The following is a 209,869-nucleotide window of genomic DNA, read 5'->3' as shown; positions in this document are numbered from 1 at the left end:
ATGCTCTAATGTTTGAATTGTTGATTCCTGTTGATATATGTATTAGAATTATCTGGGAGAGACTGTTCATTGACTGACATTCAAATCAACTCCCATTTTTCTGGCTTTCAGAAGTACGTAATTCTCATTGCTTGACGGGCCTAAATAAACCACATACACTAAAGAAAGCTGCAGCTGGTTTAGTAAACAAGCTTGAAGACTTCTGAGAACTGTTTGTTACTGTGACCTTAGAATATCTATTCTTAGGAGGAGGTATTTTATTCTCTGTGCCCCCTTTGTTCTTTGTTTCATATTAGAATAGTGACTACAGTCACATTTAAGAATGAACAGAAAATAGTAAATAACTGTCTTTCCTGCTCAGGAGGAGAAATTAACTTTGATTGCTCATATAAATATGTCTCCTCCAAAATTTTATGTTGAAACTTAATACCCATTACAGTAGTGTGTAAATATCGGGGCCTTCCAGGATGTAGATTGTATCATGAGACCCTTTAGGAATGGATTCATGCCTTTAAAGGGGCTAGAGGCAACTGCCCTCGGTTCTGCTGACCCTCTCCTGTTACCTTGTGAAGACAAAGCCCCTGCCACCCCCAGAAGACACCAGCAAAAAGATGCCACCTGGAAGTGGAGAGCGGAGTCCCATCAGACATTAATTAACCCTGTCAGCAACTCCATCTTGGACTTCCTGGCTTCAGAACTGTGAGAAATCATTTCTGCTCTTTATAAACTTCCTGTCCATAGTTCTTTTGTTTCAAAAAGCAAAAACAAACTGAGATATTTGGTTAAGGAATTTAAACTTATTTGTGGTGTCTTTGAGTCTTGGACACTATTGTTATTGGATGCTTATTATCTATAGAAGTCTTTGCTCAGAAAGATATTTGTGCCTTAGGAGTGTGTGTGTGTGTGTGTGTGTGTGTGTGTAAGTATTAGGACTTCATAGTCTTGAATCAACCAGGAGTCATATAGATAATTAACCTGGGTGCTGCGTTCCTGGGTCGACACTGAAAACCTGAATTCATGTAAGAAGTTCACAGTTACTACCAATGGGATATGATCAGCTTTGGTGGATGGACATATGCTGCCCTAATTATTTATGATAGTCACAATTACATGCCAGAATATTCATGTCCTCCAGAATTTTTCTTCATTTAGGTATCACCATCAAAACAAAATGTCAACCAACAGATTGGGAAAGGATCTTCACCAACCCTAAATCCGACAGAGGGCTAACACCTAATATATACAAAGAACTCAAGAAGGTAGAACCCAGAGAACCAAATAACCCCATTAAAAAGTGGGGTACGGAGCTAAACAAAGAATTTTCACATGAAGAACTTCGGAGGGCTGAGAAACACCTTAAGAAATGTTCAACATCATCAATCATTAGGGAAATGCAAATCAAAACAACCCTGAGATTTCCCCTCACACCAGTCAGAATGGCTAAGGTCAAAAAATCAGGAGATAGCAGGTGCTGGCGAGGATGTGGAGAAAGAAGAACACTCTTCCACTGCTGGTGGGATTGCAAGATGGTGCAACCACTTTGGAAATCAGTCTGGCGGTTCCTCAGAAAACTGGGCATGACACTTCCTGAGGACCCTGCTATACCACTCCAGGGCATATACCCAGAGGATTCCCCAGCATGCAATAAGGACACATGCTCCACTATGTTCATAGCAGTCCTATTTGTAGTAGCCAGAAGCTGGAAAGAACCCAGGTGTCCCTCAACAGAGGAATGGATACAAAAAATGGGTATATTTACACAATGGAGTACTATTCAGCCATTAGAAACAATGAATTCATAAAATTCTTAGACAAATGGATGGAGCTGGGGAACATCATACTAAGTGAGGTAACACAGTCTCAAAAGATCAATCATGGTATGCACTCACTGATAAGTGGATATTAGCCTAGAAACTTTGAATACCCAAGACATAATCCACATATTAAATGAGGTCCAAAAAGAATGGAGGAGTGACCCTTGGTTCTGGAAAGACTCAGTGCAACAGTATAGGGGAATACCAGAACGGGGAAGTGGGAAGGGGTAGATGGAGGAACAGGGGGAGGGAAGAAGGCTTATGGGACTTGCGGGGAGTGGGGACCCAGAAAAGGGGAAATCATTTGAAATGTAAATAAAAAGTATATCAATAAAGAAAAAAGGTATTGTTATTGACATATTCATTTAGATTACCTATTTGAGTTTGGGAAAGGATATTATAGTTAGATTGGTGACCATTTCTAGTAAGACTGTAGTAGTTATTACTAAGGGAGATGTGCTAACAAAATCACAACTATATAAGCTTAGACTACCAAAGAATATGATGAAAGAATATGACCCAAGGAATATATGGCATGTGACAAAAATATGCAAATCAGTAGGGAATTAAAAGCTTGTCCTGATGGTCTTAGGTGCCTGCTGTGCTGGAGATCTATTAGATCATGCTGAGAGGCTTTCTGAGGAAGTTGGTATGATCCAATTCTGTAAGGCTTTCTAGTTTTCTAGAAACTCAAAAATTATATGAGCAATTACAGTAAAGGACGATTTATTTGCACATTCAAATTATGAGTAATGCTGCTACCCCCATGTGTCCTTGCTGATGAAATGTCTTTGTAGTAAAAACAAAAGCTAAAAACTTTGATAGCCATTTTTTAAGTGTGTGGCTTCTACAGAAGGCTCCATCCATGCAGAAAAAGCAATGCTATTATTAATACACAGCATTTTAGAATGACGTTCTTAATCTCTCAAATGTACTTCTAATTCATACTTTACAGTTTTTCCAGCTTCTGTTGCAAACAAGCCACCTCTCTGCTGGTCTCAATATTTAGGTAATTAAATGGCAAAGGATTTAGGTGGTGAAGAGACAGACCAAGAGGTATGTGGGGTGTTGCGCGGTAGCAAGAAGAACTCAGGGGTCCCCTGCCAGAGAGATGGCTAACAGTGAGATGGGCCTCTGGAAAGTTTGCTGGCCTAGAGACCAACAGGTGTCATCTGTTGCTAAAAATAAAAAAATTAAAAATTGAAAAAAAATGATCCCACCAACTCTCCTGCCCCTCCAGCCACAGCATCGTGCCCCATCGGGGGACAGTTCGGTGCCAATCTCGCCTCCAAGATATTCTTTCCCAGCTAGCTCTCACAGCATCCCAGCTGTGTTTTCTCTCTGCCATAAACCCCTTTAATCAGCAGACCCACATTCCAGTAACCAAGTAAATCAAAACTCATAAAGCTTAATTATCCAATCAGATTTATGTATCAATAATATCACAATTTACAAGATGTCAATATGATAGTTTCAGAGCCAAATGATAATGATAAAAGCTTTATCCCAATTATTCTAACCTCATAAAATCATCATGTCAGCCTCTATTCTCTCTCCCCTTCTCTCCTGAGACCTCTCTGACTCCCCAACTCCTAGCTCTGCCTCCCCTTTCCTGTCAAATCACAGGCCTTCCACTGCCGCAGTGTGATTGGATAAGAAATATCCTGCAACCTTTTCTTATATGCCACATTTTCCCTACACTATTAGATTGTTTTGTAGAGGGTTTTAGAAGTATGTTTTTGCTGTTTTAGCTATTGCTGCTGAGTGAAGTTTTAATAGATCTCATTATCTTCCTGGAATTAACTTGAATTTGATAAAAATGTTTGATGAATTTAAAACAAGCTTCCTTTTTTTTAGCATGAAAGGATGCTGAATTTTGTCAACTGCTTTTTCTGCATCTAATGAGATGATCATATGTTTTTTTTCTTTGAGATTGTTTATGTAGTGGATAGCATTGATGGATTTCCTTATATTGAACCATCCCTGCATCCCGGGGATGAAGCCTACTTGATAATGGTGGATGACCATTTTGATGTGTTCTTGGATTCAGATGGCGAGAATATTATTAAGTATTTTTGCATCAATATTCATAAGAGAAATTGGCCTGAAGTTCTCTTTCTTTGTTGGATCTTTGTGTGGTTTTGGTATCAGCGTAATTGTGGCTTCATAGAACAAGTTGGGTAGAGTTCCTTCTGTTTCTATTTTGTGGAATAGTTTGAAGAGTATTGGTGTTAGGTCTTCTATGAAGGTCTGATAGAATTCTGCACTGAAGTCATCTGGTCCCGTGCTTTTTTTTTGGTTGGGAGACTTTCTATGACCCTTTTTATTTCTTCCGGTGTTATGAGACTGTTTAGATGATCTATTTGATCCTGATTTAGTTTTGGTGTCAGATATCTGTCTAGGAAACTGTCCATTTCCTCCAGATTCTCCAGTTGTGTTGAGTATAGGCTTTTGTAGTAGGATCTAATGATTTTTTGAATTTCCTCAGTATCTGTTGTTATATCTCCCTTTTCAAGGCCCATACCTAAACATCGTTAAAGCAATATACAGCAAACCGGTAGCCAACATCAAACTAAATGAAGAGAAACTTGAAGCAATCCCACTAAAATCAGTGACTAGACAAGGCTGTCCTCTCTCTACATATCTTTTCAATATAGTACTTGAAGTTCTAGCTAGAGCAATTAGACGACAACATAAGGAGGTCAAGGGGATACAAATTGGAAAGGAAGAAGTCAAATTATCACTATTTGCAGATGACATGATAGTCTACTTAAGTGACCTAAAAACCTCCACCAGAGAAATCCTACAGCTGATAAACAACTTCAGCAAAGTGGCTGGTTATAAAATCAATTCAAGCAAATCAGTTGCCTTCCTATACTCAAAGGATAAGCAGGCTGAGAAAGAAGTTAGGGAAATGACACCCTTCACAATAGCCACAAACAATATAAAGTATCTTGGTGTGACTCTAACCAAACAAGTGAAAGATCTATATGACAAGAACTTAGGTCTCTGAAGAAGGAAATCGAAGAAGACCTCAGAAAATGGAAAAATCTGCCATGCTCATGGATCGACAGGATTAATATACTTAAAATGGCCATCTTGCCAAAAGCGATCTATAGATTCAATGCAATCCCCATCAAAATCCCAAATCAGTTCTTCACAGAGTTAGAAAAAGCAATTCTCAAATTCATATGGAATAACAAAAAACCCAGATAGCTAAAACTATTCTCAACAACAAAAGAAATTCTGGGGGAATCACTAACCCTGACTTGAAGCAATACTACAGAGCAATAGTGTTAAAAACTGCATGGTATTGGCACAGTGACAGACAAGTGGACCAATGGAATAGAATTGAAGATCCAGAAATGAATCCACACACCTATGGTCACTTGATCTTCGACAAAGGAGCTGAAAACATCCAGTGGAAAAAAGATAGCCTTTTCAACAGATGGTGCTGGTTCAATTGGAGGTCAGCGTGCAGAAGAATGCAAATTGATCCATTCTTATCTCCATGTACTAAACTTCACTTCAAGTGGATCAAGGACCTCCATATAAAACCAGAAACAATGAAACTAATAGAAAAGAAACTGGGCAAGACCCTTGAGGACATGGGCACAGAGGAAAAGTTCCTGAACAGATCACCAATAGCTTATGCTCTAAGATCAAGAATTGTCAAATGGGACCTCATAAAATTACAAAGTTTCTGTAAGGCAAAGGACACTGTTAAAAGGACAAAATGGCAACCATCAAATTGGGAAAGGATATTCACCAACCCTACATCTGATAGAAGGCTAATATCCAATATATACAAAGAACTCAAGAAGTTAGACCCCAGGGAATCAAATAACCCTATTTAAAAATGGGGTACAGATCTAAACAAAGAATTTTCACCTGAAGAAATTGGGATGGCCGAGAGGCACCTTAAGAAGTGCTCAACATCATTAGTCATTAGGGAAATGCAAATCAAAACAACCCTGAGATTTCACCTCACACCAGTCAGAATGGCTAAGGTCAAAAACTCAGGAGACAGTAGGTGTTGGTGAGGATGTGGAGAAAGAGGAACACTCCTCCACTGCTGGTGGGGCTGTAAGATGGTACAACTACTTTGGAAATCAGTCTGGCGATTCCTCAGAAAACTGGACATGACACTTCCAGAGGACCCTGCTATACCTCTCCTGGGCATATACCCAAAGGATTCCCCGGCATGCAATAAAGATACATGCTCCATTATGTTCATAGCAGCCTTATTTATAATAACCAGAAGCCGGAAAGAACCCAGAGAGGAATGGATACAGAAAATGTGGTATATTTATACAATGGAATACTACTCAGCAATTAGAAACAATGAATTCACAAAATTTTTAGGCAAATGGCTTGATCTGGAAAATATCATCCTAAGTGAGTTAACCCAATCACAAAAGAATACACATGGAATGCAATCTCTGATAAGTGAATATTAATTAGCCCAGAAGCCCTGAATACCCAAGGCACAAATTGCATAGCAAATGACTCCCATGAAGAAGTATGGAGAAGGTCCTGATCCTGGAAATGATTGACCTAGCACTGGAGGGGAATATAAGGACAGAGAAAAAGGAGGGAGGTGATCGGAGAATGGATGGAGAGAAGGTTTATGGGACATATGGGGAGGGGGGATCTGGGAAAGGGGAAATCATTTGGAATGTAAACAAAGAATATAGAAAATAAAAATATTAAAAAAATAAAATAAAATAAAACAAGCTTCCTGAACTTTTCCATTTGTTTGTGTGAGTACATGTGTACATATGTGTGTGAGAGAGTGTGTGTATAGTATCTTTGTATAAGGGCTTTTTCTAGAAGACTCAGTTTAATGTACGGATTTGCTTGAGTGTCTCTACAGTACTTTAAGTGTTTAGAGTGTCTCTTTTGCACTGTGAAGTGACTAGGATGGAGCCATCTTGTTCTGACTGTTTCATGGCTGCCTAGGTACTCCTCAGACTTCAACCCCACCCTACCCCCATAGCTACATCTGCCTTGGTAACATTTTTGGGATCGTTTGTGACTCTGACGTGGTCCAGATATATCAACCATAATAATTAATGTTTTGTCAAGTTAAAACATAAAACTAAAATAACTAAAGATTGTATAAATCAAAAATGAGTGTCATGTGATATATGGAAAATACTGCTAAGCTCTACAAAAAAACAAATTTTGTAAGACTTATTCCAATGCACCCCCAACACTTATGGCTTGTCTTTAAAAATACCACATCCTGAACTTCAGCACCTAGAGACATTTGGGGGGTGTTAGCCTACTCTCGTTTTGGCCATTACTATTAAAAGATTCTTACACAATTAATTGGAGTAATTAGAGTGGCTGTTGGTAACTATTGTAAATCATTTCAGCAGAGTGCTAGCTTCTACTGTGGGCCCCTATGTGTCTGACAGTAGTGGCATTATCCATATGCTGTCAAGGTGTCACACTGGTTCACTTTGATGCTGAGTTTTAAGGAATATCTGTTGGAATTAAGAGATGACTTCCTGTCAGGGACATTGGCCCATAGTTTTCTTTCCATGAGTCTTTACCTAATTTTGGCATTAAGGTAACACTGGCTTTAAAGAATGAGTTTAGATGTGCTCCTCTCTCCCTCCCTCCCTCCTTCTCTTCCTTACTCCTTTCCTCTCTCCCTTCTCCCCTCTCTCCCTCCTTCTCTTCCTTTCCTTCCTTCCTTCCTTCCCTTCTCTCTCTCTCTCTCTCTCTCTCTCTCTCTCTCTCTCTCTCTCTCTCTCCAATAATTAAGAAGTATTGGCTATAAATCTTTGGAAGTTTGGTTGAGTTCTGCTGTAAGTGATTCTGGAACCTAGGTTTGTACAGGGGGCGGGAGAGGTTAGTCAGAAGTCTTTTTATATTACTTTGATTTCTTTGTTTTTACTGTTTGGTTTGTTGACCTCTTCATAGTTTAACTTTGGTAGTTTGGCTAAATTGAGAAATCCATCCATTTCTTTTATATATTCTTGTTTTGTTTTTGGAGATTCTGTTTTGTTTGAAAAAAGGTCTCACTAAGCCCTGGATGACCTGGAACTGTGTGCACCAGGGTCTCTCATACTCACAGAGATCTACCTCCCTTAGATTCTTGAGTACTAGGGCCAAAAGAAAACACTTAACATTCCTGACTTTTTTAGATTTTGTAACTTTAATGCATTTTAAAGTGTTCTCTTTTCAGACTGGGCCAGCTCATCGGATGTGTGACTAGGGTTTGGGGGGTTTCAAGCAGGCAGGTTCAGGGAATTTACCAGACTAGACCTGTACATGACTCAGAGACCCAAAATAGACCTAAAAAATGGACATGGTGCAGTAGGCGAGATCCAGGCATTGTGGTTACTCTCCACCAGCACACAGGATATATGATGGGGCCAAGCCTCGGGGCTGGGGGTAGTTCAGACAAGACTGTTCAGACTCTATACTTTGATTTATTTTTGAGAATATTAATTATTCTGAAGCAAGGAGATAATGCGTAATTCATTGGACAAAGGGTAGGTAGTGGTTCTTCTACATTGTCTATATTGTTGACAACTTTAGAGCATGGCCTAACCTTTTCATATTTGTAAAACTCCTAAGAGTAATCTATATGAACTCTATATAAACTTTGCTTCCAGATTTAATTTGCCTGTGAAATTGTTTAGTCTTAATAGATCCATCTATGGTGATTAAAAGTTTTGCTGGGTATAATAGTCTTGGTTGGCATCTGTGGTCTTTTAGAGTCTGCAAGACATCTTCCCAGGCCTTTCTGGCTTTTAAAGTCTATGTTGAAAAGTCAGGTTTAGGGACTGGAGAGATGGCTCAGCAGTTAAGAGCACTAACTGCTCTCCCGAAGGTCCTGAGTACAAATCCCAGCAACCACATGGTGGCTCACAACCATCTGTGATGAGATCTGATGCCCTCTTCTGGTGTGTCTGAAGACAGCGACAGTATACTCACTTAAATAAATAAATAAATCTTTAAAAAAAAAAGAAGAAGAAAAGAAAAGAAAAGTCAGGTTTATTTCTGATAGATCTGCCTCTATATGTTACTTGGCCTTTTTCTTTTTCCCTTACAGCTTTTAATATTCTTTCTTTCTTCTGTATATTTAGTGTTTTGATTATTATTATTTAGTGTTTTCTGATTCAATCTGTCTGGTGTTCTGTAAGCATCTTGTACTTTTATAGACATTCATTTCTTTAGGTTAGGGAAATTTTCTTCTATGAGTTTCTTGAAAATATTATGAAGGCCATGGAGCTAGGAATCTTCTCCTTCTTCCATTCCTATTATTCTTAGGTTTGGTCTTTTCATAGTGTCCCTGATTTCCTGGATGTTTTGTATCAGGAACTTTCTAGATTTAACACTTTCTTTGACAGATGTGTAGTGGCTATTACTGGTTGTCAACTTGACTATATCTGGAATGAACTACAATCAAGAATTGGAAGGCTCACCTATGATCCTAATCTGAAGGCTCAAAAAATAGAAGTTTCTGACCTGAATCTTGTCATGGAGATCTTCAAGCGTAATGGCTATGAATGCCGGAAGATTAAGACAATGAGATCTCTGAGTTCAAAGTCATCTGGGATTAAAGGCACAGTGGTACATGCCTTTAATCTGGGCCACACCCTCTGCTGGAGACCTACATAAGGACATTGGAAGGAGGAAGACTCACTCTCACTCTTCCAGGTTGCCACGTGGGACTGAGAAATTGTTAGATCCTTGGACTTGCATACACAGCTGCTGCTAACCATTGTTGGCGAGTTGGACTACAAGCTGTAAGTCATCGACAAATTCCCCAACTATATAGAGATTGCCCATGTGTTCTGTGACTCCAGAGAACCCTGACTAATACAAGATGCATTGATTTTTTTTTCTATATCTTCTACACCTGAGATTCTCTCTTCCATCTCTTGTATTCTGTTGGTGATACTTACATCTATAGTTCCTGTTCTCTTCCCTAGGTTTTCCATCTCCAGGGTTGCCTCAGTTTGTGTTTTCTTTATTCTGTCTGTTTCTGTTTCAGTTCTTAAGCAGTTTTATTCATTTCCTTCATACGTTTGGTTGTATTTTCCCGGATTTCTCTAAGGGAATTATTCAGTTCCCCTTTATAGGCATCTATCATTTTTATAAGATTGAATTTAAAGTCATTTTCCTGTGCTTTGGCTATGCTAAAATACCCAGGGCTTGCTGTAGTCGGGTAGCTGGCTCTAGTGCTGTCTCATTGCCCTGGATCTTGTTGATTATATTCTTTTGCTGGCCTTTCAGCATCTGCTTGTCCCTGGTGCTCGTAGGCCTCTGTGAATGCCAGCAGAGTTGTAGGTAGGAAAATGGATCTCAGGAGACTAGGCATAGCTCACTGCTGCTGTGTGCGCCCCAGGGGAACCTGGAAGTCAGGGAATTGGGAATCTGGCTATCCCAGGTGCCCACAGCCCTGCAGAGCCATGGGCGATATGAACTAGCTCTGCAGATAGGGCCCAGTTCACACCTGCTGAGTTTCCCCTGTCCCCGGAGCTTTCTAGTGCCTATACAGCTCTGAGATTAATTTATTAATAATATTCTATAAATAGCCATTTGTATTTTAAGACAAAATTTTATCTCACTAAAAGTAAGTTTGTCCTTTTGTTTTTTAGACGACTCTAAACTGTTGTTCTTCTGGGACTTCTGTTCCACATGGGGTAGAATTAATTGTGGATAACACTAATATCAATAAATATGCTTAAGATGATATTTTCTTGTTCTAGCCATTTACCTGCAAAATTCATAACATCCTTGTTTTTAATAGCGCTCTCCACATAATAAACAAAACACTAAATATACAGGACAAAGAAAGAATATTAAGCCGGGCAGTGGTGGTGCACGCCTGTAATCCCAGCACTCTGGGAGGCAGAGGCAGGCGAATTTCTGAGTTCTAGGCCAGCCTGGTCTACAGAGTGAGTTCCAGGACAGCCAGGCCAACACAGAGAAACCCTGTCTCAAAAAAACCAAATCCAAAAAACAAAAAAACAAAAAACAAAAAAGAAATAATATTAAAAGCTGCAAGGGAAAAAGGCCAAGTAATATATAAAGGCAGACCTATCAGAATTAAACCTGACTTTTCAACATAGACTCTAAAAGCTAGAAAGGCCTGGTGAGACCCTTGCTTGCTGTGACACATCTAACAGCTGTGAGCTGTGCCCTATCCCATTGTATAAATGAACCACATTTTCTGTATTCATTATTTGGTTGAACGACATCTGGGCTGCTCCCAGTTTCTGCTATTATAAACTAGGCTTCTATGAACATAGTAGAGCACATGTCTTTGTGATATGGTGGAGTCTTTTGAGTATATTCCCAGTAGTATAGCTGAGTCTTCATGTAAAACTATTTCCAGTTTTCTGAGGTACGGCCATATTGAGTTCCCGAGTGGCTGTACAAGTCCAACAGTAGTGGAGTGTTCCATCCTGAGTGAGGTAATCCAGACCCAAAAGGATGTGCATGGTATGTACTCACTGGTAAGTGGGTATTAGCCAGAAAGTACAGGATACCCATGAAAGATCTACAGACCCTAAGTTAAACAAGAAGGAAGACCCAAGTGTGGATGCTTAAATCCAATTTACAAAGGGAAACAAAATAATCATGGGAAGCAGAGGGAGGGAGGGACCTGGTGAGAGGGGGAGGGGAAAGGAGAGGGCACGATAAAGGATGGGAGAAAGAGGAGAGGTGGCCCAGAGGGCCAGGAGAATTAATAGTGATATACAACTGCTAGCGGTGGTGAGATGGGAGGAACTTCTAGAAAGTCTGAGAGACCTGAGATGGGGGAGGCTCTCAGAACTCAATGTAGGTGACCTTAGCTGAAATGCCCAATAGGATATGAAACCTGAAGAAACCACCTCCAATAATCAGGACCACCAGTGGAGGGATGTGGACACCAACCCACCTACAAAATTTTCTATTCAAAATTGCTCCTGTCTAAAAGAAATGCAGGGACAAAAATAGAGACTGAAGGAATGGCTGACCAGTGATGGGCCCAATTTGGGATCCATCTCATGGGGGGGGGCACCAATCCCTGACACCATTACTAATGCTATGTTGTACGTGCAGACAGGAGCCTAGCATGGCTGTCCTCTGATAGGCTCTACCAGCAGCTGACTAAGACAAATGTAGATACTTAGTCAACCATTGGACTAAGGTCAGAGACCCCTATAGGACAGGGGAAGGACTGAAGGAGATGAAGGGAACTGCAACCCCATAGGAAGAACAACAATGTCAACTAATCTGGGAGCTCCCACCCAGGGACTGAGCCACCAACCAAAGAGCATACATGGGGTGGTCCAAAGCCCCTGGCAAATATGTAGCAGAGGGTTGTCTGGCCTCAGTGGAAGAGGATGCACCTAATCCTGGTGAGGCCTAATGCCCCAAAGTGAGGAAATACTCAAGAGGGGAATATCCTCTCAGAGGTAAAGGGGAGGATGATGGGGTGAAGAACTCAGGAAGGGGGGCAAAATTTGGTATGTAAATAAATAATAAAAAATAAACATGCTATTAGGTTGCAGTTGGGAGTCTACACGAGGACAGGGAGCTGATTGGATCAGCTAGTGACCATTGGCTTTTCAGAATTCCAGAGCTTTGATTCCTCCATTTTCTTCATGACACAGACTGTTCACTCAACATTTCCTGAACAGTATCTGAGTTTATGTGTAGGCATCCTAACAGAAGGCTCTTGTCTAGATCTTGTCTTACACATTGGACATGTTACATTGATTCCCAGCTACTTACTTTCCAAGAGTTGGATAGAGTTTCCATATTAGAAGTCCACTAAACAAATACATGTAAATACAACTTGCTGAGTCCATTATGTTGGTGCATACATGGTTTCAAGGCTTACCAGTCTGCATTGGACAACCAGTAAGGGGCCTCATCCCTGGGAAGGCTCCTTCTCCTTCTCCCAGCAGTCACTAATTGCCTGTATTTCTTCTGCCACCTGCCAGGAGTGGGATGCCACACAATCATCTTCTTCTGTGTTAGCATGTCTATTGATATTGCCATTGTTCCAGTCTTGTTTATGCAACCATTTCTGAAAGATCGCTTCACAGCAAACTTCATGGTCCTCTGGCTCCTGCAACCTTTCTGCTCCCCTTCTGTGATGTTCCCTGAGACATAGATACAGGAGTTGTGATATATATTCATCTATTGTGACCAGGCTTTCCACAGTCCACTGCTCTCTGCAACATGTTCAGCTTTGTTTCTTTCTGGAATTGGTCTCCATTTGCCCTACATAGATGCTTCCTTGAGAAGGGATGGTAACTACACTTATCCGTGAGTATGATATTTAGAATGTAGTAAGGAATTATGCCACTCTGGCAAAGTGGCAGTAGTAGATTCTTTTCCAAGGCCCATGACCTCACTATCCCTGGGAAGCTGGTTAGGTCTCCAGTACCAGGCATGATTTTCCTTGTGTTAAGTGGGCCTTAAATCCAACTGCAGTGTGAAGCCATTTATTGCTCCTGTGTGCATATCTTGCCTCTGTCTCCTGGTCATTGCCATGGCTCATAGGTCTTTCATCTGGGTAGGATGTTTAATTGTTTCTCTTGTCAGCCTGCACAGTATTTTCTGAAACCATGGAAGTTAGACTTCAGGAAAGAGCCTTTTGTTGGCCTTCCTGCTCAGATGTGAAGGTGCCCTGGGACTTGGAAGCCCAGGAACTACACAGCTCTGAGCGGAGGATGCATCCTATTGGAAGGGCATCCTGAGGCATGGGATTCCAAGAACCACACAGCTCTGAGAGGGCACCTCAGCAGAGGCATTGCAGCTCCGAGGGGAGGGAATCCCCAACTGAGCTCAGGTGCCTCAGCCCCACTCCATTTCTTCACTTTTCTTCATTGCTTTTTAGCTTCCTCTGATAAAGAGCAACACTAGGCAGCAAATCCTAGAGTGTGGAGGGATGAATCCAGGGGTAGTTGCCTCTTCTACTGGGAGTGGGCCTCAATGAACTGAGCAGACATCGCCTTTTATAAGGTTTTTTAGTGGGCAAGACTTTCTAGGGCAGAGATTTCCAGAGTGAAGATTTGTGGGATTTCAAGTCCTGAGTTTGGCAGAGTTCAGGGATTGGTGAGTTTTCCTGTTCAGACTTTTCACCTAAAATTATCATAATCAGGGGAGGGTCCTATTAAAGGGCTGGAGATTGTAACCTTGTGACAGTTACAGAGGTTGGAAGTGCCATTATGACAATTAGGTCTTGAGGAGGGGCCTGGCAGCTAGAGCTTCTGGGGGGTGGGGGGGAACGATCACTTCCTTGCCTCGTGGGTTTACAAAGTATACAAAATTTACAAAGGGAGTGAATTGAATGACATGAATACCCAACACCTTTCAGGTCAGATACAGCTCAAATTGAGTCCTGAGTTTTGTTTTTGTTTTTGGTTTGGTTTGGTTTTTTTTGGGTGGGGGAGTTGTTGGTTTGTTTTTGTTTTTGTTTTTTTTTTCTTTGAGACAGGGTTTCTCTGTGTAGCCCTGGCTGTCCTGGAACTCACTCTGTAGACCAAGCTGGCCTCGAACTCAGAAATCCGCCTGAAATTCTGCCTCCCAAGTGCTGGGATTAAAGGTGTGCACCATCACTGCCTGGAGAGTCCTGAGTCTAAAATGCATGATAATGAAGATACAGTAGAATAGTGGGGAGGGTTTCCCACTGCAAAGGAGGAAGAGCTATACAGAAGGAAGAGGATAAGGAGCAAATAACATCAAGGTTTTTGATTTTGCCTCAAGGGATCATATTTACCTAAAATTTTATGCGCTGTATATACATGTATGTGTAGCTATACATAATCTTTTTATGTTTTTTATTTAATGATTTTTCCCAATATATTTTTATCATTTTCCTCCTCTCCCAACTCCTCTCAGATCCTCCCCATCTCTCTGGCCACCGAACTTTATGATCTTTTTCTTTCTTGTTCTAAAAACCAAAGCAAAACAAAAATTTTTAATTTTAAATTTTTTTAAAGACAAAAATATACTAAAACAAAAACTGCACACAAAATAAAAAAAATGGGGTCCATTTTATGTTTCCCAATTATTTCTGGGCATGGGGCTTACCCTAGAATATGGTTAATATTCCCAATAACACCGCACTGGAAAAACTGACTTTCCCTTTCCTAGCAGGTATTAATTGAGGATAGTGTCTCAGTTAGAGGTGGGAATTTATATCCACTTCTTCTCAGTACTGGGATTTTGTCTGGTTTTTAACTTGTATAAGTCTTGTGCATGCTACCATTCATATTATCAGTCCTGATGTTTCCTAGGTGTTATCCAGAATTTCTGGCATGCATATTTTATATATATGACATATTAAAACAATGAAGTTGTTAAGTTTAACTCTAAATAGATTGAAATGTACTGAACTTTAATGCACATAAAGAGATACTGAATGGAAAACAATCACAGTGTTATATGAGAATAGGAGGTGGGGAGAATTGGTTTCTCAGCGGAGTCACATGGTTCTTCCCCAAGCTGCACAAGCCTAGGAACTAGAACAAAGGCACACAGCACCTGCCCAGCCTTAACAAATGCCTCTGGCTACCACAGAGAGTATGAACTCAAAGGGGCCAAGAGCCAGGGGCCCCTGCTGTGCAAAGTCAAGCTGCTCAGAAGGGAGACAGGCAGACAATAGAGACTGCTCTCCTCCAACAAGCAGATTATCAAAGGATAAAGAACCCTGTCCAGGAAAGGACACACATGCAGGGTGGGTCAACAGCTTAGCTCTGCCAACACAGGGTAAACTAGTCCTTCATATCTCCTGCTTCACATAAGGTCAGCCACATGGATCTGGGCCAGAAGAATCCAAGAAATAAGGGAACTGTCCAGGTAGTCAGATGTTTCTGCAGATTGGTTAACTTTTGGAAGCTATGTTTCTGTGCTTCCTATATATTTAGGTAATATTCAATTCATTCTTAGACCTCTGCCGGTGTTGAAAGCTAGTTATAGTCTCATAATCATAAATTCTTTAGCACTGAGGAAGATGATGTGCATTTGAAAGGATGGTTTTCAGATGGTAATGCAAGTTAAAATCAAAACAAAATTCATATGTTATAGGTATAGAATTGTAGACTCAGGTTAGATAATAGAATATGTATCTAAATTGACAAAATTGATAGACTGAACACAGTATATATCATACCTCATAGTTTACATGGCTTATAATCATGATCAGTGTATATCTGAAAGAAAAGGCATTTTTAGTGGATAAAAAGAGGGAATGTAGCAGCTTGTGTCCTCATGCTAATTATGTTACCCAAAACCAGTCTGCAGTGTCCCCCATGTAGGCTAAAGGAGGCTTGCCCCCAGTTGGCTCTGACTGGGAAATAAAGTTGCCAGTGGCCAATGACTGGGCAGGGAGAGGCAGGACTTTTAGGATTCCCAGGCAAAAAACATAGAAGAGGGAGAAGAAAGGACTCAGCCATGCCAAGGGCATAGGACAGACCACACTGGAAGGTGCAGGAGGATGAGAAGGCCGAAATATAGGTGCAAGAGGAAGTGGTTCCAAGAAGGGTGCATGGGCAGCAAAAATAAAATATAGATTTAGTAAGTATTAACTCAGGAATATTGGAGGGGAGTGTGTTAGCCACATAGAGGTTCAGGAGTAGCCCAACCATTGAGCTAGCTTAGAGTGTATTAAAAATAATGTGTGTGTGTGTGTCATTCCTGATTTCAGAGATCTGATTGCAGAGGAGGCACACACACCCGCTGGGAGCACAGGGCAGATCTTTAATAATTTATTGCTACAGGACAGCTGTCAAACATGGAGCTGATGCTCTGAACATTTTTCCCTAGTCAATAAAAAGTTTTAAATAAATATATTAAAAATTGATGTATTTAAACAATGAAACAGTTAAGTGTAATTCTAAATAGGATGAAATGTACTGCCATTTAATGCATGTAAGAAAATGCAAGAGTATGTTTCTTCTGTAATTATTTATGAAATATAAATTATAAATGAAATATAAGAAATAGTAATTAACTGGCCATAATGTCATAAGACATGACATTTTAGAGTGTTAAATTCTCTGAGAATTTTTCAGTCTTTTTTCCATTGTGTCTTAAATTGTTTTTTCTATTTCCTCATTGAATTCTGGCATTTAAATGTCTAGCCCTGTAAGCCTTGTATTTTCTGAATTCATTCCTTCTTGTCATATCCATTTTGTGGTATGCTTACAGTATTTTTGTATCCAGAGACATGTTGCCTTTATTGGCACTCCAACCAATGACTGAGCAAGACCAGAATAGAGAGACCTCCCCTGCCAGCCATCTTTAGATTCCTCTAGCAGGCATCTTGTCCAGCTTGGCCATGGAGCGGGAGAGCTCCTGTTCCAAGCTACTTCCCCTTTTTACAGGTGCTACTCACCAGCACGCCTTTGTGGAACCCAGTTGAGTTTATACATGAATATATCAGAAAGTGGAGCTTTAGAGAATAAAATTACTTCATGTGAGGACTGGATGTGTTTCAGTGCTAAAACACTTTCTTGGCATGCCAAACTAGTAAGCTGGTTCACTGAGAGACCTTGCATGCACAATACACACACACACACACACACTAAAGAAATACTATTTATTCTGACCAATCAGACATCTCCTAATGATGCTGCTAATGAAATGTCATCATCTGAAATTCTTCTCAAATTGAGAATAAGCCATCAATATGCATTATTTGGGCCTGGTCATTCTACACAGACGAAATCACTGTTGTTGTTATTGTTGTTTGTTTTTTCAATTCAATCCTTATACCACAACGGATTTTCTCAAACACTCCACCTACCAATATATTGGGCTTCAGGATGTCCTGAGCACTGGCTTACTGCCCCTTTCAAGGCAGGAGTGACTCTACTAAGGAGGATTTCATCCCATGTCTACCTCCATTGGTTGGCATCATGCTGGGACATGTCCTTAAGTAGCTTACAGAACACATAACACTTCAAAATGACAGCTCACTGATGTTCTTTGTTTCCTACTACCTCAAAAATTGTAATTCATAGTTTCATAACAAAATAACCTGTCTAGGAACTATGGACCTGTAGATGGTATCACTTTCTAGTTATTCCTTATTGGTGTTTTCACTAATCATAGCATTCACTCCTTTGCCTTCAAGGTTTGCTACCTTAAGTATTATGCTTACAAACTGTATTTTGTCACCTTTGGGTCCAGAAATAAGAGACAGGTTAACAAGAGGCCAAAACTTTCAGAAGTGACTGTGGGTCAAAATAAACCACTTCTCATTTGAAGTAGATTGCCACACGTATTTGTTTCAGTACTGGAAAGCTAACATACAGCCTTGCAATATTCTACTGTCATAGGCAGAGCTGAGCAAGCCTCGCTCCTGACCAGCGATATGTTCTTACATGTCTCTTTGGGAAAATATAACAATGTTAAGTGAAAAAGTAGATAGAGTTCAGTTAAAGTTTGGTGTAGCCTACAGAAAAATTTGAGCCACAGTAGCATTAATAGAGAAACAATAGAGCCAATGACATCATCAGACTGTGGCTAGCCTAGGGAAGAACTAAACACTGTCATCTAGGCTGTGTAACTCAAAGCCTTTCTTACATTCTCTCTCCTTTCTCAGTAGAATGCTGGCTGGCCACATACCCACGCAGTCACACCCAAAGAAGGAGAGAGGAAATTCTTGTTTGGCCCAGGTAGGAGCACAACTCTATGCAGCAGAAAGAATCTTAGCAGAAGTGAATCTATTCAAGAGCGCAGAGAGCTGGGATGGAAAGGGAAGAAGGAAGGAGAAGAATGGGAAAAAAGAGGCTAAACTCCTAATTTTGCTATTCTAAATGGCAGCAAATGTTCCTCTGAAGGAGTCTCTGGATTGGAGTAACAAAACTTGGCCAGGGTTTTAAACCTCTGTGGAGAGGGTAACAATAATAGCTAGTAATGCCTGTCTTCCACAAATCCAGAAGCCACGTAACTCTCAAGAGAACTTAATGGAGAGTAGAACATTCAAAAACTGACCGCTCGATGAAAATGTGATGTAGTTTTGTCTGTTTACAGGCATGCATGTGCCATGGCACACGTGGAGGTCAAAGGACAACTTTGGGGAATTAGTTCTCATCTCCCATCTTGTTGAAGCAGGACTTCATGGTTGTTCTCTGGCCCATAAGCTCCCAGTTCTCAGCTCTGCCTTCTTCACCATAAGAGACACCGCCATCAGGCCTACACGGGTAAGTGATTTCAGCAAGCACTTTCAGGGTGCCATCTCCCTGGCCCTAGCTGTGATTTTCAATGTGAAATAAACACAATACAGATTTTTTTTCCCCTTAGAAAATTGTTAAGACTTGTTTCTACCACTATTGTTTAGCAGATATGAGAAACCAGGCCTGTCTAAAAAAACAAGTGAACAGTAAAAGATTACATTACTTGTGTTCCTACCAATAACTGCTTTACTTCATTTTTTCGAGACAGGTAACTGATGTGACTAAGTTGGCTCTGAACTTCCTGTGCCGTAGCCAAGCATGACCCTGAAGTTCTTCCCTACAGGCTGTGCCCACACCTGGTTTTGACTCCATGCACCCTAGGCAGGCTCTGTCAACTGAGATGCAGCCCCAGCTCGCCAGCGTCATTTCAGATGCTGACTGCAGGAACTACTGAGAGTCCCGTCTATCTTTCCTCCACTTTACTACTCAGAGAGCTTAGTCCATGGGAAAACTACACACAAAATGCTCACACAGGATCCCAAGACCTAAATTTATCAATCACAATTAGTTAGCTTTATCACAATTGCTTAATGGCATGAAATGAAAAGTTTAAAAGGTAAAATCTCAATTATAAAAATAGGATTTATTTACATATAGAAACATATAGACTACAAGATGCATTTACTAACTTACTTACAAATTAACTTCCTGCTTTTCAGCTGGGGAGTTGAGTATGCAGTATAAAGAGTGGGAAGAGCTCCTAACGTCTCATTGTATTTTGATCCTCAGTCTCACATGGTTTCCCTTTACAGCTGGACCAGTCTTCATCAATCACACATTATAGCACTGATTTCCCAAGAAACAGTCTATCTAGCAAATGGGCTTTTTTTGATCTGAGATTCAAGAACATGTAGTGAAGTAAAATATCTTTAAACTTTGTCAACACTTTATTCCATATATCCCACTTCCCCAGTATTTTGTATTCTGATAGCACTACACTTTCTTGAACTGGAAAGCATGACACATGGCTGAACACCATCATCGCTTTTCTCCATTGGGAAGACAGAGTACAGACTGTTGCTGCCATGGAACACTGGGCTTTGAATGAAGCCTGATCCCACGGCTCATACTCTGAAATTAACATTCCCACAGATGAATTGTCTTCCCACCATAAAATCATCTTAAATCATTTTGTTAGGTACTGACTGTAAGTAATTATATTACTACAAGAGTCCAACTTCCTTTGCTGTGTATTTGAACAGTGCCTTATAGGACAGTAATAGCTATGAGAAATGGTGCTGTATATAAATGGAACAAATATTTCTTTCAAAGAAATACATGTTCACACTTTATATTTAAGAACTGTGCAACTGGGCAGTGGTGGCTCACGCCTTTAATCCTAGCACTTGGGAGGCAGAGACAGGACAGGTCAAGGTCAGCCTGGTCTACAGAGTAAGTTCCAGGATAGTCGAGACTACAAAGAGAAACCCTGTCTCAACAAACAAAACAAATCAATCAAAACTGTGCAGGCTGAGGATGTAACTCAGCAGTATATCACTTGTTTAGCATAGTAGTACAAGGCCCTGGTTTCAATATATAGCACAAGAAAATAAATACAAAACTAATTGTTCTCAGAGGTGACTGTCTCAGTAGTGTACTCTGTAATGCCTGAAGGACAAACCACACTCTCCAATATTACCAGCACCTGTCAAAACACCTGGTAGAGGAGTTTAGTAGATATTAAGTAGAAAAATAGTATGTTCAGTCCCAATTGACTAAGAAGCCAATATTATCCATTTCAGCATTAGGAACAATTTTATTGTAGAATGCTAACAAAAAAGAATAATATGTACATTCTCATAGGAATAATAACTTTGCATATATTCCAGAGATAAAAGTGGTGTTTCAATTTTCCAAAGACTTGAATCTGGGGCCTTGTACATATGAAGCAAGTCTACAGGCAGTCTCCAGCCGGGCTCCATCCCCTGCTTCAAAGTGGCTGTAATGGTAGCAAGCAGTGATGGCAGTACCATTTTTATCATCAAGAACAATGAGGTCTCGGTACGAGATACTGGTCCCTACGTCGTCTTTTAAGTTAAACTGCTTATATGACACAGTAGGTATACAAAAGCTTTTGAGCCATTGCAGTGTTCCCACTGCTCTGATAAATGAGGGACATGTTGTAGGCAATATCTCTTCGTAAATCTAACTGGTCAACTTCTATACCCTACAAGAAAAAGAAAAATATGTTATTTCCATTTGTCAACCATGTCAATATAATGCAAACTTCTATGATTTAAATTCATGTACTATCAGAAACATACCTTAGACCTAATTATCATAATCAGAATTTCATTAAATGTCTAACCAATAGGTTATAGAAAAGTCTCGTCAGCCAGTGCAGAACAAACTTAATTCTGACTCATAGTGCAGCACTGGAAAGCAGTCGGTGACCTCCAGTGAGGGCTTGACAGCAGTTCCCTAGGAGGGCTCTGAACACTTGGGAAGTTCCCTTGCTGTAATACTTTCACAGATGGGGCCAGAATAGATGCTGCTACTCATAGTTGGCTTCAGGAATTAAAGTACCAATTAAACTTTAGAAACTACATTAATATTGCCCTCTGTTTATATAAGGAGGCTGACTGTGTACAACCCTTGCTGGACAAGCATGAGGATGAGTTCCGAGCTCCAGGGCTCAAGTGAAAGCTGGATGAACAGCACATCCCGGCTGTAGCAGCAGTGATCCCACAGTGAGATGGGAAGAGAGAGCCCCAGAAGCTCATGGCCCGCTAGCCTGGGGGACGAAGCAGTGATCAAGAAAGCCTGTCTCTAACAAGGTGGAAGGCAAGCACCGACACAGAAGCGGTCCTAGGAACTCTACACAGGGGCCACGGTATGTTATCTACACTTATTTATAATCACAAGAACTTCCCCCATACATACAAAGTTTGTTTTTTGTTTTTTGATAAAACATGTTATTGTTGAATTTGGAGATAAACCGTATACATTAATCAATATTCAGGAAAGCCCAGGAGCTCCCTTTGCATAACTAAAAGAGCATCAAAGCCACATGTGCACAGGTTCAAATGGTTTTACTACAAAAAAAAAATTTTTTTTTGAGACAAGATCTTTCAGTAGCTTGAGATGGCCTTCAGCTTGAGACCCTCCAAGGAGTCCCATGAGATTACTGACATGTATCGCTACACTAGGGCCCAAATTTTACTTTAAAAAATGATTTACTTCACTGTCTAGACCATAATACGTAGCAGATCGTCCTTCTCTACAGATAAAAGAAAACGGCATATAAGTTTCTAAAGTTACCTCTACCACAAGCGGAGGGAGTGCCAGAGCCTTCTGGTAATAGTGGATCGCAAGGTGTGTCAGCCCCAGCTGATGAAGGCCTCGGCCCAGATTGTAGAAAGATTCCTGGCAAGGCCCACGGATGCCAAGGTATCGATTAAGGAAGGAAAAGCCCTACCAAGGAGAAAAGAATGACTGAGTATGCTCAACTGACTCTGAGACGCTACCCAACCAAGGACCGCACACTGGAAAAGAAGGCCACACATGTTATAAGTCTGGCTACATCAAACAGTAAATCATGAATGCAATAAATAATACTGACGAGATTTTATAATCTGTTTTTTGACCTCTTACGAATTTATAAGAATTCACTACATAGCCCAATTTAGCCTTGAGCATCTCTTACCACCCGGAGTAGTACACATCTGGCTGAGTTTATATTCATTATAATAAATTATATTTTAAAACAGTTTTACATTGTTATAAGAACAGAAAATTTCTCTCCTGCTTGCTTTCTCTGCTTTCTCATTCTCTCTCTGGCAGAGTAGACACACTCATGAACTAATGCTCATAAAAAAAATTATTCTAAGTGGGTCATAGACCAGACTGAAACACTGAAACTTCTAGAAGAAAACCTAGGCAGTACCCCACAATATAGGTTAAGGAAAGGACTTCTGGAGGAGTCTATTTGCATAACAATTAAGGACAACAGTCAGCATGTGGGTCTTAATAAAACTAAAAAGTTTTTGCATAGTTTAAGAAACAACTGAGTGAAGAGAATCTTTGCCAGCTATCTAACTAACAGGATTAACATCCAGACTATACAAAGAATTTAAAAAACATCACCCATTTGAAAAAAAATGAGTCTGGGACTTAAAAAAAAAAAAAAAGAGGCCAAGAAATATCTCAAAAAATGTTCACCATCCCTAGAAATTATGGAAATGCAAATCAAAACAACATTGAGATTTTCATCTTACTCCGATTAAAATGGCACAGATCAATGAAACATCTGACTAAAAATTAGGGAATGTAGGAAAAGAGGAAACCCTGAGTTTTCACTATTTCACCACCAATTCACTACTGGTAGTACGGTGGGATTGCTAACTGGTCCAGCTACTATGGAAATCACTATGAAGAATTCTCGAGCTAAAAATAAGTGTACCGCAGGAGCCAGCTGGGCCAGTCCTTGGCATGTACTCCACACCTACATCCTACACCACAGACACATGCTCAGCCATGTTCACTGCTGCCCTTATCACAAAAGCTAGGAAACAATCTAACTGTCCTACAACTGAAAAATGGAGAATGAAAATGTAATATGCACTTAACTATTCAGCTGTAAAGGAAAATGAAATCATGAAATTGGCAGTTAAATGTTTGGAACTAGACAAGATTATATTGCTATGACCCAAAGACAAACATCGCGGGATTTGATTGAAACTAGAGATTCCTGGCTCCATATCTTGAGATTTGAGTATACATAGCTTGTAGTAACTACAGAAACCCAGGAAATAAAATGGGACCACTGCCAGAATGAGGGATGGCGGTGAGACATGGGGAAGGGGATAAACAGCAGGACCAAGTAACTGGGTCAGGGGATGGGAGAGGAGATGCATATGCAAGGAGGGGGGAGGGGGACAGCTTGGTACAAGTGACCTGAGAGGGGGAAATGGGAAGGGAGGTTCTATAGAGCTGAAAGGGAGCTAAGTACAGAAGGAAGATGGAAGAAAGACTGTCTGAAAAAGCCACAAGAAACATATTATTAACTATTTGCCTTTATACAAACTATTTATACAAATATAACACACGTAATTCTGTATATAAATTTTATATATATATATATATATATATATATTTACATATATAATTTTAATGAACTTTTCTATCTGGTATTCCCTCAAAGAGCCAAAATCCAAAATCCCCAATACCAAAGTTGAGAAACCCTTTCTTTTAAATTGTTGACCTGGGCTGCCCAAGAGACTCCCAAAACATACAGCCTGTTATTGTTGCCCTTGGCTGTCTCCCGTAAGTGGAAGGTTAAGTCCTTCCTGCCAAAGACACCATGTACAGGGTCCAGAAACCTGAGTTCCAGAGCTGGAACTGACCTGAATGCCCACTCTCTGAGGACTAGCTTTCATGGTACTAAAAGGAGGAAGGCAACACCTAAACCACATCAACAACCAGCATGGATCAATAACCTTAAGCATTCAGTAGTGACATGCAAACCTTGGCAGTAATCAACAGCTCTCTAACTAAACTTAAGACCTACTCAACAAGAGAAAAGCTAGCTTCTCAGTGCTAGTAAAGTCATGGTTATTGGAAGAGAATCTACAAGCACTACTTTACTAAAGGCAATATAATCCCTAACAACAATCTTAAACATTTGCCCTTATACCCACAGATAAGTGTAGTCATCAAGGAACTTTTCCTTTGCAACAGAGACCACTACCAAAACAAAAAACAAAACAAAAACAATCAAAATGCAGAGTCAAGGAGCTAAGTCCCAACAGATACATCTATAGCACACTCCCAAGACTTAGGGAATACTGTGGAAGAGCACAGCTGAAAGATTTTAAGAGCCAGAGGATTGGGGAATCTGCTGTGAGACTGTTCTACTAATGTCAGAAGCTACACTCATAAACTCCCAACAACATGACTGTCCAAATGTGAGTCGAACAAGAGACATGCCAAAGTGGACAAGGGAAAAACCCACGAGGTCTCAATTGTTAAGGAAAGTTGGAAGCTGGTTTAGTACCGAGCACACCAATGGGCTGTCCAGTGCCAAACAATAAGCCCTGGACACATACAAGTAACGTTCTATGAACTGGACAGACTGAACAGGTTGTATTTCGAAACATACACGTGCATCTTAACAACAATGAAAAAGTGTGGGGAGGGGTATTTTGGATGGTTGGGAGGGAGGAAAGCAAAGTATAAAACATTATAATCCTAAAAATTAAAAAAAAACATAATTTAAAGTTTAATGAGAACTCAGAGAATTTTTTTGGAAGATCTAGACAGACATTGAACCAATAATCTTACATATGCTGGGCAAGTGTCCTACCATGGAGCAGTACTTCTGGGCTAGTTTTAATTGTCAACTTAACACATAATCTAGAATCACTTGAGAGGCTATCCCAATTAGACTGGCCTACAGGCATGTATGTATGGGAATGCCTTGGCTAGAAAGACCCAGGCCACTGTGGGGCACCATTCCTTAATCGGGAATCTTGAACTATGGAAAAGTAGAGAAAGCAGGCTGAGGTCAAGCATGCGTGCCTTCATTAGTGTTTGTTCTAACTGAGGATATAAAATGGCCAACTCCTTAAAGTTCTTCCCACGGTGATTTCCCTGCTATGATTGTCTGCAACTTGGGACTGTGAGCTGAAATAAATACTTTCTCCCCTAAGTTGTTTTGTCAAGGTGTATTATCATAGCAACAGAAAATGAAACTAGAATATCTCCTAATCTTTAAAAAAAAACCAACAACAACAACAACAAAAAAAACAAATTTAGGTAATGATATAATGCTCTACTTAAATGTTAGCCATTTTAAACAATTTGTATTATTTTTAGGGGTGTGTGTTTTTGGTGGGGGTAGGATATGGCCACGCACATGTAAGTGCCAATGGAGGCCTGAGGCATTTGATCCTCTAGGATCTGGAGCTACAGATGGTTGTGAACTACCTGATATTGTTGCTGTTAAGCACTGCTTTCCAGCCCCTTATAAAAGACTTTAAATCAATTAATTTAGGGGCTGGGGAGATGACTCTTGTTGCACAAGCCTGAGGACTGCAGTTCTAATAGCTAGCACACATATAAATGCCTGGGGGCCACAGCAGTCCACCTGAAATCCCAGTGCTAAGAATGTAGAGGCAAAATCCTTGGAGCAATGTGGCTAGTTAGACTAGCTGAATCGGAGTTCTGGATTCAAGTGAGAGACCCTGCCTTGATCTATTAAGGTGCAAAATAATTCAGAAAGATTGAGTCCATTTCTGGCCTCTACATATGCAGGCCAATGTATGTAGATGAACTTATACAGAAATGTGAATAGGTCCACAAAAATAATTAAATGGATCTTTAGACCTTTCAAAGTCCTGTAGAATCTACTGCTATAAATCAGTCTTAATCTTCAGTATAAGAATATGCCAAGTCCCATGAGTCTGGGACATAGGCGTAAGTAATGAAAGTCTCAACATGTTTCTCAAGCAGACATTGCTTTTGAAACCAGATTTTTAAAAAGACATTACATATATTCACTCACTCCATGAACACAAGAGTTGGTAGATCAAATGCATTACCTGCACAGTCAGAGCATGTCTCTTCAGCACATACTTCTGAGATGCCATATGAATAAAGGTGAGGCCTATGCAGAGATTGTAGAGAGGCTCACTGGGACAGGCACGGAAGGCTTGGACATACTGTCCTGGAAGGTAAGCAAGACCAGTGTGCTAAGAAAACTGCTCCTTCTTTCCTCAACACTCAAATATGTTCTAAAGCCAAACATCATTGGTTTTAATATATAAAGACCCTAGTATCAGGACTGGAGAGATGGCTCTGGTTAAGAGCACTGACTACTTTTCTAGAGGTCCTGAGTTCAATTCTTAGCAACCACATGGTGGCTCACACCATCTGTACTGGGGGATCCGATGTTCTTTTCTGGTGTGTCTGAAGACAGCGGCAATGTACTCACTATACATAAAATAAATAAATCTTAAATAAAATAAAAAAAACACCCTGGTATCTTAAATATCAATCACACACACACATATATTAGTTTAAACTTTACAACAATGTACAAAAACGCTATTAGAAGTATCCTCATTAAGTGTATCCTGATGATAAAGAATAACTTAGGTAGAGATAGACATTTTTATATAGAATACTCTAAATTAATTTAGCAGTCTGAGCGTAATTTATCTCATGACGTTAAGTCTGTTTTCAGAGTGAAGGGAGAATGTGTGTGGTGTATGATGGTCTCCATGTGGACACACAGTTGCCATTTGATGACTTCTAAGCCTACGCAGGAATAACTGCTGACCTTAAGCCTACTTAACCTCTAAAACCACGTAACAAATAAAACATTATTCTTACCATTATTACTAGTACTTCGGACACCTATATAGCAGGCTCTGTTTTCAATACTTCTTCATATTAACTCATTTAGTGTTCAAACTAGTCTATACTATGTAGGTCCTGATGTGCTATCACTGTTGAAGAGAGAAAGTGAGTAGAGAAAAGGCTGCTCTGCAATAGGACAGAGGCCATCCAAGCCCAAGCAGCTGTGCTGCAGAGCAGAAGCCAGCCTCTGACCACCACACCAGTCAGGTGCCAGCACACTTACCAAGGGCATGTTTGAAACTACCAGATACAAATGCATTGTGTCCATTTAAAACACACAGAGCATGATTATCTGGGTTTTTCAGCATCAGACGTAGACAGAAGCGATGGTGCCTTACATCTTGGGAGTGCATGGTAACTTGATTGAAAATATTCCACAGCTGGGGCTTATTGACATTTTCCATTACCATTACCCTAAAACAGCAGAAAGTGTGTGAAGGGAAATAAACTCCAGATTTGTAACACTGAACTCTTTAGCGCTATCCCCCACCAAAGGAAAAGCAAAACCTCTTCTACAATGAAAGATCTTCTTTCCTAGAATATGCTGTTTAAGTTAGTATTTCTATATATTATTCTTGATTTTGAAAAATAAACACCTTATACTAAAAACAGCATCAGATGGTTGTTTTCCTTGTCTCTCAGCTTACTATAGCTACAGAACCATAAGCAACGAACAACTAACACAGTGTGCCAGGCATTGTTAAAAGGCTTCATATATGATAATGTCATTTAACCCCAAGTGTAAAAATATGATGTCCTTTTACACTGGGATACTGAGATTTTAAAAAAGAGGTTAAGAACGAGCCTGAAGTCATGTAACCAGGAAGTGTCAGGGCAGGGACCTGAACCTGAGAAATGCAGCTCTAGAGTTCATCCTATGAAAGCACACCTATCAAGTCACTCGTGCTACCAAAGAATGTAATTAAAGTGATCAGAGGGCTGCAGCACCATTTGCAGATCCAGTTCCCAGCACCCACATGGTGGCTTACAGCCATGTGGAAGTCAGTTCCAGAGGATCGGAGACCCTCCTCTAACCTCCATGGGCTCCTGTACAGTGTACACATAATACACTCGGGCATAGACACACACACATAAATATTTCTAAAATATGACTTCTGATTGGAAAGTCACCTGATATAGTCATATGCCTTTCTGAAATTTTTGTCCAAAATTGCAGCAGAAAGACCAAAATATTCTAGTTCTTTCCGTTTTTGTCTGTCGTCATAAAATGAATAATATTCCAGGGAAGAATCTACCAGCAATTCAGCTTCTTGGAATCGGGACAAGTCACTCAAGGTATATATGGCCTTTAAGAGAAGGTTCCACCAGTCATCTTTTGGCAAGACACTTGTGAGTACAGCAAATATTGCTAAAATGAGACAAATGAAAACCAGTCAGGACATTGTTTGTTCCAGAAATAGGAGTCCTGGAAAAGAAAAATGGACATAATGTACACAGACAAGTGCAGACACCATAGTCTTTGTCCTAAGTTCTTGTTAATAACCTGACAAAGATAAAATCGTAGCTGCTTATGCAGACTCCTTCAATCCTATGTCTTTCTACTCTGACTTCAACAGCCTGACATTCTAGTTAACTTTCACTCTGCCTTGTCACTACAGAGCCAAACAGATTCCACAGGCCCTCGCTGGTCTGAGCTCAGCCACATGCTGCTCTAATCAGTGTCCTCTCATGGGTGATCTCACGGACGTCTGCTGCACATAGCCTTCTGATGCTTGGAAAGTGACTTCACTTCCGCACTTTACAGATTTAGGTTTACTTAGTCTTTTCCTCATTTTTCTTTTCTCTGTCTTAAATTTCACTTTTCCTTTAATATCCTTTTCATTTCTCCATAAGAAGTCTCCTTTTTAAAACTTCATTAAAAATAGCAAGTTGGACACGGCAGTGAACACCTATAAATCTCAGTACTCAGGATAATGAAGCAGGAGTTTGCTAAGAGTTTAAGGCCAGTCTGGGCTACATGGCAAGGTCGAGACAAGCCAAAGCAATTTAGAGGAAAAGTGTGTGTGTGTAGGGGAAGGGGGGAGAACAAGCAGGAAAGAGGGAGAGTAGACAGGAAAAGAAAAAGGAGGGAGGGGAAGAAGAGTGGGGAAGAAGAGAGGAGGGGAGAGGAGATAAAAAGAGAGAGGTAGAAACTTGGGCTGGTGATGGGAGCTCTGTAGCAGAGTGCTTGGCTAGCATATGTAAGTCCCTCAGTTCAGCCCTAACACTGAAAGAGAAAAATGGAGGGAGGGAGATAAAACGGAAGGTAAGGAGAGAAGAAAAGGAAGGCAAAAAGATTTGTATTGCCTGAGCCACCAATTATTCTTCTGGTAATCTACTTGAAACAATCAGAACATGGACAGAGCTATAATATGAACTATACTTACGTATACTGCTTACTCTATATTACTATTCATACACCAAAATATAAAGAAATAATAAATTACATAATTGTTATCAAATGGAATATTATACATTCTTCAAATATAGCTACAAAGACATACAATGTTATGTGAAACCATCAGAGTACAGAGTTGCATGTGGAAGAGTGCCCTACCTCCAGGTGGAACACTGTTGGCATGTGCAAGGCCCTAATGTTGAACCCAGCCCTACAGAGATGAATGGAACAATAAGAAACTTGGATCATGCATCCAATCTGATCCCATCTCCACTAAGATGAAATCAATAACTTTACCAACCTAAGAAAAACCAATAGACCTAAAATGAGGAAGGAAAAGGGTAGGTTTTATATGGAGAAAAATAATTTAGGGAAACATGGTGCAAACTGCGTGGCATAGAGGAGAAGCTTCTGGAATAAACCCAGACCGATGAAGAGATGTCTGGGCTCTGGAGCCATCTACAGCGGATCACAGGCAGCTGAGCGTTCCCGACTCAGTCTCGCTTGGACTCCAGTGCTGGACTCCAGTGCCGGTCCTAACAGTTTACTACATGCTTGCTGAATGAGCTAACAATGAAGTGAGTTTGCCAGACTGACATCTCCAGTCTCGTCTCCAAAGGTCTGTCTCTGAGTAACAATCTCAGTCAAAGTCTAATGCCTTTTTGGCCCAAACTAGATGCCTTCTAAAGTCCTATGACTTTAGACTGGGTTACAGAAACTAATTTTCAGAGAGTTTCTATGACTGACAAATTTGTCAAAAAAAAAAAAAAAAGAATTTAACGGAACAAAATCTATGTAATTGAAGTAACTGTGCATATAATCTTCACAGATTAATTTTCTTAAAAGGTCAAAATTGTTTTACTTTATATTTTTCAGAAAAAGATCCAATGGGTATTTCCCTTTTACTTTTTAAAAGAATTTACAGTTAAGCCTTTTAGCATTAAATGAGTTGGTTATATCTGACAGATTTAGATTGATTATTACCATGTATTACTATATTAATCTTTTTCAATTCAATTCATAAAGCAAATGAAGCCATTACCTTTTGCATCATAATTTGATGTTTCTTGCTCATTGTTGTCTGATATTTTATCTCTTGACACTTTAATAAGGTAGAGATGTCTTTCTCCAGATTTGGAACTGGATATCAAACAAACTTGGGCTCTATTCATTGCAACCTGAATAAAAGGTGACAAGAAACTTTAGTCCATAATTTTTACAGTAAAACTGATGACCCACTGAGTAGCAAGAAGCAGACTGAAAACTCTTCAGATTTCTCTATATTCTAAATGCCTAAAATTACAATGAATTGATTGATTTTTCTTATGAAAGGAATAGCAATCACTACAGACACATTATGATGGGAACGTGACCAGTGCACATTAGCAGTGATGTGCGGAGCTACATAGTAAACGTGAATCCTTACCACTTCCCTGCAAAACAGACTTAGAAATGGATGTCAGACCTTTTTTTGCTCAATATTTTTATAAAATGAGCCATTTTAATATACACTACTGTCTATAAGGCTATTAAGTAGTAACACTATTCTCATATTTCAAAATAAGTAGAATTAAGGTTTTATTTTACGTTTCTATAACCAAGCTTCTACTACCATGTCCGATGTCCAACCTCAGGGTTGGGGTATAATTTAATAGTAGAGCACTTGCCTACTGTGGACGAAGCCCTAGAGCTGATCCTCAAGAGTTACAAAGGAAGTTCCAGTCATATATTATTAATTTCTAAATCTTCTGTATTTATCTGCTTCACTTTGAAATATTTGAGCTTAATACAGAGGAGCAATTACAAAGTTATATTCTGTTGAAATTAAAATTTAAACATTATAAAAATAAGCAAGACTACTAGAAAGTCACCCCCCCACCTTTAAAAGCATGGCGAGCATGGTTAGCAAGGTATCCAGATAGCCGTACATTTTGCCTTGTGAGAACAGTAGAGTAGAACGATGGAGCAGTAACTTCAGTTCCTGAATAAACAAGCACATGACAGAGAATAATAAAACATCTTTGCTATAATGGTTTTATTTGTAGAAATAATTTTTTTAGAAACCAGACTCTAGAACTTTGGATAGCGGAGAAGCATCTTAAAAAATGCTCAACTTCATTAGTCATTAGGGAAATGCAAATCAAAACAACCCTGAGATTTCACCTTACACCAGTCAGAATGGCTAAGATTAAAAATTCAGGAGACAGCAGGTGTTGGAGAGGGTGCGGAGAAAGAGGAACACTCCTCCACTGCTGGTGGGGTTGCAAATTGGTACAACCACTCTGGAAATCAGTCTAGCGGTTCCTCAGAAAACTGGGCACCTCACTTCCGGAAGATCCTGCTGTACCACTCCTGGGCATATACCCAGAAGATTCCCCAGCATGTAATATGGATATATGCTCCACTATGTTCATAGCAGCCCTATTTAAAATTGCCAGAAGCTGGAAAGAACCCAGGTATCCCTCAACAGAAGAATGGATGCAAAAAATGTGGTATATCTACACAATGGAGTACTATTCAGCCATTAGAAACAATGAATTCATGAAATTCTTAGGCAAATGGATGGAGCTGGAGAACTTCAGACTAAGTGAGGTAACCCAGTCTCAAAAGATCAATCATGGTATGCACTCACTAATAAGTGGATATTAGCCTAGAAAACTGGAATACCCAAAACACAATCCACACAATAAATGAGGTACAAGAAGAAAGGAAGAGTGGTCCCTTGTTCTGAAGACTCAGTGTAGCAGTATAGGACAAAACCAGAACAGAAAAGTGGGAAGGGATGGGTGGGAGAACAGGGGAAGGGAAGGGGGCTTATGGGACTTTTGGGGAGTGGGAGGCCAGAAAAGGGGAAATCATGTAAAATGTAAATAAATATATCGAATAAAAAAAAACCAGACTCTACAAACATTTGCTTTTAAAAAAATTAACACTTTATAATAATAATAATTAAAATCTAACACTTTAGAAGCTAAAATTTGTAACTAATAAAAAGTGGTTAAACTTAAGACTTTTCAAGGCCATTCAGTTTGGAGGCTATGGAAATGATCTGCCATGCAAGCCTGAAGATCTGAGTCTAGACTCCTAAAACTCCTAAAAGGCAAGGCAAAAAATAAAAATAAAAACGGGCTTATCCCAGTATAGAAGGGTCCCTGAAGCTCACTGGACAGCCAAATAGATGCACTTCAAGTTCAGTGAGAGACTGTCTCAATAAATACATGTATGTGGACAGAAATCTAGGATGCCTCTGACATATAAACATGCACACAGTCACACTACCTAGAACACACAACACACATATCAAAAAACACCAAAATGCCACTAAATTTAACACACTAAATTTAACAGCTTTGGCTGTAGCTGTATAAACTTGAGGCAAACATTCTTAATATTATAGTAGATGAGAAAGTTCGAAAAGACTCAGAGAAGCACCCATGCTATGTAGCCTACCTGCTGTGCAGCATTTGCATCTTGGGCTAAGGTGTCTGGGTCATACATGGGTTCCAGAGCTTCCAGAGCTTTCTCAGGACGGCCTAGCTGCTGCTGCAGGATGGAAAGTGAAATTCTTGCATCCAAATGGAGTGGAGCCAGATCAACCACTTTACTGTAGCTTTCAGCGGCACGTTCCATGTAGCCCAAGGCCTTTAAACACTCTAAGATGTTAAAAGATGTTTAATTCTCAAGTTGTAAATTGGCCAAAACTATTCCTTTCCTGATTTAGTTAGTAATTTATTTTATTTGACTTTATGACAGTCTCACTGATTTCCAATCCTCTTGCACCAGCCTCCCAAGCCTGGGTTACCAGTTTATACTGCTTCACCTGGCAGTATTTTTTCCATTTTAAAGAAATATTAGAGCAATATAAGAAAATTGTAACAACAAAGGTATGAATATATATTGTTAGCACTTTAAAGTAACTATCCTATTCCCTATTAATTGGTACTGAACTTTTCCCTTAATGGTGCTAGAAGTTACACTCGGAAGCATTCAATGGGGCGAGCTAGATTCTCAGCCCACCCATCAGAATTACTACAAGGTTAATTCTACCTACTACAACCTGTCTATATTCAATGTGATTTGTTTTTATTCACTTAGTACTATGTCTTAAGCATTTCCCATGCCTTCACTGGCATTTTGAATGTTATATAAATACACTAACACCGGGCCTGTTCCCAAATGTACACACACCCTGGTGATGCTGCAGGAAACAGCTATATGTATCCAAAGTTTCTGACCAGAGACCCAACTTAATCCATGGACATGTTTGTTATGGCACAGTGGTTTTAACCATCTACATATTTTAAAGTTAGTATTTTATAAAAGCTAGGGTACTGGCTTCTTCTAATTTGGCAGTGAGCTAACTCCCTCCTCCCATATGGCATTATGAGCCCACAAGATGAGACTCTCCAGTTCTCATTCTATCATATCCATTTCACTCACATTGTTATTGGACTCCCCAGTTCTGTATCTCCCCAATATCAAGTCACTCCCATTATCACACTCTACACCTCAAAATGAGTCCTCAGAAGTAAAATTCCTGCACTCCTCCATCAGCCACTGGCTTCTCCTTTGCATTCCAGCAGCCCCAACACTGATCTAACTCTTTCCGCATGGCCCTTTTCACTGCAATCACTTCCTAAATACTTTGCCTCAGATTGTTTCCTCAACTGTCTCCTTCCATGTGTGGCTCAAAAAAGTACTAAAAAGCACATTAACTATTTTCTCCCAAAATAACATTAATATGCATTCATAAAAATGCTTTAAAAATAATGTTGCCCTAGCTGATAATACAGTACTATACTCATGGTATGAAGCAGGAAATATGGATATTTAAGGGGTAAATATAAATTATTACCCTAGTTGTTTGTAGCAAGGCCAACATCATTAGGTAAATGTACTGTCCTCTAGAGAGCCCTGTGGTTTTGACCTCTTTACTATCACTTCCGTCATGAGAAGATCCTGGCACTCCTTAAGTGAAGGGCTAAAGGACACTGACACGTAAGGGCAAGCACTGTGTTCTAATGGCTACCATGTTGGGAAAATAAATTGCTAATTATATGATTAAAACTGTTTCTCTTTCACAACGAAAGTATTACCTGCATGCCGAAGCCAAACCACTGCAAGGTTGTATCTTTCAGAGCAAACCAGGGCACTGAGCAGAGGAAGGGCAGAATTATATTCACCAACATCCAGAAAAGCTTCAGCAACATCAAGATAGAGGTCACCCATATCTTCAGGATTCTGTTCCACCAGTGTTGTCAAGAGAGGCTAAACTCCAAATAAAAACCAGAGGCCAAACATTCATTACAAAGCCCACATCTGTTTATCGGCTACATGACATAAGCCAGGAAGCAGCATGGTCTAACAAAAGCAGCTTAGATCGATTTCTGCTCATTTCTTTATTTCTGTTAAAAAGATTCACACTTGGATCATGTGCATCACACACACCACACACACACACACACACACACACACACACACACACACGCACGCACGCACGCACGCACTCATTCTTTCATCCACCACTGTGTAGGATAAAAGGCCAGCAGCCACTCTGAGTGCCTTCCCTAACAGCCAGCCTATACGTCTGGCTGCAAACGTATAAAAAGCTAATCCCTCATTTCTTACCCGAATGTCACGTCCTCAGGTGACTACCCTACTAAAAACTTAGAATGTTCTCCTATCCCTACATTTTGTATTCCTTGTTTTTCTTCAGAACATTTTACCAACTGATAACATATTTTATGAATGTATTTAATCTCCTAGAACCAAAGATCTGTGAGGGGAGGGATTTGGTTTACTCAATACCTCATGCTAAGGTCAATGAAGCAGATTTCTAAATGTATTTTTTTTATTCAATGAAATACTTGTTCCAAAAAAAGTCTGAAAAAAAAAAAAAAAAGAGTAGCAGCTATAAGAATTTTCATAGACTGCCTGAAGGCAGATCAGAACTTCTCATGTGTGGATGGTTCTCATTTTAAAGTAAATTCCAAGCCCAATTCCAAACCACTTTGTTTATGAGCCATTCCTATGAAAATAATTTGATGCTCACTGTGTCCTCCCCATTTCTAGTCGTGGGAAGGAGAGTGTGCACTCAGTGGGAAGGGAAGGGCTCTAGCACGCTCCACAGGTGCGGCTCTCAGTACTTACATTGAGTGGCTCAAGGATGTTGAGATGTACCAGGCAGACCATCAGCTTCACCGTGATGTCTATGGGCACGCTGTCAGGTATAGAGCAGGTAACAGTCTCGGCAGCTGGGGAAACATCAGACAAGGTGTGCGTGTGTGAGCTCAGGATGTAAAGCAAGGGAAGGCAACTCCAGCCTCTACACAAGGTCCCATTTCCAACTGCTCAGGGGAAGATGCCAGTCAGTGCTCAGTCTGGTCAGTCTATTAGCAGCTTCTCACTCCTTCAGTCTGTCTTCTGTTTATACTTAGCCTGCCTCTTTCCCTAAGATCAACTTATACACAACTTTCCATTTCTTTTATCAGATTGCACAGGATTTAAACGATAAAACTAACCAAATATACAAACGTTCTCTGTTTAATTCTTGTATTCCAAAGCTTCATTTTAGAATTTACTATAGAGATACTTCTAAAAGGGGATACTTTTCTGTTTTCTAAACCTTCATTACAACAACATGACTCTTAAAATTCTGGGAAATTAAAGGAACTCTAACCTATATTTCTTATTTTGCATATTAAATTACAAATCCATTTGTTTACATTTCATAAAACTGTATAGAATATTAGTGATGTGCCTTTGGCAGTAGAATCAAATCTAAGTTCCTTAATATTTAAAATAATATCATATTATATAATGACAATATATAATATCATGTTTTACAGAATTTGCCATTGACATTCTAACTTTACTGAGCCATAAGAATATGGCTTGATTAGGAGACTGACTGTTAGCAGTGAACTCCATGATAGTAATTGATAACACAAATTTAACTTTGATATTTATTCTACACAATTTTCCTACCATGAAATTTTGCTCACTTAAGACCTAAGCTCCCAGGAGACAACCGCCCCCCCAAGTCTACCTGACTCAAGGCAGTGCCTACAGCAAATTCCTTCGTTAGGTGGTATCTTGGTATGTAGTCACTTACCTACCAAGGGCTAACCAATATGATCAGAGTTCTGTGACTTCTAAATTGTACTTAGAGATCAGTTCTATATTCCAAATACTAGCTAGTATTTTGGTCTATTGTTTAACGTGGTCTGAATGTTTATATACATGTCCTTAGAAAGAGGCCTAAGGGAGCTCTGTGTCCTCATAGCAAAATGGTATTACATGAAATCTCTCATGCCTTAATCTTAGACTTCCAAGTCTTTATAATTTTCTATTTGTAGATCATGAAGTCTAAGGAATTTTAATAAAGCATCCCAAATAACTATTTAACGAAATACACTTACTAAGGATACACTCGGTATAGATGTATAAACTAACAACCTTGGTTTCTACATCAAATTGCAAAGTAAAGTCAACTTTCTGCTAACTATGTCTGTCTCAAGTCAAGAAACTCTAGACACTTGCAAATCATAGCTCTGCAGTGCCACAATCTCAATAGTAGATAAGGCAGAATTTTTATCATGTATCTAAAGGGTAAGCAGGGACTCAAAAAACCCCGGGAACTTGAAAGTGCAGGTGTCATCTAAACCACAGGATCGCATGATGCAACAGCTACAGAGGAGATCCCTTCAATCAGACAACTACAGCCCAAGCAAAGCATTTAAACAAGCTGACAACTTGTCAGTAGTAAGGAAGGTGTTTTATTCATGTGTGAGAGAGAACATGTAGTCAGTCCTACAGCATATGCAATACATTATTAGATAACACCTAACTTAACATTACTTATCTTTAAAAGGGCTTGTCTTGACAGATATGGAGCATGTCTACACAGTCCCAGCACTTCAGAGGTAGAGGAAAAAGCAGGAGGATTTCTAATTCTAGTCCATGCTACCAAAGAGCTTACCTTTTACAAACAAAACAAAAAACAAAGAAAAACAAACAAAAAAAAAACCTTGGTATGGTATCACATGCCTGCAATTTCAGCACTTGGGAAGTAGAGGCCAGAAGGACACACGCAGCAGCTGTCTTGAATGTTTGAGGCCAGTCTGGGTAGGCTACAAGAGACTGTATTTAAAAGGACAACCACAAACACTCAACAAAAGGCTGAAGATGGAACTCGGTTGGCAGGGTGCTTACCTAGCATGCACAGAGAGCTAAGTTTGATCCCCAGCACCAAATAAAACTAGAAGTAGTGGCAAAAGCCTGTAAAGCTAGGGACAAAAGGATCAGAAGTTCAAGGTTATCCCTGGACACACTATGGCCACAAATATGACAAATTTTGTTACAACTCAGAGGAAGTCACCCGTGTTGCCATTTTCACAGAATGGGTGTGGTGCAAAGATCCTTCAGAGCTGGAAGAGACCCGGCCAAGGCACAAAGCTCCTCAGCTCTGTGACTCTGTATCCTGAGCTTTCACACAGGGCAGGACAATCATACCAGTTTCTACCTTTGAAAACTACTAAGTTTAAAGTAGACTTTTCAATAGTAGGTCACTTAAAGCCCCTTTAGAAATGCCTACAGTTCTGATCTATCCAGCAATTCACTCTTCTAAGGAGCTGCGTATGGGGATGCACACCTATAATCCCAGCATTTGAACGCTAAGGCAGGAGGATTGCCATGAGTTTGAGGCCAGCCTGGATTACACAGTAAGTTCCAGGTTAGGCTACAGAGTGAGATCCTGTCTCAAAAAAGAAACAAACAAAACAGAATAAAACAAACATAAGTGAAACAGAACAGGGACCAAAGAGAACTGGCCAGTTCAGATGGGCATATCAAAACAAAAACTCACACCAGTTTTTAAGACTGCGTATAAACCAAGGGCTAGTAATCTATCTCAGTGTAGAGTACTTGCCCTTCAGGCTCAAGGCTCTGAATTTCAGCCCTAACAAGACAAAAACAAAAGAAAAATTACTTAAAAGACAATAGAAGAAGACTAGAATCCCGCTGCTGACAATGCCCTGGGAACCTTACCAACTTAAGACCCCACCAGCATCAAACAAAAGAGGGCTATGCACATGTCCCTGCATGAAGTTAACTACAACCTTTATTCTCTTCTGAGGTGCCTTCTTCCAAAGTTTCCTTTTCTAGGATAATTCCAGAAAAATCTGTAATTACCTAAAAAAAAATGGAAAAAAAAAGAAATAAAAGATATATAAAAAACCTTTTTAGGAATATTTATTTCAAATAGTTTTTACAACATAAAATAGTTTTAAAACTATAGTCCCTTTAAATAAGGAATTCTAACTGTGAAACACTTAACATCATTCTATCATGTTGACTAAAAACCAAAGATTCATCAGTCTGACCACAAGCCAACCTACTTTTTCCAACAGGAACAGCTCCTAGTTCTGCTACCTACAGTGGCAACATCATTTATATTTCTCACAGAATCTAGCAAGCTATTACTTCCTCATAGAGTTTGAATATAATTTAGTTTATAATTTAAATGATAATATGCTAATTTCTAAGCATTTCTGGAAGACAAGCACGGGTTTATACATAAGACAACCACACAGGAACACTCCTACCTCCAAAGCTTTGTCATACTGCTTATTGGAAATATATAATTCAGCTGCTATGTTAACATCTTCCATGGAGACTAAACCTTGATGTTTTGAGAAAGCTTCTTCAATTATGTTTATAGCTGAAGTGCTGTCATTGGCTTCATAGTAACTCCTAAAAAGAGGGAGTGGAAAGTGAATGCATAGTTAATGCTGATTATAAAGCTCACTGTCTTGCTTAGACCCTCTAACAATTCTAAATTCTCTGAATTCTAAAACATACAACATACTATACTTAAAATTTTCAAGCTTGTTTGTGATAGGCTGGCAGGTGCTATCAAGAGAAAAGGGGGGCAGGTTACAGCTAAAAAGCATCAGAATACAAGTCATTAGATTAATGGGCTAATCCTAATATGCCAAAATCAAGACAGTTAACCCAGGATAAAATGCTGCATTGTGCTCTTCAAACATGTCACTTAACATACTGTTCTAGTACTGACTCAAGATGATTATAGAATATTCCAGATTACAAACATTTCATTGACACATCGGCAATTAAAAAAATCATTTTAAAAACATCACAAATAAATACAACTTCCCCTAAGTTACAGAAGCCTGGCATTGTAATGTCCTTGAGGAGCACACTTCACTTTTTAGCTTCTGAGCATTGGAAGTACAAGCTTATGGACAGAACTTTCTAATCATGCAGTTGACACACAGGAAACCAAAAAGCACTAAAACAAAACAAAACAAACAAACAAAAAACAGCTATAACTGGGCAAATATAAAACATAGAAGACAAAAATTTTCTTTGGACCTTTATGCAAAGTACATTCTATTTCAAATAGCCTGGCTTTGCAGGATGCCTAAGGGCATATATGTACATATGTCTCACTTCAAACTTACTTTGCCATATCTCTAGCCAACTGCATAAAACGTTCTCCATCAGATGGAGACAAAAGATTTAAAATACGCCTATAGCCATCCATGGCCATTTTATGATCACCCATCTGTTCGTAAAGGCTTGATCTCTCCCACAGGTAACGGACATTAGTAGGTTCATATTTAAGAGCTAGAAAGAAAAAAGATAAAAATTACATATTTATCAAAAGAGGTGTTATTTAACTCGAAAGTGTAATAAACACTTTCCCAGTAAAAACAAAAAAATTATTCTGGAATAAATCTGTCTTCACAAGAAAGATATCTTTACTTTGTACACTAATTCTTATTGGTCACTCAAGTCACAAAGTAAACAGCCTGAAAGCAACACTGAGCTCAGTAAAAAATCTAAAGCATTGTTCAGACATCTAGTTTTGTGCTACATTCAACACAATATAAAGTAAGTCACAAGCAAACATGAGAACAAAGGGCTCTAGATAGATGCCATAACAGACTATAAGAAACAAGCAGAATAACTCAACAAACACAAGAAAACTTATGTACCTAATAATTCTGCAACACTCCTCTATACCTCAGGGGACATCACAATAGATGAAGTGGAAAGGCTGTAGAGCTAGAGGCCTGGATGCCTGCTGCGAACCAGTCTGCCCTAGGCATGGATGGCATGGAAGATGCAACCCGTCACAATATGGTTGCCTAAACCAGTCCAGCATAATGACAATACTAGTTGATAAGCCAAAATGCATAAGAAGAATCCTGCATGGCTCCATCCTTAGAACATCTACAGGTGATCAATGGATACTGACAACAGGAAGAGGGACACATGTACATATAAGTTAAGTTAAATGGAGTTAGCAGGTTCTCATGCACACACCAACGCACACTAATGAGCAGGTGAGCATGAATGGAGAGGGTGACATGTGAGGACTGAAGAACCGGAGAGGGAGAGAAGGCAAGAGTGATAGAGATACATTTCCCAAAAAAATTTAATTAAAAAAAGAGAGAAACAAATACACTTGGAGTAACAACCAAAAAAAAAAAAAAATGCACTAATGACCCATTGTGTAACATCTAAAACAAAAATACTTCTTCCCATTTACACAAGAAAAATGTCATTACCTTTTGTATAGCAAAAAATAGCCTGCTTAATGTTATCTTGTTCCAAAGACATTTCTGCCAGCCTAACCCATTCTTCTGTGTCACTGGGGTTTAAGTGTGCAGCAATCAACTCAAACTGCAACGATTTCTCCATGTCACCTTGATCCTCGTATATCATGGCAAGTGTAGAGAATGGCTCATAAGCCAAAGGAGCTATAATAAAAATAACATAAAATAAATTTCACTGGATAAAAGAATAGGCTTAAGCTGGTATTGATACTATAGTTCAAACTAGAGATATTTTTTCTAATAACTAAATTCTAAATCATTCCAACAGAATTATAGAAACAATTCAACATAACTTTGAATAATACAAAACAATATTTTATTTTCTTTATTTTCAAACATTCTTATCCATTTATTATTTATTTTTGGGACGGACTCTTGCTACCTAGCTCAGGCTGGTCTCAAACTTATTTGCAGACCAGGTTGGTCACAAACCTGAGATTTCTCTTAGCCTCCCTAGTCATTTTTAAAGCATTATTTTCTTTTAACAAAATACAATTTCATAAAAACCCTGCTTTCTACCACACTTTCTATATGAAATTCTCATTAGTGAGATCAAGTATGGCTTAAAAACTTGGCAATTTCACCCCAGGAAGCATCAGTCCCATCAGTGGGTTGAATTTTCACTATTTCAAGCTTCTGGGTACAGAGGATGGATACACACAGAGCACCCAAGCAGAGCCTCAGCCAAGGATGTCAAATGTAATGGTGAATCTACATTTCTTTTTTTTAAAGATTTATTTATTATATATAAGTACACTGTAGCTGTCTTCAGACACACCAGAAGAGGGCATCAGATCTCTTTGCAGATGGTTGTAAGCCACCATGTGGTTGCTGGGATTTGAACTCAGGACCTCTGGAAGAGCAGTGAGTGCTCTTAACCATTGAGCCATCTCTCCAGCCCACGTAATTCTTCAAGAAAACAAAAACAAAACACAAAAACAAAACAACAACAAAAAAAAAACCAAAAAAAAAAAACCCTCAAAAATCACTGGAGACTGTTCAGAGAATATTTCCCAAATAAATAGAAGCTGAAATAAATAATATTGGAAAAGAATCAAGCAATATATCATAAAGCAATGCTTGTTTAATCCTATTTCTGATGGGCTGGGGAAATATGTAGGAGCCACAAGTTACTCTAATGAATAATCCTGGAAATTACAGTAAGACTTTTAAAAGGATCAAATCCTAAAGGGGAACGTCACAATACTGAAGGAATACATTAGTTGTATAACAACTACCCAAGGCACTCTGTGGGGCAACTGGAAGCAACCAGAAAAGTAATGTGATGGAAACAATTGGTCATAATCAGTACTGAGGATGTCCTTCAACATATCTAAAATGTGCCATCTAATGAAGAGATAAAATGACAGACTTAGATGTATGTTTAGCAAAAGATAGATTAAAATAATTTAGGACAGCCTAATCTAGAAAATGGAACAAAAAGCAATAAAAATATCAAAAAATCTGAAATTCATCAGAATGTTCTTCAATGTGATTTTAACACAATACAGTCACCATAAAAAAAAAAAAAAAAAAAAAAAAGAGCAGGGCTCAAGGCATAGCTGAGTTGGTGTAGAGCACTTGCCCAGAGTGCAGAAAGGTGTACATTCAATCCACAGATGGATAAATGGATAAACTGGCTGACTTAAAGAGATTAAAGCTATAAATGTCAAACTCCTAAAATGAAAGGGGAGGGAAGGGCCAGGTAGAGTTAAAAAAATAGTACTGATTTTCACTGAACCATACCCTGTGGTTGAATCACACCCTGCGGTTTTTCAATCTCTATCCATGTGAAAAGTGGCAGATTACTAATACCACAGTCACCTCTATCTTCTGAATGTATTTTATAAATAACACAATGAAATGTATCCCCATTGTTTGAAAGGTTAACCAGTTAAGTATCATTATCATCAATAAAGTCCCTTCAGAAAACACCTTGTCTTATGATTTCCATGCACATCAATATGGCCTCTTCATGCTCTCCTCGAGCAAAGCGGATATTGGCTTCACCCATGAGACCTCTCAGGGCTCTGGGGAGTTTACTCCGAGGCCTCTTCTCCTGTCCAGAAGGAAAACAACACGGAGACTAAGACAGAATAAAGCTCAGATTTCAACTCCAAACAATCACATAAAACATAACGAAGACTTCTCTCTAAAACCTCTTAATCTTTTAAACTCAGAACTAGGTACTCAGTAGTTATAATTCTGATGCCTTAATAGTTAAATCTAATTACACAAAGCAAGCTAAAATTCAAACGCAGGAAAAACAAAATTATTTTATGATACTATCCAAACAGGAACACCAAAGAAAGTAAAAACAAGCTGGGCATGGTGGTGCACACCTTTAATCCCAGCACCTAGGAGGCAGAGGCAAGGAGGTGGATCTCAGTGAGTTCAAGGACAGCTTGGTCTACAGAGTGAGTCCAGGACAGCGAGAGTTGTTAGACAGAAAATCCCTGTCTTGGGGGGTGGGGGGGGAGAGAAGGAAGAAAGAAAGTAAAAACAAAAACCTTCCTCCAGCTGAAAGTTCAAAGTACAATAAAATACACACTGTCAGGAATTAAATACACAAATGGTCAGGAATTAGTAAACAGGTAATCAGCATAGTATCATGCAACAAGACGGATTACATCACATGCCAGGACACTTACTAGAAAGTCCTTTGAAATTCATCAGAATAAACTTGGTTAAAAACAACAACAAAAACCCCTCTTCAGTTACACAATTGATCTTTCAGAAGCAAAGCTACAGAACATTTTGACACATGAACAATTAAGTCTTAAAATAAAACATAAGAAATGAATAATTCACCACTGCCTCAAAGAAAGAAAAATTCTAGAAATACACCTAAGTAAGGTAGTAAAAGATCTCTGCAGTGAAGCTTTAAATCTCTGAAGAAACTGAGGAAGACACTAGAAGATAGAAGACCTCCAACTCATGAACTGGCAGAGTGTTGTAAAAATATTACCATTCTACCAAAGGCACTTTATAGATTTAATGCAATCACAAATTACCCAAAAGAGTCTTCACAGAAATAGGAAAAAGAAAAACATCATAAAACTCATATGAAAGCACAAAATACCCCGGATAGCCAAAGCAATCCTGAGCAAAAAGAACAATGCTGGAGGGCTTACCATTCAAGATATATTACAGAGTTATAATACTAAAGACAGCAAGATACTGACACAAAACAGAAGACCCAAACATGAGCACAGACAAGTACAGCTGCTGATACTTAACAAAGCTGCCAAAAATATACTCTGGAGAAAAGACATCTTTAACAAAGATGCTGAGAAAACTGAATGTCCACATATAGAAGAAAAAAATTAAACCAAAATCAAAAATTAACTCCAAATGGATCAAAGACCTCAATGTGAAACCTAACACTGAAGATACTAGAAGGAAACATGGGCAGTGCCTACATGACATAGATGTCAGAAAAGACTTCCTGAACAGGACTCCATTTTCCAATGAATTAAGGCCAACAATTGATAAGCGGGACCTCAAAACACTAAAAAGCTTTTGTACAGGAATGAACAGGAATTCAACAGAGTGAAAGAAACTCTTTGACAACTATGCATCTGACAAAGGATTAATATCCAGAATATATAAAAACTCAAAAAAAAGTTTTGAAAACAGTCAAGAAAACAAATGACTCAATTTAAAAACTGGGTTTAAAATCTGAAAAGAGAGTTCTCAAAATAAATGAGTGACTAAGAAATATCAAGAAGTGTTCATCACCCTTACCAATTAGAGAAATGCAAATGAAAACAACTTTGAGATTTTTACCTTACCTAGTCAAAATAGCAAAGTTCAACAAAACAATAGATACCAAGGAGAGGGGAGGAGCGGAGACAAGGCCTTTCACTGTCTGTAGGTAGGATTGCAAACTGGTCTAGTCACTCTGGAAATCAGTGTGAAGAGTCCTCAAAAAGCTAAACAAATCTAGCATATAACTCAGCTATCCCATTCCTTGGCATACGCCCAAAGAATCCTACTCCACAGATAACGCCTCAGCCATGCTAACTGTTGTTCTCGTCACAGTCGGTAGAAAACAATATAAATGTCCTTGAATGGATGAATGAATAATGAAAATGTGGCATATATGTATTATGGAATACTATTCAACTGTAAAGAAAAATGAAATAGTGACATATGCAGGCAAATGAATAAACTAGAAAATATTATATTGAATGAGGTAACCCAGACCCCAAAGACAAACATCACATGTTCCTTCTTATTTATGGATCCTAGCCCCAAATCTTGGGATGTGAGTATATTACCTGGTGTAACTACAGGAACAGGAAAGTTCATCTGGCAGGAGAAGACGGGTGACATCTAGAGATAGGAGTAACAGTCAAGGTGCTATGTATGAAAGGGGAAACAGAAAAAGGAAGACTTCCCTGGAAAGGGGTATAAGAAGTACAAAAGATGTTTGAAGAAACCATGGGAATCATAGTAGTTTCTTAAAACAAATGAGAGAATGTGTGTGTGTGTGTGTGTGTTTGTGTGTTTAATGAAGTTATATCATTAGGGGGTGATAATGTTTCCTCCAAGAGTGATAGTCTATCTAACAAAAACTCCAAAGTCAGGCATAGGAAGCTTCCTTTCAAGTTGTTGGTCAGGGAAATAAAAAAGACCCCCCCACACACAAAAAAAATAATACAGCCTATTACCATGACCCCTGGCTGCCTACTAGAAATTAAAGGTAAGACTCTCTTGCTGAAGACAAAACACTCTTCAAACAGAGGATGGAGAAATAGTGATAGCACTGACCTGGAAGACTCCTCCATTATTATGAGAGAACTAGCTCTCATAACATCCATAGCAGTCAACAATCATACTCCGCTGTAAAGCCTAGAAACCACAACCAAGACACTCTCTAAAATGCAATAATGGCACCTCTATAGACTGGGTGTAACCAATAGCCACTTTATGTGACTTGCTCCTCTCACCAAGAGGGAATGCATGCCTCCTACTGTAAACCTGGGCAACGACTCACAGCTAGTGAAACCACGGAGCCTAGGGAAGCACTTACTTTCCTAAAGAAGCATCATGTCTGTGCTCTAAATACTCATCCTCACGTCCACAGCTAATTGCAGCTCTCACCCCTTATCAAAGATGCTGCTTCTTGCAGCAGAGGGAACAATTACAGAAAGTCAAAACGCAGATATCAGCTGACAGTCGACAATACAACTCCTATATCTAAGGCTCTGGAACACTGCAGAAAGGGGGTGGAGACTAAGAACCAGAACATCTGCTGAGAGACAGTGTCTTCTATATATGAAAGTGAAAATGCACCCAAGAAATCTCAATAGCATAGTTGCCTAAGTAATACCTAAGGACTGACAGTACCAACTGACATGCCACAGTGAGTGGGGACTCAGGACCCAGCCCTAGATGAAGAGCTACAGGCAATGTTGCTGAGAATCAGATTAGTAACCTTGATAGGTTACCAATCCCAAGCAATCAGCCCTAAAAACAAAACATATACATTACATAAACTCAGCACGTTGTATTTATATACTTATTCTCCCTCCTCCACCCCAAAATGCACACATGCACACTCATAATAATAATGAGAGACTATGATTTTAGAATGAAGCAAAGAGATAATGCAGGAGGGGTTGGAAGAAGACATGGTGGAAAATGATGTAATTACAGTACTCATGTTTGAAATAAAACTTTAATTTAAAAATAAAAAATGAATGACGGTAGTTGCCTCCTAGTTTTTGTTCTTAATATAACTGAAAGCCTACTTTCAATGACTATATCAGTTTCTTAGATAAGTAAGAAACTTTACTACTTTATAAGTAGTAAAATAATTAACAGCTTACTTTCATCATTTTCTTGGTTTCACGGTTGAGAACCATCTCCAACACAAATACATCGCCTGCAGTGGGTTGCTCTGATGTTTCCTCCTCCTCCTCTTCTTCTTCTTCCTCCTCTTCATCATCTTCAGTCTCTCCAAGCATGGAAGCAAAAACTTTGTGAACTGACTTACTCACCCCATCTGATGTTTCTCCTAAGGAAAGGTACATTGAGATTTGGGGAGAAAAAAAATCAGTAAAACAACTTTAAAAAAAATGCTAGTTCATGGAGTACAAATTCCTCACCACAGCAACAGACTTGAAATTGCAAATGCCCACACCCATCCCCCCACCCAAAAAAATAATAAAAACCAGAAAAGAAAGCTGTTACAAAGCCATGCCTTTCGTTCTGCAGGAATGGCTGATTCATCCTCTGCACCTCAGCCAGATATATATACAGGCAAAATAGAGAAAAAGCAAAAGCAGAGACACAAACAGGTAAAAGCAAAAAGGCAAAACAATTTTTTTTAAAGTTGTATGGTGAACTCTAACTGAAATTCAAAAGATGTGAAGCTAAAGACAGGAGGATCCTGGGAGCTTGTTGACCAACTGACACAGCCAACTGGTGAGCTCCAGGTTCACGGAATAAGATTGAATAAGAATGGCCTCCAATTTGAAATGTAAATAAATTATATCGAATAAAAAAAAAAAAAAAGAGCTCAAGAGCTAAGCTCAAACTAAGTGCACATTAAAAAAAAAAAAAAAAAGAATGGCCTCCACAGCATCAAATACCTGCCACCAAGAAATGGCATTATTCGAGAAGGAGCGATGGCCCAGTGATTAAGAGCACTGACTGCTCTTCCAGAAGTCCTGAGTTCAAATCCCAGAAACCACATGGTGGCTCACAACCATCTGTGATGAGATCTGATGCCCTCTTCTGGTGTGTCTGAAGACAGCTACAGTGTACTTACATATAATAAATAAATCTTTTTTTTAAAAAAAAAAAAAAAAAAAGAAGTATGGCCTCAGTCAGGCGGTGGTTGCCCACGCCTTTAATCCCAGCACTTGGGAGGCAGAGGCAGGTGGATTTCTCAGTTGGAGGCCAGCCTGGTCTACAGAGTGAGTTCCAGGACATCCAGGGCTACACAGAGAAACCCTGTCTTGAAAAAAACAAAAAACACCAAAAGAACAACAAAAGAAAAGTATAGCCTCATTGGAGGAAGTATCACTGGGGGTGGGCCTTGAGGTTTCAAAAGCCCACCCAGGCTCAGGCGTGTACGCGCGCACAGACACACACTCTCTCTCTCTCTCTCTCTCTCTCTCTCTCTCTCTCTCTCTGCTTAAGGGTCAGGATGTAGCTCTCTCAGCTACTTCTCCAGCACCATGCCTGCATGCCACCAGGCACCCTGCTCCCAGCCATGATAATAGATAGACTAAGCTCGGAAACTGTAAAAAAAAAAAAAAACTACAATGAAATGCTTTCCTTTATACAAGTTTCCGTGGTCATGGTGTCTCTTCACAATAATAGAATAGTAAGTAGACAGCGAGAAACCCTGTCTCAAAAAACAAGCTAGAATATGATAAAGAAAAATACTCAATGTCCATTTCTGGTCTCCACACAGGTATACACACACACACACAAGAAAAGAAACAAAATTATCATTAGTCATAAAAGACATTATCATGTTATATATAATCCAAAAGGTTCTGCATACAAATTGTCAGAATACACAGTTATTTGGCAAAGTAATTAGATACAGGCTTTTAAAAAAAATTATGTAAGTTGTAAGAAATTAAACGTAGGGCCCTGAACACACTATACTAGATAAGTACTCTACACTGTCATACCCTCAGTTCCCCTTTTCTTTTTGAGCCAGAGTCTCACTAAGTTCATGCTGACTTTGAACTTATACTGTAGCCCAGAATGGTCTTAACCTGGGATCCATCTGTCACAGCCTCCCTAGTAGCTGGGATCACAGGATAGTTTTATGTATAGCAATAACGAACTACAAATGACACTAAAAGGCCCAGGCTGTGTGGTAAGTAGAAAACAACCTTAAGAATATTGGTATTTAGAAACATCAAGGGCCGGCAGTGGTGGCCCACGCCTTCAATCCCAGCACTTGGGAGGCAGAGGCAGGCGGATTTCTGAGTTAGAGGCCAGCCTGGTCTACAGAGTGAGTTCCAGAACAGTGGGGGGGGGGGGGGGGGGGCTACACAGGGAATCCTTGTCTTGAAAAAAAACAACAATAACAACAACAAATAGAAACATCAAGGAAGAAAAAGACATGATCCTAGAGATCTCATCTTTCCAATTTGTAGATTCTGCCAGACGTCGTTCAAAACTGACTTTTCTTCTACTCTGGGTGCTTGCTTATACTACCAAGAAGCTCCAAAGAGTTCCAGGACAATCCTTCCTAAGGAACAAGGAACCGCTTACTTCTAAAGGGCTGATGGGATAAACTACTGGCCAAAAGACCCCTCTTCCTGGGTGCCTCTAGTGTGTGTCAACTTGACTAAAACCATCAGTCTGGCTGCTAGAGTGACGCAGCACACCAAGAGACCTATGACGTGTGCAAAGGTCCCCACCCAGCCAAGTTTGTACAGGAGAACAACTTGGTACTGCCCGGAAGAAGTATCCCATTGAGAAGGCCAATTTAGAAAATGAAAATAAAGAGGCCCTAAACAAATGCAGGCATCAATGTTAAACATCACATCACAGGTGCTATACCAAAACAACCATCCTGCTGTACAATGACTTTTAAAAAATTAAGTATTAAGCTACTATGTAGCAAACAGATAAAACAGGTGATAAAAATAGACTATCATTACAATAAAATACAAACAATAAAACAAAAAAAACAATAAAAAATAAAAAGCAAATAGTGTTTTTATCAAATCATTTTACTTAAGTGCTCTTAACGTTTAAAGCCAGCAGCAACGCACCTTCATTGGCGTCTTTGTCCTGAGATTTGGCAGAGTCAATTCCTGACGATGAGGGAACTTCGGAATCATCTAGGTTTTCTTTGGGTGATGATTTTCCTTTTTCCTGAACACTCTGTAATTAGAAATTAGTTAAACATTTCCAAAAACTAATTCGGATTTAACTCTCTCAGCCTTGGATAGGGCTTTTGCCTTATCTTTACAAAAGCTGATCCTCCCTTCATGATATGTGAAATCTAAATTTGAATAGCTTCAAAGTGTTCCAAAGTACTTAAATCTTTATGTAAGTCATTTGCAAATACATATAGAATAATTTTAAATATTTAATGCCACTAAGCTAAGACTTTAAATAAACCAGAGGGTGCATAAAAGCCCACGAGTCAAGTAAGAAACCACTAGCTAATGTCAAAAGGGTCAACAGATCTTCATGTTGTTCCCTTGGCCTTCAAACAAATAGGAAACTATTTAAAGATCAGATCCTTATTAAAATTTGAAAAACAAAGTAAAAAGATATCATTATCTGGCAATTAGGTTTACTTTTATGTCTAAGAAAAAAATTACACCGCGACTCCTCACATATCGGCGCACCAGGGGTGTGTGTAGCTTAGCGACAGGGCGCTTTGTCCAGCAGGCTGGAGGCCCTGGGGTTTGATCCCCAAAACCACTGTACAAACAACACAAACAAAGCTCTGTCGCAAGCTAGACAGACCACCCCGGCTGGCTCCATTGGGCTGTCATCGACTTACCACGTATTAGGAGGTCGGGGAGGTTAGCGCCCACCGAGGCAGGCTTTAGAGGCGCTGGGTGCCGGGGTGGGAGTGAAAATCGTGATTTCTGGGAGAGGTAAACTGCTGGGGTCCCCGGCCCACCCTGGGCAACCCACGCCGCTATTTCGGGCAAAACAAGACCGAAGAGCACCGGGGCCCAGTGGCTCACTTTCTTTTCCCGGGTTTTTCTCTCTTCTCTCCGCTTCTCGAACTCTTCAAAGGAAATTTTCCCTTCCAAGTAGTCGATAAGTTCCGGACTGAACCCCGACATGTCTGCAGGGCCGACGCTGCACAGCGGGCCGGGAAAGCTGCAAAACCCTGGGGCTCTGCAGGGCGCCTCAGAGAGACGGAACCGGCGTCCGCCCTAGAAACCTCCCCGGCCCGCGCCGCAGCCGCGCACTCGGGTTCCGCCGCGCTCTAGGCCCGGGGGTCTCTCTCCGCAGGCACGGGAGCACCGTGCCGGAACCTATCTTTCAGACGCCAGCCTCTCTTAAGCCACCCGCTAGAGGAGACTTTTGAACTGGGGATGCAGCACAGTGGCGGAGCTTTTGCCTGGGTTTCTATCTCTAATGCCAATCAACTTTTATGTCCCGAGTATCCAATCTTTTAAAGGGCCTCGGACTCTTCAAATACGGCGTCTACTCTATATCTATTACATACATCTCTCAAAATAATCCTTAGGAATCTATGAGAGGAAAAAAAGAGAGGTGCGGGGAGGGTAATAGAACACTTGTGATATGAAAAAGGGCAACACCTGAGGTGGGAAGACTTAGCGGGGAGGGGTTGGGTGGGGCCGAGGAGAGGAAGGGATGGAAGAGAGGGGTCAAACTTGAGAGAGAGAGAGAGACAGAGACAGACAGACAGGGAGAGACAGAGACAGCGAGAGAAACAGAGAAGAGAGAGACAGAGAAAGACAGAGACAGACACACAGACAGACAGAGAGAAAGACAGAGATAGAGTATTTTCAAGTCCTAGGAGCCCTTGGGATTTGCATCTTATCTTGTATTATAACTATTTCTTTTTCTAGAGACACTACCTATAAACATGGAAGACATTGGTTTATGTGCCTTTATTATAAACCTGGCTAACCTAAAAACATGGATTCAAAACATAATTGTGAATAAAGTTGAATGAAACTACAAGAGCCTTTGGAACTTTGGACAAAGTTGAGCTCAGTATAGTCCTGGCTCTGAAACACCGGAGCCTATCTTGGACCATCTGTATGATAATCCAGGCGAAGAGGATCTGTAGCAGGGTTGCAGAATCAGAGATGAAGACCTGCAAGAGCTGGACTACAGACGGCAAAAAACTATCTCAGTCACTGTGTTTCTCCTGAGGATGGAACTTACACAGGCATGAAAACATACATGAGCAGATTGTGTTGATCATATCCCCAGAAACAACTATGAGGATTACTCCCCTGAAGTCTTCAGGCAGTTGGGGAACTGTGTTTAAGAGCGTGGCTGTTTCCAGACTCACTCAAAGGGGGGAAGAGACTGTAAGGGTGGCTGCTTGGAAAGGAAAACCCTCTCCTAAGACCCAAGTGCTTAGCCTGGTTTCTGTTATTGTTGGCTGTTGGGAAAATGAGAATAAGAAGTTAGCAGATGCAGATACGTATTACAGAGAAAGGGGCTTGTGAACAGGGGTGGGAGGAGATATGTTCTGCTAAGGATCATCTCCTGAACATGAAAGGGGTTTGTGATTTTTTTTTGGTGGGGGGAGTGCTTTTGGGTTTTTCTTTTCTTTTTTTTTTTTTTAGGTCAGAAGACAGCAGAATGTCTTAAATTTAAGTGGTTCTTCATTTTCTACTTCCTTGCAGTGATTTGTCCATTGGTGAGTCAGACAGCCATATTACTTTGAGATGAAGCCAAATTGATATAGCAATAATGAAAATACTAAGAAGAAACATTTTGGTCTTTCCGAGTGATTTTTTTGAGTCTTAAAATGGAAAGGCTAAGGAAGCAGAAGATAGAACTTATGCCATGACAACTGAATTAAAAGAGTACAGAGAGGTGACTCTGTTCTTTCTCTTGTTAGAGAAGGACACTGGAAGAGTTGGGATGCTCCTGAGGTGACCATTCTTCCATGGGCCTCTCACTCTTCTGGAAAAGTTTGCATGTCTTTTCTCCTTAATTACATCTTTGTAAATCAAAAATCATGAAAGTAGGTATCTCATTACAGGACAAGGAAGCATGATTTTTTTTATTTTTATTATTTATTTGGCTTTTTTGAGATAGGGCTTCTGTCTGTCTCTCTCTCTCTCTCTCTCTCTCTCTCTCTCTCTCTCTCTCTCTGTCTCTCTGTGTGTGTGTGTGTGTGTGTGTGTGTGTGTGTGTGTGTGTGTGTGTGTGTGTGTCTCTATCTCTACCACCCTGGCTGTCCTGGAACTTACTATGTAAACCAGGCTGGCCTTGAACTCTCAGCCTCCTGCCTCCTCCTCTTGAGTGCAGGCTTTAATGGGTGGACAGCTGGCCTAGATTTGTTTTCTTTTTTTTTTTAAGGATTTATTTATTTATTATATTTGAGTACACTGTAGTTGTCTTCAGACATAACAGAAGAGGGTGTCAGATCACATTACAGATGATTGTGAGCCACCATGTGGTTTCTGGGATTTGAACTCAGGACCTTCGGAAGAGCAGTCAGTGCTCTTCCCGCTAAGCCATCTCTCCAGGCCCCTTAGATTTGTTTTCTAATCACTATAATAAAGATACTATTTCCCTCTGAGGCGAATGTTGAACCTGTTTCCCCTGGCAATCTCATAATAAAAAGAGAGTGTCCAACACCTGTGTGCCCATGTTTTCATGCCTCCTTCAGCAAATCAGGACTGAGAACCCAGTGGGAGTATGAGTCATGTTTCCTGCACACCTGAGTCAGTGGACGGTTGTCTCTGATCTGCAATCTCATTGCCAGCTAGGACTGATGAAAATTTAGAAGGGTAGTATTTTGCAAGTAGAATAAACATCTCAATGCTCTCAGAAACCCTTGGCCACAGTAGATCCAGAACACAGGACAATAGGCCACAACTTGAAAATAGAATTCTCACTGAAGAGGTTCAAAGGGTGAGAAGGCTGTTGGAGACCTTTATAGAAATGCACCAGGGACTCTTGGCAGTCTATGGCTCTTGAAGTACATTGGCTTCCATTAGAGGAAACACTTCAGCTCCGGACCTCCTGCATACTTGTTCTCTTCCCCACAGACTTTAGAAATGTGTGTGGGCAGGTTCTGGTTAGCAAAATGATAGAGTGGAGTTGAAGGAGGTTCGTACTGCAGTGTCTGAGGAACAAGTGTGTCAATAGCCACATGTTGTGAAAACAGCCTTCTACTGCCAGGATCATACATTTCTGAAGCTAAACCAGTGTGAGATTCACAGATACCCTGGGGAGGACCCTTGACGTACAACCTTGTAGCTATGTCTCCTGTGGGTACCCATAAGTTTCAAGGACTCTGAAATTAATAAGCACTCACCTAGATTAGAAGCAATGCTGAGAAAGGAAAAAGGAAGTTTCTAGTTCCACTTAGGAACTCCACGGTAATGAGGAACCTCTCACCCAGTCGTTTACCTCAATAAGCTGTTATATACTTCAATTAGGAATATCTCATTGATAATTGCCAATATTTTTGAATGGTAGATAACATTCTTGTTAACTAAAGTGTCTTTTGCTTTAGTTTATGTTTAGTATTGTGTGAAGGATGGAAGACACACTTGAATTTGACAAGTGTTCAATTGAACACTTGCTGCATGATGGACATTGTGCTAGGTTCTGGAGAACAACAAATGAATCACATAATGGGTTCTGCTCACAAACACCAAGCAGCCCTCCAGAGACGATACCTATATGCCGGGCTGCAATAGAACACACTAAGTCAGACACAGAACTTCCCACATAAATATTTTATTCTTCATATTCAGCATCAACTTGGGTCTACAAAAAGCTACAGTAAGCTGATTTGACTTATAATACCACAACAGCGCTGTGTGAATTCTAGTACAATGTTTCTTGTTTGAATCACATGGAAAATGGTGCCAATATTCCTAAAAATATAAACAGGAAACGTAGCTACGTCAAATGAAAATATGGGAATTGGAAGGGCTCAGTATGAGCTATGACAAAGAGAGTGGCTTTGTTGGGAGAGTGGGGAACTCACCCTTTGCTACTGTTCCTTGTTGGGTGACTTGTATTTAAGGTAAGGTTGGTGTAAAGCTGGGATATTCGACATGGGACAGTTTTTTACCTTTGAACACACCATACAAGCATCTCCCAGAGACCTTGCGGCAACTAGAATCTCTTCTGTTTTCTACTTCAACTCTACTTGGGTATCCATTGCCCTCATTCAGTACAAGGCTACCAGTGGAGATTTCAATAGCACATGCTAAATGTAGGGCTTCATCGTCTTTTTAGGAGGAAAAAAGAAAAAGAAAATCCTAATTCTGAACCCCTGTTACATATCATGCACTGTAGCAAACAGATCTGAATCTCTATTATTTCATACAATATACTATAGTAACAAGTAAATGTAACTTGTTTAAATAAAAATGTTGCTTGATAATAGAAAATAAATAGGAACTAAATAGGGTAATAGGAAATAAATAGGAAATAAAGGACAATCTTCAATAAAATATCTAATTAGGAAAATTACCATTTCATTTCACCTGTGATATTCTTGTAACTTCTTCAAATGCATACAACCTCCCACTCAATAGTTACAGTCATAAAAGAGAAAAATACTGAAATATGTCAGTATCATGTGTTCCAAAGGTCTAGCTGTTTACATGTAAAATCTGAAAATGTAGAACAAAATAAATATAAATTGACTAAATGGACGGGAAACACACACACACACAAGGCTTCAGCCTTAGCTGGATTTTCTATTGGAAAGCTCTTCTGCGGCTCTACCATGGCCACCTGAAAAAAGCAAGAGAGAGTTGCAATGCAGGACGAAAAAGCGCATCTGAAAACACAAAGACTTCCTCCCATCCTCCTCCCCCAAACCCCACCAGAAAGAGCCAGAGAGCTCATCATTCAGAAACAGGCTACACCGGAAGCTGATTCCTCTACGAAGTTGAGTACTTCCTGAATACCCTGTCTCCTGCCCTGAGACTCTTTCTCGAGCAAGTGTTTATCGGAAGTTTCCTATGAGTTGGAAACCCATAATTAGTGAAGGGATGTAGCTGCGTCCCACTGAGCAGGCGTTACAATGGCGCTCTTTGTCCTGAGTCACACCCTAGATCCTGACAGTCAGGGGACGCTCCTTGGGGTCGCTGTTCTGTTTTGTTTTCTCACTTTAGAGCAGCATTCAAGCATATATTCCACATGATAAATTCCGCCTTTTAGAATAATCGTCATTTTCTGTCATGACATCTAAGAAAATGAGTAGTGGAAAGCCATTCACAAATGTGGTTCAGAACAATGGTTGCTAACTCCCAAGAAATCCATGTCTCTTTGGAAGAATTGGGGAAATGAACGATTTTGATTATAATCCCACTCACTGCCTTTATTGTCCAGCTAAACAAGCCAGAATCGTGTTTTGAATGTAACACACCTGCTGCTTCTGAAACCATATCTATTTATTTCATAAGAATGCAAAAAAAAAAAAGAAATTTAAACCTTAATTATTAATACCTTTTAAATGCCATCCTTGCTAATATTGTAATTTGTTTTCCTAGGTAAGAAAGTTCAAGATGAGAGACATGCACAACCCTTTTCTCCCCAAAGAACTAGTAGTCATTTAACTTTCCCATTTTTTTCTAAGTGATCAGTTTAACATATTTCTTTACATATAATTTTCTATTTAACTTACCAATAGGACCAGGTCGGGGAAAAATACATAAATAAGAGTATGTGATATTTCATTCCTTTAAAAATCTTCCTAAGAGTGACCATTTTATGATTTTAATGTACTTCTCTTTAGAAAGCAATTCTTCAACATCATTATTATCATCATTTCTTTTAAAAACCAGACTATGACATGCCTGAGCCAAATCTAAATATTTAATAGTGACGAATGTAATCATAACTGAGGACTTAATTCTAAGATATCTTTTCAAAAATCTCTATGGCGTGAGCTGTGTGCTTGACCAGATCCTGGGACCGAGGCATTTACCTGGGCTTTCAGCCTTTGTGGGCGTTACGGAGGGAGTTTTTCTGCTCTTCGTAGTCTGCAAATGCAGACGCAATATGTTCCGACCCGAAAGAGAGAGGTCTGGGGTCCTCATTCATGAAGAAGGTATTTGGAAGGTTCCCAAGATCAAGTCCTCTGCCCTTAAAGTAGGCCTGGAGGCTTCTGAAAAACTAGAGACAATGAAAATGTCCAGTGCCTTGTGTAAACGAAGAATTCAAATGCTGAATTCCGAGCCCTGTCCGCATTTCCTGTCCTTTCTTCTTCCTGTGACTTAAATGCTAACCTGAGGAGCAGAAAGTTGACAATCCAGACTGGCCCATTACTTCCCGACCCTGGACCCTGCCTGCTTTCTGTCATTTTGGTTCTCCCCAGATAATTCAGCCCTTTGGGTTGTAACCCAGGGAAGATATAAATTACTAAGTCGCACTTTAGGCAGAGTCCCACACTGAATCATCCCTGAGCACAATGGGCAGAGAAGGAAGCAAACTCCAGAGCAGTCAACTCCATTTCCCCTGTGCTTGAGGAGACTCCAGGTACTGTTCTTCCTCAGTTTCCACATTGCCTTCAGCAAATGAGCAGGCGGAAGTTGTGCAGAGTGCTAAGGACATGACCGACAAGACCGCTTTACGCTTGTATGGATTTAACTAAGTTTCTTTAGAAAAACTACATTCGAATAGGCAAGTCAACATGCTTGTTGATCTAGGCAGATTTTCAACGGAGTATTTTACTTATCTTTTAAATTCTATTTTCTAGATACCTGTTTGCTTGAAACTGATAACTACAGGGTCAATTTCCACCTTCTGAAAATACATATTGCAAATGCTGTTGTGGGGTAATCTGTTTTAGCCCTCTTCAGTATATGCCTCACAAAAGGTGGTTCTCTCCTGCCTTGCCCCCCTCCCTTCCCCGCTCTCCATTTCTTCCTCTCCTCCTCCCCTTTGTGTCTGATGGTCCAAAACCAGGTCCCTCTGCATGTTAGGCAAATCCTCTATAACTGAGCTAAGTTCTGATACCACTTTCATGTTGTCTGTATATTAAAAACCAATGCTCTGCCAGGCGGTGGTGGTGCATGCCTGTAATCCCAGCACTCTGGGAGGCAGAGGCAGTCGGATTTCTGAGTTCGAGGCCAACCTGGTCTACAGAGTGAGTTTCAGCACAGCCAGGACTATACAGAGAAACCCTGTCCCCCCCCCCAAAAAAAAACAAAAAACAAAAAACAAAAAACAACAACAAAAAAAACAATGTTCTAACATTGGTGTAGATATATGTTCAGTTACAAATGCAATCTGCTGTGTATATATAAACTCACTTCTAATATAAACTTGTTTCTCCACATAAAAACAAATGTAAGTTGGCCAGAGAAATAGTAGGATGCCTGCCACCAGGAGAGCACAGTCTAGTCCTGTCCTGACAAGAGTCTTCCCGGCCCTTGGCTACCTCCACTGCACCCCTCAGCCAGTTCCCGGGCCCGGTCTTACCAGTTCTCGGTTCCTGGGGTTGCTCAGTGGCTTCCACGCGTCTTCATTTCTCACTGTGGCTGTGTGTACTTGGCTGCTCAGTACCAGGGCAGCCAAGAGCAGCTGGAGGAGTGCCTTGGACATGGTGCTGTATAAAAGAGGAGATAATGACCACCAAAACAGCCAGAGAGAAGAGAAAGAAAGATGGATCCAGAAAGATAAGGAAAAAATAGTGTATTGATTCACTTAAATTTTATAAGCACTTTTTAGGTTTGTGTGCAAATGAGGCTCTTTGAATCTAGTGGATTAGCTTAAAGTGCTTCGCAGTGATGGAAACCCTATACTGTGCTGAGCAAAACAATAGTGACTATGTTAGAAAGTCTAGGAGTGCCATTTGCATCTTTGAAAAAATATATTTTGTAGTCTCCAAAATAATGCAAGCTAATAAAAATGCAATCTTAAATGACTTGTGTCTTAAGTCAGTAGACTTTTTAGTAGGAATGAAATGGTAAAGAAATAGGGAATCGTTGGGAAGAGGGGATTTTGGGAGGGGGGAAATTGGGAAAGGTTTTACCATTGTCAATGTAAATGAAGAAGATACTCAATAAAAAAAAAAAAAGAAAGAAAGAAACACCTCAGCTGGGAGTATCCTCTGTGGTAGAGTGGTTGTTTCGCATTCACAAAGCCCTGGGTTCAATCCCTGGTACTACAGAAAGGGAGAAGGAAAGACAGTTACAGAAAGGGGGAGAGAAGAAAGAGGGGAAGGAGGAAGACTAAGAATGTAAAACAAAAAGAATACGTAAAGTTCCCTAAACTGAGAAATGTCCCCGACATACGCATATCATATACACATCTCAGACAGACACACATACACAGACCACAACAGCATAAGCAGAGATCATTTTCCAACTCTAGTTGTGACATGGAAGCTGAAACACAGAAAGGGCAACAAAGCTTACCAGGAGTTTGGCTTTGCCCGGCCCTGCCTACACTCCGCCAAGGATTCTCGGGCTCTTTATAACCAGCGGGCAGGCTGCTAGAGGGAGTCACTGACGTGAGCAGAGGCAGTTCAGAAATAATGATTCCGTTTTCATCTATGGCACAAAGCCCCTTGAGAAGCGGATCTCCCAGCATCTTCAAGGACAACCTATTTATCTTTTAAGTGCATCAGCTGCTTCGTGGGCCACTGGCCACATTATGTGAGTTTTAGAAACACAGGAGCTACTTCCATACAGAAAAGCTGTTCTCCCTTTTCTCATGTTTAGGCTGGGAATATGACGATGATGATCTCACCTAATAAGATGTACTTTGAGACATATTAGTTTTCAAATTAACAGCATTTTTTTTGAACAAGAATCTCTATTGCAAAAGACAAAATTGCTCTTTTTGACCTACACATGGTATCTCTTCTTAGAAATAGTGGCATGGTTTACAATAATAGCCCATCGAAAATGAAGCAACCAGATAGCATAGACTTCAGAGAAAAATGAAAAAATGACTATACCTACAGCATCCCCTTGTTAAGTAAGTGTCACCCGAAGAAAATGGTAGGGTGGAGAAACCGGACTCCGTGGCTTGTGAACTTGCTTTGGTTCTAATGATTCAGAATGAAATTCAGGATAAGCTCATTGTTGAGAAGGCCGGTGATCTGAAACTGTAAAGTAGAACCAGTGGTTGTCGGGGTAGTACATGCCTGTAATCAGTACTCGGGAGGTAGAGATAGCATGGTCAGCCACTGAGGAACATTGTAGGCTACATTTTAAATTTGAGACCAGCCTTGGATACACGAGACCCTGTCTCAAACAAACAAAAACCTGGCTATTGTTTTGCCACCTTGACCCTGTACGACTAAATATGACATTCCTTTGCTCATCTTTTGTTCAATCAGCAAATGACCTTTTCTCATTCTTTTTATTTTCCTAAAACAGAATCCACCATGTAGTCCAGGCTAGCCTCAAACTTTTCGCTTCAGTCTGGTGGGTGCAGTAACTATCCGGCACCCAACTGGATCTGTCTTCCTGACTTCTTACTATGTGTCAGGCATTGCACTAAGTTTTGAGGGCAAAATGGTAAAGTCCCTGCCCCCAACGACCAAAGATGGACAGAAGACAACACTTATCTCACTGTTATTCTATACACTGTTTAGTGATGACTTTTTTTCATGATGTTGTCAGTTGAATCCAGGACCTGTACAGAACAGGCAAACACCCTACCACTGAACTACACGCGGAGTCCTTGGGACTTTTGAGACAAAGTCAGGCTGTCCTTGAACTTGGGATCTTTCGGCCCCAGCCTCTGGAGTCCTGACACTGCAGATATAGCACCACACCCAGCTGATAATTAGAATTTCCACAGAGAGAAAGTGTAGAATTGGGGATGTGATTCATTCTCAGGGGTCAGGGAAGGCTTGTGTGAGAAAGTGACCTTACATCTAGTCAATTGGTTATGAGTTACCTAGGCAACCTCAGGAGGCAGAGGAAGCAGCTGTCAGGCAAGCTGAGTCACTGTGCTGAGGGGACGAGGTAACACATTCAAGCAGCTGAAAATAGCAGGCCAGAGAGAAATGGAGAGGGCACCTGGATAGGGGTGGCGTGGGAGAGGCAGTCGGAGCATGCAGTTACTACCGCAAGAAAGGTTAAGTGACTGAGAGTTATAAACATCCAAACAGCTTAATCAGACTGACATTAAAAAGAAGAAGAAGAAGAAGAAGAAGAAGAAGAAGAAGAAGAAGAAGAAGAAGAAGAAGAAGAAGAAGAAGAAGACGCTTCTGGCTGCAGTGGGAAGAGGGGTGTGTGAAGTCAGCTAGGGTAGTCCATGTAGAATGGTGCCCAAGGCAGCCTGAGCTCAGACTCAGGGACGGTGGATCTGAGTGGTGTCTGAGAGGTGACAGTGTGAGGGAACAGGCTAATGGAAACGGGGTTTCCAAACCACTCCCAGAGTCTGTGGATTGTGCAGCCGGGAGCTTATGAGCCACTCCAGGAGACACCAGTAACTTGCATGAAGGAGTGAAATCAGGAGTCCGAGGTTGAATTGAGGAGATCTTAAGATCTAGCAGTAACAAACAGCATACGAATGGACATGCAGATCTGGAGCCCAGTGTGTGGTCAGTTGTACAGAGCCATATTGGGGCAGTCTTGCACTTGGTCAGAGTTTGACTTTGGTCAAGGTTAACTTCTCCCAGTTAGCCAGGATTCTGCTCCACTTAGGGTGGAGCGCACGTAGTAAAGGTTAAGTTCATTGTTCTTCCTGGTATAGGGATTCCTGAATTAAACAGGTGACCCACCCAGCTGCCGGAGCAGTCAAGACGAAGACCTCCAAGAGAAGCTAGACAACTTCCACCGGAACTCAGCCTGGAGTCTGGGGGGAGGGTTTGCCCAAACTGTTAAAAGGTCCGGCGCCATTAAAGTTTACGGCTTTGATCAGTGAACATTGACTTAGCCGTACGGTCTTTTCGCCGCTCTTCCCTATGACCCCAAGATTCTCTCAACAGGTAACCCGGTTTACATGTAGCTGCTGGCGGCTACAGTCAGTCACAAAAGGAAATGAAAGTGGCAGTTGGGGTAGAAATTGATCGGACTGCCATAGAAGTTCTGGGAATGAGAAGACCAAAGGGCCTAGAATGTGATTTTACAAGGAGACCTGGGAGCTGGGAGGAGGCAGGAGCAGGGAGGCAGGAGCGGGGTGCCTGAGGAAGGGACTTGCAGGGGAAAGGGAGCACTGAAAAGGTCTGGGGACAGGAGAGCTGCACTGGTGGGTGAGGTGAGAGACTTGAAGGGAGGGTGTTCAGGAGTAAATGTGGAGAAAGAAGAGTCGGGGGGGGGGGTGCGCTGATTGACAGTTCAGTTTGTGCAGAGTCACTGTGTATCCCAGGTTGGACTTGAACTCCAAGTCCTCCTGCCTCTCAAGGGCTGAGATTATCATTCTTATTTTTAATATGAGATTTAAATAGAGAATTTTAAGTGTCAGTGTTTCTGGGAGTAAATAAATACCTCAAAGTTTCTTCATGTTGTTCCCACGTTAGAATTCCGGGATTTTGAACTAAAGCTCCTAGTGACACTGAAGACCTGATTGTTCATGAACCTGTAGATTATTTAAAGCATTAAAAAAAAAACCCAAAGATTAACATTCTTGGTTTTTACAAAGGCACAGTTTCCATTACTTGAATGTTTCAAGATCTGAATAAGTCTTAAGTCTTAAGTCCATGTATTGAATATGTCATAATTCTGTTAAATTTCTGTAACATTAATTAAGGCAAGGCAAGAATAAAAACAAGTTTCATGAAATTGAATAGAAATTTCCCCTGCAAACAGTATAGAAACATTAGCCGGAGATAGCCCAAACTGGAGAGTTCCATCAGGTCCTCCCATCAGAGTCCAGGGAAGCCCATGGAAAAGGGGAAAGAATTGTAGAAGCCAGAGGGGGGTCGAGGACACCAGGAAAACATGGCCGGAAAAATAATCGACTAAGCAGGACTCCCAGGGGTTCACGGAGGCTGAAGTAATCCTGGAGCCTGCAGGGGTCTGCAGCACTAGGTCCCCTGCACGTATTTTACAGTCCTAAGCTTGGTGTTTCTGTGGGACTCCTAACAATGGGAGTTGGGTGTCTTTTCTCCCTCCGGGGTTGCCTAGTCCAGCCTTCAGATGAAGGTTTGTGCCTGGTCTTGTTATGCAATGTTCAGCTAATATCCCTGGGAAACCAGTTCTTTTCTGAAGGGAAACAGAGGAGAGGATGTGGGGGAGAGGAGAGGTGAGGGGCAGCTGGGAGGAGTGGAGGGAAGGGAGACTACAGTTGGGGTGTTATGGTATGAGAGAAGGATAAATGTTAACAATCTTTATATTAAGTTTTATCCTATTTTAGTGGCAATTGTGAGTTGCTTCCTGAAAGAATATACCAATAAAATCGAGTATATATTTTAACCCGAATAACAGTTTTTGTTTTACCCATTAAGTTTTCCGTTCCATAGTCAAGAAAGGCTGAGGGCTAGAAGATTGAAAGTATAGACTGTTTCCTGCAGTGTAGCCACGGCTACTAATGTCTAGTGCTGGCAGAATTCAGCCCAGTGCACAGACCTGGAGCTTTTCAAACAGAAAAGAGTAACTGAAGAAAGCAGGGAGGTCCCCACAACCATGGGTCTAAGTGATTCCTCATTTTGGTCCATGAGAATGCAATTCCCCTGTCCTCCATTTTATCCCCAGCCGACTTAATGATAAGCACCCTAAGGCCCAACCGAAAGATGATTTGGTTCATCATGAGGTGTTTCCCCTTAACACCTTCCTGTTTAAGACATATTTATAGTTCCTTGGAGTAAAAGTGGAGAAATACGACCCAGTTTTCCTGGTTCTTAAATTATACATTAATAGAAACCGGTTTAAATTTTATCCTTTGTTCCTTAATGATTTCCTTTATTTAACTAGTTAAGTGGTGCCAGCACGCACACCCAGGGCCTGGAGCATGCGCAGCAGGCAATCCAGCAGGCACACACCCAGCCCGCGCTCTTGAGACCAGGTCTCCAGAGCAAGCCCAGCCACAGAGTCTAGTTTATTTGGCAGTTCTGGGAACTGAACTCAGGGCCTCTCACAGGGAAGTGGCCTGCTTCTTCCTCACACCCTCAGGCCGTTACAAGTTTCTAATCCTTATTTTGATCCCAGGTCCTGCTTTGTAACTCAGGTTACTGTATCCTGCTTCGGCCTCCAGAAGAGCCAGAGTCGCGGGGTTTGTACCGCACCTGGTGTCTTTCTTGACTGTTTAAGTACCATTGACGATTTTCTGAATATATCAATACTGACTAGTGGATGTTTTATAATTATTTAGTTGATGGGGAGAAAGGTTTTCAAGATTTGCTTCTGGTCTAAAGTATTCCATTTGCCTTTTCATTAAAGAATGTTTGTAAAAGTAGCATCTGGGACACTATAGGCAAAAGACACTTTTCTACTCAGATGTATGTGGATGCAAGTCTTTGATGATATTTCTTCATCAATATTGAGAAAAACAGTGTACTCAACACAGGTGGGCTTTCAAAAGATGTCCAATAAATGTGTTGGTTTGAATTTTGAAATTAATTATTTGATAAATTTGAACGTGACAAGGGTGAGGGGAAGAATGGTAAGGACAACATCAAAGAAGACACAACGTTAGAGAAGACGGACAGGAGTTTTTAAATGATCAGTGTTAGGCAGGAAGGTTGATATCGATTCTCAAGTCTGCACCGAAGAGATATACCTCCCAGTGTGTTTGTGTGGAGTGATCTAGTAGGGCTAAAGTAGGATGAACCACCGGCAACTTGGGCACTGCCAGGTCCATGGACTGGGATTCCAAGCTGAAGCAAAAGGAGAAAGTTAACTGGGCACCTGCAATTGTCCCTACCTGCTCCTGACTGTGGTTGCAATGCAAACAGCTTCCTCAAGTGCCCACTGCCGTGACTTCCTTGACACAGTAGTTACCCTCAAACTGTGAGTCAAGCCATAAGCCCTTCACACTCAAGTTGCCTTCCCAAGCAGGGATCCAGTAGACTGTGCTGAGTCTCAAGGAGGCCTCCACCTGCAGCCCAAACCTCAGCATATCTATTTAAATGCCTTACAGGAGTAAGGAGGTGGGCCTATAGCATATAGCCTAACAAGGAGGTGTGCTTAATTATCTCTGTACTTCTCTGGAAGGGTGCAGTCGCAGGCCACAGTCGTCCCAAAGAAGCTGCAGTCAATAGTTAGCACATGCACTATCAGCATTGATATGTGGACCAGAGGGAAGCTTTTGCAGTCTCCTGATCCTCACCTGAGGGAGTCCTTCCCACATCCCTGGGTTTGACACACAGAAGTCCTTGACATGGTACAACATGCCAACAACACACATGCACTCAGAATTCATCTACTCCTTACACACTCACTGCTATATAACAGCTGATTGTCTGCCATGATACAGGAGGGGAATAAAATGTCAGCCACCTGATGCTAACATGGGCCTAACAAAGTCTAAGTTAAGTGACGTTAGAGCTGCCCAGGATGGCCATTCTTGCTTGGCACAGCTTGCCCCACTCCTTGCAGGTACAAAGTGGTCCTTTCCGTGGCTTTCCCCGGCATATGGAAGCAGCTGGTGCTGTTCGAAGCATCCCACCATAAAACACTCCTGGAACCTAAAAGGCAATTGAGACTCGTTTCTTTGGCCCTTTATTGAAGACTGTGGAGAGTAGCTTGGCATTTTCCTTCTATGGGTCTTTTAAACTAATTTCTGGGTTATCGCTGAACTGAAAGGATGCCTGTCCTTCTGACATAAAATAAGGAGCATGGTAGCTATTGAGCATGCGCTTCCCAAACCTCAGCCATCTACTGGGCAGCCCTGTCACATACCATTGTTAATTTATTCACTGCAATGGTTTGACTAAGCTTGGCCCAGGGAATAGCACTATTAGGAGGTGGGGCCTTGTAGGAGTAGGTGGGGCTTTGTTGAAGAAACTGTGTCATTGTGGGTGTGGGCTTCGAGATCCTCATCCTAGCTCCCTGGAAGCCAGTTTTCTCCTGTTTGCCTTCTGAACAAGGTGTAGAACTCTCAGCTCCTCCTGCACCATGCCTGTCTGAATGCTGCCATGCTCCTGCCTTCTTGATAATGGACTGAACCTCTGACCCTGTAAGCCAACCCCAATTAAATGTTGTGGTTATAAGAGTTGCCTTGGTCATGGTGTCTGTTCACAGCAGTAAAAACCTAACTAAGACATTCACCAACCAACTGTAATGACCATATTCTTTTACACATTCCGAGTGGAGATTAAAAGAGAGGGTAACTTTTTAAGACTGATGTATATCCAACAGTGTTTCCTTAGGCATGTGGGTCTGTAAGAGGGTATCCCTTAGGTTTCAAGGATAAGAAATACTTGAGGGACAATTCCATGAAGGATTCTGAGATGATTCAGGACTTCAGGGCACCTGGAAGAAGAGATTCAAACCTTAGATCCTGTGATATGGTGTAATATTTATCCTTTAAAATGTAACTAACATTTATATCAATAAAGACACAGGAGGTATAAACTGAGATGAAAACCTGCTAGCTCAGTGAGGTAACTTTATTTTCTTAACTATACATAAAATATCTATTTACAAGCCTGATTTTACAACTAAACTGCTAGTTCTTTAGAAATCTTTCTGTGCCATTCTACTGAGCTAGTCAGTCTCCTTTTCTCTTCAGCTGCTCCAAACCCAAGATGGCTCCTTAACTCTCTTTCCTAGAATACTCACTTACCTGTATCCTGTCAGCTGCTTCTCTGTTGTTCCTGCAAGCCCAAAGGGAACTCCCTATCTCTTACCTGCAGCTCCTTCCACAATGGCTCTTCCAAGCCAAAATAGAGAGCTCTCAAAGGTCCAATCGCTATAAAAGAAGTCTCTAGCTCCTGCTCTACACCCTTGGCCCACTGAACAATGTCAAACATGTCTTTGGGGAAGGTCAGGCTCCAAGCCAAGTCAGCAGGGGCCAAAACCACTTAGCCTTTATTATGGGTAGCTCAAGACATCCCAGCTGGTAGACTGATTCAGTCTTTGCCTGAATCATTGAGCAAAGACCCCAAGACTTCTCCTAAGCAACTTGACTTAAAATAGGCAGGATCTTTCCATTCCTGAATATTCTTAAACTATGGAGGCTTTTAGAAGCACACTCAAACTGCATCTCTGTAGGGCACAGCTAACTGTATCTAAAGAACATAGCTACCCAAGCTTGTATATTTTGCTAACAATTAGGTTTTCTATATACAATAATCAAATATCCCATAACAATTTGGGCTTCCTCGGTTCTGCATTTCAAAGTATTCTGAGGTACTGGGAGGTGTGAGAGACTAAAAAAACACCAAAGACATCAAACACTAATGCTTCAAATGCTACTTATGAAAAATATCTTTGTAGAGATGCGTTAATTAAGACATAAGGAGATTATACTGAGTTGTATAGATATGCCATCAATGTGATCATTTGTCCTTAGAAAAGACAGAAACAGATGCAGGCACACCTAGGAAAAAAGTGATAGAAACACAGACATTCAAAAGAGTTGATATTGGCCTTGAGGACTGGAGTGACACCGTCCACAAGCCCAGAATGCAAGCAGCCAATGAGAAGCTAGAAGAGCAAAGGGCAAGTTATTTCTGGTCTCCAACGGGACCATGGTCCTGCCCAGGCCTTCATTTGGGCTTAGAGATACAGATCACAGACTTCCCCTCTAGTCATTTGGATTTTTGTTAATGTTTTACAGCAACCATAGGGCAAGAATACAGGGAGTACAGAGATGGCAGGGTGGGAGAGAGGGAGGGAGGAAAGGAGGGAAGGAAGGAGGGAGGGAGGAAAGGAGGGAGGGAGGAAGAGAGGGAGGGAGGAAAGGAGGGAGGGAGGAAGGAAGGAAAGGAGGGAGGGAGACCTCAGACTCAGCGTGGCCCTCAGCCCTACAGAGACCAAGACCCTCAATCTCCTTTTGGGACAAGCTGAGCTGCTTCTGTTACTCAACTTACAGTGCAAACTGGCTTTGGCTGAGAAGTCCATCGTGAGCCTGGGCTGTGGCAGGAGCAAAACTGTACTGTTTAAACAAAAAAAAATTTTTTTAAATACAAAAAGATGAGAGCAGGGTCCACATCAGGCTTTTAAATTGCTTAAGACCTCATCCACAAGTCAGAATTTTGTAATGGGCCATATATTTTAACACACTTGTAGCATTATTTACTTGAGGAAAAAAATTGCCATCTTAAAATTAGAACCCCTAATTTCCAAGTACATATTTTATAAAATAAAGACAGTCATTTCAGAGAAGAAAAAAAAATGAGAACAAGTTCAGACAGTATTTCTTTGGATATTCTGGGGGAATAATTGGGCAAATGGGTCTCTTTGTACTACCCCCCAGTCCTGAGTGCTGACAGAACCAGTAAGCCTTTGTCTCAAGGGGAAAAGACAACAAAAACCAGAGCCAGACCTTCCTAAGTGATGCTGAATGCAGAGCATCCTGGGAGTATTTAAACCAAGGAGGACAAGGAGCCGACCTGTGTCCTCATCTTTCAAAAGTCTCTCACTCACAGATGATGTCATCCTAATCTTACTTTAGCCTGTGACTAGATGTTCCTAGGGACATTCTATGCTTCTGCTAATAGTGCCTGCTGAGCTCTGCTCTTAAAATTCCACATCTGTTTAATCTAAAGGAAACTTTTTTTCTTCCGAGACAGAGACAGGGTTTTTCTGTGTAGCCCTGGCTGTCCTGGAACTCACTCGGTAGACCAGGCTGGCCTCGAACTAAGAAATCTGCCTGCCTCTGCCACCCAGGTGCTGCAATTAAAGGCGTGCACCACCACACCTGTCTAAAGGAAACTTCTGATTTGTTATTAAGACTTGAAATATTTAAAGAATTTTAATTGGCATGGCGAAAGTCCTTATTTTGTAGAAGCACTTGGGATATTCCAATACTGCTTGGCTTCTGACCCCAGGACAAGGGACTGAAGTGCATATTTTACATATCAAAGGAGACCTGGCCTCCGGGTTCTCCCAGCACCCCTCAGTCTGTACCTGGCATATCTTGTCCTGAAATCTCCAGCCTAGGGGCTGGCCTGCCCTTCCCCTAGAGGATCTTCCTTATATAATCCATTTTGCTCTCCCGTGCCCCACCCCCCCACTGGAACTCTTTCTTGTCTCCCTCCCCCTCCTCTCCCCTCTCCTTTCCCATGGCTGCTTCCTTTGCCTTCCTTGGGGCTAGTGAACTCACTAACTAGGAGAGCAGACTCCTGATAAACCTACATTTAATATTATCTAATCTGGTTTGATCCAGCTCATTTCACTGGCGGAGATATAACTTATCAAACACATGTATATGGTGCGCAGTGATCAGATCCGTGTCTGGCACACGCCTCACTTCAGATTGATTCCTCCCTCCCTTCCCCCTTTCTTCCCTCTGCTAGCTTTTCTTTTCCTTTCTCCTTCTCCTCTCCCTCTTCTTCCTCCTCCTCTTTCTGTTTGTTTGTTGAAGTGGGTTTTCTCTGTGTAGCCCAGGCTGCCCTGGAACTCCCTCTGTTGATCAGGCTGACAAACTCATAGATCCATTTTCCTCTGTCTCCCAGTGCTGGGATTAAAGGCCTGTGCCATTACCACTAGGTTAAAATGTATTTATTTCTATTTTTTCATTTGTTTTTTACTATATGAATGCTCTGTTTGCATGCACACCTGCATGCCAGAGAGGACATCAGATCCTTTTCTAGGTGATTGTGAGCTACCATGTAGTTGCTGGGAATTAAACTCTCTCACCAGCCCCCTTCTAGTTTTTCAAAGCCACTGGTTTATTGTCCTCAGCCTAGTGGAAATGCTACTTCCTTAAACCCTCAAGTTGCAGACTTGGCTGAGGGAGGGAAGGGACACAGTCCCAAGCGGGGCTCTGCAGGTCCTGAGCAGAGGTACTCTGGCTCCATTGCACTTCCTAGGGTGGTGTGCTTCAGGGACTGTGAAGGATTATGGGTAATCTGAGGACTGAGGTGACTGCTGCTGTCCCTCACAGCTGCCCCTGAGAAACATACCCCAGCAGAATCTGATTCTTTTTCTAACCCCCTCCCCCCACTGCCACCAGATCGGACTTCCCTATGGACTCCATGATGCCTCCACCTACTGCTCCTCCAGCCAAGGACTCAGCATGTAAGAGGCTACAAGTGGACCAAATGCTAACCAGCAGCAGACTCAGGCAAATCCCACCACACCACTCTGCTGTTTGTGTTACAAGCATTCAGATTCTTTTCTTTTGAGTTATACAATTAGTTACCATCCATAATCATCCCACGCTACACAGAGCATTATAAGCACTGTTCCCATCAGTTTTTGCCTTTGTTCCATTAACACATACCTCTCCCTCTCCTCCCTGTCCCCATCGTCCCTTCCTTCCCAACTCTAGAAGCACTCTTCTCCCTACTTTGTGCACTCCCTGTGAGTGAGCCAGTAAGCGCCCGCCACTCTGCGGTTTCACTTCAATGCATGCATGCCCTCTCTTTCATCCAGGATGCAGCAAGAGACAGAAATTTTTTCTTTTTATGCGACTAGTATTTTATTGTGTATGTCTACATATGTATGTACATGCACATGTGTGTATATGTATACATGTGTGTATGTGTACATCTCTCTATATGTGTGTACAGGTACACATACATATATGGGGTATGTGTAAATATGTGGGTGTGCATATATATGTACGTGTACATATATATGGAGTACATATATACATATATATGTACACACACATACATATATATGTACACATACATATATAAACCTTTTCTCATGTGCTATCTGCTAATTGTCCTATTTCTAGCTTGAAAACAAGATATGCCAGTTCTTTCTCCAATCCTTGCTAGCATTTTTTTTTGAACATTTTTACTAAAGCCTGCTATGTTATGGGGTAGAGATGAAATGTCCCCTAAGCCTCTTGTGCTGTGGGCCTGGTTCCCAATGCAAGGACATCTGGAGACAGAGATTTGGAGAAGTGACTAGCTGGATGGAGGTTAAGACAGATGGCCAGGATCTGAGCAGTATCCCAGCCTCCTCTCTGTTTGCTGGACATGGTGACAAGATTAGTGTCTACCACATGGACTAACTTCACGCACAGGAATCTCTGAAACTGAGCCAAAATAAACAATTCCACCTTTGAGTATCTCAAGTATTTTGCTACAGTGAGAAGCTAATGCAAAACCATTCTAAAACCTGGAGCATGGTGCTATCTCATTTACTGGGTATGCTCCCGGTGATGTGGAACAGTTTTTTCATACACTCAAATCATTTATCTTCTTCTGGTGTCTATTCAGAGCATTTATTCACTTCACTGAAATATTTGTTGCTATCTTGTTATTTTGCGGTTGAATTCCTTATATATTCTGGATGCGAAGCCTCTGCTGGAGGGATAGTTGGCAAGACAGTCCTTTCATTCTGGAGACTGTTTTAATTTTGTTTTTTCTTTGTAGTGTCGCTTTTTGGTCTAAGTAAAAGTCCTACTTGTTAAAGAATGGGATATTTTATGTTCCATTATAAGTTGCAGGCTTTTGCAGCTTCTGAAAAGAAACTTTTCTTCAGAAGCATTTTTTTGCAAATATTTGCCATTAGCTTATTCTTTCAATAAGCAGAGATCTTCAATTTAAATGGAGCATATTCTCCTCTTAAATATTATATTTGTTATAAGGACTTTGTCTACAAACTTATTGATTTACATGGATATATGAAAATATATTTGATGGTGGCTTCAACCTCACTATTTAGGCAGTGATGACCATGGCTATGTGATATTGATTTATTTTTACAAACATAAATCTATTTTGCATTTGTGAAGTAAATCTCACTTGATCATGATACAGTATCCACTCTATATGGTACCGTATTTCATTTGCTAGTATATGATTAATATAACACACATATATTAGCAAAAGGAATTTTTTAATAATTCTTGTGATTTGTGTTGGGCTGTGATTGCAGTGAAGTCCAGTGCATGTGTATGCTTGCACATGTACATCAGTGTGACCAACTGAGCTATTTCCCAGCCTCCAAACACCATCGTCCAAGGAAGTTTTAATTTTTTTTATGAAGACCAATTTATCAACTTTCTTGGGATCTGGGCTTCAGGACTAATTTAATATCTTAAAGTTTCTACTTTAAAAGTGCCATTTTAGTTAGCTTCTTTGTATTAGTATTTTAGGGTTTGCATTGAGGATATTAATCTATAATTTCATACAAATGCATAATTTCAGGTAGTAATCCTTTGGAATAAGGTGAATGATTCTTTATTATGTAAAATTCAAACATATTTAAAAAAAATAAAACATAAGACCCCATACTTAACAACTCAGCTCCAACATTTAACAGCGAAGCCCATTTTTGTTAAAGACATAGTTGGGTTTTTAAGAGTCAAGATTTTGAGTCACTATTATGGTAATAATTTATGAAGAATATTTGACTCTTAATTAATCAAGCAGCAGAGAAATGGCTCAGTGGTAAAGGCTAGGACCTGAGTTAGAGCCTGGGTCCCCTGGGGAAGGGAGACTGAGAGAGTCAGCTCCTCAAAGTTGTCTTCTACATGTGCACCATGACACATACGAGACACACACACACACACACACACACACACGCACACACACAAGAGAGGTAAAAGACATTTAACAAATATCTCTTAAAATATTCAGCATTAAGAATGGGAATATGACTGGGTGATGTTCTTGCCAGGGGTAATGTATTTACAGAAGCTACCTGATGTGGCAGAAGGTTCTAGAACTAAAGTTGTCCTGATTTAAAGTTGGGCTGTCCTGCAGCACTGTTTCTGAAGTTATTCTGGAGCAGAAGAGCAGAGAGGACAAGGAAGAAAAAGCTCCAATTTAGAGCCTCTATTGTATCAGAAGCATGTAGCCAGATAAGCTAAATCATCACACCAGGACTGTGAGTCGATATTTCTAGTCTATAGATGATGAAGGGCTCAGGCTAAATGAGCTACTGACTCAGCTCTATTCAGTGAGCAAGTCTGCCTGGGCCGGTGAATCACCTACCAGAACATAAAACTAAGGCCACAGAGTTAGATGCTATCTCTAAAAAGACTATAGAAAGAGCAAATGAAAATCTTCTGGTAGAACATTGGAAACACTTTTCTCCCCCCAAGGTAAAAGGGATAATAAGTATGATCAGAAAGGATTTCAGCGGAGAATGTGAAATCAGCTAATACTATTACTGCTGCAATCCTGCAGCTGAGGACGCTTCCTTGGATAATCACAGCTAACCTAGTTTGGACCCCACTACAAGCAAATTGCTTTCTCTGTGCCTACTTCCTTTCCTATAAGCCACCCCTGGACCCCCTTAGCTTTCTTTCTTCTTAAAAGTAAAATGAGAAGCCAATGACCCTGGCATGAATCCTGGTACAAAGGAACTCAAATGACTATTCAAGGGGAAGGTACAGGAAAAACAAGTCTGTATAGATCCCACAATAGTCTAGGAGGGTTTATTAAAATAGCTCACACTTTTTGGTTTTCTTATGACTTACTTCCATTTCCTCAAAATTGAAGTACAGATGAAGGCTATCAGTTAGTGCATTTGGTACCAAAAGACCTCACCTACAGAGTCTCTGAGAATTATTTTTTCTTTTCTTTTTCTTTGTTTCTTTCTTTGTTTCTTTCTTTGTTTCTTTCTTTCTTTCTTTCTTTCTTTCTCTTTCTTTCTTTCTTTCTTTCTTTCTTTCTTTCTTTCTTTCTTTCTTTCTCTTTCTTTCTTTTCTTTTCTTTTATTTTTTTGCATTTGGTTTTTCGAGACAGGGTTTCTCTGTGTAGTCTGGCTGTCCTGGAACTCACTCTGTAGACCAGGTTGGCTTCAAATGTAGAAATCCATCTGCCTCTGCCTCCCAAGTGTTGGGATTTCAGGGATGTGTCACCACACCCGGCTCTGAGAATTATTAATCTACCTTTCTCTTCTTTTCCTTCCTCCTCTATGTTTTTTGTTGTTGTTTAGTTTTCTTATTTTTGTTTTTTGGCAATAGGGTCTCATGGGTATCCTAGGGACCTTAAATTCTTGAAGTTTCCTCTCCACCTCTGGGATTTCAAGTGTGTGTCACCACATCCCACTGAGTTGACTTCTTTTTACAAGTTAACTTAAAGCTGTAAAGTATAGCAGCAAGATGAAGAGACTCCAATCCCTTTCTTGTATGTAAGGCCTTGGGGAGTCTAGGAAATAGGGGCATTTTCTGGCTACACCAACAGAGATGCTAAGCCTGTTTGTGATCTCTCCGTGTCATAGAACCAGGAAGGTTCCAGGTCAAACCTAACCCTGACTGGTTTCGCAGAGACTTCTCAACTTGAGCATCACAAGAACGCCCCAAAGGCAGCCCGCCCACTTGTTTCATTTCTGCGTGCCTCAACCAGCAGATGGCAACTGAGGTCCTGACAGTGTTGCCTACTCAGCGAGGACACCAATCATTTGGTCCTTAGACATCACTGACAGCACACGGGATGCAGAGAGGCAGCATCTCTACTTTGTAAAAAGAATCCTGGAATGTGATAAAGTTTCCATATGGCTTGGCTTCTTGAGCAGTAGAAAGCAGTGTCTATGGAGTGCCACTCATAATGTTCCTTTCCAGAACCATGTTTACATTTGAAATGAATCCCAGAGCCATCTGCTTACATCCCAAAGGACTGTAACATGGGAACACCAGTTCCTCAGGGGGTGGAGGCAGGAGCATCATTTATACAAACTGTCAGATCAATGACAGGGGCTTCCTTTCACAGTGTAGAACAAACAGAGATTTCTCTTTGCATATTCAAGGTTTATCTTGGGTCTCCTCACAGTGCTCAGCAGAGAAGCCTGTGGAGAAAACTGACACCCACGTTTGTAAGTAGTAAGAGTTTCTGATCTAGAAACCTAATTTTTATCTTTATATTAACTGATCCCTATCTTTCATCACACATAAAATTCAAAATGGATCAAAGACCTTAATTTAAGACCTGAAACACCAAAACTGCTAGAGAGAAATCATCTCACACAGAGAAACCATTTCCAGATGGTTACTGGTAAACCCTTTCTGAGCAGAAATCTAATAGCACAGACCACAGTCCCAGGGACTGGCAAATGGGACTACATGAAATTATAAAGTTTCTCCTTGGCATAGCAACTATCAGCAGAGTAAACACAGAATGGGAGGAAATCTTTGACAGCTATGCTTGAGACAGGGAGCTAATATCTAGAATACACAAAGAACTGAAAAAAGTAAACACCAAAGAATCAAAACTGAGTATCAATAAATGGGCCAATGACCTGAACAGAGTTCTCAAAAGAAGAAATATGGGACTGGAGAGATGGCTCAGAGGTTAAGAGAACTGACTCCCCCTCTAGAGTTTAATTCTCAGCAACCACATAGTGGTTCACAACCATCTGTAATGGGATCTGATGTCCTCTTCTGGTGTCTGAAGACAGCAACAGTGTACTCACATAAAATACATTTTAAAAAACTCTTATAAAAAAACAAGAAATATAGATGACCAATAAACACTTTTAAAATTGTTCAACATTCGGCCAGCAAGAAAATGTAAATCAAAACTACTTTGTGATTCTGTCTCATCCTAGTCAAAATGGTTTATCTAGAAGAAAACAAACATACAACAAATGCTGGGAAAGAGATCTAAAAAGGAACCTCCTTACTCACTGTTGGTGGAAGTGTAATATTCTACACCCACACCCACACCCACACACATACACACACACATACACACACACACACCCTGTTCAGGAGCACTAAATGTGAGAGACGCTTCAGCTTGTGTAATTTTACTTTATTTTATTAATTTTTTTTTTTTGTGGTTTTTCGAGACAGGGTTTCTCTGTGTTGCCATGGCTGTCCTGGAACTCACTCTGTAGACCAGGCTGGCTTCAAATTCATAAATCTGCCTGCCTCTGCCTCTGCCTCCCAAGTGTAGGGATTAAAGGCATGCACCATCACTGCCCTGCGTCTTGTCTAATTATTTCAGAGTAAATATGTGTTTCAATCATGTACATGTCTCTTTTTTTTAAGCACTGGTGATTGTAGTCTGGGTCAAGTTAGCTAGGCAAGTGTGTTCCAGAACTGAGCCAGATGCCCAGGCCTCTAAATAGGATTGTACCTCAATATAACCCCAAATTATACCTCAAAAATGGAGGTGTGTGTGGTATAAGTGAGAATAGCCTCCACAAACTCATGTTTGAATGTTTTGTCTCCAGTTAGTGAAACTGCTTGGGAAAAGTTAGGAAGGGTAGCCTTGTTGGAGTGGGTCTGGCCTTGTTGGAGTGAGTAGGTGTGGTCTTGTTGAAGTGGACTTTGAGGTTTCAAAAGCCCACACCAGGCCACCTCTCTGCCTGCAGATCAGGATGTAAAGCTCTCGACTACCAAGTCAGCATCACCCCTGCCTACTTTTTACCGTGATCATTGACTAATCCTCTGAAACTGTACCTAACCCTCCAAATAAATGCTTGCTTTTATTAGAGTTGTCTTAGTTATGGCATCTCTTCATAGCAATAGAACAGTTACTAAGGCAGATAGGTACCAGGAATAAGGTATTGCTGTGACTGGCCTGGCTATGCTGCTAGTTGGAAAAATACGGAAGGCTCTGGGACTCTGCACTAGAAAAGCAGTAGAGTTCTTTAAGTGGGTTTCATAAGTCATCCTAGCAGGAACATGGAAGACAGTGGTGGACACCCAGCTCACGAGGTTTCAGAGGGGAAGACTATCAGAGACCATTCTTGTGATCATTATGGCTAAAAATGTGGCTGAATTTTGCCTGTATCTGAAAAATCCACCAGTTGTTGAGTTGAGGAGTTTTAGGCTAATATCACTCACGACAGCCTGCTATTGACTGTCTCTGGTTGTTAGTGCTCAGGCTAACATCACGGATAAAGGCCATTTCGTGACAGTCTATTACTGACTGTCTCCGATTGTTAGTGCTCACTCTCATGCAGACCAACAGTGAAAAGTACAAGTGCAGCAAAGAGAAATACAAAATGTACAGGCTGAGGGGAAACGGAGCATCAGATGGCCCAAGGAGTTGAGAAGTTTAAAGCAAAACCTGGTTCTAAATGGAATAAAAGGGGGTGGTGACTTTAGGGCAAGACCCTACCTCACTAGTCCTGCAACTGATTAAAGGAAAAGGCCGGGGAGATTTCCTAGGTCTAAACAATATTTATGCAACAAAGTTTATGCAAAAGTAATTCAAGGAGGAAGCCAGGTCCCAGTCCCTGCAGATCTTGGCAGCTTCAGCCATTTGGTTCTGGATTATAGTCAAGAACAATACGGGAAAGGCATTATGGAATCTTCTTCCAGGGTTAAGGAAAAGCCCTGAGACCAGGCCTCTTACAGCAGAGTCTCGGCACGGAGGCCTGAAGAGCCCATTGCACGATGCTGGAAACGAAGCCTGGATTGTGTTAGAGATTCCAAGATGCTGGAGACGTCAAGAAGGGCTGCAGGCGGAGTGTGGAACCAGCCTGACAGGTGTTCTGCGGAAATGAAAGCAACGCTGTAGTTTATGTGGGATGGTTAAGGCAGTCCACTGCTAAATATCCACTACATTCAAATTAACCATCATAGATTGATGCAACTTCAAAACACCATTCCCCAAAGCCACAAGATGAAGACCATGGTAATGCCTGAACAACAGAAAATCCATATTTACTCCTTTCAGCTCTGCTAGAAAAAATAACTTAGACATACAGCTCTCACCACTAAAAATAGTTAAGATTTGAATGACAAATTGACAAATTGTCCGAGGATTTTCAATGTATGTAGGCATACCTATAGCAGGGTGCAGACTAGCAGTTAATGACCAGTATCCTCCTCAACAGTCCTCATTATTTTTATTTTATTATGCAATTTTTTTAAAAAAAAAAGTTTGTCATGAATGGTGATGCACACTTGAACTGCAGCATTAACAAGGTAGAGAAAGGCAAATTTCTATGATTTGTAGGCCAGCATGGTCTACAGAGTGAGTTTCAGGCCAGTTGGGGCTACATAGTAAAACCCTTTCTCTTTGTCAGTCTGTCACACTCACACACACACACTCACACACACACACACACTCACACACATCCCTATAGAATCTCACCGTTATATTTGTACGTGGATAACTTGCTGGAGTTGGCTCTCTCCATGGGGAGAACTAAGTGGGTTCCAGGGGCTGAACCCAGATTCTCAGGCCCGGTGGTCACTCCCTTTCCTCACTGAGCCACTCCATTAGCGCTCTACCTTATCGAGACAGGTCTCTAACTGAACTTGGAACTCGCTGATTTGTCCAGACTGGCTGGCCAATGAGCTCCAGGGATCCCCCTGTCTCCGTCTCCTGCCTCGCAAGCACCAGGGTTATAGGCATGCATTGCCATGTCTAGCTTCTCTGTGTGTTGCACACACAGACACTCACACGTCTAAGTGCATACGTCTAAACTCATCTTCACACTTGTAAGGCAAGAACTTTACCCACTGAGCAATCTCATCTTCTGGCTCTCATTCTTAAAACTGACTTTTTTTGGCCTGTGTAATAACATATATAATATCTGTATAGAAAGATAAATATTTACTCATATTTAGGGATGCTGGCTAAAAATACAAGAAACATGCCCCCCAAGAAATAGCCTATCTCATTTGATTCCTTCTGTCCAATTCTGTAAGTGTTTGAATTTATGTAAAATTCCCAAATTATTGTCACTTGGAAACCTGGAATTATACAAGTCTCTCAGTTGCTTCTAGATGCCCTTGAGAAGTTAGGTTTATTGACTAACACAATTTCTACCAAACTTCAGAAAAACTTGTTAACTAGAACCCAAGGCTTCTACTGCCAAGAGCCTTTACTCTGATTAACTGCAAAGTAACCTATACATTTGCATACAATGCCTAAGTGTTTTTCATTCTTTCTATGCTAGAACCTGAGCGCCTAGGATTATATCCAGTTAGCACATGAAAAAGGTAGAGTCCGGAAGAGTCCTGAAAACAGACTATGAACCATGAAGTGTCCACAGAGATGTATGTGAAAAACTACACAATGCCAAGTTGTGAACTGTCAGCTTTTCCTGGAGCCCAGGACATCCTGTGTTCCTGCGCTGCCTTCTCTAGGGCCAGGTGAACAAGATGAGTGTAAAAGTTTCTTTTCCGAGACAGCATGGCAGAGTATGAAAACCAGTAAACAAATGTGCTTTGTACCAAATGTGCTTATTCACCAAATTTATTTTTAAACATTCAGAACACCAGATTATGACAAATTAAAAACAAAAGCACCAAAAATCGCTACACGTTAATACCTGAGCGGAGACTGAAGGCAAATATTCACATAATAAAACTACGTCGTAATGCTGAAACACAGGTAAAAAAATTCACGACACTCTACAAATAGAATAAGTAGCACTTTCCCCCAAATCACATCCAGTTAAATGTAACAGTGTTAATTATACCATACCAAAAATACACAGGGAATGACATGCACATGTATCTAGCGCACTGCACACGGCACACCGCACTGGAGATGAGCATGCATGCTGAGACAGGGGGATGGCGCTGACACTGTTGTCAGCGGTCACATCAGGACAGGCTTCCTGCCTGTTACTACTCTACACTTTATGAATGAGAACATAACCAGTGTACAAATAAACGATCACTGTACACAGTCTCCCTCAGCAGCTACGAGGAGTATGTGCTCTAAACGCTAAACCGCAAGGTAGAAACTGACCTCATTATACAACCACTGCCTGCACAATTTCTTTGTCAATCTGACCGGGCTTTAAAAAAAGATGTATTGTTATTTCTACATATTTTTAAGAGACTCTTATTTAAATATAAAATTGTAATTGTATTGGAGGTAAACTAGGAGGAAATACATTGAGTTTATGCTCAAAAGTAACGCGTAAAAATAAACAACAGACTGAGTACCCAGAAATGTGGGCATCTTTGGACAAAGAATGTGATTATCCTATAAACTGATTTGGACTTTAATGGAAATTATACCCATTATTTTAAATAAATACATAAAAATATAAAACTTTATATTTAATTAAAAACAGAGGAGCTAATTCTCCCTTGATACCATAAAAATAATGAGGCAGTAAAAAGAAGGAGGAGAATGAAATAGTAATGCTTAAAAAAAAAAAACCATCCATTTGAATTTGATCATGGGGAAATCATTACTATAAATCTAATAACCTTTATTTGAAAATATAAATGCATGTCAATCTGCTACAACACTGACTACAAGTCTCAGAAGGAACTCACATCTTTGATAAGATTATTATCAATAAGACAAAGATACATTTCAGTGATTAATTTTTCCATATTCAGCAAGTTTAGAAACAGAAGTGCCCTGACTATCCTTAAAATATTTCCCCCCAGAAACTTTAGCCAAATCTGATTTCTCACATATATTCAGACTAATTCAATTTTAAATTAAAGTAAAAAAATCAAACAACAAAGATCTCTGGAAATTAAGGGCGAGTGGCCTTGGGAGCAGCAACTACGAGATACTAAAGTAAGTGTGGGTCAATTGGTACTTAAAACTTTTATTTCCACAACTTGAAAGAAAGGGATTTCAGACAACCCCAAGAAGGCCGCCTGTAGTAAAACACAGTTACAAGATCGCAGGGCACTGCGTTGTCATTTTAAGGCACAGTCTATTTTATCCCAAATAAGTTTGATGTCACAGTGATGGGGTATATTTGGTTTTGGTTTATCTTGAGCATGTTGCTACATTTATAGTTAGTAAGTTTAGTGAGTTTAAGAAACCACAGCATCACTTCAAAATGATACAAGTCAGTGCCTATTTTTAAAAAATATAAGTATATAGCTCAACTTCCTAATTTATTCATAATGAAAATGAAGATTTCTCTCCCAACCACACAGCAGGGGAGGAGGAGATTTGTACAAGAATTCTTACAAACCTCTGCCTCGATGCACAGAGCCTGGTTATGTTAAGAACAGGCATCTCCCACTTAGGCTAAGACATTGTACACAGAAGACAAGCTCCGTCCAGAGGACAGGGCATCCTGAAGCCAGCTCTCATAAACTACCTTTCTTCTAATTTATCCACAGTCCCCAACAGTTACTTAGATAACCATCATTTGATCAAGACCAAATATTTCAATATCTGGCTTTCTATGCTGTCTCTTCACTTATTTATGAAAATGTAGCAACATTACAGTACTGGAGGGCAAAGAAGCAGCAGAAGATGCTAAGCAAAACTAAAATGAAACACTGCAATTTCCATGCCGTTCCTCTAAGGAGGAACTAGAGTTCACGTGACTCCACTGTGGCGTCTGCACCAGTTACAGTTCTAGTTTTATCTAACACCATATCAATGCCAGGGTTTTTCATTAACAACTGCATTTCAGAGTATTTGGCACAAGACATGCATGCTAAATGGTTGGTTTTATCATACTATGTTAGGTTCTGATGGATAAACATGAGGGACTGAAGAGAGATATATAGAAAGCAAAAGAAACCTCACAGGGCAAGTTTTCAACTGTATAAACAGACATCTACAACAAAAAGGGATTGTGCCAAACGACTGATTTTTTTTTTTTTTTTTTTTTTTTTTTTTTTTTTTTTTTTTTTTTTACACCACAAAAGAAGCCAAAGTCAGATTACTACAAATGATTACCTCAATTAACTGCTAAAAGATTACCACTGAGTGGATCCATCAGCAATGTCAGGAAACCAGATACAAAAGAACACAGAATGCACTGTTCTAAATCTTTGAAAATTTTCAAAGAAAAACAGAGTATGGAACATGTTTTCATGATATCCACATTTATTGTGAGTCCTAGATGAAAAATACTGAAAAGATTACTTTTTTTTTAACCCCAAATTACTAAGAAAAGTTCATTGGCACAAATATCCAGAGGTATATTACAGTTTCATTTAGCTTTGGTGGTAAAGTATGTTGCCAACCTTGAGAATACTTAGTTTTCAATACAGATTACCCTAAAAAGAATTTAAATGTATCTTTTTTTTCCTAAAAAAGGGATGTAAAAAGTCCAATATGAAACAGAAAAAGTACACATGAAATACAAAATACACTGTCTGCCCAGCTCTAGAGCAGTTAGTACTCTAGTTAGTGCTACCTGGTGTCTACAAACTTTTATCATAGTAACATCATTACCTTACAAATACTAAAAATAAAAACATTTAAAATAGCACATGAACTTTACAAAATGGCTCTCCATAGGCTTCTTAGACTAAGATTAGAATTCAGATATGCAAAGCTTACATAACATGCTAGCTAAACACCAGAGGATATAGTTTCCCACTGATGCTCAAATCAACAATGTACAGGATGATTACAGGTTGATTCTGACTCAAGATACCAATCTTACATCAAGTCATCAGAGATTAACTGGTCTCTTAGTATATATGTTTTTTGACGACGTAACAAGCCAAGCACTTAAGAAAAAAAAAAACTGTTCTTGATTTTAAAATTATTATTCACACACATTGATCACGTTGTAGCTTAGATGGCATTGCCAACTCTGAGACACATGGTCACCCTTGCTGCACTGCCACATTTACAGTATTAACAGAGTAACAGCATGTCTATCATTAGCATTTCCAAATCTTACTCTGTTCTCACAACCAAGTTACCAACATATACAATTCTGTTTTTATTTATTCGCAGTATGTTTTCACAATTGCAGAAGTTTAAGCATTTATAGCACATTTGGACTGCTGATCTGACTTCCATTTCCTATCATCCTCTGAAGTTAGGAATGTGTGGGGACTAGAACTTTCACATGTCCTCACACACCAGTAAGCCTTATGTTGAAAGAGTAGATAGTCACAGAATTATGCTTCCTGTTCAGCTCTCAACCTTACAGTTTGCAGAGTGAGTCCTAGAATTCCTTTACCTGGTAAGGAAGCTTTCCTGGAAGCAATGTCTTAAACACAGGAACTCTGATGGTTCCCTTTACTCTGGCAAACTCCCCAAGTGGACTGTGACCCTCAACAAACTTCCTAGTCTTGTTTCCTATGATATACAAATTCACAAATCTTCCACACGGATGAAAAACAATCAACAAAAACATAGCTATCCAAGGTCATTGACAGGCTTTTAGATTTTTTCCCAAATGATTTTTTAGAACCACTTCCTATATATTCAAATACAGCATTCTAAAAGTTTGCACCAAACCAAATAATGCAGGGCAATACCCTGATTCAGACCTGCCTAAGGAAAGACATGAGGCACCAGATGTATCCCATGATTATGGAATCAACTGTTCTAGTTTACCTCAGGATATTTGTGGGTCCTCACCTCTTGTGTGTGTGTACCCGTGTGTATACATGAAGGTACAGGGGGAGGGCAGAGGTCAATGCTGGGTGGGGTCACCCTTTCCACTTTATTCTTTGACACAGGATCTCCACCAAGCCTGAAGCTTGGTCATAAGGCCAGGCTGGCTGACCAGCAAGCCCTGAAGCTCTATCTGATCCACCGCCCCAGTGCTAGGATTATGGGCATGCACTAGTTAGCCAGTCTCTCACGCGGATTCTGGCAGTCTCCACTTGGGTCCTCATGCCTGTACCGCAGGCACATGGCTGTCTGAGCCGTCTCTCCAGGCTGACCTCCCAGGTGCAGCTTCCCCCTGCAGCTTTCAAGAACTAAAATCCAAGCTCTGCTTCCCTCCACTCCAGCATCCTCCGCAGAAATGAACACATTATGCTCTAAGTGAAAAGAGGAATGGGCTAAAGAAAGGACTTGATAATGAATAAGACAATAAGCCTTGGGTGAGTCTGTGAGCACTGTGAAAACATGTCATGTTAACATGTGTGATAATTATAAAGATACTATTGTAGATCACTCAATAAAAAGTGTCCCTTCATAGACATCTGAAATTACATAACTAAAATATAAAAAGATTTAAAACACCAATCAATACATGATCAATAAAGGTATAGGGCAGCATCAGTGCTATCATTGAGAACTCCTCAAAAATCAGTGTTCATCAAGCGTAAGTGGTTTCTTTACAAGTTTTCATTATAGTGATAACCAAGAAAAGAGTAAAATTTACTTAATTTTGGCATGAAATTAATCCAGACAAACTATTACTCAATAGTAGAGAATATAACATACACAGGCTCCAGATTCAATTCCTGGTACGCTCACACACAGACACACAATTGCAATAGCAATTTCTATCTATTTATCAGGTCCAGGGGCTGGAGAGAAGGCTTAGTTCAGAGTGCTTGCTGTTCTGGAGGATTTGAGTTTGGTTCCTAGCACTGACATCCAGCAACTCACAACCCACCTGTAGCTACCCTCTGTTGGCCACAATGAGCACCTGCACACACAAAAGAATCTTCAAAAAAATTATCAGGTCTAAATTATAATAGCAATAATCTATGAGGGCATTTAAAATTACTTAGCACTCAATAATCAGACAGATTAACTGTCTGATATACACCCAATCTATTTATAAGCAAGAACCCAGTTGTTAAATAAGTACATTTACCCCAAAACTCAATTTCTTAAAAAAAAAAATGACAACAGTAGAACTCAAAAAATGTGCTGTATTAATCTCTAACATAACTAATATCCATGTAAACATGATAGGTAAAAGTATGTGATGTTTCCATGAGATAATTTCCTGATCAGAGTCTACCTAGCTTTCTGTGTCTAAATGCTTGATGACGACTCTATCAAAGCATGCCCATCTGTGTTTATGTGTACGTGTGGATCTGTGAGTATGTGTGGCAAATGGCTGAAGACCCACACTAATATTATTTGAAATATTTTTCTGGCATAAATAAGACTTTAAGGGCTTAGGGAATTAGCTCTTTCAGACAAAAATATTGTTGTGAGAATTAATGTGCTTTAATAACAATTACTCATGAGTAAGAAATCAAGCTTGATACATCTTATCCATGAACAGTATTGGATAAGCAGGGAGACTTTAGATCTCATAAATAAATAATCATGGCTCTCAAAAAGTCTAACACCAAATTTTGGAAAGTTCTTTCTATGTGTAGATGTATGCTCAAGTTCAGAAAGTTAAAGTGTTCAGTTGCCACTAAGTTGAGACACGTCTATAGTATCACTGATAGAATGAAAGACAGATGTGCAGAAAGGTCACACATTTCCAGCAAAATCAGAGCAGATACATCCCTACTTAGATAAAACATGTTGTGCCACGAGAAAATCATAATTATACAATGGACTCACTCTCAGGTACTCAATAAACACTACAGTATAGTTTATTCCTTTTGACAATCTTCTAAAATAAGAGATTAAAGGGTCTGCCATGTCTAGTACAACAGCTTTCCTTTAAAAGTCTTAATAAGTGAAAATATAAATACTTAACAAGCATGATGCCAGTCAGACAGCGACAGAATCATACAAACTAACTTCTGTGGTAATAACTTAACTCTCTGACTAACGCCGAAGAAGGAAAGATCCAGGCTGAGGTGGGCGTAGCCCTCTGGTTGGCAGTAGTAGCTGAGAGGCTGTGACACCTGGAGGGTGTAACAGCTGATAAAACAAAGCTGATTCTCTTCGGACCGTTCCTGGGTACCGAGAAGGACATCAGTTCACAAGTACAACTGTGAATTCGCTAACACTGGAGGACTTCATGAGAAAGGCTTACAGGCATTTACAGAACACACGTCTCAGTGAAGGGTTCTACGACACAGGTCTGACTCAGCTTGAGTTTACTCTAACTGAGGGCAAAGAGCAACTATATTCTTCAAGCTACTGACCTTCCTATTTTTCTGTAGCTAAGAATGAACTATAATTGGAAATGAAATCAAATGTTACCCCCGCTCCCCCCCATGGCAAAACTGTAGTCTCAGAGGCACCTCTACAAACCAAGATTCTCATCTTAATGAGTGATGTGGTGTGCCGTCTCTTCAGGCAGTGCTCGCATTTTCAGTACTAATGCAGGAACGGCTGCCCACTCCTCCTCTATTAGTACATAGCTCTGTACATCAGGTGCAATGTTGTATTTATGCTGAGACCCTTCCTCCGCAGTAGACAAACAAATGATGCAAACCCGGAGTTGTCTCAGTCTCTGGTGTTCTCCCTTTAATAACCTTCCGCTGCTGCAGGCACTTCTGGCAGCCACTGGGGCAAGGATTTAAGTCAGGGGCAGAGACGACTGTGCCAATGCAGGCTCTGCAAGAACATTCTTGTGATAATAGGACTTTTGAAATCTCTTCCATGCTTCTCATCTTCATCACGTACACACAGTAAGACTCATATTTGAAGGCTCATGAAAACGTCACTGTTTTGAATCTGAATTGCAGCGGTTAACATAAAGCCTCCCTTTAGTCTGAGGTTCTTCTTCACAGGTGTAAGAAGATGGATCTAACGTTGCCCACCATGGCTGCCAAAAACTGACCACTCTCCTCCATGACTATTTTACTTCTGAGAAAACAATGGCCACTTTTAACAATCTTTTAAGACTTAGCTTTGAATATGAAAATTATAACAGATATAAAACCCACTTTTCAAAACAAAGTCTGATGAAACTAGGGTAAGTCTCACTTATATTGCACACAGCACTGCATCTACAGGTCTGCAGAAGGTCCCTGGGACGGCCAATGAAAGCTAGTTGGTATGTACAGGAGTCCTTAAGACAGGCCACCATATCCCTTCACTAATTCCTCAGATATGACAAGTACACAGACTACACCACAGACTGAAACCATGCCCCAACTACTACCCTCAAGCATTACAAAACTAATTTCCTATTTTCAATACTGTAAAAATAGACTTGTCTTCTCTAGAGGATCTCACTGCTCCTGGCGGAGGAGCTGCATGTTCACTGTGTCACTGGTCCGAAAGACATGAACCGTTCTCCTCCTTTAAGTCCAGTCTCACATAAAGTTGCATAACGCATGGAATACAAGAGGAATGATCACAAAACACGGGACCCTGTATAAGTGGGAGGAGCCAAAAGCAATCACACCAACAGCCAGAGGAAGTGGGAACTGGGAGGCGGTCTTCAGCAATTTACTGTAAAGAGATGGAGAAATATGCATTATTAGACAAATTACTTTGTGAGCCAAAATGAAATATGTAAACTTTGAATATAGCTTTGGAAAGGTAACACTGTAAGAAGTGACATTTGCTTGTACTTATTTAAATGCTATTTATTTACTTGTTTTTTTTTTAAAGATTTATTTATTTATTATATATTAGTACACTCTAGCTGTCTTTAGACACCCCAGAAGAGGACATCCGATCTCATTACGGATGACTGTGAGCCACCATGTGGTGGCTGGGATTTGAACTCAGAACCTTTGGAAGAGCAGTCAGTGCTCTTAACCACTGAGCCATCTCTCCAGCCCCTATTTATGTGTTTTTAGTTTTCTGGTCATCCTCTTTTTTCTTGGTGTTTGTTTGAGACAGCCTCTCACTATACAGCCTTAGCTGGCCTGAGACTGGCTTTGGTGACCAAGCTGGCCTCACACTCAGGGGCCTTCTGCTCCGCCTCCCAAGTGCTGGGATTAAAGTTGAGTACCATTATGCTCGGCTCTTACTTTTGGTTTTCTGAGATAAGGTTTGGTGACATAGAATAAAACACAAGCTGGCTCTGAGCTGATGACCTGCCTTGTCTTCTGAATGCTGGGATGACAGGAGTGGGCCAAACCATCTGGCTTCTAAGTGATTTTAAATGATGGGATTTTTTTTTTTTTTTTTTTAATGAACTGGGGAAAAAAAAACCTGTCCATAATTTTACAAGGCTCAATAAAAACATGTTTTAAACAGAAAAAGGAAATACATTTCTATTCAGAGACCAGCCATATGCTTAGTCTCTCCTTAACAAAACAGAAAAATACCAGCTGGTATTTTCACAATTTACATCTAAAAACTTATCCTAGCATAATAGTGTTCTTGAACACATAGCTACAAAAATGCTTAGTTTAATCCTACTTAAACCAGCAAAATTACATTTTAAAAAAGGAAGAAAAAAACCCCAAACAAACATCACAACAGAAAACAAACATTTCCAAGAAAAGGAATATCAGGGAAAAGCCTTGGATTTTACTGGGAAAACGGAGAAACTGAGGTGAAGAGAGGGGTAAGTCGACGCACAGAGGCATTAAGTTGCCAAGTCAAGATCTGCTCTCATTTCTCTATATAACTTATTTATTTGAGACTGGGCCAATGTAGCCCCGGCTGGCCACCGACTCTGAGGGTAACCTTGGCTACTGGTTTTACCTCCCATATGCTCAGACCACAGGCAGGTAGGAGCACCTCTGCGTCCACCTTAGCCTAGTCCTAGGACAGCGGCATGTGGCTTAGAACTTGGAGGCCTCCCAGAGCAAAGGCTCAGTCAAAACGATCAAGTGCTGTCACGAAGCATGGCAAACACAGACACAAGCATAAAAGGCCAAGGACACACTGAGCCCTCAAGCGCACACTGAGTCCTCAAGCGCACACCGAGTCCTCAAGCTCACACTGAGTCCTCAAGCGCACACTGAGTCCTCAAGCGCACACTGAGTCCTCAAGCGCACACCGAGTCCTCAAGCTCACACCGAGCCCTCAAGCGCACACTGAGCCCTCAAGCGCACACTGAGCCCTCTTGTACTTATTACTCAGCTGATGCAAAGGTCAGTCTTAGCTACAGCTCAATCTACTTAACATTACTCCTATCTTTTGGAAAGTTAAATCTTAGACATCATAGTTAAATTTTAAAAGAAAAAAAAACCATTATTTTTCTAACAAAACTCCTACTCTTTAGTAAATAAGCATAATATATTTGCATATACATGACAGTCACCTATGGCTTTACTTTTACTAAGAGTCAAGTTAAATATAAATAAAGAGTATGTTTCCAGAAATAAAGTGATGATGTTCAGTGACACATGGAAGAAGTAACTTAAACCACTCTACCTTGACTTTATTGAAACCGTGTGAGTGTTCCCGAGAATCGCTATAGCTGGAATAAGGAGAAATGCCAGGGGTTTGCATGGGTCAGGACTAAGTTTAAAATAATACCTAGGATAGAAATAAAACATGTATCAACAAAGCAGAACGGATGGCTTTAAATGGTCAGAATCAAATTAATTAATTTTCAAAATGTTCCAGTAACAATAGGGTCCCGAGAGCCTAGACTGCCCACGAAGCCGCTGGTGACAATTCTTGCTCTAGAGCGTCCCTGGACTAGAGACTTTACACCTGGCACTACACTCAGAAGTCCATGAGGAATAAAGACACCCAGTGCGGAAAGTACTCAAAACTGACTAAAAGGCTCACACAGCTCTGGAAAACAAATGACTTAAAACACATAAAGATGTCCTTATACCAAAACAGAATATGGAGGTGCAAGTACAGTAACTTCTCATTAGTTTTTAAATTTCATAATAATCATTGCAGTCATTTACAGTAAGAATCCCATAGCCTTTGAGATCCTGACTTTTTCCTCAATTCTGACTAAATTTGAACAAAATCCTGGATCCTGACTAAAATACAAACAAAAGGATCCCAACATCTGGTAACCTTTGATTTTTGTCTCCTGAGTTTTGATTTTTACCATTTTTCAACCCGGTGTGAGAGGGACCAGAAATTCCAACCACAAACGAGCCAAGCAGCCTGTGACAACAGAAGGGCACAGGAGAAAGCCACCATCCTTGCAAGCTTTGGCTGCAGTCAGGGGTTATAATGACAGCGACCCCTAAAGTACACCACAACTATAACTCCAGCTCCAGAGGATCCGTTGCCCTCAAAATGCATCTGCACTCATGTGGACACATGCACACACAAACATATGCCTAAAGTTAAAAATAAGAAAAATAAACCTTCAAAAAGATATAAAAATCAAAAATATATATGATGAATGTTGAAATCTATAAATTTCACAAAGTAAATGCCATTGGATATTAAAGAAAACATTGATCCAGGTACAATGATGACATCCACACTCCCTCATTAAAAGCTTAATCATCCACACACTCCTCCCTCAAATTTCAGATTTAACTACTTCAAATATCAAGTGTACTTAACAGGTACACATATTCTATCTACCACCTGTGAAATATACATTCTTGTAGCCTACAGCGCTTTATCTAGGAATAACTCATATTATAGGGCCTTAAAGCAAGTCTTAATTTTAAAACACTAAAATAATTTTTATATCTTACCAAATCATAACAGAATAAAATTATCAATAAGCAAAAGAAACTTCAGAATTGATATTAGCACATCAACTTCAATAATATACTTTTGAATAATCAGTGATGCTGATTTCCTTAATCAAGGGAAATTGAAAAATTTGTAGAATCAAATGAAAATGAAACAGCACTTATCAGAAGCTTTAGAATAAGGTAAGAGAATTCAACAGGGAAGTTAATAGCTATAGGGACCTAGATTTAAAGAAAGAAAAACAGATCTCAAATAACCTAATGATGCATTCAAAGATCTTTGAAAAATGGAACAAATTAAACACTAAGTTAATAGACAGATGAACACTAAAACAGAAATTAATGAAATGGAAACTAAGGAAGGGTAAAGGGGACAAAAGATTGATGAAATCAACAGTAGGTTCTCTGAAATGGTAAACAACACTGGCAAACCCTTAGCCACACTAACCACAACAACAGGAGAGAAGACATAAATTAATAAAAAGTAAAAATACAAAGAGCAAATAGCCTTTAAGGAGTCAATAAAACACCTAGGAATAAACCTATATACCACTGAAGAAAACCCTAGAGTTGAAAGGCCTTCTACATTCATGTATCATATGTGTTGCACAAAGCAACCTGTGAATCCTTGGTGATCCTGGAAAATACCAATGGATACCAAAGCCTCCTTGTGCTTCCATATCTTTTAAAATTTCACACATTAGAGAAACCATACCACACCTGTTTTTCTGAGTCCACCTTACTTCATGTAACAATGATAGCCTCTAAGTTCATCCATTTTCTTGCAAAACCCACCATGTTGTCCTTCCTGGACTGAACAGGCCCTTGTGCACACATGCCGTGCTCTCTTTACTCACTCAGGTCAGTGAGCCTCTACGCCCACTCATCACTCGGCAGTTGTCGGCACTGTGCAGTCCTGTGCAGGCACAGCCGTTGCGTGAAGTGCTCTTTGTGTGTAGCATTGCTTTGGCTGTTTGGAATCCATTGTGCAAATAAATACTACACTGCTGCGTTCAGTCTCCTAACTCTGATTATTCCTAGGCACTGAACTGACTCTTTTAGAAGGCTGTTTATACAAGGGTTTGTTGGAAAAAGGGGACAAGCTGGAGAAGAGAAGCTGGCACAAGGGAAGATGACCTCAACACAGGACAAGACTTGTACACAAATGTCACAGCGAGATCCATTATTTCCTATACCACACATAATAAAATGGTTTTTATATATCACTTTTTAAAATAAAAATACAAATCACTTTCTCTGGCTGATTTTTAGAGAATATTATAATCTGAAAACTTGTATCATCATGGCTAATGAGGGAATGGAAATACATTGAAAACTAATGCCAGGCAATACACGGCTTCCTATTGAACATGGAGCATCAGGAACACAGCCTGGCTTTATCAAGAGAGACCTACTGTGCGAACCACACAATACTGACATAAATAAACACACCTAAGGTTCTTTAACCAATAGATCAGAGATGGCATGCTGAGCAGCACAACCCACGTCAGCAAATTAATCACGGTGCTGTGCATGCGCAGGCTGTCTTCAGCATCATTGGCGCATAGGCGAAGATTTTGTACAGCAGAGTCTTTATGGTGGTTGGACTTTTTTTCACTTCTTCTAGAGTGTTTGGGATTCTAGAAAGCAATAAAATAAGAATGCCAAGATTATGAATAAGCAAAAATAAGTTCACGATAACCGCTCAGAATCAATCACTAAATTACTTAACTCATCTTTTCATTTCCAAACATAAATACTAAATTTACTTTGTTAAAAGTACTTTAAAATTGTTACCATCATAAGAATTTTGGTTTTGTTGTTTGTTTTCTTTGAGGGTGTTCTTGCTATGTTACCCTGGCTTGTCTCAAACTCTTGGGCTCAAGCTGTCACTCTGCTTCCCTTCCTGACTGCTTGGAACACCAGCATGTGTGACCACGTCCAGCTACGTTCTTTTGTCTTCTTAGTTTTATTGTTAGTAATAACTCAAAATAAAATTTGTAAGTCAGTCTGTCTGTCTGTCTGTCTGTCTGTCTTTCCTTCCAGTTTTTCGAGACAGGGTTTCTCTGGGTAGCCTTGGCTGTCCTGAAACTCACTCTGTAGACCAGGCTGTCCTCGAACTCAGAAATCCACCTGCCTCTGTCTCCCAAGTGCTGGGATTAAAGGCGTGCACCACCACCGCCCGGCTAACAGTTTATTTCTTAACAACAAAAAAAGTGCTAATTGTAGCAAGTTAAACTGAGAATGAGTCAGGTCTGTTTTATCATTCCTCAACATAAAAGTTACTAAATTCATAATTCCCTTTAAACATTGTAAAATCCTCATCCCCTACCCCTGAAGTAGCTAGGGTTTCCATTGCTGAGCAGAAAAGAACCATAATAAAAATTGCTCTTATAACTCTTATAAAGGACAACATTTATTGGGTCTGGCTTACAGGCTCAGAGGTTTAGTGCATTATCATCGAGGTGGGAGGCATGGCAGTATCCAGGCAGGCATGGAGCGGGAGTAGCTAAGAGTTCTACATCTTCATCCAAAAAAAGTCAGGGCAGACTGTCTTCCAGGAGGCTAGGAAGAGGGTCTCAAAGCCCACCCCCACAGTGCCACACTTTCTCCAACAAGGCCACACCTACTCCAATAAACCAATATCTCCTAATAGTGCTCCTCTCTGAGCCAAACATATTCAAACCACATTCCACTGCCTGGCCCCCATAGGCTTGTTCTAACACATGAGTCTTTGGTGGCCACACCTAGCCATAGCATAGTGAAAAATACATTTAGTCCAATTCCAAAAGTCCCCAGTCTCCAGCAGTCTCAACACTGATAAAAGTCCAAAGTTCAAAGTCTCTTCTGAGATTCATACACTGACTTTACTATAATCTCCTATAAAGTCAAAACCAAAAAGCAGATCACATACCTCAAACATCACAGGATATACATCACCATTTCAAAACTTTATAGAGAGGAAATATGGGATCAAACAAGACCAAAAACCATCTTGGCAAACTCCAAACTCTGCATCTCCATGGCTGATATCAACGTATTCTTCAGATCTCCAACCTCTTTTGTCTTTATTCTTTGCAACAAATGTCTTTCTCCTGGGCTGGTTTTACTCCCTATTAGCAGCTTTCCTCTGCAGGTATCCCATGGCTCTGGAATCTCTAACATCTTGGGTTCTCCAAGTAAATTTCAACTTCACAGCTTCTTATTCCAACATTTGGGATCCACACATGATCTTCTGGGATCTTCCAAAGGGCTTGGGTCATGTCTCCAGCTCTGCCCTCTGCAGCACTCCAGGGTCAGGCTGACTGCACTCTACTGTTGCTGCTGTTCTTGGTAGTTCCGCCATGGTACTGGCATCTCCAATATGCTGGGGTCTTCATCTATAACTAGGCTTCACCAAAATCCTCGCATAGGCTCCCTTTATGTGGTGCCAAGCACACATCTTTGCGTGACCCCTGCAGTCTTGGGCCTTCAATTGCAACTGAGCACACACCTTTACCAATAGCTTCCCTGGCTTCTCACAGTGCCAAGCCTCAGCTGATCTCCATGACCCCTTCATACCTTAAAAACCAGTACTACCTGGGTGATTATTACATATTACCAAGTCCAGCTGCAGCATTAGGTACAACCTTGGCCATCATTAGAACACAACTTCTTTGTGCTTTCAGAAAACTCTTCTCAGAAGATTTCACCTCAGTGATGCTGGTCTCCTCTTAATCACCGCTAATTTCTTAGCTCCAGCTAACCAGCATCAACTGTCCTAGTAGTCCCTTCTATTCCTGACTCTAAAGCCAGAGCCACATGGCCGAAGCTGCCTGGTTTGCTGCTTGCTGGGGCTGGAACATACATTATCACCAACTTTCTGGTTTCCAGCTCCTTCATTGCCTAAGCTTGGCTGTCCTGGAACTTCCTCTGTAGATTGACCTTGAACTCAGAGATCTGCATGACTGTGTCTGCTGAATGCTGAGATTAAAGTTGTGTACCACCATGCCTGAGCCTAAACTTTTCATGGTCACTATTCCTCAAGATCCAGATCCAAAGCCTGTGTCTTCCAGCCCCAAGATCTGGATCACAAGTGTGCCCTCCATTTCTAGACTGTAGTTCATTCCTGAATAAAAGTCCAAATGAAAACAATAACCAGGTAATAACACCTAAAATGATATAACCATTCCTTGTTCAACTGCAAAGACAAACAATAAGCTTAGCTGGGATGGGGGTCCTGCCTTGAGATTACCACTCCCTTAAATCTGTTCATCTCCTTAAACACAAGAGTTAACTCCATTTCACTTCCTGGTGGCCCTTTACTACTTCAACTAGATATTTTGTTATTTTTCCTTTCTAAGCTTGCTAACCTTGATGAAAATGTTCTTCATGAGAGTAAACCAGAGGACAAAGTCGATGCTGGGCTTTGCCAAGACTTACTTTGTCAGTGTAATTAATCTGATCCTTTTTACCTCAGGCTTTAGCCTCAGGCAGACTCTTCAGAGGAGGGCAAAAGGAATCCACATTCATCATCAAAATATCACAAAAACAGTGTCTAGGCTATACTAACATTCTCCTCTGGAACTTCTTGAGCCAGTCTCCCACAGTTCAAACCACCCTCGGCACCAGTGCCTTCCACATTCCCACTAGGATGCTCCATTCAGTAGCATGCAAAGCTTCCACTGCTTCCCAAATCCAAAGTCCCCAAGTCCACATTCCTGCAAACAAAAACATGGTCAGCCCCATCACAGCACACCCTAGTCCCTGGTACCAACTTCTGTCTTAGGGTTTCCATGGCTGTGAAAAAAACACCATGACCAAGGCAACTCTTACAAAGGACACTTAATTGGGGCTGGCTTAAAGGTTCAGAAGTTCAGTCCATTATCTTCATGTCAGGAAGCATGGCAGCATCCAGGTAGGCACGGCACCAGAGGAGCTGAGAATCCTACATCTTCATCCAAAGGAAGCCAGGCGCCTAGAAAGAGGGTCTCAAATCCCACCCCCACAGTGCTACTTCCTCCAACAAGGCCACACCTACTCCAACTTCAATACCTCCTAATAATCCCACTCCCGGAGCCAAGCATATTCAAACCAGCACACCCCCTAAACTTCAAAACACAGCAATAAAAAAGATCAAATGTATATTTTCTCAAGTATTTTCATATCAGCTATATAGAGTTTAGAAACAAAAACTTACCACTGGCTGATTATTTTTAAATGTTGTTAGGCTGGCTTGCAGATGAACAACCTAGGAGGAAGAAATTACTTTACTTTTACTTGTATTTGAAACAAAGCCAATAGACTTTTTTTTTTATAAGATTGTATTTATTTTATACAATTGTATTTATTTATAAAACACTGTCATCATTTTCAGACACACCAGAAGAGAGCATCAGGCCACATTACAGATGGTTGTGAGCCACCATGTGGTTGCTGGGAATTGAACTCAGGACTTCTGGAAGAGCAGTCAGTGCTCCAAGAGACTATTTTTAAAAGTTCAAACTGAGAAGCATTATAATCTGAAAATTAAAAAAATATATATATATGAACATGGAGCTGGAGAGACGGTTCAGTGATAAAGGATACTATCTGCTCTTGCAAAGAACCTGGGTTTCGTTCCAAGCCCCCTGATGGTTCACAAGCCTCCATAACTCTACTTCTAGGCGTCCTTAAGGCCATCTTCTGGATCCGTGGGTACTGACACACAAGCAGACAACACTCATACACATAAAATAAAAATACACAATACTGAAAACATTTAAAAAGTAAGCAACCAGCCTTTATTTAAACATTTTAAAACAGTATTTTATGAAAGAAATCATAGCAGATGCTAATAACTCTTATGGATTTAAAAAATAAAACAAAACAAAAACACAGGGCTGGAGAGATGGCTCAGTGGTTAAGAGCACTGACTGCTCTTCCAGAAGTCCTGAGTTAAATTCCCAGCAACCACAAGGTGGTTCACAATCATCTGTAGTGGGATTCAATGCACTCTTCTGGTGTGTCTGAAACAGCTACAGTGTACTCATATAAATATAATAAATAATTCTTTTTTAAAAAAGAAACACACACCAGGCAGTGGTGGCACACGCCTGTAATCCCAGCACTCTGGGAGGCAGAGGCAGGTGGATTTCTGAGTTCCAGGACAGCCTGGTCTACAGAGTGAGTTCCAGGGCAACCAGGGCTACACAGAGAAGCCCTGTCTCAAAAAAAAAAAAACAAATAAATAAAAAAAAAATAAAAAAAATAAAAAAAATAAAAAAATAAAAGAGAGAGAGAGAAAGAGAGAGAGAGAGAGAGAGAGAGAGAGAGAGAGAGAGAAGCACAATAGAAATAATACAAACTTCCAGAACATGCAGAGACTGTTTAAATCCTGTGAGCTATAATAACTTTACATCTTGTAGGTTAAAAGTTTGATTATATTTAATATTATATAAAAATGTCCAATTATATGTGGTGGTAAATTACCTACAAGACTTTTAAAGAAAAAACTGTAAATTTATTGTTTCCTACAAATATCTGATGGAGTTTTGTCTTGGAGTCAGTTTTTTAAAAAAATATTTCTAATTAAGAGCCTAACCATGTAATTTATAAACTGAAGTAGCTCTAGACAGCTTTTCAGATGCATAAAACTTCCCTTTAGAAAACTGAAAATAATCTACAGTGTGCAAAGAGTCAGTAAGAGCAATTGTCTATGTGGTGTCAACAGTGTCCCACATGCACCATGCCTGTGGCCTGTAGCCTCCTGATCCCTTTTGAGGCTGGCAGTTTAGTCAGGGCTCTCTGCCTCTCCAGGAAGATCAGCAGTTCGATTCGCCATCACTGCCTTTGCTTCTTCAGCAGTGTATGTCCACATTCACTGACATGACTGATGACACGATTAAAACTAATAACTTTCCCTTTTTTTTACTTCTGAAAAGTGTGAGTAAATCCAGTCTTAAAATGTTTAAAAAGTTAATGCTTGCAAGAACAAAATATAACCTAAAACAACAGATTACATCTTTCTTCCTTTGTTTTAACCAAAACTCCCATTCAGAACAATAATTTCAATTCTATGCTTAAGTAAATATAAGTTAAATAATCATGATGCAAAAACCAAAAATAAAAAATAAAAACAACAACAACAAAAAATACCGCCTTTGCACCATCAATTTTCTAATATAATAGAGGGCTGCATTCAGGAGAATCAGTCTTTGATACTAAGGCCTATGAGGCATTCTACAGGTGCCTAACAGAAAGCCCAGGCCTTCTGTCTCTCTGACCCACATACCTTACACACATAGTACAGGTAAGACAGAAGTATGGCAAGGGCTCCACAAGTTGTCCAACTCACTATGAGAAAGACAACTGTCAACACAGGCAAGTCTGGTGACATCACCTTGATATCTTTAGGAAGTTCTGCAGGTCTGGAATAAAAGGAACAAGGTTTTTTAAAAGATACAGTAACATATATTCATATAGTCCAAGAACAAGGCAATGTATAGGCTGAGGATCCCTCATGTCACAAGAGGACATTCCAATCCATGGGCTCATTGGTGGGCCACTGCCCAAATGCAGGTGTATTATGGGAACTGATAGCCTTTAGGTTATGTATAAGATTTCTCATTACGTATGTATAAATGTTAAAAAATCTAAGCAGGTCTGAGGCTGGAAACATTTAACAGCCTGAGCGGTTCAAATGGAAAGCAACAACCCTGAAGGGCTCTACCAGGCCCTCTGCTGGTTATTATTATTATTATGTGAGGATCACAAAGGAAACAATAAAGTCTTTCTCAACAGAGTATGACACATATCTATAATTGGATATGATTACTTCTCTCAGTCATCATGACTGTTAATAAGGAAGAAAACATGGCAATTATTGACAGGTCCTGTGTCACACAGCCCTGACAGAAGAACACACTTCTGTCTGTGGAGCCTGAGGTCTTACTGACAGACAGCTGAGAACCACCTCAGAACACCGAGGGACGCTGCAGCATGTGCAACACGCCGTGTGACAGGAAACCATCCATCGTGGAGGAGTGAAAAGAAAACTAGACTCGGGTTTTTATCCAGAAAGCCTTGAGTAACTTTAAATTCAAACTGCCCTGGGCCTGAACTCCATCCAACCTCAGGATCTGTTTTCAGAGTTTATCCATCCATCCAATCAGATGGTAAAGACCAAGAATGGAGTCTCCTACCTTGGAGTATGATAACAGAAGTCAGAGTCTTTATTTACAATGTAAGTGACAAGATTCCTGGGGAATGTGTGTGAAGACGCGTATGACTTTCTACGCCCCCTCCTCGCTGCTCCTCTTCCTTTCAGAGCTGAGGACCAGAATCCGGCCCACCACACACTGGGCACATGCTTTCCCTCTGGTCTATGCCCCAGCCCTTGTATTTTCTTCACGGAGAGCAGTAAGAAAGCTTTTAGCATAACTTTACCTTTTCAGAGCTAGCCACAATGAAGAAAGAAGCTGCACGGATGTAGAAGAGAGTAGACCACTCCAGTATGCAGTACACGTTCCAAACAGAAAGAGAATCAAGGACACGAGAGGGAAGCACATACTCTGACTAGTCAAAACGATGGCATCTAATTCCGGTAATAACACTGCATCCCACAATTCCTTAAACCATCTATACCTGTAAAGCAGATAAATGGTAGACATAAGGTAGAAGCAAAAACAAATGAAACTGCAACAGCTGTTGTTTAACTGTTTATTATCTGAGGTGTCTGGCCATCTACTAGAATCTGTAATGTGCTAAAATAGTTTATGAAATATACTGAAAACAATCTTAATTCTTTTTTTGTTTGTTTTTCATATAAATGTTCATGTAGCACAGGCTGGCTTTGAAGGATAGATCTTCCTGCCTCCACCTTCTGAGTGCTGGGTTGCAAGTGTGCGCATGTGTGGTTTTTCCTCCATTCCTCTCTGTCTCTGTCTCTGTCTCTCTCTCTCTCTTTCTCTCTCTCTCTCTCTCTGTGTGTGTGTGTGTGTGGCATGCTGCTCACAGACTGAGCACCTTCCTCTACAGCTCTAGGCCCTATTCCCTTGAGATAGGGCCTGTCCCTGAACTGGGATTTGGCCATTTCAGCCAGCTCTCAGGTTCCAACTGTCCTTTCCTGCTCCGTGTTGGGGTTTTAAGGGAAATAGCCACAACTGGGCTTGGTGTCAGTACTAGGGATTCACAGAAGCACTTTTACCCATCAAGTGACCTTCTCAGTCTTTGGTTATTAATTCTAATGAACAAAACCAGTAACATATCCCCCAAGAGAGTCTACTAAGCATTAAGTATCCGACTGCTCCTTTACTCCTACAAACCAATCTCTACCTCAACTAATACAGCGTTCAGCAGCTTAAAGTCAGGACGTCAAGAGCTATTTGGAATGATCTATAATTACTTCTGAAATGACTTCACTACTGAAAATTAACATATTGGGCCTTTTCCTAAAAGAAAATTCAAATTTAATAAAATATATCAATTGCCAAATATATATATATAAAAGTTCATACTGCATCATGAAATCAAACATAATTATTTTATAAACAAAATTAAAATTATTAGCACAGGTAATAAAACTTACCCCAACAAAAATTTAATCATAATTACAAATGGGTCAACTTTGTATGGTTTGGCTTCTTTATCCAATATGGTAGAATATTCTAAGCAATAACCTGGCGATTAAAGGAAATCATTTGTATGAAACAAAAATTCACAGTAATTAAACAAAGATACTTTATCTCACAATTCCAACAGTAACATATAACAGAATAACACTGTACCCCCGAGACTGCAAGGGTCTATAGTTCTACCACAGACACTTGGAAGGTTCACTGCGGTCCACACATCTAGTCCTTTGACAAGCGAATCCAGAGTGTCAAAGCTAGGGCTTTACAATGTGTATTTTTATAAATATCAATAAGTGATTTTAATAGTTTTATTGAGATATTATTCATATTCTATATAGTCCATCCATTTGAAGTCCATAAATTTGGCTTTTGGTATATTTGGTTATACATTCATCATTACAATCAGTCTTAGAACATTTTCATGACTCAAAAGAAATTACTTTTAATTTTTTCACTGTTTGGTAATTGCTAATCTCCCTTTTGTCATTATAAATATTCCTAGTCTGCACATGTAATATAAATGTAATCATATAATGTATGATCCTTGTGATTAGCTTCCTTCATTCAACACTTATCAAGACTCAACCATACTTTTGTGTATATAGAATTTATTTGGAAGTGCTAGGGATCAAACTTACGGAGGACTTCATGCACACCAGGCAAGTGCTCTATCTACCACTGAGCGATACCATCAGTTCTTCATATCTTTTTAGCAACTGCTTTGCTTATGAATAGCACAACTGTGGACATGTGTGTACTTGTCTATGTGGATGAAAACTTTTAGTTCTCTTTGGTGTGTTCCTAAGAATAGAGAAGCTGAGTTATACAGTAACTCCCCATCCATTTGAGGAACTGCTAAGTGGTTCCCTACAGTTGCATATGAAGGTTACAACTTCTCTGCTTCCATATTATCCTATAACTATCATTTTACTATACATGTAGTATACATCTAGTGTGTACAATCTACAGGTAAGATGATTTTCATGCTTGCTGCATGATTACCTCTTCATCTGTTCCAAAGCAGCTAGTTTCAAATGTCCCTAGTGTCTCCACAGACAAACCAGCAGATTCTCTGTGATTCTGAATCAATTGTCAGTCCGCTAGAGCAAAGCAGTATCAAGTGTTTCTTTTCAAAGTGGAGCAAACATACTAAAGTCTGCCTGATGTCATACTGCCAGAATAGCCCCACAATTAAAAGGCTAGGTTTGAAACTCAGAAGGCAACAGTTTCATGTTCTCTCTATGTGCTGAACTTAGTTTGCAATACATATATGTATGCATGTAAGTGGGTATAATCCAGGGTTCATCCTGGATGGATGACCAAGAAAGAAGACCAAGAAAGTGAAAAGTTGCTGAGGAGGTAGGGGACACATCTAGGGACAAGCTACACAGGGACAAATGATACAAACAGAGAGCACAAAGGGTGGAAGGGGAGCTTAGTGTGGGAAATCAATTATAGCACATTGTATTTAAAAAAGCCACCACCACAGTTAACGGATTAAACACTAACAGTAAATTCGTGAAAAGCTATTAAATGGTACTAGAGTTTTGCGAAGGCCATTTAAAGAACCGAGTAGCTAAAGATTTGGTCCACAGAAACGGTGACCAGCTTGGCCTTACTCTTTCCCCATCTCCTGCCTCCTGACTACTGTGCGAGCTGAGCCAAAGCCTGGTCTACCAGGAACCCACACTCTAGATCTGCTCTTCCCTTTGCTGACTCTGGGAAGCTGACTTCTGTGGACTTCTGTGGACTTAGCTACATGAAGATTTTTAAAAAGTAGTAATGGAGCATTGTCTCAAAAATTAGGAGAAAAGGGAAGGCTGGGGGACAAAGAAGGACAGAAACAGGTGAGAGGAGGAAAGGAAAAGAAGGGATGGAAGGAAGAAGAGAGATAAAAGAAGATGGGAGGAAGGAAGGACTAAATCAGGAAGGCAAGCAAGATTAGTGAATGCATGCACACTGCAAGTTTATTAACACAAACATCTCAGCTGCCTCAGCAGCAAGAGGAAGGGGTGTGGCCTAGAAGAGACTCTGTCCACAGCTCTGATTACCAACGTATGTGTTAGAAAGCAGAAGAACATGTCCATCATGGAGCATGATCAATGAAATCTAAGCTATGAGAAACACAAAGGAGCACAATGTTTTCACTAAATTACGAGGGGGAGTGGTGAGACGGTGGGAAACTAGCCATGGAACGTAATGATGAAACCTAAGGACAAGCTGCAGTGTGTGGATCTTACCTGAAAAGCATGAAACACTAGGATCCCTGGATACTGTCAGGCCACTACTAACCCTCTCTTCTGTCCTGTTGCTCCCATCCCTTCTGGTTCTTTCCTTCCTACCTCCATTCCTCTCTCCCTTGCTTTCTTCTCTTCCTCATTTTTATGGGTCATTTTTTAATGTATCTAGTAACTCTTTCTCCTTTTATAAGACAAAAGTACTGAAAAAACTGCAAAGACATGAAGAAGACTGGTCACAAAATCACATGCTATTCTGGCATTCCCAAGGTGGTAGTTAATTCTAAGAACGTCCTTATTATGCCTTCTAATTCATCATAACCTAAATAAACATGACCTCACTGGGCACTAGCTTTGCTCTCTAGTACTGGCAAAACAAAGTCAGCAAGGGAAAATGACATCAAACTAAATGGTTCCGCTGTAAAATTTAAAACAGCATCAACTTTTAAGGCGTGAGCACTTTTACCTGTCGAGAGGAGAGAGTATAACTGTCCTCCATAGGCAAGAAGGATGCTAGATACAACGTAGGCAGGAAGAGCTCCACCATGAAACCTAACCACCTAGAAGATAGGCAAATCAGATGTCAACTGTGGAATATCCGCGCTGATGAAACAAGTGTATTCTCACACAAAATAAAAAAGGTTATTCTTCACTTTGCATTTTCCTGACATGGCTGCACACATATTTCTAGTAAGGAGCATCACAACCCTGAGTAAGTAAATATTATTGATGTATAGCACCATAGAAAAATCTGAGTTTTTCACCAGAGGCATAACTGAGCTCCCCTGCTACAAGGCATTTTCAAAGCATCCTTATTGAGCACCAATGTTCACTCATGATGCCTGGCACCTTATATGCATTATCTCATTGCATTCTTCGTAAAAACAACACCTTGAAGTGGTTTCATCCCTATTTTAAGGACAGAAGAATTCAGGTACGGAGAGTCCATATGTTGTAATATTATAAATGTTAATGGTTAACTCACTTCATCTCTATGTGCTTATTAATAAAATGGGGACAGTACTAATGTTCATAGGTGGGTATAGAGATAAAGCACAAGTCACTGTTTAAAGCGGCTGGAATGATAACTCTCACTAGATAAGCCATCACAAATCCTTCGCTGTAATCATTAACCTTCACTAAGTTGGAAATCCTGTGAAACTCGAACTTAAACGCAGCTGAAGCTCATGGCCATGTGTTCCAGTGCTTCAGGAGGACACACCCTGTACAAAGCACACTGTATTAAAGGGATGTTAAGGCAACTGTTCCGCTGGCATATAGTAATTAAGCAAAATCATAGGTTCAACTGTGATATTTTTATACACACATTATGCTCTTGATGTTAGCATTAATTTACTTTAAAGGTTTCTCTCCTCCATGGAGACTGTTTAAAATGTAAATCATCTGATAACTGGATAAAGCATATGGCAGTTGAGGCCCCACACAAAACAGTGTGTAAATCTTCAAAAAGCCCAGCGTCCTCCTCATCTTCCCAGTACTTCTCCAAGCAAGCTGAGAGTCTACTGTCCGAGAAGCATGTGAGAAGCGTCGTCTCATCTCTCCAAGCCCTCTGAGGGAGCTCTCACCCCACTACCAAGCAGACAAGACAGACTGAGGAGCAGAGACTGTTGCTCATTGTACTGGCTGGTTTTGTGTGTCAACTTACAGGCTGGAGCTACCACAGAGAAAGGAGCTTCAGTTGGGGAAGTGCCTCCATGAGATCCAGCTGTGGGGCATTTTCTCAATTAGTGATCAAGTGGGGAGGGCTCCTTGTGGGTGGTACCACCTTTGGGCTGGTGTTCTTGGGTTCTATAAGAGAGCGGGCTAAGCAAGCCAGGGGAAGCAAGCCAGTAAGAAACATCCCTCCATGGCCTCTGCATCAGTTTCTGCTTCCTGACCTGCTTGAGTTCCAGTCCTGACTTCCTTTGGTGATGAACATCAATGAAGTGTAAACTGAATAAACCCTTTCCTCCCCAACTTGTTTCTTGGTCATGATGTTTGTGCAGGAATAGAAACCCTGACTAAGACACTCATGTACTAGGAGAATGTAAAGAAGCCCTTAGTTCCACAGGATGGAAGGAAAGCTTGCAGGCAGCTACTGGGGGCTGAGACGGTAGAGTCACTCGAACCTCACGCTGTAGACTATGCCGTGAAGCTAAGCAGCCTGGTGCGTCCAGCGCTACGTCGGGCTTTACCTCTCGCTGAGCTGTATGTCCCTGTACAAGGCACCCTCCTGATTTCTCATCAGGAGAACTCGAGGGACAGCATTTCATTGTGTGCACCTACATCACGCTCCCACTTGAAATAGTAACTGACACACAGCAAGTGACAGACAGTGGTCTCCTCTATCAATCATGAATATCCTTAACTGCTCCAGAATTCTGGATAGGGTCCTACAGTGTATTCCGAACATGAGATTCCTTGTAATGAGAAAGGGCTATTGTTAGAAGCAATGTTATATCAGGCTGTGAATCGTGTAGGGAGGGAAATCTAAAACAGTTTGAAAATGTCACAATGACATCAAACAATGCTTTGTGTACTAATTTAAAGAATCTAAAAATACACATGTATCAAATGAGTTAGATACATTATAAACTTGAGTTCATTCCCCTACGACCTACAATGAGTTAGATATGTTATTATACACTTGAATTCATTTACCCAGGATCAACAATGACTTAGATATGTTATACACATGAATCCATCCCCCTAGGATCTACAAGCTAAGTAATTAAAAATGAAGAAAGACCATGTGTTTTTTTTGTTTGTTTGTTTTTATAATTTTGGACTTAATTAACCCAAATTCTTTGACAACTTGAAAAGTACAGACCTTTGATCCAATGACACTAATACAATTTTGCTTTTCAGAAAGATTTCTATATCTGGATATAAGTATTACTTTGTCCTCTTTTGATATAATTGTCTTTGATTATTGTACACCAAGGTAGCTTGAATTGTCTTATCATTGATCTGACATATGGACCACAGGGATATGGATAAGAGGTGTCCACCTTTACTCTAAGCTATGCAAGGTACAAGTCCTTTGCAAACTTTAAAAGCCCAAGAGCAGGAATTATTTTGTATTACAAAGAAATAATTTTAATTGGTTCCTTAACTCTTTATAAATCTTTAAGTATTTATTGATGCCACTTTACAACACTAAAATTTACCTGTTTCTTCATGATTTATACAACATACTTAGACATTAACTGAGTTTTATTATGTTCACAAATTTTACAATAATTAAATCTAATTCTCAGCCAGGCCCAGTGGTGCATACCTCTAATCCCAGCACTTTGGAGGCAGAGGCAGGAGGATCTCTCTGAGTCTGAGGCCAGCCTCATCCACAAAGTAAGTCTAGACAGCCAGGGTTACACAGAGGAACCCTGAATCGAAAAACAAAACAAAATCTAAATATCTAATGCTCACAGGTTGTTCAAATGAGATAATGCATACAAAATGTTTCATTATAATAGTTGAATTATAATCATGACCAAATACAAAATTATCTGTATTAATTATGTCTGAGCCACAAAACACAAAGATCAAAAACTCAAAGCAGCAATAAAAATTTTTGTTGCATTAATTTCTGTCTTAATATTACACAATTCTATAAATTCTAATAATAATGACTAATTATGTAGTTCTACTTAAAAAATTGCTAATTTACTAAAAAAGATTAAAATCCCTTCCAAATCACAAAGCAATAAATAATCAACCAACCTGCATTACATTTGTCTTACCTGTCCAAGTATTTGTGGAAAGGAAGTCTTAATTGTCACCTAGTATAAAATAATTGTTAAAAAAAAGGAGATTATTTTTCCTAAACTCATTTTACATTTTATTGAGTACTTCTGCATACTTTTTAACAATTAAGATCTTCCAGAATGTCCTCAACCATCATTTTAATTGTCTAAAGTACAGTTTGCCATTCTATATGTTTTCCAGTACACTTCTTCCTCAGCCCCTGGATGAATGTTATGGTATGTGGGTAGTGAATCTTTACTACTCATTATCCACAGTATGTCAGGAAGAGATCATGTTGGTTAAAATAATATAAATCATAGTATATTTATGAATGTCATCTTTAATATATATTATATATTAAGAAAGCTAGAAAAAGGAGAACTTTCTTAAGAAAGTTGTAACAATTATATACAACATGGCTATGTCTTGCTAAAATACAGACTTCTTTAAAATATGTGATATTGACTTTCAAAAAACATGGACATTTGGTGAGCATGCTGTATTTGAAGCCAAACTGAGAACTTTTTTTTTTTTTTTTTTTTTTTTAAAGATAGGCTTTCACTGTGTAGCCCTAGCTGGCCTAGAACTTACTAGACAGGCCTGGGTTGCCTCAAATACACAGAAATCGATAAGACAATACAGTTCTTATCACTCTAATATTGGAAGTACAAACTTTCAAACTGAAAAACCCAGTAGACCTGCAGTGCTGTCACTGTCAGAAACAGATGGCAAACTATCATCCATAAGTTCCATGAAACACAAACTAATTCATTACACAGGTGCACCTGAGACCAGGTCAGAGGCATAGGTCCCATTAATCTGGTATCTCCTAGTTTACCCTAGGGAAGTTAGTCCTATTACACAATCCAAATACTTAGGGCTGCTAACCAGGAATAAGATATTTCACATATACTAGAGTATTATAATGTCACCACTGAAAAGCAAACAGATCTTTAAACAGATCTTTAAAGGCGAGATCCTTAAACTAACGCGGCACTAGTACTAACTAGTGTGCACCATGTCAACTGCTGTAGTGAGGCCTTGGCAGCTAATTAAATGAAGCTCTTCAACTTATGAAAAATTCTTGATTCTGGCCTTAAAATTTAGAGTAAGTTGCAGTATCCACTTATTCTATAAGATGCTCATATGCTCGGTCTATCTACAGAAATACTAAATGGTATGGTAAAGAAAGGAAGTGGGACATATTTAACATGTGAATTTCTCATACTTATGGGCTTCCATATGATAATATATCTGCAGCTAATAGAAAAAAACTTTTACTTGTCTATAAGTAAATCATAGAATTATGCAAACGAGTCTTACCTCATACTGACAGTCTGACGATGTGTACATTTTTAACAGTGCCACATAGCTGTCATTTTCTGGCTGAGCAACATGAAGCTTCAGAGAAATGTCTGTGGAAGATGGAACCCTGAAGAGATTATTGGAATATTAATCCTCAGATATAAAGTGACGGTAAACAGCCATGCCCAAGGTGATCCTTAACACGATAGAATGAACTAATGCAGAGGAAGGAGACAGACAGATGCATTGTCCCAAGTGGACACTTGTGTTCATACCACAGCTATTTGGTAGTCCCAGGAGCACATGGGCAATGGTGGAGGTAAAGGAAAGATGGTCATTTTTCAAACAGGATTCAAGCGCTATATTGTATAAATAGAATGCTATATAGCTTAAATAATGGGCATGATACTAAAGGGTGAATACATTTTACTAATAGGAACTTTAATAATGCATATGACTTAATCTAAGCACAGATTCTATTTTAGAACACCAAAGTTTAAAGCAAATTTTTTTATATGCTTACTGTGCAATGGTTAGTGAATCTTCATAAGACCAGGGAATATGAAGTTTATAGATACTAGTTATTTCTTCTGTTAAGACATAAAAGAGAGAAGCATCCATGTGTTACCCTAACTTGTACACAGGCTATAAGACTACTACATATAAACTGCCCAGTTTACAAAAAGATCAGTGTACATCACAGCACATGATAAAAGATTATTGAACATCACACTCCCAGAAGATATTAAGGTATTTGAGTAGTACTAAGAAACTAAAAGAAAATTAAACAACTAAACCTGAGTTGCTACTATAATAAGACATAAAGAGCTACAGTTTAACACTTATCATTTATGATTAATATTATGTTTGTGTATGATGACTGTGTATAAGTACACATGGTCAGGCGGAGGTCAGAGAGACTATGGAGTCATTTACTTCTACCTTTATGTGGGTTCTGGGGATTGAAATCAGGCCTTTGTCTGCTGGCCAGCTCACCTACCTCAAAATATATAGTACTTTTAAACATATAAAAACGGTTTACTATTAAGAAAGAGCCTATATTAAATCTCTTGAAAATAGAAATATTTTCCCATGATTATATATTTAGTTGTACTCCATATAAAATGTGTGAAATAAAAGACACGAAATAGCAAACTCCAGAGCAAACGTGCTGATCAGATGGGAGCACTATGCCCTTACCTTTGCTTCCAGTGCACTTGCTGACCACGTTGACTTTAAAAGCTTGGTATATCTGATAAAGGGGGACAAATACAAAAAGCAAAACAAACAAACAAACAAAAAACAAAGTTTCTTTGTTTAATGAAATAGAAAATGCAGATGAAGTCTTCCTGGTTTACTCATGAGGATTACCTGTCCAAAGTTCAGCAGCTCTATATTGTAGTATAGTCCATTTGTATTTAGTATCACCTTTCTGGAAGACAATCCTGTTGAATTAAAAGCACTGTGTTATTTATAATACCAGAGAATCTCCAAAAATGTGCTAATTGCTTAAATAACATTTAAAAATACCGACAGAGTTGTGAAATTAAGAGAAAAAGTTTTAAAATTTGCTGTGGTGGTGTATGAGCAGAGGGTGACAAGCTTAAGGCCAGCGCAAGCTGAGACTGAAGCCACCTGAGCTGCAAGGGAGACAGATGGTCCAAAACACAAGTTAACAAGTTTTTACCGCTGCTATATAGGCAGTAACTGCTAAATACAACAGTATGTATGACTTTCAGTTATACTGAAGGTGATTTTAAAAAGTCAAGTACTTATTTCCAACTTTAGGAAGATTTGGTTCCTAAAGCATATTACTTTTAAATGATACAGGTAATTCAGAGTTGTTACTACGGTATCTTCCTAAGCATTTTGTACCCCAAAACATCGATCCACGGTGGGATAGGGGAAAAAAACCTTAAAGGAAATTTCCTATTACAAGCAACACTGATATTTTTCATGAAAAGGATACGTGTGTGTGTGTGTGTGTGTGTGTGTATGTATATATGTGTGTGCACACACATGCACCATACTAAAGGGTACAGGAACCAAGCTAAACAAGACCCTAAAAACCAAAGCTAGAACAAGTTAAGCAAGACAGTACATACCACTATTATTTTAACACCATGAATAAAATATCCATGCTAAGCAATCAATCCACTGTTGAGCTAGGCCTCAGCCATACATATATCTTTTTTCACTAGTCCAAACAGTCTTGAATAAGGAGGCCAAGGCAACTCTATCTCAGACAGGATTTCAATAATGGAGACTGCAATAGTAATTATTAGCTAAAAGATAGTTGACGTATTGCATGCTAAAATTAATAAGTGCACATTTTTTCAAATTATTTCCTACAAGATATTCGTAATGGTAAAAAATAAAAACCAGTAATTACATAGTAGAGAAATCTTTGATGTACACTTTAATTAACAAAGATCAAAGTTAACACCACAAACAATTAGATTTATTAGCATCATACTTCCTGACACAGGAATTCTGGGTATCCTTGGCAAAAATACATCAGCTCAATGTGAACATGTGACAGCATTAAACAAATCCAAACTGAGGGATTTTCTGCAAGTAACTGAAATGTTTCAAGGTGACAACGGCCAAGAAAACTGATGGGGGAGCTGACGTGTTACAGGAGACACCAGCTAAACCCACTGAGCCACCTGGAGGAAGACCAGCGACAAGACTGGCGGTAAGCAAAGCCTGTTGAGATTATACAAAATCGTACCAGTGCTAATTCAGATTCAAAACTGTATTCTGGAGCTGGAAGGTTCAGTGGTTAAGAACCTGAGGTTGATTCCCAGCACCCATATCAGGTAGTCCACAGCTAATTCCACTTCCGGGGGAATCCAACACCTTCAGCCTCAGCAGGTACCTACACTCGTGTACACATGCCCAGACAAGGTTATAAAGGAAGTCTGCACTCTTTTGTATCATTTCTATAAGTCTAAAATTCTTTCAAAATAAAGTTTATAAGAACATTTAACTTGGGAGAACATGTAATGGAGAGATGGCTCAGTGGTGAAGAGTACTGGCTGCTCTTCCAGAAGACCTGAGTTCAACCAATTCTCAAAAACCACACTGTGGTTCATACCATCTGTAAGTCCAGTTCCAGGGGATCTGTTACCCTTTTCTGGCATCTACAGGTACTGTACACACATGGTACATGAAAAATACATGCAGGCAAAACTCCCATTCATGAAAATAATCTATTAACATATAGTTGAGAAACCTTCATTAGACAGCAACAATTTAGATATGCTGTGTGTCCATGACAGAATCTAGTGAGATATCTTACTGATGAACAGAAAATTACCACGACAGTGTTGAAGGCACAAGCACAGAATCAGGATGAGAAATAAGTGAGGTTTATTTTAATAATAAAAATCAAAGCTTGTTCTGTGAAAAAACTCTAAAATGGACCAGTATTACATAAGAAAATAAGCACTTGGTTCCTGCATCTTATATAAATATGGGAAAATACAGAGGTGGCTTATAATGAAAATGGCCCCCACAGGCCCATGTGCTTGAGTAATTTGTCCCTAGCGGAAGGAAGCCTTTGGGAAGGATTAAGAGGTGTGGCCTTGCTGTGCTTTCCAGTCTGTCCCTGCCTCCTGCTCTGGGATCCCATGTGGGTAACTCTCCAGCCTCCGTGCTTTGCTTTGCCACTATGTTCTCTAGTTATGGTCTCTCTTTTCTAAGTTGCCTTGGTCATGGTGTCTTATCACAGCAAGAGAAAATAAACTGAGACAAGGCCTGTCTAACCTTAGACGCTGACCACCAACCCACTGAACCTGACCACGCTGTTTCCTAAGTACTCTACTTGGGACATGCTAACATTTAGTATTCTATGACTGGCAAAGTCAATCGGCACTGCTAAAAGCTGTGCTTAAGCTTCAAACACAAAATACTTACCAAAGGAAAAAAGGTGAGTTACAGGAAGCTGTATGGATCTTGCTTCTTTCTTAAAGAATTCACAGTCTACAACAAACTGAGATATAAGACATTTGACTCGTTAGAAAATGTAGAATTTAGTTTAGAAAACTCTTGAGGTTTGTGTGGAAAATAAACCTCCGCTTTGGCAAGGTTTGTGAAACTGACCTTCTGTAACTCTGGCAAGAATTTCTCAAGAAGGTGCTATGTCAAGAAGACTTGATAAGCCATTAATTAATCAAAATACTATCTAAAGGTCATTTTTATAACAAATTCATTGCAAAGCTTAATCATAACACCAGGTGTTTTCAGAGGAAGGGTATTAAAGGCTAGATCAAAGCCCTGAGACACAAAGGCAATTTAAGATTAAGAGTTTAGACAACATGTCTCTGAGTACTTTCCTAGTCAAAAGAAAATTATATTTATTGTTTTAAAATTAAATCCTGTATCTTTTAAGTATCTGTAGTTTAATCAGGCTATAAAAGCATTTGTAGCTAGTCATCTAACTCATCTATAGCTAATGCTATTTGTAGGAGATTACTGCAGATAAGCCAGTTATTACAGAAAATGAAAAGAAAGGACTGTCTACCCTAAGCTTCCATGACGACTCTTCCTGGGCTATCTCAGCTGTGTTATTCCCTTGTCCTCAGACGGACTCTCTAGTTACTAAACTGAAGACCAGGTGCATGAGTTGCTGTTAAACTTGTGCTGTGTGGTGCACAGAAAGGAGCATCACCATGCTAAGTCCTTTGCTTTCATTCCTTCTCTCAAGGCAAAGAAGCAGCACTTCCATTACAGAAAATACTGTTCAAAGACTACTGTGGTGGTGTGAAGATGCTTGTCCCAGGGAGTGGCACTACTAGAGATGTGGTCTTGTTGGGAAGTATGCCACTGTGGGTGTGGACTTTAAGACTCTCCTCCTAGCTGCCTTCAGAACAAGAGTTGGAACTCTCAGCTCCTCCAGCTCCACATCTGCCTGGATGTTGCCATGCTCCCACCTTATGGACCGAAGCTCTAAACCTGTAATCCAGCGCTAATTGCTGTCCTTTATAAGAGTTGCTTTGGTCATGATGTCTGTTCGCAGCAATGAAACCCTAAGACAAAAGAAATCACTTACTGAACAAGATTATTCATATTTTTACAAAGTGTTTTTTGGGTGAATCATGAGATAGTGAAAGTTTTAAAAAATACAATTTCAATGATTCTGTGTAAAGATATATAAATACTAGATTTTTTTTTTTATGTAGACTGTGCTGATAGCTTGGCATAATGAAAGAAATCTAACCAAGAAAGACAGAACACAAAGGTCTCTTTACATAACCAAAGCTAGTCAGTTTCTGTGCTTGTAGTTTGTGTTTGATCATGGAAAAAGATGTAGCTAATTCCACACTGTGGTTCCCAAATCATAAAGCTATCGGTTGCATCTGCTCTTTGTGCACAGCTCACTGATGAAGAGCTATGTGTAGATGTGCAGAAAACAAAGATCAAAGTTATCATTCTAGTGAGAGAAACAGCGCGGCCATGCCACTTTCTGAGGAGGATTCAGATGTATTGTGTACTGTCTGCTGCGTTTATCTATTTGCAGGAAGACTTGCTGATTTCTTGGAATAACCAGAAAAGGCCTTTTCAAGTTTTGGAAAGACGTTAGATTTATCTGAAACCAACTTACGTGACAGAACAACCCTTAAAGAGAGCTTTCATTATTGAAGATGCTGAATTACCTCTCACTTGAGCTAAGCAATCCATTAAAGATACTTGTGAGAGTCAGCCTTCAAGACAACTGGCAACAATGCCCACTTATCCTTTCCCTGATTTCTTCTAAAATTTCCTAATTATTTTGGTCACAAATCTCATTAAGTTACTCAAAACACTTTGGGTTTTGTTTTTTTATTTAATGTGTCATTCACTGCAGATTAGATACAAACTGGGGGGAAAAGTATATCTGCTTATTAATCTCAGAGTTTACAGTATGTTGATAACAATAAAGATATTAGTAAATAATTTAAAATGTAATGTAGTATGACTAGTCTTCAAAGAGTCATCAAAAGTATCAAGTGACTAAGTAGAAGCCTGCTGGAGGAGCATGGGAAAGGAAGGACGCTTGACTGGCCCTAGAAGGTAAGTGGGTTGGTCCTAATGGTTCACACTAGGGAAGAGAGCCAGGCCTCCCCCTCTCCGCGTACCTTCTTCCCCGTGACTCTCTTTACTCCTACTCCACATCACTAAAAAAGCCCCTCAAAGCTCTGGAAGGGGTGCTTGCCCCTCCAGTGGCAGGCCCACAGCTTCCTTCTGCCTTCTTTCTGTTCAGGGCTTCGGTCAAAGACTGCACAATATTACAGCTTCCCTCCATTTCTGCCCACAATACTCTACATCTGAAATGTATCCTCTCGAAACCATTTCCTTCTTCACTGTTTCCCACACCATGCTTTCCCAGTCCCTGTTTTGTTTTGATTTGTATTACAGTACTGCTGATTACATGCAGCTATGGTACTACTGAGTCTCTAGAATGTATGTAGTACAAAGGAACTGGAATTTGAATTTTGTTTTATTTTAATTAACTTGAATTTAAATAGCCATGCATGGTAGTAATTTGGCGCTTGACAGTACTGATGCAGAGTACCACTCTTTCCTACAGAAGTCCTATTCCTTAAGGCCACTTTGCCATCCCCTCACTAAACAGCCATGTTCAGTTCCTCCGTCTGATGTAATTAGTGTTTGTTCTCTTCATGTACTTGCTACATTCTGACCTGTATTCTATGCATTCAAAATTCTGCCTTTTCTAATTACTCTTATTCACATTATCTCTTTTCCCCTCCTTACATGACAGGATGACAAATGGCAGAGTCTTTTCTATATCTCCTACTAATATCTGATATCTTATAAAGCACCCACTTGATATGCATGAGGCCCTGAATTTAACTTTCAACATATACCCACACTCCCACATAAAATGGTACCTAGCAAGTACGAGATCTGGAAAGACTGGCAAACTGGAGTCAGCTCTCACTAGGAACAAAAGGATCTGTGTCTGTTCTGCTTAGTTCAAGATGAATGGACACTGTCACGACCTAACATCAGGATCACCACACTGGCCAGGATGGTAGATAAGCCTGTACCTATGCTGAAATCATCAAAAAATGAATGTTCACATGAGTATCCACCAAGCATTCCAATAGAAACTTTACTGCATCTGTTACCTTGCTTCCGTGGACGGATGGTACATAGACAACAATATGTGACAAGGATGGATAGTCTTGAAGTCTTAGCGTCAGATACTGGAAGGAAGGGTAAAGACACAGCCATTTTTGTTTCTGATGCATGTTAAAGAGAACTTACAAAAACTTATTTCTCAGTGGGTTTAGAAATCACCTCTTAAAGCACCCACTCGATATGCATGAGGCCCTGATTTAACTTTCAACATATACCCACACTCCCACAAAACCACACACAAATCAAACTTATATTCACATTTACATTTCCAGGTCAATAATTTTACAAAAACATAAATTTATAGTAATTACTATTAAATATAAACCATCTAAAATATTGCTTGAACTATCTTTTCAGATAAAACAAATGATGCTTAACATTAAAGTTAAGATTTTATTTAATTATTTCCAAATGTGGTGATTCTTTTTGTAATTTGGCTATCTATTATGGAGAGAATTATAGTATTTTTCCTATATTTATGATAGTAAATTTCAAAGAACATTCAAGAGTTGCTAAATGTGATGAGAAAGTTACAACTTAATCTCCAAGGATTCTGACTTAGCAGAAGCAGCAAAGAGTCGCTGGCTAATATATGAACATCATCCAATGAAATACTTAGTACCTGGCGAAGAACCATCGTTAATGATGAATTTCACCAAGTGAACACTATGGGTTCCATAAAAATGAAAACCAGATTTTATAGTTCATATTGGGTAATGGACAGGTAGGACACTAGCCTTTCCAGTAACTCCCAAGATTCCAAAGACACTTTTCAATCCAGTTTTATTTCTGGAAGCAGATGTAGGAGGGCAGTAAATATGTTAAGAGTAACAAGTAAATATTAACACGTTTCCACAGACACTTGTTCTCTTCACTTTCCCTCAGAAACATCAATGTTTCTGACAAGCAGGACAGAGGTGCAGAAGCCACAACACTGAGAAAGTGGCTTCAGCCTGGCCAGAAGCCCAGCTAAGCAGCAAACTCCTAGGTCTTCACAGAAACTAAAGATGTTAAAGGTGCCGCATAGATCACAGCAATAGGCAGCTGAAGTCTATCAAAAGGTAGAGCGCATGACAGAGAACTCAATTAGGAAGAACTGTGGTGGTCTGCGTGCAATCGGCTCCAACAAAATATGTGCTCTCAGTAAGGACAGTTTAGCACTCTCCTGTGGACAGTGTAGTGCTCTCCTGGAATGCTCCACCGATTATTAAAGTGCTGTCTGTCAGCAGAGAGCCTCAGAGTGATGCTTTTCATGGCATAACCTTTGTTTAGATGGCATTAACATGCAAAGCAAAATATTTTCACTTAATCATCTCATTCTGTTTCTTTATCTTTAAAAATATGGTGTAGAGAAAGGGCTACTTTGAAGCTGATGCCTAATTTGCATACATTACAGTGTCCTAATTAAGGAAATTAAAGTTAGATTTAGCAGTGATCTCTATGAATATGCTAGTCACAAATGGGGTAACTAATCAAAAGGTGTCAGCCTAAGGCCTTCTGAACATTTTTATTCAGGGTAAAAACTTAGAGGTGGCTTTTAAATATTTAAGTCTGTTTAAATATTTAAGATCTTTGTTAAGTCTCAAGCAACAATGTTTTTTCCTTTTTGCCTTGATGATTACCTGTGCTAGTTATTTATTATTAAATTTTGTAAATGGGCTCCAATAAGTATCCTTGGCTATCTTTGAATTTACTGTGTAGCATATTAGGGTGAGTCACAGATTTTGCTTTATTACTTCATTTGTACAGTTTAAAAGAAAACTGTGCTGCTTGAGAATCACTAACACTTTATATAGAAATTTTAAGTATAAAAATAAAAGTTTGTGTTTAATATTACCTTAAACTTAAAAAAAAAAAACAACTAAGATTGCAGAATATTGTGATCCTCTCTTCCAGAAATCACTATTTAAAAGCAGACAGCTGGAACAGCTTGCTTTCCTGATATCTAGACATTTAATTCCTAAATTAAGAACATATTTTGCAGTCTTTGTAGATTTATATAAAAACAGTATCTACTTATAAAATTTATTTAGTTTTTTGAGAAAAGTTATCGAGATACAGAGAGGAGTTCTCACTATACAGCCCGCTGGCCTCAAAGGCTTCGTTCATCTTCCCTGCCTCTGCTTCCTGAACTCTGGATTACAGCTGTACACCACATCCAGCTAAGAAACACATTTAAAATACAGAGCGGAGAATATCTTATACGGTCTTTAACCATTATTTCTTCTGAAAGTATAAAATAGATAGAATTTCCAAGTTGGAAATGTATCATTGTACCTCAAGAGAATGAGGTGCCACCCTACAGTCAGGATTCATCCTAATACTCCTGTTTTGCTTTTGCCTGAAGATTAGGAAAGACCCAAGGACAGATTTTCCTTATACATTTGTTTTACAAACCAAATAATATTTGTTTCCAAAGGAACATACACAAAGCAAAAGCAAAGGAGACAAGACAAACAAGACATTCAAGTTATGTAGATGTGACCATTCCTTCTGACACCATTCTTCTTGTAAAGTTGCTTTCTGCTAGCACGACTAACAGAGTGAATTGTTTATGCAAATTAACATCCCAGCTATTCAGGAGACTGAGGCAGGAGGATCACATGTTCAAAGTCCACTTGTGCTATAAAGGGAATTCAAGGGCAGCACTCATACTTAGTGAGGTCACTCCCCACATCTCAAAGATGACAAATCAAGGGTTGAGGACAGGCTTAGTGATGTAGAGGACATGAATTTAATCCACAGTACTGCCTCTCAATAAAGAAATTAGTATTAGTGAGAATAAAACATCCCAACTGGTATCAATTGGAGCCAGAAATCTTCCGTTTCAAGTCTGAGTTCACTGGAAAATACATTTAATTTTAAAGTATTGATTTACTTAAAGACTGAAACCAGAAAGCCTAGATGAGATTGCAAATTATAATAAACATAATTTGAAAATTAGAACAGATATTTTTCATCAAATTATAGATGTATTATGTGTTTTCCACAATAGATTTTGAGAATATACAAATTAATCTTTTTTAAGAAAGACTTGTGTGGCTGGAGAGATAGATGGCTCAGAGGTTAAGAGCACTGACTGCTCTTCTAGAGGTCCTGAGTTCAATTCCCAGCAACCACATGATGGCTCACAGCCATCTGTAATGGGATATGATGCCTTCTTCTGGTATATCTGAAGGGAGCAACAGTGTACTCACATACACAAGATAAATAAATAAATCTCAACAAAAATGCTAACTTAGTGGAGTTACTTAAGAAAATCACTAACAATTACTAAATAAATCTGTGCTATGATTTACCACTCTGCAGAACTAGCCGCAAGTTATTACCCAATTGCTTAACCATGATGTGATATAATCTAGAAAGTTACAGTGTCTCGTTGAAATACTCACTGCCCTACTGCAGAGTCCTTCCTCCAAAAATGAATTCTCAATAGAATACAGTAACCAGTTTTTAGTTTAGGACATACATCTATCTGGCTCCTTCAGCATGATGCTGTAACAGAGTCAGAAGGTTGTCAACTTACAGTTTTTAATCTCTGAAAGTAAACAAAACACAGCTGTTTGCTATTCCTCATCAAATGCATTTCTAAAGGAAATACTCCCAAAATATATTTATAAAAAAATAATGCTTTTAAGACTTTTTAAAAGAGCACAGTACAAAATGTCTATCGGCTGATTTTTTTTTTACCGAAATATAAAATTCTAAAGCTATTGTTTACCTTAATTGTTGGCAACAGTTCAGCTTTCCATGACAAATCAACCCCTTGCCGGCTTTGAAATAAATATGAAGATATAATCAGAGGACAAATGTTCAAGCATTATAACTTGCAAATAAACTTTAGAATAAAAAGATAGCATCTGCAGCCCTGTAGATGAGAGGCTGTAGTTACAATGAATATGAAGTCTAATGCGTAAGTCCACAGAGTTCCCTTGGTGAAGAAAAATAAAAACTATTGGTTTTTCTTAACAAACAATTAGTTAAATGTTTAAAAAAATTACTAGTGTATAAATTTCCTCCTGTTTTCATTTAAGAAACAGTGCCAGGAGCAGTGAGATGAGTCAGTTGCAAAGAGCACTTGTGGCACAAGCTTGACAACCTGGACCCAGGATAAAAGAGGGCCAGCTCCAACCGCTGTCCTTAGAACGTCACACATATGGCATGGCAAGTGTACTCATGCGCGCACACACACACACACATGCAAACACACACAGAGCACATGTATGCATTCATATATATGCACATACATGTACACTCACAATGCATATGTACATGCACAATACATACACACACAATTAAAATTTAAAATATAAAAATTATAATCTGAAACAGTAGCATAATAGACATATGAGCATATAAAGCTTTTCTAACTATTTGTTGTGGTTTATGTCTGTAATTTCAATACTTGGAGGCTTATACAAACAAGAGTGTAAGTTCCAGGCTAGCCAGAGCTAGCTACACAGTAAGTTCCAGAACAGTCTGGGCTAAAGAATGAGACCTTATCTCAAAAACCAAAACAGAAAAAAATATTGTGTGTTTATGTGCATATGTGTGTGTGCATGTGTGTGCATATATGTATATACATATATGTGTATATATATATGCATATAGCTATTCTGAAAGTTTAATTTCTAAACATTGTTGTGTTAAGAAAAATGAACAATTTGGTTCAAAAAAACTTACCACATGGAAGTGCTGTTTATGCAGCCAAATATCCAACTATTTGTATCCTGTTGGTTAATAACAGAAAACAATGATATAAAACAAGCATTTCCAATACTTTCCTGTTATATATGATAACATTCATAGAAAAATATATGGAAACACTGATGGTTAAGATCAAGAAAAACGTAGTAGTAGTCTGTGATTAAGAAGCATGCACTAAGAAACATGCTTGTAAAAGGCACACAGGTCAAGGATAGGCCAAAAGCAACTACTAACTTGGATGCCCTAGGTGGGCAGCTAACCTCCAGCAGCAGCACGAGACTGCCCTCAGTACTTGTAGAGCCTAAACCTGAGTAGTTCTAACTGCTGCCCCCAAACTTTCAGTTTCATAATGTCCACACTTTATTTACACATAGTAACATACATTTTAACAAAAGTAAATATGAACCAGAGATAGACTTCTTAGAAACAAACACTCATAGCCAGGAAGGTAAAAACAACAAAGTATGAATGCCTTCAATTTAAAAAGTCACCTTACACCCAGCTTTTTACTTTACTGTCTACATTTTCATTTACTACCAGGACATAACTTCTGTATCACCAGGAATGTCTTTAGCCTGAAACCCAATTGCAAGGGCTGGAGATTGAAGGTAGCCACTACGTCATCAGCACAGAATTAGATGCTGCAGAAAGAACTGCTCTAATGTTTTTTTTAAACAAACCATCCTACATTTAGCTTTGGTCATTTTAAAAAGCACCACCACCTGAGATGGTTATTCCAATTTCTATAGAAGCAAAAGTGATATCCAAGATCTGATGTTATTGAAATCCCCAGAGCGTAAAATGATGTGGAACACTGTCAAGACAGCAATGCAAGTTGGCTTGGAATCACAAACAAAACAATGAAGACATCCACCAGTTTTTTGATCCAACCAGTGTTTATAAAGTCCATTCTAAAGCCAAATAAGTTAAGGTCTTAAAGAAAATGACACATCAGTCTCCAATTTTGTGGTGCTTAGATAAAAGACCCTTTTTAAGAATACTGGACATTGACAATTAAGTTTTTCTTTCCTCTCACTATAGGCTTCTCGGTTGTGTGATTCTGGTTTCTCAGAACAATAATGAGACATTATGAAGCAGGAGGACAGGGCAGAGCTGCAAATTAGCAAGGTTATTCAAATAAGCTCATAACCACAGCACTTGGAAGTTAAGTAAATGACAGGAGAATAGCAGAATGCTGGTAATTGTTTAAACTGTATTAGTTACAAACTAATCCATTATCATATTTCTCCCTACTTTTATATAGGCTTAAAAGTATTACAATAAAAATTACAAAACAAAACTTTAAATCTGCATATTATTTTATGGTAATACTCACTAACTTACTCTTCTACTGCTGTGACAAAAGTGACCAAGGCAACTTATGGAAGAAAACATTTAATTGGGGGATCATGGTTCCAGAGGGTTAGAGTCCATGACCCCCACAGCATGACCAACATGGCAACAGGCAGGCAGGCAGGATGCTGGAGAGTAACTGCGAGCTCACATCTCTCTCCACAAGCCCAGGCAGAAAGCATAACTGGACATGGTGTGGGCCTGTGCAGCCTTGAAGTCTACCCCATGACATATCTCCTCCAACAAAGCCATTCCTTCTAATCCTTCCCAAACAGTTCTACCAACTTGGAACTAAGTACTCAAATATGTGAGTCTACAGGGGCCATTCTAATTCAAGCCAACACATCCATAGAGATTACAGAAACAATCTCCTAGTCATTCAAAAGCATGATCTGCATTTTGACAAGCATTTTTCTCAATATCATCTTGACCTCCTGCTATGGTCTGAACATGAACCACTCCCCACAGGCTTATGTTTTTGAACACTTGTTTTCAAAACATGTGCACAAAAACACATGCCATTTTGAGAAGAAGTAGAGACGTTAGGAGCAAAGGCTTAGCTGTGGGGAAGCCACCAGGGTTATAGTCCCAGTTCTGCTCCCAGTTGTGCTTCCCAATTTGCTGAGATGTGAGGGGGTCCCACCAACGGTGTGGTTTGCTCCATGAACTGCCTCACCTTCCCTGCCATGAGCAAAAATAAACTCCTCCATAGGTTGCTTCTGAGAGTAACTAACCCACCACCTAGTTTGCGATTCAGCACTGCATTATTAATGGACATGCTAGAATAGCATCATTCTCAGAGTCAACTAACTGCCTACCCTAATTTTAGGTTGAGAGATAAAAAGCTAGTAATGACATGAAAATGCATATTTTAGAATCATGACTACAGCAGCTACCTACCACTTTCTCTTTAAAACTGTTCCCTACGTGTTGTTTCAGATGTTAAGTTCCACTGGTAAAGTCACACACTGGGTCTGATTTCTGCATACATGTGATCTCAGTTACTCCAGAGCCTGGGCAGGATGTCAAAAGGCCTACTTACACGAGACAAGGATCAGCCTCACACAAGTAATTCAAATAACAAAAACGTAACAGATAAAGAATTAAATTATGAAAGATGAACTACAACATAAGGAATGGCATTGTTTGACAGTGTACGCCTATACACTACTCTACTGTTCTATGGAGTATCCAGCACAGAAAGTACCTGCATTCCAGCATGGGATCACGCAGTAAAGCAGGGGCCATTTCCTAAAACTCTATTAGGACAGCTTCATCAACTGTACTTATCCTTTAAAACCTAACAAATGTTTAGGATTCAATTCCTCATCCTGAGGACAGTAAATCTGAGGTAGGACAGAGCTAAAGACTCAAGTAGAAGTTGAGAGAACATTATCAGTTATAGATAAATGGTGCTTAATAGCTCTCAATCAAAACACTGTTCAAAACAAATGTTCCGAAGTGACCGCTACAGCTGATCCATGAGACCGTTCAAGAGAATGAACAACAGCTTTCAGATTTAAATAAGATATGCAGATCTTCTTACCAGCATGGTGCTCTGACAATAGGCGTGAGTGTAGATTTTTCTATGATTTGCAAGAGGAAATGCAAAGTAAATCTTATCAGATTCCTAAAAGAGAGAGAAAAGAATTTAAGTATAAATGAGTGAATAATTTCATCATCCAAAACTCATGGTAACAAGATAAATAATTAACACATTGTTGCTGTTACTAAGAACCAGTTGGCTGGGACTGGAAGGTAAAGATAAGTCGACAAGAGACTAAGACTGCAGAAGAGTCATCCTAGAAGCCCCAGTGTCTGCATCTGTGTGATGATTTACCTTTTACTTATTGGCTTTGGTTTGGTTTGGTTTTTTGAGCCAGGGATTCATTTTATAGCAATGCCTGGTCCAGAACTTGCCACATAGACCAGGCTGGCCTAAAACTTTCAGCAGTCCTCCTGCCTCTGCCTCCCAAGTGCTGGGATTAAAGGTGTGGTTGTGTACCACCATGTATGGCTGTGCTAACTGAACTTTCAATCACTCTGGCTATTGAGAAGGTTGTATAACCAACCTCAATAGCCAGATTCTGGTTTGTAGGTACAGTTTCCTTAATGAAACACTTCCTTAAATAAATAGCAAACTCAGACACTGGAGGAGGAGAGGCTGAGATGCTTGCCACTTAGTGTGCACTCATCTGGAGAATGGGCGCACTAACAGACACAACTAAGTAGCTGTACTGAAAAGATTAAGGAGACAAACTTGGGATGGTTTCAACTTGTCAGAAAAAGAGTCAATGAACTTATTGAGTGCAAGCATATTCCTATCCAATGAGTTGACAACAGATACCTCAGGAATGAGAACAAGTACCAACCCACTAACTACTCTAACAGCGAGTACACTCAAGTACAATCCAAAAGAGCATATCTTACTTTCCTGTGGGATCTGTCTTACTTTTTACAATCTTAGTAGAGAAGGGGAAATTTTTCTGTGAAGTATTCTAATCAGTTTTTGTGGCCTAAATTAATTCATTCAGCCATTTCCTGCCAACTTTTCATGTCTCAAGAAGAGATTCTAGGGAAAAAAACTAATAAAAAACAGAATCCATCAGGCATTTAGATCCAGTTACTAAATCATAGGAAGAGTTGGAAAAGGAATAGACTGAATGACCACAGAAATGCAATCAGCAAAATGAATCAGTATGAAATTCCATCATAAAAAGTGACTGATATTTGGTCAATAATTTTCAGAGAAAATAAGAGTTGAAAATATACTGAAGAGGAATACTGACATATCAGCCAACAGGAATATATAGGTCTCATTTGTTTCCTTAACTAAATATAAACTGAACAAAGAAAAAAGGTCCAAATTTATGATAAAACAGGTAAATTAAACAGATTCAATATTTATTATCAAGGTATTCTTACCAAATCATGGAAAATTTAGATGGGATTTGTTCTTAACATTTCCTAACTTTTAAAAATAAATATGAGTGTAAGTTTGGATAAAAATACACTGATAAAATACTTACATTATAAGCCACATAGGACCATCTGGACACTTTTACTGGAACCCACATAGATGTCCCTTAATGTAAAGGAAACAAATTTATTTGCCTTGTTTTGTTTCCATCTTAAAAGTTTTCTTTCTTTTTTGAATTCTGATAAATACTTATAAACAATAACAAACAAACAGTTCCTTAAACACCAGCAACTTTAAGAGATAAAATCCAGAAATGCACTCTTTGTGTTTAGCCTCAGCTTGTGTTCACATCAGGTAAGAATTACAAATCTACTCGGCCCCTTCAGCTGAATGGAATTCTCAATAGAAGGAAATAAGCATTACTTTTCCCATGCAGAACATTTAAAGGACTAACACGGTATATGCTTAAAAGCAAATTTATCAATGGAATAATGTGCTGGTAACCTAAAAAAAAAAGGTCGAAGAGTAAATGACTGTGAGAAATAAAGATGCTATAAATAATACAGTTCTCTCTTTGGGTGACTATCAGGAAAAACAAGGGTATATAACTCCTAAACCTTTCTATTTATCAAGTTATTTCCAGCACAAACCTTTTATCTTACAATTTGCTTTTCTACTTTACCCTTTCAAACCAAGAACTTGTTAGCACCCTGATACAGAAATCAGTAAATAATTAACCCATAATACTTGAAGTAGTCCAATTTCCCACTAGTACCAAATAGGAACCGTGTACTAATAACAGATTTATCAAAAATAATAATAAAAAGTTCTACTTTAAAGGTTACTACCACAAACCTGTTAGGTCAGAAATTATGGACGGATTTTCCTCAAACTGTTTAGCTGGGTGTCTTATAAAATGGTGATTCAAAACAGACAATTTCTTCTTAGCCTTTTGAGTTATCTAGAAAGAACATTAATACAGTCTAGATCATGACAATTTGATGAAGCATTGAGTAATAAACAGTCAACATTTACTCTTTCTGAGCCAGGCACTGTTCTAAAACAACATTATGAACTTTAATCCTCACAACTCTAAAAGGTAGTATGTACCTGTATTTTATGAAGAAAAAAACAACAAAAACAAAACAAAACAAAAAACCTAAGGCGTAGAGAATAATCTGTTTACAGTCACTCAGCTATTGAGATCTGGGGCTGCAATGCTCTGCTGTGATGAAAACAGACTATCTCAAACACTAATGTTTTCTCCAGGAGGACGAAGCCAGAGCCAGGAGGGAGGCAGCTGAAGATGGGTAAAACCAGCTTGTTCCTGCCTCACAGCAGACCTGATGCTGATGAACACAAGCCTGTTAGTTATGCTGGAATGATCGTTACCACAGCCTATCCAGCAGTCGTTAAGGAAGTGACAAAGTAACATGATGTGGAGATTTATGTGCTCTGCTAACTGAAAAACTCGAAGCCAGGTTTGAAGAATTGATATATGAAATCTCATTACAGACATGACTCAACCTGGGAAGTACACAGGTAAATCTCTGGTGAGCATGAGTTACTGAATGACTGCATACATTTTGATTTTATTAGTATGCCAAAGAAAACTTTAAAACATGGTTCAAGAGAACCTAGTAAGAAAGATTATGTTGTTCAAAATACATTACTAAGAAAAATTATTAGTCTTTAATAAATATTTCTCTTAAACTAAAAATAAAAGTTGGAAAAATATGTATCAAACTCTGAACTGCTAAAGGAACTGAGGGCAGAGTTAAAGGCCCTTTGCTCTTTAGTTTCATCATTTCCTGAACTAATGATTTATACACCACACCAGAAGATATAAAGATATTTCCAGTTCAGAACTAATTTAAATTGATACAAGGTCCAGGTTTCTCTTAGTATCCACGTTGAAATGAATTAAATTTATTAGTGCTAACAAAAGCTTTTACTTGACTAAAATAAGCTTTCAGATTAACAACGCATACTTGTTTGGTATCAGCATCAATAAGATCAAAGAACGCTCGAACTGTAGTCAGCTGCAATTGTTTACACCTAAAAAATAAAGGAAGCACATAAATTTTCTTAAAACACATACTTATTTTTTAAAAATTGACACTGTTACTAGTGTCACATTTATTTATTTATTAAAAATAAAATATGTTAGAAACGATCATACTTTCTTTATTCTTTGAGTTCTCACCCTTCACTTTTGGACTTATTTATGGGTCAAATTCTATGAAAGATAGCAAACCAATTACTACATCAGTGAGAAAGAAACACCATCAAAATCACCAATTTAATTTATAACTTACCACACAATGGAGAGGTGGTCTGTTGAGACCCAGGTCTTAGGCACTGCTGAACTCTAAAAGGAAAAGGAGAAAAATTAAACTCAAGCACATTTACTATTTCCTATTGCTGGATTTTTCAAATTAATACCTAGAAACACATAATGTTAGCTTTACTATATTGTTTAATTCTTTGACTAAAATTATTAATTTTTACAAAAGATGATCCAAGTATATTATTTCCTACATAATATAACTAAAGTCATTCTGGTTCTAAAGCTTCTATTACTTTTTAAAAATGAACATAAACACAGATCCTATGCTAAAGTTTAACATCTAACATTTTAAAAACACAAAAAGTTGACCTTAACATTCCTTTAATAAGGAATCTTATTAAATACCAGAGCTTTCTTACATAGATTTTTTTTTTACTTTTACATAAATGCAAAAGAAACTAGGAGGGGGCAGCATTTTGGATGTAAATACATAAATAAATTTTTTAAAATGTCCCAATAGATATTTCAGAATTTTAGTTTTGAGTAAACTACTGCTTGGTTTATTCTAACATGTGATTTTATAAACAGGGGTGTGTCTAAGAAATATTCATTAGCATATACTAACCACACAAAGGAGATTATGACATTTACATAATTACCATAATATATACTGATTATTTCCACATTCTATAACTCTTAATCCTCTCCGCCCTTTTTATTTATAAATTTATGAGTACTATATATATTTGGGGACTATTGCTGATAAATTACAAAAAATCCTGACAATCAGAGTTCTCTTTGGTTTTAAGATTTTATTAGCTACTGAGCAGAGTAGCAGCTCAGCCACCAGCAGGCAGCATTTACCATTATCAAGAACATAAAAGTATACACATGGCTCCAGCTACATATGTAGCAGAGGATTGCCTTGTTAGTCATCAGGGGGAGGAGAGGGCCTTGGTCCTATGAAGGCTTGATGCCTCAGCGTGGGGAAATCGAGGGAGGGTAGGTGGGAGTGGGTTGGGTGGAGGGGCATCTTCTTGGAGGCAGGGGGTGGGAGGATGGGTTGGGGGTTTTCTGGAAGGGGGGAAAACTGGGAAAGGGTATAATATTTGAAATGTAAATGAAGAATATATTCAATTAAAAATGTGAAAAAAACATAAGAATGCTTTATTTTCTTTGACGTTATAAAGGCAACACACAAACACTACCCTTCCTCCCCCTACAGCTCAAAGAACACTGCACGGGAAGGGCAGAGAGAACTGGGAGCCCACTACATGGAGAGCAGCTCTGAAAAGCCATCTTCTACGAAGGACAAGCCACTCCAAACATGAGCCCACAGTAGCCGTGGTTATTGGTATGGGGCCACATAAGAACTGCCCTGTCAACAGTCATTTAAGGATGGAGGAGTTGCTCGTGAGGCCCTACTGTTGAATTACAGCTGTTGACAGATGTCAGGCTCCAAAGGATAGATTTAAACTCATGGTCACACAGAGAGCCCTTGTTAAACTCAGCGGATCACAAACCGAAACAGATGTGACTGCGCCATAGATTCGTAGGGAAGGAGGTTGGCAGGGTGGGAGAGAGGTAAGAGGAGTTGGAGAATAGTCAGATTATATTTTTTTATGAAATTGTCAGAGAACAAATGTAACTAATAAAAATGAATACATTTTATAAGAGTGGTTGCTCATGGAACCATTAACTGCCTTTTCAATCCTTGTGCTCTACCTGATTCTGATTTTTCATGAGCTGAACTAGTGAACACTAATGGGATCTAGAAAGTGACGTTTTCCAGGTGGGTGTCTGGCATTAGCCCAGGCCCCATATCACTGACCTACACAGTAAAACTCCATTTATATTTAAGATACTATTATCTATATGGGAATAAATTACAGCAATTTAACCTATGCTACAAACACCAATCATGGTCTTAAACTCATCAATTTTCTAGACCCAATGAACATAAATCTAATTTAACTGCTGAGATAAACATTGAAAAACTGTTACTTAATTGACTTTAATAGGATACATAAAAACATTAAAAAAATTATAAACTATTTAAAAGTTTAAAGAGTCAAGTTCTACTATAGACAGCTGTGGAAAAATTCTGTAAGTAAAATATTTTCATCAGAGATCTAGAAATACTGGCAGCAACACATTATCAAATGGATTACAGAAGAAAGGAAACACACACACACAATGCAAGTACACACACACAAGGCCTGCTCTATAGACAGCACTCAATTATAGGCAGATATATACTATTGCCCTTTTGATGTTCCATTGTGTCTACTATATTACTATGGAGAATCTTTAAAATAATTACCACAACAGATAATGCACTGGTATGATGGCTTAATTTTGGTAGAAAAGTCAGTCCTGAACGAACTTGGTAATCCCGGAATCCTCCAGCCACAGAAAGTGTAGTCAAATTTATGTGCCGAGCATTTAAGATCCAATAATTGTTTACAGTCATATAAAACTCTGGAGGAAAATAAAAAAGAAATGCTGAAAAACAAGTTATTTCATGCAACAATACTTATAATACTAATATTTACCTGCAGTTTTGCTTATGCTATTTGGTCTATAAATAATGCTATTCACATTTCCCTATTTTGAGAAATTTGAATACATCCCCATGTTTGCAATCATAGTACAAATACTGAGACGTACTAAAGGTGTCAGTAAAGAAAGAGGCCAAATTGCACCTTTCATTAAGCTCACACACAAACAGATCTCTGTATCAAACAAGAGTGATGCTCCACCAATCCCGGTGGAGAAACCCTCATGTTCTTCCAAAGACCGCATAAACTGTGCGAACGAGTTGTAGACATTAGTGTGTTAGTTTCATGATGTAGTCTGTGTTCAATCCCATCATATTATATATAGTAAATATGTGTATTTCTTTATATAAACTACCCTCAGTAAAATGGTCTTCAAAAAAGAGACGTCCACCTCCTCCTGTCACAAAAGTGTTCCAGGTTTCGAAGGCTTAGCAACCCTGCTTTGGATAATCATTACCACACGTTATTACTTAAGTTCCTACAACGACCAGGACTGTGCCATAATAATGTCAGGAGGATACCTCTGAAGAAAATCTCATGCTTAGGATTTTACCCATTAAATTTAGCAGTAAATCTAAAGTGACAAGTTTCCAGGCAATCTTTCACTTCATGCATGAAAAGTAAGAAAACTTTAATGTTGATTACTAAACTGAGACAGAAAAAAGAAGATCTCATTTCTTCTTGGCTGCAAAACTTAATGCTTCCTGTTCCTGCATCAGACCCCAGGCATGGCTTTAAACATTTGCTATACAAAGTTCTCAAGATCTCAGCAGTATGCACTTGAGGCATTACCAATTATACCTAACACACTGAGAACCTTGGACAAATACCAATGGAGCTAAAAAAATATTAAGATAAAAAACAGGTACAAAACTACTAAATTAAGTATTTTCTATTCTTTTCTTGACAAACTATTGAGATAACTTAGTAAGCAGAGTTAAAGTTAAGAATTCTCAGAGACTTCAAAGCTAGACACTGCATTATGAAAACACAGAGGAGCAGTATCTCCTCTCTCCTCCCAGTCTAATTTGACCCTGCGTCTCAAGAACCCTGTATGAATGTCCAAACTCCACTACAGAGCCACACCCTGGCCACAGCTCAATTCAGATTTGTGCCCGCCTGCTTTAGAACAAAGGCATATAGGAGGTCCACACAGGCCCTGGAAAGAGCCTGGGGCATATGAGGAAGAAAAACTGACCTGGGCATGGAACTGCAAACTTATAAACCCAACAATGGGGAGGCAGGAGGATCAGGAGTTCAAGGTCAGCTCCAGCTATAGTAAGTTTAGTTTAGTAAGTGGGCTCTATGAACAACCTCCAAAGAGAAAATAACTGACCAGTCTCAAAAAAAAGCCCTTACGTGACTGACGGCCACAAATCTACGGAGTGCTGCCAGGAGCCTTCTTCCCTGGCAACAGGCCTGCCTTCCCTTGAGGGTCACTAGAGTTTCTAGCCTTAGCTCAACCAGGAACCAGGCTACCTTTCACGATCCTACACACTTGTGTGTGTGTGTGTGTGTGTGTGTGTGTGTGTGTGTAATATATAGCCCAGCAACCACATGGTGGCTCACAACCATCTGTAAGAATGCTCTCTTCTGGTGTGTCTGAAAACAGCTACAGTGTATTCATATAAATATAATAAATCTTTTAAAAAATAAGGCTTTTGGCCGGGCGGTGGTGGCACACGCCTGTAATCCCAGCACTCTGGGAGGCAGAGGCAGGCGGATTTCTGAGTTCGAGGCCAGCCTGGTCTACAGAGTGAGTTCCAGGACAGCTAGGGCTACACAGAGAAAGCCTGTCTCGAAAAAAACAAAAAAACAAAAAAAAACAAAACAAACAAACAAAAAAATGTGTGTGCTACCACTGCCCAGCAGTTCCAGTCTTTTTAAGAGCTGCTATTACAAACTGTTTAGGATAATTAAGTAATGCAAGTTAACAGTCAGTCAATCAAACTCATGGTCATGTTAAATTCCAGTCTGGATTATCACAGAAATATATACTGTGGGTTGTACAGATAACAGGTAGCTGGAAACAGGCAACATTTGCTGGTTCAGATATGCTATGAATAGATAATCTTCAAACCCCTCAAAGACTCACAGACTACGGACTGAAAGAGTTCTTATTAATTTCAGGCCTTTCTGACACTGAGACATGTCAGCTCTTGGCAGCACCGCATTTGACTTGGAAGATGATGAGCATCAAAGCCCTCCACATGCGGTTGCTTCAACTGCGGCAAGCTAGCCAATGGGCAAAAAAATGTCCATGCTTCACCCGCAGAGAGGACAAACAGGCGCAGGGACGTCAATCCCCAAGCTCTGCCAAGGCAGGGTAAGCAACCGTTGCTTCATAGTTCCTGCTTCACAAAAGGTCTGTCAGATAGTCCAGAAGGCTTAAAGACAGGCGCTCCAGCATTACAGAGAATGTTGGGGACAATCTAAGTGGTCAACTGTCTCTGTCATTCCTTTATTTTTGGAAGCTGCATTCTGTGCTTCCTGCATACTCAGGTAATATTTATTCTTTCTCAGGTCTCTGATTGGTTAAAGATTAGAAAGTCATAGTCTTATTATAAGTTTAAGTTGTTTAGGATTTAAGAAGATGTTCTAGGTCTATAAAGGTATTTAAAACAAGTTAGGTTAGAAATTGATTTACATACAGAACTCTAAAGTCACCAGGATATGATAACTAATAGAATACTTTCTCCTGAATTGTCAAATACAGACTAGAACTTTTCAATGTAAGTCTTACCTAATAATTTTTATAATAATTTCATTATTGTTCCTACTGTATATGGTATATTATTTTTTAAGATTTATTTTAAGTATGTAAGTACATTGTCATTCTCTTTAGATACACTAGAAGAGGGCATCTGATCTTATTACAGATGATTGTGAGCCGCCACGTGGTTGCTGGGAATTCAACTCTGGACCTGTGGAAGAGCAGTCAGAGCTCTAAATCTCTGAGCCATCTCTCCAGCCATTGTTGTTTATTATTATAAAAGAAAAAGCCTTTTTATTTAGACAAAAAAGAGGAACTGTTGAGGTTTAGTCTGTTGCTATGTATGTACTGCAATGCTAAATTCTGTACCAGAAAGTCTAGGCCTACAATGAATTCTTGAATTCTCATCTTTACAAGCTTTTTTCATGCAAACCTTGTTCCTTGATTTAAAACTGTAAGTTAAATAAAATTGGTAATATGCAATTACTAGAGGGATTGATTAGAGGTAGGTGGGGTTTGAACTATCTGGTTGGGAATGAGAAAAGAGAGGAGAAGGAGGAGGAAGAACAAAGGAGGGGAGGAAACTGCTGCGAGGGGAGTTAGACCATGAGCACATGGCCAGGAGAAACAGCAGGCATCTGAGGTACACCGCTCGGGGGTAGCCCGGCCAGCAGTTAGAAGAGTAGATTAGGGTTATCCTCCAGTAATTGTCAAAGTCAAAAACAAAAACTAAAAACACAAACAAACAAACAAACAAACAAAACAACAAAAACTCTAATGGAAATAGCTACAAAGACTTCCTTGCTTCACCCTGACCAGATTAGTTCTGTTTGAATGCCAGCGCACTTACCTGTAATAAACCGATCTAACGGCATCACAGGAGCCACATGAGGAGTAGCTTGTGTAACAAGAAGATTGATCAGATCTTGTTTAAAATTTTTCAGTGTAAGCAATGCTCTGGCAACAAGGCCACCCATAGAGTGACCAATTATTGCCACACTTGTAGGAGCAAATTCTTGACCCTGTTATTAAACAAAGACAAATAAAATAAAATCGCCATCACAGAAACCTTAGCATCCTAAGAAAAATATTTAGTACTTCTGTTTGCATATGAGCAATACAATAGCAAAGATAAACCATAGGAGTACCTCTCAAAAGAGAAAAATCCATTTTCATACAGTTCCAAACAATATGCTAATACTCTTTTCTGTTTTGTCACTTTTAACAGGTTTCTGTTATAGATTTCCAAACTAAAATTGGAATTCTTGAGTTAGTAAATCATGTTTGTACTCATTTGTTAGGTTGCTTACAATCTGAGGTATGAGCATATTAAATATATATTAGAATATTAAACACTCAACGCAACAGCACATGCTTGCTTACTTACAGCACTGCTATGCTAACTCTGCTCTGAGAGCCTTTGTCTAGCATCTGACTAAAACAGATGCAGACACCCACAGCCAAACATTAGAAGGAGGTCAGAGACTCTTAGGGAAGAGTTGGAGGAAGGACTGAAGGCCCTGAAGGGGATGGGAACCCCACAGGAGGACCAACAGAATCAACTAACCCGGACCTCTGGGATATCTCAGAGAAGGAGCCACTGACCAAAGGACACACATAGGCTGGAGTAAGGCCCTGGGCACATATGTGGGAGATGTGCAGTTCAGTCTCCATGTGGGTCCTCCCTGAAGCTGTAGCCTGACTATGGTATCTGTTACCCAACAAGACTGCCTTGTCTGGCCTCAGTAGGAGAAGATGCACCTAATCTAGCAGAGACTTGATGCACCAGGGTTGGAGGATACCCAGCAGGGTCGCACCCTCTCAGAGAAGAACAGGAGGAGGGATGGGAAAAGGGTCTCAGTTGGTGGGGGGCACCTGGAAAGGAGGCAGTGCTTGGAATATAAATAGATAAATGTTTTTTATAATGTATAAGAAATCAGAATATTTGGCACTGAAAATAGTTTTAAAGGATGAGACAATTATAGCTGTTGTTGCAATGTACTATCGTATGACATCTCTTCAAATTATTTCTCTACAGTGCATTTTAGATTAAAAAATAAAATAGCATCTTCAACATTGATTCCCTGGTTATATAATTCTTTAAATAAGTACTGCTTAAAAATAATCTTTATAGGGGCTGGAGAGCTGGCCCAGAAGTTAAGCTCACCTGACTCTTAGAGGCCTGGGGTTTAACTGCCACCACCTGCATGTCAGCTGAAGACAGCAGGGTGCAGCTCTTGTCCCCAGAGATCCAATGCCCTCTTCTGTCTCCAAAGGCACCAGACACCCACACAGCGCACAGACAGCCAAGCAGACAAGATATCCATATATATGCAATTAAATTTTTAAAACAATAATGATCTTTGTCTATTAGGGGTGGTGTTACAAACCTTTAACTCTAGCACTGGCGAAGCATCTGCTCAAGGCCAGCCCGTGATCTATGCACTGAGTTCTAGGTCAGCCAGGAAACTACAGAGTGAGAACATCTCAAAACCACACAAACAGAAGTCTGTGCTCCCTGTTCCTTAGAGTTCCCACAACCCTGGGCTTGTCTCCCCGGCACCGATCCTTCGGATGGACCTTTCTCCAGTTACTGTTGGTTAAGTCTGCTACCCTCGGGTGAACTAAAAGCAAGCTTGCTGCAGAGTGTAGCTGGGTCCTTACATCTGGAAGGCTCCTTGCCACTCTTCTCAGCCTGTGGTTGTGACTCCTTTGTGGGCTGGACGACCTTTTCACAGGGGTTACACATGAGATATCCTGCCTATCAGTTATTTACATTATGATTCATAACAGCAGTGAAATTACGAAAGTAATTTTATGGTCGGAGTCATCAAAACACAGTAACTGTATTAAAGGCTCTCAGCATTATGAAGGTTGAGAACTACTTCGCAGTGCCCACAATGCAAATAGTTATGGTTTATGATGAATACCTGTCATCCCCCAGGCTAGAATTCTTGTATATGTTAGGGAGAACGTGTCAGAATTAGCCTGTAGTGAAAACACGGGACACGGAGCCTCTAATGAGTGCCCGTTATGGGCAATGCTCCTCCCTCTCCAACTGCTGACAGAGGAGAATGAAGTGCAAATGTCAGCCCACCCTGTGAGACTGCTGGAAGCTCGCACCTGCTTTTTTCATACTTTATCCTGTGTCTTTTTTCTTTCTGCCCATTTTGCTTTGTGTCCTTTCACTATGTGACGGTCATGTGCTATAAACTGAATACACTTTGAATAATCCCATTAGCATGTCATCCAGCCTGGGGATGGCGAAGGGATCCCAGAGGAAGCTCACTGTGGTAAGGGCCAACCTCTAAAGCCCGACTTCTTGTTCTTAGCCCTGAGTGCTCCCCCCCTTTCACTCCTAGTCTCTGGTGCTGCTCTCCTGCATTTCCCTCAGCTATTAAAAGAAGGCCTGGACCTTGTGTCTTTGACTTTTCTTTCTCTTTACACAGACACACACAGACACTTACTGATATTGGCCACACTGGTAAACTCATCTACCCCCCTGGCTTTAAATATATTTAGTCTTAACTCCCAACTAATGCCAACTGCTTTTCTTTTCTTTTCTTTTCTTCTTTCTTTCTTTCTTTCTTTTTTTTTCCTTTTTTTTTTTTTTAGCTCTAGACCCAGTTGCACAACCCTTGTTGCACAATTGCTATATTGGGAATATCTTACGAATCTTAAACTCAACCTGTCTAAACTAGACTTTACTGCCTCCAAGTATCCTCTACTTAGTCCTATCAAAGGCAATTCAATCCCCTCAGCTGTCCAAACAGAGTATCTAGAGTCATTCTTAACTCTTGTTTTTCTTTATACAGAGTTTCATCCTGCAATCTCCCAGCAAAGAGGATAATTTTCTCCCTATAACATCCTGATTACGTAGGAAGAGATCATTAAATTCTATTCCTCCTGTATTAAATTTATGTTCCCTTTTCTATTCATCAAGCCATGGACCGGGGCTAGTGTGGCCAGGTGGCTTTCAGCTATAGAGATGACCCTATGATGGACTATATACTGAATCATATTGAGATATTAAACCAGATTAGGGTTTTTGCAATAAATTCTATTTGGTCATGATATACTATACTTTTTTACTGCTGAGTTTGGTACTCTGGGACTTGGTTGAGAATTTTATATTTGTGATCCTGAGAAATATTAACCCTTTAGTTTCTTTTTAATGACTGTTGTGTTCTCTACTTTTTTCTTAAAGGGAATTTCCTCATTCTTTAAAAGTCCTTGTCCAGTCTTGCTGTCAGATCTACGCTGGACTGAAAACTGAACTTTTTTCTTCCTCTGTCCTTTTGAAAATTGCTTTTGTTGTTGCTGTTGTTTTACAATCAGCATTTGTTCTTAAATATGGACTAGAATTTCACATAACTGAAAGTTACTAAGTAAAGTAACTGAAAAGCCCTAAGGCTTTTCTCAGTGATAAGATTTTAAATTATAAATTCAAAAGAAATTCTGACAGATAGTAGGGTGCCCAGATTTTCTGTTTATGTCAGTTTTATAATTTATAGTTCAAAAACTTTATATGACTGAGTTATTAAGTTTACAGACATGAAAGCATACATGATACTCCTGTATCACCCTCTCCAAATGGAGAACTATATCCTCGTTAGTTCCTGATATTGTTATTTTGTATTCTCATCTTTCAGATCAGTCTGGCCATAATTTACAAGTTGTTGATCTTTTTAATGAATCAGCTATTGGCAAAAGTTATTCTTGTTGTTTTATATTTCTTTAATTTCCACCTTCACCTTGTTTTCTTGCTTTAGTTAACTTTATTAGCTCTTTTCTCCCTAGCTTATAAAGGCTGTAAGTTTAAGCCATTGATTTGAAAGCTTACTCTTTTCTAATATAAATATTCAAAACAGTACTTCTTTTAACCATTATTTAATCCTCTAAATTTCTTTTTATTAGTTGAAAATTGTGCACATGCGTAAAATATAAATTCTGATATGCATTTTCATTTTAATTCAGCTCAAAGTATCTTCCAATTTCATTTTTTAAAAACTCTGGGTAATCTAGAAGTAACAGTTTAAAAAAAATTGTTTTTTACTTTTAATTTAACTTTGCTATTTTCAGGAAATAAATTACATGGCTTTAATATTTTGAAGATTATTAATATCCACAATCCAGCATATGACCTAGCACAGAATACAGCTTAGCAAATGTTCATTGTGTATTTAAAAAGAATATTTCTATAGCTGTTGGGTAGAGTGCTTTAAAGTTATCAATAAACATTATATAGCAGAACCCAGTGAATGGTGTTCAAATCCATAGTTTACTGATTTTCTTATCGGTAATTGGAAGAAAAGGGCTGAATTCCCTAGTGCTATTTGTGCTAATACATCTTGGTTCTACTGGATGTTGCTCTGTGAATTTGGAAGGATTAGATGCATACAAATGATTCGAGGGTTTTTTTCTTCTTTTGTTTCTGGTTTTCTATAAATTTGTTGGACTGTGTGTCTGCCTTGCTGCTGGGGTGATGAAGCGCCACCAGCAAGCCTCTCAGGGGAGGCAGAACACAGTCTATGATTAGGGGTTCAAGCCCATGTTCTTCTAGGCAAGAAACAGTGAGCTCTGGGATTGATGCTGTGGTTCCCAATCTCCTGTGTACACAAATGTGCTGGGGACCTCCAGGAGCTGAGAATGGGAATCACTGGTCCACATTTCCCCTATGTGCCAGGCAGGAAGGGGATAGCTGAGCACCAGTAGAGACTGAATCCGGTTCAGTTCTGACAGAGTGCTGAGTATGGAGGGGCTGGGAAAGAGAAGGCCTTCTCAGGGAGATTTAGGCGCAGCTCTTTACTACAAAGGCCTCCCACCTCTGCAATCCTTGATGGAGACAGTCGTCCTTGCTTGTCCAAACTGGTTTATTTTATGGCAGATGTCAATGCATATTATCTTACTCTGGGTAAGCCAGGGATTAAATACCTTTTGTGAGAAGGGAAGTTCACTGGCTAAACACTTGAGGTATCTGGATACCTTATTAGCATGGAGAACTCCCAAGTTTTTATGCTACGTGACCAGTTGTCATGGTCCTCTCAGTGGGGTGTCATGGTTATGTGTTACAGGACAGGTGGAGCTTGGCAGGGAGCTGGTTTGGCACCTACCATTCTCAATTCTGAAGATTCCCTGAGGTTTTGAACCTGTTTCAACCTTACCAGTTGAAGTTTGTCTAGTGGCATGGCCCTCTTGCCCCACATAAACTGATCCTTTATCATTAGGGAATTTCTTTCTTTGGGGAACAAGGGCGGGGATAAAACCCAAAGTCTTTAAAATGTCCACCTTTTTCCATGATGAAATGCCTTTCCCTATAATTTACTGACCAGATAGTAATTTAGTCATTCTACTTTTCGATTTGTTATTTTTGGCATGTGTGCACATGTGAGTATCAGGGGGCAGGCTGGGGAGAGGGGCATGGACTAAATTCAGGTCATCATGCTAGACAGCAGTTTCCTTTACCCGCTTCACCTTACCTTTTGAGACAGGATCTCTCAATGAACTAGGAAGTTTCAGTTCAACCTAGATCTTTAAACTAGCACTGAACTGAAGATATTCCATTATTTGTTTTAAAAAGTACTGCCATTTTTGTATTTTTGTTCCAACTCCAACATAAACAAATATACTATTTACAATCAAATGTGTCCCTAAAAAAACAAAGCCACTGGCTTTACTGATTTGCATATTTATCTCCTACCTTGTAGAGTTTGAGAATTGCTTTAATGCATTCGTGTACAAACTTGGTCTGCTTCTGCAGGCTTCCACCATACAATGCCACCAGCTCTTCATTGAAGTTGACACTAAAGAAGTCGAAGTGGTACTTGAAGTCAATGTCTTCTGCTTTCCTAAGTGCAATGGAGCCGATAGAACGAACTGCAGAGTAAAAGAGAAGAGGGCTCACTATACAAAACATGCTGGAAAAGCATCTAACTTTGTCTTGAAGATTTTAATAAATAAACCCATCATGAAACCCACACATTATTTCAGTGTGATGCACATCGATGGTACCAAATAAGAACCTGAGGCTAGAGCCCAGTTGGTAAAGTGTTTGTCGTTCAAATACGAACATGCTGAGCTCAGATCCCAGAACCCTTGTAAAAAGCCGGACATATGCTACAGCACTGAGGAGACAAAGACGGAAGGATCCTGCTGGACAGATTTCCAGGTAAATCTGAGTGCTACAGGTTCAGTGAGATCATTAAAAAATAAATACAGACAGACAGACAGATGAAGGAAAGAAGAAAGAAAAAGGTGGAAAATGATTTAAAAAAAAATCCTAATGGTGATCTCTAGCTTCTACCCTACAGTCTATATGTACCACCCCTAACCTTCCAACTCATACACACACACACACACACACACACACACACTTAAAAGAACAGATAAAATTCACATTTTACACAAGTCACCTTGTGCAAAATTTGTAATTCCATGGATTTTAGTGCATTCGCCACCTCTAGTGAGTATGGAAACCAAGTATTTCAACCACATGAGTATTCACTCTCCAATCCTGCTATTCCTCCTGGTCCCTAATATGCACCAACTTATTCTCTGTCTCCATGAAGTTGCCTATTCTAAACATTTCGGATAAGTGATATCATCCCATAATGTGACTTTGTGTGACTGGCTCCTTTCCTTTTTTATGGTGTTTGCAAGGTCCATCCCTACTGTAGCATTTGCACTACTCATTCATCTCTTCACATCCCATCAGCAGTGTGTGAGGATTACAGTTTTCCACATCTTTGCTAGCACTTGCTACTATCTGTCTTTTTTATTATAGCCATTATAGTATCCTTGTAGGAAGTGGTATTGCATTTTGATTTGCCTTTCTCTGATGACACAGGATGCATAAGCATCTTCCTTGCTTCCATTCTCACCCTGTAATAGCACATTCTCTTCAAAGCAGGGCCATACTGGTCCTTTCCAAAGAGTAAACTAGATTTATTAGATTTGCAAAAATTTTAATTTCACAATTTCAGTGTTGTCAAACAGGTAGCATAAAGGAAAGCAGCATATGCTAATTATAAGAATATAATCAGTGTAATAAGTGAAGATAGGGGGCTATATAAAACCTGTGATGGGACGTTAATATTACTAGGATAAATCTACAAGTACAGACTTATGTGCTCTAAGATTTATGTAGAAGGACACTGTAACTGCCAATACAAAAATAATGCAAAAATTATAAAAATTATCTTTTATAAAAATTATACAAAAGAACAACATAGTGTTAAATAAATGGACAGTTTACTGTTCATACAGTAACTTAGAGGGCTTTTACAGACAAAACACACTGGAAGAAACCAAGCACAAAGAACACATACTTGATGGTTATACATTATAAAAATTAAAATCATCCCCATAAAGTATACCAGGGATGCACACTCAGGTATTAAGACTACAAAGAAACTTAAAAAAATTACCACCTTAAAGTTAGAATGTAGAAATATGCGTGTGTGTATGTGTGTGTGTAGAAAGCTTAAATCATGAAGGAACTCAGGGGGGTTCCAGGCAATCTTCTACTTCTTCACTGAAGTTTTAGGTCTCTGTAGTTCACTTTGTAACAACTGTAAATGTATATCATTTCAAACATGATAGTTAACAAAAAAAAATCAGATTATATAATTTCTTACCCAAAGCATCATGTTTCACATGCCTCTCAAATTCAGCAGCCTTTCACACACACACACACACACACACACACACACACACACACACACACACACACACCCCTCCACCTAACTTCATTTTTCTTTAGTCATGGTGGTCCTGAGTGCAAACACGTTTTCTGTATCAGGGACTTCCCTAAACTATGCTCAAGCTCTCCTCAGATCCCACCTCCTCGACGTGGCCTTCCCTCTCCACCTCATCTAAGCCACGTCCCTACTACTCACCTTCTGCCTCCCTTGGTGCTTGACTTACCTATTTCTCATAGCTTTTAATATTACTGGAACATCTACTGATGGCTGTCTCCCAATAAAGACATGTGTTTGAGTACTGACCTGTTCTACTCTGGATATTTAATACCTAGAATACTCCTGGCTTATGGTAGATACTCCACAAATATTTTGTAGATCAACAATAAACACATATGGTTATCATATATGTTAAAAGTAATTTAAACAAAATTACTTACAGATTGGGATATGTGGCTGCTATCTCAGAACTCTGACATTCTCCCCATCATTCTGTAATCCCTCCACACTACTATATGTCTCTACCCAAGGAGAAAAACTGATCTCTTCTCTTGTTTGGCATAATTTAAGATTTTATCTCCCCACCGAATGCTTCAGATTCCATTCTCATAACTTCATTTCCAACATAAACCTTTCCTCTACTTCTGAACACCTCTACAATCTAGTCACCCTGCCCTATGCCATCTGATTTCCGAATACCTGTATAGTCTATTCACCCACCTACACCATCTGATTCTTCTCATTCTCTACAGAGTTCAACTCTTCTTTTCCTTCTATTTTAAATGTCTGCTTTCTCTTGAAGGAAGTGGCATGTACATGGGCCTCCCAGTAGGTCTGAAACAGTACTTGACAGAGTAAGCTTTTCACTTACACCACTTGATTCTGGCATTATGCACATTGATTCAAAGTCTGGAGCTGAATTCCACAGTGTTAACATCTTTCTTCCACTACCTACCTTGCTTATAGCTTCCAGCATTACCAGGAAGAAAGAGAACAGGAATTCCTGTCAAAGGGAGAATTTTGTGTTCTTCAGCGTATGATCCTTCTCCATAAAGATATAACTCATATGCTGGATAACGCTTTGTCAGTTTCTTTGGAAGCTCTATTTTCTACAGAAAACAGATAAATAAATAATAGGCCCATTTTAATTACTTTTACTGGTATAACTCAGATTCAATGCAAACATAAATTAAAGAACTTTAAAATGGTACAGTATACAAATAATATGAATGCTATAAACCACACCCAATACACAAAACAAGTTCAACTTATTGTTTCGTACAGGGGATTATTCTTAAATTATATGGACCTTGAAGAGTATAACCTTCATAAAAGCATAAAACACATATGGTTGAAATTCTAACCAATCAGTCAAAATAATCCCTGACAAGGGCTATATGTCACTGGTGTATGTCAGAAAAGTTTCACATAAACTTAACTGGAGGGCTGGAGAGATGGCTCAGTGGGTAAGAGCACTGACTGCTCTTCTGAAGGTCCTGAGTTCAAATCCCAACAACCACATGATAGCTCACAACCATCTGTAAAGAGATCTGATGCCCTCTTCTAGTGTGTCTGAAGGCAGCTACAGTGTACTTAGATGTAACAATAAATAAATCTTTGAAAAAAATAAAAATTAACTGGAAATGCATTTAATTTAGAACCAGTTATCAACTATAATTTATAATAAGGATAAGACCTTTCCATGATCAAATCAATTCTTTTTGCCATTTTAAACTACTTTATAAGTATCTTCTTTTACTTGGGCCCACCTAAATACTCTAGCTACTACAACTTTAAACAAAGCATGTTACTGTTGAGGTGTTTGTGTGTATACCTGCATATTCATTCATTTTTTGTGTATGTATGTGTATGATGTGTTCATATGTGTGCACAGGCATACTCAGATGCATGTGTGTACAGATGTGGATGCCATGTCAACACTGGGCATCCTCCTCAATTATTCTCCGACTTGTTTATTTTGAGACAAGATCTCTTCCTGAACCTAGAAATCACAGATTCAGCTGCACTGCCTGGCCTGGCTCTGCCCGCCAGCAGCACTGAGATGACAAGCACAGACTACCATGCTCAGCTTTCTATCACTGTGCTGGGGACCCACCCAGGGACTATCTCAGGACTGCATGGCAAGCCCTTCATCTACTAAGCCATCCCAGAGCCCCAGGAAGTTTGTTAGACAATGTTTTAACTATGATAGTTTAACAAAATAATCTGAAGCTTACAACAAAGTCTTGATCAAGATATGCACATTCTTTTTATCATAAATATTCTATTGAATAACATTAGCTTCAATTCATGGACCAGTTACATGGATTGTAACCAAGCCTGAAGCTACTTTGCAAATCCTAATATACAACATATGCAAGGTCTTAATGTCATCTCCAAAGGGTAGGTATTTATTAAAGATGTAGCAAAGTATAAACTTTTTCATTCCCTCTTTGAGGCGGGGTCTCAGTATACAGGCTCTGCTGATGACACTCCATCTTCCTATCCGTCTCCCAAGTGTTGGCAATTACAGAAGTATGTCACCATATCTGAAGTTTCCATTATTTTTTCTTTAATGGAAATCATTAAAAACAAACCACTGTACTAAATCAAAACTGAAGCAGATATCAATACATCAATAATCTAGAAATGTAAAACATGTATATACTCGATGAGAAAATTTTACTGTATGAATTTCAAAAACTGTAAATGTTATTAATGTTGTTGTAAAAACTTACTGCTCAAAAGAGAAATCTAATCATTTGTGTAGATTCTAGAATATTCCTTTGAAGATATTATCATAATCCAGGCCAACTATATCATAGAAGCATCTACAAGCTTTTTAATAGGCTAGCACTTTAAATTATCTTCTCCAATATACCAATTATAGAAAAACCAACTCTACTATTTGCTTTATAAGCATGTTAGCATTCCATTTCAAGTCAAATTAGTCCCAATAATGATTGTGCAGTATGCAAACAAAAGTGAGAATGATGCAATAGTTTATTTATTGGGGGTACAAATCAAGCAAAAAAGAAAATATAACAGATTAAAGAAGTAATTCTTTAACTGCTCCCAAATAAGAACTTAATTTGATATAATGGTGCATACATAGTTTTTAGTTTAGTAGACCAGTTTAAGCTAAGTTGAATATTAATCCAGAAAACTAGAAATTATCAAAAATGTCCAAAAATGCCAGGCAGTGGTGGCACACGCCTTCAATCCCAGCACTTGGGAGGCAGAGGCAGGCAGATCTCTCTGAGTTCAAGGGCAGCCTGGTCTACAGTCAAGTCCCAGGACAGCCAAGGTTACACAGAGAAACCCTGTCTTGAAAAACAAAAATAAATGTAAACATACACATAATATAAACAAAATATATATACACATACACACATGCACATCTATTTCTCTGAAGATAGAGAGGCAAAACAACATATTTGACATATTTTATACCATGCTATTTTATGGGCAATTTTATTGTAAAGTCATCTAAAAACTAACAATATTTATGTATTCTAAAAATATACATGGGGGAAAATACAGGTGGGGGAGAGGTAGGAGAGATGGAGAGTCAAGGAGGGGAGGGAAAAGGAGAAGAGGAAACAGGAATGGTGGGAAATGCAGGTAAATGGCAAATGACACCTCCAGGCAGAGCACAGGATACAGTACGAGTCAGAAAGACGAGAGGGGCTACTAGTGGGCACACAGGAGGGTCGCTGTGCTGAGGAAAAGAGCATCAAGAAACATAGCTGTAGGGTTCCAACACATTCCTTCATATGGGCAATTTAAAATAAGCAAACTCTCACCCACAAGAGAGATTTAGTAACAGCCAGTCTTTTTGTCTTCCAGGAGGCAGCTCTGCAGCCTGTACTGCCTTGACTGCACCTCAGAAGAGGCTGCTCTCATTGCCAATGTACACCCCTCCCAAAAGACAAGCGTTCTAACAAGCTGCTAGAGAACACTGACTTATGAAAGCAAAGGTCTTATTTTGTGATATCGACACGCGCAGGTGTGTGCATGCCTACGTGCGTGCGTGCGTGTGTGCACATGTGTGTGTGTGTGTAATATATCTTTAAAAGTTTGATATCCATGGTTTAATGAAAAGAAAACAAAATTATCAAAATAAATGCAGACATTTTAAAGTTCTTAGTAGGAGTTCTTGGCCCTTGACAGAGGTCATTCCTAAGAGTAGGCCTTACAACTCCCACTTGGTTAAAATGGGAAAAGACCACCTAGACACAATTTAATCTATCTATCTTTCTTTCTTTCTTTCTTTCTTTCTTTCTTTCTTTCTTTCGATTTATTTATTTATTTATTTATTTATTATATGTGAGTACACAGATGGTTGTGAGCCACCATGTGTTTGCTGGGAATTGAACTCAGGACCTTTGGAAGAACAGTCAGTGCTCTTAACAGCTGAGCCATCTCTCCAGCCCCCCCAGACAGGCCTCTCTTCTTGTCATGAATTCTCTGCTACAATCCAGTCCATGCTGCTATCAAGACACCTAGCTAAACACATCCTCATGTATTTCCATTCTATACACATAAGTAATAAAGACTTTAGAGGGGGTAGCTTTTAAAATTTGATTCCAAAAAAATCTACCTTACTCTTATCATTTACACATGCCATGTTTTAAATTTTGTGTTTAATGTATTTAAATTTTTCAACTTCAAAAGGACAGGTATTGAAAAGAATGTCTCTTACATGGTCCTATAGCTGGTCGGTTCCCCCAACCCAGATGACAACCGACGATAATCAACTTATGTGTGTTGCCAAGTATAATTTGGATGTACACAGGCAAATGTGTGCATGGATTATTTTATCCCTTTTACATCACTAGTAACATGTTATAAATGCTGATCAGACTGCTGTCCTGGCACCTTCCCTCCTTCACATATGCTAGCCAAATGGCTGCGAGTCCACAGTCACCTCTTCTGCTCCCCTCACTTCAGCTACTTTTTTTTTAAATTAATCACTCCATTCATTTACATTTCAAATGATATATATATATATATATATATATATATATATATATATATATTTGTGTGTGTGTGTGTGTGTGTGTGTTTTGTCTGCATGGTACCATGGAGCCAGAAGAGGGTGGTGTCTGTCTGGTTGGAACTGGATTTAAGTGTAGTTGTAAACCACCAGGCGGGTTCTGGGAACTGAACCCAGGCTCCACACAAAAGCAGCAAGCTCTTTACCGCTGAGCCATCTCTTCAGCCCCTCAGTTCACATCTTTTCAAAAAGCCTTTGAAAACCCAGTACAAACATGTATATTATTTCTTCTCTGAAGAGCAGTGTACACAGTCTCTTGCTACATTTTAACTGATTTTTATATTCTTGCCTCTCTTGTTAAAATATATACATTAAAGCCTTTTTATCACTAATACCCTCTCATGCCAAATATACCTAGTCATTCAATAAATGACTGTCTAAATAAACATCAACATGCTTTATGATAAAATATGGTTTATAATTGCAAGCATCAACATTTCCTTTCAGAGAGCAATCATTAGGTCACACACATGAACAGAGCCAAATGATCACATGAGAGAACACAACTCAGGTGTTTCTTCTCACATTCTACAATTTGCCTAAAATTATGTGCAGCTGAACAACCATTTAGCCCTACGGGCATCACAGAGCAAGAAGCTGTAAATGATGTGGCAGACTGAAGATCTAACCATAAAATATAGTTAACTCCATATAAGTGCATCCAGCAAACTGCAGGCAAAGGATGAATAGAGATAATAAATAATTTTAAATTCAAAATTTCATTTTTGCAAAGTTTCAAATTCCTGTCATTTTAAAAGAGGCTGGTTATGATTTTCTGCTGACTAGCTAAGAAGGGCACAGATAAACAACATTAAAAAGGGGGAAGAAAAGGGCCTCAAAAGGGATGAGAGGCCTGGAGGAGGCCAAGCCACCTGCTGGACACCAGCCTGCACACCATTAGAAAGCTTCAGAAATGCTGATCTGAAAGGCAACAGATAGACTACCTTTAGAACAGCTTTACTCACAGGGAAGTCATCTGGCTCTTAAAATCTCAGTATTTATTCAAAAGGGCTCATTTCTATAGGTGGGCCTTAATTGCTTGTAAAAATAACATAATTCATTCAAGTCTGCTAAAAATGTGTACTAAAACTTCTAACACTGTGATCATTACTGTACACACAAATTAGTAAGTGTCACACTCCAAAACAGCAATTTGTACCAAAATAACTAAATACCCACTAGTACAAAAAAAGCCCAACAGCTCTTTTGTCTCAGGGACACTAATTTTCTCTTTCTAGTCAATTTCGCGAGGCAGAAGACACATCTGTGAGATGCATATGGTTTGTTCTCAACATGAAGGCAGGCAAGTTCTACTTCTGCAAATACTAAAATAGATCAATAATTGTGGAAAATCTAAAATAAATGGGAACTGTTGTTCCAAAATGATTTTATTGTAACCATTTAATACAGTACTACACTAAAGCCACCTACTTCAATATTACTGAGTTTTCAAATTATTAAACCATAGGCAATGAAAGAGAATTAAAATGAACTCTATTTTCAGTTTTAAAAAAAATCCTTAAGTTCACATATTTAAGTATTAAGATTCTAATGCACCTAAACCAACATTGCATCAGTTTATTAGCTTAGGAATTAACACTAGCTTGCTAAAAATCTCCAAGAGCATCTGAAATGCAGTGTTCCCTTTCCTCATAACCACTGATGCAAAATCAAGGTAGGAACTCTTCTACTATAAAATATCCACGGGAAAAGATGCTCTTCAGCAATTAAAACTTCAGTTTTTAAATGTAAATAAGAGGGGCATCAAACAGACTCCCTCTATAAGGACCTGTACACAGAAGCAATCCTGATTTTTATTCTTTATCGACAGCTAAATCTCCTATGAACCTAAAAGTATACTAAGAATGCACTTTATCAACATGTACTATATATTTTTATAGGAGTTTTTATAATAGATATTCCAAAATTAAGAGATTCATGTAGAAATCTGAAGAAAACTATCACCAGAGGGAAATTTCTGACAGCTGTATAATTTGTTATCATCTCTTTCTACTGCTGGTCATGAATGGAATTTTAGATTCTACTACGCAGAACAAATGAAGCAATTAATGAAAGTATTCAAATTAGAACAGAGGAGGTGGGGGGCGGTGAAAGAGGAGGCAGATCCTGTTAAACCCAGTGAGAAAACAAAATAACACCATAATGTACATACAAGTGATTATAATAGATATCGTAATAGATCATGCAGGTCACTGACTGTTCAGTGGCACGCGAAAATACAGGTACGCACACCCACGGACTCAGAACCTACAGAACAGGTGGATCCGCAAAATTCTCCACAGGAGGGAAACTAGATAGTTTTCAGTTTAATTATTCATCAGGCCAGTCTTTCACTTCACCCAGAGGTAAAAACCTCAGAGCCTCTTTTTAAATCAGCTTTGGCAACTCTGCAAGACGCTGTTTCTTTCCAGAAAACCGAAATCTGACATGCCCATCACAGGGCGCGAAGAGAAATCATCTCCTTGCAAGCAAAGGAGGGTCCGGGAAGGGCAGGGATTGGGGAGAGGGACGGGGCTGGCTCTCTGGGGGTCAGAAGTCGGGGTCCTGGGTCTGGGTGGGGACGAGGGGTCACGGAGGCGAGGATGCCCTGCCCATCACGAGGCAGGAGACTTCAAGTGCCTGGAGGGCTCCGACCCGGAGCGTTCCAGCTGAGCCTGAGAGGAGCCCGCGAGGTGCGGGCGCGCAGGTGAGGGAGGGCCGTACCTGGTACTCGGGGTACTCGAACATGTAGCTCATGCTGCACTTGTTCTCCTCGAAGCCGAAGAAGACATCCCACAGCCCCAGGGTCGCCAGAAACACCATGAAGACATAGAACGCCAGGTTCCAGAGGTTGACCGAGTGGAGAAACATCGTGCAGCCGAGCGCCTCAACGCCCGCCCGGAGAAGCTCCGCAGCCCAGACACAGCGAGGGAAAGACGCCCGTGCCAAGCCGTGCCCAGCAGAGCAGCGCGCGCCTGCGCGGAGCCCGCCAGCAACCCCTCCCCTTCGCCCGCTGCGAAGCGCGCCTGCGCGCCTGCGCACAGCCGGCCTGCGGCACCGCCCACGGAGGAGGGAGCTGTGGGCGTTTGCAGCGGGAGCGCGACTGTGCGCCCAAAGGATGGAATGAGAAAGGGGAGTGGGCTGGGCTAGAGGGCAAGAAGAGAAAAGGGAGGGGGCGAGAACGGGAAAGGGGGGCGGGGAGGGGGAGTAAGTAGTGGAGGAAGGGAGGGAGAGAGGGGGATGGGAGCGCGGGATCCCAGAGGCAGGAGAGGGAAGGGCCGGGTTGGTACCACAGGAATTGGCCAGGGCTAAGGATAATGCCAGAGTCCAGAGACTGTTAGCAATCCAGAGCCGACTGGCCAAGGGAGGCAGCACATCAAAAGCTTGTCAGGTGGCTGTCAGACACCTTTTCCTGCAACAGTTTCAAACCCCATCCTGTTCGATTTTGAACCACCTCCGGCCCCCGCAATTTCGCTTCAAGCCTTGGACTAGCTTGATTCCTGAGGAGACAAATGGCTTTCACCCTCCCTCTTAGACCACCGACTTGGGCCCTGTAAGTAACAACACTTGAAAGCACCAGCTCATTAAAACAAAACACGACAGTCAACGGAAATCCTGTTCTTGGTGAAAGCCTTAATCAGACGAAGTCTAAAAAACAATATAAAAATGCCCTCCAACGTGATGTCCCCAGTCGGTATGTGCAGGATCGGATTCACACTGACTTGAGGTGCTCTCCAAGCCCCCGTGTCTCTGGGGATTGTTTACACAATGATGTTAGAAGAGAATTTTGCTCAAGCTTCCACTCTTTCTCTAACATAACTTAATTCATTTCGAAGAATTTCCATTTGCCTTTGCACAAAGGAGGGGATTTTAAAAAGCAGATTAAACCGCTTGTAATATTTGTAACAGCTTCGAAACGCTGAAATGTTATGAGGTATCTGTCAGTCCTTGAAACTGACCAGACAGCAGGTGAATAGTGTGTGTGTGTTGCTAACTTCAGAATTTTACTTAGAATGGTCTTTGGCACTGACTCAATTTTATTTTATTAGATTAATTTTCTAGTATTTTGAGGTATTTTATAATATTTTGAGGAAAGCTGGGTATGATACATGAAATCAAGGCATTTCAAGACTGAAAACGCGTATTGTTTATCTTATACAAAACCCTGCTACTCATAGCAAGAAGCTATATTCCAAAGGTAAAGGGATCACAAACTTTTGACCCTACACAAAAACACTACCTAAGCAAGTACACCTGGCTACAAGATAAGCACTATTTGTAAAGAGAGGAATGGGGAAATGGACTAGAAAGCTGCTTCAAGGAATGGAGGTAGATTTAGAAGGGCCAGGTAAGTCTGGGTAATGCTGAGTAGCAGGGCAACAGCTAGCCAATAAGCATTTAAGGCATGCCATGTATGTTGTGGATGTGGTGGTGAGCCCCCTTGGTATAGGACTTATCTGTTCTATGCTGTGATGATACCCTGGCACAAACAACTTAAGGAAGGGTTTATTTCGGCTCACAGTTCCAGCTTATAGTCCATTGTGGCCGGGTATTTATGGCAGCAGAACCTGAGGTGGCAGGTCAGTTTGCATCTGTATACAGGAAGCAAAGAGAGATGCATGCTGGGGCTCAGCTCCCTTTTCTCATTTTTATCTGGTTTGGAAGTTAGGGTGAGCTTTTTCCATTTTCGTTAATTTGATCTAGAAAATCACTCACAGACATGTCTAAAGATTTGTCTCCAAGGTCTTTGTAAATCCCATGCAGTTGGGATTTACCTTCTTCACAACTCTACCCCTTGTCAACTTGACAGCCAATGTTACTATTAAACAACTACCTTTCACCTTCTAAGATCATAGTCATCTCATGATGCGGATGCATTTAGTAGAATTTCAAAAGTCCTCACATGTTGCAAGATATTTCCTATCCATTCACATTGAAGCAGTGAGAGGCCAGTGATTGGAGGGGAGAGAGGAGGAGGAGCTAAGAGAAGTGAGGGGCGGAGAGAGAGGCAGTGAGAGGTCAGTGATTGGAGGGGAGAGAGGAGGAGGAGCTAAGAGAAGTGAGGGGCGGAGAGAGAGGGAGCAGAGGAGGAGACGCGGATATCCTAATGGCTTCAGATATATTTCTGGTGTTTTGGAGAACTTAGAAAAATTGGGATAAGACTTTATCATTGTAAATTGGCATTATGTAATTGGGAATTCTATAAACATAAATATATTTGGTTAACTATTCAAGTTTAAGAGTCATGCTTTACCGGATACTTGGAAGGAGAGGTGCAGAGACCTGGCAGGGCTGTGCTCTTTCTTACTAATAACTGCTACACTCATAATCTTTGATAGCCCCAATACTAGTAAAAAGTGTCTTTTCTGAGACTAAGGCAGTCTCTTAACTGTGAGCCCCTATAACAACAGAAAATTCATTGCGTTGTTCCAAAATCTTATGGCACAGAGTGAACATTCTCATTTCAAAAGGCAGAAATAAGGGAAGATGAGACCAGAGTCCAGCAAAGCAAACATTCTGCAATTCCATGTCAGGCATCGAGAGCTCATGATGACATTATCTGGGCTCTAACAGGCTTAGGGGTTCCTGCCCCCTCTTTTCTCTGCTGTCTGAAGGACACAAAGCCTCTCTTTAAATGAAAATTTTCTTAGTTTTGTGTATGAATGTTTTGCCTGCATATATACAAGTCACACACACACACATACACACACACACACACACACACACGTATATATGTAATGCCCACAGATAATAGAAGACATTGGACATTGGATCCCCCCTGGAAGTGGAGTTCCACTGAAGTTATAGACAGTTTTGAACTGTCACAGAGGCGCTAGGGACCAACTCAGAGTCTCTGTAAGAGAAGCAAGTGCTCTTAAACAAGTCATCTCTCCAGCTTCACTCTTGAGCACACTCCACACCATGCATGCATCCTCAGCAGACATCTCATATTTCTGGCATCTCCAAACATCCTGGGGTCACCACTGCAAGCTGGGTTTTGCTTCCATAGCTTCAGACGGTAGCCTCTCAGGGACTCCAGTCCTGCCATATTGCCTAGGCTCATTTGTTCTCTGAAACTATGGTATAAGACTCCATGATCTCCTTAATCTTCCATCCTCCATGCCTGCCTAACTAGTACCATATAGATGACACTTCTAAGTTCTCCTGCCAGCTCAGGATGGAGACTTGTCTCCTTGAACCTGCCACAGCAGCCTGTCCTTGCTGACCACTGGGACATCTTTCCTTAGGCAGGCGCTTTCCAGAAACAAGGCGCTCCTCCAGTAGCATTCTCAGCTTACTCTTTCTGCTTCCAAATGAAATTGTATTTTCAAAAGCAGGAGCCTTTGATGGGTGAGGTCTTGTCCTTGTGGCATTCTTCTGTTGTCCCAGTAAAGAGCAGACTATTTCTCTTGAACAACTAAACTTGCTTTTAATGTGTGCATTGACTGCAATTTAAAATTACCCAATCTCTTTTTCTTGACAAACTATACACTCAAGAAAGAAAAATTCTGCCCACCTGTTGCTCTTTCTTTAACTGTAGACCTAGACAGCTGTGATGAACAAAAGCAATATCACAGGCTGAATGATAGCCTTGAAATTTCCTCTGCCAAATACACCAATGATTTTGTTTGTTTGTTTTGTGCTGCTTTGTTGTTAGTGGTGGTGGTGGTTTAGGTGTTACTGTTACTGTTTTGAGATGAGATCTCACTGGGAAGCCCTGACTGGCTGGAACTGTAGATCAGTCCAGCCTTGAACTCATAGAGCTTTATCTGCCTTTGCCTTCCAGGTGCTGGGATTGAAGGTGTGTCCTACCATGCCTGACTAGTTAGTTATTTTTCTGTTCTGCTTCACTTAAGTCCTTGAGACATGTGCAAAATGCCGCTAGATTCTTTGCCTGAATGTAACATGAATGTATTCTACCATTGTTTCCAACAGAGTTCTTGTGTTCCTCTGAAGCCTCAAAAGTCAGACCTCACTAGCCACATCTTTCTTGCCTATGGAATTCTTAACTCCCACCAAAAGAGCCCATTAAGCTCTTTCACATCATCAAAGAACTTTTCTAACCCAAAGTTCCAGGGTCTTACAGGTTTCTCCCACAACTCCATTCCAAAGGCTTAAAAACCACACGGTCATGTTTATGAAAGCAACGACCCCACTCCTGACCAATTTTCTGCATTAGTTGTCTTGTTGCTATGACAGAATTACCCCCAACAAAGGCAGCTTTTAGAGGGGAAGAGTTTATTTTGCTTCACAGTCTAGAGTTCAGTCTATTATGGTTTGGAAGTCTCGGCAACAGGAGCTTGAAACAGGTAGTCAGTCGTGCTGCATTCACAGTCAGGAAGCAAAGATGCCAGGGAAGGGACTGACTCCCTTTCTCCTTTTTTTTTTTTTTTTATTATTATTTTTTTTTATTTGAGTTGTGTGTAATGGCGATCCTCTCACTATAGCTAACTGAGTCTAGAAAAATCTTTCCCAGAAATGCTCAGAGATTTGACTCAAGGTAATTCTAAATCTTACCAAGTTAACAAGATTAACTGAAAGGGTCAGTTCCGGAACGTTAGAAAGGTCATGGAACACTTGCCCCTCCCAGAAGGGAGAGGCTAAATTATATTCCTCACACCACAAGTCTCTGTGGCTAGGGGAGGCCCAGAGTGTTGGCCACCTACCTCATTCCCTAACAACCAATTAGTTTAAAGATAACACTGTTCTGCCAATCACATTGTGCCTAATGGTGGCTGCCCTGAGGACTGCATAAAGGCCCTCACAGCCCCCTGTGCATGGTCACGCTCTCTCCATGTGCAGGGCCACCCCAGCATGCTAGATTAAATAAAATTCCTCTTGCTTTTTGCTTTGATTTCCATCCCCATATTGTTCACTCAGGGGTCTCCAGTAAAAGGCTCCTCAGAGTTTTATATAACCATCAAATAGGGAATTTCTTTTAAGTTCTGTTGATAAAAACAAAATATGCTAATTTTTCAGAATTATACCAACAGGACGAGATTACAGAAACAACCTGTTTTACATATATACAGTGTTTAGAGATATATATGTTAATGGAGATATACTATTGACCTTTGAGCCCACAAAATGAGGACACTTGGGGTATGGAATGAAATTACCACTTAGTGCAGAGGATTATGAATCATTTGGGAAAGAATTCAAGCTCTAGATTAAAATGAGAGAAATGCATTGAGTCTGCATGCTTAAGAATATCAAAGACTGAACATTTCATTTTTTATTTCACTATTTTAGCACTATTATGATAAATAAGCCATGGGTGATCCCGTACTCCCTCATTAATTTATTCAGAGTTTTTAAAAAAAAAAGATTTTTTTTTTCAAATTTTAGATGAGTGCCTACATGTTCATGCCTTGTACTCATAGAGGCCAGAAGAAGGGTCTATGTGGAACTATATAGATCCCTGGAACTATAGTTTCGGCTGGTTTGTAAGATGACACATAGGTTTGGGGAGCCAAAGCTAGGTCCTCTGTAAGAGCAGCAAATGCTCTTAACTTCTAAACCACCTCTGCAGTCCCTATTCAGTATTTCTTAAACTTAATGGACGTGTGAAACATTTGAAGTTTTTATTTAAAAGTGGGTTCTTATTCCACGAGTTCTGGGATGGGACCCAAGAGCATGCTGTCTCACAAACACCTAGGTGACATCAGTGATGTTGGTCAGTAGACTGAACTTTGAGTGTCAGGGATGTATGCTCCCTAAGAACTGCTACACAAAGGAAAACTGAACGTAATCATGATAGAGCTTACTTGTCGAGGGGCTTTCATAAATTCTGGCAGGCTGCTTCCTTGATCCTTCACTAAGGAATGGAACTAAAGTCAGTAGAAGTATGGGGTCACTGTCATCTCAGCACTTTGGAGATGGAAGGAGGAGGATCATGAATTTGAGGCCAGCCTGGATTACATAGGAAGACCATCTTGGGAGGGAGGAAGGGCAAGAAGGTATAAGTAGTGGGGAAAGCCGAAAGCATACAAAGTTCTGTAAGTTTATTATCTGCTTTCTGAGACAGGGTCTCATGTGGCTGAAGCTTGCTTCCACCATGCCAGGGCAGCAACTCCAGGCATCGAGCACCACACCTAGCTTATCTGGTCTTTCTGTCCTCCTTATCCCCCAGGCTTCGCTTTGATATCTAACCTCTCTCTCCTGGACCAGTGTGGTCTGGTTCTGGGCGGTGACACTGGCATGTAGAGTACTGTGGAGGAAAAGAACACAACAATTTTAATTACTTTCCAAAAGTGTTGAGTCTGTTTTCTGATAACTTCTGCTCCTGTTTCTAACAAATATTTCTAAAGTTTTCTGTACCCTATCTCCACTCCCTTTTAGAGCGTCAACACGTAGCCCTGTCTTCAAATGTGTAGAGATAATTTTGATTTCCAGGTGTGCTTTGCCTCAGTCTCCTTCCAGGGCCCTTCCTAGCTTCCCTGATAACATAGCTACCGAGTTTAGAGTTCTGGCAGGCTGTGAGGGGAACACCCGTGCAGTGCTCTGCTGTTGCTAGGACAGGCTTCTTTAGTCGGGTTCTAGTTCCCACCCTCACCCCCATTTCCTTTCAGTAAATTAGTTCTTTCAGGGTTACGTTTCTGCCCCTGTCACTTATTCTGTCTTCTCTCCCCTAATCATGCTAGTGTGCTTAGGTCTTATTTATAAAAAAAAAGAGTTCTGCATAGCCGTTCCTTGTAGCCCCACCTCACCCCAGCCAGGGTTCCGTAAACTGTGCTGTACACTCTCGCCTCCTCACCTTCCAGTAACACCTTAGTAAACAGCCACATTTTGCCTCTAACTCCAGTGACACATATCTTGTGAAGATAACCATTGGCCTACTTAGCAGATCTACCAGAGGCCTTCCAGACCTCCTTCCAGACCTGCCTGGTCCTTCCCTAACCCCCTCCCTAAACCCATTTTCCATGGGATTTTTCTCCTGCTGGTTGGGGCCCTCCTTCATTACCATGTAATTCACTTTTCTTCATCTCCTAAATGTTACCTCTTCTATGATATTTTACCTCTCAGCCACCATCCTCCTGGCCTTCAGAGGCCAGGGGTGCTCACCTCAGCACTCAAAGCTCAGTGAGCTAAACAAAGATTGTGAGGCCAGCCCAGCCTGGAAACACAGGGCCTCAAAAGACTGAAAACTAATTTTATGAGGTCCCATTTGCTAATTCTTGATCTTAGAGCATAAGCTATTGGTGTTCTGTTCAGGAAATTTTCCCCTGTGCCCATGTCCTCAAGGGTCTTCCACAGTTTCTTTTCTATTAGTTTCAGTGTGTCTGGTTTTATGTGGAGATCCTTGATCCACTTGGAGTTGAGCTTAGTATGAGGAGATAAGAATGGATCAATTCACATTCTCCCACATGCTAACCACCAGTTGATCTAGCTTGTTGAAAAGACATTTTTTTTTTTCCAACTGAATGTTTTCCACTCCTTTGTCGAAGATCAAGTGACCATAGGTGTGTGGGTTCAGTTTCTCTAAGGCAAAGGACACCGTCAAAAGGACAAAACAGCAACCAACAAATTGGGAAAAGATCTTTACCAACCCTATATCTGACAGAGGGCTAATATCCAATATATACAAAGAACTCAAGAAGTTAGACCCCGAAGAACCAAATAACCCTATTAAAAATGGGGTACAGAGCTAAACAAAGAATTTTCACCTGAAGAACTTCAGATGGCTGAGAAACACCTTCAGCATCATTAATCATTAGGGAAATGCAAATCAAAACAACCCTGAGATTTCACATCACACCAGTCAGAATGGCTAAGATTAAAAACTCAGGAAACAGCAGGTGTTGGCAAGGATGTAGAGAAAGAGGAACACCCTTCTACTGCTGGTGGGATTGCAAGATAGTACAACCACTCTGGAAGTCGGTCTGGTGGTTCCTCAGAAAACTGGGCATGGCTCTTCCAGAGGACCCTGCTATACCTCTCCTGGGCATATACCCAGAGGATTCCCTGGCATGCATTAAGGATACATGCTCCACTATGTTCATAGCAACCTTACTTATAATAGCCAGAAGCTGGAAAGAACCCAGATGCCCCTCAGTGGAGGAATGGATACAGAAAATATGGTATATTTACACAATGGAATACTACTCAGCAACTAAAAACAGTGAATTCATGAAATTTTTAGGCAAATGGTTGGAACTGGAAAATATCATCCTACGTGAAGTAACCCAATCACAAAAGAATACACATGGAATGCAATCACTGATAAGTGGATATTAATTAGCCCAGAAGCTCTGAATACTCAAGACACAATTAGCATATCAAATGATTCCCAAGAAGAAGAAAGGAGAGGGCCCTAGTCTTAGAAAGGCTTGATCCAGCATTGTAGGGGAGTACCAGGACAGAGAAATGGGAGGGGGTGATTGGGGAATGGGTGGAGAGAAGAGGGCTTATGGGACATATGGGGAGGTGGGAATCGGGAAAGGGGAAAACATTTGGAATGTAAACAAAGAATATAGAAAAAAATACCAAAAACTAAAAAGTAAATCATGGGGGAGGGAGCTGGGCTGGAGAGCTGACTCAGAGGTCAAGAGCACTTGTTGCTCAGGCAGAGGCTCTGGGTTCTCTTCTCAGCATCCACGTGGTAGCTGACAACCATCTATAACTTCAGTTCCAGCAGATCCTATACCCACTTCACCTCCACGGCATCAGCCACACATACATTCAGGCAAAAACACTCATATACATTAAAGACATGCAAAAAAGGAGACTAAGGTTTGTTTTTTCTTAGTCAGCCCTTAAGGACTGGACTACAGTCAGGGTTCTTTTGATTGCCAGAAGCCCACTCTTCACTCAAGCATAAAAAGATGGTTTTTGGATAGATCTCGGGATTTCAAAAGTAAAAGAAGTCAGGACACATTTAACAGCTTCTTAAACTGGGGATGGTTGCCCCTCCTGAAGACCTGTGACTAAATATGGGAACAGTGAAAATTTTGTAATAGCAAAAGGTTTCTGAATATACAATACCCAAAAACTTCACAGTCAGATGCATGACCAACCCAAGGTGTTCCGGCGGTGCTGACTCTGTGCTGTTCCGCCTGACCTCAGCCTTGGTTCTGAAGGTGGTGTGCACACTTTCCTCCAGGCTCTCCTTCACAGCACAGGATCACATCTGAGGCACCAGGGCTCAGACTCAAGACCACTTCCTGTACATTGTGAATTGCAGCATCTTCACTCTCCACAGAAGGCTTTGCGCCCTTACAGAAACATGATGGTTTAATTATGAAAACCACTTGTGATACTTTCCTACCATCATTCCTCAGCACGTTAATAGAAAATTCACACATCTTTTTGGTTGTGTTATATAAGAACCTTTGACTTTTGAAATTGTTGTTTAAATTTTGACTTGAGTTTGGTGAGAACTGATTAAATATATTTTGGCTTTGGCTTAGAAGGATTTCCAACGATTTCTGAAATGGCCTTTCTACCCTTTTGTAAGACATGTTTTGCAACATGTATGGTTATAAAATCAAAATATCTATCAACTCTGAAAAGACAGAAGAAACTGTTTTACAGTTTAAAATAACCAAGATTTAATTTTTATGTAAAAATAAGCAAGTATATCCATCTCGTGTATGCACATTTGCTTTTCTCATTATAAATAACTGTGCATAAAAAGGTTGGAATGGAAAAATGACTAAGAAGCCTGTAACACAGGATATGCACAGCATTCTCATGACCATTACTCTCATCGTAATATAACTGATCTTGTAACCAGTGAACACTAATTACAAGTTAACACTCCTCACTTGTCAAGCTACTTGAGATTTGTATTTTGAGAAGAAATTGGACCAAAATGTATCAAACTCTGGACACTGTCATCTACAAAGTTCACTTTTGAAAACTGTAAGTAAGTGCATGATTTTGTGTGTGAGACACATTCATGGCTATCCTCATTTGTGGCCCAGGGGCCATGGGTCACACACACTTAACTAATCATCCTTTGAGTTAGTTCTTACTATGAAAGACTTACTAAGGATTTAGAGTGTATAGGAGCAGGAAGATAAATTGAACCTAAAACATAGTAGAGAAAAGGATTAGAGATTTATCTGGTAAATCAGGGAGCCATTCAGAGTTAATAATCTTGTTTCAGTGTCTGTCTGGACTGGACAGTATGGGATCTCCAATATAGACCAACCAGAAGTTGTAAACTTAGTCCAAATAAAAGGGATGAGGAAGAAGGGGGTTAAAAAAGGTTTTAATTGCATTTATTTCTTTGACATGAGGGGCAAGCATGTGTCACAGATGTATGTGGCAGTCTAAGGACAAGTGTAGAGTTATTAGAAGTCAACTTACACTAGTCATTCTCTCTTTCACTATGTGACTTCCTAGGGATCAAACTTAGGTTGCCAGACTTGGCAGCAAACAGCTTTGTCCGCTGACCCATCTTGGTGATCTAGAAAGAAAAGATATTGTGGTTCTGTAATGAAAAACAGCAACACCTGGATAAATACTGAGAAATAGTTTGGTGAAATTGTAGAGAGCCTTATTGGGGTGCCATGCCACCTGGCAGGAACTTGACATCTACCAATATGAAGTTCCTCTCCCAGCCTTTGAGCGGGAACTCCTGTGTTAGCCATAATCCCCTCCACCTAGGGTGGAGTGCTCAGACCAAGGTGAAGCCCATTGTTCTTCAAGGACCTGCAGTTTCCTGAGAAACTCCAGCCACCTGTGGAGCAACTAAACCAGTTCTGCAGAGAAGCTTCCAGCCTTTGGGGGAAGGGTTTCCCCTGCCTATATATTGGGAGTTCTCTATTAAACTTTGAGACCTTGAATAGCAGATGTTATCTTGGTCTCTGTCTCTTTTTGCTGTCTTCCCGTACATCCCCAGCTTCTCTTCCAGGTAACCCATTCGATGTAACTGCAGGCAGTTACATGAAATAATATAGAAAGATTCCCCCAAGATATCTTATTAGTGAAAAAACAAGGCATGAAAATACATATAGAGGGCACTTCTACAGAACCTGAAAAGATTATTCCAAACATCCACCAGCTAAGAGCTACTGTCGCTCCACATCCTTGGAGCTCTGTTGTCTGAATGCCAAAAGAGAAGAACATGTCTGCCTACCGAGTATTCTGCAAGGAGTACTGGATAACCATTGTGGCTGACCATCCAGGTATAGATGGTCTAGGGAACTAGTAAAAAAAATGGCTGAAGTATGGAAACAGTTGCCAGAAAAAGACAAACCGATCTGAATGCAAACGGCTCAGTCTCTGCAGCACCAATGGAACAAAGTTAAAGTCACAACTGTGAAAAGGAAAGCATCCAGTGCAGAAGGTTCCGTGAAAGTCGGAGCTTCTTCTGTCGGAACACTGTCGCCCCAAAAATGTCCGCATCCACCACAATACCTTTGCCAGCCTCACCAGCCAAAGCCCCTGAAACAGAGCCCATTGATGTCGTTGCTCACCTCCAGGTGTTGGGAGAGTCCCCAGCCTCACTGGACACCACTGCAGGAGACAGAGGGCATGGTAGCAGTGTCCAGTGGCTTGTCAAAAGACAGAGGGCATGGCAGCCATGTCCAGAAGCTTGTCAGAGCTCCTGGATTCCTAATGCTGTGTTCTTGGCACCTTGGCATGCCTGACCACACAAGTACCTGAACTGAATGGCTGTCCTAAACAGGTCGTGTTGAACACGCTGGACAACACTGCATACATCATGCCTGGACTGAGATCTCCAAGAAGCCTGGGAGAGAAGACTGTCTATCCCTTCCCTAGTTTATGTATATATGACTGTTCCAGATACTCCACTGACTTCTGGGTGTAGGTTTTAAATTTTATATCTATATATTTATGTATATAATGTTCAGTATATGCATAGGATTGTAGCTACCTTGCTTTTAATAATTTTATGAAATGGCAAAGGTTTAGCTAAAAGGAAACTTTGGCATGAATGTGGGCTTGAAATTATTTTTTTTTGTGTGAAAAAAGTCTGTCTTAAAAATCAGTGTAATTTGGGGACCAGGGGCTTATTCTGGGTGCCATGTCTATGTCCCTATAGACTGCTAAAATGTGATTTTTTTCCAAGCTTGGGTTTACTTCCAGACCCACCACTGACCATTTCCCTTACCTGTCTTATAATCAGAAATGTAGTAAAGATCATGGGAGGAAGCCAAAAAAAATACATAAAAATATACTGTGTTTGATCATATTCTGTGTAACAAAGAAACAGAATAACTAAAATGTTAGTGGGATAGAGGGAATTAGATGCTGGAGATAAGAGTAGAAATAAGAGTTCATATAGGTTATTTTAATTTCTTTTTATTTTGAACCCCCAAATACAGCAACCAGCCAAAAGCAAAATAATTTTTTTAAATTTCTAGACTTATTTATTATTATTTTCTCTGGATGATTGTTTGCCTGCATATATCATGTGCACCACATGCTTGTCCAGATGTCAGATCACCGAGAACTAGAGTTAGAGATAGTCGTGAGCCAAATGAATGCTAGTAACCAAACTGGGGTCCCCTGATAGACTAGCAACTATTTTCAACCATTAAGCCATCTCTCCATCCACAAAACAAAATAATTTAAAAGCAATTTCATAATATAAAAGTTAATTGAGCCGATTAACACAACTCCATAAAACTTATATCTAAAGTGTATCTCTTCCCCCCCAAATATATTTAAGTTGAATAATTTTAGACACAGGACTATGTATGATCAATATATTAGTGAGATACAATCTAAAGACAAAAGGAAAAAAATTAATTTCAAGGTTTATTATACATGGTAATACATGTCATTATTTGGGGATTATTTGCTTTATACTATAGGACAAAACAAATGCAATAAAGTGGTATTGAAAATTAATACTTTTAGTGCAAAAGAATAAACAATAAAAATGCAAAGGAATCAAAAGAAGGAGGTGTAGCTTACACCTGACATGTAAAGAACAGATCACCAACCCAAGAACAGCATGAAAGAACATATTAAACAATTTAGCTTTTAAATGTGTCCGTTTTTAAATACTTACCACTTTTATTTAATCCAAAATTAATATTTTTATAATAATTTTAACATATCTCAATATATTTTACTTTTGGAAAAAGATAACAGTAACCCATGCAGAGAATACATTGAAAACATTTTTAAAAAATCGAACAAAGCAGAAGAAATCTGGAGAGCTACTGACCCAGTGCATCACTGCGACACCAGGGGAAAGGAACTAGAGATGGCCCCATGATGAGCTGTAGAAGAGCTGCAGTGTCAGGCATGCAAACAGGAAAGCCAGAGGGGAGGGCTGGTTCCTGGGAAACATATAACAGTTTTGTGAATGACTTTAATTGGACATATCTAGAAGGTAATGAGTCACAGGAACAAAGCGTCCGCAGAATCTACGGCAAAGCTTCAGTGGAGCTTTTATGTGGGACTTGAAGCTTTACAGGTCAGCTGATACAGTGAGAGTTTAGCCAGAGAACATGATAGAAGGTGACAGAGAGGTGAGAGGAGCAGGACAGTACTGGTTCGTGAAACTGGGAAATCATAGCTCACCCTCAGTATTGGAGACCACAAAGAATGAGGAACTGAGACACACCACACAGTCGGTGGCACAAAAGATAATAGTCTGGTAATCACCCCTGGGAATGCTTCAAAAGATTTACCAAACCTCAGTTTTGTGATATAGAAAACATTTGAAGACCTAATGAAGCAAGGCAGTGGTGGTTCATGCCTTTAATCCCAGCACTTGGGAGGCAGAGGCAGGAGGATTTCTGAGTTTGAGGCCAGGCCTGGTCTATAGAGTGAGTTCCAGGACAGCCAGGGCTACACAGAGAAACCCTGTCTCAAAAAACAAAACAAAACAAAACAACAACAACAAAAGATCTAATGATAGTATACATACTACATTTATGCTGTGGAAATACTATGTAGTTGTTAAAAGGATTTTTTAAGTACTTGATAATGAACAATGCTATAAGAAAAAAGGTAAGAAACAAAATTAGTAAAGTATATTTTTAACTCTGAAAAATTCATAAAAATCTTCAAAGACTATAAGAAAAGGATAACATTGTTCACTTCGTGGTAGTGGCAGAGGTGGGGGATGAATATTTGTTTCAAATTTAATTTTATTTTTCCCTACTTTCTAAAATTACTAATTTCTTTAAATAAAAACCATTTTAGGACTAGAAATGTGGCCTAATTGTAGTGCACTTGCCCAGCATATTTAAGTCTCTGGGATTAGACCGAGGCGACAGGGACCAGGCAGGCCCTGCGCCCGCTACCACAGGCCACCGCCAGCCAGCTGGGCTGCATGGAGTGGAGTTGCAGTGCTTTTTACTGCACTGAAGCCCCATTAGACCTCTGCCTCCTGTCAGCCAGTTATGAGAGGCGCTCTGCCATCTTGGCTCCCAGAAGCCAGAGAGATCTGACATCGCCAGGTATGCAGACATAGTTCGAGGCTAACATCACTTGGGTCTAAACCTGTCAGGCTTGTGCCTGCACCCAGGCCCTGGGCAGCTCGGTGGGCCATCCGTGTGCCAACCTGGCCAGGAGGTCATTTGCCCTACAGACTGCCCAGCATTTGCAGGTGCTCACGCCACCATCTTGGCTACCAGACGCCAGAGAAATCTAACAGACAAAGCCAGCTAGCAGACATAGCCAGAAGCTAACATTGCTTGGGTCTAAGCCTGGCAGTCTTTTGCCTGCACCCAGACCCTGGGCAGCTCGGTGGGCCATTTGTGCACCTACCCGGTTGGGGGACCTTTTTGCCATACACAGGGATCAGCACTTGGAAAAGGTCCCCACAGCATCCACCATCATCACCCCCTGAAAGAGCAACACCAGGTTCACAGAGACAACTTGGGGCAGGTCATACTAGGGCTCCAAGGGCACCCAAGAGGAGGGCAGCATATCAGCAATCTGTGCCAGGGGAAACCCAGTCATCCAGAGGTGCTTAAATAGCCCTACAGGCTCACAGCAGGTTCAAACACCAGCCAGTGACAACAAGACCAACTAACACCAAGATAACAAGATGGCAAAAGGCAAACGTAGGAACGTTACTAACAGAAATCTAGGCAATATGGCAGCGTCTGAACCCAATTCTCCAACAACAGCAAGTCCTGGATACACCAACACACCAGAAAAACAAGATTTTGATTTAAAATCACTGGTCATGATGCTGCTAGGGGAAAAAAAAGGACATAAATAAATCTCTTAAAGAAATACAGGGGAACATGAATAAGTTAGAAGCCCTTACAAAAGAAACACAAAAATCACTTAAAGAAATTCAGGAGAATATGGGTCAACAGATAGAAGCCAATAAAGAAGAAACACAAAAACCACTCAAAGAAATGCAGGAGAAATTGAGTCAACAGGCAGAAATCATGAAAGAGGAAACACAAAAATATCTTAAAGAATTAAAGGAAAACACAAACAAACAAATGAAGGAACTGAGCAAAAACATCCTGGATCTAAAAACAGAAGTAGAAGCAACTAAGAAACCACAAAGGGAGACAACTTTGGAGATAGAAAACCTTGGGAAGAAATCAGGGGCCATTGATGCAAATATCAAAAACAGAATACAAGAGATGGAAGAAAGAATCTCAACTGTCGAAGACACCATAAAAACCATGGACTCAACGGTCAAAGAAAATGCAAAATGCAAAAAGCTTATTACCCAGAACATCCAGGAAATCCAGGACACAATGAGAAGACCAAACCTAAGGATTATATGTATAGATGAGAGTAAAGATTTACAACTGAAAGGGCAAGCAAATATCTTCAACAAAATTATGGAAGAAAACTTCCCTAACCTAAAGAGAGGGATACCCATGAATATACAAGAAGCTTACAGAACTCCAAACAGACTGGACCAGAGCAGAAATACCTCCCATCACATAATAATCAAAACCCCAAATGTACTAAACATTTAATATATAAAGAAAGACCTATCAGAATTACACCAGACTTCTCATGAGAGACCATGAAAGCTAGAAGATCCTGGGCAGATCTCATGCAGACTCTAAGAGAACACAAATGTCAGCCAAGACTACTATACCCAGCAAAACTCTCAATCACCTTAGATGGAGAAACCAAGATATTCCATGACAAAACCAAATTTACACAGTATCTTTCCACAAACCCAGCCCTACAAAGAATAACAGGAGGAAAACTCCAACACAGGGAGGGAAACTACACCCTGGAAAAAGCAAGATAATAACCTTCTTTCATCAAACCCAAAAGAAAATAACCACTCAAATATAAAAATAACATCAAAAATGACAGGAAGTAAGAATCACTATTTCTTAATATCTCTTAACATCAATGACTCAATTCCCCAATAAAAAGACATAGACTAACAGACTGGATAAGTAAACAGGGCCCTACATTTTGCTGCATACAGGAAACACACCTCAGTGTCAAAGACAAAAACTACCTTAGAGTAAAAGGCTGGAAGACAATTTTACAAGCCAATGGTCTCAAGAAACGAGCCAGAGTAGCCATTCAATTCTCAGATAGAATTGACTTTCAACCTAAAGTCATCAAAAGAGACATGGAAGGACACTTCTTGCAGGTCAAAGGAAAAATCCACCAAGAAGAACTCTCAATCCTGGACATCTATGGGCCAAATTCAAGGGCATCCTCATTTGTAAAACAAACTTTACTAAAGCTCAAAGCACACGTTGCACCTAACACAATAATTGTGGGTGACTTCAACACTCCACTCTCCTCGATGGACCGACCAATCAGGAAAACAGAAACTAAACAGGGACTCAGTAAAACTAATTGAAACTTTGGACCAATTGGATTTAACAGATATTTATAGAACTTATCATCCTAAAGCAAAAGAATATACATATTTCTCAGCACCTCCTGGTACCTTCTCCAAAATCAACCATATAATTTGTCACAAGACAGACCTCAACAAATATAGGAAGATAGAACTAATCCCATGCCTCCTATCTGATCACTATGGAGTAAGAGTGGTCTTCAATAGCAACAAAAACAACAGAAAGCCCACATACACATGGAGGCTGAACAATATTCTATTCAACGATACCTTGGCCAAAGAAGAAATAAAAAAAGAAATCAAAGACTTTTTAGAATTTAACGAAAATGAAGACACAACATACCCAAATCTATGGGACACAATGAAAGTAGTGCTAAGAGGAAAACTCATAGCCCTGAGTGCCTCCAAAAAGAAAATGGAGAGAGCATACACTAGCAGCTTAATGGCACACATGAAAGCTCTGGAAATCCCAGGTACAAAAAAAGCTAATTCGCCCAGGAGGAGTAGAAGACAGGAAATCATCAAACTCAGGGCTAAAATCAATCAAGTAGAAACAAAGAAAACCATACAAAGAATCAATGAAACCAGCAGCTGGTTCTTTGAGAAAATAACAAGATAGATAAACCCTTAGCCAGATTAACCAAAGGGCACAGAGACAGTATCCAGATTAACAAAATTAGAAATGAAAAAAGGGATATAACAACAGAAACTGAGGAAATTAAAAAAAATCATCAGATCCTACTACAAAAGCCTATACTCAACACAACTGGAGAATCTGGAGGAAATGGACAATTTCCTAGACAGAAACCAAATACCAAAATTAAATCAGGACCAAATAGATCATTTAAACAGTCCGATAACCCCTAAAGAAATAGAAGGGGTCATAGAAAGTCTTCCAACCAAAATAAGCCCAGGACCAGATGGTTTCAGTGCAGAATTCTATCAGACCTTCAAAGAAGACCTAACACCAATACTCTTCAAACTATTCCACAAAATAGAAACAGAAGGAACACTACTCAGCTCCTTCTACGAAGCCACAATTACACTGATACCAAAACCACACAAAGATCCAACAAAGAAATAGAACTTCAGACCAATTTCCCTTATGAACATCAATGCAAAAATAATAAATAAAATTCTTGCCAACCAAATCCAAGAACAGATCAAAACGCTCATTCATCATGATCAAGTAGGCTTCATCCCAGGGATGCAGGGGTGGTCAATATATGGAAATCCATCAATGCAATCCACTACATAAATAAACTCAAAGAAAAAAAAAAACCACATGGTCATTTCATTAGATGCTGAAAAAGCATTTGACAAAATTCAGCATCCTTTCATGCTTAAAGTCTTGGAAAGAACAGGAATTCAAGGCCCATACTTAAACATAGTAAAAGCAATATACAGCAAACCGGTAGCCCACATCAAACTAAATGGAGAGAAACTTGAAACAATCCCACTAAAATCAGGGACTAGACAAGGCTGCCCCCTCTCTCCATATTTTTTCAATATTGAACTTGAGGTACTAACTAGGGCAATTAGACAACATAAGGAGGTCAAAGGGATACAAATTGAAAAGGAAGAAGTCAAACTATCATTATTTGCAGATGATATGGCAGTCTACTTCAGTGACCAAAAAAACTCCACCAGAGAACTCCTACAGCTGATAAACAACTTCAGCAAAGTGGCAGGTTACAAAATCAGCTCAAGCAAATCAGTGGCCTTCCTATACTCAAAGGATAAGCAGACTGGGAAAGAAATTAGGGAAATGACACCCTTCACAATACCCACAAACAATATAAAGTACCTTGGTGTGACTGTGACCAAACAACTGAAAGATCTGTATGACAAGAACTTCAGGTCTCTGAAGAAAGATTGGCAGAATTAATATAGTTCAAATGGTCATCTTGCCAAAAACAATATACAGATTCAACACAATGCCCATCAAAATCCCAACTCAGTTCTTCATAGAGTTAGAAAGAGCAATTCTCAAATTCATCTGGAATAACAAAAAACCCAGGATAGCTAAAACTATTCTCAACAACAAAAGAAATTCTGGGGGAATCAGTATCCTGGATCTCAAGCAATACTACAGAGCAATAGTGTTAAAAACTGCATGGTACTGGTACAGTGACAAGCAGGCGGATCAGTGGAACAGGATTGAAGAACCAGAAATGAACTCACACACCTATGGCCACTTGATCTTTGACAAAGGAGCTGAAAACATCCAGTGGAAAAAAGATAGCCTTTTCAACAAATGGTGCTGGTTCAACTGGAGGTCAGCATGCAGAAGAATACGAATTGATCCATCCTTATCTCCTTGTACTAAGCTCAACTCCAAGTGGATCAAGAACCTCCACATAAAGCCAGACCCACTGAAGCTAATAGAAAAGAAACTGGGGAAGACCCTTGAGGACATCGGTACAGGGGGAAAGTTCCTGAACAGAACACCAATAGCTTATGCTCTAAGATCAAGAATTGACAAATGGGACCTCATAAAATTACAAAGTTTCTGTAAGGCATAGGACACCATCAAAAGGACAAATCGGCAACCAACAAATTGGGAAAAGATCTTCACCAACCCTACATCAGACAGAGGTTTAATATCCAATATATACAAAGAACTCAAGAAGTTAGACCCCCAGAAAACCAAATAATCCTATTAAAAATGGAGTACAGAGCTAAACAAAGAATTTTCACCTGAAGAACTTCAGATGGTGGAGAAGCATCTTAAAAAATGTTCAACATCATTAGTCATTAGGGAAATGCAAATCAAAACAACTCTGAGATTTTAACTCACACCAATCAGAATGACTAAGATTAAAAACTCAGGAGATGGCAGGTGTTGGTAAGGATGTGGAGAAAGAGGAACACTCCTCTACTGCTGGTGGGGTTGCAAATTGGTACAACCACTCTGGAAATCAGTCTGGTAGTTCCTCAGAAAACTGGTCACGTCTCTTCCGGAGGACCCGGCTATACCACTCCTGGGCATATACTCAGAGGATTACCCAGAATGTAATAAGGATACATGCTCCACTGTATTCATAGCAACCCTATTTATAAGAGCCAGAAGCTGGAAAGAACCCAGATTTCCCTCAACGGAGGAATGGATAAAAAAAATGTGGTATATGTACACAATGGAGTACTATTCAGCCATTAGAAACAATGAATTCATGAAATTCTTGGACAAATGGATGGATCTGGAGAACATCATACTAAGTGAGGTAACCTAGTCTCAAAAGATCACTCATGGTATGCACTCACTGATAAGTGGATATTAGCCTAGAAACTTGGAATACTCAAGATATAATACACGTATCAAATGATGTCCAAGAAGAACAGAGGAGTGGCCCCTGGTTCTCAAAAGGCTCAGTGCAGCAGTATAGGGCAATACGAGAACAGAGAAGTGGGAAGGGGTGGATGGGGGAACAGGGGGAGGGAAGAGGGCTTATGGGACTTTCGGGGAGTGGGGAGCCAGGAAAGGGGAAATCATTTGAAATGTAAATAAAAAATATATCGAATAAAAAAAAGTTTCTGGGTTTAATTCTCTAGAAAATCAAAACAGGCAAAAATCTCTTTTATCACCATTATCAACATAACCAATTCATATTATCAATACAATAAAATTAGTTTATATGTCCTTATTGTCATGTTCTCTGTAATGTATCATAATAGGAGTTTGTAGCTATAAGTATTTTGCAATATGTTAAAATCTCTTTAAATGTGCAGCTACTTCATGAAACAATCTGATTGACATTTCAGAGGTGAATTTCCTAGTATAAACTGGCTAGTTGTCAGTCACTTTGGGCATTATCTCAATTTTATTTTATTACTCTGGCAACAAAACAAAACAAACCAAAAAAAAAAAAAAAACAGCTTAGAGGAGTGAGAAATTATTTTAACTCACAATTCTAGCTCAGTCTGTAGCTGCTTGTATTATAATGCAAATTGGGTCCCCCAAAACAGTGTATTTGAGAGGATCTACTTGTAGCTTCTGGGAACCTGCTCCCAGTTAATTCTGATTGGTAAATAAAGATAAGACACCAGCAGTCAATAGTTAGGGAGGAGAGAGAGGCAGGGTTTTAGGTTTCCTGGGTTTGTGACCTCAAGGCAGGAGAGAGAGGAGATGCCATGCCTTAGGAGTCAGTGTGCAGGACTGAGGTTGCCATCCTATGTTAGGAGTGTGTGCAGGGGAGGAGAGAAGACAGCGGCCATGCAAGGGTAAAGAATGTGCAGGAGCTTGTCCATTTCCTCCAGATTCTCCAGTTGTGTCGAGTATTGGCTTTTGTAGTAGGATCTGACAATTTTTTGAATTTCCTCAGTTTGTGTTGTTATATCTCCCTTTTCATTTCTAATTTTGATAATTTGGGGACTGTCTCTGTGCCCTCTGATTAGTCTGGCTAAGGGTTTATCTATCTTGTTGATTTTCTCAAAGAACCAGCTCCTGGTTTTGCTGATTCTTTGTATGGTTCTCTTTGTTTCTACTTGATTGATTTCAACTCTGAGTTGGATGATTTCCTGTCTTCTACTCCCCTGGGTGAATTAGCTCCTTTTATCTTTTTTTAAATGAAGTCTTTTGTTTGTTGGTTCGTTTTTTGTTTTGTTTTTGTTTTTGTTTTGGATTTGGTTTTTTTGAGACAGGATTTCTCTGTATAGCCCTGGCTGTCCTGGAACTCACTCTGTATACCAGGCTGGCCTTGAACTCAGAAATCTGCCTGCCTCTGCCTCCCAGAATGCTGGGATTACAGGCATGTGCCACCACCACCTGGGTGAATTAGCTTCTTTTTGTTCCAGGGCTTTAAGGTGTGCTGTTAAGCTGCTAGTATATGCTCTCTCCAGTTTCTTTTTGGAGGCACTCAGGGCTATGAGTTTTCCTCTTAGCACTGCTTTCATTGTGTCCCATAGATTTGGGTATGTTGTGCGTTCGTTTTCATTAAATTCTAGAAAGTCTTTGATTTCTTTATTTCTTCCTTGACGAAGGTATCATTGAGTAGAGTATTGTTCATCTTCCATGTGTATTTGGGCTTTCTGGGTTTTTATTTTTTTATTTATTTTTTATTTATTTATTTATTTTTGCTGCTATTGAAGACCACTCTTACTCCATAGTGATCTGATACGAGGCATGGGATTAGTTTGATCTTCTTATATCTGTTGAGGTCTGTCTTGTGACCAATTATATGGTCAATTTTGGAGAAGGCACCATGAGGTGCTGAGAAAAAGGTATATTCTTTTGCTTTAGGATGAAAAGTTTTATATATATATATATGTTAAATCCAATTGATCCAAAGTTTCAATTAGTTTCACCGTGTCACTGTTTAGTTTCTGTTTTCCTGATCGGTCCATTGAGGAGAGAGGAGTATTGAAGTCACCCACAATTATTGTGTTAGATGTAATGTGTGCTTTGAGGTTTAGTAAAATTTCTTTTATGAATGAGGGTGCCCTTGCATTTGGAGCATAGATGTTCAGAATAGAGAGTTCTTCTTGGTGGATTTTTTCTATGTCCAGTAAGAAGTGTCCTGTGTCCCTTTTGATGACTTTAGGTTGAAAGTCAATCAGTATTTTATCTGATATTAGAATGGCTACTCCAGCTTGTTTCCTGAGACCATTTGCTTGTAAAATTGTTTTCCAGCCTTTTACTCATACCAAAATTAAATCAGGATTAAATAGATAATCTAAACAGTTCCATAACCCCTAAAGAAATAGAAGTGGTCATTGAAAGTTTTCCAACCAAAATAAGCACAGGACCAGATGGTTTGAGTTCAGAATTCTATCAGACCTTCAAAGAAGACCTAACACCAATACTCTTCAAACTATTCCACAAAATAGAAACAGAAGGAATACTACCCAACTCATTCTATGAAGTCACAATTACACTGATACCAAAACAATACAACAATCCAACAAAGAAATAGAACTTCAGACCAATTTCCCTAATGAATAACTATGCAAAAATATTCAATAAAATTCTTGCCAACCGAATCCAAGAACACATCTAATCGATCATTCACCATGATCAAGTAGGCTTCATACCAGGGATGCAGGGGTGGTTCAATATATGGAAATCCATCAATGCAATCCACTACATAAACAAACTCAAAGAAACAAAAACCACATGGTCCTTTCATTAGATGCTGAAAAAGCTTTTGACAAAATTCAGCATCCTTTCATGCTAAAAGTCTTGGAAAGAACAGGAATTCATAGTAAAACGTAGTAAAACGTAGTAAAAGCAATATACAGCAAACCAGTAGCCAACATCAAACTAAATGGAGAGAAATTTGAAGCAATCCCACTAAAATCAGGGACTAGACAAGGCTGCACCCTCTCTCCATATCTTTTCAATATAGTACTTGAAGTTCTAGCTAGAGCAATTAGACAACATAAGAAGGTCAAAGGGATACAAATTGGAAAGGAAGAAGTCAAAGTATCACTATTTGCAGATGATATGATAATATACTTAAATGACCTAAAAAACTCCACCAGAGTTTTTGTGGATTGGCAGGATTAGTATAGTAAAAATGGCCATCTTGCCAAAAGCAATATACAGATTCAGTGTAATCCCCGTCAAAATCCCAACTCAGTTCTTTATAGAGTTAGAAAGAGCAATTCTCAAATTCATCTGGAATAACAAAAATCCCAGGATAGCTAAAACTATTCTCAACAGTAAAAGAACTTCTGGGGGAATCAGTATCCCGGACCTCAAGTTCTGTCAAAAGGACAAAATGGCAACCAACAAATTGGGAAAAGATCTTCATCAACCCTACATCCAACAGAGAGCTAATATCCAAGATATAAAAAGAACTCAAGAAGTTAGACTCCAGAGAGCCAAATAACCGTATTAAAAAATGGGGTACAGAGCTAAACAAAGGATTTTCACCTGAAGAATTTTGAATGGCTGAGAAGCTCCTTAAGAAATATTCAGCATCATTAGTCATTAGAGAAATACAAATCAAAACAACCCTGAGATTTTACCTTACACCAGTCAGAATGGCTAAGATTAAAAACTCAGGAGACAGCAGGTGTTGGTGAGGATGTGGAGAAAGAGGAATACTCCTCCACTGCTGGTGGGATTGCAAGCTGGTACAACCACTCTGGAAATCAGTCTGGTGGTTTCTCAGAAAACTGGGGACCCTGTTATACCTCTCCTGTGCATATACCCAGAGGATTCCCCAGCATGCAATAAAGACAAATTCTCCACTATGTTCATAGCAGCCTTATTTATAATAGCCAGAAGCTGGAAAGAACACAGATGTCCCTCAATGGAGGAATGGATACTGAAAATGTGGTATATTTACACAATGTAATACTACTCAGCAATTAAAAACAATGAACTTATGAAATTTCTAGGCAAATGGTTGGAACTGGAAAATATCATCCTAAGTGAGGTGACCCAATCACAAAAGAATACACATGGAATGCAGTCACTGACAAGTGGATATTAATTAGCCCAGAAGCTCTGAATACTTAAGACACAATTAACATATCATATGATTCCCAAGAAGAAGGAAATAGAGGTCTCTGGTCCTGGAAAGATTTGATCCAGCATTGTAGGGGAGTACCAGGACAGAGAAATGGGAAGGGGGTGATTGGGGAATGAGTGGAGAGAAGAGGGTTTATGGGACATAGGGGGAGGGGGGAACCGGGAAAGGGGAAAGCGTTTGCAATGTAAACAAAGAGTATAGAAAAAAGTTCAAACAAACAAACAAACAAACAAAGAAACAAAAAGAATGTGCAGGCTCATGTACCAGAACCTCCATGTAAAGCCTACAAGGGAATGCAGCCCAGAGGGCTTCTAATTGGAGTTAAGAGCAGCCAAGGCGGAACATAGAAATTAGTAAGTAGTAACTTGAAATTATCGGTGGGAGGTCGATTCTAACATCATGGAGTTTAGGCAGTTACCCAGCTATTCTGCTGCTTAAGGCATATTAAAATATAAAGGCAGAGTGTGTGTCTTTCTTTCAGAAACTAAAAGGGTCTAAGGCAGGTAGTAACCCTGTGCCGGGATTTACTAAAATATTATTACTACATCGGTCCATTGTTGTGGCAAAGTCAAGTGGCAAAAAACTGGAGCAGCCAGTTATATCCATAGTCAAGAGCAGAGAGAATGGGGATAGAGGGGTGGAAAGGACCTAGGTATGGTGTCCAACACCACATGGTGGGTCACATCCTTCTTTAACTCAATCCTGCAGAGTCTGACGCCCTCTTTGGCATCCTTGGGCACTGTACCCATGTGCATAGACATACCTACCAGCAAGACAGTTACAGCTACAAAACAAAAAAAGAAAGAAAAACTTTTGAAAGAGCCAAGAGAAATGAATTATCACAGGCTTGCCTATCCTCAGCATTGTCTCTCGACTCTTATATAGTTCTCAAATCAAACCCGGAGAGTGGTGCCACCTTCTCTGAAGGGAGGTCCTCCCTCTGCAGTTAACCCCATGGAGAAACTCACTCAGGCATGAAACTCTGTCCAGCCTTATCGAGGCTTCCTCTTCGAGACGCTCTTCCTGAGTGGTTCTAGCCTGCATTAAGTTGACTAAGTGGTCAAAGTAAGCCTCACAGGTGTCTTTCCTTTACTTGGATAGGAACATGGCAGACAGCCACAAATGCATTTGGGGTAGTATCAGTGTCGTAGTAGCCACCCACCTTGTACCCTCCAAGTGGAGCTCATTTTCATTCATCTGAATTGAATCCTGTGGTTTGTTCTTTCAAAAAGGTACTCTGGGCAGCGCATACTAGAATATGGATGTCTGACAACTGGGCTGAAGAGAGGGCTCAGTTGAGAAAGGGCTTTCCATGCAAACGTGAAGACCTGAGGTAGATTGCTAGCCTCCACATAAAAAGGCAGACAAAGATGTGCACTAATAACCTCAGCTCTAGGAAGGCAGGGATAGGTGGGTCCCCGATGCTCATTGCCATGCCAGCCTAGCTAAATTGGTAGCTCTGGGATCAGCGAGAAACCCTGCCTCAGAAAAGGAAATGGAGAATAACTGAGAAATACATTCAACATCAGGTTTTTGCCTCAGCAAGCAGTTGTTTTCACACACACACACACACACACACACACACACACACACACACACACACACACACACAATACTGTAGCTGACAGAATTCTGTATAAATGGTTCATTACCCTCAAGGCTTTGAGGCTAGCTCTCTATGGTTTTCAGGCATCTGCTGCAGATGCCTGAGAAGCACTTTTGCAGTCAGCTTGCTATTTCTTTGGGGAAAAAGCCACCTTTTCTCTTTCTGTCATTTAAAAGATTTTTCTCCCTTCTTGGCATTCTATAATTTTCAGTATAATGTCTAAAGGCATGGCTCCATTTTCTTTGTTCTCCTTGGGATTTAGAATGTTTTTCAAGTGTACAGATTCACCTTTCTTTTCCTAACTCTGGAAATGTATTGACCATTATCACTTCAAATACTCTCTTATTTAAATATTCTCATGTTTCTTTAATGCTGTTAGATTTATGCTGGAGCGTCTCCTACCCTCCACATCAGTAAGCCTCTTACGTCTTTGTATTTCTCTATATTATGCTTTCAATGAGATGCTTAAATCTGTCTTCCAATTTGTTCTCTTAATGGTGCTTACTGTTTATTCCATCCAGTGAAAAAGGTTTTTTATTTTTATGTTTAGAATGCTTGTTTCTTAAAACCCATGTTGTTTCTTTTTGTTGTTAATTCTGGTATTTTCTTTTTTTTTATTTTCTATATTCTTTGTTTACATTCCAAATGATTTCCCCTTTCCCAGAATTCTGGTATTTTCATACAATATATTTTTATTGTATTCATCCCTCCTCCTCCATCTCCTTCCAGATCCAGATGCACACACCCTTCAACCTTGTTCACACTACCCACTCAACCTTGTTGTCTTTTTTTTTTTTTAAACTCATGAGTCCAGAACCTGCTACCCATATACTCTTGAGCGTGTGGCCATCCACTGGCGCACAGACCACCTACCAGAGGCTGCACCCTTAAAGAAATCTGACTCTCCTTGTCCCAGAAGCCATCAATTGCCAAGAGTTCCTCAGCTATGGTGGGACATTGTGATCATATCCTCTTTTTTTTATTTGGCTGGTTTGATCTTGTGCAGTTCTTGTGCATGCTATCATAACTTTTATGAATTCATATATGCAACTGCCCTGCTGTGTTCATCAGACATTGCTTCCTTGCAGTTTCTCATCACCTATGCGCTCTTAGGATCTTCCCTCACCTCTTCTACAATGAACCCGGAGCCTTGGAAGGAGGAGGTATGATATAGCTGTCTCATTTGGGAATGAACATTCCAAGGTCTCTTATTCTTAGCATCTTGACCTATTGTGGGGCTCTGTGTCAATCACCATCTACTGCAGAAAGAAGTTTCTCTGAAGGTTGAGAAATGGAGTAATCTATGCGTATAACAATAAATCATTAGGAATCCATTTAAAATAATGGCAATTTAGCGAAATAATAGTAGTGGGTTCTCTCCTAGAGCCTATGACCTATTTAGTCACAAGTTCTGGTCCCTACAATGGTTCCAAGTATAGGCTTCATTTTGTGAAGTGGACCTTAGATCCGATCTGGAACTGGTTACTCCTACGACTTTTTTAAAAAATCAGATATTTTCTTTATTTACATTTCAAATGTTATTCCCTTTCCTGGTTTCCCCCCTTCAGGAAACCTACTATCCCATCCTCCCTCCCCCTGCTTCTATGACGGTGTTCCTCCACCCACCCTACTCCCACCTCCCAGCATTCAAGTCCCCTACTCTGGGGCATCTATCAAGCCTTTATAGGACTAAGGACCTCTCCTTCCATTGTTGCCTGACAAGGCAATCCTCTGCTGGTACCATGTGTACTCCTTGGTTGATGGCTTGAGTGTCTGGGAGCTCTGGGGGATCTGGTTGGTTGATATTGTTGTTCTTCCTATGAGGTTGCAAACTCCTTCAGCTCCTTCAGTTCTTTCTCTAATTCCTCCATTGGGGACGCCCCCCCCTCACCCCACACACACTCAGTCCAATGGTTGCCTGTGAGAATCCACCTCTGTATTTGCAAGGCTCCGGCAGGGCCTCTCAGGAGACAGCTGTATCAGGCTTCTTTCAGCAAACATTTCTTGGTATCCACAATAGTGCCAGGGTTTGGTGACTGTATATGGGATGAGTCCCCAGTTGGGACAGTTTCTGGATGTCTTTCCTTCAGTCTTCTCTGCACTTTATCTCCATGAGACACCAGTGAATATTTTGTTCACCTCAGAAGAACTGAAACACTCATACTTTGGTCTTCCTTCTTCTTGAGTTTCATGTGGTATGTGAATTGTATGTTGGGTATTCAGAGTTTTGGGGCTAATATCCACTTATCAGTGAGTGCATACCATGTATGTTCTTTTGTGATTGGGTTACCTCACTCAGGATATTGTCTAGTTCCATTCATTGGCCTAAGAATTTCATGAATTCATCATTTTTAATAGCTGAGTAGTACTCCATTGTATAAATATACCACATTTTCTGTATCCATTCCTCTATTGAAGGAAATCTGGATTGTTTCCAGCTTCTGGCTATGATAAATAAGGCTGCTATGAACATAGTGGAGCATGTATCCTGATTATTTGTCGGAGCATCCTCTGGGTATATGCCTAGGAGTGGTATAGCTGGGCCCTCAGGTAGTACTATGTCCAATTTTCTGAGGAGCCGCCAAACTGATTTCCAGAATGGTTGTACCAGCTTGCAATCCTACCAGCAATGGAGGATTGTTCCTCTTTCTCCACATCCTTGCAAGCATCTGCTGTCTCCTGAGTTTTTGATGTTAGCCATTCTGACTGGTGTGAGGTGGAATCTCAGGGTTGTTTTGATTTGCATTTCCCTGATAACTAAGCATGTTGAACATTTCTTTAGATTCTTCTCAGCCATTTGATATTCCTCAGTTGATAATTCTTTGTTTAGCTCTATACCCCATTTTTTTATTCAATATATTTTTTATTTACATTTTAAATGATTTCCCCTTTTCTGGTCCCCCCCACTCCCCGAAAGTCCCATAAGCCCCCTTCCCTCCCCTGTTCTCCCGCCCACCCCTTCCCACTTCCCTGTTCTGGTTTTGCCCTATACTGCTACACTGAGTCTTTCCAGAACAAGGGTCCACTTCTCAATTCTTCTTGTACCTCATTTGATGTGTGGATTATGTTTTGGGTATTCCAGTTTTCTAGGTTAATATCCACTTATTAGTGAGTGCATACCATGATTGATCTTTTCAGACTGGGTTACCTCACTTAGTATGATGTTCTCCAGTTCCATCCATTTGCCTAAGAATTTCGTGAATTCATTGTTTCTAATGGATGAATAGTACTCCATTGTGTATATATACCATATTTTTTGCATCCATTCTTCTGTTGAGGGATACCTGGGTTCTTTCCAGCTTCTGGCTATTATAAATAGGGCTGTTATGAACATAGTGGAGCATGTATCCTTATTACATGCTGGGGAATCCTCTGGGTATATGCCCAGGAGTGGTATAGCAGGATCTTCTGGAAGAGACGTGCCCAGTTTTCTGAGGAACCGCCAGACTGATTTCCAGAGTGGTTGTACCAATTTGCAACCCCACCAGCAGTGGAGGAGTGTTCCTCTTTCTCCACATCCTCGCCAACACTTGCTGTCTCCTGAGTTTTTAATCTTAGCCATTCTGGCTGGTGTAAGGTGAAATCTCAGGGTTGTTTTGATTTGCATTTCCCTAATGACTAATGAAGTTGAGCATTTTTTAAGATGCTTCTCTGCCATCCGAAGTCTTCAGGTGAAAATTCTTTGTTTAACTCTGTACCCCATTTTTAATAGGGTTATTTGGTTTTCTGGGGTCTAACTTCTTGAGTTCTTTGTATATATTGGATATTAGCTCTCTATCTGATGAAGGGTTGGTGAAGATCTTTTCCCAATTTGTTGGTTGCCGATTTGTCCTTTTGATGGTGTCCTTTGCCTTACAGAAACTTTGTAATTTTATGAGGTCCTATTTGTCAATTCTTGATCTTAGAGCATAAGCTATTGGTGATCTGTTCAGAAACTTTCCCCCTGTACCGATGTCCTCAAGGGTCTTCCCCAGTTTCTTTTCTATTAGCTTCAGAGTGTCTGGCTTTATGTGTAGGTCCTTGATCCATTTGGAGTTTAGTTTAGTACAAGGAGACAAGGATGGATCAATTCGCATTCTTCTGCATGCTGACCTCCAGTTGAACCAGCACCATTTGTTGAACAGGCTATCTTTTTTCCATTGGATGTTTTCAGCCCCTTTGTCAAATATCAAGTGGCCATAGGTGTGTGGGGTCATTTCTGGATCTTCAGTCCTGTTCCATTGATCCACCTGCCTGTCACTGTACCAATACCATGCAGTTTTTAACACTATTGCTCTGTAGTATTGCTTGAGGTCAGGGATACTGATTCCCCCAGAATTTCTTTTGTTGTTGAGAATAGTTTTAGCTATCCTGGGTTTTTTGCTATTCCAGATGAATTTGAGAATTGCTCTTTCTAATTCTATGAAGAATTGAGTTGGGATTTTGATGATCTATACCCCATTTTTTAATAGGGTTATTTGGTTCTCTGGAGTCAAACTTCTTGTGTTCTTTGTATATATTATACATTAACCCTCTATTGGATGGTAAAGACCTTTTCCCAATCTGTTGGTTGCCATTTTGTCCTATTAACAGTGTCCTTTGTCTTACAGAGGCTTTGCAATTTTATGAGGCCCCATTTGTTGATTCTTGATATTAGAGCATAAGCTATTGGTGTTCTGTTCAGGAACTTTCCCCCTGTGCCCATCTGTTCAAGGCTCTTCCCCATGTCCTCCTCTTAAGTTTCAGTGTATCTAGTTTTATGTGGAGGTCCTTGATCCATTTGGACTTGAGCTTTGTACAAGGAGATAAGAATGGATCAATTCGCATTCTTCTCCATGCTGACCACCAGTTGAACCAGCACCATTTGTTAAAAATGCTGTCTTTTTCCCCACTGGATGGTTTTTGCTCCTTTGTCAAAGATCAAGTGACCATAGGTGTGTGGGTTCATTTCTGGGTCTTCAATTCTATTCCATTGATCTTCTTGCCTCTCTCTGTACCAATACCACAGTTGTTTTTTTTTTTTTTATCACTATTGCTCTATAATATAGCTTGATATGAGGGATGGTGATTCCTCCAGAAGTTCTTTTATTGTTGAGAATAGTTTTCACTATCCTGGGTTTTTGTTATTCCAAATGAATTTGCAAATTGCTCTTTCTAACTCTATGAAGAATTGATTTGGAATTTTGATGAGGATTGCATTGAATCTGTTGATAGCTTTCAGTAAGAAGGCCATTTTTACTATATTAATCCTACCAATCCATGAGTTTTCATTCATTTCCTTCATCTGTTTGATTGTGTTTTCCTGTAATTCTTTAACTGATTTTTGTGTTTCCTCTTTAAGTCTTTGACCTGTTTACCTGTGTTCTCCTGTATTTCTTATGCTTGCCTTCTGCCATCTGATTATCTCTAATGCTACCCGCCTTTGCTATATCTGAATGGAGCCTGTTCTTCCTGTAATCCTGGTTGTGTCAGAACTCCTCAGAGTGTAGCTGTCTCTGTGGTCCTGTGATTCCAGGATCTTGTGATCCTGAGGTCCTGGGTGTGTCAGAGTTCCTGGGCATTAAGCTGCCTCTGAGGCCCTGAGATCCTGGTGTGAATAAGCTCCTGGGGTCCTAGGACTTGTGATCCTGTGGTCCTACGCATGTTAGATTGCCTAGGAGTGGAGCTTCCTGTGGTTGTTACAGAGTTCATGCCCAAGGTATTCCAGCCCAGACAGGAAGGTACCCAACACTGGTTGGGCGTGGTTCCTGTGTCCATGGATCCTCCTGATTTCAGTTATGCTCAGTGGTGTTGGGATAGAAGTTATGTCCTCCTCACCTCTGATCCTGTGATCCTGGGTGTGTCAGAGCATCTGGAAGTATCTCTTCCTCTGGGTGTTACAGGACTGGCTCACTCATATGCCTTTCATGTCACCATTAGGCCACTGGGTATGTCTTGCCAGGTTGAACATTATTGTGGCTTGCAGGATTCACATCTGGGTAATAGTGATGACTACTTTTCTCCTTTGGTACTAAGCATAACACTTTTCAGCACTATGAAAGCTAATAGTCATGAATGATGAAGCTTCCAGGCTAGTATCAGCTTGATTTCTCCATGTTCTATGACTTGGGTGTATGGCATGTTCCATAGAAGACTTTATGCATCAAGTTCTAGAGGGTGTCTAAGAGCATTTTCAATAGCATATAATGTTTATATGATCTATGGGAACTCACTGTGGGAACTCCAAAAGAGTAACCTATTCCTAGCTCCACGAAACAGAGGCGTTGTTGTCCCATTAAAGGATAATTCCATTTAAATTCTTTTTTATATGTGTATGTATTAGTCTGGGTTCTCTAGAGTCGCAGAACATATGGGCAGTCTCTATATAGTTAGGGAATTTGTCGATGCCTTACAGTCTATAGTCCAGCTCCCCAACAATGGTCAGCAGCAGCTGTGGATGGAAGTCCAAGGATCTAGCAGCTGCCCAGTTCCACGAGGCAAGCAGGCAAGGAAGAGTGAGTGAGTCTTCCTTCTTCCAATGTCCTTATATAAATTTCCAGCAGAGAGTGTGGCCCAGATTAAAGGTGTGTGCCTCCATGTCTTTAATCCCAGATGATCTTGAACTACGAGATCTCCTTGTCTTAATCTTCTGGAATTCATAGCACTATGCTTCAAGATCTCCATGCCAAGGTCCAGGTCAGAAACTTACATCTCTGAGCCTCCAGATTAGGATCATAGGTGAGCCTTCTAATTCTAGATTGCAGTTCATTCCAGATATAGTCAAGTTGATAACCAGGAATAGCCACTACAGTGTATATGTATATATTTTAGAAAAATTTATAGTATTAGGTTTCCGTGTTTTCAAGGGGCTGTTAGTGTTAGTTATCCTTCCTAAGATTTGGTCCTCTGCCCTGCCCTCCTATCCCATACCCGTTCAGCACTTCCTCATCCATTATTCCATTTTACCCATTCTGCCAACAGATTCCATCTTCCTCACCTCTTAAAAGCACACCCAAGACCTCTTACTGATTTCAGGGTGTCTGTGTATATTCCAAGTGGAGTATATTTATCTCCACTTGGAAGCTAACATCTGCTGGTGAGAGAAAGTATGAGCCATTTGTCTTCCTGGGTGGGGTTTCCTTACTCAGCATGACTACTTCTAGCTCCATCCATTGACCTGTGAATTTCATTTTTCCTTGATATCTGAATGGATATTCCATTCTGTAAAAGTAACACATTTTCATTATCCACCAGTCAGTTGATGGACATCTAGGTTGTTTTCATTTCTTGGCTATTGTGAATAGAGCAGCAATGAACATGCATGAGTGAGTATCTCTATGGTAGGTGCCTACAGAATGGGGGGTGGGATCTCTATTGGCTATATATCTGACAGATTAGTACCTAGAATATACAGAGAACTAAAAAAATTAAATATCATAGAAACAGCACCTAATTTACAAAAATGAGGCTAAACCGTTTTCTAAGATGAAATACAAATGGCTAAAATATATAAAATGGTTTTCATCATTACCTATCAGGGAAACCCAAATTAAAACTCGTTTGATATTTTATCTTACCCCAGTCAGAATGGCTAAGATCAAAACCAAAGCAGTCAAATGAGGATTAATGCAGGTGTAGATGAGGATGGGGAACACTTGTTTACTGTGGGTGGAAGTATCAGCTGGTGCAATCCCTGTGGAAATAATTATGGAGGGCCTTCAAGAAGCTAGAAATAGATCTGTCACTGAAAGGTCGCCCCAGATGGCCTTGAACTCCATCCTCATGGACCAGGCTCTCCAGCGCTTAGATTATAGAGTGAGCCACCCTGCCTGACTTCATATTTCCCCCTCTTTTTTTTTTTTAAATAATGTCTTATTTTATACACTCCAGGCTCACTTGTAGAATTTCTTCGGTTATTGAGACGTATTTCCAGAGCTTGGAATAGCTTGGTTGTTAGAGTGCTTGCCTAGTATGAATCAAACCCTCAGTGCATAAACTCTGACTGTGGTACATGTCTGTAACACTAGCACTTGGAAGACAAAGGAGGTAATCCTTGGCTACAAAGTGAGTTCCTGGACCAGTCTGTGTTAGAGGCCCAGTCTCAAAGCAAGCAAACAAAACAAAACAAACAAACAAAAAAACAATAAAAAGACATTTTTTTTCCAAAGACTACTTTATTTCTGTATTACCCAGAATTACTCATTTCTCCTGTGTATTTCATGTAATGGCTTTCTTACATGATGTCAGATTTTCTTAAATGCTCTGCAATTTTAGTTTACAAGCTCATCTTTAGCAAGAATTGTATCCTCTAGGATCCTATGTTTCCCTTGTAAAGGATGCAAATGTGGTTAGACCAACTTATGGTGATTTATGTAAATGTAAAGACTCTGGTCTTTATTAAATGTAGAAGATCTTTTTACATTTACTTCCTGGAGGGGAGCATGCCATGGCATTTGTATGGAGGTCATGGGGTCAGTTAGCAACATGCTCTGGACTCTGTTCCTTTTCTTCCACCATGTGGGTTGTAGAGATCAACCTCATGCAGTCAAGTTTGGACAGCAAGCACTTTCTTCTACCCACTGTGCAATCTTGAAGGCCTCGGAGTTGACTAACGTAAAAATGATCTGAAAAATTGGGATTGCTTCCACGTATTTGTTCTTTGGGATGACGGTTTTCGTGTTTGAGTCTGTGCATAACCACTGTGGACTATCGAGGTCCAACACTTCTTAGTGATTTAGTTGCACTTAAACACACCCTGTTTTTATATTGAGGAGTGCGTAGAAGAAAAAAATAACTTCAAATTTTATGTGACTGGTATAAGAATGTTAAAAAGCTGATGTAGAAGAACAGGTTTAATTTAAGCTACTTGTTTGGAGATATTAACCATAGCTCTACATACAACTTTTTAATCCGAAGAGAGAGATCCTTTTGAGATCATTAATGAATGGGGCTGGGGGTGGGGTGGGGAAAGGCGGCTGAGTAAGGTGTTTCAGGGAATGAAATGTTAAGGCTTTAAATGCAAACTCTAAATACAAACTTAAAACACACCCCACCCCACTCCTCGCCTATTTATCTGATCATTAGCTCTCTGTTTGTATGAAAGTAGTGTGCTCAACAACTTCTTTATAGAAGGTATAAAATACACATGAAAGGACAGATATGGAGTGGCAGGCCATGCTAATCAGATGAGGAGGATAGGGGGAGAAAAATCTTTCTCTGGAATACAAAACAGGGAAGAAAATAAAGCCTGAGTTGGGGAAGATAAAGTGAATGCACTCTGACTGGCTGGTCTTAGTGGCTAAGGGAACTCCAAAGCTAGGAATAAGGGTACACAGAATGTGACTGCCTGGAATTACTGCTGGAGAAATGAACTGTAATCAATAAAGACCTGATCAATAGTGAAGACCTCATCAGCAGTGTTCTGCTCTATTGCTCCCCAATATTGCTGGTTTCCTCAGCTAATATGGATTTTTTGTTTGTTTGTTTCACAGTATGTCTTTCATCAAGGCAAAAACAAAAATGGAGTTTATGTGGTCACAAAACATTTAATTGACCATTTGTGCCAACCTTTGTAATGGAGCCTGAGATAAGTGAGAGAGTCATTATTATGAAGCAACAAAGCCTCAGAGTGGCTCTGTTGGTAAAGTGCTCGCTACACAAACTTAAATGCCCAGGTTTGGATCTCCAGCACCCATGTCATCGGATGGGGTGAGGTATAGTGGTATGCACACCTGTAATTCCTGCACTGAGAAGGCAGAGATGGGAGGATACCTGGGGCCTGGTGACCAGTCAGTCTAACTGGTTATGGAGCTCCAGGTTCAATGAAAACCTTGTCGGGAGAGTAAGGCAGAGAGCTACTGAGGAAGACATCTTATGTCTCCTCTGACCTTCATATGCACACCCACTCATACACACCATAATCACATTGCCACCTGACAAGTATTACCGATATGAACACAGAATGAAGTGTATAACTGATACAGGAAAGTGGGTCCCCAAGGAAACATTCTGTACACAATGTTATTGTCAGGGCTGAAGCAGTGCTCATTGAATCCTCGACTGAATGAGTTCCTGGATAGACAGATGGCTGCGGTTAGAAAAATGATGCCAAGAGATTCCCACAATTCAAAGTACCAAGAGGCTTTGGGAACATTTTTCAGAAGATGTTTAGTTCTGACAATGTTCTGAAAAGTGAGATTGGTGGTTTCTTCCCAGTCTCCTTGAACTTGACTGTCAGAAGCCCCTTCATTACAATGACTGTCCTACTGTTTGCTTCTTCCAGTGTGCAGCCTGGGTTGTGGGAACTGATGAGCTTGTCAGAGTTCTGTGAAGCTGCAGTTTTGTCAGTTGGTAGATTAGTGAACACAAAAGGAGCATGGGATTAGAGACCTGAGTTCTAGAACTTTCTGTTCTGGTGTGTGTATTCTCTCTTCCTCTGGGTAAACTGTATTTCATCAATTATTTCTAAAAGCCTATGGCATGTTTGAAGTATATTCAAATCAGGTTATTTTATCTTGTTTTGTTTCATTTTGAGACAGGGTCTCATGTATCTCAGGCTAACCTTGAGTTTTGAGGGTGACCTTGAACTCATGAGGCTCTCACTTCTGTACTGGGGCCATAGGCCGTCAAACTCAATTTTAAAAGGTCCAAATGCCAGTACCCAGGGCTGCATGCTTGCTAGACGAGGACTCTTCAGCAGCATCCTTAGCTTCTGTGAAAGCCTTGTCATGACAATTAATGTGAATTTCCATAAGAGATCATATGATCATTTAACAACCACCCCTCAAATAAAATACTTATTAAATTTATTGGTATATCAAGCTCTCAGTAAAACCTTTTAGGTTTTTAAGTTTCTTTTACTTTCATGTATTTGCTGAAGCAAAAACTGTCTTCTCATCACAAAGTAGCACCCATGACACCCAGACTTAATGCTTAGGAAGAGAAAGAGAATCCTGTCTGGTGTGGAAATCAAGTCATTTTTCAGAATTTATCTTACTAAATTATGCTAGATTTAATGCTTTATTACAGGTTTTAAAAACAAGCTTTATTTCTCAACTTCTTTTAAGAAATACACTATCAATAGATTAGGTCTTAGAAACTAACATAGTTTACTCGTTTGCATAAAGCATCCCACCACTCACACCTTCTATGCAGCAGACAATAAAAAAAATATTTGTTTAAAATTTATTTGAAAATAAGTAAAAACGTGCAGTTACAATCATAAAACCTCACCTTTTCTTTGATGCCTTAAAGCTTTAAAAGAAAACAAGAAAATGCAATTCTGGCAACTGTGTGGCTGCTGGCCTCGTTCCCATGGCAACAGAGAGGAGATCATCAAAAACAAAATAAGGATTTTCAAGCTGATTACCCTTCTCCACCCATTCTGCCTCTGCTGCCACACACTAAAAGGCAGCAGATCCCAGCCTTGGGAACCAGCATTTCCTTCTGTTTGTTTTGTCTCTCACAGCCAAAACGAAGCCGAAAATAGGATCTTTTGGGTTGTAGGTTGGTTTGCTTGTAGAGAGAGCTATACTCCACGAAAGTGAAGAGTACCCTGTGGGTATGACGCACTGTGTAGCTGACAGACTGTCCTGATGTGCTTCAACCTCTGTCTGATGCATAAATTTTCAGTATCAAAATTCATATTTCTAGGGAATACTATAAGAAGCAATGTGAATTTATAATAAAAAGATAAACACTTCTGACATGAAATGATTTATATAAAGAGATGAGACAGCATATAGAATAGGGAAAAAAAGGAGAGGCATTGAGGGGAAAACAACTGGATTTCCATTAAAATGGAAAAAATGCTATTATAGCCCCCCCTTGTTCCACAGATTTATACCTATAATGGATAACAATTATGATGCCAAAAATAGTAACCATAGATAATTTGGTTCTGTAGTTTTCAAGAGCTTGGTTTAGCATTATTTTGTTATCCACAATTGCTATGCATTTTATAAAGGCAGTATTTCTCTATTTAAAAAAAATTAGTTAACCAGAGAATTTGGGAAAAGGATAACATGCATAATAAAAAATATGCTTTAATGGGAATATCATTCAAGAGGTTTTAATATCAGATGAAAATAATGAAATTCAGACACGACCCCTAGTGGGAAAGAATGAAGAACACTACCATCATTGGTAGTCTTCTGGGCATCTATATTCTGCTCGTGTATTAGCCCTCCAAACAATCCAAGCTTTGCAAACGCCTGTGCTGTATGAGATTCCTGGTCAGTTTGTACACCTAAGCCCCAATAAAGGAAGTAATTGGACATGCTACACAATTATATTGAGTTAATCTCCTAATTTATTTAAGTAACACTCTGTTTTATAATTAAAGGTTTTCCCTAGGTTTTGGAGCCTCTTGCCATGAAATGTAAAATTTGTAATACTTAAAACTATCTCAATAACCAGGGTAACCAATATAAACAAGTCTCAATAGTAGCAGCTTTTGAAAAGGGCTTTGAGAACAGAGTATGAGTTGAGAAAATTAGCTCAGTTAACATCAAAAGCTCTATGCCAGAAGATATGGTTATGTTAAAAGGGGATCCAAACAATATGTGAAGCAAACATGTGCTCGCCTTGAGATGGGGAGGCACATGAGGTGGTGGGTTTGGGTGCAAGCATACGTCCAGGCATCAGCAAAGCGCAGACCTTGAGGTCCAGGGAAGCACTGAGGAAGGCCCCAGCCTCGTGCACTCATCTCTGTTCTAACAAAGTTGCACTGAATCAAGGATCAGCAGTGTCTCTGCACAGGGGCAGATAACAAATATCTTTGACCGTGTGGGTCATAAAGCTTCTATTACCAGCTAAGCTGCTCTGCCACTGTAGCATGAAGAGAGCAATGCAGGTGAAACCAGTGAAGAAGATAGCTGCGAGCCAATATAATCTATTTACAGAAATATGCATGAGCTAGACTGGGTCTGTTGGCCGTGATTACTAACCCCTGAAGTAGGAGATAACTAACTCAGCATTCAATAGTCAATGCTGGGGGTTTTTTTGTAAATGTTAATGTTAGCCAATGTGAATTTATATCATTCAAGAAACCGGGTTAGCAGGGAGATTTGCAAAAAACTTTTAGGCTTAAAATTCAAACTTTGGCTAAAGGTGAATTTAAGCCAAGTCCTATATATCACTGCATATATAAAATAATGTGACACTGTTTGATATCCTATTAGGACTAATTTTATTAATAGGGCCACTATAAATAATTTCTTAATATGCTTTATGAACATAGTGGCTATAGAAACTCCCTCTGTGGAAATTTAAGGCAATATAAATGCTTTAAATTTATTTTCAGTCTTGCTACCTCTTTAAGGGCCAATGTTGTGGAGTTGGTCTAAAGCTTATATTATGTTAATTGGGTCCCCAAAATTGCAGAACAATCTGCAGGGTCCCTGCTCCCAGTTTGTTTTGAATCGTAAATAAAGTTGCCAGCGGCCAGTGGCTGGGCAGGGAGACAGAGGCAGGGTTAGGATTCCCAGGCAAGGGACCGAGGGAGGAGGAAGGAGAGAGTCTCCATGCCGGGCCTGAGAAGAACAGAAAGTACAGCCATCATGTAAGAGTCGGAGATCATGGCCCAGGAGGGCTGCCGGCCCAGGACAGCCAAGGTGGAATATAGGCTTAGTAAGTGACCAGTTGGGATCATCAGAAAGTATATCAGCCATGTGGAGGTTTGGAAGTGGTTCAGCCATTGAGCTGATTAAGGAATATTAAAGTATAAGGCAGTATGTGTGTGTGTGTGTGTGTGTGTGTGTGTCTGTGTGTCTGTGTGTGTCTGTGTGCGCGTCTTTCATTAAGGAACCCAGAACATTAGGGCAGGTTGCTAGGAACACGCACTGCCATCACCCGGGCAATTTAAGTAGAGATAATTTGCTTACAGCAACAGGCCAAGACCATAGTAATAGTAACTCAAATATTAGGACAGGTTATATAATAAACTCAGAAAGCTAGTCTTGCACAGATTTGAAATTCTTACCATTTCAGTGTCTTACATACAAAATTCTCCAAGTACATCTTCCCCTGATCCTGATGATAGGCCACTGATGAGGAAATATACTTAAATAGTACAGTGCTATTAAAGATTCTTCCATTATACTTGAAGGATAAATGTCTGCTTGAGACACAACAATAAGACAGTAGAAGAAATTTGAAACTTGCTAGAAAGATTGTTGCTTCGTTGGTAAATCAGTTTCCTAAGGCCAGTTACTCGTGTTCTCTCAGTCACAGAAGGACATTCCAAGGAATTCAGACTTCCGATCTGTGATACAAGGAGCCCTGGCTCTGTTCTTGCTTCTGATGCCTTATTTTTATGATCTGGGAAGTTATTTATGATTTCTTCCAGCTTCAGTTTGCTCATCCACAAAATGGGAAGAAAAATTATCGCTTGAAGTTGTTAAAACCATTACATAAATCTATATTAAATGCTGAATATATTATAGGCTCAAAAATGGTAGCTCTTGTTACTATGAAAACCTACATTTAAAAATCACCACCACCACCACTGTTACAACAACAATAAACATGGTAAGTAGTGTTTTTTGTGATTCTAACACTGGGCAGGCAGAGATAGAAGGATGCTGGACTTCCTGATCAGCCAGTCTCCCCTAATAGACCAGTAAGAAACTCTGTCTCACAAAACAAGGTGGATGGCTCCTGAAGAATGACAACCTGAGGCTGATGTCTGCCCTCTACCCATATACACATATGTGCCTACATATATGTGTACCCCCATAGATGTGTACCCACATATACATGGTACCCACATACACGTATGTACCCACATACGCATATGTGCCCACATATATGTGTACCCCCATAGATGTGTACCCACATATACATGGTACCCACATACACGTATGTACCCACATACACATATGTGCCCACATATATGTGTACCCCCATAGATGTGTACCCACATATACATGGTACCCACATACACATATGCACCCACATACATATACACATGTGTACCCATATACACATAGGTACCACATACACATATGTACCCACATACACATACACATGTGACCCACATACACATATGCACCACATTCACATATGTACCCACATGAATATGCAACCCCAATATGAAAATACTATAAAGGAAAATGTTTGCCTATTAAGGAAGACTAGTGCTTGTCTCTATAATGAAAAACCATTTTCCTGGTACCAGAGAGAAAGGACAAACCAAGAAGTTCACTGACACAAAGGCCTCATCTTTCTGTCAAAGCCTGGTTATTGCATAAAATTTACATTCATAAATTTTAATTTAATGAAAAAGGATGTGAAGTCTAGGAGGAGCTCTAAGTAATCCTTGTGCATCATCAAAGGTATCAGACAGCTAGTAAGATTATTTCTCAGGGCTTGTGAAGAAGGGAAGAATATTTTGGTGAAGCCCACACTTTCTATGGATAATTGATTTTGAACTCAACACACTGAAGGCCCAAAGCAGCTGTCTTGAGCTTTCCAGTTTGGTGGCTGTTTGTACAGCTGTGTGACTGGTTTTTCTTTCTGCCACTGAAAGGCCTGCTTCAGAACTTAAGGCTGCCTCTGTGCCTCTGAAAGCTTCGTGGCTCAATCCCTGTCTGCTGTCAAAGTTCTGTTTCAAAGCCTCTGAGAAATAAAATTCCTAGAGATTCATACTGTGGAGCATTGCAAAAGGCAATACCGACAGAAGGTGGGCCCTTCCCAGGTCTCTGGCTCTGCTCTTAAGATCCTGAATTCAGTGACTCACACACACAATGAGTTCCAAGAACTCGCCTCTGGAGGTTCTGTATGACTAATAACCATTTGTCCCCAGAGGAGAGCAGCTAGCAAGGAGTCTGTTTGGGAGGACTTAGCCTGATTTTTCAATCTGTTATTTCTTTTTCTGCATCGTGTGGGTGGATCACATGATAGAGACTTTAGGCAAGCAGGTATGTACTGGTAGGTACTTGTATCTGCTAGCTCTGGTCCAGGATTTCCAACAGCTGTGCTCATTCTGATGACTAGCTAGAAGAATGGGGATGGATCCTTCCCTCCGTTTTTCACAAAATTAGTGGTGAGATGTGTTGTGTTCATAAAAAGAGGTTTGAGAGAATGTGGTATATGTATACAGTGATGTGGGGGAAGGGGGTGCCTAGGTGGGCCCATGCCCAGGCATCCCTTCCCCAGAGGGACCAGACACACACAGACATGGTATAGAGTAGAGTTTATTCAGGGCAGAGGATGGGAGTTAATGGGGTAGTGGAGGCAGAGAAGGGCAGAGAGAGTAGAGAAGTTGAGGCCGGCCATGACCACGTGGAGAGAGGGGGGAGGGGAGGAGAGCCCAAGAGGGCAGAGAGATAAGAGGAGAAGAGGAAGTAAGAGATAAGAGAGAGAGGAGGGGCCTAGCAACTTCTTTTATAGGCCAGGCCTATCTGGCCGTTGCCAGGCAACTGTGGGGCGGGGCATACCTAGCTGTTGCCAGGTAATTGTGGGGTGGAGCTTAGACAGAATCCTAACAAGAAAAATCCCTTTAAAAATGAGGAGAACAAAAAAAAAAAAAAAAAAAAAAGAGGAGAACAGCAGCTGTCGTGTACTGAAGAGGTAACAAGTGGTCAAAGGTGAGTGGAGAAGAGCTAACAGAGGAGCAGACTCAACAGGAGAGACACCATGTCTGAATGGAAGAAAAGAGAGAAGTCCAGCCTCAAGAAGAAAGCAAAAATAACTGCAGAGCCCCGGGACCTGGGGCGCTGGCCAAGTGCTGATAGGGAAGTGGGCTATTACACACCTCAAAGGTTCCTTGCACTAGCACGTTACTCTTCCTCACCAATATCTCCGTGTCCAATCTAAGTTCCCCAAGTTGACAGTTAAGGGATGTGTGAAAGTAGAGGACAGCCCTTATAAAAGTATTTTACATCTCAAGAAGGAAGAAATGGCCCAAGAGAGCAGGCTGTGTTTTTCCACAGAGTTTGTTCGGAGTGGGTGAGCACTCACTGGAACCTGCACACGGGAGGAAATTCTGACACATTCTACAAGCTTGAACCCTAATGAGATGCAAAGTGGAAAAAAACCCACTAAGGACAAACCCTTCCTGGAGAGGTACCCGGGGTGGTTGTATTTATGAGACAAAAAAGCATTTGGAGAAAAGGAAGGTCTGTAAAATTAACATATGAAAGAAGCCAATTGCTAAGAAAGACTGGAGGCCCTTCCCCACCTGGGCGCTGCTGCTGCTGCTGCTGCCACCGCCAACGCTGCTGCACATTGTTGTTCTTTTTCTTCTCCTCCTCTCCCTTTTTTATTTTCTCTTCCTTTTTATTGATTCCCTGGGACCCTACATGTCATGCACTTCAATCCCATTCATCTCTTTATCCCTTTGTATCTGCCCTCCACCCTTGCAACCTCACCCCACCAATTAAGAGAGAGAGAGAGAGAGAGAGAGAGAGAGAGAGAGAGAGAGAGAGATCATCGTGGAAGCTGTAGTGTGTAGTGTGTCACCGTGTGTCGCACAGTGAACCCTTTGTCTACACATCTTGCAAATGTTCACTGCAGTGAGTCACTGGGCTTCTTCTCATTGCCGAACAAGCAATGAAAAGTCCCAGCGAGACCAGGAGGTGGGTTCTATGAAAATGACCTATGAAGCTTCCCGGGCCTCCTATGTCAATGCCTTTCTTCCACCTCGCTGCCCTCTCCTGTTGTGTCTTTCTCTAGAAACGATTCTTATTTCTATTTTTCTTAGGAAATGTTATATAAAACATTTTCCTATTTCTATTCCTGTGTACTTGGTACAATCCTTGGAACCTGGAAAACTTTAGCAGGTAGGTGCCCCTGGGATCTCAGCTCCACTTCCATAGCAGTAGAAGATTGTGATTCTGGGGGGCACTGGGGAGAGGGACTCCTTAATGGAGTCAAAGTTTCAGTTCTACAAACTGAACAGAGATACACAGATGATGGAAGGCTGTGACAGCTGCACGACTGGGTATATATTAAATACCGCTGATCTGTACACTAAAAATATGATAAATGTTACGGAATTTTTGGTATAAATATTTTACCACAAGATTTTAAACATGAGTGATGGCCTTGGGAAGATCATTTCTTATATTGGTTACACACATGTACATATATGTGATATATGTACACATATGTACATTATATGTGATCCCATCCTCTAGTCATTTCCACCGACAAATCCAATGACTCGATTTTAGGAAAGAAAAGTATATTTAAAAGGTATTTTTTAATTTTTAGGAATTGCTTTTAATGGCAGTATCTTCCTTTTCATACAGCCAAGAAGCTAATCCTTTTTTTAAAACAAAAAAACAAAATGACATTTTCCCGAGGAGTAATTAATCCCACTATGAGAGTGAGTAGGAAAGAAAAGACGTTGGGACGATGTGTCATGCAGAGTACAGTATGCTCAGGAGAAAAGGACAAGGGACAAAAATGGAACTTGTGTAAAACTGGAGTCAAAATAAAAACAGTCACAATAACTGCTGCAGAAATCCTTTAGTCTTCGGCAGCAAGGACTCCAAACTCAACAGAACTCTGCCAACAGAGGAGCTCAAGAGAAGAAGAGCACGGCTAAGGCTAAGAGGGGATAGCGGCACAGGCCACAGAGGACCCTGACCTGAGGGTGCAACAGCTGGAGGAGAGCTGCACTCCAGCCAGATGCTCGCTGTGAACACACTCAATCCATGGCCCGTGCACTGATTGCATTTAGCATTAAGAAGGAGTAAGATATTAATGACTGGTTCTGTATCTTTCGATCTTTTCAGGTATGTAAAAAAGAAGGTGATGTGTTTATAAAAAGATAAGAGGTATAAGATATGTTCTGTGGGGGTGTGGGGAGATATGGGGGAAGGGGATATCTCAGTGGATCCACACTGAGGCATCCCTGCCCCCTGAGGGACCATGCACGTGACAGTATAGTATAGAATAGAATAGAGTTTATTCCAGGGATGGGGAGGGGAGATAAGAGGGTAGTAGAGGCATCAAAAGGCAGAGAGAGGGAGAGAAGTAGAGGCCAGCCATGACCACGTGGAGGGGGTGGGGAAGGGAATGGGGAGAGAGAAGGAGCAAGAGAGCAAGAGTCAAGATTGCGAGGAGGGGCAAGCAGCCCCGATTATAGTGAGCCAGACCTACCTGGCTTTTGCCAGGTAACTGTGGGGTTGAGTTTAGACAGAATGCTAACAGAAGGTCCAAGTCAAGAACTACAGAATGGACTTGAAAATTTACATAAATTCAGGTGGATATTATCTATTATACTTGCCTTAAGGCAGTGGTGTAGCTTCATACCAAATCTGACATTATTTTCTAATAATATTGAGTTCTTCTGGCCAAGTTACTTAACTTTTCTAGGCCCTGTTTTTTTTTTTTTTTAATTTGTGAAACTTGGGTATGTTGTAGTAATTATTTAAATCCCAACCTGGGGTTTCTATACTATTTTAGACCAATTAAGTTCCCAGATGAAAGACAAGCACAGCCTTTATATTTACCATAAACCTTAAACAACACAAGAACTGGACAAGTACTATTCTCCATGCTGTTAGAATCTACTGTCTCATCAGCAGCACAGTTATTATTTACTGTGTTTGATCTGGGTGCACTTTTCTTTTTCCTCTTTGTCTTCCTCCTCCAATCCCAAGTCTGCAAAACCTAAACCCCACCTGTCTCTCTTCTGCCCAGCTGCTATTAGCAGTTGGAATCTTTATTTACCAATCAGAATTAATTTGGGGGCAGGCTCACCCAGCTTCTTATATAAGGACTGTCTAGTCTCTGGGGCAACCAGTCTTGGGGGTCCTAAATTAGCATTAGAATACAAGCAGCTTGAGGCCAACCCACTACTGGGGTAATATTGTATCAATCTACAGAGGTTGTTGGGAGATTAGACACTTACAGAGGATTTAGCACAGTACCAAGCATGTTGGAAGTAGAAAAGGCATTTCTTTTGGCAGCCCAGCCATCTCTCTGCTGTTTGGGTGAGTCCAATGTACCTACCCACTTTTGTCTATCATCTTTTGAAACCGGAATCTTAGGAGTGAAGCCAAGAACATTCCTGCCATTTTCATCCTCCCTGCTTAGATGGAAACCACTTCACCCCATGACAGATAATTTATAGACAAAAGAACAAGGCTATACATTGCCTTTATAGAAATATTTAATCCCAGAGTATTCCCTCCAGTGGATACCAGAGAGGGAGAAAGATAGCTGCAGAGGTTCCCAGAGTGAATTAATTACTTTGCAATTGCTATATTATGCAGTCGCTTGCATTTATAGCACTGTGCAAAAAGAGTTTCAAGAGAAGCAAGGTTTCTGCCCTTTAATTTGATGAAAAGCTGGAGCTAGCTGATAGAATGGAATGCAATTTTTTACTATCTAAAAACTCAATAAAGATAATTAATTTGGGAGGAGACTAATATTTCAATAAAGCTGAAATAAATGACCACATTCAGTTCTCTCCTGTTAGAGGATGTATTTAAAATTGACAAATGACTCGGTTAATAATTTCCCTTGACTAGATCATGAGCGAACACCATGGGCTATATGTTTAAGATGAATTTATATGCTATCACTTCTTAAGGGGGCTGCAAATGCTTGCCCTTGGCAACTTCAGAACCCATCACTTAAGAAGACAAGCTCTTACTTACGTGGTTCCATTACATAAGTCTCAAAGACCTCAGCACATACAATGAGCTATGTAATCTTAGGGCTGGGGTTTTTGTTTGTGTTTGATTGTTTTTTTTTTTTTTTTTTTATGGTTCTTTGAATGGCTTTCATACTTCAAATATCTTGTCCTTTCCTTCTTTCTCTGTGAGCTGAACCTTCTCTTTCATAAAATGGTTTGCTTATGGGTAGGGTCAGTGTCCCAGGTCCAGCTTGTGAAATGATGGTGTGACTGACATTTCGTAGTCTTTTTTTTTTTTTTTTTTTTTTTTTTTTTACATTTCGTAGTCTTGAATGGTATAGTATGAAGGCAAGGAACACTAGTTAACTGAAATAAGATGACATCTTATTTATTGGGAACACACATAAACTCTTTCCTTGCTCTTAAGAGCACACAGAAGTAAGTGGCACTGTTTGCTGTTGGGTATCTTTATATCTGCATGTAAACCGGGATAGAGGGTAGCCACCATTTACAACTAAAAGAGCACTAACCTAGAAACTGGAAAGACAGCAGGGTACAACAGCACTCAGACCTTGACAGTGTCTTGGAGGAATTGAATTCAGTGGCTTTGAAGTTAAGTGAGTTGCAAAACTTTTCTATTATCTGACATATTTCAAGTCTGAGTTTTCAGTTACTATTAGGTAATATTATCTTAACAGTCATCTACATGAGCCAATCCTTTGAGTGAATGAAGCGTTAGGCAAAGATGAGAAAGAAATCTAATGGCAATGAGTGCCTTTGTTCTCTGATTGTAGTGATGGAACCATGACTATTATATCTGCTACCAATTATAAACTGTATATTTTGTGTGTATGTGTCATTATTATCTGACAATATTATCTTAAGGATTACTTTCTCTGAGTATAAGTTAGAATTGATAATAAAACTGAAGAAATTTTATTTAGATATTTACAAATTTTTCTAGAAATTCATGGATCAAAAAAAAGTGAAGATATAGTTTAAAAATTCCATAAACATCAAGAATGGAAAAACAGCCTGGGGACTGTAGCTCAGGGCTCATACAAGAAAATGAACATGTGACATCATATTACTGGAAAATCAGAATTAATAATTAATAGGAAAGGTCATCAAATATTAGTTTCTTTCTTTTTTTTTCTTTTTCTTTTTTTTTTTTTTTTTTTTTGGTTTTTTGGATTTGGTTTTTTCAAGACAGGGTTTCTCTGTATAGCCCTGGCTGTCCTGGAACTCACTCTGTAGACCAGGCTGGCCTCGAACTCAGAAATCTGCCTGCCTCTGCCTCCCAGAGTGCTGGGATTACAGGCGTGTGCCACCACTGCCTGGCTCAAATATTAGTTTCTTGAAATGATTAATCAGACAAGCTCAGAACAGTTAACATTCATTTAAAGATAAACATAGAACAAAAACAATTTGCAAGACAATGGACATCAGAATGAAGGACAATGACTCTTAAGAAGAAGAGAAAAGCCCATGGGTACCCCAAGCTACTGTCATCTTGAGTGTTTCCAGCTGATGGCTGAGGGATAAGGACAAGGCAGAGTCCAGCAAGTTGGGTTTTTTTTTTGTTTGTTTGTTTGTTTGTTTGTTTGTTTTTTTTAACCTTGCTGAGAAGTTGTTTCTCCCCAAGGATATAGAGCTGAGGACCCAAGACACCAAGGACTAGAGTTTGTAGGGCCAAGCACAGGACACAGAGAGTTGCACAGAACACCTAGAACATGTTATGAAGAAACTACCCACGGGCAGAAAAGGGGCCAGGAGAAGGCAATGCCCCAGAGTTTACATAAGGGTAGATTAATGATCCCATTAGCCAGTACAGAAGCCCACAGTTCTCTGAGTACTATTTTTTGTTTGTTTTTGTTTTTTATTAGCTATTTGTCTTATTTACATTTCAAATGGTTTCCCCTCTCGAGTTGCCCCTCCGAAAATCCCCTATCCCATACCCCCTCCCCCTGCTTATCCCTCACCCTCCAATTTCCTGACTTACATTCCCCTATTCTGGGGAATCAAGCCTTCACAGGACCAATGGTCCTCCTCTCATTGACATCTGAAATGGCCATCTTCTGCTACATATGCAGCTGGAGCCATGGGTCCCTCCATGTGTACTCTTTGGTTGGTGGTTTAGTCCCTGGGAGCTCTGGGGATACTGGTTGGTGCATATTATTTTTCCTCCTGTAGGACTGCAAACCTCTTCAGCTCCTTGAGTCCTTTCTCCAGCTGCTCCATTGGGAACCCTATGCTCATTCTATTGTTTGGCTTTGAGCCATGGGTATTTTGATCCACTTTCCAATAAGGATCAAAGAACCCACACTTTGGTCTTCCTTCTTGAGTTTTATGTTGTCTGTGAGTTGTATCTTGGGTATTCCGAACTTTTGGGCTAATATCCACTTATCAGCAAGTGCATACCATGTGTGTTCTTTTGTGATTGGGTTACCTCACTCAGGATGATATTTTCTAGCCCCATCCATTTGTCTAAGAATTTCACGAATTCATTGTTTTTAATAGCTGAGTAATACTCCATTGTGTAAATGTACCACATTTACTGTATCCATTCATCTGTTGAGGGACATCTGGGTTCTTTTTAGCTTCTGGCTATTATAAATAAGGCTGCTACGAACCTAGTGGAGCATGTGTCCTTATTACATGTTAGAGAATCTTCTGGGTATATGCCCAGGAGTGGTATAGGTGGGTCCTCAGGTAGTGCTATGTTCAATTTTCTGAGGAACTGGCAAACTGATTTCCAGAGTGGTTTTACCAGCTTGCAATCCCACCAGCGATGGAGGGGTGTTCCTCTTTCTCCACATCCTCTCCAGCATTTGCTGTCCCCCTAGTTTTTGATCTTGGCCATTCTGACTGGTGTGAGATGGAATTTCAGGGTTGTTTTGATTTGCATTTCCCTGATGATTAAGGATGTTGAACATTTCTTTAGGTGTTTCTCAAACATCCAGTATTGAGAATTCTTTGTTTAGCTCTGTACCCCATTTTTAATAGTATTATTTGGTTCTATGGAATCTAACTTCATGAGTTCTTTGTATATATTGGATATTAGCCCTCTATCAGATGGAGGATTGGTAAGATCTTGTCCCAATCTGTTGGTTGCCCTTTTGTCCTATTGGCAATGTCCTTTGCCTTACAGAAACTTTGCACTTTTATGAGGTCCCATTTGTCAGTTCTTGATCTTACAGCATGAGCTATTGGTGTTCTGTTCAGGAAATTTTCCCTTGTGTCCATGTGCTCCAGCTTCTCCCCCACTTTCTCTTCTATTAGATACAGTGTATCTGGTTTTATGTGGAGGTCCTTGATCCATTTGGACTTCAGCTTTGTACAGGGAGATAAGAATGGATCCTTTTACAACCTTTGCAGCCTTTTACATATTGACTGCCAGTCGACCCAGCAGCATTTGTTGAAAATGCTGTCTTTTTTCCACTGGATGTTTTTAGCTCCTTTGTCACAAATCAAGTGACCATGGGTGTGTGGGTTCATTTCTGGGTCTCCAATTCTATTCCATTGATCTTCCTTCCTGTCTCTGTACTAATACCATACAGATTTTTATCCCTATTGCTCTGTAGTAGAGCTTGAGGTCAGGGATGGTGATTCCACCAGAAGTTCTTTTATTGTTGAGAATAGTTTTCACTATCCTGTGGGTTTTTTTTTTTAATTCCAGATAAATTTGGAAATTGCCCTTTCTAACTCTGTGAAGAATCGAGTTGGAATTTTTATGGAGATTGCATTGAATCTGTAGATTGCTTTAGGTACGATGGCCGTTTTTACTATGTTAATCCTGCCAATCCATGAGCATGGGAGATCTTTCTATCTTCTGTGGTCTTCTTCAATTTCTTTCTTCAGAGACTTGAAGTTCTTGTCATTCAAAACTTTTACTTGCTTGGTTAGAGTCTCAGCAAGGTAGTTTATATTATTTGTGACTATTGTGAAGGGTGTCGTTTCCCTAATTTCTTTCTCAGCCTCTTTATCTTTTGAGTATAGGAACGCTATTGATTTGTTTGAGTTAATTTTATATTCAGCCATTTGCTGAATTTATTTATCAGGTTTAGGAGTTCTCTGGTGGTATTTTTGGGGTCACTTAAGTATACTATCATATCACCTGCAAATAGTGATACTTTGACTTCTTCCTTCCCAATTTGAATCCCTTTGACCTCCTTTTGTTGTCTAATTGCTCTGACTAGGACTTTGAGTAATATATTGAATAGGTAAGGAGTGAGTGGACAGCCTTGTCTAGTCCCTGATTTCAGTGGGATTGCTTCAAGTTTCTCTCCATTTAGTTTCATGTTGGCTACTGGTTTGCTGTATATTGCTTTAACGATGTTTAGGTATGGGCCTTGAATTGCTGATCTTTCCAAGACTTTTATCATGAAGAGGCGTTGGATTTTGTCAAATGCTTTTTCAGCATCTAATGAAATGATCATGTGGTTTTTCTCTTTGAGATTGTTTATGTAGTGGATTACATTGATGGATTTCCATATATTGAACCATTCCTGCATCTCTGGGATGAAGCCTACTTGATCATGGTGGATGATCGTTTTGATGTGTTCTTGGATTTGGTTGGCAAGAATTTTATTGAGTATTTTTGCATTGATATTCATAAGTGAAATTGGTCTAAAGTTCTCTTTCTTTGTTGGGTCTTTGTGAGATTTAGGTATCAGAGTAATTGTGGCCTCATAAATGAATTGGGTAGTGTTCCTTCTGTTTCTATTTTGTGGAATAGTTTGAAAAGTAATGGTGTTAAATCTTCTTTGAAAGTCTGATAGAACACTGCATTGAACCCATATGGTCCTGGGTTTTTTTGGTTGGGAGACTATTAATGACTGCTTTTATTTCTTTAGGGGTTATGAGATTGTTTAGATCATTTATCTGATCCTGATTTAACTTTGGTACCTGGTATCTGTCTACAAAATTGCCCATTTCATCTAGATTTTCCACTTTTGTTGAATACAGGCTTTTATAGTAGGAACTGATGTTTTTTTTTGGATTTCCTCGGTATCTGTTGTTATGTCTTCCTTTTCATTTCTGATTTTGCTGATTTGGATACTGTCTCTATGCCCTCTGGTTAGTTTGGTTATGGATTTATCTGACTTGTTGGTTTTTTCAAAGAACCAGCTCCTGGTTTGGTTGATTCTTTGTATAGTTCTTTTTGTTTTTACTTGGTTGATTTCATCCCTGAGTTTGATTATTTCCTGCTGTCTATTCCTCTTGGGTGTATTTGCTTCTTTTTGTTCTAGAGCCTTCAGCTGTACTGTCAAGCTGTTATTGTATGCTTTTTCCAATTTCTTTTTGGAGGCACTCAGAGCTATGAGTTTTCTTCTTAGCACTGCTTTCATTGTGTCCTATAAGTTTGAGTATGTTGTGCCTTCGTTTTCATTAAATTCTAAAAAGTCTGTAATTTCTTTCTTTATTTCTTCCTTGACCAAGTTATCATTGAGTAGAGTGTTGTTCAGTTTCCACGTGTATGTGGGCTTTTTATTTTTTGTTGTTGTTGTTATTGAAGACCAGCCTTAGTCTGTGGTGATCTGAAAGTGTGCACGTTATTATTTCAATCTTCTTATATCTGCTGAGGTCTGTTTTGTGACTGAGTATATGTTCAATTTTGGAGAAGGTACCGTGAAGTGCTGAGAAGAAGTTTTATTCTTTTGTTTTAGGATAAATTGTTCTATAGATATCTGTTAAATCCATTTGGTTCATAACTTCTGTTAGTGTCACTGTGTCTCTGTTTAGTTTGTGTTTCCCTGATCTGTCCATTGATGAGAGTAGGGTGTTGAAATCTCCTACTATTTTTGTGTGGGATGCAATGTGCGCTTTGAGCTTTAGTAAGGTTTCTTTTATGAATGTGGTTGCCCTTGTATTTGGAGAATATATGTTCAGAATTGAGAGTTCATCTTGGTAGATTTTTCCTTTGATGAGTATGAAGTGTCCTTCCTTATCTTTTTGATTACTTTAGGTTGAAAGTCATCGATTTTATTCGCTATTATGATGACTTGGAGTAGAAAAGGCCTTATTTCAACTTGCAGATAACATTATATCATGGGAAACCAGGGCAGGAATTCATGGTGGAAACACTACTTACTGGCTTGTTCTTAGCCGCATGCCCACCTGCCAAAGGATAACACAGCCCAACCTGGACTGAGAATCTCTACCGGTATCAATTAGTAAACAAGAAAATCCCTACAGATATGAACACAGGCCAAACAAATGGTGGCAGTTCCTTATTTGAGGTTCCCTCTTTCCAGGTATGTTAAATTGACAACTGAAACTACCTATGACATGAAGAGAACTAAGAAGAAAAAGAGAAAGGGCAAAACTAACATATAGAGAGACATATTTCTGTTAATATTTGTGATGGTTTGAATATTCTTGGTCCAGGGAGTGGCATTATTTGGAGGTGTGGCCTTGTTGGAGTGGGTGTGGCCTTGTTGGAAGAAGTGTGTCACTGTGGGCGTGGGCTTTAACACATTTGTCCTAGCTGCCTGGAAGCCAGATTTCCTGTGTGCCTTTGAAAGAAGATGTTGAATCTCATCTCCTCCTGAGTGTACCATCCCTGCCTAGGCACTGACATGCTCCCTCCTTGATAATGGACTGAACCTCTGAACCTGTAAGCCAGTCCCAATTAAATGTTCTTACAAGAGTTGCCTTAGTCATGGTGTCTCTTCATAGTATTAAAACCCTAAGGCAATATTATATAGTGTTTTGTTATAATGGAACAAGCAACACAAAATGCACCTGTGAGGATGGAAGGGGTGAACATATAGGGAGATTTTAAAGCAATGGTTTTGTTCAGTTTCTTAAGCTTGGGTGAATTGGTACAAAGGTGCCCACTTCATTCTTTAAATCATATGTTTATACTAAAGGCTTCTCTCTTCTGTAGAGAGGAAGCATTTCACAACAAAAGATCTTTTCAAAGTAAAAAGCCAACAGAGATCGTAAATTATTGAGACACTTCCAGCTGGTATGATTGATATAAGAGCTCACTTTTAATAGAATTCATTGCCCATTCAGAGGATCGGTTCCTTTTTATTTCTGCAAGACTGGTATTTTTGTTTGGACTTTCTTGAACATAGAGCATATGGAGGAGATTTGGGAGCAGATAAAATATTTTCTAGTTAACCATAGAAAGCAGCATTGTGAGGCAGAGAAGAAAGAGACTCAGAGACTGGTACAATTAGCTGTGTTCTCGATATCTTTGTTATGGGCAGTTGAGGCTCAACTCGTTAAGAACCTCCAAGCAGTAATCAGAATGCCTACCAGATTCTTCAGAAAAGCCAGATGATGTGCACTGACGGACTTTGCCCCGACTGGTTGAGTTGGTCCTGGGTGTGGTCATTCACTTTCTACTTTGGGCCACAGTTGGGATAGACAGACACAAGGCTTCCAAAGAAGTACCCAGACAGAAATGGTTTTGTGCATATGGTTGCATGAGAAGTAGATTATGACAACAGACGAAAGCAGTAATAAGAAAGTATTTAAATTGTCTCACAAATTTATTTATTTATTTTTCCTTTTAGAAAAATTTTTTAAAGATTTACTTATTATTATATGTAAGTACTCTGTAGCTGTCTTCAGACACACCAGAAGAGGATGTCAGATCTCATTTTGGGAGGTTGTGAGCCACGATGTGATTGCTGGGATTTGAACTCAGGACCTTCGGAAGAGCAGTCAGTGCTCTTAACCACTGAGCCATCTCTCCAGCCCTTATTTTTCCTTTTAAAAAAATAGATGCTTTTCAGGCTTGCATCTTGAAGGAGCTTTCTGTGATTTGCCCTGGCCAGATTAGATATCACATCACATTTGGATGCTGCCTTAGGGTTACTATTGCTGTGATGGAACACCATGACTAAAAGCAAATTGGGGTGCAAAGAGTTTATTCAGCTTACTCTTCTACATCACAGTTCATCATCAAAGGAAGTCAGGGCAGAGACCTGGAGTCAGGAGCTGATGCTGGGGCCTCAGAGGAGTGAGAAGTGCGGCTTCCAGCTTGTTCTTCGTGGCTTGCTCAGACTGCTTCCTTATAGAACCTAGGACAACCAGCATAGTAGTGGCCCCACCCACAATGGGCTGCCCCTCCATCCAGGCTTGCCTACAACCCAACCTTAAGGACAAATTTTCTTAATCCAAGTTCCTTCTCAGATGACCTTAGCATGTGTCAGGTTGACATAAAACTATACAGCACATATATGCACAGTTCTTAGGTCAGACCTCTACAGGCTCCCCAATGTCTGCCAGCCCCTGGACAATTGATTCTGTGGGCATTATTCTTAGGTATCCCTGTCTCTTCTGGTTCCTCCAATCCTTCTTCCTCCTCTGAAGAACTCCCAGAGCTCTGCTATAAGAGTTCATGATTCACTGAAGAATGATATCCCGGACTCAAATAGTATGCAAAAGTAAAGAGTGTTTTATTCTACAGAAGTCCAGCATATTGGGGTCTACCATTTTCTACGATGGAGGTGCCCCAGTGAGCTCATAGGCCCAATTTAAAGCACATTGGAGGAATTCGAGGGAGGGGTAGGGGACCTCTAAATTAATCTGTTGGCTCTATCTTTAAGGACAGCCCAGAACCATTGCTGGGGTGTAGGGGGCTAGAAACTGATGCTGAGGAAGTCTGGAAACTGTTGCCAACCCTTTGTCCTTCCCTCAGTCCAGGTGGCTGGGCCTGGACTTGCCTGAACTTGTCCAGTTCATGGAAACAGAGATTTAGGCCTATTCTCTGGAACTTCCAGTTTAAAGCCTGTCATGGAGTCACCCTAGCCTGTCTCACTGCCTCATGTTGGGTTGTAATACTTTGCATGTGCTCCTACCAGTTGCTGGATAGAGTCTGTCTGGTCTCTCTGGTGATGATTATGGTATTCTTTTGCCTGCTTATGGGACCCTGTCCCTCCTACTGGGTTCCCTCATCCAGCGTTGATGTGATGGGATATGCCTGGTCTTATTGTTGCTTGTTTTATTTGGTTGATGTCCCTGGGAGGCCTGCTCTTTTTATGAGGGGAGGCAGAGGTGGGTGGAGCTGGGGAGAGAGGAGGTGAGAGGGAGGGAGGGCAGAGAAGGGAGGGGAAACTACAGTTAGGATTAATATATGGGAGAATTAAAAAATATCCAGCACAGATGCTTCCATAATTTCCTGCCTGCTTCTCTGGAACTGTACTTAGCCATACAACACACATTAGCAATATGTAGTATTGTCACTCCCACCATACTTTGTGTTAGTCATCTTGGAGTGCTACAGCCTTAGCTTGGCACGTGGAAATTAATTAAACGCTTGAATGGAGTAGGGAGGAACAAAGTAAATATGGAAATAAGGTTGTAGCTGGAGCCAGGCAATAGTAAAAGAGACAAAACCAGAGAAGGATGAATGAGTGATCCACAGCACGTTAGGCTAATACCAGACTCGCCTCATTTTAACAGTTTCTCAAATTACCAACGTGCATTAATTACACAGTATTTTCTCCCCTAGTGTGTGTCTGCATGTGCAGGCCATGTGTGCACCTGAGTAGAGACCTAAGGTTGAGGTTGGCTGTCTTTCTCATCGCTTTTCACTCTGGTTTTGAGACAGGGTCACTCAACTGAGCTCACTGGTTGACCAGAAAGCTACAGGGTCCTCTAGTCTCGACCTCCTCCGTGGTGGGATTATAGGAACCTGCTGCCTTGCCTGCCTTTTTATGTGGGTACTGAGGATCTGAACTCAGGTTAGTGTGTTGAACTCTTTAATGACTGAGTCATCTCCTCCCTAATTTTTTAAGGAATCACTGAAGATCTAGCAGGTAACACATAATATCTGTTTGGGTTTTTTTTTTTTTCTTTCTTTCTGTTGAGTCTTGAAATAATCTGGAGAGATTCAGGTGAACATATTTTGGTTGCCAGTATAGCCGCCAGTTGGAAATATGGTTTACGTCTGTGAGCAATACTTGTTGGCAAATCAGGCACATCCACGGACAGCCAGACATGACTTCACGACAATCAGGCATCTTTACAGGCAGCTCTTAACAGTGTCACTCCTGTGTTTTTCCCTTTGCTCACGGGGCCCAATAAAAGCCACAGTCTCCCTGCCCCTTCTCTCTTCTTTCTTTCCTCTCCCAGAGGCTGCCTCTATTTTCTGCCCAATAAACCTCCTATGTGAGACCTGCTGCATGGTGTGATTTTGTTGGGACCCAGCCCCTAGTTCTATTAATATTGACCTTCAAAATTAGATTGATATTTCCAGTCAGGCTGGCTATCTACCTGGGTATCCAGGACTAGAGAGATTAATGCTTCTTATAATCAACTGGTCCCCAAGACAAGGAAGGGAACAAGATGGGACTCTCATTCCTGATCCTATACTCATAGTCAAGTCTTTCCAGAGAAGCCAAGAGAATCTATGGTAAAGCCGACCTGAATGTGCCTGATCCTGTCTAATCTTGGAAGGCCTGACTAGTAGCTAGATAGAAAAGTCAAGAGAGTTATACTACCTGATATCCCTTTACTTTGGAAAATTGAGCCCACCAGAGGGTAAAGAAGAAATGCTCCTGAGAAAGGAGTCCATTCTATAGTTAAGGCAAAACAGGCTACCTCAAGATGGCACAGTTGTTTTTACTGGGAGAGAACCAATGTGTGCAAGTTTTATACAGTGATACATACCGTTTCAAGTTTGTTGCCATAACCAGAAATTTAAGTTCAACAGCAGAAGAGGGAAAGAGACCAGAATTTAAAGAAACAATATATATTCAGTTTCACACTAGAGAGATTTCCAAATATATATATATCAGTTACTGTTAACATTTTAAAATAAAACAAACCTTTCAGGGAGAATAAATATCACATGTACTTGGCACAAAATTCAAAAAGCACAGGCTCATGCCATGAAAGCCTCTCTCCTGCCCTGGCAATTACTTTCAAGTGCTATTTTTGTAATTATATATAATCAGAACTGTATTTTATTTCGCATGCCCTTTCTTCCTGATTTGATGAGAATGAAGTTCTCGATTTCCAAATGAACATTTGGAGCACAATCTGCCTGCAAGTCAGACTGCATGGCAAATTTGTTTCTAGTTTAAGGTAACTCATTAGCTTTTAATTATGCATCAGATGCAGCACGTGCAGGAACATGAAACCCAATACAAGTAACCACACTGCTGCTGGGATTGCTTGTGTTCGAAATTCTAACTTAGCCTGATTTTCTCCCACTTTGCTCTACTCTAAAACTCCAACAGATCCCATCTCCCTATTTCCCTATCTTTCCACTAGAATTTCCAAGCTAATTCCCAGGATAGAAGGGATATACTGTAGGTTGACGGTTTGGTGATGGGATCTGGGGAGAGTAACTCCGTGTACTGTATAAACCGCCCACCAATTGCGAGTGAGCACCTGAGCTGCAGTGGTACTTTAAGATCACTAGAGGTTAGAGACACATCACTCAATAGGGCTTGGAGTTTGATATCAGGGATGGCAATAAGTGTCTTTAATTTATAGACAATGGAAAAGTCCATAATCTTTTTAAAGATATGCCATGACACTTGTCCTACCTCTTTGTTTTAACTAATATAATAGAAAGGAAAGTGTTTTTTCATGATTAATTTTTTCCTTTACTTCAAAGAAGCATAATTCTTTTATACTTTATCTCAAAATCAACTGACCATCATAAACTGTGACAAATATTTTGATGATATAAAAATAATATTTATAATCAATTTACCCCCAAAATAGCAATTAACATATACTTAAGCCAAATGGTTTCTTCTCTATCACTATATTCTCAGTGACACAAAGGATCTTGTATGCATTCTAACAAATAATTGTAATTAAAAGGCCACAGACCGGCCTCCTGTTCTGGAAAGACTCAGTGAAGCAGTATTCGGCAAAACCAGATCGGTGGGTGGGAGGACAGGGGGAGAGAATGGGGCTGGCGGGACTTTCGGGGAGTCGGGGGTTAGAAAAGAGGAAATCATTTGAAATGTAAATAAAAAATATATCGAATAAAAAAAAAGGCCACAGACCAATAAATTCTGAACATCACCAAAAAGAACTAACAGGACAGTATTACAAATATAACCTAAGAATATGTATGAGAGGTTCTACAGTTCGGTATCAGTAAAGAGATTCACTGTGTTAATAAAACCAAAGAGAATAAAACTAGGTAATTGTTTTCAAAAATGCTAAAAAGGGCATTTGATAAAACTCAACACTCTTTCATGTAAAAGAAAAAAAATAAAAGCTACTTCAGCCCAAATATCAACTTCTTACATAATGGGAAACAGTAGGGAAAGATGACCACATGCCAATCACTGTGTAACACTGGAACCCAGAGTTGGAGCTAGTACAATTGCATCTAAAAAGCACTTAGCCTTACAAGATCTGGAAGAAGGAAAAAACTCTATCACTTTAAAAAATACGATTATATAATTGGAAAACAAAAACTGGACACATTACTAAATAAGAAAATTCAGTAACAAAATAGGATATAAAATTAATATAAAAGTCAATAGCTTCATATGAACAAAATCAGAAAGAAATAATGGTTGACAGATATCTCATTCTAAGCTAGTTTTGTAAATGTTTTATCAATGGAATATAAATTCTATAGCCAAATAGGACCATTTAGAGATGACCTAGTTCGACCTAGTTTATTATGACTACAATTCAATAGAAAGTTAATTTTACCTTGTCATTATCAGATGTTAAAATAGTTATAAGGTTAAGCCATTTTTTAAAAAAACATTTATCTGAAAACATGCTAATGAATTATCTCCTCTGATGGGTTATCTTGCCAACTTACTGGAATTTAGAGCTAACCAGAAGGTTTGTGAACCATACCTCAACCTGTGCACGTGAGACCATTTCCACAAATGATTGGATTGTGAGGACTCTGACTGGATCATTGTTTTAATGGATTTAAAATTTGAATAGATAGACTATTGGGAGGTGGTGGGACTATAGGTGGGTGTCTGAATTGAGGAAGGGGATGCTCGGGGCTGCTGCTGAAGAGTGTGTCTTGGCTCTGTCTCCTTTTTACTTCTCTTTGTTTATTGTGGCTGCCATGAGTTGAACAACTTTCCTTAGCCACGTCCTTCTGTCATGACATTTTTGCTTTGTCGCAAACATAATGGCAACAGAGCCAGCTACTCGGGAGCTGAAACTCTGAAACTAGGAGCCAAAAATAAATATCTCTTTTTTAAATTGTTCATGGCAGGTGTCTCCCTCAGCAACTAAAAAGCAATAAATCAGGGAAAGAAAAACCACTCTCTCCTCTAGCCTGCCTTTTGTCCCTGGGGTTGATGAGAGTTGGACTTATTTGGAAGAGAATGGGGGAAGGGTAACCATATAAAGTCTATATTAATCAAGATAACCATGTTTAAATTTAAGTCAGGCCAGAACTTTAAAGTCAAAATGAGTCAACAATAGAGGATAGCTTGTTTCAGAAATGGAAGCTTTTGTTCTTTTGTTGGCTAAACCTTCAAACTGACTTCCCACATGGAAGCTGAAAGCAGATTTCTCTAGCAAAGTGGCATTCCAGGGGGAGCTGGTACTTTACATTTTTCTAATTAGGAAAAGTTAAAGGTGTAATTAAATGTTTCTAATTAGTGATAGTGATAGAGATAGTTAGACAGAGATAGATACAGAGAGATAGAGACAGAGACAGAGGCAGAGACAGAGAGTGAGAACAAGCTAGACACAGGTGAAGATAGAACAATCCAGAGAAGGAGACAGATTAGAACATATTGCCCAAGTTAGTGTGAGGCCAACCAGAACAATTCAGGAGAACCTGAGAAAAGCCAAATTGAATCAATCATCTTGAAGCGGAGTTTGAACCAGAGCAGCTGAGTTGGATCAACTAGCCAGATCAGAAAGAACTAGGAAGGGGTGAGCTTTTTCAGGAGTTAAGTCTCAGAGACTGAAAACATTCTTGGCCTAGATTAGATTGTACAGAGGCTAGAAGCTTGCTTTCTTTTTTCTTCTGTTTTTCTTCTTTCTTTCTTTCTTTCTTTCTTTCTTTCTTTCTTTCTTTCTTTCTTTCTTTCTTTCTTTCTTTCTTTCTTTCTTTCTTCCTGTCTTTCTTTCTTTCTGTCTGTCTGTCTGTCTGTCTGTCTTTCTTTCTTTCTTTCTTTCTTTTTCTTTTTTCTTTTTTTTTTTTTTTTTTTTTTTTTTTTTTGGTTTATTCAAGACAGGATTTCTTTGTATAGCTCTGGCTGTCCTGGAAATCACTCTGTAGACCAGGCTGGCCTCAAACTCAGAAATCTGCCTTTCTCTGCCTCCCAAATGCTAGGATTAAAGGCACGTGCCACCACTGCCCATCTAGAAGCTTTCAAGACTAGGTTAGCAGATGGTGGTATTAAGCCTCCAGACAACAATCAAAGTTACTTTTACAACTTGATGACTGCACAGAACTATGGCAATAAAGCACACAAAGTAAAGATTCAGTGAACTTTGCCTCTGTTCTGCGGGAGGATGTGGTCAGATACTGGTTTAAATTGCTTTAACTATTTAAAGATAAATACAAATAAACAAACAAAAGGACCTTGAAGTTGTGTGACTGGGGTGAGGAGCTGAGTCATAAGTGGCCTTCTAATCCTTAGTGAAGTTGAAAGAAGTTTGACATGGTTACATCCAGAGGATTCTAGGCACAGCATAAAATGTGGGCAGGAAAAGGATTCATCCCTATGTACAACCCTAGAAGACTGAAAGTTTGCATTGCTAGGGAAATATATAGTGGCTTCCAAGAGCAAAGAAAAAAAAAGTAACCAAATAAAGTAATCACGTACTCAAATAAAAACTTGACCAACGGGTTATTCCAGAGATGCTATAGACTATTTGAAATAAGTATGACCAACCCTAAGTCTGACACACAGCCTGAGGATCCAAATGACACTTATGACATTAACTACCTCCCCTGAGCATCTGGGGGTCTGGTAGTCCAGAGGGGTAAGGCCGTAGTAAAGTTGACCTTCTGGGTGGTTTGGATCTGAGTGTGAGGTGGACTCCAAGAGGAGTCAGGAGAGTCAGGGGAGTCGGGGTGCTCCTCCCTCCCCCTGTGCTGGCTGGGCAGGGACAATGGCAGCAGGAGCAGGAACATAGAGAGGGGACAGGGATTCTCCTGGGAGCAGAAAGGAGGAGCAAGACAGGGGGCTGACCCTTCTTTAGAGGAAGAAGGGTGGGAAGTGGCGAGGCCCATAGCCAAAAAAGGTCTCATCCAAACAGGGGCTTCTTGACCGAGTATTGCCACATGGTTATATATGGCACTTGGTCTGGGTAGCCCCAGGCCTCATAAACTAAACCTTCACCTTGTCAATGATGGGGAAATTAAACCCAAAATAGAAACACAGAGATGGACAAGACAAAAGACAACCAGGTGCCCAGACTTACTCCACTATTTGGGTCAGGGGGTCTCCAGCAAATTCCTTGATGAACCCCAAAATGTGAGGGTCCATAATTCACTGAAGAATGATACCCCAGACTCTGTAAACACAGAGTGTTTTATTCTACAGAAGTTCATTTTGCTGGGGTCTCCCATTATCAAGATAGAGAGACCTGATTTAAAGCACATTAGGGGATTCTGGAGTAGGTAACCTTTATCTTACTCCATCTCCAGGGACATTCTATTACCAGGGTGTGGGGGCTGGAAACTGTTGCTGGGAAGGTCTGGGAACTGTTGCTGAGGAAGTCTAGAAACTGCTTCAGGCCAAGTGGCGGGGCAGCCTCTGAGGCCTAGATTTACTTAGTCCTGAATTGCCAATTTGAAGCCTGTCTTGGAGTCAGACTAGCCTTCTCAGCACATGAGCAAAGATAAACCATAGGAGTACCTCTCAAAAGATAGAAAAATCCATGTTCACATAGTTCTAAACAATATGCCAATACTCTGTTGTGTTGTGTCACTTTTAACAGATTTTGATTATAGTTTTCCAAACTAAAGTTGAAATTCTTGAGTTATGCTTGTACTCATTTGTTAGGTTGCTTATAATCTGAGGTATGAGCATATTAAATACATATTAGAATATTAAACACTCAAGCAACAGCACATGCTTACTTACAGCACTGCTATGCTAACTCTGCTCTGAGAGCCTCTGTCCAGCAT

General features: G+C 40.0%; 3 protein-coding genes and 1 pseudogene across 3 annotated transcripts; 1 reads left to right on the top strand and 3 right to left on the bottom strand.

The window, feature by feature from the left end:
• Window positions 1-20,753: 20,753 nt before the first annotated feature.
• On the bottom strand, window positions 20,754-51,306 carry Gtf3c3 (general transcription factor IIIC subunit 3). The gene is made up of 18 exons (XM_052192818.1): window positions 51,118-51,306; window positions 50,185-50,296; window positions 47,266-47,453; window positions 43,364-43,487; window positions 41,381-41,572; window positions 40,268-40,433; window positions 39,389-39,536; window positions 38,903-38,975; window positions 35,934-36,037; window positions 34,880-35,051; window positions 33,234-33,436; window positions 31,663-31,764; window positions 30,826-30,961; window positions 28,517-28,754; window positions 27,609-27,799; window positions 26,566-26,690; window positions 22,286-22,438; window positions 20,754-21,191 (listed from the first exon to the last, which is right to left on the bottom strand). Exons 1-18 carry the CDS (start codon window positions 51,217-51,219, stop codon window positions 21,069-21,071), a joined length of 2,652 nt encoding a protein of 883 aa, XP_052048778.1. The 5' UTR covers window positions 51,220-51,306; the 3' UTR covers window positions 20,754-21,068.
• A 5,752-nt stretch (window positions 51,307-57,058) lies between these two features.
• Window positions 57,059-58,669, bottom strand: C9H2orf66 (chromosome 9 C2orf66 homolog). The gene is made up of 2 exons (XM_052193587.1): window positions 58,547-58,669; window positions 57,059-57,238 (listed from the first exon to the last, which is right to left on the bottom strand). Exons 1-2 carry the CDS (start codon window positions 58,667-58,669, stop codon window positions 57,059-57,061), a joined length of 303 nt encoding a protein of 100 aa, XP_052049547.1.
• Window positions 58,670-81,539: 22,870 nt separating this feature from the next.
• Pgap1 (post-GPI attachment to proteins inositol deacylase 1) lies at window positions 81,540-147,387 on the bottom strand. Its single transcript, XM_052192936.1, has 27 exons — window positions 147,155-147,387; window positions 140,327-140,480; window positions 137,373-137,548; window positions 131,523-131,694; window positions 127,722-127,879; window positions 125,427-125,479; window positions 125,100-125,166; window positions 123,964-124,069; window positions 123,218-123,273; window positions 121,735-121,818; window positions 118,812-118,858; window positions 117,850-117,901; window positions 114,116-114,193; window positions 110,901-110,976; window positions 108,351-108,424; window positions 108,180-108,231; window positions 107,503-107,569; window positions 106,998-107,106; window positions 105,671-105,709; window positions 102,394-102,487; window positions 99,645-99,735; window positions 98,504-98,701; window positions 97,350-97,485; window positions 95,277-95,327; window positions 91,550-91,737; window positions 88,851-88,955; window positions 81,540-86,966 (listed from the first exon to the last, which is right to left on the bottom strand). Exons 1-27 carry the CDS (start codon window positions 147,299-147,301, stop codon window positions 86,828-86,830), a joined length of 2,769 nt encoding a protein of 922 aa, XP_052048896.1. The 5' UTR covers window positions 147,302-147,387; the 3' UTR covers window positions 81,540-86,827.
• Window positions 147,388-158,486: 11,099 nt separating this feature from the next.
• On the top strand, window positions 158,487-159,212 carry LOC127691903 (HMG domain-containing protein 4-like; annotated as a pseudogene).
• Window positions 159,213-209,869: the final 50,657 nt, after the last annotated feature.

This window comes from Apodemus sylvaticus, chromosome 9, assembly GCF_947179515.1.
Source record: "Apodemus sylvaticus chromosome 9, mApoSyl1.1, whole genome shotgun sequence".
Taxonomy (NCBI): Eukaryota; Metazoa; Chordata; class Mammalia; order Rodentia; family Muridae; genus Apodemus; species Apodemus sylvaticus.
The sequence above is the reverse complement of the archived record's forward strand: the minus strand, read 5'-3'. Positions and strand labels throughout refer to the sequence as shown.

Coding starts and splice junctions, on each gene's coding strand:
- Gtf3c3 (XM_052192818.1), bottom strand. CDS start 51,219: ATGTCGGGGTTCAGTCCGGAACTTATCGACTACTTGGAAGGGAAAATT. Junction 27,800..28,516: donor AAGGCATATGACTATATCAG/GTGACTTTCCAA, acceptor CTGCTGTTTTAG/GGTAATGGTAATGGAAAATG. Junction 22,439..26,565: donor GACATGCTCTGACTGTGCAG/GTAATGCATTTG, acceptor TCTCCTTGGTAG/GGCTTTTCCTTCCTTAATCG.
- C9H2orf66 (XM_052193587.1), bottom strand. CDS start 58,669: ATGTCCAAGGCACTCCTCCAGCTGCTCTTGGCTGCCCTGGTACTGAGC. Junction 57,239..58,546: donor ACCCCAGGAACCGAGAACTG/GTAAGACCGGGC, acceptor CATTGTCTCTAG/TTTTTCAGAAGCCTCCAGGC.
- Pgap1 (XM_052192936.1), bottom strand. CDS start 147,301: ATGTTTCTCCACTCGGTCAACCTCTGGAACCTGGCGTTCTATGTCTTC. Junction 118,859..121,734: donor ATTGTCAGAGCACCATGCTG/GTAAGAAGATCT, acceptor ATTAACCAACAG/GATACAAATAGTTGGATATT. Junction 107,570..108,179: donor CAAGTGCACTGGAAGCAAAG/GTAAGGGCATAG, acceptor ATGTCTTAACAG/AAGAAATAACTAGTATCTAT.